The sequence below is a fragment of the Schistocerca nitens genome, chromosome 4 (genome assembly GCF_023898315.1).
Source record: "Schistocerca nitens isolate TAMUIC-IGC-003100 chromosome 4, iqSchNite1.1, whole genome shotgun sequence".
NCBI lineage: Eukaryota > Metazoa > Arthropoda > Insecta > Orthoptera > Acrididae > Schistocerca > Schistocerca nitens.
Window position 1 is genome coordinate 527,417,648 of NC_064617.1, and position 287,349 is coordinate 527,704,996.

The window sequence follows — 287,349 nt, forward strand, 5'->3', positions numbered from 1 at the left end:
TAGACTATCTACGCTTTATCCCTTCACCTTTATCTATGGTACTATTGGTGTTATTTTTGTTTTTGTTTTTATTGAAACTACTTTCTTTTTCCCACCTTCCTCTCTCTTCATTCTTCTTTCTCCTGACGATCTTATCTACAACATCATCTTGAAATATTGTGCTGATTATTTACCAGTAATAAAATTAATCTTCAAACTTTTTGATATGGCTCACATGGTGAAGTCCTAAGGTTTTGCCTGTTTTTGGGTTCATTAGTTCCACAGCATTATCATGAGCAGTTCGGCTAATTATGACAGATCCTTTGTATGCAGCGTAAAACTTACGTATTTTGTGTTTCTGTTTGCTGGAGAGATGATGTGTTTTTACAAATACTTTCTGGCCTACTGAGAATGCTCTTTTAATTGCTGTTCTATCTCCTCTTTCTTTTCTTTTAATGGCTGCCTTTCTGATGTTGGAGAGTGCTGTTGCTATGACTTGTTTGTGCTGTCTATGTGGTACAATAGGAAATCTAACATTTTCTCTTGTTATGTTTGGGGGTTCAATATTTTTAAGTACAGTAACTGGAGGTAGTAGTGTAGTGCTATGTGGCATTTCATTTATTACTTCTTGAAAATCTTTAAGGTATATATCCCAAGTGTTGTGTCTTTTGCCTGCATATAATCGGCATAAAGTGCCTATGTCCTTCATAGATCGTTCTGCTGGATTTACGCTAGGTTTGTTCTTAGGTATGTAGATGGGTTTTATTTTGTGTTTTTTTAATGTGTTCTGACATTGCACTGATTTGTATTGTGGGCCATTATCCGAATTTATTCGTTCCACTCGACCTACTTGTCTGAGAAAATCTTGTCTAAATGCTTTACTTACAGTAACACCTGTTGCCCGTTTTAATGGTGTCAAGGTAACATATTTAGAAGTAAGTTCCAAAATGACAAATATGAAAATATATTCATTTTTTGCGCGTGGGAGGGGCCCCATCAAATCTGTTGCAGGTATTTGTTTTAATTTTTGAGGGATTATTGGAAACATAGGTGGTTTGGTTTGGAAAGTCACGTGTTTAGCCCTCATACATTTAATGCATTTGACTAATACTGTTCTAATTCTTCTTTCCATAATGGAAAATGGCTTGTCTGTTTTATTTTTAAAAAGCATTTCTTTGGTCCAAAGTGGCCATTACTTAAATGTGTATACCATATGTACTTATTAATTAGTTCATCTGGGATATAAATTAACCATTCATTCGTTGCAAAATTTCGTCTAAAAAATAAAACATTGTTTTTTACGAGATAGTGCTGTTGAATGTCTGGAAAATCCTTACTTCTCCACTTGTGTTTGATTCCTAGTATTTCGGGATCCTTGTCCTGTTCCTTGCCTATGTTTTTCAATGCTGTCGTAATGTAGTTTTCGAAAGGTACTTGTTTCATATAATACATTGTAAACTGGTCTTCTGCTGCTTCCAAACCTATGTTATTGGATGCACCCTGTGGACATCGTGATAAAGCATCTGCTAATACATTCGCTGGTCCTGGTATGTGTGTAATAGTGAAGTCAAATTCTTGTAGTATTAACATCCATCTGGCTAACTTCCCATGAGTTAGTTTGGCGGATAACAGAAATTCTAATGCTTTGTGGTCAGTGTATACTTTTGTTTTTCTTCCGAATAGGAAGTATCGAAAACGTTGGAAGACCCATACAATGGCCAATGCTTCCAGCTCCGCGAGAATAGTTTTTCTCGCTTTTTGTGAGTACCCGACTGGTAAATGCAATTGTTCTATATGACCTTAGCACTGCCTGTTCGTATTCTTGGAATACACCAATTCTTAAACCTGTTTTCGCGCTATCAGTGGCCATACAAAAATTTTGTGTTAGATCAGGATGTGCTAAAATCGGTGCTGTTGTTAGTGCGTTTTTCACTTTTAAAAATTCTTCATTGGCTTGTTGATCCCATACCCATGGCGTGTTTTTTCCAGTCAATGCACATAGGTGTGGTGTTGCGAGAGAGTCGATCCAAATAAATTTTTTATAGAATCCGGTGAGACCTAGAAATCCTCTGAGAGTTTTCCTATTATATGGAGTACAGAATTCTTTGATTGCTGTTAGTTTTTATGGGTCGGGAATTACCTCTTTGTCTGAAATTATGTGTCCTAGAAATTTGATCTCTCGCCTTCCAAATTTGGAATTTTTTTAATTTTCTTTTACCCCATGCTCTTTCATGATCTGTAAAAACTGATTTAATGTGTCGTTGTGATGTTCCCAAGAGGATTCTGCTATAAACACATCATCAACATAACAAGTAATTTCTTGTAAAATTTCAGGACTGAGTATAGTATTAAATCCCCTAATAAACGCTGCTGATGATATATTTAAACCAACTGTCAATCGTTTAAACTGGTAACAGCTACCGAATACGATAAATGCTGTAAATTTTCTATATTCTGGGGCCAATTCTATTTGCCAGAAACTACTCCGTAAATCAATTGATGAAAATATCTTAGCACCATGGAAGTTTTATATCAATTCCTCTAATTTTTCTGGGCGATCTGTCTCAGTGATTATGATTGTGTTGATCTGTCTGGAATCAAGCACTAACCTGATGCTCCCATCTCGTTTTTGTACAATATGGAGAGGGCTGTTATACGTGGAGGTAGCTGGTTCAATAATATCGTCCTCTAACATTTTAGATATCTCCTGGAATACTTTATTCCTATAGCTTAATGGGATTGTATAGGGTGGCACTCTAAATGGTTTGTGCTGTTTTACTTCAAACTTGTACTGAAAGTGTTTAATACTGCCAGTCTTAGGTAAAAATACCTCTGCTTTATCTCGTAAAATACCCTCTAATTCTCTTTTACTGTGTTCCGAAATACCTTGAACTTCTTGCAATTTTTCGTCGATTTCTTTATGGACTTCTAACATGAGTTAAGGCGATTCCCCCTTTTGTGCATACCATTCTAATTCTTCATCCTCTTTATCTCGCGTCATTCTTAATTCTTTGTTGATAACTGGTATTTCTTCTAATTTTAGCTTTTGTTCAAAGAGAAGCGTGACATTCCCGAATGTTACGCTACCTTTCCCCATATCTATTATCGCTCGTCTCTCATTAAAAAAATCTGCACCTATAATGAAATCTACAGTTAGTTTAGGTATAATCACGAAGTTGGCTTCGATCTTTTGACCTTGACACGAAAGAGTTAACCTTGTTTTTCTCGTAACTTCCGCAGCATTGTTTCTAATAGGACTTATTACGTGTTTTCAGAACTGGCAATTCCTCATTGGCATTACACTGCATGAATAAATTTTCTGAGATCGCAGTCAGTTCACTTCCGCTATCAATTACAATATTGACTGTGATATTATTTACCATGGCCTTCACAATTGGTTGAATTTGAAAGGGTTGGTTCTGTTCTTCTTCTTCTTGCATCAACGAATCCTCTACTGAATCATACATGAGTCTTTTCAGGAATTTCCCTTGTGAATTCGAACTTTCTGTAGGATAAGCTTCGACTGTTACTTCTCTCTCTTTTATTTCCTCATCTCTATTTCTTCCTTCATTTACGCTTTCTGCAACATCCTCTACTTTTTCCTCATCCTCGTCTATCTTCTCCTTCTTCGTCGCTACTTCCACATAATCGCATCTAAATGCTCCAATTATCGCTTCATAACTTCCTTCATTATTTACGTTGGGTTGTGTGCCCAGTAGTAACTTATTTTCAACTTCTGTCGACTGCGCATTATCCTCATTAAATTCGCTTTCCCTGGTTTCCATCTCAAATAGCTCTGCAATACTCATTACTTCGTCCTTTCCTCCTACATTCGTTGTGCATGCCTCTGGTAATTCATCTTCCTCATCAGTATTCTCCCAATTAATTTCGTCCCAACACGATATTGTTATTTTCCTGTCTTCGTTTTCATCTGGTCGCTGCGGATTTGTTTCTTCCCTCTTCTCTTCTCGTGATAAGATTTTTACTTCTCTGTTCAAGGTGCTGCAGTTGTCCTGGGTCGGTGCGTCATTCCCTTTGGCATGGGCGCTTAGCTGTCAATTCGAACGTTTTTCGGGGTTTGGTGGTCTTACCTCCACCTCTTCTATCTGTATTCTCTTGTCTTGTTCAGCTTGTTGATAGTGGTTTTTTTGTTGATAATTTGTCGGTCTATTGGTTCTCCAATACCCGTTCCGGTTGTCGTTATTCCCTCTGTAATAGTTGTTGCCGTTCCTGGGTGAATTACAGTTATTGCCATATTCTCTTCTAAATCCATAACCGGTTCTTTGTTGAAATCTATTGTCGTTTCTTGGTGCGAAGTTATCACGTGGTTCGTAATTATTATTTCTTCGTACTGTGTCTTGTGGATTCCAGTGCTTTTTGCTTTCGTTTTCACGTGCGCTTCGTCTTTTTCTTGCATCATCTTACGAAAACATGAACTCTAGTTCCCTTAGAATACCTTTAAATGCTTCGACGTCATTGCCTCCGCGACCGACTAATGATTGCTGGTATTTCAATGGTAACTTCATCGCGCATAATTTAATCAACTCTCCGTCACTGTATAGTACATCTAAGCATTGATTTTTCTTTGCCGTTAATTCGAAAAATTTCTCGGGACTCTTCTCTCCTGAATTTTCAAAATATGGGTTCTGTAATAATTCGTACTTCACTCGGTTCTGTGCTTCGCTGGACCAGTATCGTGAGAGAAACTTCTCTCTGAAATCTTCGTACGATCGGCATGTCGCTGCAACATTCTGCATGGTTTCTGCGACTGTTCCTGACATGTGTGCACATATAAAGTCTAATTTGTGTGCTAGCGTCCAGTGTTCTGGTAATCCTACTCGGAATTGATCAATAAAAGTTCGTGGATGTAATGAGTTTCCTTCTCGAAAGTGTTGAAATTTTCTGACTGTGAGGAAATGATCGTTGTCGTACTTCGTCATAGTTCCATATGAAATTCACGATTCTTCGCCACTTTTGTTTCTGATCATTTCTCCCGTTGTTCTTTCCGGTTGTGGTAGATCCATTGGATATTGTCCATTGTAACTTTCGCCTACCCTTGCGTAGTATCGTTGGAGTGGTACGCAATAATTTTCTTCCATCGGTTGTGAACATGTAGCTGAATGCATTGCACTGTACTCTTCGCGACCTGGCTTTCCATTGTCACGTATTGGTTGGGTATCTTGTCCGGCTAACCTTTCCGCTTCATTGCACGATCCAAACTGTCTTGAAACATACATTTGTGGTTCCGCATGTGTTTGTGATGCCGTTTGTTCATCAAGAATTTCGAAACGTGTTTGTTGCTGTGCAGGCTGTCTGATTTCACGTATGTTACTTTCCGCCTGTGACTGGAATCGCAAATGCGTGATATCTTCGTTAATTGTTTGTTTTGCCGGTGCTTTTACAGATACGGATGTGGTTGCAGACTCATTGCTTGTTCGATCCTGTTCACTACGGTCTTCAGTGGTTTGCAACAACTCTGTTCGCATTTTCTGAAATTGTCGCTTCGTTTGCGCTTCTATTTTGACTATGCGGTTATCATATCTTTTCAGCGCTGCTTTTGTGATACGTTTGTGTAACACACTGTTTTCAACAATTTCACACGCTGTACCTGCTGCTTGTCTAGTAATTTCGTTTATCTGTTTCTCTAGTTTCTTGACTTCTCCCTGGGTGTTGTTACGTAATGTTTTGATCTCGTCCTGAATGTCATTACGCAATGTTTGTATGTCCACTTGTACCTTGTCAATGTCTGTTCTCACTTGATTGTGACCTGTTATTAAGTTTCCTATCACTTCTCGAGATACTTTTGCCTCGTCTTCAATATGACTTAGGTGTAACTGAATTTTTTTGTTTTGTTCTTTATTCTCACGCATGTGTCTCGTGGTTTCTGCATTCTGAATTTGAATTTGGTTCGCTATTTCTTTATTTTGCCTTGTCATGGTTTCCGTAATTTGTTGTAACAATTCTGCGAGATTGGTGGGTCCTATTGCGTTTTCTCCCGACGTCCTACGCTCTGTGTTTTCGCCCAAATGTTGGTTCGCAACCGATTGCATTGAACTGTGCAGTGACACGTTTCTGCTCGCATTCCTTGTACTCTGTGGTGAGGGAGCTCTGATTACTTGTACTATGGGTTCTACGTGGCTCTCAAAAAATGGTTCAAATGGCTCTGAGCACTATGGGACTCAACTGCCGAGGTCATTAGTCCCCTAGAACTTAGAACTAGTTAAACCTACCTAACCTAAGGACATCACAAACATCCATGCCCGAGGCAGGATTCGAACCTGCGACTGTAGCGGTCTTGCGGTTCCAGACTGCAGCGCCTTTAACCGCACGGCCACTTCGGCCGGCTGGGTTCTACGTATTCAAGACGCAAGTTAGAATCCTCATCGGCTGTCTCTCTACTTTCCTGCTCCTCTGTCGTATGCTGACTTATGTTTTCTATGCATTGACGTACATTATCCTCGTTATGGTGCGTTATATGTCCTATTTCTCGCGATACTGCATCGTCTGTTGTACTGTCCTCTATTCTCTGTCCATTTTCATGCTGTGTCTCTACCTCAATTCGGTCAAGGTCTCGATCTGCCATTGCTAATCTTTCCAAATCCCTTATTTTCTGTTTTAAAAGCAATTCACGCGCCCTACTTCGCGTCAACATGCGCTCATACGATCTCACGCGTTTCATTAACTTTTTGCACACACGACTTGACAATCAATTCACTTCCCTGTTGGGTCAGAACCAACTTGTCAACAATGTATCCGCCACCCGTGCACTTGCATTGAGGAGAAAACTTCATTCTAACAATTTTTAAAATTCATAACTTAATTATGCTATTGTCTCTGCTAAAATGTCTCACTTTCTATTGAATACTTTCGTACTATCTATCGCTGCAGCTACTGTTTTCAACTATTTATACCTTTCAAAAAAAATTTTTTATTACGTAAATTTTTTAACAGGATATTTTTCTGTCCTAGTTAGGCATGTGGTCGACCTTCAATCATGGTATTTTACCATCCTGGCAGGGTCGCCATTCTCTAAAATTCTGCGTGGTGTCTGTTGTTCTAAGTTGTGTGTCCCTACCACTTTCGCGCAACGATGCTCTGACCGGGTTTTTTAGGGAATTGACTAGTTTGAACCTGGGACCTGTTTCTGGTAAGGAGACGCCACACCACACATGACATGTAGAGTTCAGAAGAGTTCAGTGAGACTAGCGATGATATAACCAAATACTTAATGATTTCAGCGTCAGCTCCACTGCACTCCCTGTAAAAGAATCTTAATACTAACTAAATTTAGTGGAAGGGGTTCAAGGCTTTCCTATTTTTAGTTAGCTGGTAAAATAACGTCGAAAAAGCAGTTAAGTTTACCATTGGAAATTTTATTCTACTCACAAAACATTGTCTATAAATTGCACTATTGATCAAAGGAAATGTTTTAATACAGGATGATAAAAACCAATTGCGTTCAACAAAAATGTGAACGAATATTCCCTGAATGGGTTTCCAAGTTCTACAATGGATCGAAGGATGACCTATGCCATATCACATCTATAATCTAGGTTTAAATTAAGTTTCACAAAAGAGAAAACTATCAAAATGGTCTATAGTGACCCTCAATTATCTTTAATTACTTATCTAACTTGTCGTAAATTACAGTGGCTGATGTGGCTTCTCAATAATTATATAACAGAAAAATCATCGCGTTTCAGATTTTAACTTACGTAGCAAATGTGAATACCATGAGCTTCAATTGACGATCGACACTAGTATTACGTAAAAAGGGGATGTAACAGATGAGACTTCTGCAGTTCTGAGTGAAGCCTTATGTGCTCAAAAATTCATTACCTTGTCAGTGTTCGTCAGGGGGCGGCGGCCAGCGCAGCTCCATCCAGCTCGCCGTCTCCGAAGCAACTCTCTCCTAACTTCTCATTACTACAATTTACTGAAGTTGGTTTAAAAAAAACTATCTGGCTGTGTTTTCATCTGACCAATCAGGGTCTCAATGTTAACCTTAAGCTCCGCCTACAAAAATTCTGTCTATCCAATGAGAAACATTATACTTTTCGTGGTGGGGCAAAGTTTTTAAAGTTTGCAACGTAACAGAGACGCCAAAAAGTTTCACGCTAAAACTTGCAGCTGGTGTGGCCCTTTTAGTGTTATCGTAAGATCTATACTGTTCTTCTGGAGGGCTCTATCTTTTAACATGGGCTGGGGGGTGATCCTGTCGGTTACTTTTCGTGGTGGGGCAATGTTTTTAATGTTTGCAACGTAACATAGACGCAAAAAAGTCTCACGCTAAAACTTGCGGCTGGTGTGGCCCTTTTAGTGTTATCGTAAGATCTATACTGTTCTTCTGGAGGGCTCTAGCTTTTAACATGGGCTGGGGGGGGGGGGGGGGTGGCCCTGTCGGTTAGCTGGCGACGTGGGTGTCCGTCCCTTATCGTAGGGCCTTCTAGCTTATCACGGTTCTGCTCTCGGCTTCTGTTCTCGTTTCTCCCCTCGGAACTGCGTCTGTCTCACGGTGGGAAGGTATGACATGCATTTAGGCATTCTTGTGTTAGTCTGTGGTGTTCCATTTGCTCACTCGTTACTCTTATTACTTTGGTTAATTTAATGTCACGATTTATTGGGAGCTATGTGACATACTACTGGATTTGCTTATCATGTCAGGGTTTTCATGGAAGGTGTTGGATTTGCCTGACACCTTACTCTTGCAGTGAATCCTGGTGCAGATTGGAATTCCTGTCTGATGGTCTGGATAGATGTGTGCCTATTACATATTACGACCCTCTTCAACTGTCCGTGGTCTCACAGACGTGGTCGGCCTGTACGCCTTTGTGCTTTACTTGTGCCTTCACGTTTCCACTTCACTATGACATCGGAAACAGTGGACCTAGGGATGTTTAGGAGTGTGGAAATCTCTTGTACAGGCGTGTGATACAAGTGACATCCAATCACCTGACCACGTTCGAAGTCCGTGAGTTTCGCGGAGCGCTTCATTCTGCTCTCTCACGACGTCCAATGACTACTGAGGTCACTGATATGGAGTAACTGGCAGTAGGTGGCAGCACGACGCACCTAATATGAAACATATATGTTTTTGGGGTGTCCGGATACTTTTGAGCACATAGTGTGTGTAGCGTAGTGGGAAGACATCTGTCGATAGTCGTTCCTTGGGTCAATAAAGAGCTCAGTTTTTAAAATTTATCGTCAGTACTACCAACATTTGATAGAAGTCAGAACCACTTGTTATTCACATTTGAGACGGGAACAGTGATCAACTTACTATTTCGGTTCTGTAAATTATTTATTCCAGCGCTAGGTCACACAAACTTTATCATAACCAGCTTCCACTTAATCATAACCATCTCCGACAAATAAATATAGTGAGCATACTTCTCGGTCTGTTTACCTGACGAGTCGCTATGAAAAGTATTTACTCATCTGATGGTGACTTGGTTATAAGTCAGTGATATCATTTTTTATGATCTAAAGCTGAAATATGTAATTTATTTATTTAATCGTATGGCTAGGGTCCCCCGTCGGGCAGACCGTTCGTCGGGTGCCGGTCTATCAATTTGACGCCACTTCCGCGACCTGCAGTCGATGAGGGTGATAGGATGATGATGACAGCACAACACCCAGTCCCTGAGCGGAGAAAATTCCCAGATCCAGCCGGGAATCGAACCGGAGCCCAGAGGATTGACAATCCATCACGCTGACCATTCAGCTACCGGAGGTGGACAGATATGTAATGAAGACAAGTCGCAAGACGGTAACAGTGTTTCCCTTCGACAACATGTCTTTTCTGTATACTTTTCTACACTATTCTTAAAAAGCATTCTGATGTAACTGAGGTATCACAGTCGATGGTGAAATCAAAATCTGATTTCAAATTTGTAATCGGCATATTCAGTCATTTGATATTCACATCGACTTTTATATTGACATTTTAGTATTATTTTGTTTTATTAAATTTTCAGCCCTTCTAGCCCCATGTCAATGCCGTTCAATCAAGTGCATCACAAACATCATTTGCATATGAACAGAACCGACAACGCTTGAGGTCCCATGAATTCTAGTTTCATGTATTGAATAATGCTCAAAATTGGCCTTCAGTGTCATTTAAAATTGTACAAATCAGAATTTGATGCAAATTACTCTTTGAAACTCTGATGTATATATTCGATGATGTCATAAGCATGACGTCAGAAACCTCCATTATAAAAATAGCCGCCTCGGTGGTTACGAATAGAGTTTTCCAGTGAGTTACGGCAGTTACTAGCGGGGTGTAGGTGGTATTTTGGTTTGATAACTTCACACGACACTGCGTATAATCGTCTTTGAGTAGACATTGCGTATCTTTGATTAAGAGTACAATGGCAGCAACGAACGCGACAATACTGTTTCATTTATGATGGAGGCAAATTGTGATAAATAAACATAAAGTTTTTCAGTCATGGACATTAGACACATTCGCGGAGCTGCAGCTCTAGACAAAACATCAGCCGCAAGATAAGTATACCCATGGGAGTTGTGGATTTGAGAAATTGCTAAACGGAAATTTGACTAATACCACAATAGCTAAACATTGGTAGAATTCAGCACATAACTCCATCTTGCTCGAAAAAAAAGTATGGCCTTTCATATTCCTGTAACCATATATCTGATAATTCGATTACCAGACGCGGTCCACAAAAATTTAATTTTTTTTTTAAATCTTGAAGAGGGTAAGTGCGCAATTTACAATCGTTTTATCACTCGCAATGCTTGATAAAAGATATGTTGTTGTACACCTTGAGCTACATCTTATCCGTTACGACCCACCAGTGTAGCTGAGACGAGGCGAACAACGAAGAGCGGCCGTGATGTGTACGCCATAGCAAGTGACACTCTGGTCTTAAGAGTGCCAGCAGCTTTCTCTGGCGGGGAGCGAGTAACAATTTCAGAGGAGGTTAATAATTTAGTCCATGCAAGCTCTCTATAGTGCACGACTAAGTTAAAAGCTTCAGTGTGTAGCTTATCAATTACAGATTGATTTCCCGTGGGCTCTGCACAGTGACGAGCGTTCGCGAAGTATGGCAGACGATTTGGAGCCAACGAGTTATATGGGTTAGGCAAGGAACTTGTGACGTCACATTAGTCGGCATCTCTGGCACTCTTCGCGAACGCTCGGCCCCGTGCAGGGCCCACGGGAAATCAATATTTAATTGAAAAGGTACTCAATAAAGGGCTTAATTTTCTCGTGTGCTATCGAGAACTTCCTTGCATTTAAACAGACAGTCCAGAATTATTAAACTCGTCTGAAATTATTGCTCGCTCCTCACCGAACACGGCTGCTGGCACTTGTATTGTAAGACCTGCAGTGTCACGTACTGTGACGTACGCACCACGGCCTGTCTCTCTCATGGGCCTCGAGCCGATTTGTGTTACGTCGCAAGTTCGTTGCGGAGCAAGTACAGCCGGCCGATGTGCCGAGCTGTTCTAGGCGCTTTAGTCTGGCACCGTGCGACCGCTACGGTCACAGGTTCGAATCCTGCGTCGGGCATGGATGTGTGTGATGTCCTTAGGGTAGTTAGGTTTAAGTAGTTCCAAGTTCTAGGAGACTGATGACCTCAGACGTTACGTCCCATAGTGCTCCGAGCCATTTGAACCATTTTTGGAGCACGTATTTCTCGTGGGGCCCCGAGCTGAGGCAAGTGTCGTTTCTCTTCACACGCAACTGATTAAAAAAATGCCTGCAGATCGTGTTTACGTGTAATTTAAAGAGATGGTGAGTACCATGCCGTTTAGCGTTTTGCAGTTTTGTAACTCTGTGCACCGCAAACATCGACATAATTTACAAAATTCATAAAGAATTTGCACAGTTTGTTGAAGGCATGTACAGCATATCACTGATGGTGGGCTGCCCAAATTCCAGTCTTGGAAATAAAGACTTTTAAAGGGTAGCTCATGGCGCACTAGAAGTTATCCTCTGTAAAATACACACAAGATGCGGAGTAATCAGCATAAAAGATTTTCACTCGCAGTACTTAACCTTCTTTCCGTTATCAGCAGTCCAAACACATGGCGCAGCAAGGTTTAAGATCTAAGGACTGGAATACACAAGGACAAAATGTACGTTTAACAGTTTTTCTGATGACAGAGTCGTCTCACAAATTTTGTCGGGCTACCAGTAACCTGCAAAATATTTGCAGTCACTTCCCGAGTTCGAACTGTAAGCTACACTTAGAATTAGAGTGATCGCTCGTGGACCGTCCTCTCGCTATCAACTTCTGAACACTGCTGTTTGCAGGAATACGGAAATAGTTGGTTCTTAAACGAACCAGTACAATGTACGCTTCAACTATGCACACCGCTCCATGCAAAGAATGAGATATACTCGTACTTCACTTCAGTAACTCAATGAAAGACGAAACGATGATCACAGCACTTCCAAATTGACAACTAAACTTCCGTTTAGCTTTTCTTTCTGCCCAGCTCATTGTTGCCATTTTACGCCATAGCCACATTTCCGCAGCTTCAAGTCGATTCCCTTCCAATCAGTCCACAGACCACCTTTCGTTTCCATAAAGCAGTATACTCTATACAAATGTTTTTGCAATGGATATTCTGACATCTATATTCATGTGCTCTTTTTAAATGCCTGTTTTGTCAATGGAATCCGGTCTTTACATTCATTATAGTCTATTGTTCTCTGCGATTTTACTACCAACACAAAATTTTTTCACTTGATCAGTTCTGACGTCATCAATTTTTATATAGATTTCAAATTTTATGCTCCCCTTATCAATATAAATATTTTTTTCCTTCTCAGGATGTATCGATTTCCCCGAGAATTTGAGAAGAGTCTTCTGCTCTGAACTGCATAAACTTACAGAATCAGAATCAGAGAATCGAAGCATTTGAGATGTGGTGCTATAGACGAATGTTGAAAATTAGGTGGACTGATAAGGTAAGGAATGAGGAGGTTCTACGCAGAATCGGAGAGGGAAGGAATATGTGGAAAACACTGATAAGGAGAAGGGATAGGATGATAGGACATCTGCTAAGACATGAGGGAATGACTTCCATGGTACTAGAGGGAGCTGTAGAGGGCAAAAACTGTAGAGGAAGACAGAGATTGGAATACGTCAAGCAAATAATTGAGGACGTAGGTTGCAAGTGCTACTCTGAGATGAAGAGGTTAGCACAGGAAAGGAATTCGTGGCGGGCCGCATCAAACCAGTCAGTAGACTGATGACCAAAGAACAAAAAACTCTGTAACATCCATTGTGGACAAAGGGTCCCTTACACCAAAATACTAACCAAAAATCTCTGAATAACTCTCTAACTTTTGTCGGTAGTCAGGTCCTGTAACTGGCCTATGAATGAACAGAGAATGTACTCTTCACAGTCGAGACAAAAATTTTAGAATATTTTTTTAAATTATTTTTTCTACTGTAACATTAAAGATTCATGCATAAGAGGAATGGAAGTAAGTATTTCTGCAGTCTGTATTTCAGTGACTTACATAATACAGTATGTGTGTCGTCACTATACATCTGTTTCGTCAGGCGGAGCCTTATCCCTCGAATCTGCAAGACAAGCCGCAACTCCAGAACCAGTTTTTACGAAGGCTGCCTTGACATTGATTTACTATTGTTGTCAGAACCAGTATTTCTGCTTCTTGATCTACTCGCACAATGTTAACAGTAAAATATCGACTGATTTGACATTTGCGATTGCGGTGCCGCATTCAGATGAACAGTTGCAAAATCACGGTAGCCATTCCTGGCTTATACTTGCTGTCTGATTTGTCTTTTCCGCCTGGTATAAAAAGGTTTTGCGTTTTTCTGAATAAGTTTCTTTGTAGATTGCATATATGAATGTAGTATTTAATAATTCATTATCAACGTCTACTTACACAGCGCTGCGGTGGCTCTTACGACGTTAAACGATAAATTTGTCGTTTTATGCTTCGTCACAAAGGTAATGTATTCTTCATCCACCAGTTTGTTATGTTTTTCCTGTGAGTGGTAACTGCCCCTTGGCTACGTTTCTTCTTAAAAGCGGATGTTCCCAGTTAATAACGTACATTAGTGATAAAAAGCAGCCCAGATCGCAAAAAATTGTTCACGAAGAAGGTGTCTGGCCGGCCCTCGAAATATTGTACATAAAATGGAAACAACTTGGCAGAACACCCGGAAGCACACCATTAATGGCAAAAAAATCCGTTATTTACTGCACTATTATTCTTCAGTTTTCTGTACTCCATTGAAATGCTTGTGTGTGTGCGTCTCTCTCTCTCTCTCTCTCTCTCTCTCTGTGTGTGTGTGTGTGTGTGTGTGTGTGTGTGTGTGTTTGTGCTCGTAGGAATACACAATATTTGTAAAGGAACTATGTATCCCACAATCTGGAGAATTTCTTAGATGATTAAATAATCACTGAATTGAAATAAGACCAGGCACAGACGTGGGTAGTGGTCTTGCAGTTCGTAAGTTCAAGTTCCTCGGCATGTTATCAAAATATGTAGATAACATTGAATATTATAGAACATACTTATATTCAACTAATAAGAACCAGCTCTCTTTGTGTCTGTTCTCTGCGCCTCTATCAACTGCACTACGGTGAATGTGCGTAACAGATGGCAATGTCTTTTATCTTAAGATCCCCTAAAGTCTTTAATCGCCGATCTGTCATAAACCGATATTCAATTCGAATAAATCCTGAACAACGCGTTTTTGATAAATCTTCAAAACGCTGTAATCTTGAAACGGGCGACTTTCATAACACGCAGGTTATAAGCTATAAAAGAACTAACTACGAAAATTCTTTAACAGTCAATATGACATTTCGCATCATATTATTACAAAAAACTGTAGCAATAATTCTACGTTTTCAAGAGATCTTCAAGGTACTAGTGCTCCGAAATAGCATACATTCCAATATGGCATTTCCCAACTTCTGCTGGTGACACAGAATGCACTCTTGCATGTCGTTGGCCACGTTCCTCCCCAAGAAGCAACACTGTCTTGCTTTATTCAGTTTTTCAAGCTACTGAATGCTGTGTAACGTGAAATTCCTTGTTATGACGTCACAAAAATCGACCAGCCCCTTTTTCTCGAACGCCTTCTCGTCCCATCTGAGGACGGCTTTAGGTTTAAGGACGTGATTGTACCCATACGCCACAATCTGCGAAAAATGTTCTCCTGCAAGTGGAATAGAACAATTGCATTTCATCAACAATAATAACTACATTTAGATTTAAGAACATCTTAGAATGACAGAAGGTGTGAAATTTTTATATTTATTGTAATTTTGTGGGGGTAGGTAACCACTTTCTGTATCGTGACTGTGACGCAAGCTGCGTTGGTTTAGAGGGGACCAGGCACTAGAACCAAAGCGAAATATTGCTTTTATCAGTGATTTTCTTCTTTACAACTAGATACATAGACTTTAAAAGACATGAATTAACGCAATAACAGGCACTGCCGAGTGGCAAACTGCCGAATATTACATCATCTCTTGGACAATACGAATTTCCGGCAGTGATCCGTGAAACTTTTTACTGTGGGAGCATTTCATAGCTAGCAATTGTCAGGTAATGTTACAGAGATGAAAAGAGCACGTTAATCTAGACTTCAGAAAGTGTAGCAAGAGAGACGAGAGAAAAACTACAGACGTATCTCAGAAACGTCCTTTTGTTGTTGAATTGTAGAACATACTGTGTGATCGCTTAAGGTGCCTCTTGTGGAAAACTGGGAACTTATCCGTAGGAATCGACATAAATTCAGTAAGCACTATCGTCTGAGACGCAGCTTGTTCAGCTAACTAACGAGATCAAGACGGTTATATAGACAGTCGATGCCATATTCATGCCGTATTGTTTGACTGGCAGAACTCCTACTACACACTTACATACCGTTGCCCAAAGAATAAAATAAGTGCTTACGTAATATTGGAATAGCCCGGCTGGTTCTCCTCAATCCGCCTCAGTTACACTATGTCGGCGATTGATGCGCAAAGACTTTCTCCACGTACGCGTACACTATAATTATACACCGTAATTACAATTACTCTACCACGCAAACATTGCATTGGGGTTTATACTCGTCTGGTGTGAGACGTTCCCAGGGGAGGGAGGGGGGCGGGGGGGGGGGTCCATCGGGGACCGAACCACACAACCCTGGGTTCGGTGTGGGGTGGTGGTGGGGGGCGAGTGGACTGCTGTAGCCTGTTGTGGGGTTGTGTACCACTGCGGGCTACGGCGGTGACGAAGCCTCTCTGTCGTTTCTAGGTCTCCAATTCCATACAATACAATATTGGAATACTTTTCTAATTCAATGAAAGACCCGTCCACAGACAAAGTTTAGAATTTAGTTTTAATTTACAAACAGAGGAAGTCTAACTGACATGACTCTAAGAACTGCCACTACTGTTCCTGTATTACATACACAGCATCGTAGAAAACCTTCTGTAATTCCCTATTGAAGAAGCTGTTATGTTTAGCAAGAACATGTCTCTAAAATGTTGTTGAAAAAACTTGAGGGACTTACCGATGATCAAACATTAGCACAAATACTAGTAACTGACACTAAAAATAAATAATTGTAATGCAACGTGCGTAAACAGACGAAAAAATCAGTGTCATTTGACTACAAGATGGGGAAGTAGTTAGTGTAATGTGTCACATCCGTTGAGCAGCTAGAAGCATGAATCGCGAGCATTGAATCGCGAGCAATGCAAAGTGTAATGACAACATAATTTGAGCCGCGAAGGAAACGATGCTGCACTGATATTTATTGGAAGGACCGAACGTTAGTGTACTTCAATCACGATAGAGGTCACAGGAAAAACCACTTTTTCAGCTTTATTTTTTATCGTTTTTTATTGATCTCAGGGTACTCCAATTTTATTGACCTCAGGGTACACCAATAAAGCAAGATCAAAGTTTCAGTGCTATATACAAGTATTCCTTGTCTGTCGGCCTTTTTTCCGCATTTTTCAGAGATGGCGAGATGACAATATATCGCCTCAATACAGAAATGTGAATATTTAATGCAGTGAAAATGCTGTGTGCTGAATGCCCAAAACATGCACATGGGAGAACAAGAAGAATGAAGTAAACAACAAAAAAACCTGACCACCGAAGATGCTTTAGAATAAAACGAAACGCATCTGGTCTCAATAAGAATATGATTACAATTGCAATACACGATACTTAACCAATACAGCTTGTTACACTGCTACCTTTACACAACCCCGATAACGCTTAAATCAATACAATGACTAAAAAGTCTTTGCATCTTAAGGTACCATACTTGTTTCTTAATATTAAAGTAATAAACACATACAAACGTTCACATGAGTGTTTCCCGATGCTGTAACCGGTTTCGAGCAGCTAGCGGTCACCTTCAGATTAAAGGCACACGCTACAAGTGGTTTCCGTTCCGTTGACAACTACTGATAGCGCGAGTTTATTAAACGTAACATTAAAAGCAACTCATCAGTTTTGCTGTTAGGGCAACCTAAATAACTGACGATGGCCGTAGTAGTGAGGATATAAATGCGGACTGGAAAGAAAATTGTTTCGGGAAAAGAGAAATTTATCAACATCGAATATAAATTCAAGTGTTAGGAAATCTTTTCTGAAGATCTTTGTATGAATTTAAGCGCTGTACTATATGAAGAGTGGACCATAAGCAGTTCAGACAAGAAGAGAACAGAAACTTTAGAAGTGCAGTGCTACAGAGTGCGGATGATTAAATGGGTCGAATATCTAACGAAGGCAACCAAATCGAACTGGGGAAGTAGAAATTTGATATTGCGCATCCGTAGGCATCGAGGAACCGTAAACCTGGTATTGGAAGGAAGTTTGGGGGGTTGTAGTTATGCAGATATGAAGAAGCTTGCATAGGATAAACTGAAGAGCTGCATCAAACCAGGCTTCGGTCTGAAGCTTACAACAACAAAAAACCGTAATCAAACTCTTTGCGGTTTGACGCTTCATAAAATTTAATGTCATTCTCCCAGGGGGTTAATTACCCTTAGATGGAGAGCCACTGAAGTAACGAGGGAACATAACCAATCTTGTTGATTCTGAATATCCTTTTCATATTTTTTTTCTTTTCGTTATTATTCTGGCCACCTTGGTCATGCTTTCATCAGCTTTTCCAGCTTCAGCGATACATTGTGTGCCAACTCGCAGCAACTCACTTTTCACGTTGTTCTCAGTTTTCAGGCCTACTCTGCCCATGGTTTTTAATCTGCTTGTTACTCCATCAGCAAAACCTGTTATGGCGTCCATCACACCAATATGGAAAGCTGACTTGTCAACAAAAACAGTTTTTGGCAAGCGTTCCAAAATTCAACTAATGATGCTTTCATTCGGTTTCTGTGTTTTGCAATGTGAACATTTTTTCAGGAGTTTAGAATGTGAAAGATCTCTGTATATTTCTTGAGAGTATTTTTGTTCTGTCGTAGCAACTACAACAAATACATAACAGTTTTTGGTATGGGGCGTGCATGTTTATATTTGTCTCCATTTGCTTCTCACCTATTAAACTTGCACCACGAAGTGTTTCCTTTTGGGCAGAGGCCACCCTGAGGACACTCATCAATGGATATTCTGTGAAACAAAGTTACCCAAACTACTTTTCTCTACATCTACATCTACATCCATACTCCGCAAGCCACCTGACGGTGTGTGGCGGAGGGTTCCTTGAGTACTTCTATCGGTTCTCCCTTCTATTCCAGTCTCGTATTGTTCGCGGAAAGAACGATTTTCGGTATGCCTCTGTGTGGGCTCTAATCTCTCTGATTTTATCCTCATGGTCTCTTCGCGAGATATACGTAGGAGGGAGCAATATACTGCTTGACTCCTCGGTGAAGGTATGTTCTCGAAACTTTAACAAAAGCCCGTACCAAGCTACTGAGCGCCTCTCCTGCAGTCTTCCACTGGAGTTTATCTGTTATCTCCGTAAGCTTTCGCGATTACTAAATGTTCCTGTAAAGAAGCGCGCTGCTCTCCGTTGGATGTCCTCTATCTCTTCTATCAACCCTATCTGGTACGGATCCCACGATGCTGAGCAGTATTCAAGCAGTGGACGAACAAGCGTACTGTAACCTACTTCCTTTGTTTTCGGATTGCATTTCCTTAGGATTCTTCCAATGAATCTCCGTCTGGCATCTGCTTTACCAACGATCAACTTTATATGATCATTCCATTTTAAATCACTCCTAATGCGTATTCCCAGATAATTTATGGAATTAACTGCTTCCAGTTGCTGACCTGCTATTTTGTAGCTAAATGATAAGGGATCTATCTTTCTATGTATTCGCAGCACATTACACTTGTCTACGTTGAGATTCAGTTGCCATTCGTCATGCGTCAATTCGCTGCAGATCCTCCTGCGTTTCAGTACAATTTTCCATTGTTACAACCTCTCGATACACTACAGCATCATCTGCAAAAAGCCTCACGATACACTACAGCATCATCTGCAAAAAGCCTCAGTGAACTTCCGATATCATCCACAAGGTCATTTATGTATATTGTGAATAGCAACGCCGGCAGCGGTGGTCTAGCGGTTCTAGGCGCTCAGTCAGGAACCGCGCGACTGCTACGGTCGCTGGTTCGAATCCTGCCTCGCGCATGGATGTGTGTGATATCCTTAGGTTAGTTAGGTTTAAGCAGTTCTAAATTCTAGGGGACTTATGATCACAGATGTTGAGTCCCATAGTGCTCAGAGCCATTTGAACCATTTTTTTGAATAGCAACGGTCCTATGACACTCTCCTGCGGCACACCTGAAATCACTCTTACTTCGGAAGACTTCTCTCCATTGAGAATAACATGCTGCGTTCTGTGATCTAGGAACTCTTCAATCCAATCACAAAATTGGTCTGATAGTCCATATGCTCTTACTTTGTTCATTAAACGACTGTGGGGAACTGTATCGAACGCCTTGCGGAAGTCAAGAAACACGGCATCTACCTGGGAACCCGTGTCTATGGCCCTCTGAGTCTCGTGGACGAATAGCGCGAGCTGGGTTTCACACGACCGTCTTTTTCGAAACCCATGCTGATTCTTACAGAGTAGATTTCTAGTCTCTAGAAAAGTCATTATACTCGAACATAATACGTGTTCCAAAATTCTACAACTGATCGACGTTAGAGATATAGGTCTATAGTTCTGCACATCTGTTCGACGTCCCTTCTTGAAAACGGGGCTGACCTGTGCCCTTTTCCAATCCTTTGGAACGCTACGCTCTTCTAGAGACCTACGGTACACCGCTGCAAGAAGGGGGGCAAGTTCCTTCGCGTACTCTGTGTAAAATCGAACTGGTATCCCGTCAGGTCCAGCGGCCTTTCCTCTTTTGAGCGATTTTAATTGTTTCTCTATCCCTCTGTCGTCTATTTCGATATCTACCATCTTGTCACCTGTGTGACAATCTAGAGAAGGAACTACAGTGCAGTCTTCCTCTGTGAAACAGCTTTGGAAAAAGAGATTTAGTATTTAGGCCTTTAGTCTGTCATCCTCTGTTTCAGTACCATTTTGGTCACAGAGTGTCTGGACATTTTGTTTTGATCCACCTACCACTTTGACATAAGACCAAAATTTCTTAGGATTTTCTGCCAATTCAGTATATAGAACTTTACTTTCGAATTCATTGAACGCCTCTCGCATAGCCCTCGTCACACTACATTTCGCTTCGCGTAATTTTTGTTTGTCTGCAAGGCTTTGGCTATGTTTATGTTTGCTGTGAAGTTCCCTTTGCTTCCGCAGCAGTTTGCTAACTCGATTGTTGTACCACGGTGGCTGTTTTCCATCTCTTACGATCTTGCTTGGCACATACTCATCTAACGCATATTGCACGATGGTTTTGAACATTGTCCACTGATCCTCAACACTATCTGTACTTGACACAAAACTTTTGTGTTGAGCCGTCAGATACTCTGTAATCTGCTTTTTGTCACTTTTGCCAAACAGAAAAATCTTTCTACCTGTTTTAATATTTCTATTTACGGCTGAAATCATCGATGCAGTAGCCGCTTTATGATCGCTGATTCCCTGTTCTGCGTTGTTTCAAATAGTTCGGGTCTGTTTGTCAGCAGAAGGTCTAATATGTTATCGCCACGAGTGGGTTCTCTGTTTAACTGCTCAAGGTAGTTTTCAGATAAAGCACTTAATAAAATTTCACTGGATTCTTTGTCCCTGCCACCCGTTATGAACGTTTGAGTCTCTCAGTCTATATCCGGCAAATTAAAATCTCCACCGAGAACTATAACATGGTGGGGAAATCTACTCGAAATATTTTCCAAATTATCGTTGAGGTGCTCAGCCACAACAGCTGCTGAGCCAGGGGGCCTATAGAGACATCCATTTACCATATCTGAGCCTGCTTTAACCGTGACCTTCAACCAAATTATTTCACATTTCGAATCTCCGTCAATTTCCTTCGATACTATTGCATTTCTTATCGCTATAAACACGCCTCCCCCTTCACTGTCCAGCCTGTCTCTGCGGTGTACATTCCAACCTGAGTTTAGGATTTCATTACTGTTTACGTCTGGTTTCAGCCAACTTTCTGTCCCTGCTACTATATGGGCGTTGTGACCGTTTATTAATGAGAGCAGTTCTGGGACCTTTCTATAGACGCTCCTGCAGTTTACTATTAGCACATTAATATTGTTATTCCCTGTTGCATTTTGCCTACTCCTACCTTGCCGCGTCTCAGGAGGCGTCTTGTCGGGCCTAGGGAGGGAATTCTCCAACCTAAAAAACCCACATGTGCACTCCACACGTACTCCGCTACCCTTGTAACCGCTTCCGGCGTGTAGTGCACGCCTGACCTATTCAGGGGGACCCTACATTTCTCCACCCGATAGCAGAGGTCGAGAAATTTGCACCCCAGATCTCCGCACAATCGTTTGAGCCTCTGGTTTAAGCCTTCTACTCGGCTCCAAACCAGAGGACCGCGATCGGTTCTAGGAACGATACTACAAATAGTTAGCTCAGATTCCACTCCGCGAGCGAGGCTTTCCGCCTTCACCAATTCCGCCAACCGCATGTACGAACTGAGGATGACCTCTGAACCCAGACGGCAGGAGTCATTGGTGCCGACATGAGAAACAATTTGCAGTCGGGTGCATCCAGTGCTCTCTATCGCCGCCGGCAGGGCCTCCTCCACATCTCGGATGAGACCCCCGGGCAAGCAGACAGAGTGAACACTGGCCTTCTTCCCTCACCTTTACACTATTTCCCTAAGGGGCTCCATCACCCGCCTAACGTTGGAGCTCCCAATAACTAATAAACCCCTCCCCCCGTGTGCCTGCTCGGACCTTGCTGAAGGAGCGGCCACATGTCCACTCACAGGCAGAGCGGGCGATGCCACACGGCCAGCCTCCACATTGACCATCCGCTTCGTGCGCCGCGAACGCCGCTGAACCCGCCCCTTGGAGAGAGGGTGGCCCAACCGCGCCCGGTACCCGCGAAGACGTCTCGACAGCAGGGACAGTGGGTGAAGCATGTAACACCTGGGGTGTACCATGCGACGCATCAGACTCCTCACTGCCGCTACACTCCGAGGCAACAGCCTGAAGACGGCTGACCGCGGCCATCAACACGTTCAGCTGTTCGCGAAAAGTGGCCAGCTCCTTTTGCGTCCGTACACAGCAGTCACACATCCTATCCATCCTAAGAAACCAATTTACTGCAGAGAGTTAATCAACTTTTAACTAGACTGCTAATTCACTAAAGGCGTCTGATTGTTGACTAAACTGTGGTTGCTAGACACTTCTCGTAGAAAACAATGAAAATAGCACTACCTGTCTCTGGAGTGTATTTCTCTGTTTCTCCTGACGGTTAGACAAAAATATTAGGTTTTCTGTTTCTGATTTGGTGAGTCTGCATTGTCCTCCAATTTATTTGCCATTAGAGAGGTTTTTTTCTGTAATGTCCTTGCAGAGTTTCTTAAGTCTAGCCGGCATTCTCGTCTATACATGTTCTATATATTCCATCTGAAGTATGAGTTTCACCATATGGTTTAATAGCCACAACACTAAGGAAGCCTTTCGAGTCACCAGTTCCATGGTAGTGAGTGTATAGCAAACCACATCTGGCAACTGACCTAATAAAAATAGAGATTGCCACCTTGTTTTCCATATCACCATTGAAACCTTCAAATTGTTCATTTATCTTACTGGCAAGACCTTGGCAGCGTTTTGTCAGGCATTCATAATCTAATACCTTCCCTTACGTGCTAAGGTAACTGTGAAAACTTCATTCAGTTTCGTATGGCCTCTCTTCTGCCAGGAACCGTCCAATGCAGCAAAAATATCAGTAGACTGACAAATATCTACAGCTTCTTTCTTTCCTCTGTGTATATGCTACACTTTCTGTTAGGTCAGTATGCAACCGCTTATAATACTTCTCAAATTTGACAGGTGGTGGTGGGAGATCCATCGCAATACACAATATCTGGGCTGGGTTTCTTCCCTTCCCAAAACAACTCATGGCCTAAGTAAGACGAATATTCACTTCCCTATATTTTGTGCTTGCTGCAGGAGAAGTCATTGTACATTTCGTTACTTTACACACTTGGCATTCTATTGCAGTTTTGCTGGATAGATTGCCGTAAAGTTTATGACTGCAATTAGACTTCTTCGTTTTTGGCATTTTACGATGTAAAATGATTGAGACACGCAACCACAACAAGTTTACAATACGAACGCACGCGGAAAACGTAAATAAATCTAGTATCGACAGCAATATTTAGTGCAATAAAACCCTACTCATGGTACTCTCGGTATGCTCTTCAAGGACATTACATAAACGAATTGCTAAAGAAACAGCGGCGCAAAAATGAAATAACCAAATTTGTAGGCAACTTTTTGTGTTAGACAGTTGTGTGACAGCTAAGCATTCACGCGCCGCATCTGCTTTAGAAAGGCATTTATACACGAAAATGTTGTGGTACTAAGCATAAATCACATTTTTAGAAAAGACTCACAGAATTTTATTTAAAAAAAATCCATTTTCAGGGCCCTAATGACGTCCAGGTCCCCTTAAAGAAAGTTCTCCCTTCGTTTCACTTTACCAGAAGGCGACAGCTCGTTTCATATACTCCTCTGTTACGAGCAGGCGCTAAGTGATATCCGACGATGTTACATCTTCAAAGCAGGCTTCATCATCAGTTAATTCCTTGTTTTTACACCCCTGTCGCGTTGTACCAATGAAGCTGTCCGACTATTGTGATTGTGGTGAAAGGGCAGTTTCATTATCGTCATCGCCAACCTCTCGTAAAGATGCATCGAACATCAGTCCATTATTTTTCACTATAAATAGCACGATTTCATCAGCTTGTCTACGATTTCCGCAACTAAAAAACGGTTCAACTGGCTCTAAGCACTATGGGACTTAACATCTAAGGTCATCAGTCCCCTAGACTTAGAACTACTTAAACCTAACTAACCTAAGAACATCACACACATCCGTGCCCAAGGCAGGATTCGAACCTGCGGCCATAGCAGTAGCGCGGTTCCGAACTGAAGCGCCTAGAACCGCTCGGCCACAGCGGCCGGCTTCCGCAACTAAACTGAAAGGTATAAATAATAGCACAAAGAAAGCTCGATATGCTTTCGTCTGCATGATATAAAAGTTATTCGAATAGCTACACATAATGCTGCTTACCAGTTACGACATTCAGCAGCTCTTTGACTTTTAAACGTTGCAATTTGACCATTGTCCCGTACGCTACTGGAGGCGCCACCCTATCGCTTGTTGGTTCATCTACATTAGGAACAAAAACCTCTTACTCATTTTACTGTATAGCACTTCGCGCTCGGGCATTAAGCTGCTGTATTATGATGGACAAACACCCGGTGCACGCGCCTTTTTGAAAGCTACACTTCCATAAGGTATTCACTGTGTAAAATCCAAACTATAGCCCTAATGTTTGATTGGGATTGACTGCTGGAGCTGACATGTAACAAGTGTCCTTTATTCTCCTTAAAATATGAGGTCATGTTCGTGATGTTCTCTTGCAAGACGATGTCAGTTATGTACGAGAGCCAGCCATGATAAAAATCTTCCATCCGGTGTGCAACGCACATGAGACACGCGGAATACCCTCAGGCTTCAAGAAGAACGTAACAGTTCCAGTTTCCAAGCAGGTAGCTGTTGACAGGTGTGAAAATTACCTCAGTATCAGTTTAATAAGTCATGGTTCCAAACACTAACACGAATTCTTTATATAAGAAACGAAAAATGGTACAAGCCGACGTCGGGGAAGATCGGTCTGTAGGAACACGCGAGGCAATCCTAAACCTACAACTTATCTTAGAAGACAGGTTAAGGAAAGGCAAACCTACGTTTATTGCACCTGTCGACTTCGAGAAAGCTTTTACACTGTAGATCGGAATATTATCTTTGAATTTCTGAAGGTTTTTTTTTGGTCATCGGTCTACTGACTGGTTTGATCCGGCCCGCCATGAATTCCTTTCCTGTGCTAACCTCTTCATCTCAGAGTAGCACTTGCAACCTACGTCCTCAATTATTTGCTTGACATATTCCAATCTCTGTCTTCCTCTACAGTTTTTGCCCTCTACAGCTCCCTCTAGTACCATGGAAGTCATTCCCTCATGTCTTAGCAGATGTCCTATCATCCTATCCCTTCTCCCTATCAGTGTTTTCCACATATTCCTTTCCTCTCCGATTCTGCGTAGAACCTCCTCATTCCTTACCTTATCAGTCCACCTAATTTTCAACATTCGTCTATAGCACCACATCTCAAATGCTTCGATTTTCTTCTGTTCTGGTTTTCCCACAGTCCATGTTTCACTACCATACAATGCTGTACTCCAGACGTACATCCTCAGAAATTTCTTCCTCAAATTAAGGCCGGTATTTGATATTAGTGGACTTCTCTTGGCCAGAAATGCCTTTTCTTCCATAGCGAGTCTGCTTTTGATGTCCTCCTTGCTCCGTCCGTCATTGATTATTTTACTGCCTAGGTAGCAGAATTCTTTAACTTCATTGACTTCGTGACCATCAATCCTGATGTTAAGTTTCTCGCTGTTCTCATTTCTACTACTTCTCATTACCTTCGTCTTTCTCCGATTTACTCTCCAACCATACTGTGTACTCATTAGACTGTTCATTCCGTTCAGCAGATCATTTAATTCTTCTTCACTTTCACTCAGGATAGCAATGTCATCAGCGAATCGTATCATTGATATCCTTTCACCTTGTATTTTAATTCCACTCCTGAACCTTTCTTTTATTTCCATCATTGCTTCCTCGATGTACAGATTGAATAGTAGGGGCGGAAGGCTACAGCCTTGTCTTACACCCTTCTTAATACGAGCACTTCGTTCTTGATCGTCCACTCTTATTATTCCCTCTTCATTGTTGTACATACTGTATATGACACGTCTCTCCCTATAGCTTACCCCTACTTTTTTCAGAATCTCGAACAGCTTGCACCACTTTATATTGTCGAACGCTTTTTCCAGGTCGACAAATCCTATGAAAGTGTCTTTATTTTTCTTTAGCCTTGCTTCCATTATTAGCCGTAACGTCAGAATTGCCTCTCTCGTCCCTTTACTTTTCCTAAAGCCAAACTGATCGTCACCTAGCGCATTCTCAATTTTCTTTTCCATTCTTCTGTATATTATTCTTGTAAGCAGCTTCGATGCATGAGCTGTTAAGCTGATTGTGCGATAATTCTGCACTTGTTAGCTCTTGCCGTCTTCGGAATTGTGTGGATGATGCTTTTCCGAAAGTCAGATAGTATGTTGCCAGACTCATATATTCTACACACCAACGTGAATAGTCGTTTTGTTGCCACTTCCCCCAATGATTTTAGAAATTGTGATGGAATGTTATCTATCCCTTCTGCCGTATTTGACCGTAAGTCCTCGAAAGCTCTTTTAAATTCCGATTCCAATACTGGATCCCCTATCTCTTCTAAATTGACTGCTGTTTCTTCTTCTATCACATCAGACAAATCTTCACCCTCATACAGGCTTTCAATGTATTCTTTCCACCTATCTGCTCTCTCCTCTGCGTTTAACAGTGGAATTCTGGTTGCACTCTTAATGTTACCACCGTTGCTTTTAATGTCACCAAAGGTTGTTTTGACTTTCCTGAATGCTGAGTCTGTCCTTCCGACAATCATATCTTTTTCGGTGTCTTCACATTTTCCCTGCAGCCATTTCGTCTTAGCTTCCCTGCACTTCCTATTTATTTCATTCCTCAGCGATTTGTACTTCTGTATTCCTAATTTTCCCAGAACATGTTTGTACTTCCTCCTTTCATCAATCAACTGAAGTATTTCGTCTGTTATCCATGGTTACTTCGCAGCTACCTTCTTTGTACCTATGTTTTCCTTCCCAACTTCTGTGATGGCCCTTTTTAGAGATGTCCATTCCTCTTCAACTGTACTGCCTACTGCGCTATTCCTTATTGCTGTATCTATAGCGTTAGAGAACTTCAAACGTATCTCGTCATTCCTTAGTACTTCCGTATCCCACTTCTTTGCGTATTGATTCTTCCTGACTAATGTCTTGAACTTCAACCTACTCTTCATCACTACTATATTGTGATCTGAGTCTATATCTGCTCCTGGGTTCGCCTTACAATGCAGTATCTGATTTCGGTATCTCTGTCTGACCATGATGTAATCTAATTGAAATCTTCTCGTATCTCCCGGCCTTTTCCAAGTATACCTTCTCCTCTTGTGATTCTTGAACAGGGTATTCGCTATTACTCGCTGAAACTTGTTACAGAACTCAATTAGTCTTTCTCCTCTTTTATCCCTTGTCCCAAGCCCATATTCTCCTGTAACCTTTTCTTCTACTCCTTCCCCTACAACTGCATTCCAGTCGCCCATGACTATTAGATTTTCGTCCCCCTTTACGTACTGCATTACCCTTTCAATATCCTCATACACTTTCTCTATCTGTCCACTTCAGGTTGCGACGTCGGCATGTATGCCTGAACTATCGTTGTCGGTGTTGGTCTGCTGTCGATTCTGATTAGAAGAACCCGGTCACTGAACTGTTCACAGTAACACACCCTCTGCCCTACCTTCCTATTCATAACGAATCCTACACCTGTTATACCATTTTCTGCTGCTGTTGATTTTACCCGATACTCATCTGACCAGAAATCCTTGTCTTCCTTCCACTTCACTTCACTGACCCCTACTATATCTAGATTGAGCCTTTGCATTTCCCTTTTCAGATTTTCTAGTTTCCCTACCACGTTCAAGCTTCTGATATTCCACGCCCTGACTCGTAGAACGTTATCCTTTCGTAGATTATTCAATCTTTTTCTCATGGTAACCTCCCCCTTGGCAGTCCCATCCCAGAGATCCGAATGGGGTACTATTCCGGAATCTTTTGCCAATGGAGAGATCATCATGACACTTCTTCAATTACAGGCCACATGTCCTGTGGATACACGTTACGTGTCTTTAATGCAGTGGTTTCCATTGCCTTCTGCATCCTCATGTCGTTGATCAATGCTGATTCTTCCGCCTTTAGGGGCAATTTCCCACCCCTAGGACAAGAGAGAGCCCTGAACCTCTGTCCGCTCCTCCGCCCTCTTTGACAAGGCCGTTGGCAGAATGAGGCTGACTTCTTATGCCGGAAGTCTTCGGCCGCCAATGATGATTATTTATCAAAGTTTAGGCAGTGGCGGGGATCGAACCCGGGACCGAGGACGTTTTCATTATGAATCAAAGACTCTACTCCTAGACCACGGGTGCAGTGGTATAATACGTGGAACGAAAAGCTATTTTCAATTTGTACAGGAACGACACAGCAAAAGATTCGGGGGGCATGAAGGGGAAGCAGTGGTTGATTATTTTTTTTTTTTTTTTTTTTAGGGCGCGCTACTACAATGCAATGGTCATTAGCGCCCAGACTAAGTTAGGAATGCACTGCGAGGCACAAGTTTAAACAGCAACTAAAAGGGACAACACTATAAAAGACATTAACAAGCAAGGTATTAGAAGAAAACAGCATAATCAAATGTCCTTAGACAGGTTTGTCAAGCGGATAAAACGAAGAACGCGAGCAGCTGCTCCTGGGTCATCCGCTAAAATGTCATTCAGAGTACATGGCAGGCCAAGATCAATGCGCAGTGTATTAAAATTCAGACAGGACGTTAAAATGTGGCGTACCGTCAGCAATTGCACACATGGGCAGAACGGCGCAGGCGCAGCCGTCAGTAGATGGCGATGGCTGAACCGGCAGTGTCCAATTCGTAACCGGGCCAAAACGACCTCCTCCCGCCGAGAAGGGCGTGAAGAGGTCGTCCAAGCCGTGGGAAGAGGTTTCAAGGCCCGAAGCTTGTTGTCCGTAAGTGTAGCCCAATCGGCATGCCACAGAGATGAAACGCGCTGACAAATGACCCTGCTAAAATCAGATGAAGGCACACAACAAGAAGCTGTCCGAGGCTGGAGGACCGCAGCCTTGGCCGCGGCATCTGCAGCTTAGTTCCCAGGGATACCGACATGGCCAGGAACCCACATAAAGGTAATCGGAGAACCGTCGTCCGCCAGCTGCTGAAGAGAGCGTTGGATCCGGTGGACGAAAGGGTGAACCGGATACGGATCACGGAGGCTCTGGATAACGCTCAGGGAATCAGAGCAGATGACATAAGCAGAATGTCGGTGGTGGCGGATGTAAAGAACAGCCTGGTAGAGGGCAAATAGCTCAGCTGTGAAGACCGAACAATGGCCATGGAGCCGGTATTTGAAACTGTGTGCCCCGACAATAAAAGAACACCCGGCACCGTCATTGGTCTTAGAGCCATCTGTATAAATGAAGATCATATTAATGAACTTCGAACGAAGTTCGACAAACCGGGAGCGGTATACCGAAGCTGTAGTAACCTCCTTTGGGAGCGAGCTGAGGTCAAGGTGAACGCGAACCCGAGCCTGGAGCCAAGGTGGCGTTTGGCTCTCGCCCACTCGAAAGGTTGCAGGGAGTGAAAAATCAGGGTGCTGAAGGAGGCGACGAGAGCGAACTCCAGGGGGTAGCAGGGCAGATACATACAACCCGTATTGACGGTCGAGACAGTCGTCAAAAAAGGAACTATAAGAGGGGTGGTCGGGCATTGATAATAGCCGACAGGCATACCGGCAAAGCAGTATATCGCGCTGGTAGGGTAGTGGCAATTCACCGGCTTCAGCATGAAGACTCTCGACGGGACTAGTATAGAACGCTCCGATCGCAAGACGTAACCCCCAATGTTGTATAGAGTTGAGGCGGCGTAAGATGGACGGCCGTGCAGAGGAGTATACGAGGCTCCCATAATCCAGCTTTGAGCGGACGATCGACCGATATAGGCGAAGTAGGACGGTTCGATCCGCTCCCCACGACGTACCGCTGAGAACACGGAGGACATTTAGAGAACGGGTACAACGGGCAACCAAATATGACACATGTGGAGACCAGCTAAGTTTCCTGTCAAATGTAAGACCTAAGAATTTTGTCTCCACGAATGGGAGAGCAACGGGACCGAGACGTAAGGACGGAGGAGAAATTCTTTGTAGCGCCAGAAGTTAATACAGACCGTCTTCTCGGCAGAAAAACGGAAGCCTGTGGCGACACTCCAGGAGTAAAGACGGTCAAGACAACGCTGAAGACAGCGCTCCAGGAAACATGTACGCTGCGCGCTGCAATAGATGGTAAAATCGTCCACGAAAAGGGAGCCTGATACATCAGCTGGGAGGCAATCCATTATTGGATTGATCGCTATGGCGAAGAGAGCGACGCTCAAAACTGAGCCCTGTGGCACCCCATTCTCCTGGCGAAAGGCGTCGGACAGGAGAGAACCCACACGTACCCTGAACTGTCGATTCATTAAAAAGGCACGAATAAAAAGAGGAAGGCAACCGCGAAGGCTCCATGTATGCATGGTGCGAAGAATGCCCGCCTTCCAACAGGTGTCGTAAGCCTTCTCCAAACCAAAGAACACAGCCACGGTCGGGCGCTTCCGCAAGAAGTTATTCATAATGAAGGTCGACAAGGTAACCAGATGGTCAACAGCAGAGCGGCGCCTACGAAATCCACATTGTACATTGGTAAGCAGGCGTCGAGATTCGAGCAGCCAAACCAAACGAGAGTTAACCATTCGTTCCATCACCTTACAGACACAGCTGGTAAGGGAGATGGGTCAAAAACTGGAAGGCAAGTGCAAGCTTAGGAATCGAATCGGGACAACAATAGATTCGCGCCAGCATGTGGGAACATGACCCTCAATCCAGAAGCGATTATAAGTACGAAGAAGGAAACCTTTACCCGCAGGAGAAAGGTTCTTCAGCATCTGAATATGAATAGAATTAGGCCCTGGAGCGGAGGACCGTGACCGGGCAAGTGCATTTTCGAGTTCCCGCATGGTGAATGGGGCATTATAACTTTCACGATTCGAGGAGTGGAATTTATTTATAATTGATACAATTCGCCATCGTAGGGTGGCTTTTAAAGGTGCGTAAAGCACGTCGACGAGCACGTAAAGCGTCTCTACATGCTCCGGTCCACCAGGGGACCGGTACGCGACGTGGAGAAGAAGTAGTGTGAGGTATGGAATATTCAGCAGCAGTGAGAATGACTTCCGTGAGGTGTGCGACCTGACTATCGCAGCTTGCGAAGGTTTGATCCTGAAAGGTCGCCCTGGAAGCCCCCAGTCTGCTTTGGAAATGTTCTAACTAGTTGAGCATGGAGAAGGGGTATGATGCACGAGATGGATAACACAAGGGAAGTGGTCGCTCGAATACGTTTCAGAAAGTGCGTACAACTCAAACCGGCGTGCAAGTTGGGTAGTACATACAGAGAGGTCTAAATGGGATTAGGTGTGAGTTGTGTCCGAAAGAAAAGTAGGGGCGCCAGTATTGAGGCAGACAAGATTGAGGTGGTTGAAAAGGTCTGCTAACGGGGAGCCTCTCGGACAGGATGCTGGAGAGCCCCAAAGGGGATGGAGGGCATCGAAGTCTCCAGTCAACAAAAATGGTGCAGGTAGCTGAGCAATAACTTGCATCATGTCTACCCTGGTAATGGCAGACGACGATGGAGTCTAAACGGTACAAATGGAAAATGTAAAAGCGGGGAGAGTAATTCGGACGGCAACTGCCTGCAGATCGGTGTGCAATGTGATGGGATCGTAGTAAATATCATCCCGGACGAGCAACATAGCCCCTCCATGACCCGGAATACCTGCCAAAGGGGGTAGGTCAAAACGCACAGAGGCATAGTGTGTCAAGTCAGTTTGATCTCATGGGCGTAGCTTCGTTTCCTGGAGAGCTACGACGAGCGGACTGTGCAAGCGTAGCAGCAACTTCAAGTCCTCTCCGTTGGAGCGAATGCCGCGAATATTCCAATGAAGAAGTGCCACCGTGAGAAGAAAAAGGAGAAGCAAGAAGGAGTCACCTCGAAGGCCGCTGAGGGCCTGGCTCCGAGCGAGCACTGCCGCCGCTATCAATAGGCGGAGAGTCATCGTCCATTTGTTCAATAGGTTCATCGGCCATCTTGTGAAGATGGCCGGGAGGGGGAGCTTCCTCCGCCGGTGAACGGCCAGATGTTCGGCTACCAGCGGTGCGGCCAGGCGAAACGGATGACGGCCTGGGGCGGCAACCGCTGGGTGGCGCAGGAGAAGAAACGCGCCGTGGCGGAGAAGGGGAACTTTGCTTCCTATGAGCCTTCTTGGAAGGTCGTTTAGTCGAAGTACTGGTCGATGGCTGGGAGTTCGAAGTACGTAGGAAGTCTTCACGGGACGGTTCCTTCTTGAAGGCCCGTGCATCTGACTTCTGGGTCTTAGTCTTGGCAGAAGCTGATGAAGGTGCTTGTGTCTTAGGGTTGACGGGAGGAAGAGGAGAGGTTGACCGGGCGATCTAGCACCGGCCGAACAGACAACCGTAGAGCTAAAGGTCAGATCGCATGTCTGCGTCGACACCTCCCTGGTAGTCCCACTAGCAAATAGCTTGCGAGCAGCCGAGGTGGTCACTTTCTCTTTGACCCGAATTTCCTGTATACAGCGTTCATCCTTGTAGATGGGACAGTCGCGGGAGGACGCTGCATGGTCACTCTGACAGTTCACGCAACGAGGAGACGGAGGTGGACAGTCACCCTCATGGGCGTCCCTGCCACAAGTGACGCATTTACCCGCATTAGAACAAGACTGGCGAGTGTGATTAAAACGCTGACACTGGTAGCAGCGCGTAGGTGTCGGGACATAGGGGCGAACAGAAATAACCTCCTAGCCCGCTTTGATGCAAGACGGCAGCTGAACACTATCAAAGGTCAAGAAAAGTGTCCGGGTCGGTACAAGGTCATTGTTGACCTTTTTCATGACCCTATAGACAGCCGTCACGCCCTGCTCAGCGAGGAAAGACTGAATCTCCTCGTCAGGCAATCCGTCAAGTGATCTAGTATATACACGCGACGAATTCAAAGTGCAGTGAGCCTCCACCCGGACAGGCAACGTGTACAGGAGTGTGGCCCGAAGCAGTTTTTGTGCCTGAAAGGCGCTCTTAGTTTCCAACAACAAGGTACCGTTACGCATCCTGGTACAAGACTTGACAGATCCGGCTATGGCATCTACGCCCTTCTGGTTAACGAAAGGACTGACAGATGAAAAATCCTTTCCGTCCTCAGATCTAGAAACTACGAGGAACTTTGGGCCAGCCAGGCGGTAGTAGTTTTGTCACTGGTGGCTGGTCAAGTTTCCGTTTTTGGGCAGAAGTCGAGAGAGAAGAAGAAGAGAAATCCATTGCGGAGGAATCCCCCATGATTGCCAGCGTCTCCGATGGCACGCTCCTTCCTTGTGGGGACCCTCTCAGAGGGCGCTCCCGCCTAAGGTGAATGTTTACACTTCAGGTCACACCTCCCGAGAAACGAACGGAGGGACCAATCGGCATGGTCGGAAGGTGTCAGCTCAGGCAATCACTCCTCCCTGGGCCTGGCCTTTACCAGGGGGTACGTGCGTGCCTTACTTGTCTACCCAGGGCGGGGATTTACGCGCTACCCCGTCACCGGCTACGCGTGCGAACGCGTTGGTCGGCCTTCAGGCACACACAGGGAGGAAAGAAGAAGAGGAAAGAAAAAGGGAGAGAGGGAGAGAAAGGACAGACTGTCTCAAACGCCGAGGCGGAGACCAGAGGGTGGACAAGAAGGCAAGGAGAAGAAGGCAAGGAGAAGAAGGCAAGGTAAAAAGTAAGGAAGACAGTGAGAGGGAGAAGGACAAAGAAAGGAGACAAACAAATGAAGGAAGAAAGCAGAATAAGCGAAAAACCAAAATGACCACAAATATAAGTCGTGGAACCGTCCGTCTCCGGACGCAGGCGCAAACTACCCCCTTGAGGGGGAGGGACTACTTTTAGTCGCCTCTTACGACAGGCAGGAATACTGCGGGCCTATTCTTACCCCCAGACCCGCAGGGGGAGCAGTGGTTGAGAAGGGAGTGAGACAGACTTGTAGCCCATCCCCGATGTTATTCAATCTGTTCATTGAGCAAGCAGTGAAGGAAACCAAAGATAAATTTGAAGTAGGGATTGAATTTCAGGGAGAAGAAATGAAAATAACTGATGGTGGCTGAAATAGGATATAAAATGTAGACTGACAATGGCAAGAAAGGCGCTTCTAAAGAAGAGAAATTTGTTAACACTGAATACAGAGTTAAATGTCAGAAATTCCATTCTGAAGGTATTTTTCTGGAGTGTGGCCATGCATGGTAGTGAAACATGGACGATCAAGAGTTTAGACAAGAAGAGAACAAAAGCTTTTGAAATGTGGTGTTACAGAAGGATGCTGAAGATTGGGTGCGTAGTTCACGTAATTACAGAGATATTGAACTGAATTGGGGGGACAAGTAATTTGTGCCAAAACCTCTTTATAAGAAGGAATGTGTTGATCTGAGACATTAAAGGATCACCAGTTTAGTACTGGAGGGAAGTGTGGGTGTAACAATCGTAGAGGGAGACCAAGAGATGAATACAGTAAGCAGATTCAGAAGGATGTAGGTTGAAGTAGTTACTAGGAAATGAAGAGGCTCGCACAGGATACAGTAGTCTGGACAGCTGCATCAAACCAGAGTTCGAACCGAAGAACAAGACAACAACAGAAACACCATAAAATTAGTGATAAAAATCTCAATTGTTGTGCGGTTTTTCATTTTAGAAAATGGGTATCAGGTGATGAACGACGCTCAGGAAGCACAGAACGCTGGGAATGCACCAATCACTACAAAATACCGGTTCTATTAAGGAGCCATTGGCGCGTAGCCGCAAACTGTGCCGCGACGAGGAAGTAGGAGGTAGGAGCACGCCGTTGAGAATGAGGCTGGTTTCGCGGCGCAACGACACGTGCGACTCGTTCGACCGCGCTTCGCGGTTCTCGCCGACCCTCGGAAACCTGTTACCGTCACCGGCTACAAGGAAAGACCGGTGCGTCGCCGCCGTGAGCGTGAAAGTCGTTCGTGTGGCGAAAGTCTTCGTCTCGGGAGCAATGGCACGGCCTTCGAAGAAACTGCATCGTGAATGAGATCGCCTCACAAATCGCCGCCGTCTTTTGACACAAAACACACACATTTGACGGATACACAACGCTAAATCCCAAGTAAGGCTGACGTAACAGGCAGTAAAAGTAGCAATCGAATGTTAGTATCGTCGACCCACATCACGTATCGAACAGGTGGAAGGCTTCAGAAAAAGCTTGGAAAATGTTACGCGTAAATTCTTCAGTAATGACATAGAGACTGGAATAGATTAATCTGTCACCTGCATAGAGCGAAGTAGGTGAGAGCAGTCATCCTCACGAACCCGGGTAGCTGCACATGTTAACGCGACCGCTTCTGGGACGGGGAAGTGTGCCGGCCCCAAATTGAATCCAACCGGAGGATAAACGACGAGGTGTCGGTGTGCATGCCAAAGTGGATATGATTTTTATGTGGCTTTCCACGTTTCCCTAGGTTTATATGGGAGAGGTTCCCATATCCCTCCTCAGATACCCTCTACGCAAAAAATTAGGACACTTTCTCACATTTGCACACAGAATTTACTATATACGTAGAGAGACTGGGTACATTGCATCTGTCCTGTGGAATGAATGGGAGACATGATCTTAGCTACTTGGTCGTAACCACTAAGCATCGGCACCAGTCATTCCAAACACATCTATAACGATATAATCCAGTTTCCGATGAGTTTAGGGGACAATATATTTTCTGACGTAGACAAATAATTTTTCAGGTTTGCTGCTGCCGAGTTATGGCACTGACTTGTCTTTCTAACGAAATTACACACTTTTCTGTGGTAGTAGGAAGAGCCTTTGAAGATGACTTCGACGACGTAAAATGTGTGGAAATCAATAGTAACGGAATCAATAGTAACCATAGCCCCACTTCAGCAGAAGACGCCTTATAAACTTCTGCCGTAGCGCATCAGCTGTAGCCAACCACATTTTTGCTACGCTATGTCGATTGTCGTCTCAACAGATGCTGTTACCGAGATGAATGGTGGCTCGAAAACTGCAGCGCGTCTCGGACGCAGGCTGGTGGGGACGGGATGCACTCAGCCTCGGGTTGCCAGTTGAGGAGCTGCTCCACCGAGCAGTAGCGGCTCCAAGTCACGAAAGTCACAATGGCCGCGAGAGCGACTTGCTGACCCCATGCCCATCCGCATCGTATTCAACGGTCAGCCAGTGGCAGAGGATGACATGGTGGTCGGTCGATATCGATAGGCCCGCGAGGGACCGAGTTCAATGTATACAGCTATAGAAAAAAATTTGGATACGTTTTTTGTTTAGGTCGATAGTCAACAAACTGTTAGAGCAGCAGTGTCATCGTATGCTCAAAGGTACCTTGAACGTGTCAAATCCTCATGATCTATATTTGTAACGTCATTTTTTTCCCAGAAAACCGAAGTGTGAAGAACAAAACATGCCAACGAAAAGAAGAGAAACTGATGATAGTTCAACTGGCTCTACGCACTATGGAACTTAACATCTTAGGTAATCAGTCCCCTAGACTTAGAACTACATAAACCTAACTAACCTAAGGACATCACGCACATCCATGCCCGAGGCAGGATCCGAACCTGCGACAGTAGCTGTCGCGTGTTTCCAGACTGAAGTGCCTAGAACCGCTCAACCACAGCGGCCGGCAGAAACTGATGATGAGAGAAAAGGAATTATGTTAGCAGCGGTAACACATTATCCACACATAACGACGAGGTGGCATGAACGTACGAATGGGATTAGGCAAAGGAGTATCTGCGAATACTACATTTCAACAAATCTTTCTAGTTTTCACATTTCGCGCCAGCAAAAGCTTCATGGAAATGACTTTTAAAACCGGTTACGGTTCTCCGAATGGTGTACACGAAAACAGCAAATGGATGAGCCGTTTCTTTGTAAGTTTTTGTTTCGGGATGAAGTGTCATTTACAAACGGAAAAATAAATCAACCTCCAGCGGTATACACCATTGGTCATTTGAAAATGCACACTGCCTGAGAGAAGTGAATAAATAATAACACACTGGTATGTCAGTTCTTTCCAAGAATTTAGTTAATGACAGTCTAAATGGCCCCAAGTACCTACAGCTCTTAACAGATATGCTGCCGCAATTATTGGAGGAGTTCCCACTGGACATAAGTCAATCCATGTGCTGCCAGCATCATTCTTGCTCACAAAAGTACTTGCAAACAGAATGTCATCACCGTGTTCTACCCTTATGAATCCCGTCATCAGTATGTAATAGCTAGCGTCTTTCAGTTACATACTATTCGTGTACACTCCGTTCTTAGCTATGACATTCCCTTCTGGGGAATAAATGCACGAAACATGAACACAGTTTTCAAATCACAAAAACGGGCTATAAGAATAAGATCCAAAAATAGCAGTTGATTTCATTGTAAAAATCTGCTCAAAATATTTCGGATTTTAACTGCACCGATGTTGTATACATCAGAAACAACACTGATAATTACTGCACAAACAAGCCTGTCCATTTACCAGGAAACAATAAACATAAAACTCAAAAAAGTATTTTCTACAAAGGAATAACACTGCACAGAAAACTACCAAAGGAGTTTGGAGAGGTAACTGAAACAAACGTATTTAAAAATGTACTTAAGAAGTGTCAGTTCAGTAACACGTTCTATACAGTGAAAGACAACTTAGATAACGCAGAGTAGGGATTTGGTTGAAAATGTAAAACAAATAAATAATAGTAACGATAATAAAATTTCTGTCATTTCACGTAACACTTACACACTACATTTTTTCCTTCGTTTTTTCTTTTCCGGAAAAACTTACTCCCAAAGCTATGCAACGTGTAATAGTAAAACTTTATCCTCTTTCTGACTCAGTTGTTTAGGCTTGCAAAAGAGAAGTTGTGGTGCACAAAATGCTCTTGACGTCAGCAGTAGGGTGCATAGTGTCACGCAACAATGTATTATAGCGTGTGCAATGACTGGGAGCAGTATAGCATTAGCCTTTTACATTATTAAATAACTATTATACACTAGAGATAAACCGAATGAGGTACCATTGTTTTAAACAGAGTGCCCTTATATTTTGGAGGGCGGAGGATCAAATATTCATCCAACCAACCTGATTTAAGTTTTCCGTGGTTTTCCTAAATTACTACAGGAAAATTCTGGGATGGTTCCCACTATAAGGTTACTATCGACTACCTGTCGCATCCTTATCAAACTAGAACTGTAAGTGTGTACATGCCTGCAAATGTGAATTACCTCATTTTTGTTGTTTTTAAATTGTAATACCAAGACATGTCCAGTATCCTTGTAAAAGAGATCTACTGATGAACAAAATTACAACTACTACTTCTACTACCACTACCTATGCCACACCCACTTTGCACACTTAATTACCTGTATTTTGGGCACCTTCTGACAACATCTTGGAAACTTGATATGACACTCATAACAATAAACTCATGAATCGTACCTGAGTTGAGTGTTTACGTACATTTGGTACTGTAGAGCAGGTGTTTAAGTCATCTCTTCTCCTGACGGCGGAACAGTGATTTGTGGTGCTTTATCTTGCAGCTATTTGATCAAGTTTCACACATGCTATGTCGCTGAAGTCCTCTTCTAATGCCACAGAAATAAGTATATACCTCAATTGCGAAAACAAAATCGGTACCTAAAAACTTGTCTTACTCAGTGGAAAACGAGCCTAGATGTTCGTTCTGGATAGGGTTTGGGTGGTACGTCGAAGTTACCTCCCGTTGTAGACTGGAAATTCGTTCGTTTAGAAGGGGAGGCAATGACAGAACGGTGTACTGAAAGTTATTGGAGCATTTGTTAAGACAACTCACACGAGGAAAACGTTGAGTCTGCTGATAATGAACAGTGCCCAGCTTTTAGACTCAGTGAACAACCACAAGGTTGTTACAGCATCAGTGATCACTGGTGTTCAACTAATGATTAAGGTAGCTAGATATTTCTATTTGATATGTGTTCTAGGGAAACGATTACAGACTGAGTAGTCATCAAACATTTAACTCTATGGAGGAGAATACGTAGGATTTAGTTTAAACTCAGACGCACTGAAAGCCATATGATAGAAACCTAGTGTCATGAAAGGTAGAGAGAAACAGTAAGCAAACGCCATGGTTCAGCAAGAGTGTTAAGAAGCTACTACGAAAGCAGAGAGAAATTCGCAGTGGATTCGAATGATGAGAAACACTTGCTAACAAAAGATATAAGAACGAAGCCAAAACATCGTAAGGGTAACTGTGTGAATCGCTTTTAACAAAATCGAAAGAAAAATTTTATTTGCAGAGTTGTCAAAAAGCCCTAAAAAGTTTGGTTCATACGTAAAATGTCAATGGAAGAAACAATCTCGCACGGTTGCCAAAATGCCAGAAATAGAAATAAGGATGCGTGCGACCAAAAAACAGGTCAGATCGCTCGTAAGAGGAAAGACCACAGGCCTTGACAGGGTCTCGCCTTCTACATTCAATATGCGGAGGAACTGGCTGCTCTTCTAACATCAGATTACCTTAGGTCGCTGAAACAACGGAACGTGCCACGCAACTGGAAAAAAGGTGGCGGTCGTTCCAGTCTACAAGAAGTTGTATGACAGACGCGCAGAACTACAAAATTATCTAACTGGAGTCGATTTCTTGTAGAACTATGGAACACATCTTGTCCTCACATACTGCAAACCTGCCGCTACAATTTAATTAAACCATTGAGTTCATAAGAGACTAGACCCCTTGTTTTTATGCGATGAAACCTCACCTCTTTACATAAAATTTGTCCCGCATGTGAATAAACGCTATCTGACTAACTCCAGGTTTCCTAGCGCAAGGACACGTAAGTCGCAACGGGATAATAAAAGCGGTTTAGCAAGAATTAACCAAGACATAACTGAAATTGTAACTCTTACACTAGATCTCATGCTGCTACTAACTATACATGTGTGAGAATTCCATCTTACAGATACAATTTATACTACGCAAATGTTTTCCTCTCGATGTTCTACAGCACTTAATTATTTTAAAATCCCCGAGCTAGTGTGTTAGCAGAAATCATCTCGTTGTCGCCGTCTTCACTTGCTCGTATCTTCACGTTCAACAGCGCCATACATTTACCTGTACAGTTGGAAACTTTATTTAATGAAATCGTAATCTGTACTTAAGTCAGTTTATTCCCTCACGACTATAAATGCAAATAGAATTAATATAGTACGTTTATAAACCGTAGTTCTTGAGTGAACACATGTGGAGGTATGGAACACGTAGGAGATAAACTCATAAAAACTTGAGTACAAGATATCACATTTCACACACAAATCCAGTTCAACGTATCATGTGCGTTTACATTGCCATCAAGATACAATAGACAAAAGAAAATCACCGCTTGTTACCAATAGTATTAATAATAGTCTTTGGTGAATGGAAGAGCAGTGAAACCTCCAAAGGCTTAAATAAATTTTGATATTGATGCTATTTGTTCTGAAAATTTGAATGTGCGGACAAAGATCTTACATGTGTTTCTTGAAATTTTCCAGGAGGGTAGAACGTCCCATCAATTTTCAGAAGTGTATCAGGAACATCACTAACTCTTGAACGATGTTTTGGCTGACAACCTTTCAGTCTTTCTAAACATGCAAAGTGCTTTAAACCTTGCAAGCAAGTCATCTTGGCAATGCCTGGAAGATTGTCAGCTGAAATACTGGTACAAGAGTTAATAATATCCCGGATACACTCTCGAAAAATGATGGAACAAAGGTCTGGCATTTCGCACGCATAACTCGATTGCAGAATACAGCGTGGAAAGAAATATAATGCCCGATAATCTGGGAAACCACGTAACGTACAATCATGTAACTGCGAGACAACAACATTCTCAGCACAATCCACCACAATAATATGTCAAATTCACAGTCACACGACGGCTGGAGGCGGAAGCAAGCATCAGTGTTTCTCTGCCATCCATGGGACATCGCGAACCAACGCTGCTGCCAAGCTAGCGGTTGAGCGTCACCAAAGCTCCCACGATGTGGTAAGATATACACGGAAGCGGCAAAGAACCTCGTATAGGCATTCGTGTTCAAATACAGAGATGTGAAAACCGGCAGAATACGGCGCTACGGTCGGCAGCGCCTATATAAGACAAAAAGTGTCTAGCGTCGTTGTAGGATCAAATTATCAAGATTAAAATGAGCTTGAAGGTGGTGTTACAGTCGGCGCACGAGCGATGGGACACAGCGTCTCCGAGATAGCGATGAAGTGGGAATTTTCCGTACGGACATTTAATGAGTGTACCGTGAATATCAGGTATGCGGCCGGAAAAAGATCCTGCAAGAACGGAACCAACGACGACTGAAGAGAATCGTTCAATATGACACAAGTGCAACCCTTCCGCAAATTGCTGCAGATTTCAATGCTGGGCCATCAACAAGTGTCAGCGTTCGAATCATTCAACGAAACATCATCGATATGGGCTTTCGGAGTCGAAGGCAGGGATGTGACACCTGATACGTCTGGGTACGACTCCGACAGGTGACGCGTACGTAAGCATCCTGTCTGATCACCTGCATCCATTCATGTTCATTGTGCATTCCGACAGACATGGGCAATTCCAGCAGGACAATGAGACAACACACACGTCCAGAATTGCTGCAGAGAGGCTCCAGGAACACTCTTCTGAGTTTAAACGCTTCCGCTGGCCACCAAACTCCCAGACATGAACATTATTCAGCATATCTGAGAAATCTTGCAGCGTGCTGTTCAATACAGCTCTTGTGCTCTTACGGATTTATGGACAGCCCTGAAGGATTCATGGTGTCAATTCCCACCAACATATTTCAATATTAGTCGAGTGCATGCCACGTCGTGTTGTGGCTCTCCTGCAGGTGTACCAGTTTCTTTGGCTCTTCAATGTAACTTAAAGTTTCCATCCAGAGATGTACTACCCCTGCAGACGGACAAGCGACCACAGATTTTTTTGAAGAAGACAAGTGCCTATCGACGTGCGCACGAATACGCGGCATTAAAAGTGCCTGACGCCTTTCAATGTGATGAATTTCCTGTAAACCAAAAATAAAACTCCTATGTAATAATTTCATCGTTTCCGCAATCGCCGATCGTGTGAAACCCAGCTTTCTCCATTTATTAGATCTAGTTGGCAGAAGCGGAACTCGGGTTGAGTTGTTTTTCATAGCTTCAGGAAAGTCTCCGGTATAGTTACGCACCACTGCTTAAGGAACAAAACCTGCGTCTAAATAATGTCTGCGCTGTTACGCGGTTAGACTGAAGAGTTTGTAAGGCATCTACGGTCCGCTACTCAGAGATATGTACATTTTACTTGCATAGGTAGAGGATAGGTCAAGAATCGATAGTCAAGCGCTGAGAGCGCTCAGCGGAAACCAAATTTTCGCAATATCGGGAACCACCTTCAAGAAATGCAAAGTAAGTTTTAATTGGCCGGAACTCCCATTGCAAAATATCCGGATAAGACACTATCGTAGGGAATATTACCAAAGTCGACTGACAAATGAGGCTAGAAATAGTGTGCCTACGCCACACATTAATTGGTAATTTTGTCGTCATTCCACAAATGACAATAGATCTAACCATAGCGACGGACTTCCTGAGTGATTATGGAACACTATTAGACTAGGGGAGAGCAGAAGTAATTATGCAAAAAAAGGAAAGAAGATGCACTTACGATTTGAGGAGCAAGCAATTCGAGCTCAGATACCAGGGAATTGTCGGAGACTATGTATGGACAGCGACGTTTATGAGAATATCCATTGGAAAAGGAAAGATGACAAGATGTGTAGAGAGGATGAATAAATGAAGAGAAGGGAAAATGGTTACGCAATCCTGGATAGTGTTGCTTAAATACAAACACAGCGCTGAAGAGAGAGAAGAGCTGTGGGAAATCTTAACTGATAACTGTGATGTTTACTGAGAAAATAGGTACGACGGGGAATGGTCAGTACACCTTGAGTATCGAGGAACATAACAGATTTCATGTACTTCCTTTCACTATCCCCCTTGCTTCCCTTCAAAGATGCAACAGGAGATACGATGCATATTACAGGAAGGTGTAACCGAGCGAGTAGTTTCACCATACAACAGTCCTCTACAAATCGTCAAGAAGAAGGCTGCATGTATGTGCCCCATCTTAGATTCTAGACAGGTTAATACAATCATCTTGCTGCAGATGGACAGATCAGAAAAGCTAGAAGAGTTACTGCTAAGGTTTTGCATACTGAAAGTCTTTTCGTCAATGGATCTTAGGTCGAGCTTTCGGCAGATAGAATTTCATCCATCTTGCATGAAAATAGGTGGCGTTTCTTGCTTACTCCTTGGCTTAAATATATCGTTGGCCACAGTCCCTCGTGGATTTGGATTCTAGAGGAATCAGTGAGGGAAGAAATCAAATGTTACATCGAAGACCTGTTAATAGCAAAAGGAACTTAGAGAGATCATGACAGCATCATGAAGGCGTTTGTGAAAAGAATTATTCTGTGGTGGGACTCGAGGTTTTAGGTGTGCTTTGGGGGTTTAAAAAATTCCGGCATTTCATCCTTGGACGAAAGAAATGGCTAGGATTCCTGCTTGAAAGCCAAGCTAACCCTTGATTAACGGATGTGGTGGGTTCTATTTCTGCAAGAGTTTGACTTTCTTATCACAAACGTGTCAGGTAAGACCATTATAATAGCTGACACACACTCACGTTTCCTGGTAAGCAGGAAGAAGACGAGATTGAAGACAACCACTTCAGTCTATTTTGTCTAAAAAACGTGGCCTTCGAGAATTATTTCACTGTCACGCTACAGGAGATAGCAAAGGAGCAGGACAAGGATCCAGTGCTCAGATACTTAAGATAAACATGGTAAGATACAGTTGAAGCAACAATCAGACTGCTCTATTCGGTTAGGAGTAAGAGATTAGAGTTTGGCATTCCATCAATAACGAGGTCAGTAGAGACGAATCACAAGCTCGGCTTATGGAAGGACGGGAGGGTAATTGGCTGTGCCCTTTCAAAGGAACCACCCCGGCATTTACCTGAAGCGATTTGGGGAAATCACAGAAAAGCTAAATCAGGGTGGCCGGTTGCCATTTTGAACTGTTGTCCTCCCATATGCTAGTCCAGCGTGCTAACCAGTGTGCCACTTGGCTCAGTCTATTTGGTTAGGTAGGGAATCATGTTCCACTGGAGGAGTGTCGCTCATTGTGGTCGCTGTGTACTCCACAAGAGTTGATAAAATGATCTGGTATACCCACCTCAGTTATGCGCATTTTGGTTTGAGGGAACATTTTTTTTTTAAGTTGAGAATATTATGTCACTTTAGTAACATGCATTGGAGAAGGATGAGGAAAGTTCTTTTGACCTATAAGGCATGCCAAATGACGAAACCGAGCACCCAGGCAATGCAGGCACCACTCCGTCTCACAGTGCACAGAAATTGCGGCACGTCATGCCAGTTGACTTGATGGGACTACTAACTGTAACCAGGCACGGTTATCGGTATATGTGCCTTAGTTGTTGTGCAGTTCACATCTAAATTTGTGACTCTTGGACCGTTATTCAGAGTAGCAACACTCACCTTGTCAAGGCACTGTGGTGAGACTTCATGGCGCAAGTAGGATGCATGGACATAATAATATCGGACAACGGCGCAAATCTCAGCATACCATCTGAATTTGAACCCAGCAGAACGAATAATGCGAAAACTTTGAAATCTATGCCGCATGTACTGCAACAAACAGCATGTGACGTGGGAAGTGCTATTTAGAGAATTTAAGAACGTCGTCGAAGAGATGCCACGTAGTTCTACTCTGTTTCCAGCATTAACCAACCTCAAAAACCAGACACCGCCTGGTAAGATATGAGAATTACGTAAATACTAGCCCACGGTGAGAGTACAACATTGGGAACTCGTTAAATTAGCACTGGACTAGGCCTAGGAAGCAGATCGGAAAAAGAAGGAGATAGAGGACAAGATGGCAAGAAGAAGGGAATACCATGTAGAATAGAAGGTACTGGTCAAATCTTTCCATCTATTCAATAAACAGATGAGGCTATGCCACAATTTAACCGAGCGAGGTGGCGCAGTGGTTAGCACACTGGACTCGCATTCGGGAGGACGACGGTTCAATCCCGTCTCCGGCCATCCTGATTTAGGTTTTCCGTGATTTCCCTAAATCGTTTCAGGCAAATGCCGGGATGGTTCCTTTGAAAGGGCACGGCCGATTTCCTTCCCAATCCTTCCCTAACCCGAGCTTGCGCTCCGTCTCTAATGACCTCGTTGTCGACGGGACGTTAAACACTAACCACCACCACCTATGCCACAATTTTTTTTCTGAGTGCAACTGGCCACTGCGAGCAAGAGAGGTTTCACATGCTAATGCATATGAACTGGAGACAATAAAACCAAAGGAGTCGGCAGGTGTGCATCACGTCAACCTTATCAAAGCTTTCATTGAATAAATAAAAGTGACTGCACCTGTGAAGACATGTAGACAGTCAAGAAACGGTTACTGTAACGCGATAGTCAAAGATATATATAGAATATTCGGCACATGACGTACAAACATAATTTGTGTAGAATATCAGTGTTCAACGAGAACGTGAGATGACTAGAACAATTAAATTCATCATAACCCAATCTCATGTAGTTCAAGATAAAATAATGAGATGGGGGACCTGTAAGAAATCTGCTGTAGGACGCAAGGACGCATCGATACCTAGTACACAAGGTGAACAATATGAGTTTTGCAGAGTGAGAATTAAGTTATGAGGAATTCATTACGCATTTGGTGTCTGATACATGTCGGGTGACTGTTGCAAGGGATGAGGTACTGATACTGTTCCACTAGAGACACATCGCATTTTCGTAGTTTGGCTATCAGTTAGTAGTGTGGAATTTGTGCTCTTCTTTTTTTTCCGTCGACACCGACCAGTGTTAAAGTTAATGATATTATATTGATGTCCTAGCCAGTGATGGGCATAGATATGAATTTGTTGAGACTTTATTGTGGTTGATTGATGTCAAAGAACATGTGAGCGAATTATATGTACTGTGTGAATAGTAGTTTTTGATTTATAGGAGCATGCGGAGCAAGTGCGGCAGCTGAAAACTAGGTGTTTTTCATGTAAAGTGTAACTTCTATGAGAAAATATTCCTTGAATACGTCATGCGCTGCAAAATATAGAGATGTTCAACAACTTGCCAATGTTCCACGTTCAGCGACAGCATATAGTCAATCACAACGTGTACTGTTTCTTGAATTTTTGTTTTATTTTTTCAATAACATATAGGAGAGGAGCGCGCTAGGAGTAAATAGATCCCCAAAAAGGGGATTGATGAATCCCGTTGAGATCTCTGAAGATATTATAATTATTAAGCTGCAGTTTTATCAGAAAACATTAATGTGTCATATTACAGCATCGTCAGCTGGCATTGACCTATGATGGGAAGAATATTACTAATTACAATATTAACAGTAACCTAAGACTTTATGCAGAGGATGTAGTTATCTACGAGATCTCGTAATAATGAGATACAATCTGAAAAAAAGGGTACAAATATTCAGTTAGATCTTGATAAGATTTCAAAATGGTCAAAACATTGACGACTTGTTTTAAATGTTCATAAATGCATAAATGTAAAAATGAGCACTTCAAAAACCGAAAACAACGTGATATCTTATGACTAAAATATCAATGTGTCACAAATGGAATCAGTCAACTCAAATACCTGGGCATAACAGTTTGTAGGGGTATGAAATGGAACGATCGCATAGGCTCAGTCTACGTAAAGCAGGGGGCAGACTTCGGTTCATTTATAGGATACTAGGGAAATGTAGTCACTATACAATCTTGTGTGACCCATCCCGGAATCAGTTAACGAGAGGGGGGTATCTGTGGTCATAAGGCTGTGGTAGCAATAGGTTTTACAAGGAATTTGAAGAAAGATAGGAAAATATTTTTGCTTCACAAGCGTTTTAGGATACAAATGCAAAGTATCTGAGTAATCGGCATTAAACATTCAGTTCTGAGGACGGAGATGTGGAGTACAAATGGAAAAAATTCAAAAACATCGTTCATAATTCCTCAGACAAGTATGTTCCTCGCAAGGTCTTAAGGGATGGGAAAGACTCACCGTGGTTTAATAGCCGTGTTAGAAAACTGCTATGTGAACAAAGAGAGCTTCATAACAGATTGAATAAAAGTCAAAACCTAACTGACAAACAAAAGCTGAAAGAAACAAAGATGAGCTAAGGAGAGCAGTGAATTAAGCGTTCAATTACTTTAAAAGATTTTATCAAACAATCTGTGTAACTATCCTAAGAAGTTCTATAGATAAATGTTTCTAATGGTTAGTAGAATAGACTTGACTCCGTGTTTAAAGATAAAGTAGCATGTTCTCACTGGAGAAAATGCCAAATCGAGCACATTTTGTCTGGTTTCATGTTTTCATTCGTAGAACATATATCTTCTAACAGAATAAGAGCGTAGTACTGGTGTCCGCCTAACTACTTCAGCTCATTTGAAAAGATTAGTTTACAAGATTAGTCGATAAAATAACAGATTAGATAAACAGAAGTTATACTTGGCAACCGGAAGATATTAATAATTGGTTCCTTCTACTGACTCTCTGACTCAGATGATATAGTTGCTGAAAGGTTCAAAGAAAACTTGTGTATCATCTCAGATAGGTACGCTGATGGGCCAAAATGTTATGACCATTAACCACCGCGAAGCTGAATGTCTCCTGCTCGTGCTCCGGGCAGTGATGCAATAAGGAAAGAATGATAGCAGGGGAGAGACGAATGGGCAGCCATAATAGCAAAGATACGGGCCACAAATACGGAAACCCGCTACTATAAGCGGTTTTAGCAAAGGGTATATTGTTGTGGCGCCGCGGTTGGAAACGAGAAAATCTGGAAGGACGGAACTGGTCGCCTGTTGGCGTACTTCCGTCGTGAGCACCCATGGAAAGTGGTAGAAGGATGGTGAAATAACGAGTAGGTCGTATGGTATTGGACCACTACGTCTCGTCACTAAATATGGAGGTCCGAGGATCCCCCACTGTGTGATTCAGGATACGCAGCAATCTGTGCAGATCTGATGACAGAGGACAATGTTGGTGCAGACGCAAGTGTTTCGGAGCACACCGCTGAAACGCCACTGTCTAACATGGAGCTCCACATCACACGATCCCTACGTGTTACTGGGTTGATCAAACGACATTGTCTGGGGCACAGCATCGCTGAGTTTTCACCGTGGATCAATGTAAACGTGTCGCGTGTCGAATGAATTGCATTTCTTGTTACACCAGGTCGATGGTTGGGTCCTTACACACTGTAAACCAAGGGAATGGCTGAACGAAACATGCACTGCGCCACAGATGCAGGCCGGTGAGGGCAGAATTATTCTACGTGGTACACTGAGTTGGGTTTCCATGTGGTCTGTGGTGGTAATGGAAGGCATGATGACAGCAGTGAGCTACGTGGACATTATTGCAGACCACCTGCTTCTCTTCATGTTCGAAGTCTCCCCGTACGGTGATGACATCTTTCGCAGGATAACTGTCCGTGTTGGCAAGCTCAGAATAGTGCTACAGAGATTTGAGGGACGTTATTGTAAGTTCACGTTAATGTCTTGGCCAGTAAATGTGCCTGATCTGTACCCATTGGAAAACATATCGTGCGCCGGCTGCGTGCCCGAAAACCACCATCCCGTAATTTGCGGGAATTGCTTGACATGTGCGTAGGCGTCTGGTGGCACATATAGTCCGTGAGACGAGTGATTGGTACTGACAGTTCCGGCGGGCAGACGGCGCTGTTGCCGAACGTGGCTCACAGCACGCGGCGCCCTGTCTGCTACACGCATTCTCTAGCAGCAGAAATAAAAGCGAGACAAAATACAAGTCGTATTGGTACGCGTGAATTTATTTAAAGTTGATGCTTGAAATATATTAACTCGAAAACTGATAAGAGCTATTTAGTACAAGTATCTAAGATGCTGAAACATAATAAAGTTATTTGTTAAACTTCACAACTGAAATGAAAACTATTTTCGCAAGTCGTTGAACATTAGCAGTTTTGGTTTCCATTGTTAAGTATTAGCATTATTAATTTGTTCTACTACAAGCTACAGAATAATTGGTCAGTGTATTAAGAGTTATAATCTGAAGAAAGTACTCACAATATGATGATCTGGTTGTAGATCGATAGCAAACTCCCTCCTTACATTCCTGAATACGTTGTAGTTACTGTAATGGAAAAACACCACTCACATCACTGTCAGAATCTGATTTGACATTGTCTTCCTCAGCACTACTCGAACTATCACTGCTCTCTCCCAGATGTATAATTAAATTTTCGATGCATTCTTCCACAACCCCTTCGGTTTTGGCCGCCTCTCTGATGGCACTTGCAGTGCTGTTTACAATTTTAGCCCACGTCTCGCTTGTCACTTTATTGATAGCTGCTGGAAGGAGAGTTTCCACTTCAGAGATCGTCAATTTTTTATTGTTTGCAGCAATGTAATTTTTTATCTGCGCCCACACTCCTTCAATTGCATTGAAGTGACAGTGTTATGGAGGAACCCGAACGATTTCATGCCCGTGCCTTTTAGCAATCTCGTCAATTACATATGTTGGAAATTGGGGTTTCTTTTGTGCCACAATTTCGAGCGGTTCCGCCTTCCTTAAATCTTCTCTGAAATCTACTTTTCGCCGTTTCAACCGCTGAATGATATCGTCTTTTTTTGTTGCCAAGGTTGGTGCCTTATCGTGAACAACTGAATGATAAGGCGCATTGTCCATAACAATCACTGATGGACTTGTCAGATTCGTCATAAGCGATGTCTCGAACCATTGTTGAAATACTACACTGTTCATTTCTTCATGGTAATCTCCTGTCTTTTTTGACCGAAACATTTTCAAGCAGTTTGGCACAAAACCTTTCGATGTTCCTACATATAAGACAATAATACGCCCTCCTTTGCCAACAGGCACTGCCATTGTCCCCTAGGGCGTTCCATCACTCCAGCCTCTACGTAAAGAATGGCTGGCATTGACCCAAGTTTCATCTAACCACACTATACTTTCGAATTCCATACCCATGATCCTGCGCAGAAATCTCCACCGCCATGCAACTACATCTGTCCTTTCCATTAATATTTTGCGTCCGTTAAACAGTGAATAGCTGAAGCCTATGTCTTTCAACACTGTACGCAATGAAAATTTGCTCCCATTAAAAAGATCGTCTTTCTGAAGCGACACCTGTAATTTAGATAGAGTGGGATGTTCCCTTCTCTTATAATAGCTGTATATATGACGACGAATAGCGTCTTTCTGAAAATCGTCCAAAGCTGTCACCTGCTTATTTCTCGGTCGCTTCTTTCCTGGTGTGTGCAGCTTTGTTGTGCCACTCTCGTCACAATCTACACTATACTGTTCTTTCCCTATCTTTACAACAGTGTTCTTACTTATTTTCAATGCTGCTGCAGTTCTCTTCACAACCTGAACAACAGGAATTAAGGGCCCACCTTTGTCCTTTTCTTTCTCAAAGTAATCCCTCACAGAGCACACGAATTCACGGGCCTGGGTGTGTAGCACACTTTTCTTCCTCCGTTTCACTTCTTGTGTTGGGGTGGTACTACCCGCCGCACTAGACATTGTTTACAACGAAACATAAACAAAGAAACACTAAAAACAACAAAAACGAAATAAACTGCGAATTCAACTTTAGACAAACGACGAACGACCGCACCGCCTGCACGCGAGACACTGGTAAGTTTCATAAGCGCGCGCGACCGGGTTTCAGAGCGGCAACGTGGCCCTTGCTACCCGCTCAAAGTCAGGCCGTCATTGGCTGCCTGCCTGCGGTCGCTAGGCAACGGAAAGACGCTACCGAGCTGTCAATACCAAAGACTCGTCTCCCAGACTATACATCTGGATCCCGTCAAGGACTTGTAGAATCAATGCTAAGCAAAATCTTTGTCGTATTGTGTTTGAAAAGTGGAACAACACACTATTTAATAGGTGGTCATAATGTTCCGGCACATCGGTGTGCATTCATACGTTTATAGTTGGTGGTGACTTCAATCTACCCTCGATATGTTGACGAAAACACATGTTCAAAGCTGATGGTAGGTATAAAACATCGTCCGAAATCGTACTAAATGCGTCCTCCGAGAATTATTTTGTACAATTAGTTCAGGAACCCATCCAGATTATAAATGGTTGCAAAAACATACTTGATATTTTAGCAATAAATAATCTCTAGCAACTTGGGAGCATGGTGCAAATAGGGATTACACACCACAATTTCTTAGCGAGACTGTATACCGCAACATTCAAACCCATCAAAAATAAACAGAAAATATATCTGTTTAAACAAAAAAATAAAAAGTCTCTTAGCTCCTTTCTAAGAAATAGCCTCAATTCCTTACGAACTACGTAACCATAGACGAGATGTTGATTGAATTAAAAGGCACAATATGCACAGTAATTGAGAGATTTATATCATATAAGTTAATGAGAGTCCTCCTATGGTTCACAAAATTGATCAGAACTCTGTTGCAGAAGCAACGAGGAAAGCAGACCAAATTAAAAGAATGCAAAACCCCCAAGAGTGGCAAAGTTTTACTGAAGCTCGAAATTTAGCGTGTATTTAATGGCGAGACGCCTTCAGAAGTTTTCACAACGAAACTCTCTCTCTAAATGTGGCAACAAATCCAAAAATGTTCAGGTAGTATGCAAAGTGCACCAGCGCCAAAACACTATTAATACCTTCACTGCGCGTTGGCGATAGTAGTGTTACTGCCATTGTCAGTGCTAATAAGGCTGAGCTATTTTCCAAACTTACTTCACCAAAGCAGACGAAATAAATATTCCAGAAATCGAATCAGTAACAATAGACAATAAAAGTAACTTAGAAGCAGATGCTCTCGGTGCTGCAAAGCAGCTTAAACCACTTAATAAAAGCAATTCTTCCAGTCCAGATTGTATAACAACTACGTTCCTCTCAGAGTATGCTGGTACTTAGCAATCAAACAACCTCTCACTCAACGAAAGATCCGTACGTGAAGACTGAAAAAACTTGCATAGCTCATGCCAACAGACAAGAAAGGAAATAGAAGTAATTCTCTGGCTTACAGAACTACGTCGATTTCGTGTTGGACTTCGGTGCATAAGTTGTGTTGGAATATTATGAATTATCTAGAAGAAACCTATGTATTAACACGTAGTCACCACGGATTCAGAAAATATCGTTTTTGTGCAAGATAACTAGCTCTTTATTCTCATTAACTAATGATTGCTATCGACAGCGGATCTCAAATTGCTTCCCTGTTTTTGATTTTCAGAAGGCTTTTGATGCCGTTCCTCACAAGCACATTGCTGCCTATGTAGTATCGTATCAGTTGTGAAAGTGGATTAGTGATTTTCTGTCAGGAAGGACACAGTTCATAGTAATTACGGAAAGTCATCGAGTAATCAAGAAATCGTATCTGGCGTTCCAAAAGAAACTGTTACAGACCATCTGCTGTTCCTAAACAGTACAGGGAGAACAATAATAAAACCGGCAAACTGCAGAGACGGATTCCTGACTTGAAATGGAGGAAAAAGTTTCCTATGGACATGTGTTCTGAAATGCATCGTTGTCACAGCAGATGACGCTGACGAATGAAAGTTGCTCCGACCATCTGCCGTATCTTCCTTGTGTGTTGCAGATTTTGTGATTGACGCAGGGTACTGTAAGCAACGGAATGGTCCGGCATTCACTTCTGGAAGAACCCGAGATGATGCTTGCGTTCGGCCAAGCAAACGGAAACGGTCAAGAGGCAGCACAGCTATACTAAAACAAGTACCTTCACAGACACCAACCACATCACACAGCATTTCAAGCCCTTTTTGGGAGCTTGTGTGATCATGGGTCCTTTCAGACAGACAAACGTACAGGAGGAGGCGGACTGTGCGTACACCGGATTTGGAGGACCGAGTTCAACAGGATATTGAGACTAAACCAATGGCCGCCAACATGGTGTAATCGGAAGTACGTTTATGTGTATCCCGCATTAACAACCGCGACTATCCCTGTCACCTGCATGGAGTGCAAGAATTATCAGTGCGGATTTACATCTACGAGAATGAATTTTGTGGATGGTTTTTTGCAATAAGACATCACAATTACAGGACTTCTGTCATCAGTCCTCTTTACCGACGAAGCAACCTTTACCAGAACTAGCTTAATCAGTCTGAATAATCGTATATCTGTCGGCTACAGACACTGCACATGGTCAAAGGAACTTTTCATTCGTTAGCACCATCCACCGTGGCAACGATGCATTTCCTAACACATGTTCATAGGACCTTTCTCCACAATTTCCAGCCAGAAATCCGTCCCTGCAATCTGTCAGTTTTATTAATGTTCACCCTGTATAAGTGATTTAAGAAACAATCGGAGCAGCCATCTCAGATTCTCTGCAGATAATGCTGCCACTTATCGTCTAGTAATGTCATCAAAATGTTGTTGTTGTTGTGGTCTTCAGTCCTGAGACTGGTTTGATGCAGCTCTCCATGCTAATCTATCCTGTGCAAGCTTCTTCATCTCCCAGTACCTACTGCAACCTACATCCTTCTGAATCTGCTTAGTGTATTCTTCTCTTGGTCTCCCTCCATGCTTTTTACCCTCCACGCTGCCCTCCAATACTAAATTGGTTTTCCCTTGATACCTCAGAACATGTCCTACCAACCGATCCCTTCTTCTGGTCAAGTTCTGCCACAAACTTCTCTTCTCCCCAATCCTATTCAATACTTCCTCATTAGTTATGTGATCTACCCATCTGATCTTCAGCATTCTTCTGTAGCACCACATTTCGAAAGCTTCTATTCTCTTCTTGTCCAAACTATTTATCGTCCATGTTTCACTTCCATACATGGCTACACTCCATACAAATACTTTCAGAAATGACTTCCTGACACTTAAATCTATACTCGATGTTAACAAATTTCTCTTCTTCAGAAACGCTTTCCTTGCCATTGCCAGTCTACATTTTATACCCTCTCTACTTCGACCATCATCAGTTATTTTGCTCCCGAAATAGCAAAACTCCTTTACTACTTTAAGTGTCTCATTTCCTAATCTAATTCCCTCAGCATCACCCGACTTAATTCGACTACATTCCATTATCCTCGTTTTGCTTTTGTTGATGTTTCTATTATATCCTCCTTTCAAGACACTGTCCATTCCATGCAACTGCTCTTCCAAGTCCTTTGCTGTCTCTGACAGAATGACAATGTCATCGGCGAACCTCAAAGTTTTTATTTCTTCTCCATGGATTTTAATACCTACTCCGAATTTTGTTTCCTTTACTTCTTGCTCAATATACAGATTGAACAACATCGGGGAGAGGCTACAACCCTGTCTTACTCCCTTCTCAACCACTGCTTCCCTTTCATGTCCCTCGACTCTTATAACTGCCATCTGGTTTCTGTACAAATTGTAAATAGCCTTTCGCTCCCTGTATTTTACCCCTGCCACCTTTAGAATTTGAAAGAGAGTATTCCAGCCAACATTGTCAAAAGCTTTCTCTAAGTCTACAAATGCTAGAAACGTAGGTTTGCCTTTCCTTAATCTTTCTCCTAAGATAAGTCGTAAGGTCAGTATTGCCTCACGTGTTCCAGTGTTTCTACGGAATCCAAACTGATCTTCCCCGAGGTTGGCTTCTACCAGTTTTTCCATTCGTCTGTAAAGAATTCGTGTTCCGGGGGCCTTGTTTCAACTCAGGTCTTTCAGTGCTCTGCCAAACTCTTCACGCAGTATCGTATCTCCCATTTCATCTTCATCTACATCCTCTTCCATTTCCATAATATTGTCCTCAAGTACATCGCCCTTGTGTAGACCCTCTATATACTCCTTCCACCTTTCTGCTTTCCCTTCTTTGCTTAGAACTGGGTTCCCATCTGAGCTCTTGATATTCATACAAGTCGTTCTCTTATCTCCAAAGGTCTCTTTAATTTTCCTGTAGGCAGTATCTATCTTACCCCTAGTGAGATAAGCCTGTACATCCTTACATTAGTCCTCTAGCCATCCCTGCTTAGCCATTTTGCACTTCCTGTCGATCTCATTTTTGAAACGTTTGTATTCCTTTTTGCCTGCTTCATTTACTGCATTTTTATATTTTCTCCTTTCATCAATTAAACTCAATATTTCTTCTGTTACCCAAGGATTTCTACTAGCCCTCGTCTTTTTACCTACTTGATCCTCTGCTGCCTTCACTACTTCATCCCATAAGTTACCCATTCTTCTTCTACTGTATTTTTTCCCCCATTCCTGTCAATTGTTCCCTTATGCTCTCCCTGAAACTCTGTACAACCTCTGGTTCTTTCAGTTTATCCAGGTCCCATGTCCTTAAATTCCCACCTTTTTGCAGTTTCTTCAGTTTTAATCTACAGGTCATAACCAATAGATTGTGGTCAGAGTCCACATCTGCCCCATCATCAAAATAGCAAAACCAATTGCAAAAAGGGTTAGACAAAATATCAGTACGATGGAAAAGTGAAAGTTGATCTCAAATAATGAAAGGTGTGAGGTCATCCATATGAGAACTAGAAGGAATCCGTTAAATTTCGGTTACACGATAAATCACACAAATGCAAAGGCCGTGAATTCAACTAAATACTTAGGGATAACAGTTACGAACAACTTCAATTCGACGATCAGACAAGTAACGTTGTGAGGAAGGTGAACCAAAGACTGCGTTTTGTTGGCAGAAAACTTAGAAGATGCAACAAATCCACTAAAGAGACTGCCTGCACTACCCTTGTCCGTCTTCCGCTTGAATACTGCTGTGCGATGTGGGATCCTTATGAGATAGGAATGACGGACTCATCTCAGGGGGAGAGAGTGTCATGGATATGACACGTGAGTTGATGTGGCTATCGTCACAACAATGGCGTTTTACGTTGCGGCGAAATCTTTTCACGAAATTTCCATCTCCAACTTTCTCCTCCGAATGCGAATTTTTTTTGTTTTTTTTGTTTTTTTTTTGCTTCTACCTTGATAGACAGAAACGGTTATTGTAATAAAATAAGAGAAACAAGATCTGCACGCAAATATTTAGGTGTTCATTTTTCCCACACGCCGTACGTGAGTGGAATGGTAGATAAATAGTGTGAAAATAAAATGGTTCGATGAACCCTCTGCCAGCAACTTAACTGTGAATAGCAGCGTAGACATAGATGTAGATATTACACTTTTTATCACTGCTTCTCTCTGTCTCCCATACGCCTTATTTATGTAATGATAGGGGCCGTTGCGAGATCTACGCTTAACCACTGTACTCTGGTGCAACGCATTTTTCATTTCTGTAACATGAAACTAAAGCCTACATTTTCGACACTGTTCATCTCTGAGCGGATTAGAATGTACGAGTGACGAAATTATATCTAGATGGTCACCTCAAAGAAATTACAACCTCAAGCTATTCATTGACTGTTGTATCTCCGTCAATAAGCTTCCAGGTTATTAGTGTAAGGGCTGAAAATTCCGTGCGAGGGAAAGTCGGCCGAAAAACGCAAAGTATTTTGTATGGTCCGTCCTCCGTAAATGTTCGTCTGATGACGTAACTTATTAAGAGACATGGTCGCAAGCGTCCATGCTATTAGCTGACGTGAGAGCTGTAAGTGAGTAACATCGAACGTGCAACTTTCCACTAAGTGGGTGTCGTGCGGTCACGCGTGTTGCTTTTCGTCTGACTTGATACAATTTACTTTTTTCCGTGTAAGAAGCTTGCGCTTTTCTTAAAAACTTTACGCGTGTTTCAGTTTATCAGTAGACATGTCCGAGAGAACAGACACCACACATAAAGATGCCTTCACGGCGAATACTGATGCATTCACTGCAGGTGCACACTACGCCCGTAGTCTTACGGGAATCACGTGAAGCTTCGAGGGATGAGAGTAGTGGGCAGTGAGTGCCAGATGTGTAGTGTGCGACAAGTTGAGAATTTGGCCTGGACGGAAAGCGTGCTTTGGTAGGTGAAGCAGTTACGGCGACCTCTCGCGTAAAGCGGCAAATCTGGGTTCGAGTCCCGGTTTAGCACAGACTTTCACTTGCCTCCACTGGATTTATTTCAGGCCAGCCTGCGACCGAGGTCTGGATTTCTCTTGCGTCTTGTACATGCCAGCCCGCTGAATCAAAAAATGGAGTCTCTTTTCTCAGACATCCCCCAAAGAACTGGAATATTGGTAAATTACTTTGATACTTATAAAGGAAACCATGATTTCATGATTATCTTCGAAGTACACCTTTCTGTATTGTTAAAGTGAGCGTATATATGACATTTTTGAAGATGAAGATGCTGAAGTGTATGAGAATTGTGTTAATAAAATGTACTCCAGATTCCTGCAGAGGGGGGGGGGGCTGAGGAGGGGGAGGCGTGTGGTGCCCCCGCTTGCTCTCTTTTGCGAACGTTGTGATTCCGGCTCATAACTTAAATTACAGTGCCTTACTAGAAATTCTGTCTGTTTGCAGGACGCAACTTTGATTTTCGAAGATTTTTTCCCCCTGCCACTCGCTGGGCCTACTCTTGTACATCGTTACGTAACACCACATCTCAAACACTACGATTATCTGTTTTTCCGGTTTCCTTACAGTCCACTGTTCACATCCATACAATTTTGTGTTCCAGTCATATATTCTTATAAAGTTCTTTGTCGAATTAAAGCGTCTGTGTGAAAATTGTAGAATTACTTTCGCCAGCTATGCTGTCTTCGCCTGTGCTTATTTGCTTCTTATGTCCTCTTTGCTTCGTCTGTCATGCATTAAATTGCTTCTAGGACAACACAGTTCCTTAGCTTCGTTTACCACGTGCTGTCCTATTTTCATGTTAAGTTTGTCGCTGATGTAATTTACGCTGCTCCAAAGTACCTTCGTTTTCCTATGGTTTACGCTCAATCTATTTTTTTTACGCAGTAGATTGTTCGTTCAGTTCAACCGGTCATACAATTATTCTTAGTTTTTATCTCACTTCTGAACCTTTCAGTTTTTTCTCTCATTGCTTCTTCGATATAAAGGTTGAATAGTAGAGGGGACTCATCGTCATTTTAAAACTTCTTTGTTCGTCTTCCTTATTGTTCCCCCTTGGTTCTTGTAGACATTGTATGCGTGTTACTCTGCTTGCCCTAGGATAAAACCATGGCAAAATTTCTGTAACCTAAAAGGTGCCTACGTAGAAAAGTAGCTGCACTTTCGTTTTCGTTGCCGGTCAGTATTCCGTGCGTTATCTGCCAGGTTTCCTGTGTAATAGGTTACGTGACCTTCGTACATGTGATCCTGATCTTTGCTTAGTTCGTAATTCCAGTTCTATAGGCAGAGATCTTTTCTAATGAAGACCTGTAAATGTTCACATTTCCTGGTCACAGAAAGTCTGGTACATTGTCAGGCCATTGTTCGTGTAAAGGATGACGTCACTTGAAGTTGCATAAGATCTGGTACCTTCTTCGTACTTAGATACAGCCACATTCTATTTCAGATGTTTCACTGATGCAATGAATCAAACAATCCCGCATGAACAAGTTGAGATCTATTTTATCTAGTCTAACTGATAATGCTTTTGTGCACTCTTCATAAACTAATCCAGTTGTTTACCCTGTAATCGAATTTATGATCGCTTTTCTTTTCGAATTTCGACCAAGTCTGCCCCTCTAGATAAACGAGTTATCACCTGAGAGTCAGCGACATCTAAGGATATTTCATACTACACTCCTGGAAATGGAAAAAAGAACACATTGACACCGGTGTGTCAGACCCACCATACTTGCTCCGGACACTGCGAGAGGGCTGTACAAGCAATTATCACACGCACGGCACAGCGGACACACCAGGAACCGCGGTGTTGGCCGTCGAATTGCGCTAGCTGCGCAGCATTTGTGCACCGCCGCCGTCAGTGTCAGCCAGTTTGCCGTGGCATACGGAGCTCCATCGCAGTCTTTAACACTGGTAGCATGCCGCGACAGCGTGGACGTGAACCGTATGTGCAGTTGACGGACTTTGAGCGAGGGCGTATAGTGGGCATGCGGGAGGCCGGGTGGACGTACCGCCGAATTGCTCAACACGTGGGGCGTGAGGTCTCCACAGTACATCGATGTTGTCGCCAGTGGTCGGCGGAAGGTGCACGTGCCCGTCGACCTGGGACCGGACCGCAGCGACGCACGGATGCACGCCAAGACCGTAGGATCCTACGCAGTGCCGTAGGGGACCGCACCGCCACTTCCCAGCAAATTAGGGACACTGTTGCTCCTGGGGTATCGGCGAGGACCATTCGCAACCGTCTCCATGAAGCTGGGCTACGGTCCCGCACACCGTTAGGCCGTCTTACGCTCACGCCCCAACATCGTGCAGCCCGCCTCCAGTGGTGTCGCGACAGGCGTGAATGGAGGGACGAATGGAGACGTGTCGTCTTCAGCGATGAGAGTCGCTTCTGCCTTGGTGCCAATGATGGTCGTATGCGTGTTTGGCGCCGTGCCGGTGAGCGCCACAATCAGGACTGCATACGACCGAGGCACACAGGGCCAACACCCGGCATCATGGTGTGGGGAGTGATCTCCTACACTGGCCGTACACCACTGGTGATCGTCGAGGGGACACTGAATAGTGCACGGTACATCCAAACCGTCATCGAACCCATCGTTCTACCATTCCTAGACCGGCAAGGGAACTTGCTGTTCCAACAGGACAATGCACGTCCGCATGTATCCCGTGCCACCCAACGTGCTCTAGAAGGTGTAAGTCAACTACCCTGGCTAGCAAGATCTCCGGATCTGTCCCCCATTGAGCATGTTTGGGACTGGATGAAGCGTCGTCTCACGCGGTCTGCACGTCCAGCACGAACGCTGGTCCAACTGAGGCGCCAGGTGGACATGGCATGGCAAGCCGTTCCACAGGACTACATCCAGCATCTCTACGATCGTCTCCATGGGAGAATAGCAGCCTGCATTGCTGCGAAAGGTGGATATACACTGTACTAGTGCCGACATTGTGCATGCTCTGTTGCCTGTGTCTATGTGCCTGTGGTTCTGTCAGTGTGATCATGTGATGTATCTGACCCCAGGAATGTGTCAATAAAGTTTCCCCTTCCTGGGACAATGAATTCACGGTGTTCTTATTTCAATTTCCAGGAGTGTATATACCACTTCAACAAACACGGTGAGGTGCGCTCTATGAAGTTTTGAGTGCCATATTGCTTTTGGCATGGAAGGTGATTACGAAGTGGTTCTTTGAGGATAATGTCGTTTCAATCGTACTGGCAGCGTCAGCAGCTACGCAAAAATCACGATATATCGCCAGCATTACCTGCATCGCCACCACATAAATGAGGATAGTTCAAAGCGTTACGTACATACAAATTGCATTGAACCTAACAGAAGTGATGAAATTTATCCTGCAAAGTAGATCATGTATTAACAACTCTCAGTTAGTTTGTGTTCTGCTTCTACTAGCAGTAAATTACTTTTGCTCCTCAGCAAGTCAGCAGTAAATCGTAGATAACAAATTACTTTAGCACCGACCACATTGTTACTCACAGTCGGTACCAGAAAAATAATGATCAACAGAACTGAACCACGCTTCTTTAACCGGTAGGTACTATTCCTTATATTTCTAGAGTGCAGACTCCCAACAGACAAGGTACGAGTTCCTCATACTTAATCACACATAGTAAGCTACACATTCCGATTTTAACGCTGAAGTACTTGTTACACTACACTTCCTCTTTCGTCTCAAATGAGAAATTATGTAGAAGTGATATTATCTACTAAGGAAGAAGAGTTCGTTGGTTTGGGGGAAGGGACCAAACAGCGAGATCACCAGTCCCCTCGGATTAGGGAGAGATGGGGAAGGAAGTAGGCCGGGCCCTTGGAAAGGAACCATCCCGCCATTTGCCTGAAAAAGGAAATAACCGGAAACCTAAAGAAGGATGACCGGGAGCGGGATTTGAACCGTCGTCCTCTCGAATGCAAGTCCAGTACAGGGTCACCTCGCTCTGTGAGGAAAAGAGTGATTTCGCTACTACATACTGAGTTTCCACAAAAATTATTTTTTTCTTCTATGACAGTTTTTTGGTTATACTTACGAATACCTCAGAATATTTTGTGTTATACAACAGAAAAGGCAGCATAAGGGAACAACTGACAAGAATGGGGGAAAGAAATACAGCAGAAGAAGAATGGGTAGCTTTGAGGGATGAAGTAGTCAAGGCAGCAGAGGATCAAGTAGGTAAAAAGATGAGGGCTAGTAGAAATCCTTGGGCGACAGAAGAAATATTGAATTTAATTGACGAAAGGAGAAAATATAAAAATGCAGTAAATGAAGCAGGCAAGAAGGAATACAAACGTCTCAAAAATGAGATCGACAGGAAGTGCAAAATGGCTAAGCAGGGATGGCTAGAGGACTAATGTAAGGATGTACAGGCTTATCTCACGAGGGGTAAGATAGATACTGCCTACAGGAAAATTAAAGCGACCTTCGGAGAAATGAGAACCACTTGCATGAATATCAAGAACTCAGATGGAAACCAGTTCTAAGCAAAGAAGGGAAAGCAGAAAGGTGGAAGGAGTATATAGAGGGTCTATACAGGGGCGATGTTCTTGAGGACAATGTTATGGAAATGGAAGAGGATGTAGACGAAGATGAAATGGGAGATACGATACTGCGTGAAGAGTTCGACAGAGCACTGAAAGACCTGAGTCGAAACAAGGCCCCGAGAGTAGACAACATTCCATTAGAACTACTGATAGCCTTGGGAGAGCCAGTACTGACAAAACTCTACCATCTGGTGAGCAAGATCTATGAGACAAGCGAAATTCCCTCAGACTTCAAGAAGAATAAAATAATTCCAATCCCGAAGAAAGCAGGTGTTGACAGATGTGAAAATTACCGAACTATCAGTTTAATAAGTCACGGCTGCAAAATACTAACGCGAATTCTTAACAGACGAATGGAAAAACCTCGGGGAAGATCAGTTTGGATTTCGTAGAAATATGGGAACACGTGAGGCAATACTGACCCTAAGACTTATTTTAGAAGCTAGATTAAGAAAAGGCAAACCTACGTTTCTAGCATATGTAGACTTAGAGAAAGCTTTTGACAATGTTGACTGGAATACTCTCTTTCAAATTCTGAAGGTGGCAGGGGTAAAATACAGGGAGCGAAAGGCTATTTACAATTTGTACAGAAACCAGATGGCAGTTATAAGAGTCGAGGGACAAGAAATGGAAGCAGTGGTTGGGAAGGGAGTGAGACAGGTTTGTAGCCTCTCTCCGATGTTATTCAATCTGTATATTGAACAAGCAAATAAAGGAAACCAAAGAAAAATTCGGAGTAGGTATTAAAATCCATGGAGGAGAAATACAAACTTTAAGGTTCGCCCATGACATTGTAATTCTGTCAGAGACAGCAAAGGACTTGGAAGAGCAGTTGAACGGAATGGACAGTGTCTTGAAAGGAGGATATAATATAAACATTAACAAAAGCAAAACGAGGATAATTTAATGTAGTCGAATAAAGTCTGGTGATGCTGAGGGAATTAGATTAGGAAATGAGACACTTAAAGTAGTTAAGGAGTTTTGCTATTTGGAGAACAAAATAACTGATGATGGTCGAAGTAGAGAGGATATAAAATGTAGACTTGCAATGGCAAGAAAAGCGTTTCTGAAGAAGAGAAATTTGTTAACAACGAGTATAGATTTAAGTGTCGGGAAGTCGTTTCTGAAAGTATTTGTATGGAGTGTAGCCATGTATGGAAGTGAAACATGGACGATAAATAGTTTGGACAAGAAGAGAATAGAAGCTTTCGAAATGTGGTGCTACAGAAGAATGCTGAAGATTAAATGAGTAGATCACATAACTAATGAGGAGGTACTGAATAGGATTGGCGAGAAGAAGAGTTTGTGGCACAACTTGACTAGAAGAAGGGATCGGTTGATAGGACATGTTCTAAGGCATCAAGGTATCACCAATTTAGTATTGGAGGGCATCGTGGAGGGTAAAAATCGTAGAGGAAGACCAAGAAATAAATACACTAAGCAGATTCAGAAGGATGTAGGCTGCAGTACGTACTGGGGCCCGCATCTCGTGGTCGTGCGGTAGCGTTCTCGCTTCCCACGCCCGGGTTCCCGGGTTCGATTCCCGGCGGGGTCAGGGATTTTCTCTGCCTCGTGATGGCTGGGTGTTGTGTGCTGTCCTTAGGTTAGTTAGGTTTAAGTAGTTCTAAGTTCTAGGGGACTGATGACCATAGATGTTAAGTCCCATAGTGCTCAGAGCCAACGTACTGGGAGATGAAGAAGCTTGCACAGTATAGAGTAGCATGGAGAGCTGCATCAAACCAGTCTCAGGACTGAAGACCATAACAGCAGCAACAACAACAACAACAACAGAAAAAATGCATAATCTATTAAAGAGTAAAGAGAAGACACAAACAGTATTTAGAGAAACAAAACCCTCCGTTTTAACAAGTGCACCGGATGGGTGATGCTGTGAAATATACTCGACACCTGGCATCGAAAAAGTAGTGTCGTTCTTAGGAGGCAGGCCAGGGTCTTCGACAGAAATTTATTCGAATACGAAATTCTTTGCCAATGATATTTACTGCCGGGAAAGAGACTCACCTCCTCTAGGATTACACTCGCTATCTTTGTCATAAAATTCTATCATATTACACGTTCTTTACCAGTCACACAAATTATCTTTCAGCAGGTATCTCGAAAAAAGTTCCTAAAAAATAAGAACACGAAACAGTTTTACCCAGAAACTCTGCAGTACTAACTAGGGAGCACTCGCAGATACGCTTCGAATTTCTGCGCTGGGTTCATTGTTTTCAGCGGATGAATATTGTGCTCTGGTGTTATTGAACAGCTCTCACGTAAATAAGATCACTCAGGGACATAGCTTCTCCTCTGATAGGAAGGCAAGAAGCACTGTTGAAAGAATATTCCTAAATAATGAATAATCTTCAAATATCCAACATGAAGATAATCCCGTGTTGACAATAAACCACCACCTGTGCTCCAGATATCCACCCCTGCGAATAGCCTAACAGCTTGCTGATAGAAAGTTCACTATTTACAGCAAATGGCTGTCAAATCCTCACTACGAATGTTCTGTCTGAAGTGCGAAATCTTATTCACAGTGACCGAAGGGCTCTGAACTCCCACAGCATCAGTGGAGAATATGAATCACGGAGTGTGTGCGTACAGCCAGCGTAAATGGGATAAGTAGTTCAGCCCTAGCTGTAATCGTGGAGCACCAAAGCAGGTCTTGTGAGACATTATCGAGGAGTGTATACTGAGAACTGGGTGATCCAGACGACTTCCTCATAGCTGCACTATCAATCTTCGACTGGATAAGAAGGCTGGACATTAGCATACAGTAACTGTTTGTCAGTTTAAGCTTTCATTTCTATTTGTTTATTTTTTCCTTGTTTTTTTTTTATTTCATGTGTAGTGCCATACGCTTAATAAATACATAAATAAATAAATAAATATGGATTTCTCTGCCAAAGGTCCAAAAAGCCATTGAATCAAAGAAAAAATCGGAAGAAGTATATAAGGCTGGTTCATATTGACTGGTAGGAATAATTGTAGTAATTTTTAACATTCCCATAAGAGGTGTGTGAGAAAAGTAATCAGACTGACAACAATGCGAGCGATCTGGCAACGCTGTGTTGTTCTACTTGTGTGGAATGGTGTGTTCAACCCTTTCAAATAGTCAGTCCGAGTTTCACCTCCGTATAACCATTACGCGAATTTTGAGAGCGCTGTCAGTGAAGTTCTGTTTTTGTTGTGTGGTACGAAAATGGAACAGTGGAATTTAGAGCAAAGTTATGCCATCAAGTTTTGTGTTAAAGTAGGGGAATCCGCGAGCATGACCTTTGAAAAGTTGAAACTTGCCTACGGGGTACATTCCTTAACAAGAGCACAAGTTTTTCTGTGGCACAAATCTTTTATTAGAAGGCTGAGAACACGTTGAAAATAATCCTCGCTCAGGGAGACCTTCAAAAATCGTCGAAAATGTCGAACGTGTGCGTGCTCTTATGAGATCAGATCGACGGTTATCACTATGGATGATGGGTTAAACTCAAAAAGTTTCAAATTTTCACCGAAGTTTTGCACATGCGAAATGTTTATGCCAAAATAGTGCCGAAAAATCTCACATGTGAACAGGACAGTCGAAGGAACTTGTGCGTTGATGCTGGGAGAACTGCAGATGACCTCGAATGATTCAGTCGTGTGATCACAGCTCATGGATCATGAAGTTTTGAGTACTGCCCTGGGAAAAAGCGGCAAAGTGAGAAGTGGTACACTGAGACATCTCCTCGACCGATAAAAGCTCCAATGTGTAAAACAAAGACTCAAACAATGCTGGTTTGCTTTTTCAACAGTAGTGGTATCGAAACTGTCAACCAAGTGTTTTACAAAGATGTTCCTGAAAGGTTTAGGAAAAGGGTGAATCGAGTGAGACCAGACATTGCAGACAAGTGGATGCAACATCATAACAATGCTCCATGTCACACGGCCACTCCCATCAAGGAATTTTTTGCCTCAAAAGGGACTGCTGTTGTTCCACAGCCCCACTGTTCACCTGATCTGTGTCCTTGTGACAATTTTCGTTTTGCCAAATGGGTAAATGTCTTAAGAGGATGTCCTTTTGGTAGCCTGGAGAACATTCAAACGAATGTGACCGACATGTTAAAGCCGTTCAGCGCTGCTACCATGACAGGGAACGACCCCGCCAGTGTGCGGCGGCCGAAGGAAACTACTTTGAAGTGGGAAGTAATGTTGTTTGACAAAAATAACTAAAAAACTTTGTTAGATAAAAAATCAGAATCATTACTTTTCTCACATACCTCGTATACAAGGCATTTTGGAATAACAGCTTTTTCTCTAAACAGAAACTGGTTACGTTTACTGTTTAGTAAAGCTCTTTTGTTAAGCGGCTTCACTCACATCATAAGATCCTTTAGCCCACTTCGTTTTCGAAACGCGTCATTTAACCCTGTTTGTTCGTTTCGTTAACATGACAATTCATAATGAATTGGACGATTTTCAATAGCACTCGACTGTGTCCCAAACTACTCACTTTCGCACAGTGTAAGACTTTCCCACGCTAGCTTCGCACAATACTGTGCAACGTAGCACTTGACGTTATCTTATAAGTGACATAGTACTCCGACAGCAGCCAAGTCGCTTTCCTGACTCATTAGCAGGAAACACGACAGGAGATACGAGCGCAGAATTCCATCGCGAGAGACGAAGTTTAGTAATAGCAGGAAGTCGGATAATATTTTTTTGTTTTACTTTACCCAAGGCGCTTTGCGAAAAATTAAAATAGACTGAAAACCCACTCATACGCGAGCGGGGTTTGCGATACCGATGAGGAGCATCTCCTTAAAACATTACTTGCGCTAGACGATCAGATTTGTCAGTAAGTTGTGTAGAGAAGACATTTATTTTTAAGAGAATTTCTTGTGTTCACCTTTTTCACATTGTGTGTGTGTACTAACCCTTTATACATGGCACCACCTGCGTGCACATATGGAGCCTATATTGCTGCTCATCCTCACTTCCTCGCTCTCCCTTTCCACTCCTTCTTCCCCCATCTACTTGCCCATCTAGTTCACACCCTATCTCTTTCCATCTTCTATTCTCCCCCATCTCTGTTCATCTTTTCCTCCTCATCTCTGTGCCCATCTCGTCCCCTCCCACTCTCTATCCGTCATCTCCACCATCTCCCTATATTCATCTCTTCCTTTCCCCTCTCACTGTCCATCTCCTCCTCCCCTTATTTATGTTCATCTCCAATTCCTCTAAGTATCTCTGTCCTTCTCCTATGACCATCTCCTCCTCCCTTTCTCTGTCCATCTCCTCCCAAACTCTCTGACAATATCTGCCTCCCCCTGTACATCTCCTCATCCCTGCCCATCTAAACCATCTTCATCCCTTCTCACCCATCTCCTACTCTTACCTCAGTCAATCCCCTAATGCCTCCCTCCATGTTTATTCCTTCCTCTCTCTTGGTCCATTACCACCTTTTTCTACATGCCCACTACCCCCCTCCACCTTGAACCTGCTTCCTGTACTCCACTTTCCGCCATTCCATTACCTATCACCTCCTCACCCCTCTACATCTATCTTCTCTTCTCCCTTTCAGGTTTCATTTACCCCTGCCACTCTATTATTCGAAATCCTCCTCTCCTCTTTCTGTCTGTCTACTTCTCTCTTTGTCTATCTCCTCCCCCCTCTCTCAGTCCATCTTCTCCTCCCCTCTCTCAGCTCAACATCTCCTCCCTTCCATCTGCCCATTTACTCCTCCCTTTCTCTCTGTCCTTATAATCCTCCCCTGTCATCTTCAGCTCCTCCATCCCTTGTCTGCTACTCCTCCTTCTCTCTATACTTCCCCTCCTCCCCCTTCCCTATGTCCATTGCCTCCTCCCACTATATTACCTCTCTCCCTGTCCATCCCCACATCCCACATCTCCTCCACCCATCTTTCTGTCCCTCTTTTCCTCCAGATCTCTCTTCCACATCTAGGTGCATCCTCTCCCTCACCATCTCTTTCTCATCCGCTGTCTGTCCTTGTACCCTTCTGACTTTATTTGTCCATCTCTGCTTCCCCTTTTCTGTCTAACGCCCTCTTGCTCCTCTCACAGTTCATATCCTCCTGCCCCTCTCTTTGTCGATTTGCTCATTCTCCTCTCTCTGTACATCTCCACCTAATACTCTCTGTCCATTCCATACTCACCCCTCTCTCTGTCCATCTCCTCCACTTCTCTTTGTTCATTGCCTCCTCCCACTCCTACTGTCCTCATTCTATTCTCCCTCTCTCCATTCATCTGCTTTTCCCTTTCTCACTGTTCATTTCCTTCTCACCTTCTCTCTGTCCATCCCCTCTTCCCCTTTAGATCTGTCCACCTCCATCTCCTCCTCCTCCTCCTCCTCCTCCTCTCACATTTCACCTCCTCCCACCCTCTGTGCCTGTATCTTCCTTCACCATCATCTCCTTCCTCAATTTCTGTCCCTCTCCCCTCCCTCTTTCCTTTTGCTCTTCCCCCTGTCCCAGTCCTCCTCTTCCTGCCTCTCTATCCAACCCCACTTATCCTCATTCAGTCAATCTTCTCCTTCCCTTCAGTCCATCTTCTTCTCTGTCATTCTCTGTCATAATCCTGCAGCTCTCTCTGTTCTTATCCACCTCCCCTCCCATTCTGTCAACCTCCATCTCCTCCTCCCTCTCTTCATCCAGATACTCCTCTGTCCTCTCTGTTCACCTTCTTCTACCTCTCCATCTGCTCCTACCCCCTCTATATGCCCATCTACTCGTACCCCTTTCTGTCCATCTGTTGTTACCTCCCACTGCCCATCTGACCCATCTCTCTGATCGTCCCCTGTTAAGCCCTCTCTCTGTCCATCTCCTTTTCCCCTCTCTCTTTCTGTCCTCCACTTTCATATGTGCATATTCTCCTCCCCCTCTCTCCATCAACTTCTTCCACCCATTGTTTCTGTGTATCTTCTCCTGCTACACTCTCTGTCCATCTACTCCTCCCTCTCTCTCCATATCCACTTCCCCTTCTTCTGTCCATCACATTCTCAACCTCTCTCTATATATCTCCACTTTCCCTTCTCTAATTCTACTTCCTCCTCTCACTCACTCTGTCGATATCCTCCTGCCCCTGTCCCTATCCATCTCCACCTCCCCACTGTCTGTCCATCTGCACCGGGCAGGTTCGTCTTATTCCGCCTCAGTTACACTATGTAGGCGATTGCTGCGCAAACAATGTCTCCACACACACTTGCACCATAATTTACCACGCAAACATCTGGGGCTAGGCCCGACTGTTATGTGACGTTCCCGGGGGCGGGGGGGGGGGGGGCAGAGGGGGTCCACTGGGAGCCGAACAGCACAATAACCCTGGATTCGGTGTGGGGTGGCGGTGGGGAGAGTGAACTGCTGTAGCCTGTTGTGGGGTTGTGAACTACTGAGGGCTACAGTGGTGACGAAGCCTCCTCGTCTTTTCTAGGTCCCTATTTCAATATACAGTGCACACAATAAGTGTGTAATTTTTTATCTCTGTCCTTAGCATTAGCTTGAGACACACCGCTGTCAATTGCTGCAATGCCAAAAGACTCTCCGATGCTTCTTTGTCTGTTCTTTCAACCGTATTACTGCTGTTGGCTCCACTATTGATATTTGAATGTCCATAATTGATTTTTCTTTTTGGCTATCCTCTAACCGACCCTCCCTTCTTTGTTTCTTCAAATTGCACATACCGCTGTTCGTGTGCTCTTAAGTTTTGGGAGCTCTAATTGTTGATTTTTTAGGCAAGCACAGACTACAATCGAAATGCATTTGTTCTCTCAATCTGGATATAAAATTAACTTAATCATTTAAACGCTAATCATTTAAAGGATTTTCATCGATTGTAGAGCTAGAATCCGATTCCATGATTTAGTTTCCGTAGTCAGTCCACTAACAAAAAGTAGTCCTTAACGTGAACTCAGTAAACAAAAACAGTAAACAGCCAACACCTATAGCTATCCTCGTTCGCAGTCGATTGCTCATTAATCGCGCATAGTCCGACTTAGTGACATACCTACATGATCCGAACTTTTCAGAACATTATTTCCGCGGCGGCATGGCGTCTTTGTTATAAACTGAAGGTACCCAATTAACGATTAACGGATACAAAGAAAGTTAACAGAAGTAAAGGAGTCCGTTAACGGGTTTCAGAATTAACTTAAAAATTGAACTGTTACATGAAAAGTTAACTTCGTTAATTAACAACGGATTAACGGTCTTGTACCCAGCTATACCAGTGAATAATAGCCAATACTGAGTATCGCTGCTGATACTCTCGTCTTGAATGTCTGCTGAAACGACAGCATGTGTGTACGCACCAGTCAATGTGGCAGCATGGCGAAATTCAAGACAGTCGACTGCCGGGTGTGGTGACGCAAGACTCTTGTTATCGATGTTCTAATTCAGACGCCTATATTCTTAACATTCAACTGACAAATAAGAGGTGTTTTAAAATGACAAAACTATGCACAAACATACTATCTGCTACGACCATGTTACGTTATCTCTAGACTGAATATTCACTAACAAAAGTGATCTGAGTACTAAACAAAAAACTGTGCTAAGGCAAGACTGGCATAGCGATGCAAGGACGAAAAGTAATCCAAGAACTACATGCAGCACTCCGTTAATAAACTGTGCTAGAGCAACACTGGCAAAGATACAGCGGCGTCAAATGTATACTCACGAGAATCCATATAAATAAATGCTGATGCAAACGATAATGATTAATGTTAAATGAAAAGGAAACAAATTACTTACACTGTAATATAAACTTTTCTTATCCTGCACGTAAGAGTATTGTGTGTGCGACTAATCTAATTCACGTCTACGTGTGTTTCCATCTAATCCACCGAATGTGGACGTCATCTTATTCTTCCTGGGTAGTCCTGGTTTCGACGACGGGTCCTAAGACATCACGCAATCGTGTCTGCTATCCCACGCACCTTGTCTGTCGCTTGCTAAGCCGACATCACCGGTCCTGTCCAGTTGGAACTCCTAATTAAAATTCTGATTAATAATGTAGCAAACCAGACTTTGTCCAAAAAAAAAAAAAAAAAAAAAAACGCTATTTGAACCATTTGTGTTCTGACGTTACGCAATAAATAATCGGATGGACTAAGTGCATTGTGCAAGTACTCCTTGTGATAATTATCTTAATGCTGTGACTTTATGAATTTTAAGACTATTGAATCCGTTGAAAACTCAGAATGATGAAAGACAGATTAGATATTTATTATTTATGAACTTTTGAAATTAGTGAAAGATACTTCTTTAATTTGATTTCGTCAAGTAAATATAATTATTTTCTCGCCTCAATCAAGTGGGCAATATAGAGAAACAACAGCATTTTTTCTGTACTTTCGTATTTAAATGACGTTTATTTTTCTTTTTAGAACATATATAACAGTGTGACTGTAGAATATGTTACCCATAATGAGAAAATAAGTTATAGGATTAAAAGTAATATCACAAAAAGTATCAGTTAAACTTCGGAGGAACAGAGTGAGTGGTAGGGTGATCTTTGTAATATCAATATTCGTATTTTGTCTGACATCCTTCACCTGTCACTTTCTTCTTCACATTTCCCCCTCCTGGTCTTGTACTAGTAAGTTGTTCATATTACTGTAAGTTTCTTTAAGCGAAAATAATCACTCTTTTCTTTCTCCAAATATACTAATGTCATCGTTTACATGTCATTACCTTTTTTTGTAACTTTGAAACTAAATGTGGAAGAGTCTTGCTGTATGAATTATAATGACCAGCTAGGGCGAAGTTTGCTTAGCCGCCATTGTGGTCATCTCATCGAGATAGCTACAGAGTTGTAGTAATTATTCAGGACCTGCTTGCCATATAATTTACCAAGTCCGATTTGCTAGTTCGAAAAAAGCGTAACTGAGCAGTTCAAAGCTGACACGGTAGCGAAACATAAATAACGAAGCCGGTTATTCCCGAAACACATAATAATTCGTGTGGGTCATTTTCAATCGATCATCAGTTTACGCCAACACATAACTCAAGAGCAAAACTTCTGACACCTTACATAAATTATCTGGAAGAAGTTATTCGGACACTGCCGTTAACTAACTGCGATGCAAGAAACCGACTGGCACTTAAGAGCAGCGAAAGACCAGAATATCAACTGTCGAATCGCTTGTATGCCGTGTATATCCTACCGAAGCGATTTCTAGATTCCCGGCGAACCGGTATGGCGAGGAAGCCAAGGAAGTGACAAGATTGTGACTTGCCCTGAAATAAAAAAAAAGGACGTACTTACTGTCTGTAGCATTCCTGATTAAAGAGTGTGATTTTTTCATAATGTTACACCGCGGTGGTCTCGCGGTTCCAGGCGCGCAGTCCGGAACCGTGCGACTGCTACGGTCGCAGGTTCGAATCCTGCCTCGGGCATGGATGTGTGTGATGTCTTTAGGTTAGTTAGGTTTAAGTAGTTCTAAGTTCTAGGGGACTTATGACCACAGCAGTTGAGTCCCATCGTGCTCAGAGCCATTTGAACCATAATGTTACATATTTTTCCAGTACGTTAGTTTATTTGTTGTGCTATTCAGTCCGAAGAATCGTTTCATGCAGCTCCTCGCACTTTTTTATTCTACACAAGTCTCTTCGTCTCTTTATAGCCGCTGCAGTCTTCATTGATTTCAACTTTCAAACATTCTTCGTCCAGTGTACTGAGAAGACAAAAGTTATGGAATAGTGATACGCACATATAAAGATGCGGTAGTATCGTGTATACAAAGTATGAAAGGGCAATTAATTGGCGGAGCTGTCATTTTCATTCAGGTGTATCATGTGAAAAGGTAGGTGACGTAATTATGGCCGCACGCCTGCATGGAACATTCCATTTCGGAATTCGTTTGGAATTCTGTATTCTGAGACCCGTAATGTCACGAGTGTGCCGAACATACCCAGTGGCGTTTGCGTACAGTTGTCCACGCTAACAGACAAGCAATAACCGCAGAAGTCAATCTTGGACGTAAGACAAAGCGGAGAAATTTGGCTTTAGTGGGCTGCGGCAGCAAACGACCGATGCGAATGCCTTTGCTAACAGCTCTACATAGCCTGCAGCGTCTCTCCTGGGCTCTTCACCATGTCGGTTGGACCCTAGGCGACTAGAAACCCGTGGCCTTGTCAGACCTGTTGCGATTTCCATTGATAAAGACTGATGGTAGGGTTCGAGTGTGTCGCAGAACCCACGAAGCCATGGACCCAAGTTGCCAACAACGCACTGTGCAATCTTGTGGTGGCTCCATAATTGTGTGGGCTGTGTTTTACGGAATGGACTGGGACCTCGATCGAACTGAACCAATCACTGATTGGCAATGGTTATGTTCGGCTACTTGTAGACCATTTGCAGCCATTTAGGAACTTCACTTACCTAAACAACGATCGAATTTTAATGGATGAGAAAGCACCCTGTCACCAGGATGCAATTGTTAGCGATTGGTCTGAAGAACATTCTGGAAAATTCGAGCGAATGATTTGGCCACCCAGATCGCCCGACATGAATATCATCGAACATTTATGGGATGTAACTGAGAGGTCAGTTCGTGCATTACGTCCTGCACCGACAACACTTTCGCAGTTACCTACAGCTGTAGAGGCAGCATGGCTCAATATTTCTCCAGGGGACTTCCAACGACTTGAGTCTGTGCCACGTCGACTTGCTGCACTATGCCAGGCAAATGGAAGTCCGAAACGAAATTAGAAGGTATCCCATGACCTTTGTCGCCTCTTTGTACAATGCATAAACACTCAGGTCGGAACACCATTTCGCTTCTTCCATTATTACAGCAGATATAGGTGCATGAGTACAACCAAATGGTGTGTGACTGACAAATAGTGTTGTCCGGCAAGTGTCGTTTGTCTTCGGTTACTATAAGCGTGACATGTAAATTCGCTACTTTGGTTCTGTGCACATTTTGGAGCGTCAAATTATGAGACTGGCAGACGTGGTACATTTGATACCACTGTTAATTAAGCCTGTTGTTAACTATAAGTGGTTGCATCAACATTTGCTCTGTGCGGCAAGTTGCACTGCACGAAGCCAAACCTTACCAAAGTATATAAATTGAGGGGGGATCACTACTATCAGATGCTATGGGACATTAAGCGGAATCAGTGGCGACGAGCGAAAATGTGTACCGACCGCGATTCGAACACGGGATCTCCTGCTTACTAGGCAGGTGTGGTAACCTCTGCGGCATCCGGGTCACAGCGTTATCGCAACTACATAGACTACCTCGGCCGATCCACACTCCTATCGAGCGCAGTCCCTATCCATTATACTCCTCTTCACTACTTAGAGATTACCGCAAGAGGTCTGACGTATTTATGCATTCTCACTGAAGAAAGTGGATCCATTGCCCAGCCAGGCTTATCAATTATTTGAATGCGCAGTGTCTTTTCCTTCGAAAGAACAGACACCTCGCAGATCTAGCAGCTGCGATATACTATATGGGATTTTCACAGCTGCTGCATCTGCGTGGTGTGTGCGATAGAGCTACATATAATTACGTCAAGTCTATATGAGCACGGGGGGTCACAGTGCAAAATTTACATTTTCAAGGAGGGAACGCAACGACAACGCATTCAAATAACTTTCCAAAGTACTTCTAGATTACATTGAGAAACGCCTGCTACGGAATATTCCTGCCCAGATGTTGAAGCCTTCTTCACTCAAGAGCAAATACCGTTTCATAGCAGGATTTGGACTAACCAGCAACGACGGGAATGTTGCGATTTAAGGCCATTTTATGCCTACTTAAAAGGGCCTTCACAGTGAAGTGGCAGCGTCGTGACCGGCCCGCGATTGAACCGGCCGTAATGCCATGGTGACGCCTATTCCCAGTTGTCATTGTTTCTCCCGCGCGTGGCAGTGCACTTGCGCGGACGCGATGGCGAAATTTTCCGACGACGATCTCTTGTTGACTGCTATGATCTTGGGCGACGAAGAGGAAAAACAAGCGAAGAAACAGAAGTAGGTTCATCAGGCGTGGAGAAAAGACCAACAGAAGGGAAATTTGCGACTCTGTACGGTGAACTGCTTGACGATGGAGCGAAGTTATATAAATATTGCAGAATGTCAGAACATTCATTCAACATAGTATTAAACAAGTTATAAGTTCATCTGATAAAGCGAAACACACACTGGAGAAAGGCCATCTCACCAAGAGGTTTGTTGGTATATATTATAATCAACAAACAATTTGACAGTTTATTGGTAGTTAATTATACGAAATCAACATCCTTCATTATTGGCTTCTGTTGTATTGTTTCGAGTGCTTTCTTCTATTTCGCACAATTCCGATTTATTGATAAGACCACCACCTGCGAAAACTTCGTTTGTTATATCCCTACTATCTACCTTTTTTTTCAGATAGTGATCCCATGAGCATAGTACGGTTCACAAGATCGTATAAAAAACATGCAGGATAATTACAGACAACATGATGCACGAATTAAAGCCTACTCCGAAAGAAGAAAGGTGAAAAAACATCGCTAAGGATTCTTATGAAATGTGGAACTTTCCCACTGTGTAGGAGCTTCGGATGGGAAATACGTTGCTGTTCAGACTCTTTCGAACACTGGATCACTTTTCTTTAGTAACCAAATGCATTCTCCATCTCTTTATTGGCTCATGTAGACGCCCAGCGTAATTTTAGTGCTATTGATGTTGAAGGATACGGAAAGAACAATGTTTGGGGAGCGGAGCGGGGTTCCAATTCAAAATTAGGTAAAGCCTTTCAAAAAGGCTCTTTGAATGTACCAGAAAATTATACCATATCGAGCACTGATATTCAAGTTCCATATGTAATTGTAGCCTGATAAACATATTCTCTAAACCCTCTAAAAACGTAATTAATTCACCCGTATCCAGGAGATAATTGGGATGATCGAAAGCGTAGCTTCAACTCCCGTCTCAGTCGTGCCAGGCGGACATCAGGAAACAGTTTCGGTATATTGCCTCAAAAATTTAGACTTTACAATAGGCGGATTAAAGCCGCTCCAAAGCACATACATTACATAATTACGGTCACTTACTTACTGCGTAATATTATTAAAAAAGTGCGATAGAGCTACATATAATTACGTCAAGTCTATATGACCACGGGGGGTCACACATTACAAAATTTACATTTTCAAGGAGGGAACGCAACGACAACGCACTTCGTGTAAGAGAGATATTCACTAAGGCTGGGTCTCTTCCTTGGTTCTGAAACACCTAGACATAGGAAAATGCTGCAGCTACAGTCAACACTGTCAAAACAGTAATTTTTTGCCTATCTTGCTTGTATTCATTGATATAAATTCAGAAACATGCACGTATTTTATAACCAGTTGTTTTTATTAATGCTTTTATTTTCTTCCAGAGTATATTCTTGACATCTGTGTCGCTGGTTGCCCAGATTTTGAATTTAATATAATATACACAAACGCGAATAACAGTAAATTTGGACACTTTATTGGCAAATAAATAAAACCAACAGTCATCCACCACCGCTAGTCAAAACATGCACATAACAAATCAGATATATGTTATATAAGTAAAAGGATGCAAGAAATAAACCTCTGGTCTATGTGTTAGTTTATGTACGTGCAAAGCATGTTGAAAATAAATTCATTTATATATTCGAATGAATCACAACTGTGGCATAAAACTGAACATTTAACTAAATGTAAAAGTATCTTTTAGCTTCGTTTTTCATTCGCAGGAGAATGAAAATACTTTTCCAAGGAATAGGTGAGTGAAACGGCCTGTTGGCCCTGATCAGTAGACGGTGCTGTTTGTAATTCATTCCCTAAAGTAGTCTGATGACAGATTCCTTCCAACTGCTGCAATAAATGGCTGGGAGAAGCTGACTGCTGGTGGTGATCGTTACATGTCGTATTGTGACATTCATTGCCTGGGGCAGAGTCATGAGAACTTTCGGCAGGGGAAGGTAGTTCAGAACACAATGGTACAGAATAATCTCTCAGGTGAGATGATTCTGGAGTTTGCTGGTGGTCCATAAGCATATTGAACTCATACTTCTGAACAGCAGCAAATGTATCGGCTTTGGCGTAATGCCGGTAATGTGGGAGTAATTTTTTCAAACCTGGAGCCATTCTACGTGAAAGATATTTAACGGAGTGTAGTAGTCACGATGAAGAGCAGCTCATACTTTCTTTCTCTCTTTGTAGTGAGAGACTCCATCAAAGTAGCGGCGGCAGTTTTGGGAGAGTAGCATTTGATACCACGGTTTTGTGGTATAACACACTGAGTACAACACAGTTGCCTCCTGTAGACGCTCAATGTAAGTAACCATACGAGGTGTGGCTAGAGAAAAACCGGACTAGTACTGGTGAAACAATAAAATGAATGCAATAAGGCTGAAAGTCGCGTGGCCTGTCACGTGATTCTCGCTCCGCCTACTGCTCGAGTTTCATCTGCCTCCTGTACTCAGTCTGCCCGTGGCGTCTGTTTTAAGTTGTTGACGTTTTGTCTGTGCGTCGGAAAATGTTGAGTGTACAGAAAGAACAGCGTGTTAACATCAAATTTTGTTTCAAACTAGGAAAATCTGCAAGTGAAACGTTTGTAATGTTACAACAAGTGTACGGCGATGATTGTTTATCGCGAACACAAGTGTTTGAGTGGTTTAAACGATTTAAAGATGGCCGCGAAGACACCAGTGATGACACTCGCACTGGCAGACCATTGTCAGCAAAAACTGATGCAAACATTGAAAAAATCGGTAAACTTGTTCGACAAGATCGCCGTTTAACAATCAGAGCAGTGCCTGAGTTAACAGGAGTTGACAAGGAACGTGTCGAACAAGTTTACCGATTTTTTCAATGTTTGCATCAGTTTTTGCTGACAATGGTCTGCCAGTGCGAGTGTCATCACTGGTGTCTTCGCGGCCATCTTTAAATCGTTTAAACCACTCAAACACTTGTGTTCGCGATAAACAATCATCGCCGTACACTTGTAACATTACAAACGTTTCACTTGCAGATTTTCCTAGTTTGAAACAAAATTTGATGTTAACACGCTGTTCTTTCTGTACACTCAACATTTTCCGACGCACAGACAAAACGTCAACTACTTAAAACAGACGCCACGGGCAGACTGAGTGCAGGAGGCAGATGAAACTCGAGCAGTAGGCGGAGCGAGAGTCACGTGACAGGCCACGCGACTTTCAGCCTTATTGCATTCGTGTTATTGTTTCACCAGTACTGGTCCGGTTTTTTTCTAGCCACACCTCGTATAGCTGCTGATGTCGAGATGTACGGGAAAGAAAATATTACCTAGTTGGTTGTATCCATTGACGTAAAATTAGACATATATACACGTATGTACTTACCAGTTGTTTTTATTTCTGCAACTGTTTTATTTCAGAGGGTGTTCTTCGGCTCTGCCCAAGTATTTGGGATTGGAGAAATCATACAAGACAGGATAGTTGCGCGCTAATTCGATAAGTTTTTCGTAATTCATGTTTATGACGATAAACTACCGCACAACAACGCAACAACCTCACTGTGCCGCGGCCATGAAGTGAGAAGGTATCGGTCACAAGAAATACGGCGACCACGGTACGGCGCCGGCGGGAGCACGGTTTCCACTGTCACGTACACGCAAAGTCGAATGCGAACACTGCCTTTTAAATTCCTAAACAATACTTTCACATACGTCAGCGGTCTAACGGGTCGGTCACGGCAGTGTCGTGTCACTGATTTGTGTGAAGCGGTCGTAAGTTTGTTCTGCGGAATTCAGTATAAATTAACTGAGGAATCGCCTGCCGCGGTGGCCGTGCGGTTCTGGCGCTGCAGTCCGGAAAACCGGGACCGCTACGGTCGCAGGTTCGAATCCTGCCTCGGGCATGGGTGTGTGTGATGTCCTTAGGTTAGTTAGGTTTAAATAGTTCTAAGTTCTAGGGGACTTATGACCTAAGATGTTGAGTCCCATAGTGCTCAGAGCCATTTGAACCATTTTTGAACTGAGGAATCGGTTCGAAAAAAGGAATGGAGAAACAAGGCTGGAGTTGTGCTTACCATCGATGTCCAGATTAGCGGATCGAAATAACATGACAAATAATACTTGAAAGACGTATGCGTCGCCGGCGATGGGCGAGGCATGGCAGAGTCTCTGACCAGAGTTGTTGCTTGTCGCGAGTCGACGTCAGTCGGCTTTAGTCTTCTGTCCGTGCTAGTAAGCAGTAGTCTTGAGTAGTCGACAGTAGTCTGCGTGAGTCAGCGGTAGTCGGTGCGTGTCGGCAGTCTGCTCGGGACTCTGGTCAGAACTCTGGAAGATGAGTATTGTTGTAGAAGGTAAAGAAGCAGCCTTGCGCATATCTAGTAATGTATATTAATTGTCTTTTAATTTCTTTCAAAAAATGCCCCAATAATAATTTTTATAATATAAAGTAACTTTTTTAAAGAAAAGCATTCATTTCAATTTAAAGAATATTTCCAATGCATGATCATTCCTTCCAAGAATCAAAAAATATATATATACCCCAGCATTGCACGAAGCTGTGTCGAAAATTTCTACATAAGAGCAGATATATTTGCAGTTTTTATTGAGGTAAGAATTTTGCTTCTTTTTTATTCAGAATACAGGGCCGAAGGGCAGCGCTGCTGTCCTCATAAAATTTACCAGGTTACTAATTTTTTTATTATTTTTTTGTTCAGGAATTTTTCTGTTTCGAACTTAACATTAAATGAGAAAAGAATTTTGTGGGAATATTAAACGTGAATGCATTTCTGCACACAGATTATAAATGGGAGCCAATTTTGTTCTGAGGTTACAACATTATAAAAATTCATTTTATTATTATTTTTGTGGGGAGTTTACGCTTGGACAATTTTCATTATTATTATATTTCTGTGGGGAGGTTACATACTTCTATTAGTTGTTCTCCCTCCCTCCCCTTCTTCATCCCTCCCCCCTCCCGCCCCATCCGTCCATCGCCCACCACCATCGCCAATCATACACAAACTTTAATGCCTTGATGTGGATTGTGTACCTCAACGCCGTACTGTAGGTGCAATCACATCACAGGGGTACCTGTGGAAAGGTCAAAGAAACCTATGCTTCCAGAAGAAGTGCAGTACCCTTTTCAGTAGTTTAAGGGGCAACAGTCTATGTTTTGACTAATCTGTTCTCTGCTATGTTGATACTGCATCATTATACTTCCCGAGGCAAAGTGGTTCAATTGTATGGTTTAATGATGATGGTGTCCTTCTGGATGAAACATTCCGTATGTAAAACACGCAACTGTCGGATCCAGTACGATACTAATCAGGAGAAAGCTGTCAAAAAAAAAAAAAGCTTGAAGAACTACATTAGATCTTCTTCAGATTGATTTATTATAACAACACTATGATGCCTTGACAGTAATGTCATATTACGGACGGTATGGCGTCAGAAAGGATATATTTTTCTGCTATAGTAGTTGTATATGGTTGAAAGATTTAATGTTGAGATGTACCGTTATTGGAAATACGTAATATCCTTTGTATACTCTACGATCATTATTCAGGCGCAGTTTACGTGAACGGAACAAATGTGTCACATTTATATGAGGAAAGTTTATCAAAATGCGTAGACGGCTACCTGTTCCATTTCTCATTGTTTTCATGCGGACAAATCTGGAAACCTCACTGAAACGTCGGAATTACAGAAAGCCAACACATATCTCAGCGAACTTGTGGAAAGAGAGGCAGTTAAAATGACTTTTGCAGAGAAAATAAGCATTACAACATCCTAAGACACTGTGTGCCTGTTCGCTTGAAAGAATAAATTTTCCCATATGAGGTCTTTTATTTGAAAATACATTATTTTTCATTTCATTAAGGATTAACTAATTTCACTCCTTCGGGCATTATCTCGCGTCCTAGTGATAATAACTATGACAAAATTTACGTTGCGCTTCAAGTAGAGTAAGATATAACAAAAATGAAAAGAAAGAAGAACAGAGGAAATACACGCACCATTACAGCACACAGAAAATATTTTATATTTTACTATCCCTTCATGTTCTCTCTGACCAGCGGGAGAACAAATTATCCCTTCATGTTCTCTCTGACCAGCGGGAGAACAAATTTTTAAAAAACAATTCCACCCTGACGGATTGTTAGCGCTGCGACCATCAGTAGACCCAGGTCTTTTCGGGCAAACACAACACTTGCAGGGAGTGGGGGAAAAGGGATCCTCGACTGTATACAACTGGGTAGGGATTTCCTGTATCGGAATTTGGCATACAACTAAGCGAATCCTCTTCGAAACCGTGGTCAGAGAGAGGAGAGTGGAGGTTAGTGGGGAGAAACTATTTTTACTTTACTTCTGGGACACACTCCACACATATTATAGTGTAAGTCTGTACAGAATAGAGTCGATGATTTGCTCTACATGTGCAGCCTACCTACAGGGTTCCGACAAAAGTATGGAAAGACCGCGAGAGACGTTAGCCAAGCCTGTAGGTTGCGCTGCTGAATTTGACCACGAACGACACCTGTACATTGTCCTCAGTACGTTGCAAGTGTCAGTTGTGGTCATAACAGCGTTTCGCGAAGTTGTGAGTGCATCATGTCGGACCTAAGTGACTTCGAAGGCGGGCAAATTGTTGGCGTCTTATGGCGGGTGCTTCCTTAACCAAGGTAGCTGAAGCGTTTTGCGTTTCAAGAGGCACCATATCGAAGACTTAATTCCACATACAGGGAAACGCAGAAACTTTATCCGCTAAATCACAGCACGGACACGACTACGTATTGAGTGATCGCGACAGATCGGCATTGAAGAGGATTACGGCGAAAAGTAAGACAGCTGCAAAAGTCGCTGCAGAGCCGTCGCACTCGTAGATCATGTCAGCCACAAAACAACACGAAAGGAGCTCCACAGTCATGGAATTGGAATTGCAAAACCACTTATCAGTTGATGCAAATGCCCGTAACAGAAAAACGTGGTGCCAAAGTCATAAAGACTGTGCTATGGAGCAATGGAAAACAATCATTTCTTTGCATCAGTCTTGGTTCATTCTGTTTCTAACTTCTGGCCGAACGTACGTGTCAAGAGTTCTGTGATAGTATAGACAGTCATATCGTTGTATTTGGAGGGCCCCACGGGTGCTCTTCAAGTTCGCACTGCTGCCAACAATTATGTGATCGTTGTGGCTCTTCGGATCCATCCCATGGTACGAAGTTTGTTCTCAATGGTGATGCCGTGTTCCCAGACGACAGGACCGCTGTCCACACAGCTCGCATAATCCAGGATTAGTTTTGTGAGTACGAGGATGAATTTTGGCATGTCCCTTGCCCACCACAATCACCAGTTCTCAATACTGTTGAGCCTTTGTGGTCTGCTTTGGAGAGAAGGGCGCATGACACCTATCTGTCTCGTTCAGCGTTACTTGAATGCCACTGTTTTACTCGAAGATTGGTATAAAATTCCCTTGAAAACCATAGAGGGTCTGCATTCATCCATTTCCGAGATGACTGGAATCTATACTGAACGCCAATGGTTTTCCTACACCGTATTAGGCATGGGAACATGTTGTGCTTCTAATGTTTACATATTTTTATGCACCCTCAGTATCTCATTTCCAGTCGCAGGCAGTGCGGTCGGCGAAGACTGTTCAAGTACAAGAATAACATTTAATGTCGTTGCTAATAACAGTGGACAAAAACTGAAGTGCTACAGGTATTAGTATCGAATGTAAATCAACATTTTACTTAATTTCCGCTAAAGGACAGAAAACGTATCATATTACCGTATACATAACTACTACCTTCGTGAAGTTATTTATGTACACGATAAAAGTGCAACTACAATACGGGTTTTATCATAGAAGCATCATCCAAAATTCCAAAAATAGGCGAACCTTGTTTTTATACTTGGATTCACAGCCATGACAGTTTTCTTAAAGGAAGTCATGCCTACAGAGAAGAAGTCACTAATAGCAAATAAAAGGGAAAATTTGTGGTTTTACAAAAAAAAATAAAAATCAGGGTAACTTCTTTCAAACAATCTGTATCAGCTGTGTACCCAGGCAGAAAAGCGACTACCTGTATGCTGCATACGAGACTTAGAAGACTTATGTCAAAACTGAAAACTGGACTCGCAGTCGGGAGGACGACAGTTCAAACGCGCGTCCAGCCATCCTGATTTAGGTTTCCCGTCATTTCAATATAGCTTCAGACAAATGCTGGGATAGTACCTTTGAAAGGGTACGGCTGACTTCCTTCCCAATCATTCCCTAATCCAATGGGACCGATGACCACGCTGTTTGGTCTCCTACCCCGGATCAACCATCCAAGCAAGCAACCAAAACAGAAAATTCGACAACAATCTTTGCTTCGCGCAAAAATGGCATCGTATGCGTAGTCTTAGACAACGCCCATGCAACAGGCGTTTTGCAGTACTCCCACTGGAACCGGTGGAAAAAAAGGAAGAAAAGTCAAAAATTGAGATTACAATTTAACGTTTCTTCAACGTGAGGTCATTTGAGAAACAGCATAAATTTTGCGTGTCAAATAAAAACGCCGGTGTCCTCTTTACAGCAACCAATCCGGGATTTTTGATTTAGGGAAATAACGGAAGGACTACGTCTGGATGGGCGGACACATATACAACCCCACATCCTCCCGATTGCTGTACCTCTAGCAGGCGATACTTGCGTTTGCTTACGACCATCTTTTATGTCATAATTTTGATTTTCGCTTCAATAGCTTAAGCTTTTGCATCTTTAGAGGATGTGCCGGCCGCGGTGTTCTAGCGGTTCTAGGCGCGCAGTCCGGAACCGCGCGGCTGCTACGGTCGCAGGTTCGAATCCTGCCTCGGGCATGGATGTGTGTGATGTCCTTAGGTTAGTTAGGTTTAAGTAGTTCTAAGTTCTAGGAGACTGATGACCACAGATGTTAAGTCCCATAGTGCTCAGAGCCATTTGAACCATTTAGAGGATGTAATTTGATGTGTTGCTTACATAATTTCAGATAAAATACTTGAAAGTTAGCCTGCTGCACGGAACTAGTTGTTTATCAGAACAACAACGGAGAATTACGTCGGAGGTGGTATGTCCGCTGAGCATTTGCTACATTGATAACGAAAGGAGCTGCGATTAGGAAATCAGTCAAGAAAAACTACACCCATGACGCACTTTATCGTCAAGTAGCAGCCCAACAAATATTTCATCAGAATGTGCCTAGCCGCCTTCATCAGTCTACTTTGACGGAACGCTGCACCATAATTCTTTCTTTATGAAAGCAAAAACGAAGTCTAGCAGCGTATTAAAGCTTTATTACAAGGAAATCAAGAAGTGATAATTATGATTCCAGGTCTTTGTTCGAGAACAATAAATTGACTCATTCTGCTCCTTTGTATCAATTACTAACGGTTTCACGACATTCCAAGTTTTCTAAGATATTTCACTGCTTTGAATGTCAGGTACGATTTAGAAAATGGATGGCACTGAACTAAAGTGACAGAATAATCATTTTCAAATACAACGGTTGCAGATAACAATTCCGAAAGAAGACTTTCGTTTCTTTACAATCTGAAATCAGATTCACGAATCGGATATGAAAATGATTCCTTCGCGAACTGCGCTATCATAGTTGGTAATACGTGTAGCATTCTTCCTGATTTGCTATTTCAATTATGTTTTCTTGTAGATCAGAAAACAATTATCCTTTTCCAACTGAATGCCAATTTTGCTTTCAGCCAAACATATTTCATCTATTCGTGTTTAGCGTCTCAGTCCTCCATAAAAGTGAAATAGATAATTGTTTAACTATACATTACTTAGTGCTTCCTGGGAGCACATTTAGCTGCGGTCGGCAACGCCTACATAAGACAACAAGTGCCCGGGCCGGCCGCGGTGGTCTAGCGGTTCTAGGCGCTCAGTCCGGAACCGCGCGACTGCTACGGTCGCAGGTTCGAATCCTGCCTCGGGCATGGATGTGTGTGGTGTCCTTAGGTTAGTTAGGTTTAAGTAGTTCTGAGTTCTAGGGGACTTATGACCACAGCTGTTGAGTCCCATAGTGCTCTGAGCCATTTTTTGAACCAAGTGCCCGGCGTAGTTGTTAGATCGGTTACAGCTGCTACAATGGCAGATTCTCAAGATTTAAGAAAAGATGTTATGTGGACATGTGTCCGGAAACGCTTAGTTTCCATGTTAGAGCTCATTTTAGTATGTACTATACTTCCTCGATTCACCGCCAGTTGGCCCAATTGAAGGAAGGTAATGTTGACTTCGGTGCTTTTGTTGACATGCGATTCATTGCTCTACAGTACTAGCATCAAGCACATCAGTACGTAGCATCAACAGGTTAGTGTTAACCACAAACGTGGTTTTGCAGTCAGTGCAATGTTTACAAATGCGGAGTTAGCAGATGCCCATTTGATGTATGGATTAGCACAGGGCAACAGCCGTGGCGCGGTACGTTTGTACCGAGACAGATTTCCAGAACGAAGGTATCCCGACAGGAAGACGTTCGAAGCAATTGATCAGCGTCTTAGGGAGCACGGAACAGTCCGGCCTATGACTCGCGACTGGGGAGACCTAGAACGACGAGGACACCTGCGATGGACGAGGCAATTCTTCGTGCAGTTGACGATAACCCTAATGTCAGCGTCAGAGAAGTTGCTGCTGTACAAGGTAACGTTGACCACGTCACTGTATGGAGAGTGCTACGGGAGAACCAGTTGTTTTCGTACCATGTACAGCGTGTGGAGGCACTATCAGCAGCTGATTGGCCTCCACGGGTACACTTCTGCGAATGGTTCATTCAACAATGTGTCAATCCTCATTTCAGTGCAAATGTTCTCTTTACGGATGAGGCTTCATTCCAACGTGATCAAATTGTAAATTTTCACAACCAACATGTGTGGGCTGACGAGAATCCGCACGCAATTGTGCAATCACGTCATCAACATAGATTTTCTGTGAATGTTTTGGCAGGCATTGTTGGTGATGTCTTGATTGGGCCCCATCTTCTTCCACCTACGCTCAATGGAGCACGTTATCATGATTTCATACGGGATACTCTACCTGTGCTGCTAGAACATGTGCCTTTACAAGTACGACACAACATGTGGTTCATGCACGATGGAGCTCCTGCACATTTCAGTCGAAGTGTTCGTACGCTTCCCACCAAAAGATTCGGTGACCGATAGATTGGTAGAGGCGGACCAATTCCATGGCCTCCACGCTCTCCTGATCTCAACCCTCTTGACTTTCATTTATGGGAGCATTTGAAAACTATTGTCTACGCAACCCCGGTACCAAATGTAGAGACTCTTCGTGCCCGTATTGTGGACGGCTGTGATACAATACGCCATTCTCCAGGGCTGCATCAGCGCATCAGGGATTCCATGCGACGGAGGGTGGATGCATGTATCCTCGCTAACGGAGGACATTTTGAACATTTCCTGTGACAAAGAGTTTGAAGTCACGCTGGTACGTTCTGTTGCTGTGTGTTTCCATTCCATGATTAATCTGATTTGAAGAGATGTAATAAAATGAGCTCTAACATGGAAAGTAAGCGTTTCTGGACACATGTCCACATAACATATTTTCTTTCTTTGTGTGTGAGGAATGTTTCCTGAAAGTTTGGCAGTACCTCTTTGTAACACCCTGTATAGAAAAATGTATAGTGGTGTAAAAAGTTAAGTGGTGTTACTACGTGAACAGAAACAGACAGTCGGAAAAAGCAGCGTTTCACTGTGCGTAATGGAAAATTAGATTTATTAATACCATAGTTTGTTTAAAGTCACAATGTGGTTGCTAATTCTAGTTTCGCTGCGTCGCGTCTCATCGAGAACTGTCTCATTACACACGAACCAAATTCCTAAGGTGGATAAAGGGTGCGAGATGTCGCAGTGAGAAGAAACTGTAGTCGGATTTCATCGGAGCAGAGTTTATATCTCCACCATACCAAACAGGTTTTGGTCTGTTGGTTGGTTAATTTATTTGGGGGAAGGGATCAAACAGCGAGGTTATCGGTCCCATCGGATTAGGAAAGGATGGGGAAGGAAGTCACAGTGCCCTTTCGAAGGAACCATCCTGGCATTTGCCTGAAGTGATTTAGGGAAATCACGGAAGCCTTGATCAGGATTGGCGAACGCGGGTTTCAACCGTCGTCCTCCCGAATGCGAGTCCAGGTTTTGATTTTCTGTGGTTTCCCTACATCACTTTAGGCGAACGCTCGGAAGATCCCCTCCAATTTCCTGTCCCAACATTGTCTATTGGAAGTCTTCATTCCATCTCCAATGAGCCTGCCGTTTAAGGGACGTTAAACCATTCCCTTAAATCGCTTCCATTCTTTTTTCCAAAGTGGTCAAGCACTGGGAGGATTTAAGAAGTGTGTTCCAAGGGGACTTGCAATTCAGTTGCTTATTTAGTTAACTTGGCCGCAATGCCTAACAGCTTATACTCCAGCTAACATGATCCACGCCCATAACTCACAATTCAAAATTCCTGTCATACTGCACTGCTGCTGATAATCATCCCGGGGAAGTAACAGTTATTTGTCACACAGCACAGTAACGTATGGGTGGCGATCAAAGAGTTTACGTTTGAAGACCGTACGGTCCAGGACCGGTATGCCCATCAGAAAAAATCGGCGTGTGCACTCAGGCGATCGTCCCAAACACGCACCTGGTTGAAGATACCCGTTTGGTAAAACACCGTGTCCAGCTGCGTGAAGATGTCAGTAACTGCCTGTTGCATACCGCCGTCCGACAAGAAATGTCGACCCTTCATGCCCTTTTTTAAGGGACCGAAGCTGTTATTATCGTATGGAGACAGATCAGGATTATAGGGCTGGCGCTCGAGTGTCTCCAGTTGAGTTGTAACTTCTGCGTTTCGACATTTGCGATATGGCGATGTGTGTTATCGTGAGGCAGCGGCACTCCTTCTCGCAGTGGTGACACGGTCGTTTTCGGTAGACATGTTGCCCCACACATTTTCTGCATTCTCCGATGAACGTCTACCGGTGTTTGTCCTTCGACAGGCATTAAAAGAATAAGAGCACGTTTTGTTCTGTTTGGACGCAACTGGTAATAGCGTCGCTGTAGTTCACGTTCCGCACTTACCGCACACGCGTCAGAAAGACAAGAATGCTACACAAGTCCCTCGCCTGCATGTCGGTGCTTATATACCCTGCATCGGAGTCACGCTACGTTGCATACACGCTACAGCAACGCCCACAAACAGAAAATTTTCCATCGCCCCTTATGTACGTACTTTAAAACTCACGATCATATGTATTATTCAGCGATAGGTAATTCTAATACGTCTTATTTTGAAACACTGTATCCCGCAAAACAGCGTCGAGGCCAACTACGCTTTCGTTCTCAAACTTAATGTCTGCGGTTTGAACACAAAAGAAAGAAGAAAAAGAAGAAATTATGGTCTTGGGAATTTGTATTGAAGAGTGGTGTGGAGCTTCTCATTGTCAGAAAAATGGAAGGTTATGTTTTAATATTTCATGGAGGTGGAGGTCATTAGAAATGGAACTCAGCTGTAAAAGAAGAGGACGAAAATTTCTTTTGATCTTTCTGGAAAAGAAGCGACTCGTCCGTCGCCTAAAGGAATGTATGAAACACATGGAAAAATTGCAATAATTTCTATCTCGTTTCTTTGGTAAACAACTCCTCAAGTTCACTAAGTATTCTGTCAGTACCAGTAGTAAAGTACTTCATTAAACTACAAAGGTCTCTAGACGTTCACACGAGACAAAAGTATAGGATCCTTTTGATGGTGATCCAGCTGTTGTATGGTGGATAGCAATGTGCGGCTGTTTGCTGATGATGCGGTGGTGTACGGTAAGGTGTCGTCGTTGAGTGACTGTAGGAGGATACAAGATGACTTGGACAGGATTTGTGATTGGTGTAAAGAATGGCAGCTAATTCTAAATATAGGTAAATGTAAATTAATGCAGATGAATAGGAAAAAGAATCCCGTAATGTTTGAATACTCCATTAGTTGTGTAGCACTTGACACAGTCACGTCGGATAAATATTTGGGCGTAACATTGCAGTGCGATATAAAGTGGGACAAGCATGTAATGGCAGTTGTGGGGAAGGCGGATAGTCGTCTTCGGTTCATTGGTAGAATTTTGGGAAGATGTGGTTCATCTGTAAAGGAGACCGCTTATAAAACACTAATACGACCTATTCTTGAGTACTGCCCGAGCGTTTGGGATCCCTATCAGGTCGGATTGAGGGAGGACATAGAAGCAATTCAGAGGCGGGCTGCTAGATTTGTTACTGGTAGGTTTGATATCAACAGCAGCAGAAAATGGTGTAACAGGTGTAGGATTCGTTATGAATAGGAAGGTAGGGCAGAGGGTGTGTTACTGTGAACAGTTCAGTGACCGGGTTGTTCTAATCAGAATCGACAGCAGACCAACACCGACGACGATAGTTCAGGTATACATGCCGACGTCGCAAGCTGAAGATGAACAGATAGAGAAAGTGTATGAGGATATTGAAAGGGTAATGCAGTATGTAAAGGGGGACGAAAATCTAACAGTCATGGGCGACTGGAATGCAGTTGTAGGGGAAGGAGTAGAAGAAAAGGTTACAGGAGAATATGGGCTTGGGACAAGGGATGAAAGAGGAGAAAGACTAATTGAGTTCTGTAACAAGTTTCAGCTAGTAATAGCGAATACCCTGTTCAAGCATCACAAGAGGAGGAGGTATACTTGGAAAAGGCCGGGAGATACGGGAAGATTTCAATTGGATTACATCATGGTCAGACAGAGATACCGAAATCAGATACTGGATTGTAAGGCGTACCCAGGAGCAGATATAGACTCAGATCACAATATAGTAGTGATGAAGAGTAGGCTGAAGTTCAAGACATTAGTCAGGACGAATCAACGCGCAAAGAAGTGGGATACGGAAGTACTACGGAATGACGAGATACGTTTGAAGTTCTCTAACGCTATAGATACAGCAATAAGGAATAGCGCAGTAGGCAGTACAGTTGAAGAGGAATGGACATCTCTAAAAAGGGCCATCACAGAAGTTGGGAAGGAAAACATAGGTACAAAGAAGGTAGCTGCGAAGAAACTATGGGTAACAGAAGAAATAATTCAGTTGACTGATGAAAGGAGGAAGTACAAACAGGTTCTGGGAAAATCAGGAATACAGAAATACAAGTCGCTGAGGAATGAAATAAATAGGAAGTGCAGGGAAGCTAAGACGAAATGGCTGCAGGAAAAATGTGAAGACATCGAAAAAGATATGATTGTCGGAAGAACAGACTCAGCATACAGGAAAGTCAAAACAACCTTTGGTGACATTAAAAACAACGGTGGTAACATTAAGAGTGCAACCGGAATTCCACTGTTAAATGCAGAGGAGAGAGCAGATAGGTGGAAAGATTACATTGAAAGCCTCTATGAGGGTGAAGATTTGTCTGATGTGATAGAAGAAGAAACAGGAGTCGATTTAGGGGATCCAGTATTAGAATTGGAATGTAGAAGAGCTTTGGAGGACTTACGGTCAAATAAGGCAGAAGGGATAGATAACATTCCATCACAATATCTAAAATCATTGGGGGAAGTGGCAACAAAACGACTATTCACGTTGGTGTGTAGAATATATGAGTCTGGCGATATACCACATGACTTTCGGAAAAGCATCATCCACACAATTCCGAAGACGGCAAGAGCTGACAAGTGCGAGAATTATCGCACAATCAGCTTAACAGCTCATGCATCGAAGCTGCTTACAAGAAATACAGAAGAATGGAAAAGAAAATTGAGAATGCGCTAGGTGACGATCCGTTTGGCTTTAGGAAAAGTAAAGGGACAAGAGAGGCAATTCTCACGTTACGGCTAATAGTGGAAGCAAGGCTAAAGAAAAATCAAGACACTTTCATAGGATTTGTCGACCTGGAAAAAGCGTTCGACAATATAAAGTGGTGCAAGCTGTTCGAGATTCTGAAAAAGTAGGGGTAAGCTATAGGGAGAGACGGGTCATATACAATATGTACAACAACCAAGAGGGAATAATAAGAGTGGACGATCAAGAACGAAGTGTTCGTATTAAGAAGGGTGTAAGACAAGGCTGTAGCCTTCCGCCCCTACTATTCAACCTGTACATCGAGGAAGCAATGATGGAAATAAAAGAAAGGTTCAGGAGTGGAATTAAAATACAAGGTGAAAGGATATCAATGATACGATTCGCTGATGACATTGCTATCGTGAGTGAAAGTGAAGAAGAATTAAATGATCTGCTGAACGGAATGAACAGTCTAATGAGTACACGGTATGTTTTGAGAGTAAATCGGAGAAAGATGAAGGTAATGAGAAGTAGTAGAAATGAGAACAGCGAGAAACTTAACATCAGGATTGATGGTCACGAAGTCAATGAAGTTAAGGAATTCTGCTACCTAGGCAGTAAAATAACCAATGACGGACGGAGCAAGGAGGACATCAAAAGCAGACTCGCTATGGCAAAAAAGGCATTTCTGGCCAAGAGAAGTCTACTGATACCAAATACCGGCCTTAATTTGAGGAAGAAATTTCTGAGGATGTACGTCTGGAGTACAGCATTGTATGGTAGTGAAACATGGACTGTGGGAAAACCGGAACAGAAGAGAATCGAAGCATTTGAGATGTGGTGCTATAGACGAATGTTGAAAATTAGGTGGACTGATAAGGTAAGGAATGAGGAGGTTCTACGCAGAATCGGAGAGGAAAGGAATATGTGGAAAACACTGATAAGGAGAAGGGGCAGGATGATAGGACATCTGCTAAGACACGAGGGAATGACTTCCATGGTACTAGAGGGAGCTGTAGAGGGCAAGAGGAAGACAGAGATTGGAATACGTCAAGCAAATAATTGAGGACGTAGGTTGCAAGTGCTACTCTGAGATGAAGAGGTTAGCACAGGAGGAAAGGAATTCGTGGCGGTCCGCATCAAACCAGTCAGTAGACTGATGAAAAAAAAAAAAAAGTTTGATCTTCACGCGAATGTTACGGAAATGCTTCAGGGACTCGTGTGGGAGTCTCTAGGGGAAAGGAGGCGTTCTTTTCGTGAATCGCTACTGAGGAAATTTAGAGAACCAGCATTTGAGGCTGACTACAGTACAATTTTACTGCCACTAACTTACATTTCGCGGAAAGACCACAAACATAAGATAAGAGAGATTAGAGCTCGTATAGAAGCATATAGGCATTCATTTTTCCCTCGTTCTGTTTGGGAATGGAACAAGAAGAGAAGATGCTAGATGTGGTACGAGGTACCCTCCGCCACGCACCGTATGGTGGACTGCGGAGTATGTATGTACGTAGATGTATATGTATGGGGCCTTCAATAACGTTGATGCATCATTCCATTTCTACTAATAACGACAAAACAGAAGCAGGACTACACTCTTTACGCCTCCAAACTGTGAGCTGCACTTCTGAGCCACTGTGTATTCGAGATCGAAAAACAGCTGCACCATGCAAAGGGCCACACGGTCTTTCCTGCACTCTTTTAAGGTTAGAATTATTACCATCAATTAAAGTTTGTAACTATCCTCCCATGTTAGTGTGACTCCTGTGTCACTTTGATAGTTTTCAGAGTAGTTGAATGCACCCCATCGGATCAAAAGTATCCGGACACCTATCAATGGACATTAACATGGGGTGTGTCCGCCGTTTATCTTTATCACAGCCTGAATTGTGCTGTGGACACTTTTAGTGAGGTGTCCGAATGTCTGAGGAGTGGCATCACATTCTTCCTCAAGAGCCGAAACTAGACAAGGATGGACGCTGGTATCTGGAGAGAAGTCGACGTTCTCACTCATCTAAAAGATGTTCCACTGGGTTCAGGTCGGGAATCTGATCAGGTCAGTCCATTTCATGCATAATGTTGTCCACAAACCATCGCCACACAGATACTACTGAATAACAGGGTAATTTGCCATACTGATACAGTCATGGTCTCTGAACCGTTTCTCTAGTTTACGCAGTAATAATGCTGTAAAATTCGTTCATATCCTTCCACATCCAGCGTTTTCTTAGGCGCAGTAAGAGGACCACGCCTTAACCACAGTAAATACCTCCAACACCTGCCACCCACTCTGTTAGCAATACACGTGATCGCAAGTATCGTTCTCCATGCATTCACCAAACCCAAACTCTTCCATCGGATTACCAAATGTCATTTTAACTTAGGAAGTCGGTAAGTGGGAACAGCATGGAAGGTCTAGGCCCCTACTAAGTCACTCCTTAACACAACAACTAGCGCATCAATTAATAACAATTTATTCAAACACGGTTTTATAAAACAAATTATAGGCAATCAACACGTGGCCGTTCTTAAGACAATATCAAATGTGCAATTACAACAAGAATACTTAAGAAACAAGTTAAAATCTGAAGGTGATTTTACAAGGTGGCACATTTGTTCCCTCCCTTTTTCTACTGGCAATAATCAGTAATATGAAAATGATTTAGAAAGCACTTCAGTTCGTTACGAACCCAAATAACACAAGGAGCACAACAAATTAATTAATGCAATTGATTGCAGGCCGGAGTGGCCGTGCGGTTCTAGGCGCTCCAGTCTGGAACCGAGCGACCGCTACGGTAGCAGGTTCGAATCCTGCCTCGGGCATGGATGTGTGTGATGTCCTTAGGTTAGTTAGGTTCCATTAGTTCTAAGTTCTAGGCGACTGATGACCTCAGAAGTTAAGTCGAATAGTGCTCAGAGCCAATGCAATCGATTCCCAAGCAATTAAAAACCTTTTTTTTACATATTTATAAAATAGGTTCAATAACTACCAAACGGACAGTGACGCCAGGCTGCCCTGGACAAAAGGTGACTTAACTTAAAACGTCGGAAGCAGCAGACCAGCCGTCCAAAACAGCACCTAAAAGCCGGGGCCTAACCGGGAGTCACTTCCCATTAGACGACACGTCACAGCTTCTGTGCACCGAAGCAGAACGTGGCGCCGTTCCCACACAACCCAACTACCAGAAAAACGAACACAAACAGACCGCAGAAAACACGGCAAAAAACACCAAGCAAACATCAATTAATTTAAGTTAAGAACCAACAAATAATAATACAATTTAAAAAAAAAACAATAAGTGCTTTCAAAAAACGACTAAAACATCAAGCTTCTACACTCTCATAGTTAGGCAAAGAATATTTGCACATATCATTAAGACCGACAGTGTGCACAAAGATGAAATGGAAATAATTTCAAGATAATATTACGTTATTCAAATGCACAACTTTAGCACAAACTAGGTTTTGTGCACTTTACTTTCCTTGCATATGTCTGCAATGTAACTGCCAATAGTGTAAGCTTGGTATGCAGAAAATTACAATTAAGCTTTGACCTAATATCTTCAGTAGCTTACAGTTACTACATCTTTTGGGGACGCTGATTTCCTTAAAGGAAGTAGTGACTGCTGGTCTCCTTGGGATCACATACCTTGGCGGTTGCTCTTACTTCAACACCAACCAACAAATGACAGTCGCTACAGCGCTAATGGTTCCGCGAAACGAAGGCACCAAAACCTCTTACATCTCCGATGGAGAGCGTTGTTCGAGATGGTCTCGAGGAAATGGTCTTGTCCGAGAAAACAGGTACCAAAGCAAGGCGACGAGCAGCGCCCGGAGCTGACGTCAGGCAGGTGCACCACAAACTTTGCAAGGCAGACCGGCTGCGCCGCTGCTGGCCGAGCCCGCGTGTTTTGCTCCTTCGTCCCCTGAAGCACGTCCTAGCGCCTCGTAGCGAGTCCCACGGCCAATTTTTTTTTCCTTTATTGAGTTTCGATTCCCCCTAAAGGGGGCGGGCTGGCAGCAGATTATTTGGCTGCTCTTCAGCCTACAGAATTTGTTTTAAAAAGATGAAGATAATAAAAAATAATAACAGTTGGCGATAAAATCGGTGACTTAAAGGTAAAATGCCAGAAAATTCTGGAGCTTAAAACATAAAACACAGGGTTGATGATGCTAATAAAATACACAGGAAGCAGAAAAATAATAGACAGACAATTAAAAAACACGGCGACAGTCTGGGTTCTGTTCGCAAGAGATAAAAATGCACACCCAGCGACAGCATGATTTCTATTCGCAACACTGTGGAAAGACGCACAACACTGAACACTCACTTAAACACTGCACTAAAAAGTTGGCACAAATATGACATACCACACCCGAGAGCAGGAGGGGGGAAACTGGTCAGATGACGGGAAAAAAGGGGGGGGAGGAGAGGAAAAGTGAAGGGGGAGGGGGAAAGGAGCCAATGGAAGATGAGAATCCATAAGAGGGGTGGGGGGTGCTGAGCAGACGTGCCAGGGAGTGGGGAAGGCAGAGGAGAGGAGTACAAAAGGAATGTTCGAGGAAGAGGAGCAGATGGGGGAAAGGAATGAGATCATAGAGGATCCGCGTGGGGGACGGGAGGCGTATACGGAAGGCGAGGTGGAGTGCATGATGCTCAAGGATCTGAAGGGACTTATAGAATTTGGGGGGGGGGGGGCAGGACTGGCATAACAGAGGATGGGACGAATTAAGGATTTGTAGGTGTGGAGGATGGTAGAGGGGTGCAACCCCCATGTCCGGCCAGAGAGGAGTTTGAGGAGTCGGAGGCGGTTGTGGGCTTTGGATTAGAGAAGGTGCTGGAAGTGTTGCAGGATGGGGATGAGGGTAAGGAAGGCTGTGTCATCAGCGTATTGGTGAAGGCAGCGGCATGTATGCCGTATAATGGAGGTAGAGAAGAGGGGAGAGGACAGAACCTTGGGGCACACTGGCGTGGCCGGGGGGGGGGGGGGTAGAAGGTGCAGGAATCTGTGTTATGGATGGTAGACATAGGAAGGACGTTGAGAAAGGAGGAGGCGATCAGACGGACGTAATAGAGAGGGCGAAGGTTTGGAACTTAAAGAGGAGACCAGAATGACATACATGACACTTTCAAGGTCGAGAGAGAGGAAGATGGCAAAGCGACGGGAATTTAGTTGTTCAGAGAGGAGGTGAGTGAGGTGAAGGAGAAGATCATCTGCAGAGAAGGATGGTCGAAAGCCACATTTGGTAGAGGGAAGGAGGCGGTGCAGGTGGAGGTGCTGTTGTGGATGCGCCGGGTGAGGATGGATTCCAGAACCTTGCAGAAGACCGAGGTGAGGCTGATGGGATGGTAGGAGGAGACAGCAGACGGTGGTTTTTCTGGTTTGAGGAACATCAGGATCAGGGAGGTTTAAGTCGGCGTAGACGCCGGTAGACAAGACCTCATTATATAGGCTGGCCAGGGTGGTGAGGAAGGATGTGGGAGCTTCACGGAGGTCACAGTAGGTACACGGTTGTGACCGGGAGCGGTGTTGCGTTTCATGTGTAGTGTAGCTATGATATCTTGAGTGCTGATGGGGGTGTTGAGTTCAGTGTGAGGAATGTTGTCCAAGTACTCACTAGGCGAGAGCAGTGCTGCAGTGACGCTGCCCTCTATCGTCTATCGAGGTCCACTTGCTCCGGCGATACCACAGCTTCGGAGCACACTGTTCATCGTACATTGTTGAACATGGAGATCTGCTGCAGACCACCTTTACCTGTTCATATGTTGACACAACGGTACCGTCAATTACGACTGCAATGGGCACAGGACCATCGGGATTCGCCCGTCGATCAATGGAAACCTGTCGGCTCTTCGGATGCATCACATGTTTGCTTGGCTAGGTCGATGGTCGTCTTAACGAACGCCGTCATCGAGACGAACAGGAAACGGGTAGCGTGCCACGGTCGCAGGCTGGTAGGAGAAGTATTACGCATGAGGGGCAGTCCTCTGTGCTTGCACGGGACCTGTGGTGGTAATCGAAGGCACGCTGACAGCTGCGAACCACCTGCACCCCTTCACGCTTAATGTCTTCCGCGACGGCGGTGTCATCTTTCAGCAGTGTATTTGTCCGTGTCTCGGAGCCAGAACCGTGCTACAGTAATTTGAGGACGTTATAGTGATGTCTCTGCGACCAAATTCGTCTAATGTAAATCCTATTGAACCCATTTGGGTCGCTATCGGGCGCCACCATCGTGTACGCAAATCAGCGGCCCGTTATTTACTCGATGTATATGACCTGTAGGTAGACATCTAATGCCACATAGCTCCACAAACAGACCAACAAACTGTCAGATCCCTGAACCGCAGAATGAGTGATGTATTCTTTCCAAAGACGGACAAACAAGCTATTAAGCATGTGGTCATAACGTTTTGGCTCATCAATGTGCCTCTTAATGACTAGATTATGGCAGCATTTGAAATGTTTTAAATTCGGTCAATAATTACACGAAATTTTGAATATTAAATTTCTGTTGTCCCTGGAAGCCGTTAGACAGGCAACCTAAACTGGGGTTTGAACCATCAACTAGGTTAGACATTCAGAATATACACTATGGGAAGAGAATAGTACGCACTTTTAGGGGTTTCCAGTTCACCCAAGATTTATTGTTGCAACAGTGCATATGGAGTGCTGAAATGATTACATTTACATATGAATAGCGCAATTGATCCTGAGGTAGCAGATATCGATCTACATCAGCACATGGTGTAGCCTCCACACGCGGCAATGCACTCACTGACACAACACAGGCTGCAGGGTAATCGTAAGCGACTGTGTGAGACGACGCTTATCTGTAGAAATTAATTTACAAATAATAAAATTGTAACGCTGTGAAAAAATATACGACCATCTGTAATGCCGCTTTCAACAGGGTGCAAACATTCCTCAAAATTTTAGTAATTTTCAATTTGTGGTATTTGTTTCATAGAAAAGCATAATCCAAAGCACAGTTGAACAAGCGAGTACAACGAGTTCCTAATTTGAAATATCTTCTTTCCTGTAGGCTTACTAACTGAATCTCATAATCACATTTTACACTGAAGAGCCAAAGAAACTGGTTCACCTGTCTAATATCGTGTAGGGACCCCGCGAGGATTCAGAAGCCGCAACGCGACGCGGCATGGACTCGACTAATGTCTGAAGTAGTGCTGAAAGGAACTGACAACATGACTCCTGCAAGGCTCTCCATAAATCCGTAAGTGTACAAGTGGTGGAGATCTCTTCTGAACAGCACGCTACAAGGCATTCCATGATCAATAAGGCCAGCGGCCAGCGGAAGTGTTTAAACTCAGAAGGGTGTTCCTGGAGCCACTCTGTAGCAATTCTGGATGCGTGGGGTGTCGAATCGTCCTGTTGCAATTGCCCAGTTCTGTCGGAATGCACAATGGACATGAATGGGTGCAGGTGATCAGATAGGACCTTAGGTACGTGTTACCTGTCATACTCGTATCTAGACGTATCAGAGGTCCCGTATCACTCCAACTGCAGGAGCCTCATACCATTACAGAGCCTCTACCAGATTCAACAGCTCCCTGCTGACATTCAGGTTCCATGGATTCATGAGGTTGTCTCCATACCCGTACAGGTTCATCCCCTCGATACATCGATACAATTAGAAAAGAGACCCTTCCGACTAGACATCTTGTTTCCTGTGATCAACAGTCCCATGTCGATGTTGACGGACCCAGGAGAGGCGTAAAGCTTCGTGTCGTGCAGTCATCAAGGGTAGGCGAGCGGGCCGTTGGGTCCGAAAGCCCATATCGATGATGTTTCGTTGAATGGTTCGCACGTAGACACTTGTTGAGGGCCCAGCACTGAAATGAAATGAAATGTCGTGTGGCTAGGGCCTCCCGTCGGGTAGACCGTTCGCCTGGTGCAGGTCTTTCGATTTGACGCCACTTCGGCGACCTGCGCGTCGATGGGGATGAAATGATGATTAGGACAACACAACACCCAGTCCCTGAGCGGAGAAAATCCCCGACCCAGCCGGGAATCGAACCCGGGACCTTAGGATTGACATTCCGTCATGCTGACCACTCAGCTACCGGGGCCGGACCCAGCACTGAAATCTGCAGCACGGGAAAATCGCCAGTTCATCGCTGCCTCGAGATGCTGTGCCCCGTCGCCCGTGCGCCAACTATAACACCACGTTCAAACTCACGTAAATCTTGATAAGCTGCTAGTGAAGCAGCATTAAGCGTTTTAACAACTGCGCCAGACAATTGTTGTCTTATATAGGCGCCGGCCGAAGTGGCCGTGCCGTTAAAGGCGCTGCAGTCTGGAACCGCAAGACCGCTACGGTCGCAGGTTCGAATCCTGCCTCGGGCATGGATGTTTGTGATGTCCTTAGGTTAGTTAGGTTTAACTAGTTCTAAGTTCTAGGGGACTAATAACCTCAGCAGTTGAGTCCCATAGTGCTCAGAGCCATTTGAACCATCTTATATAGGCGTTGCCGACAGTAGCGCCGTATTATGCTTGTTTACATATATCTGTATTTGAGTACACATTCCTATACCAGTTCCTTTGTCTCTTCAGTGTAAGATACATCACACAGACTAAAATAGGATACATCTCTATTGGCACAGACTGTCAACAACGATAATGCTTCCGTTCCCGTCCGACCATTTTGATGGATTTATAAAGTATCTTCGAATGACTCGAGGTGAATACGATGACCATTTGTTGTCAAAGATCTCAGTACACCTCTTCAAATCGTATCAGGATGATAAGCTTATTAGGTATTTTTCTGTCCATTTAGATCCAGCCCAGATTTGGTAGATTGTGTCATTGTGTCTTCATTGAGAACTAGCAGATTGAAAGACCCGACCCGTTATCCATATGTAGGTTTTTCATGGTTTCCCCACTTTAGGTACAAGGGTAAAGTAAAAACATTTGGTCTGATTGTCATATATGCAGTTTATGTGATGTAGTCGCCTTAATGTCCGTAAGGTCTGCCCAATGCTTTTCCACCGAGCAGAGTCAATCCCTGAATTGCGATCCTGCAAAGTCTGCAAAGTGCGAGGGGCGTTCAATAAATAAATAAAAATATTTCTTTCTCGGTCAGTTTCGGGTGAAAAATGTGGAATTTGTTGTGTAATGTCGTGGAATATTCGTGCTTCAGCCCCTATAGATTCATGAAGTTCCGATAACGTGGCTGCGCTATCGTTGCCTTCTAAATGGCGACTGTAACGGAGGTGTGTTCCAAGCAGACAACTGTCATTCAGTTTCTTTTGACGGAAAACCAGACGATAGCAAATATTCATAGGAGCTTGCAGAATGTCTACGTAGATGTGGCAGTGAACAAAAGCACGGAGAGTCGTTGGGTGCGGCATCTGTCATCATCGCAACAAGGTCGCGCAAACCTCTCTGATCTCTGTACACAGCTTTGACTCCTGCAATGTTGGAACGTGCGGACACTCTAATTCGACGCGATACGATAAGATATTGCACTGCCTGAATTATTCCGAATTACGATGCAATGTATCGTAATTCGGAATAAGACAGTCACTGCAATATCGTATTTATCAGCCGACTCCGGGCAGGACGTAATGGATGTATGAGTACAGGTTCTAGACACATTTTAGGTAGTTTGGGTCTGGCCGTGAGTCGTGCTCGGATAGCCTAATGATAAGACGACCACCCGTGATACACGGGAAATCCGTGTTCGATCCCCGGTCCGGCAGAAATTTTTGTTGCCGTCATTCCATTATACAGCTGTTGGCTATCCATATTATATATATATATATATATATATATATATATATATATATATATATATATATATATATATATATATATATATACGAGGTGCGGCTAGAAAAAAACCGGACTGATGCTGGAAAAAAACATTTATTTACAATTTCATGTTATCTCCTTCAATGTACTCTCCTCCTCGGTCTCTACACCGCTCCATACGAATTTTCCACTGTTCATAGCAATGCTGCAGATCATTTTCGGTAAGTCCATACATTACTTCCGTCGCTTTTTCTTTTACTGCTTCAACAGTCTCAAATCTAGTTCCTTTCAAAGTTGACTTGACTTTAGAGAAAAGAAAAAAGTCACAGGGGGCGAAATCAGGTGAGTAGGGTGGATGATCTAAGATGGGAATGTTGTGTTTTGCCAAAAACGTCTTCACTGACAACGCACTGTGAGCTGGGGCATTGTCTTGGTGAAGGATCCATGACTTTTTTCTCCACAAATCGTTCCGTTTTCTCCGTACTCGCTCACGTAGGGTAGCCAGGACGCTAATGTAGTAATGCTGATTCACTGTTTGTCCCTCTGGTACCCAATCAATGCGCACAATCCCCTTGATGTCAAAAAAAAATCATCATTGCCTTGAATTTCGATTTTGACATTCGTGCTTTTTTTTGTCGTGGAGAACCAGGAGTTTTCCAATGCATCGATTGGCGTTTAGTTTCGGGATCGTAAGTAAAAAACCACGATTCATCGCACGTAATAACATTTTGTAAGAAGGTGGGATCACTTTCAATGTTTTCCAGGATGTCAGAATAAATCATTCTTCGGCGTTCCTTCTGTTCAATTGTGAGACACTTTGGAACCATTTTTGAACACACTGTGTTCATGTTGAAACTTTCATGAAGAATCTGCCTAACACTTTCCTTGTCAACTCCTGTTAACTCAGACACTGCTCTGATTGTTAAACGGCGATCTTGTCGAACAAGTTTACCGATTTTTTCAATGTTTGCATCAGTTTTTGCTGACAATGGTCTGCCAGTGCGAGTGTCGTCACTGGTGTCTTCGCGGCCATCTTTAAATCGTTTAAACCACTCAAACACTTGTGTTCGCGATAAACAATCATCGCCGTACACTTGTTGTAACATTACAAACATTTCACTTGCAGATTTTCCTAGTTTGAAACAAAATTTGATGTTAACACGCTGTTCTTTCTGTACACTCAACATTTTCCGACGCACAGACAAAACGTCAAGTACTTAAAACAGACGCCACGGGCAGACTGAGTGCAGGAGGCAGATGAAACTCGAGCAGTAGGCGGAGCGAGAGTCACGTGACAGGCCACGCGACTTTCAGCCTTATTGCATTCGTTTTATTGTTTCACCAGTATTAGTCCGGTTTTTTTCTAGCCACACCTCGTATATACTTTAATTCGAGGTGATCGACGGATCGCAATCATAGACCTCGCAGCTCAACTGGATGTGTCTGTTGGTAGTGCTGACATAATCGTCCACTATCTGGGGTACCCAAAGGTGTGTGCCCGGCCTAGAGTCCGGATCTCGCACCTTCCGACTTCCACCTGTTTGGCCCAATGGAAGATGAAATCCGCGAGAAGCAGAGTGAGGATGATGGTGAGATCATTGATACAACAAGACATCGGCTGCGACGTCGAACAGTGGAGTAGTACGATGTGGACATACAGGCCTTCCCAGTAAGGTATCGTAAGGCCGTCGCACTGGACGGAGATTGTGTTGAAAAATAAGGTTCTGTAACCATAAGACTGGGGAACAACATGGTGTATTGGAATACTGAATGAAACCAACCTGCTTTCAGAAAAAAAAGGTTGCAGTAATTACATGTTTATGGTTTCGTTAACCCCTACTTGAACCTAAAAGGCTTAGCAATCGTAAATTAGTTTACATGTGCGAACCGGCGATACCAAATCTGATTAACAGAGAACACAGTCTTATCATTCGCACTTCAGTTTTTTCTGTGCCAAAAGACATTTGTAGTCTCATGAATCACCATATATTCTTTCTTTCACAATCCTAGTGAACTTCCATTTATTTTTTACCTATATTCATTTCAAACAGAAGGTAAAATATTCACCACTTAACGTTTTACTCATTTGCTTGCATTGGGTACAATACGACAATCGCTAATGGCACCTCGTCTGGCGGTGGAACAGTAGTTTGCGGCGTTCTTATTTTGTTACAGTTGGTCATCTGTCTTCTTCGAATGCTCTTTCCTGCGCCTCAGTTTGTGTCATAATTCAGCTAGTATAAAACTAAAAGTTACTTACGTATATCAGAATATTCGTCACGTTATCCACTATATCTTAGTGATGGTTGCAAGATACTGACACGAATTATTTAAACAAGAATTGGAAAACTGGTAGAAGCCGACCTCAGGGAAGATCAGTTACGGTTACGGAGATATGTAGAAATATGCGAGACTATCCTGACATAGCATTTGTAGATTTAAAGCTTTAGGGCATTATTGACTGAAATATACATTTTTAATTCTGATGATAGATGGAATAAAATACAGGGTGAGTCGGGTGTCTGAGACAGGGTTGTAGCCTGTCGCCAATATTATGCGGTCTGTACATTGAGCAACCGAAGGGAAACTTTGGAAAGAAAACTAAAAAGTAAGGAAAAGAGAGGTTTTGCCAGTGACACTGTAATTGTGTCAGAGTCGGCGAACAACTTGGAACAGCATTTAAACGGAATGTCAAAACTGAATACACTCTTTGAAATTCTGAAGGTAGCAGGGATAAAATACAGGGACTGGCAGCATTGGAAGAAGATGAAAGTGAATTAGTAGTTGAAAAATTGAGATAGGGTTGTAACCTGTCCCCTGTGGCATTCAGTTTATACAGTGAACGAACGAAGAAGGAAACCAAAGAGAAATATGTAAAAAGGAATTAAAATTCAGCGAGAAGAAATAAGTGTTCCCGCGCCCGGGTTCCCGGGTTTGATTCCCGACGGGGTCAGGGATTTTCGATGCCTCGTGATGACTGGGTGTTGTGTGATGTCCTTAGGTTAGTTAGGTTTAAGTAGTTCTAAGTTCTAGGGGACTGATGACCATAGATGTTAAGTCCCATAATGCTCAGAGCCATTTGAACCATTTTTTGAAATAAATGTTTTGTAATTTGTCGTTGATATTGAAGTTCTGTCAGAGATGTCAAAGGACTTGAACAGCGCAGTTAAGGAGCGTGGTAGAACATGTATTATGTTGATGACGTGTTATAAGACAAGTAAAATGAAGGGTGTGGAATGTAGTCGAATTACGTCAGGGGAAGCTCAGGGAGTTACAATATGAAATGAGATATTAGTAGCAGCAGATGTTTTGTGACTTTCGAAGCAAAACAACATAAGAGGGGGAAGTAGAGACGATATAATATGCATTTTGGTGACAGCAAGAAAAGCGTTTCGGAAAAAAAGAACTTTGTTACCATCGAACATAAATTTAAGTCTTAGGAAGTCTCATGTGAAAATATTTGGAGTGGAGCCTTGTATGGATGTGAAACGTGGACGATAAATTCAGGCAAGAAGAGATCAGAAGCTTTCACAACGTGGAGCTACGGGGGCATGCTGAAGATTAGATACTCAAACTGGAGAACTAATGAGTAGATTTTGCCTACGGTTGGTTGCCTTGCAACAGCCACTGCCGGTCCCGATTGCGGATGAAGGAGAAGGGTTGGGCACTGGGCTAACGATCGAATCCCGTAAAAAGCTATTTGTTACCAAACACAAATTTTCCTCCGATAGGGATGATCGAGCACAATACATAAAAGGAATGGAGGTATTTTGAGGAAGCAGTATGTTGTCTGCAGTATCTGTGATCACTGGATACGTCGGTTTGCATGCAAGAGCATGCGTACGTAATATGTCCCAAAACAGAGCGCATAAAAACGGATTCTTCCAGTGCTCCTACCTCGAGCTCTATCGGTAACAAGAGGGTACGGTCAAGTGTTTTGGATAGCCATCGGGGGTAGGGACTATTTTCATACCCAACAAAGGGATCGTCTTATTGTCACTATCCTATAGTACAGGGTCAAATATATGGAACAAATCGGTTCCTTCTTTTTGCATTTGATGTGGTCTACGATGGCCTTGATGCGACTTATGGAGACACTATTAGTTCATGAGAAGTTCCTTGGAAACCCCACGAAAAGTTTATTTTCATTACATTTCGACGTCATCGGTTGACCAAAACCAAGTCGAAGATTGCGAGGCGGGTATGCACGGAAAATGGATTTAACTTTTAGGATGTATCCCTAAGAGACCGACCTTGAACAGCCTTGAAAAATTTCTTCATGTCTTTATCCGTTTCCGAGACACAGACGTTCAAAGTTACTTTACTTGTATCACCCTACTTGCACACTTAAAATTAGTAAAATCCGGTGTGAGGCAGAAACGTAGTTTATTAAGTGATGTAGCACTGACAAGGGAACCTCCCCATCGCACCCCCCTCAGATTTAGTTATAAGTTGGCACAGTGGATAGGCCTTGAAAAACTGAACACAGATCAATCGAGAAAACAGGAAGAAGTTGTGTGGAACTATGAAAAAAATAAGCAAAATATACAAACTGAGTAGTCCATGCACAAGATAGGCATCATCAAGGAGAGCTTGAGATCACGAGCGCCGTGGTCCCGTGGTTAGCGTGAGCAGCTGCGGAATGGGAGGTCCTAGGTTCAAGTCTTCCCTCGAGTGAGAATTTTACTTTCTTTATTTTCGCAAAGTTATTATCTGTCCGTTCGTTCATTGACGTCTCTGTTTACTGTAATAAGTTTAGTGTCTGTGTTTTGCGACCGCACCGCAAAACCGCGCGATTAGTAGACGAAAGGACGTGCCTCTCCAATGGGAACCGAAAACATTTGATCGCAAGGTCATAGGTCAACCGATTCCTCCACAGGAAAACACGTCTGATATATTCTATACGACACTGGTGACGGCATGTGCTTCACATGACAGGAATATGTTTTCGACCCACCTAACTTGTACACTTGGCGAATGGGTAAAAAGATTCTTCTACCTTGTCCGATTTAGGTTTTCTTTTGGATGTGATAATCTTTCCCAAAAAAGTGATGAATACATAAGAGTTTGTCACATAAACTGCAACAAATGAATGCAACAGTTTCACAGTAGCACAGTTTTCCCTGTGCTCTGTCAAAACATATGTTTTTAACGTTTTCAAATTTTTCCGTGTGTAGACCGTCAAATCCTGCATATGTCCAAGCAAATCTGAACATGTCCTGGAATTATGGAGAGCGAAGTTGATTATGTGTGAGGGCCTGAACTTTGATAATTGTCTGAAAATAAATAATTAAACTTTGACTTGAGAGGAAGACTTGAACCTAGGAACTCACGTTCTGCAGCTGCTCACGCTAACCACGGGACCACGGCGCTCGTGATCTCAAGCTCTCCTTGATGATGCCTATCTTGTGCATGGACTACTCAGTTTGTATATTTTGCTTATTTTTTTCATAGTTCCACACAACTTCTTCCTGTTTTCTCGATTGATCTGTGTTCAGTTTTTCAAGGCCTATCCACTGTGCCAACTTATAACTAAATCTGAGGGGGGTGTGATGGGGAGGTTCCCTTGTGAGAGAGAAGAAGACAATGGCAGTGGCAAAGGGATGGAAAACTAATAGATACTGGAAGATAGTAGAAAACCCTGATAATAGAAAGGGCGTAGGAGACGATGGTAGTGTGAGAGAAAGAGAGGAACATAAGGGCAGTGGAACATAGTTGACAGTGACAGAATAGTCCTAGGAAAAGAATGGAGACAGGCCAGGGGGAAGGAATAAAGAGACAGCCACAGTAGAAGAAGGTGAGAGAATACATGATAATGACAAAGAGGAAGTGAGAGTTAGTGACAGTGGGAAGAGACAGCAGCATTAGGAAGGAATGAATGAGATATTAGCAGTAAGGAGATACTGAAAGAAGATATTAGTAGTTGCACAGAACGAAGGCGCCTGTGACTGTGACACAGAAAACAGTGACGGAGAGACACAAAGGGATAATGAAAATGAGTTGGGATGAATGAGGGAGAGAGAGATAGGGCAATTGTAATTGGTTGGGTATAAGTGGCTCACAATGATTTACGGGTGTGCTTCAGCGACTTCTGTTAAGGGAGCTTGTGGCGTTTTGATCTGAGCTGCATGTTAAAAAATAGCGCGAATATGTTTACATGCCATAATTTTTGAAAGAATTTGTAAAGATGGTGGAGAGGTAGAATGCAGGAGCTGGTACCCTATTTTTCAGTCAGAATCTTTTAAATAAGCAATAACATATTCGAATTTTTTGTGCTCCAGTAGGAGCATTTTTCCTGTTGTATGTATGTATCTGTCTAATAAAAGGGATCGATTTATAAGACACGTCCTGAGGCAAGAAGGAATTGTCAGCTTGGTAAAGGAGGGAGGTGTATGGGGGGTGAGGGGGCAGGTGAAAATTACAAAAGGAGACCAAGGCTTGCCTGCAGTCAGCGGGTTCAGATGGGTGTAGACTGACGTAGTTATGGAAAGATGAAGAGACTTGGACAGGACAGACTAGCGTGAAGAGCTGCTTGTTATCAGTCTCCGGACTGAGTGCCACAACACACCTTATCGAAAACTGCAAGTCGATATACTTATTTGTTCTGGGTATATGAAAGGACTTCTAAAAGTAAGTTCCACAAGTCGTTCTACGCTATGGCTATTGCGCAACAAAAGTGGAGCATTGCGAAAAGAGAGTACATATCTGGGTTCATGCAGGTACAGTTCTGCTGCGGTACGGATAACAGGTACCTCGCAGTGTGTGAGTGGAATGGTGCAGCGACTAGAAGCGTATTAGAACGTTGAAGTCTGCAGTCTGCAGTCTGCTGCAGTACGAATCTTGTGGATAAAATGTCTAAATTGTACACAGGTTCACCGTTACGTTCTGGCGATGTATGAACCAAAGGCAATGTCGTGTCTGTCCGTAGATAAATGGTGCCAACAATTTGAGGAAGGCCCTACAGATATGTGTGATGCTGATGGGGGAAGGAAGTCCATCGACATCGATCACAGACGACAATGTCCAGGCAATAGAAGAGCTGATTTGCGGCTATGGGAGATTTTTCCGACGATGAGGTCGTTCACACAGCACTTCTCGAATGGCTCTGAGACGAAGGAGCTAAGGAACTGAACAGCTGGTGGCCTCTTGCGTTTCTGGAGACTCGGCTGGTAAGTTTGTTTCACACTCCCTGGATCATTTTTATGACTAATCATAATGATATGGAACGAGTCACGTTACATTCACGCTACGCATTCATATGTAAAAATGGTTAAATGCTGCACACTGAAAGTAATTTTTCTTTAAAGACAGTTCTGAATTACTAGTTCCCACCCACCCTCTTTTAACATTACGTAAATAGAAATTCGTCTGTAGAATGAAGCATTTCTCAAGTAGAAACTGTTTCAGTTTCTTTCCAAAAGTAACTTTGCTATTTGGCATTTTATATATACAAATGAAAAAAAAGTTTTGCATCACCCCGGTTCCCTGAACTCCTGAAGATAGACGTTGACGGTGGATATCGTATCACAGACACAGTCCCTTTGACTGTTCAGAAATGTCACTAAACCCGCCCAAAGATGTAAACAACCGTGCATGAGCAGCGCCTATTAGACGGAGGGAGTCCGACGGCCGATCAGTTTCAGTCATTCCACAAGGAAGGAGGTACACGGCTCGTGTTTTCTGTAGTTCAACCATGCCTAAACAGTCAATACCGCGGTTCGATCGCGTCCGCATTGTTACTTTGTGCCAGGAAGGGCTCTCAACAAGTGAAGTGTCCAGGCGTCTTGGAGTGAACCAAAGCGATGTTGTTCTGACATGGAGGAGATGCAGAGAGACAGGAGCTGTCAATGACATGCCTCGCTTAGGCCGCCCAAGAGATACTACTTCAGTGGATGGCCGCTACCTACGGATTATGGCTCGGAGGAACCATGACAGCAACGCCACCATGTTGAATAACGCTTTTCGTGCGGCCACAGGACATCGCGTAACGACTCAAACTGTGCGCAGTATGCTGCATGATGCGCAACTTCACTCCACACGTACATGGCGAGGTCCATCTTTGCAACCACGACACCATGCAGCGCGATACAGATGGGCCCAACAACATGCCGAATGGACCGTTCAGGATTGGCATAATGTTCTCTTCACTGATGAGTGTCACATTTGCCTTCAACCAGACAATCGTCGGTGACGTGTTTGGAGGCAACCCGGTCAAGCTGAATGTCATAGACACACTGTCCAGCGACTGCAGCAAGGTGGAGGTTCGCTGCTGTTTTGGGGTGGCATTGTGTGGAGCCGACATACGCCGCTGGTGGTCATGGAAGGCGCCGTAACGACTGTACGATACATGAATGCCATCCTCCGACCGATAGTGCAATCATATCGGCAGCATACTGGCATGACATTCGTCTTTATGGACGACAATTCGCGCTTCCATCGTGCACATCTTGTGAATGACTTTCTTCAGGACAACGACATCGCTCGAATAGAGTGGCCAGCATGTTCTCCAGACATGAACCCTATCGAACACGCCTGGGATAGACTGAAAATGCTGTTTATGGACGACGTGACCCACCAACCACTCTAATTGATCTACGCCGAATCGCGTTGAGGAGTGGGACAATCTGGACCAACAGTGCCTTGATGAACTTGTGGACAGTATGCCACAACGAATACAGGCAAGCATCAATGCAAGAGGACGTGTTACTTGGTTTCAGAGGTACTGGTGTGTACAGCAATCTGGACCAATACCTCTGAAGGTATCGCTGCATGGTGGTACAACATGCAATGTGTGGTTTTCATGAGCAATATAAATGGCGGAAATGATTTTATGTTGGTCTCTATTCCAATTTTCTGTACACGTTCCGGAACTCTCGGAACCGAGGTGATGTAAAACTTGTTTTTGACATGTGTATTTGGATAATAGACCAAAAGCTTGTCCGCAGCTCGTGGTCGTGCGGTAGCGTTCTCGCTTCTCACGCCCGGGTTCCCGGGTTCGATTCCCGGCGGGGTCAGGGATTTTCTCTGCCTCGTGATGACTGGGTGTTGTGTGCTGTCCTTAGGTTAGTTAGGTTTAAGTAGTTCTAAGTTCTAGGGGACTTATGACCATAGATGTTAAGTCCCATAGTGCTCAGAGCCATTTGCACCATTTTTTTGCACCAAAAGCTTTCGCGGCACTGTAGTGCAGTAAGGAATGCCATTTTTTCTTCTGGTGTTGAAGAAAAGTACATCATTTAATTGAATTTCCCGTCGGCGCTTGGCAGGACATGATAATGATATTAAAAAGGAAAACACTTCCTAAGGTCCTGCAAAATTGTATTTGTTTGGTCACGAACCGACTTTCGGCGTCTCAGGTATTCTTCAGGTGACAACTGAATGTAGTAAACACAGATATACACGATGTGCAACTTACGCGGATATTATCGGTACAGAGTGTATATGTAGGGAAACATTACATTTTTTGTCACATAGAAATAGTTACGTTCACTATAAAAAGAGGGTAAACAAAGATGAATTTACACTTTGATTTCAGAATTTATAACAAAAGGGGAAATGGAAACTGAGTCTCATCATTCAATACTAGAGTTTCATTCTATGTCATGATGTATTTCTAGTAGGGTCACCAGCTTGCTTTTTTAAAATGATGTAAAACTTCACGTCCTACGTCATATGAAAGGTTTACTGCTAAAAGATGATCAGCAAAGGTAGATTCTTTCTTCCTTAACCTCTAGCTTCTCTCGTGGTCACGTAGCCTAATTGCCACAGCTTTGTTTGACTGACCAATATACATTTTTATCACATTGCTTGCAAGTGATTTGATATACACCACTCTGTGCCAAGGGTTTCAGTTTGTCCTTATTATTTAATAAAAAATTTACTGTTATGGAATGCAGGTTTGTAGTTGCCAGACTTTAACTTATTTGCAAGGTTGTCTGTAATGTTACCCATGTACGGGATTTTGCACCAGGCTTTGTAACAACTGAGGGATCACTGTTCGCCAGCTTACATAAGTATAATTTTATGTATTTTCTTTCTTTATAGTATATTACCTATCAGGACAGAGCTATCTCCATTTCTGGAAGCGATTTTTTAATGCTAAATAAGTGTCTTCTTGCACTAATTTCTGTACTAAGGTCCAAGAAATTTATAGAAGAGCCTCCCAGGTCCATTTATTGATATGTCTCTCCCCAAGATTTCCTGTGAGTCGAGGTGCAAATATGGCTGAACTAAGTTGTCTGAGGAGTTCCAAAATGTGTTTTTCCCATTTTAAATACACGTCAGTTCGGACACGTAAAATTTTGAAGTTTCCATCCTAGTTATTACTTCCTCACCACGTGTCACACTTACTAACCATGTGTTACATTGGTGGCTATGTTGAAAAATAGCTTCACGTTGTAGCTTCACAATTTTTTTCCTTGAATCACCTCCATCGAACACCAATACGGTGTGTAAATCTGCGTATGAAACCGAATAACGATAAGCCACTGTGTGACAAAGACTCAGTACTGTGCAAATGACGATTATGTTGATAGCATTAATCCCTTTATTTAATAAGAGCCCATCGCTTGTTTCTTTATATATATAGTCAGTAACGGTTTTTATGCGCGCTCTCTGATCTCCAGCTGTGGACTGTTCAGGTGGGTCGTTGTTGTTGTGGCCGTCAGTCCGAAGACTGGTTCGATGCAGTTCTCCTTGCTACTCTATATCGCCTCTTTATCAACCAATAACTATTGCAACCTACATTATCCTGTATCAGCTTACTGGATTCCTCTCTTGGTTTCCAGCTACAATTTTTACCCCCACACTTCCCTCCTGTACTAAATTCGTGATCCCTAGCTGTTTCATAATGTATCCTATCAATCAACCCCTTCTTCTAGTCAGCTTGTGCCACAGATTTATTTTTCCCCCAGTTCTGTTCAGTACCTCCTCATTAGATATATGATCTACGCATCTTATCTTCTGAAAATCTCATTCTGGAAACATCCCCCAGGCTGTGGCTAAGCCATGTCTCCGCAATATCCTTTCTTTCAGGACTGCTAGTTCTGCAAGGTTCGCAGTAGAGCTTATGTAAAGTTTGGAAGGTAGGAGACGAGGTACTGGCAGAAGTAAAGCTGTGAGTACCGGGCCTGAGTCGTGCTTCGGTAGCTCAGTTGGTAGAGCACTTGCCCGCGAAAGGCAAAGGTCCCGAGTTCGAGTCTCGGTCGGGCACACGTTTTTAATCTGCCAGGAAGTTTCATCTTCAGTTTTCTCCTATAACATCACATTTCATCAAAAGCTTGTATTCTCTTCTTGTCTAAACTATTCATCTTCCATATTTCACTTCCATACATGGCTACACTGATACTTAAATCTACATTCAGTGTTAACAAATTTCTCTTCTTCAGAAACGCTTTGCTTGCCACTGCGAGTCTAAATTTTATATTTTCTCTACTTCGACTATCATCCGTTATTTTGGTACGCAAATAACATAACTCAAAAAATGGTTCAGATGGCTCTAAGCACTGTGGGACCTTCTGAGGTCATCAGTGCCCTAGAACTTAGAACTACTTAAACCTAACTAACCTAAGGACATCACACACAACGATGCCCGAGGCAAGATTCGAACCCGCGACCGTAGCAGCAACGCGCTTCCGGACTGAAGCGCCTAGACCGTCTCGGCCACAGCGGACGGCAACATAACTCATCTACTGATTTGTGTAGGTCTTGTCACTCATAATCGCCTGCTTTATTTCGCCTACATTCCATTATCCTTCTTTTGCTTTTGTTGGTACCGGCCTTTCAGGGTACTGTCCATTCCATTCAGCTGTTCTTCTAGGTCCTTTGCTATCTCTGACAGAATTACGTCATCGGCACACCCCAGAGGTGTTATTTCTTTTCCCTGGACTTTAATTACTACGCCAAATTTAACTTTGTTTTGAATTAAAGTCCAGGTGGCAGCATCATTGTAAAAACCTTTTCTGTCTAATAATCAGCATTCTTGGCAAACTATGTTTTGTGAAGCTAATTTATGAAAATCATATATTTTGTTCCCGCAGAAATGACGATTCTATATGTTTGCCATTAACGGCCGTGTAGAAAGTTGGAATTGGATTTTTTAGCGGGTGAGACGATCGTGGGCCCGTCATGCACTATCGTTAAACATTTTCTGTTACTGTACCATGAACCTGACGTCACTCAAAACGAAGTTCAATTATAATTGTTTTAATACGTCAATATTGAGAATTCAAATAAGTTCCGCGTTCAAATGTCACTAAGCAATGACGGGAGACAATATTGCAAATTGGCCCGATTAAAATCCTTAATGCGACAGTAAAACGCATTAAAAGTGAACTAAAGTAGCTGCCTCAGTTTGACATTTATTTTCAGTTCCATTGCTTTTGAAGTGTGCCTACTTGACGTGATAATTATCTAAAGATGAATGCTTTACGTAAATTTTCTTTTTTCTTAGTCACAAACTTTGAATGTATATATGAAGGATGAAGCGTCGAATGAAAATTTGTGAATAGGTTGAGATTGGAACCGAGATCTTCTGCTCAGTAGGCAATAGGAATACCAAGTGACCTGAGGCGTAAATGGGAATGTGGATTGAGAAGACGGACGTGCTAGGCAGTAGCGCAAAAGCACTATGCAAGGGTGGTGTAGTTCGTATTCTGACCTTGGCACAAATTTTCAGTCAACGCTTCACTCTGAATACAAACATATCAGACATCTGCTACTTGAAAAGATCGCTGGAACCATATACTTTCATTTGCTTAAGGCACCTATGCCTGGTCTTAGGCAGGATCTCCCATATCGTTCGATGTTGTGTCGCTATTCCACTACAGTTGGAACGTCTCTGCAACGCTGTTCGAGTTAAGGGGTAATGCAAAGTGAGCTAAGGCGTGAATAGGAATTACGAGTGAGGAGAGAGGCGTGTTAGGATAGTCCTTGCTGCTGTGCAGAGACAGTGTGCCGGGGTGGCGAAGTGGTTAGCGCATTTGCCTAGTGATTGGGAGATCCGGATTCGAATCCCGCCCTTGGTATAAATTTTCATTCTACGCTTCAGTCTGCTGCATACATTATATATGTCTGAGACTTGAAAAAGTATCTGGAACCATGTAATTTCATTTGAGCAAACCTTAAAGACCAGTTTTAAGGTCAGTATTAAATTTAGGCGAGAGATATGCTGCGATATATCTGTGTCGCTTTGAAGTTTGGTGCAGTATTCAATACAGGTTGCTTGTTCTGCCATAACAATGTGTAACTTGCTTTTTGAGGTCCCACCGTGTTACAGGTTGCCCGTTTTAGGCACCTCTCCCTGTATCGCTCGGAGGTGTTCACTAGGACTGAGACACGAATGCGTTGCCACATAGCAGAGATGATTTGTTCCATATGAGGTGTTGACAGCCTGCGGTCCAGCACCTGTGATTGGCCGGCCACTTCCACTTCCGGCGGCTGCGGCCCGCGATCCTCGCCGGCAGCACAGCACAGCACACAGGACACGGCGCGCTGCTGCCGCAGCCACCGCCCCCTCCGTTTCGCAAGGCGTCGCTTTCCCGCGGGACGCCTGTCGCTGCCCGCCGGCCGCCTATTTAACGCGAGCCGCCGCCGGGCGCCGCAGTCCGCAGCCCGCGCCCTCACACGCAGACCCACGACCGCTCCCGGGATGCTGCGCCACGCCACCTCCACGGCTGCCGCCGTGGCGCTGATGTTCTTCTGGATCTTCGCAGTTTCCGACGGTAAGCGAGTGCCTCACTCTCTACCGTACCGGTAGCACATGTGATCCTTCTTGACTCTCACGGAGATGTGGCTTTTCCGCTTACCTCCAGTAAGGGCTTCAGTGGAAGTTCTATTATTTTCCATACTCTTTCCAGACCATGACAAACTTTTTCGTTAGTTGGTTGATTTGGGGGAGGGGACCAAACAGCGAAGTCATTGGCCCCATCGGATTAGGGAAGGATGGGAGAGGACGTCGGCCGTGCCCTTTCAAAGGAACCATTCCGGCATTTACCTGAAGCGATTTAGGGAAATCACGGAAAACCCAAATCAGGATGGCCGGCGCGTGTTTGAACTCCCCTCCTCCCGAATTCAAGTCCAATAAATTTCTTGAATGACATCAGTTTACCACAATAACTGTTACTCTTAGTACTGAACCATTCTATTACGACGGGGAGCTAAATAGTAATGCCTCCAAATTTTTTGTGTCAAAACTCTCACAGCGTTTTCAATAAAACGAACGTAATTATCATTTCACATATTTATTCATCATGTCTACAAATTTATTACCCTAGCACACATTTCTGCCTACGAGAGACCAGTTTGTTCATATCGTCACTGTAGAATGTTTAGCATTATTGACGGAGCCACAGCCTCATCTCTGTTTGCACCGCTTCCTCACTGTCCAAGTGAAGTCCTCGACGGTGTTCTTAGGTTTTGGAAATAGATGAATATCAGATGGGGCTAACTCGGGGACTGTATGGAGTATGATAAATTACAGTGAAACACAAGGCGTTGGATTGCTGCAGATGTCGCAACGTTCGTGTGTGGTCTGGCATTGTTATGTTGAAGGAGAGGTTCCTTCAAGTGTGGATGAACTCTTCACATTCGAAACTTGATTGTAGTACGTTGTTTGTCACACACCGGCATAGTTAAGTTACACATCGATATTTTCCACGCTGCAGTTCGGAGTCTTCTATCCCCAGAGCGCTGCAAACATGTAGACATGAACGCTAAGGATGTAGAATGTTAATAACGTTTGTTTTATTTAAAAAACTTGAAGAGTTCTGACATAAAAATTCCGAGGCACTACTTTTCAGCACGTCCTCCTATTTTATGTTGTTAACTAGTACGTTGTTTCGACTGTGTAACCATTCTAAATTATCTGCAAGACGTATGAACGGTAGCAAAATAAAAAGAATTATAAAAATTTTAAAAACTTTCTATAAAAAATTTTCTATATGTTATCTAAATCACATTTAACATTAAAAATTTTTACTAAGTAATGGCCAGTTTCGGTAGCTTAACTACCATCTTCAGATCAGACGTGGTATTATAAACGCAACTATCAGTGTAACACCGTTGTGTCGTAAAAACCTTTATATTCATCCATGCTATCAGTGACAGCAATTGAAACATAGAGCCTGTGCATCGTTCTAAAAAACTTTTATACAATGAAGCGTCTACGCAATTATTCCTTTGACTTCAAGTGCAGCTTACATGGCAAATCTCTATTTGCAGTTACTGATTGTAGCGTAAATAATTACATTAGCGTTTCGATAGACACATTTTTGTTTCAGCTGCTGTCACAGATAGCGTGGCGGTACGTAATAGATTTTACCTGACGGTTTTAAAATGAGATTGTCCTGGCTGATGCAACGGTGTTGTACATTGCTACTGCATTTATAACACTACGTGTGACCTGAATATGGTAGCTACGATACCGAAATTGGTCATCAGTTTGTAAAAATGTTTAATGTTAAATACGATTGAGACAATATATAGCACGAAAACCGCGAAAACATTCGCATGCCAAAATTTTTGTTGAGAAAAGCGGAATGACGACTGAGGCAGTTGGGGCCCCTCTTTCCTCTTAGTCTTTTGAAGAGTTACATATTCTCTCTTTTTTGAGCTCAAACATGAGCATTTTTCCACTGTTTCCCTTCTTTTTCCTGTTACAACAGGGTGTGCTGCCTGTATGAAACGAATTGTATAGGTCAATATAGTTTTCACGATTTATTTATGTACCTCGACCCATTTATATACTTTATATATAAACTATAAATATGAGGTTTACACAAAATCGTTTCCTTTACACTTTATTTCTGGGTTCTTTCCTCATAGTTTAGACTTCACTGGAAACTCCCAGCTTAAGATTTGTGTCCTACAAGGCTAAATGTTTTACTAGAAATATTTCACTGAATTTGCAATATGTCCAGTTTTGTATTAGCTTTTTCAGTCGCTTTACTTCTTTTTCAGAGATGTTAAGAGCCCTTTTAGTCCATTTTTTGTCATTGCATTATTAGGCGTATTTGCGTAGGCATAAAGTGCCCATTGAAAGGGACGGCGCGTTACGAAGTTTTATTGGTGAAAAAATGCTGACTAAGGACAAAGTTTGGTGACCTCAGAACCCTTGCGATGACCCTAGAACTCCTGCCATGTGTTCACTACGTCAGCTAAAACTACATTTACTCCTCAGACCGGGTACCATGTGCAAATTTTACGTGCAGAAGTACGGTTACTTTGAACTTCTGGATCTCGATAACGGATAATGATATCAAAAAAATATTTCAAAGTCCTCCAAGAGTTTGGTTTTAAGTAGATATAGTAAAAATTTCGACGATTTGCCGTTCACAGAAATTATATAAGTGGCTGTCCTCACTACTGGTAATTTTCGTACCCAAAATCAATGGTTCTTCAGATTTTCTAAAATGGGAAAATGGCTATTCTAGTTAATGTCTAATGAACGTACAGTTAAAACTTGAGCCATTTGCTCAATTTAGTTATTTAGTTAGTTAGTTATTTAGATAACTGCGGCCCACGGTGTGAAAACGCCTGTTTTCTTCGTAAGTACAGTAACTATGAGCCTCTGGATCTCGGTAACGGATAACGATATCGAAAACAGTTTAGAAGTTCACCAGGAACATCAGCTTAAGAACGTATTATAAATATTTCGACAATATCCTACGAATAACAATTATACGAATGGCCATTCCCACAACTGGTACTTTTCGTGTCCAAACAACATGGTTTTTCGGGGTTTTCTCAGAAACCACCCATAAGCAAATTGTGCTGTTACAAGCCGACTAAGGTCCACCCTAGACCACACCCACTGCAGAAGAACAACCAATTTGCTTAATTTTCCTGTGATGGGGGAAGTGTGTTATGTTTAAATTTTGATCCTGTGCAGTAGGATAGCTACAGTATGTCAATTCTTCCGATACGTATAGAAATGGTCTGAACACTTGACCACTGTGATCAATAGGAGCAGAGATATGACTCCCTGAAAAATCACAGTATCTCGCGCGGATTTTTGGAATATACAAGTAAATTGCACTGTCGTGCTTAGACCGGTTCAACGTGAGCTGGAGCGCACGTAGCGTACCAAAACATTCTTTTCTCGCCCTCAGTTACTTCAGTAAAAAGGCTTGAGAATCCTTGACTCCCACAAGACGTTCGTCACAATCTATCTTAACTTTGATTCTACTATTTCATCCAAATATTTCAATAGCGGTGCGCTACGAGTGAATTACGTTGGCTACAAGAACGTATAGTACGACCTTATTCGCAGAAGTTTCCGTGTTGCCACTTTCCATAAAGCGCCAACGTTCTTTGATGACAACCTAATTATAGGCACATTTCTCCTAGTTTACGAACCTTTCTTTATTACTCTCGTTCGACCAATACTAAGCAACGTCTACCTTGCCTTCCACTGATAACGACGATGCAGCCTAGAGAGGTTCAGACTTCCAGAGCTCGACGAGGACCAGGCAAATACTACATGGTCCAATCACATCGAAGTGACCACCGCCTAAATTCGACGTCAACGTGAAATAATCACTCACAGATGGCAGGTGGCAGCACAAGCAGTGGCAGATGTAAGGAGCATGTCGGGTGGGGGGTGGGGGGGTGGGGGGGTGGGGGTGGGGGTGGGGGGGGGGGGTCGCGGGAAACAGTGCAGTTGATGTCATAATAGGGAAACGGGCCGATTTATCTGACGTCCAAAAGGGAATGATCACTGGCTTTCCAAGGGTGGAAGCGTTTCCGAAACGGCCAAGTCTGTAAACAGTTCGCGTACCGCCGTGGTTAAAGCATGCATGGCAAAACGGCGCTATCGAAAATCGTCGCCGAGGCAACAGCGATGCACTTATGACCATGGACGACAGTGATGAACGACAGCTGTGGAGTTGTGTACCAGCGAATGGACAAGAAAATGTTGAGCAACTGACCACCCAGATGAACCAAGGACTACCACAAGTGTCTCCTTAACGACTGTTCAGCGAGCGTTACTGCGTACGGACTTCGCAGCGGGCGCCTGGTTCATGCACCCACGCTCACAGCTGTTCATCGGCGGCGAAGTCTGGAATTTGCACGCCAATACTGCAGCTAGTCGTCCACTGCGTCGCGACATATGGCTTTTTCAGGTGAAGCACGTTTTATGCCCCATCAGACATTTGCCCGTTGGCGCGCACGACGTAAAACATCTGAAAGCAAATCACCCTACAACAATCGTCGAAAGGGTCCATGTGGGAGGGTGCGTGTTATGGTCTGTGGAATGTTTCCGTGCCATTCCCTGGGTGATCTCGTCATTCTGGAAGGGACAATGGATCAACACAAGTATGGATCTATCCTTGGAGACCACATCAACCTCTACATGCAGTTTGTTTTTCCTCAGCACGTTGGCGTCTACCATTAGGACAGTCCAACAGGTCACACAGCTCGCAGTGCACATCTGTGTCTCGAACAGATTCAGAATGAGTTTGCAGTACTCCCCTGGTCAGCAAACTAAACAGTTTAAATCCAGTCGAGAATCTGTTGGACTGCCTCGATCGGGCTGTTCGTTCCATGGATCCTCAACCGAGAAACTTAGTGATGATGGCCACAGCACTGGAGACGGCATGTCTCCGCATCCCTGTCGGTAAGTTCCCTTGTGGTAAGTTCCTATGGGTCCAAACTGCTGAGGTCATCGGTCCCTATATTACTGAGACTTTTAACAGGTGGTCACATTAGTGTGACTGGACAGGTTGGAACCCAATCTGCTGAGTAGGTCCGCTCCATTTCAAATTTAATGAAGTAAGGAAAACCCCACTCTCTAAAATTAATCTTCTTGTAAACATTTTACAATATTTTAGAGGGACAACAGTTAGTTACGCCGATAGCTTTGTACAAGCTGATTCTCCCAAATGCTCCTCATTTTCTTCAAGACATGCCTTCCCAATGAATGTTCCGTCTACAATGCGTATCTGTAACCAGTCCTGAAGACAGTGGAGTAGACGGAACTTGAAATGTACGAGCTATTATTTCTGATTACTTGACATAGGGCGAATATTTTAAATGGGAGAAAACGCTTCAAAGCTTAGTAGTTGTTCCGGTGTTCCTACAAATACATCGGAGAAAATCCCGACGCTGTAGGTTACAAAGCCGCAAGGGAATCCAGGGATATAAGCGAACTGATGGAGTAAGCTTGAATAAATTTATTCCCGTTGCATTCTATTTCTACGCCATTCAGGAGGCTTGTTATGTGCAATTGAGAGAATATATCGACGGATAGGGCAAAAAAACACCATTTTTCAAAAACACGGTGCTTATTATCGCTGTTCTTTCGAGTGTCTCGATGGACAGAGGTCTTAGAGTGGAGCAGTGCACACTGAATTTTCTATTCTCGGCCAGCCGGATGGCAGGGCTTGTGATGCTACGATTCCAGCATGCGACAGTTTAAGGGTATGCATTGTAGATCGTCTAGAAATGTGTCCATAGGATGCATGTTACATGTTTTTTTCAAAATTTATGTGTAGTTTCTGGTATCCTTCCTTATCTCTTAAGTTTTAGTCTCCTTTCCATTATTCGCTTTCCCTCACAATTGTCATTATCTGACATATTAACTTAGATTTGTTCCCTGTGTGGTCATTTGGTGATATTTTTGCGGCATAATTAACCTTCTAATTGTGTGTAACAGTTTGTGTATGTGAAAGAGAGGTATTAGCAAGGTGACAGAATATTGCTCCGGGAGCAAGCGTGAATCAAGGGAAAAGTTGCAGAATACGTTTTATGTTAACTTTTAGCGTTTTTACTGACTCAATTGAGAAACTTCATTCTTAATCTACACCATTAGCTCACAGGCGCTGAAGGCTTCTTAGTTAAATGTCCAAACACAAAACCACCATCACCATTTCAAATGCGCCAAAAATCCAGTAACGCTAGAAACTGAGTCTTTAATATACTGAGGCAAGTGCAAGGAAGTAAAGTCGTTGTCAGCTTGGATGTTGCTTTTAATATTGCTGTCTTTCACTGCTCGTAGTCGGTGCCTGTGTCATACTTGCGAACAAATTTGACCAGACAGCAGTTGGATATCAGCGTTGAGTACTAAGCACAGAACGACTAGCCAGTCCTTCACACATACCTATAGACAGAGCTTGAAGTCGTGTTAAGTACCAATAAAAATATAGGAAAACCTGAAGATTTAGGTGAGTAACCTAGAAATATTAAGCCAGAGAAAAAACTTAAAGAAATGTGCCTTTCTTTAATTACTCACTTGTTTGCACTATTGTAGCTATTTATGAAAGATAGATCCCTTGCGGCAATTCAGACCATGGAGTAGTGACTGCAAACAGCGGAACTACTTCGAATCTTCTGCCATAAATGTCGCTCTCGGTACCGGTAATGTTTAACAACGTTTCGCCAAGTTTAGCTAACTCGAATCGCTGTCACTTCGGAAATAGCTCTATGTATTCAGCTATATTCATTCAAAAAAATATTAAACAACAACTACTACTACTCAAAATTAGACTTTTTTGTATTAATACAGATTATAAATAAACTAATCATACACTAAACTCATTGCGACTTGATGAGCATTCACCCGTATTAACCTGTGTTAAAAGATACTATCACAAATCGAGAAACTAATTAAGGATAATTAGGAAGAAAAGAGTTTTATGTTACAACTTGTTGATAGGACGCGTCGTGATGCATAAAGTAGTATCTAATTTGGTAATGGAAAGAAATACGGTGAGAAAAATTGTAGAGAGATCAAGGCCTGATTACACTAAACAGAGTCAAGAGCACACAGGTTGCGTTAGTAATGAAATGAAGAATGAAGTGCTGCATCAAATCAGTCTTGGTACAAAAATGGCTCTGAGCACTATGCGACTTAACTTCTGAGGTCATGAGTCGCCTAGAACTTAGAACTAATTAAACCTAACTAACCTAAGGACATCACACACATCCATGCCCGAGGCAGGATTCGAACCTGCGACCGTAGCGGTCGCTCGGCTCCAGACTGTAGCGCCTAGAACCGCACGGCCACTCCGGCCGGCAAATCAGTCTTATCAGTCTTCGAGCTGAAGATCACAGTGGCAACACAGTGGCACAACTTTGGTAATCAGATTCGGTGTACTTTATTTTTCTCCAGTTTCTCCTGTTATTTCAGTTTATCATTACTTGCACTATCGTAATTACTCGCACTGTACCAGGTCTTTTTTTTAAGGAAGTAATCATCTGCTAACCTTTTTCGTTCTTCTACATCTCGGTAAGTCAAAGCTTTCTCGTTGAACCGTAAGGAACATAGTTCCAGCACCTCGAAGTTAACCACTGTACACATCTGGTTTAATTTTTTCCAAACAAGACGGTAGCAAGCTGTATTTCTCACTGTCTCATCTTAATGCAGTTCTTAATGTTCTTGTCAATTAAATGCAAATCATAGTTCAGCGCGCTTAGTAAGTCTATTGCTTTTGATTTGGAATGAATATTGTCTGCGGAGTAACATAAATCAAATCTTCAGAGATGCACTGAGGCATTTTTTTCATTACTTTAGAGGTGCTTACAGACTTCCTATAACTATGAGATACAAACGCCGGAAGTGTTATATGACGGATTTCTCCCAGAAAGCGCCTTGTTTGCACAACGTGCCGAACAGAACACGACTGTGAATTGAGATACGATCTGGAGGCATCGCGTGGAAGCAGCGTTCGTGTCGCCAGGAACCCCAAAGTTCTTAATGAGTTTACGTGCGTGCGTGTGGGTCCTTGAGAGACAGCGGCGCTGTAACGACTGGCCGATACCATCCTCTGCGCGGCCGCCTCCCGGCTCCAGAGCATCAGCTGTTGGCAGCCGCATTCCTCAACCTCAGCGCTCCTGATGCATGCAGAACCTCTGGTCTGACAATGGTCTGGTTTTATCCTTTCTCGATGGCGCTTTCTTGTATAAGATATCCAGACTGATTTCATTACGTGTATTACATTCACCCCTTTCTCTAGTATTTATCACGTTCGCCCTCTTTCCCTGGAAACCGACCCTGGATATTACCCGCCATGGTTTTTATATCTGATATTATTAATTACATCTACATCTACATCCATACTCCGCAAGCCACCTGACGGTGTGTGGCGGAGGGTACCCTGAGTACCTCTATCGGTTCTCCCTTCTATTCCAGTCTCGTATTGTTCGTGGAAACAAAGATTGTCGGTATGCTTCTGTGTGGGCTCTAATCTCTCTGATTTTATCCTCATGGTCTCTTCGCGAGATATACGTAGGAGGGAGCAATATACTGCTTGACACTTCGGTGAAGGTATGTTCTCGAAACTTTAACAAAAGCCCGTACCGAGCTACTGAGCGTCTCTCCTGCAGAGTCTTCCACTGGAGTTTATCTATCATCTCCGTAACGCTTTCGCGATAACTAAATGATCCTGTAACGAAGCGCGCTGCTCTCCGTTGGATCTTCTCTATCTCTTCTATCAACCCTATCTGGTACGGATCCCACAATGCTGAGCAGTATTCAAGCAGTGGGTGAACAAGCGTACTGTAACCTACTTCCTTTGTTTTCGGATTGCATTTCCTTAGGATTCTTCCAATGAATCTCAGTCTGGCATCTGCTTTACCGACGATCAACTTTATATGGTCATTCCATTTTAAATCACTCCTAATGCGTACTCCCAGACAATTTATGGAATTAACTGCTTCCAGTTGCTGACCTGCTATTTTGTAGCTAAATGATAAGGGATCTATCTCTCTATGTATTCGCAGCACATTACACTTGTCTACATTGAAATTCTATTGCCATTCCCTGCACCATGCGTCAATTCGCTGCAGATCTTCCTGCATTTCAGTACAATTTTCCATTGCTACAACCTCTCGATACACCACAGCATCATCTGCAAAAAGCCTCAGTGAACTTCCGATGTCATCCACCAGATCATTAATGTATATTGTGAATAGCAACGGTCCTATGACACTCCCCTGCGGCACACCTGAAATCACTCTTACTTCGGAAGACTTCTCTCCACTGAGAATGGCATGCTGCGTTCTGTTATCTAGGAACTCCTCAATCCAATCACACAATTGGTCTGATAGTCTATATGCTCTTACTTCCTCTGTTCGACGTCCCTTCTTGAAAACGGGGATAATCCTTTGGAACGCTACGCTCTTCTAGAGACCTACGGTACACCGCTGCAAGAAGGGGGGCAAGCTCCTTCGCGTACTCTGTGTAAAATCGAACTGGTATCCCATCAGGTCCAGCGGCCTTTCCTCTATCGTCTATTTCGATATCTACCATTTTGTCATCTGTGCGACAATCTAGAGAAGGAACTACAGTGCAGTCTTCCTCTGTGAAACAGTTTTGGAAAAAGACATCTAGTATTTCGGCCTTTAGTCTGTCATCCTCTGTTTCAGTACCATTTTGGTCACAGAGTGTCTGGACATTTTGTTTAAAAGCTGATTAAAGAATATTATGCATTATGAATTAGACACCGTTTGCAACTCATCTGACTGACAAATGAAATACGCGTGAAATTAAAAGAATGATGAAGATAAATTTGAATACAAACACATCCATCGTTGCATAAGGAACGATTGTGCATGAATTGGACAAGTAGCAGTCAGTCAATAAGACAAATATTAGCGTAAGAGTCTGCCAGAAACTCACGAACAGATTCGTCCAAAATGGAGGGATAATTCGATGGAGACGTAAAATAACAGACCTTAGAATATTTTGTACATGTTAACCGTAGCTCGTGGTTTTAAATATGTCATCGAGTATTTGCGTCCTTCCTATGGGGCAGTGATTCCAAGAGAATACCGACATATGGCATGTACAAATCGTTAAATAATCTTGGATAGTTGAAGATAATCACAACATCTAGCACACAACAAAGGGAAATTTCAAAAATTTCAAGTAAATGGTGTTTAGCTTTGTCACAACCAGAATAATTCACTTTCGGCTAATGGAGTGTTTCGGACAATATTCTAGTAGATTTCATCAGAAATACTATTTCATTTTCGGGAAAACGGCTATATAATGCAGAGCTATCTGCCAAATTACGCACATGAAGGAATTTCTACAAAAGCTGAATACCGTCGGCTTTTAAAATTTTAGTTTCCAGTGGATTTTCATTCGACAGTGTCGTCACTTCTTCAAACAGTTTGCTGTTTTAGTCGTAAGATTATTATGTAAAAAGATACTTGAAAGATCTGTAAAAGTTTATATACCAACAAAATTTCCAAACTGTTACTGCCAATTTGAAACCAAGAAACAGATCAGCGGCCAACCAAACGACGTTAAACAGGGCATGGACGAAAATTTGGAAACACGAAAAACACAACACATTACCACGGATTGTTCGGTGTAAGAAAACCGTTGGGATTGAAAATAGCTTCCAGTCGTTTCGGATTAGATAAATATAGGTCCTATAGGGATTTCAAAGGATCTTGTACCATTCTTACTGTAAAATAGCCGGCCGGAGTGGCCGAGCGGTTGTAGGCGCTTCAGTCTGGAACCGCGCGACCGCTACGATCGCAGGTTCGAATATTGCCTCGCGCATGGATGTGTGTGATGTCCTTAGGTTAGTTAGGTTTAAGTAGTTCTACGTTCAAGGGGACTTATGACCTCAGCAGTTGAGCCCCATAGTGCTCAGAGCCATTTGAACCATTTTCTTGAACTGTAAAATAGAGGCGAGTTTAGGTAATGATGGTGGAGGTGAATAGCGATCACGTACTGAATAATATTGAGATGGGGTGACTTTGATGGCAAGGGGAGATGCGACAGTTCATCGTTATGCTCACGAAACCAGTCCTAGGTCATACGAGCTGTGTGCGTAGCGTCTCTGTGGTCTTGGAACACAGCGTCACCCGTGGGGGACAAATGTTGTACCACGTGGTGGACCTGACCAGCTAAAATAGTCACACAATCCTTGGCAGTAATTGCGACCTTCCTGAGTGAACATGGGACCCATAGAATAACACCAAACAGCTGTCCCAGTCATCACAAAAACGCCGGCAAGTTCCACTCTTGGCAACAAGCAGTCCGCACCCTAGGCTTTGGACAGCAGAAGCAGTATACAAACTCAGCCAGAAGTTAGAAAATATATGAAATATGTCTCGTCCGACCAAATGCCTTTTTCCCACTGCTCTGTAGCCCAGGTCTTGTGGCTTCGACACAAAGGTTTTCCTATTGCACGCAATTGGCATCAAAGATGAGTGGTTTTGGAATCCCAGCGCGCCCTACAGTTCCTTGCTTATGGAGCTCCCTTCGTGTTGTTTTGGTGCTGGTTCGAGAGTGCGACATTCAGTTCTGCAGTGACTTCTGCAGCTGTCGTCCTCTTATTTTTCGTCACAATCCTGTTCAATGACCTCCGTCAAAATCACTCAACACACACTTTCGTCCACGTTATGACTTAGCGAGTGAAACTTTGCCGCTTTCCTTGTATGTGGTATAAATCTTCGATAAGTTGCCTCTTGAAACGCCAGACATTTCAGCTATCTTGGTTACGGAAGCACCCAACATGCGAGCACTAACAATTTTCACACGTTCGAATTCACTTAGCTCCGACATAATGCACTCACAACTACACGGAACGCAGTTTTGACCACAACTGACACATGCAACATATTGAGAACATCCGTTCGTGATCAAATAAAACAGTGCAACCTGCAAACTTGGCTAGCGTCTACATTTATGTTCAAGCATGCATTTCTTGCGTGTTTTCATCTATTTCTCCAATATCTGTAAGTGGTGGTGACGACACATTTTTTGTAAGCCCGCCAAAGCTTTAAACAATTATGTGAATCATAAAATTCTACTAACGAAACTAAACCAATATAGCACTGAAGACATTCACCTTGCATGGAAGGAGTCGTATCAGTAGAAAACAGTGAACCAAATTAATAAATGATAACACAGGAATAAGGCTAAATTCTGCGTGTGGTAACAGTAAATCTGGAGGTCCACAGGGCTCGGTGCTGTAGATACGCCTCTTCTTTACCCACATAAATAATTTACCAAAGACTTTGCAAGTTGTAAAAACTGTGATGTTTACTAATAACACTAATATACTGATAAAATGCCCAAATACTACACCAAATGCGACCAGTTTTACAACTTGGTCATTCGAAATAATTCAATACTTCACCATACAAAAACTCACGTTATTCAGTTCCAAACAAAACAATATGACGTACAGGTACCAGAAGTAGGTGTCTAGGTGGATAATAAGCTTAGGTGGAACCAGGCATATGGATAATTTAATCTAAAAGCCCAGTCCTACCTACTATTTGTTCACAACGCTCTGAATCTGTGCTCCCTAGCTCTGCATCGGCATAAATTAATAGAAGTCGGTCGACTTTGTCCCACTGATGTTTTGTGTCAAGCCGCTGCCAACTGTGGCGATCATACAATAAAGTATCCCAGTGTACCGTATCCATTAGGAAATGAATGTCATGACGTCCCGTCCGGAGCCAAACCAGTAACCACATGTGTAGTGCCATGACGGTATCGCGGCTTCCCCCCCCCCCCCCCCTGCCGCACTGTCTCGTCCTCCTTGGCTACCAGGTGGGCGGAGTTTGCATCGTCCGATCCCTGCCCTGTCCCTGCCCTGCACCCTCCCCGTCCTAAGAATCCGTTCAGGACGCTGTCAACATACTCAGTTTTTCACTTGGTAATATTTCTCATTGTGTCGACTTGCAGATGGAATCGCTAGCATACTTGCCAAACTTTTATTCAAAACTGCCCTATGACATAATCTTCTGGTGCAGATCAGTTAAGGTCAAAAAATTATTTATGGTATAGATCTGTGCTTACATTTATGTCCCAATACATACACTCTATAACGCGACTTGCTTTTACTCTGCTGGTCCTACAAACCGCAGTCGGTTTTTGATCTCATGAAGTAACCTCCTAGTCAACGTTCTGTCCTTGGCATCGTCTTCCCTTCCTCAATGTATATGAAGAAACTTGACCGCTAGTCTTTCCATCTTATTTTTGTTCTACCCATAGGTTTCGTCCTTTGCGTCTTGATCCCTCATCACGTCCATAGACGTGACTGGCCCATCTTAGCCTCCTCATCTTGGCTTCCGCAACAAGATTTGGTTCATTATATGTTTCTTTGAGCTCCCTGTTCTTTCTTCTTCGCCATTCTCCTCCCTTAAAAATAGGTCCAAAGATCTTCCACAGGATTTTATTTTCAAAAGCCACTGTCTTTCTGTCTGTATGCTTATCTATTCTCCATAATTCCGCCCCGTATAGTAATACTGAGGTGATTATAGCTTCACATGTCCTTGCTTTGGCTCCTCTTGAAAAATATTTGAATGACGGAAATTTGTTGAATGAATATGACGCTCTGGATGCCGCTTTGATCTTCGTTTCTATTTCTTGTTTGCCATAATTTCTGTTATTACTGCTCTCAGATATTTAAACTCTTCTGCTTCTCGAAACACGTCAATCTGCATGGATTGCAGTGTTTTGTCTTGTACCTTATTTCTAAGCACATGAATTTTTTTGTCGTCATTTACCTCTAATCCAACTTCCTCCGCTTCCTTGCAAGTATTTTCAGGTCATCTAGATTTTCAGCAGTTAATGTTACATCATCTGCAAAGGGCGGTACAATCTTTTTATTTCGATGTTAATTCCTTCTTCTGCTTCGCTTGCTGCATCCAGTGCTTCTTTTATTATTATGTTGGAGTTGTGATAATCCATCCTCTTGCGTGAGTCACATTTCAATGCCAAAAGTCATGGAGTATTCTCCATCAATTTCACTATCCCTTTCGAGGCTTCCAGGGTAATATTCCTTGTTATTCCAAACTTCAAAACTATTAGGTTTGCACTACCATGGTCGCTCTTAAGATCATGACACAATCGCCATGAATTTGTTGTATTCCCAATATTTTGACATGGCTTCTTTCAGTGCAAATATATGATACGTGGTGGTTCGATTCTTTATAAAACACGCTTGTCCTCATGCTATTTGTAGTTAAAAATAAGACTGAATTTAGGATGTACTGTGCAGTTCAGAACAATAACAGAAGCAAAAATAAATTTTATATATCTCATGTAGATTTCACAACAGAGTATTTTATTCTGGTGAAAAAGGCTGTAACAGATCGCCAGAATAGTTAAGAACAAAGAAAAATTTCGTATACTATTTTTTCAAAATATTTTTCCAGCTGAACATACTGTCTTCAACCACAAAAAAGTATCCCTGAGTTGTTAAGCAGACACTGGCCCGAGACAGATTTTATCCCTGGCGTATAAGCCACCAAAGTATAGTAATTGCGATGTCAGCTTGAAATGACAACTGCAATCAACAGATGTGCATTCGACCAGTTAGTTGAGAGCAGGCAGTGATACGTCATGAACGTGCGGCCGTAGTGTGTCAGCGTTGTTATGTCACAAATCACAATGGAGCACCGAACTGAACATCTCTGAATCAAATGTCCAAGAGGTTCTTCGGAATACTTTGAAGAAGAGAACAGTGTGTGCAAAGTTTGTACCGCATACCTGGATCCCGACCAAAAACAACGCATGGACGTCTGTCGCGACTTGATTGAAATGCAAGACGCGGACAATTCCTTTTTGAGTTTTCAATACAAGTCTAACACAATACGACAAAGTGTAGAATTTCACATGTGTGTGAGTTGAACAACATTCTAAAGGAGAACTTTCCTGGGAGAGACTACCTGAAACATTAAAACACCATCTTAAATTTCTCTATTTTTTTATTAATCCCGTCACTAAATTATTTGAATTGACTGGGTATGCATCAGACCGTATACGGGAGGTTCAAGGAATATTTTCCATCCTGTAACGAAATACATGTTTACTCGTTTGCCGAAAATCAATTTGCAGAAAAGCTTACATGCCGTTATAAACGAAGAACATGCTCCACAGTCTGATCTCATTCTCTTTCTTTCTCTCCCCCGTCTCTCTCCCTCGTGTGTGCGTGTGTGTGAATTTATGGGTATGTTTGGCATAAAAATACCACTGAGTCGGTATTTTCCATGGAGACACCTTAATCCTTTCCGTTTTTCTCATAACTGTTGCATCTGTGTCAACGCCCTTGCCGCAGCGGTAAAACCGGTTCCAATCAGATTATCCAAGTTGAGCACTGTCGGACTTGGCAGCGTCTGGATGGCTAATCGTCCGGGTCTGTCGAGCGCTGTTGTAATAGGGATGCATTCAGCCCTTGTGAGGCCAATAGAGGAGCTACTGGATTGAGAAGTAGCAGTGCGCAGATCTCATGCCCTTCGGTATCCGCAGCCACTTACACCTCTCGGCAGAGCGTGAAACTGCGGTCAGTCAGTACCGTTGGGCCTTCCGAGGCCTGTTCGGACAAAGTTTGAGTTGCGTACGTCCTGCTATACGTGTAATTTATTGTTACGTTGATCACCTAAAACATAGCGATCAACTGCTCAATAGAGTGTTGTGACACAATACAGCAGTGATGCTGTGTGACATGGATTCGAGAAGTTCTTGGTAGGTTTCCGCAGATTTGTGGCTCCAGACGTCTATGCACAGGCCATGCAGTTACCATTGATAGCGTTCCAGATGATTTCCGTCAAGTTAACATAAGGCGAGTTTGGTGGCCCAGGCATCAACGTAAGTCCACTATGACGCTCCTCGGACCACTGCAACACGACTCTGGCCTTGTGATATGGGCACTTACCCCGCTGGAAGATGTCGTTACCGTCGGGGAAGGCATCAAGCATGAAGCGAAGCAGCTAGTCCGCAATAATGTCCATGCAGTCCTTCGATTACGATGCCTCGTCCCATGGAAGTCCAGGTCAATGTCTACCACAGCATAACACGCTTCCACCGGTTTGCGTTCATAGTGCGGCGCATATTCCGAGCAGCTATCTCCTGTACGACTGCGTATCTGGTATGACCAGTAACGTGGTATGCTCGCATCTCGTGGTCGTGCGGTAGCGTTCTCGCTTCCCACGCCCGGGTTCCCGGGTTCGATTCCTGGCGGGGTCAGGGATTTTCTCTGCCTCGTGATGGCTGGGTGTTGTGTGCTGTCCTTAGGTTAGTTAGGTTTAAGTAGTTCTAAGTTCTAGGGGACTTATGACCACAGCAGTTGAGTCCCATAGTGCTCAGAGCCATTTGAACCATTTTTGAACCATTAACGTAGTATAACAAGCAACGTGATTGATCGAATCAGGCGACACGTTTCCATTCATCCACGATTAAGTCTCGATGATCCTGTGCCACTCCAGTCGTAATCGACGATCTCTTTGGGTCAATACGGGAACACGTAGTGGTCGTCATGTTCAACAATATGCTTTGAAAACGTAGGAAATCACTGTTACCTGTGCTCTATCGTCAGATCCATCGTAGATCGCTGCCTATCCTCTTTTAAAGAGTGAGCAGATCTCCGAACTCTACGTTCTGTTGACGAGGCGTGGACTTAATGCATCTAGTTGCTGGCTTCATCATCCTTCATCGATTTTCCATAGATGCTCACGACAGTATCACTCGACAGCTGTTCAGCTACGCAGTTTTCAAGATGCTCGATTTGAGGCGACGTGCCATAGCAAGGTGCACCTTGTCGAAGTCAACCATGTCAGAGGATTCTCCATTTGTGGCCAGTATCGTCGATAGAATGATTCCACATTCGTCTCCGCTGAGCTTATATAAACCTGTATACTTTACTATGTCATATGGTCGCAACGCCACTATGTGGCGTTCGATCTTGCGCTGGGCTGGGGTTATAGAATACTGACTCACCAGTGTAAAATATATCTAATTTAATTCTGTCCAAATAATCGAAAACAAAATATCACTTTCTTATTTTCAGTACTGCCAAATTTTTATGGATCACAGCGTTCATTAATTAACGCAATAATGAATAAAATATAGGCTTAATTATATGGCAGTAAGCAAAACACGGGTCCGTCCTCCGGAGATGGTCATTTGGTGACACATTTTATTCAACTTAATGGCTGCTAGCAGCCAGACTACTAGCAGATGTGACGCTCGCAACTATTATTTCGCTCGTGCAACGTTCTACTATGTACACTCCTGGAAATGGAAAAAAGAACACATTGACACCGGTGTGTCAGACCCACCATACTTGCTCCGGACACTGCGAGAGGGCTGTACAAGCAATGATCACACGCACGGCACAGCGGACACACCAGGAACCGCGGTGTTGGCCGTCGAATGGCGCTAGCTGCGCAGCATTTGTGCACCGCCGCCGTCAGTGTCAGCCAGTTTGCCGTGGCATACCGAGCTCCATCGCAGTCTTTAACACTGGTAGCATGCCGCGACAGCGTGGACGTGAACCGTATGTGCAGTTGACGGACTTTGAGCGAGGGCGTATAGTGGGCATGCGGGAGGCCGGGTGGACGTACCGCCGAATTGCTCAACACGTGGGGCGTGAGGTCTCCACAGTACATCGATGTTGTCGCCAGTGGTCGGCGGAAGGTGCACGTGCCCGTCGACCTGGGACCGGACCGCAGCGACGCACGGATGCACGCCAAGACCGTAGGATCCTACGCAGTGCCGTAGGGAACCGCACCGCCACTTCCCAGCAAATTAGGGACACTGTTGCTCCTGGGGTATCGGCGAGGACCATTCGCAACCGTCTCCATGAAGCTGGGCTACGGTCCCGCACACCGTTAGGCCGTCTTCCGCTCACGCCCCAACATCGTGCAGCCCGCCTCCAGTGGTGTCGCGACAGGCGTCAATGGAGGGACGAATGGAGACGTATCGTCTTCAGCGATGAGAGTCGCTTCTGCCTTGGTGCCAATGATGGTCGTATGCGTGTTTGGCGCCGTGCAGGTGAGCGCCACAATCAGGACTGCATACGACCGAGGCACACAGGGCCAACACACGGCATCATGGTGTGGGGAGCGATCTCCTACACTGGCCGTACACCACTGGTGATCGTCGAGGGGACACTGAATAGTGCATAATACATCCAAACCGTCATCGAACCCATCGTTCTACCATTCCTAGAACGGCAAGGGAATTTGCTGTTCCAACAGGACAATGCACGTCCGCATGTATCCCGTGCCACCCAACGTGCTCTAGAAGGTGTAAGTCAACTACCCTGGCCAGCAAGATCTCCGGATCTGTCCCCCATTGAGCATGTTTGGGACTGGATGAAGCGTCGTCTCACGCGGTCTGCACGTCCAGCACGAACGCTGGTCCATCTGAGGCGCCAGGTGGAAATGGCATGGCAAGCCGTTCCACAGGACTACATCCAGCATCTCTACGATCGTCTCCATGGGAGAATAGCAGCCTGCATTGCTGCGAAAGGTGGATATACACTGTACTAGTGCCGACATTGTGCATGCTCTGTTGCCTGTGTCTATGTGCCTGTGGTTCTGTCAGTGTGATCATGTGATGTATCTGACCCCAGGAATGTGTCAATAAAGTTTCCCCTTCCTGGGACAATGAATTCACGGTGTTCTTATTTCAATTTCCAGGAGTGTATATGAAGCAAATCACTCAGGCTGCGTTCCATTTGACTCGTTACAATTTACTTTCCTGCCCGTCAGTACTGCAGACATTTATGAATAACAGGATGCATTGGCACGAGAATGTAAGTTATAAAATGCAGATTTAATAATACGAGACTAAACAAAATACTACATTAAGTCGTTGTACCCCGTGTATGTAGAATAAGTGGATAGTTTCCATTGGAGGAAATCTAAAAGAAAATTTCTTTTTGTACGAAGGGCTTGGAGTCGATGAAGTAATGTCAGTACCAGTTAATGAGAATGGTGATCAGCTTATTAACTGGAAACACTACCGTTTTACATAATTGAACGCACATGCTAAAGCGGGAGTCGACCGTGCTACCTGCGCCTCATAAATCAACAACACTACCACTAGACTTCGGCGGTCTGCAGGGTTACTAGAGAGATGGTTATGCCAGGAGGTGAAATTGTTAGGATTTAGTTTGAGAATTCGTTGGGATAAATTTAAGGTCGGATGGACTGCAAGGAAAGCCGGATTCGTCAGCATACTGGACTAGCCATACAGGGATAGGTCTCGGGACGTCGGCTGTGCGTAGGAGATAAAACAATTTCTTTTGTTCATTTATGGTTCAAATGGCTCTGAGCACTATGGAACTTAACATCTGAGCACTATGGGACTTAACATCTGAGGTCATCAGTCCCCTAGAACTTAGAACTACTTAAATCTAACTAAGGACATCACACACATCCATGCCTGAGGCAGGATTCGAACCTGCGACCGTAGCGGTCGCATGGTTCCAGACTGAAGCGCCTAGAAACGATCGCCACATTGGCCGGCTGTTGATTTATTTTTGGCTTTGAGAGGCAAAGACCATACAGCCTACAGTAGTTATAAAAGTACCATGTTAACATAATTTAATTTTCAACACTTGAACAACAAAAGAGTTCAGCATACAAACGTAAGTTCTTAAGATAAAGTAAAAACAATAAAAGACGGAGACCATACATCCAGCAGTAGTTAAAACAGTACCATGTTAACATCAGCGCCATTTTCACAAAAGAATAATAGTAAGAGTTCGAAGTACAAAGACAAGTTCGTAATGTAAATTAAAGAAACAAACTTACTACCCAGGTTTCGAACCGGGCCGGTTCCCGTAGAGGAATGACATGCACAATAGTTCATAATTTAAAGCTGGAAACGCCGTGATTTACAAAGGTAAGTTCTTAATGCAAAGTAGAACCACAAAGAGACGTCCCAGGTTTCGAATCTGGATGATTCCATGAGAGGACAAGATCCACACAACTTATAGGTCAAAGCTGGATGCCGGCGTCTTTTCAATAGCTCACGGGCTAATAATATTTATTTGTATCGAACTGGTGAAGTAAAGCTGTTAGACTTGCAGATGGGGGGTAGCACCTCGAAAACAATTTCTTGTATAGGACCACGACATATGAAGTGGTTCAAATCCGTCACCGTCGTTGTGTCCTGATCTCAGTGTCCAGAAGCGATGGTTTTCAAACGGTGTAGGTTGGCGGGGTAAAAACAGCATCCCAGCCTCATGCTGATGAGACGTCACACGACGTCTACTATGCCGCACCGAGATAAAACCATTGTCGATGAGAGACGTTCGGTTGCAGGGCTGGCAGGTGGCCGCTCTTATCGTGCTGGGATACGTGCCCTTCACAGTTCCAGTTGCGATAGCAGCTTTCATGAGCGTCGAGTTGAAATCTATTTAAGGGATCGGTGTTGGGTGAAACGGTCCTTCCGTAGTATCCTCTCTTAGCGAGGCGACTAACAGTTGCTTTATGCACAATGCAATGATGATCTTTTATCTAAAGTAAGCGTAAGTCAGTGCCCAATGTCCGCGAGTCTGTTATGACCTCTAATTTGTTGGACTGTTTATCAAACGCCGTATGTTGTAGTTTCTGCAAGACACTTTGGGAGACCGTGAGGATCAATACGAGCCGCGTACCACTATAAATAGCTCTCTGATGGTCTTATAAAAGAAACTGTGATCAAGACTAAATATTGGAGCACGCTTGCAGATGGATGTATAATTTGGAAGTACATGTTGTTGTGTTGTTCTTATACACTGAAGAGCCAAAGAAACTGGTACACGTGTCTAATATCCGTGTAGGGCCCCCGCAACCTCGCAGAAGTGCCGCAACACGACGTGACATGGACTAGACTAATGTCTGAAGTTGTGCTGGAGGGAATTAGACCATGATTCCTGCAAGGCTGTCCATAAATCCGTAAGAGTATGAGGTGTTGGAAATCCCTTCTGAACAGCACGTTGCAAGGCATCCCAGATATGCTCAATAATGTTCATGCCTGAGGAGTTTGGTGGCCAGCGGAAGTGTTTAAACTCAGAAGTGTGTTCCTGGAGCCACTATGTAGCAATACTGGAAGCGTCGGGTGTCGCATTGTCCTGCTGGAATTGCCGAAGTCCGTCGGAATGCAAAATGGACATGAATGGGTCCAGGGGATCACATAGGATGCTTAAGTACGTGTCACGTGTCTGAGTCGTATCAAGAAGTATCAGGGGTGCCATATCACTCCAGCTGCACATGCCCCACACCATTTCAGTCTCTACAAGCCTGAACCGTCCCCTGCTGACATCCAAGGTCCATGGGTTCATGAGGTTTTCTCCATACCAGTACGCATTCATCCGCTCGATATAATTTGAAACGAGACTCGTCCGACCAGGCAACATGTTTCTAGTCATCAACAGTCCAATGTCGGTGTTGACGAACCCAGGCGAGGCGTAAAGCTTCTTGTCGTGCAGTCATCAAGGGCACATGAGTGGGCCTTCGGCTCCGCAAGCCCATATCGATGATGTTTCGTTGAATGGTTCGCACGCTGACACTTATTGATGGGGCAGCACTGAAATGTGCAGCAATTTGCGGAAGAGTTGCACTTCTGTCACGTTGAACGATTCTCTTCAGTTGTCGTTGGTCCTGTTCTTGCAGGATCTTTTGCCGGCAGCAGCGATGTCAGAGATTTGATGTTTTACCGGATGCCTGATATTGACGGTACACTCGTGAAATGATCGTACGGGGAAATCCGCACTGCATCGCTACTTCGGAGATGTTGCGTCCCATCACTCCTGCGCCGACTATAACACTACGCTCAAACTCAGTTAAGTCTTGATAATTTGCCACTATAGCAACAGTAACCAATCTAACAAGTGCGCCAGACATTTTTTGTCTTATATAGACGTTATATTTGAATATGCATGCCTATGCCAGTTTCTTTGGCACTTCAGTGTATAAGATGGACGGTTAGTCAGAAAGGAAGCAATTAGGTGAATGTAACTGACTGGAAGCGCATGCCAGTGGAGTTTCAACAAGTGATCAGAAGGCCAACACGGTTGTAGGCGTTTCCTAAGTGAACGAGTCAAGGGCCTACTATGTCTTATTGGCCTTCATCGGTAAAACATGGTGTTCACGCCAGATTTCGGAATGATGCTTGGTTTGAGTTACGAAACACACCCCGGTATCTAGAAACGGTTTGTAACGTACGTAATCGAACAAATTTATTTGGCCTTCATAACATCAGAGCAGCCTTCTTTTGATTAAGTAACGTGCCCCGCTACGCAGCCCACCAATTGGTGGTGTAGCAGACGAGGAAAACTGCAGCAGACGAAAGTGACCTGCCTTGCCCTTATTTCGGCAGCAAACCACGCCCGCTTGCGTGTTTGTCGGAGAACCTGGTCCGCAGAGAAAGCTAACGTCCGGGCACCTGCTACACGTAAAGCACGCAGCGCTCCACTCTGCCGTCGCCACTGTCGTGATGTCACCGGCCGGAGGCTCTTCTTTGTTCACACTTTTCGTGTGGGCTGGAGCCTACATAAGCACTGGCTTCTCTCTGACTGATGTTAAGTCCGGAAGCAGAAAGTTAACTCCTCGAATCTCTAGTGATCTTTGTCTCAACTGGAGCTACCGTTCTTGGATTGTGTCAGCGGAAGTTCCTCGTACTTGGTTTCTTACCTAACAAGAAGATGGCGGCCACGATATATCAGAAGAACACAAAAGCAAATACTTCTCGATTCCAACAAGAGCGTATTACATCGAATGTTTTAGGTTTTTGGATAAGCACAAGATCAATTGCTTCAAAACTAGTTTAAGAAACGATGACAGTTCTGCTACATTATTACAAGTCTTGTGTGACCCAGGCATGGAATGTCTGACCACATAACCGCTTATGCTTCACTTTATCCTTTACTCGTACATTTTGTTATGCAAAATAACGGCACGAGATATAGGACTAATTTATAAATTAGACAATGTATTAGCCAAACTCTTGAGTACGTGTAATTCGTAAAATCTCGTTTCGTAAGAAATGCAGACGCCTCTTCATCAAAGTAAGGAGGAGGAGGAGATTAGTGTTTAACGTCAACGAGGTTATTAGAGACGGAGCACAAGGTCGGACTAGGGAACGGAATCAGGGGAGGGAAATGGGCCGTACCCTTTGAAATGAACCATCCCGGGCATTTGTCTGAAGTGATTTAGGGAAATCGCTGAAAACCTAAATCTGGATGGCCGGATGCAGGTGTTCATTGTCGTGCTCCCAAATGCTAGTAAAGTGTGCGATCAAAGTAAGCATTGTTTGCTTTGGCATGCAAATGCTGATAATAAAAATTGAAATTAAGAAAATACTCAATAAGCGCAAATAATATTAAAATGTGCGAGGGCACGTACTTGAAATTCTAAAGCTAAATACAGTTTCACATACTTGGCATCTGACGTGATACTTTGCCTACCAGCATTTATACTGCCGTTTAAAGTCTTCGAGACACGTGCTGAAAATACGACAAAGCGTTTCTCTCAACAGTGCAGCAAAAGTCGACTTTTCAGGAAGATTACCTACAATTCTGATTTGTACATGTGGCCTATTTTGACAGCAGGGACATGTACGAGAAGACGTACAACAAATTTTGACAACAATATTGCAAATGTTTGTGACTTTCCTGCAGATATACATTGTATACATGAAAAACACGAAATGTTGCGGAAGGAAAAAAATTTTCTATTACAATTTTCAGGAATAAAATCTCGTAGCTTATGTGAAGAAAGATATGGTGCGCAAAACTTAAGGGCGACAGTAACTTTCGCCTCAGTGTCACTGCCACGAAATATTGCTCGATGGAAGTTGGGCCACACATAGAAAGACCTGCAGTAGCATAGTGCAGAAGGTAAACGAAGGAAATACGCAATGAAACAAACAGAAGTGACACTTTCTTTCAAGTACGTTAGTTACACTGAAGTCACCGCGATTTGTTTGGTCCTCTGGACATAACAAAAGACGGAACATGGTTCTTAACAGGGTGTGTAATCACCACGATTGGCGATGCACGCTGAAAATATTGCCGGCCACAAGGTTGTTACGAAGTTGTTGTGGCAGGGCGAATCATTCCTCCACCAGCGCTAGTGACAACTGCTGAATGCTCGATGGTGCATGTGGTCGTACTGCAATGAGTCTCTACAATGCATCACACACGTATCCGATAGGATTGAATTCGGGGGAATGATCAGGCCAGTCCATTCACCCAGTATTTTCTTGTTCCAAGAGCTCCTCTACCTGCTCAGTTTGATGCGGTCGCGTGTTGTCATCCATAAAAACGAAGTCATGGCGGAACGCACGTGGGGAAGGGGCACAGTATCACAGTGGCGATTACCGGTGACAGGATCGCGTTCAGAGGCACTGTGGCCAGTACGCCCTTGCAATATTATGCCTCCTCCCACCTAAACCACCAAAACGATCGTGTTAGATAATGTTCCTGGGAGAATTACGTGTCGCCACCTGTGTGAGAGCACATCCAGATTCACTGCTCAGACTGAATCTTCTCTCACCCGAGAAGCGACCACACTCCTCACTTATCCGGTCCCTATGCTCTTGGCCTTCACTGCAAACGGTGCCACTGATGTGTAAGGTGTCAACGGAACACAGCGCACTGGTCACCGTGCAAAGAGACACAGCCATGTAGTCGCCGTGTCACTGTGCAGCGTGATTTGCAGTCCTGTTAAATGTGGTTATAACTGTATGACAAGGGTTCCTTCTTTGTTGTTGCACAATACAGTTGTAATCTGCTGATGTAGTTGACCGTGGTCTGCCACCTCCTCTCCTCAGGGCAGCAGTGCCTGAGGTTCGCAACGCTGGCCATGCACGTGAAACAATGCTGTGAGCAATACCAAACTTCTGAGCTGCACTCGTCACACTTCCTCCTTCTTCCAGTTTCCCGATGATTCTTCCTCGTGTGAAGTCATCCGAATGTTGCCACCGAGCCATGTTGTAATGAAGAACACTACCACAGTGCATCCTAGCTGCTCGCTGACTGATACACATTATCTTTTCCCGTTCCTTCAACTGTCTCGTGTTGCCGAGCCAGCCCCATTTGGCACTATAGCCAAACTGACGTCACGCAAAGTGACGTGCAACATACTGTGCGGCAGTGGGAGACCTCTGGCAATATGCTCCTGCACTTTCAATCGTTTCCACCGAATAGTTAATATGATATGTTCTTTTATCCATCTCATCCTTATGTTTCTCAAAACAGTGTAACTATTCTGGTTACATTGGCGTCTTCTAATGCAAATGGAAATACCGTGTGGCTAGGGCCTCTCGTCGGGTAGACCGTTCGCCTGGTGCAAGTCTTTCGAGTTGACGCCACTTCGGCGACTTGCGTGTCGATGGGGATGAAACGCCGATGATAAGGATAACACAACACCCAGTCCCTGAGCGGAGAAAATCTCCGACCCAGCCGGGAATCGAACCCGGGCCGTTTGGTATGACATTCCGCCGCGCTGACCACTCAGCTACCAGAGGCGGAAGGCATCTTCTAATGAGGTATTGCAATATTGTGGTCAGATAGTTCACTCCTTCAGACGCTGTTACAGTATATTCCATGAGGCTCTTAACAACAAGTAAGTAAACAATTCCTTATGACGTATCGACTGATGATGAATTTTCCATAACTACAATATGGCAGATTACACAGACGAAAGGAATCTGCAGGAAGCCTGCAGTTCAATGTACATAGAGTTGCACATGGAGGTGATGTAGAGGTCATTACACACCTGTTACTTTCTCTCCAGCGGAAGATAATATTCGCGCTTATTTCGCGGGAATGTTACTTCTCATAAATGAATTGTGCGCTTTGGTCACTTGAGCTCGCCTCGAGGAGTTTACCAGGTATTCGGTTGTGTTTAAATGTGGAAATTACGGAGCGTCTCGTCAAAGAAGTTGGCGCAAAGACAAAATGCCGAGTTCAGAGTATGGAGGAGTCCTATTTAAATTTCGATCCCGACATTCTTGCTTGACTTTTCCGTGGTTTCTCCGAGCCTAATAAGGGGTTTGCGATGCTTCCTCCGCTAACGAGCTCGCTAACGACAGGATAAAACGAAAAGCTGAAAGCTGCAGGCTGCGGTTACAGCGGCACCGACATCGGTGGATCCCGTCAACGAATAACATCGGCTGAAGAAGGACGATCTTTTCATATTAGTGCGCCAATTCGTGCGCGGTGACAATGCAGCCGATCTCATAGTCCCGACGCACAGACTACGGAGGGAAATTCAAATCAGTTTGTTTTCCTTCGGCCGACTCGGCCAACTTCTTCACACACGAAACATAAACAGTCAGAAGCCGGTAAGTTGACTCCAAGAAAGAAGGATTTTGCGGTACTTTGATCATGAAAAATGACAGAGTAGGGATATAACTTGGAACCTATGGACTGATCTCACAACTGCTATAGCAACAACAAGTAGGTTGAATCTCTGTCGGAAATTTTAGGCATAAACTATAATCTCAAAAAAAAAAAATCTGTTCAAGTGAGAATGGTGGGGTATCTTATGCATAAGGCTACAGTAATGAATCTCTTTTGAGTTGCTGCACTTGGGCGTTAGCTATCTAGGATTTACACTCCTGGAAATTGAAATAAGAACACCGTGAATTCATTGTCCCAGGAAGGGGAAACTTTATTGACACATTCCTGGGGTCAGATACATCACATGATCACACTGACAGAACCACAGGCACACAGACACAGGCAACAGAGCATGCACAATGTCGGCACTAGTACAGTGTATATCCACCTTTCGCAGCAATGCAGGCTGCTATTCTCCCATGGAGACGATCGTAGAGATGCTGGATGTAGTCCTGTGGAACGGCTTGCCATGCCATTTCCACCTGGCGCCTCAGTTGGACCAGCGTTCGTGCTGGACGTGCAGACCGCGTGAGACGACGCTTCATCCAGTCCCAAACATGCTCAATGGGGGACAGATCCGGAGATCTTGCTGGCCAGGGTAGTTGACTTACACCTTCTAGAGCACGTTGGGTGGCACGGGATACATGCGGACGTGCATTGTCCTGTTGGAACAGCAAGTTCCCTTGCCGGTCTAGGAATGGTAGAACGATGGGTTCGATGACGGTTTGGATGTACCGTGCACTATTCAGTGTCCCCTCGACGATCACCAGTGGTGTGCGGCCAGTGTAGGAGATCGCTCCCCACACCATGATGCCGGGTGTTGGCCCTGTGTGCCTTGGTCGTATGCAGTCCTGATTGTGGCGCTCACCTGCACGGCGCCAAACACGCATACGACCATCATTGGCACCAAGGCAGAAGCGACTCTCATCGCTGAAGACGACACGTCTCCATTCGTCCCTCCATTGACGCCTGTCGCGACACCACTGGAGGCGGGCTGCACGATGTTGGGGCGTGAGCGGAAGACGGCCTAACGGTGTGCGGGACCGTAGCCCAGCTTCATGGAGACGGTTGCGAATGGTCCTCGCCGATACCCCAGGAGCAACAGTGTCCCTAATTTGCTGGGAAGTGGCGGTGCGGTTCCCTACGGCACTGCGTAGGATCCTACGGTCTTGGCGTGCATCCGTGCGTCGCTGCGGTCCGGTCCCAGGTCGACGGACACGTGCACCTTCCGCCGACCACTGGCGACAACATCGATGTACTGTGGAGACCTCACGCCCCACGTGTTGAGCAATTCGGCGGTACGTCCACCCGGCCTCCCGCATGCCCACTATACGCCCTCGCTCAAAGTCCGTCAACTGCACATACGGTTCACGTCCACGCTGTCGCGGCATGCTACCAGTGTTAAAGACTGCGATGGAGCTCCGTATGCCACGGCAAACTGGCTGACACTGACGGCGGCGGTGCACAAATGCTGCGCAGCTAGCGCCATTCGACGGCCAACACCGCGGTTCCTGGTGTGTCCGCTGTGCCGTGCGTGTGATCATTGCTTGTACAGCCCTCTCGCAGTGTCCGGAGCAAGTATGGTGGGTCTGACACACCGGTGTCAATGTGTTCTTTTTTCCATTTCCAGGAGTGTATTTGCACTCCTTACTAGCGTTTTTATGCTGGTTGGGTAATGATTCTGTTATATGAAGTGGTTTTCAAATGAGGTTATTGGTTTCAGCTTTTCAGTGCTTTAGGTGTACAGAGAATCTTATTCGAAAGTTAACGTTCGTCTTTCGTACTTATGCTGTTAAGTTTGATTGCTTTTATTTTACAATTTGGCAATCAACAGGTTATCTGTAGGTAAATGGTATATAATTTTGGTACATTACTTCTAATTTTACAGGTAACAATTAAATTGGTTGCATTATTATATAGCTACACTTTTACATACGTCTGATTTGTTTCGACAACCATGCGATATCGGTTATTGTGTCATTTGCTTGTTAGTTACATTCTGTTGTTGTCACTATAGTAATAATACTTGGTTATCAGTACATATGACCTACTACTTTATATTGTTGTCAGATTATATTCTTTTCATTGGTATTTTGGGGACTGCTTCTTGGACAGATAATTCAGAGGTATTATATGGTTACAGGCAGTATTATTTATCATTGCTGTTGTGTAGGTGCATGTTCAGCATGTCCATATGGCATAGCTGGATGCTGTCATTGTAATCTATTTTCGTAGAGGTATTTCGGTACAGGCTATTTCTTATGGGCATGCAAAGATCAATACCTGCATAACAGTTCACTAGTTGCATTTGTGAAGCATTTTCTAATGACCGCCAGGAAGATATTTTGTGGTTTCATTATTATAGAGGTAAATGTGATTTTCATTTGGGTTTTATGGCTAAATATTTGACGTACCTCCACAGCACCATGTAACCAGGAAGTGTAAGTCAGTAATTTTCTTTTTTTTTTTTTTACTTTTGCTTTATACCTATATTTTAACCCGTATATAACGTTAACTATTTTAGATGTTAATCATTGACCCTTCTGGAGATAAAGTTTTCAAACACGTCGAAACCTAGGTGGAGAGGTTTTAAGTAAACATTGTGCTATTTCAGATGATTTGGCCGTTTATCACCTTTTTATATACGAAGAGTACATTACATTTGATGTCTCTACCCATCTTCAAGATTCTAAACTTATGTGAAATAAAATGTTTTTACAGTACAGCAGCAATTTCATTTTGATTTACTTCAATGAAAAAGTACTGATACCGGTTTCGAGTTTACACATTCGTCGTCACACAGCTCGCATACTTTTATGAAAACGCTGTCGATGTGACAATGCACAGCGGATGAGCGCCTCCCAAAGAATTTAGCACCCCTGTCGAAGCTGTACCCTTTCGAGAGTGTTTTTTCTTGCAGTGAAAGAAAGGCGCTGTAGCACTGACAACAAGGCAGCCATCCGCAAGTGAATGACGGCCGAGTGTTCGCTGTGCAGGTACGGAGACGGGCAAGCTGGTGGAGCGGTTCGCGTGGCGGCAGCTCGACTTCGCCTACCCTGACGCGCAGTCGCGCCAGAACGCGCTGCGCACCGGCGACTTCATCCCAGAGAACAACCTGCCCGTCGGCATCGAGGTCTGGGGCGACAAACTCTTCGTCACGGTGCCGCGTTGGAGGCAGGGTGAGTCGCAGCGACAGCCAGCTGGAAAAAAAAAAATAGCAATTAATTTCTAAAATCCGGACGTGACAGAAGTAGGAGTTACAGATCGCCGAGGGTTTACAAAAACATAACTTTTTTGGCATGAGTTGGACGAGCCATGTATGTTAGCGCAGCTTATAGGCAGCGGATGAGAATAACAATCTGAGGTTAGCATGATGAAGTCCCTATGCGAGAAATCTCTTTGATTTTCAACTTTTACATGTGGAAGGAGTATATAGAGGGTCTATACAAGGGCGATGTTCTTGAGGACAATATTATAGAAATGGGAGAGAATGTAGATGAAGATGAAATAGGAGATACGATACTGCGTGAAGAGTTTGACAGAGCACTGAAAGACCTAAGTCGAAACAAGGCCCCAGGAGTAGACAACATTCCATTAGAACTACTGACAGACTTGGGAGAGCCAGTCCTAACAAAACTCTACCATGTGGTGAGCAAAATGTATGAGACACGCGAAATACCCTCAGACTTCAAGTATAATATAATAATTCCAATCCCAAAGAAAGCAGGTGTTCGCAGATGTGAAAATTACCGAACTATCAGTTTAATAAGCCACGGCTGCAAAATACTAACACGAATTCTTTACAGACGAATGGAAAAACTGGTAGAAGCCGACCTCGGGGAAGATCAGTTTGGATTCCGTAGAAATGTTGGAACACATGAGGCAATACTGACCCTACGACTTATTTTAGAAAATAGATTAAGAAAAGGCAAACCTACGTTTCTAGCATTTGTAGACTTAGAGACAGCTTTTGACAGCTGTTGACTGTAATACTCTCTTTAAAATTCTTAAGGTGGCAGGGGTAGAATACAGGAAGCGAAAGGCTATTTACAATTTGTACAGAAACCAGATGGCAGTTATAAGAGTCGAGGGGCAGGAAAGGGAAGCAGTGGTTTGGAAGGGAGTGAGACGGGATTGTAGCCTATCCCCTATCTGTATATTGAGCAAGCAGTAAAGGAAACAAAAGAAAAATTCGGAGTAGGAATTACTATCCATGGAGAAGAAATAAAAACTTTGAGGTTCGACGATGACATTGCAATTCTGTCAGAGACAGCAAAGGACCTGGAAGAGCAGCTGAACGGAATGTACAGTGTCTTGAAAGGAGGATATAGGATGAACATCAACAGAAACAAAACGAGGATAATGGAATGTAGTCGAATTAAATCGGGTGATGCTGCGGGATTTAGATTAGGAAATGAGAGGCTTAAAGTAGTAAATGAGTTTTGCTATTTGGAGGGCAAAATAACTGATGATGGTCGAAGTAGAGAGGATATAAAATGTAGACTAGCAATGGCAATGAAAGCGTCTCTGAAGAAGAGAAATTTGTTAATATCGAGTGTAGATTTAAGTGTCAGGACGTCGTTTCTGAAAGTATTTGTATGCAGTGTAGCCACGTGTGGAAGTGAAACGTGGACGATAAATAGTTTGGACAAGAAGAGAATAGAAGCTTTCGAAATGTGGTGCTACAGAAGAATGCTGAAGATTAGATGGGTAGATCACATAACTAATGAGGAGGTATTGAATAGAATTGGAGAGAAGAGAAATTTGTGGCACAACTTGACTAGGAGAAGGGATCGGTTGGTGGGGCATATTTTGAGGCATCAAGGGATCACCAATTTAGTATTGGAGGGCAGCGTCTAGGGTAAAAATCGTAGGTGGAGGCCAAGAGATGAATACACTAAGCTGATTCAGAAGGATGTAGATTGCAGTAGATGCTGGGAGATGAAGAAGCTTGCACAGAATAGAGTAGCATGGAGAGCTGCATCAAACCAGTCTCAGGACTGAAGACCACAACAACAACATTACTTACACTGAAAATAAACCGAAATAATGCTCAGTATATTGGGTTTTTTAATATTTTCATAAAGTGCATGAAAAGGAAACGCAAAGAAAAATATGAAATTGCAAACAAATTTCCAAGAAAGCTTCATTTACTATGCTTTCTTGTAAATTTACTTGCACAGTCCTCGTGAACGCTTTAGGTGCAATCCAGTCTTGGAAATTTATTTGCAATCCCAAAATTTCCTTTGCCTTTCCTCTTCATTTTTTTGTGGTAAGGTCCTATGGGACCAAATTACTGAGATCATCGGTCCCTAGTCTTACACACTACTTAATCTGACTTAAACTAACATACGCTAAGGACAACACACAGAGGGAGGCCTCGAACTTCCGACGGGGAGAGCCGCGCGAACCGTGGCAAGGCGCCCATAGACCGCACGGCTACCCAGCGCCATGCCTTTTATGAAAGCATACTAACGCCACTCCACTATCCTCGGATTGCCGTTCAGTGCTCTGTCCGCTGCGCCACCTGCTGGCTGGAAACTACGCTAACCTAAGTGGCTAATGCCTTGCCCTATCCTCTCTAAAAATGCTATTTTTTTACGTTTGGCCATCTGTATCTCTCACTTCTGTCGCCTTCATTTCTGGCCAAGCCCTGCATATACCATAAATTTGGACGAGATCGGTGACGACGAGTAGTCGCGGGTGTCTTGTCAAGTGATCTGAACGGCTTCAACAACAAACAGGAAATATGTTTAACGTTTGTTTATTATTTTTAGCCTACAGCACAATATAAAACTCACGTATCTGCTCAGATTCATTGTGTCCGCCATCAGTGTTGCCACCTCGCTATTACTCAGAAACGAATATACGCGGCCGTCAAGCCACCAGCTGTTACTGCAGTTACTCTGCTAGTGACAGCGAAAATTTACTGAAAATATGCCCCACTTCAGCTCAGAAACTGCTTTTACTAAAAAAGTGGTCCGCGAAGTCTTTCTTTATTGTGTCACCCCATTCAGAATAAAAAAAGAAGGTGTATTTTAAATCAAATTCTCGGGTGGGAGGAAAGGAACGGGGTCCATTGAACTTCATGGTCCAACTGAGGAGATACCTGAATGAGAAGTAGCAGCTCCAACGTTCGCAAAACCGAGAACGGCAGCGAGAGCGGTGTGCTGACAACATGCCCTTTCATACAGCATCCGTATGACGCCAGATGGCAGAGGACGACACCGTGGGCGATCGGCAGTGCAGAGTCCTCTGCGTCTGATGGCGGTGTTACAGCAGAACGAAACAGAATCTGGAGGCCCCCACAGATTGACGGTTTGTTCACATGTAAATAATATTTCTAACATAAATCGTGTAACAGGAACTAGTACAGACATTTTTATATGTGGTATCTTAATGTGTACTCACCTCAATCTGTTGGTCGTTTTTTATTTGCATCGAACGGTCTTGCCACAAACACGTCACAAACTCTACGACCTGATGTTTTCTGCATGGCCGTAAGTGCTCCTCTAAGTCGACTACACTTGTCAACATAGACTAGCCATTTTGCGCCCACGTCTCCACACTTCAACACCTGACTTGCTGCCCAAGGGAAAATTAGCATTAATGGTTTGCTCTTGCCACATGCTCTTGGAGGTACCATCCAACCTAGAAACATATGATTTGTAATGGCTATAATTATTTGTCCGTAAATGAGGTAAATACTGATGTAACGTTGTTCAGTACACCGTCCTCAGTCACTAATGGAAATATCTGCTCTTATGCCGCCTGTATTGACTGGGTTACATGGGAATAGGAGGGCTAGAAGCAGACAGAAACTAAAATCATTACAAAAAAGAAAAATAAAGCAGAATAGTATCACATGCATACCAAATTATTGCATTTCATTATTACATTACATAGGGGGACTCCAATTTTGCTAAGGCTGAGAATTTCAAAAGAAATCAATGCATTTTTACTGTTTTAATTAGTTAACAGAGGAGAAAGTGTAAACATGGGTACAGGTGTAATTATGGGTATTCCTCTCCAAGGAAATATGGCAATTAATGCATTTTAGAGGATAGGACTGTAAACAAAGCCGCTTCTTGATAGAAGGTAGCAGTGAGCAGGTGGAACCTTTACGTATTTCAAGTAGTGTGACTGCAACGTCAGTTATTGTTTGAATAGGTGTTCGTTCTGTATTGCAAAGGTTTGACAGCTGTGTCAACTCATTTTCTTTTCTTGTCCTAATGCTAAGTTTAAAATAGTTTCCAGTGATACGCAGAAATCAGAATCCTTCGCTACTCTTAGAAGCATGTCTTTAGTCACTCATGCCTTCTAGGTTGCATGTGACAGTGGTCACATTGGTTAGGCCGGGTTGGCGGAAATGTGGCCTCCATCTAAAGGAGGGAGGGGAGCATAATTACACCGTCTTCTAGTCAAGTTTACTTTAGTACCCAAAAAGCTGAGGTAGCAATAAATGGGTTCAAAGTAAGTGGGTTATACCCTACGAACCGCTATATCTTCACCGAAGCTGGATTTGTGCCTACTGAGTTGGTTGCAAGAGAAACTTACTCCACAGTAGAAAATTAAGTTTCCAAATAACTGGCTCCTGCCTTTGCTTTCCTGGACTGTCGACACCATCTGCCTCTCCTTCAATTTTTCCTGAAAGACGAGCACTTCACGTTTTAGCTATGCCAGTTGATGAGGCTATTGGATCACTACAATGTTCCCCACAGACATCAAACATAGTTTTCCATTTCCTGCCCCCAACATAAAGAAGAGACGACTCGGGGACGCAAATCAGCAAGAGCCTGCCTCATCACTGGAGTGCCATGCAAGGGTCAGTTAAGTCGCTTGAAAAAAGTGCTGTTAAGAAAAGACCGTTCAATTTTTCTGAGGCTGGAGGCCAGTCAGTGATCAGCTGTGAGAAGACAAGAGGCCTACAGATTTGATGTTCATTCAAAATAATCTGTAGACTAGTCTACCGTTGGTACTGTTTTGTCCAGTTTGTCAAAACATTTAAAAAGATTGAAGTTTCTCATAATGTTAACATGGCATGAGTAATAAATGCACACTGGAATATGACATAAAACCAAAAAAGTTTTCAAAGAACTAAAATGACAGTCTTACCTTTGCAAGCTGGTCAGTAAAAACAGTTTTGAACTTGACCTTGGCTATAAAAAATTTATTTACATTTAAATAGTTATTTTATACTTTTTTTATTAGGGCCTCTATTTGCCCTCCGTTTTTATAGTGCTGTTTCGTGAAGTTTTCGGCTATTTCGTTGTAGAATAGAAATAATTGATATTTTTCACCGTTTTGCCACCTATCATTTAGTAAACTTCTTATAATAGTTAACAAAGGCCGAAAACCTATAAAATCTCCAAAATAAATTACCTTCACGTCAAAAACAAAAGATGGCGTCTATATTTCCATCTTTTTTTCTCTACAAATCAAAACATTGTCTTTTAGGTGAAACAAGCTAGCTGTATTGATGTAATTATCTCTTACATCGACTGCGAAGCCTCAACCGCTTTAGAATACTTTTTTAAAGAAATTGTCAAAAAGTAATCTGAGTAGTGCTGTCGTATCATGCTCGGTGTAATTAGTTCATAGGGGCTGTCCCCCTAGTCTATCACGTCTCTGAGAGTGAGAGGTGGTTCTGAGCTTGATTAAATGTCAATAATGTTAGGGATCGTTTCGAAAAACGAAAGAAATTGCGGAAACCTGACTCAAAGGATGGAAGCTGATAACGTAAACATAAATATAAAGACTAGTATGAAAAAACATAGATAATTTCAAATAATTTTATGATGTACTCGTGTCTGTTATGTTCCATTCGAACTAGCATTTGTTATGGTGAACCAAGAGCCTTCGGTCTGAAGCAGTCGATTAGGTGTAAATAGAACAAATGAAAAAATCTCCTTTCATAAAAAGGAGAGAAAGAAAACGTATAGCTAGTGGCACTGTTACAACGCATTACATGATACATGACGGCCGCCGATAGCAGAAACGAATTTTTTTCTCCATAAGGGAAAACTGTGTCCGATAGAAAAACTAGAAGCAGCACACACCAGCCAAACTACAGTGACACATTTGGAAAAACTAATGATTTTGTCTTACATGTATGCATATATTTAGGCGCTAAATAACACTCATCTCGTGGATTTCACTGTTCTGAGCCCGCAAACTAAAACTAGTCATTCCTGAATGTCATGTTCGAAGCCTAGACATACCGATGAAAACAGCCATAGGAATCTTTCATCTAATTCGACACATATCGTCCTTTCTAGATCTAAACAAGAAAACAATATGTAAGCCTGCTGACGAAAGAAAGATTCTTTTGGGCCACAAATGGCAAAAAATTCAGATATTAGATTTAAATATGGCCGAAAAGATAACTTAAACAAAACATGCTTGTGACAAGTATTTACGAAACAAATTTATCCTTCGCTTGCAGAAAATTTATAGTAGGTGAACTCACAATATCAGACTTCTCTCTGAAACTTTCCTTCTCTCGCCCCAGTCTTTCATTCTCTCAAACAACGCACAGGAACCTGGAACGAAGTGTCTGCAAGTTGCGCTGGCGAAACGAAGTCGTCCCCAGCAAGAAGTCACGGCACGTACTTCCGCATAGCACAGGTGTCTCAATATAGGTGCACGTAACACTTAGGTCCAAGGCTTCCGGACACTAATTGCTTCATGGAAAAAAGAAAAAGAAATACCCACCTAGCGCGTCACCGACAATGTACCACAATGTGTGTGTTTTTCACACTGTTTTCTTGAAGTGTGGTTGGAGGCAACTGTTTTACCGTGCCATTAACATTTTCTTTCAGGAACGGTTTGGGCACTGATATCTGATTTAGTGCCTTAAGTAAAAGCGGTATTAGTTAGTAATCATCTGACCCTACACCTCACTGAAATAATAGGACGTGATCAAAGGATTCAGTTGAAGAAAATTACGTCACCGAACAAAACATTAGTTATAGCTTCAAACGAACACCCTCGTTGCTTTGTGTATCTTTTATACCTTGCGTAGGTGTCCGCCCCCGGTAGCTGAATGGTAGCCGGCACGGTAGCTCAGCGTGTTCGGTCAGAGGGTTAGCAGCCCTCTGTAATAAAAAAAACTGAGTTAATTGATCAACGTTGAACTTAAACGGATGTCTTACGACGTCCGTCCCGAGCAGATACAACGAACGAAAGCGAACAAAATGAGATTAAAAAAAAAAAAAGGTCAGCGTGACGGAGTGTCAATCCTCTGGGCCCGGGTTCGATTCCGAGTTGGGTCGGGGAATTTTCTCCGCCCAGGGACTAGGTGTTGTGCTGTCTTCATGATCATCCTTTCATCCTCATCGACTGCAGGTCGCCGAAGTGGCATCAGAGTGAGAGACCGGCACCCGGCGAACGGCCTGCCCGACGGGGGGTCCTAGCCATACGATAAAATAACAAATAAGAAAATAAAATCCTTGTGTATGCGATACTACAGCCTTCTGTTTATGTGCACATCGCTTTCTCGTGAAGTTTGTCACCTCAGTCTAGAAGCGTACGGAATATCACACCAACCTTGTGATTGGATTGAAGAATTCCTAGCAAACAGAATACAGGATGTGTTTCTGAACAGCAAGTGATCTTGAGACGTGAGACTGACTTTGTGTTTGCTCTAGGGGAGTATTCTAGAACTATTACTTTTCACAATATGTAGAAACGAACTGGTAGATAACATCGGAAGTTCCATGGCCGTTTTTCATGGATGACGCTCTTTTATACAAATAGTCGTGACAATAGAAAATTGTAGCGAAATGCAGGAAGACCTGCAGAGGATCTACGTCTGTTGCAGGGAGTAGCCATTGACCCTCAGCACTAACAGATGTAATGTATTCCAAATACGTAGACAGGATCACCCGCTATTGTACGATTACACAATTGCAGGACGATTACTGGAAGCAATTACTTCAGTAAAGTACCTATCAGTACGCGTACGGAGCGATCTGAAATAGAGCGACCACATAAAATTAATCGCGAGTAAGGCAGATGACAGACTAACATTCACTGGAATAATTCCCTGGAAATGTCGTCCATCAACAAAGTAAGTAGCTTACAAAACACTCGTTCCACCAATACGTAAGTACTGCTCGTCAGTATGTGATCCGTATCACATAGGACTGTAAGAGGAAATTGAAAAGATTCAAAGAAGAGCTGCACGTTTCGTTACTGGTTCATTTAGTAAGCACAAAAGTGTCACAGAGATGATCAACTAACTCCAGTGGCAGACGCTGCGAGGTGGCTTGCATAATATAAATGTCGATATAGATAGAAAGAAGTCATTAATAAGTGGCTTGATCTGGCTGTACCACACTTGAAAGAAGTTGTGAACTTTCTTCTTCGCCGGGGTGAGGCCATTACGTAGGGAGAGGGCGGTATTATACGACAGTATCCCGGTGTCTTCCAGGAGTACAAATTTTTTTTGTCCAGTGTGCTATAAACACGCATTAAAGCAGTACTTATCCGAATTACTACAATTATTTTACTACACGTGCTAAGCATAGACACAGAAATAAATCATCCCAGGAAGGAGAACCGATATTACAACGTTTCAAGTCCAGAGTGTTCGTTTTTTCTGGGTCGTCAGTCTTCTGACTGGTCTGACGTAGCCCGCCACGAATTCTTTTCCCGTGCCATTAGCACTTGTGTTTTGCCTCGTCAGTTATTCTCTGCATGTATAGCAACCAGCTGGATGTATTAGCTTTAACTATCAGATAATGTATGATATCTGTAAAATCCATCACACACAACGAAAATATCACATTTATTTTAATAACGTGTGTGTAACAAGATGGCATTATTTCAGAGCTATGATAAACTGTGGACTAAAATCACGGGAAGTGTTCTAACCACCTGAAGACGTTCGAGTATGTTGAAGCTAGACGTTGCCTGTGGTGCTAGTGTAGGCACGATATCTGAGCAGTCCCTTACACACAGCTGTATGCTGACCGTGGCAGCACATAGTGAGTGAACCGACTTTGAAAGTGGGGTGTTAGCCGGTTCCAACCACGTGTGTCATAGCATATCGGCGATTTCTAAAGAATCTGTGTTCCTGAGGACAACAGTGTATAGGCTGGACCTGCAATACCGTAGAGACAACGCTTCCACACGCTTAAACGCCCGCACAGGACGACCGGAAAGTGTTTGACGACCAGACGTTTCGTTACTTCCACATTGTCATACGAGGCGATCGATGATCTGATGTGACTCAAGTCTGCCGCCGACTTGAATGGGCGGCGTCAGGAACCCATTTCTGACTGTACGGAGACGAATGCGCACGTAAGCTGCTTTAGCCGACGACCGACTCGTGACCCACTCACTCTAAGGTTGTGAAGTGCATCATAAATGATCTTGGATGGCGCAGAAACTCACATGAACGACAAATTCTTACCGCTACTACGTCCAGCGTCGACATCAACGTTGACTTATGACGAGGACAGCTACAACGAATTTCAACAACGCAAAACAACTCTCCTTAACTAACAAACAAAATATGGACAGGTATAGGTAATAACGGAGATATAGCCTACGGGCACAGTAGATATTCTAGTAAGCGTTAATTGCATTCCATTCATTTATTCTCCTACAGCCCCGAAATGGTTCAAATGGCTCTAAGCACTATGGGACTTAACATCTGAGGTCATCTGTCCGATAGACTTAGAACTACTTAACCCTAACTAATCTAAGGACATCACACACATCCATGCTACAGCCCCGAGAATAGATTTAGAAACACCCTTCGTAAAGGAATTGAGGAGACTGCAAATAGGCTTCCATATTATTTGCGATCGGGGATTTCTTCTGTATCACATATTGGAACAGTATTGTAGAAATTAACGTGACTCTGCAACACAGATTGCTCCACTCGTTGCTGGTATGGAACGAGAAGTACAAAAAGAATCCAAACATATTATAAAAATGTATGTACGTACGCATGTATATTCGTCATCTCCTCCTAAACCAGTGGACCTATTTCAGACAAACTTAGTAGACATATCACTTATTATCTGGAAATCTTCTATTAGGATGGGGATATTAAGGTGGAGGGGAACGGGGAGGAAAAAATGGCAGAGGGAGGAGCAGGAGGAGATGAATAGAGTGAGTGGGAGGAGGAGATGGATAGAAAGACGGGGAAGGACATGGACTGATAAAACTGGAATAAATATATACGCAGGCATCGCTCGATACTTAGCTAGTAAATTAATTAAAGAGAATTACCTGTACCAGTGCTCCTCCATCCTGTTTGTTGAAATTTATCCATCTCTGTACAGACATGATAATTACAGAAACGTTTAAAGTGATAAGAATCTTGTAAATCAAAGAGTTCCGCTCACGTTGTATGTTTAACAACGAGTCGGCACAACGAAAAGGAAAAACATGACACCTTTCTTAGGGTCGAATCCTCGCATATACACTCCTGGAAATTGAAATAAGAACACCGTGAACTCATTGTCCCAGGAAGGGGAAACTTTATTGACACATTCCTGGGGTCAGATACATCACATGATCACACTGACAGAACCACAGGCACATAGACACAGGCAACAGAGCATGCACAATGTCGGCACTAGTACAGTGTATATCCACCTTTCGCAGCAATGCAGGCTGCTAATCTCCCATGGAGACGATCGTAGAGATGCCGGATGTAGTCCTGTGGAACGGCTTGCCATGCCATTTCCACCTGGCGCCTCAGTTGGACCAGCGTTCGTGCTGGACGTGCAGACCGCGTGAAACGACGCTTCATCCAGTCCCAAACATGCTCAATGGGGGACAGATCTGGAGATCTTGCTGGCCAGGGTAGTTGACTTACACCTTCTAGAGCACGTTGGGTGGCACGGGATACATGCGGACGTGCATTGTCCTGTTGGAACAGCAAGTTCCCTTGCCGGTCTAGGAATGGTAGAACGATGGGTTCGATGACGGTTTGGATGTACCGTGCACTATTCAGTGTCCCCTCGACGATCACCAGTGGTGTACGGCCAGTGTAGGAGATCGCTCCCCACACCATGATGCCGGGTGTTGGCCCTGTGTGCCTCGGTCGTATGCAGTCCTGATTGTGGCGCTCACCTGCACGGCGCCAAACACGCATACGACCATCATTGGCACCAAGGCAGAAGCGACTCTCATCGCTGAAGACGACACGTCTCCATTCGTCCCTCCATTCACGCCTGTCGCGACACCACTGGAGGCGGGCTGCACGATGTTGGGGCGTGAGCGGAAGACGGCCTAACGGTGTGCAGGACCGTAGCCCAGCTTCATCGAGACGGTTGCGAATGGTCCTCGCCGATACCCCAGGAGCAACAGTGTCCCTAATTTGCTGGGAAGCGGCGGTGCGGTCCCCTACGGCACTGCGTAGGATCCTACGGTCTTGGCGTGCATCCGTGCGTCGCTGCGGTCCGGTCCCAGGTCGACGGGCACGTGCACCTTCCGCCGACCACTGGCGACAACATCGATGTACTGTGGAGACCTCACGCCCCACGTGTTGAGCAATTCGGCGGTACGTCCACCCGGCCTCCCGCATGCCCACTATACGCCCTCGCTCAAAGTCCGTCAACTGCACATACGGTTCACGTCCACGCTGTCGCGGCATGCTAGCAGTGTTAAAGACTGCGATGGAGCTCCGTATGCCACGGCAAACTGGCTGACACTGACGGCGGCGGTGCACAAATGCTGCGCAGCTAGCGCCATTCAACGGCCAACACCGCGGTTCCTGGTGTGTCCGCTGTGCCGTGCGTGTGATCATTGCTTGTACAGCCCTCTCGCAGTGTCCGGAGCAAGTATGGTGGGTCTGACACACCGGTGTCAATGTGTTCTTTTTTCCATTTCCAGGAGTGTATTCGTAGAAATTACCAAATCAGGAAAGTGTATTAACATGTAAGTATAAAATTTCTGTCACCAAAACAACTTTTAAAAATGCAAGAACTTTACTGAGTATGCGGTGTTAAGCAGGACGCCTTCGACAAAATATCCTACGTTGTTCAGGGGTATTCCGTGAATATTTTGATGCAATGGACGCACAGTCTCTAGTGCTCGTCACATGATGTATTCGGTTCATTACGCCAAATACTTTTGTTTCAGACTGCAGTATTTCATCGCCACAAAACTTAGGGAACCGGTGTTTCGCAGGCGCCTTCGTACAGGTACGAAAGTACCAAGATGTGGCTGCCGTCGATGGGGAAACAGCTCGGCAGGACGCCGTTGCGTCGCTCTTACGTTGCATTCAGTGATTCCATAGATGAATCCACAGACAAGATGCAGGTCGGCCAACCTATCCATAGCACTGCTGTGTTTCATTGTTAACGTACAACTATAGTTCAATTCTTTTATCTTGGCGGCTCGCGCATGCCCGCCCAGACGCGGGAGATTGCTGCGTTGCCAGTTACACACGACGCACGCGCCAATAGAAGCAGCGCCATAGTATAGCATAGTTCGCAAGCTTTCGTTTAGGGGGGAGCGCGCAGTTCAGGAAGTAAAGCCACCACGGCCGCATTAACCCTTTCGCTGCTACGAAGATGTGCTCCCTGCATTCCGCGCTGTGCGCGATTTTGTCACTGCACTGCTCGCCTGTGCAGACACATCGTGTTCCGACTGCTTTGACACTCTTATCATTCGATTCCACAAAAATTATTTGGCCCAAAAATTAGATTTTTACACATCTTCTTGACTGATACCTTCCCCCCATAAATGACTTAATTTTGTTTCGATGTTCAACGCAGTTATTACGCAGCATTAAATATAGTAAACCATTGCACGAAATTTTGAAGAGTTTGCAGAGGCAAAAATCCATAGAGTATACTTTCCGTATGGTCGATTTTAGTTGCCACAATGTTGGTAATGAAATGTGGACAAGATACCTAAATTTCATATAAAATCTACTGTATAACAATATCTCATTTAAGTACCACATAGGTGTCGTATGTAATATTGAGAAATATTCCGTCTTTCGCGACTTAACAAAAGTTTTATTTACACTGAGCACGTTTGGCTTTATTTTAAAGCACTTCAATCAATCAAAAGGAAGTAGACAAAATACATTAAACAAAACTGTGGACTTACAAAAACATTAGGACTTGAATATACCGTCTATCAGTGAAGTGCTCTGAGCTATGTCAAATATAATTTTTGTGTGTGGCACGCACAAACATCATTTATTTGCTAAACACTGAACAGACAACACAAACGTTGAATATTGTGTTACCGCAGCACAAAACTACGAATGGTGACTTGGCAATGGAGGAGACAAAATACTGTCCACTGAAGATGCTTCAAAAGAGAAAAACGCGTCTGGTCTAAATAAGTCGCTTATTACAGTTGCAGAAGAGGAATATATTTCAGTACCATTGGTAAAACTGCGACTGTGGAACAAAAACAAGAAAGAGAACATGAGTACCATTGTGTATGTGCCATGCCTTTCATTGACTGAAGTGCTTTAAAATAAAGCCAAACACGTCCAGTGTAAATAAAACTTTTATTACAGTCGCGAAAGACGGAATATTTCTCAATATTACATACGACACCTATGTGGTACTTAAATGAGAATTGTTATACAGTAAATTTTATATGAAATTTAGATATCTTGTCCACATTTCATTCTCAACATTGTGGCAACTAAAATCGACCATACGGAAAGTATACGCTATGGACTTCTACCTCTGCAAACTCTTCAAAATTTCGTGCAAAGGTTTACTACATTAAATGCTGCATAATAACTGCGTTGAACATTGAAACAAAATTAAGTCATTTATGGGGGGAAGGTATCAGTCAAGAAGACCTGTAAAAATCAAATTTTTGGGCCAAACAGTTTTTGTGAAATCGAATGATAAGTGTGTCAAAGCAGTGGGAACACTATGTGTCTGCACAGACGAGCAGTGCAGTGATGACAAAATCGCCCACAGCGCGGAATGCGGGGAGCACGTGACTGCAGCAGCGAAAGGGTTAATGAAGAGGCAAAGCACTAGAAATTTCAAAAAATTGCATTCAAACGAATATAATTCGTGAAGTAAGGCACTTCGATATTGTTTTTAAATAATGAAAATTTAAGCTCCATACAAGGTTTGAACTCATAACCTTTCACATAGAAGCCAAACACCTTCACCGTTACGCTATCGCGGCTCGTCAATCTAAGCAGTGCCATGAGGACTCTAACACATCACGCAAAATACTGACAAACACTGTTGGTATAACTATGACTTACTCACGCTTCGTCGAAGTACAATAGGAAATAAACAATTACCGCTGTTCTTTATTGCGAAAAAGCAGTATAAAAGAAAGTCTGCTATCAAGACATTGCTTTTGTTCTATTACTTTATTTGTGACTGAACGTTTCTAAAACTAAAGACACTCGTCCATGCTCTGCACTGCAGTCGAGATCTGGCAACGTCGTTCTGTTCATTGGCTGACTGTGTTTTGTGACGCCAGATGCGCAGGACGAACCTAAACTCGGCCGCCAACATAAATGACGCGCACTTCAACACCGTCGGAAAAACAAACGCTAGGCGGCACCGAGTAGTACTGTATGCAAGCTTGAGAGCGAAGAGTAATGTAGGAATTTCTGTTGACGACAGCAAGATCGTAAGTGATCGGAACATGTTTTCTCCTAAACAAGACATACAACGCATATCGTCGACATCTGCACACTTGTGGAGATATGTTCAAAGCAATAGAGATACTAAAGCAATTGTATATTAGAAATCAAACAGAATGCAGTTGTGCTCTATAGAGGCACCAAAGATCACCGGAAAAATTCCCTGAACAACCCCCGAAATTTTGTCGATGGAGGACAGGTACCCCCTATAGACCTTACCGTCTCAGGGCTCCACATCAGATTTCAACTGTTACGTCTTTGTTTTGACGTTAGCTAAGAATTTTTGTGTATATTTCTATCCCCTGATCCTACAAACGAGAGCAGGGCGAATTGTTGTAGAACTTGGACCTTTTCAAATGATCATAGGTTCAAGAAACTAGACGACTATGGTCACCGTTCTCTGTTCACCCTCCCCGCCCCCCCCCCCCTCTCTCTCCCCAAGGACGGAATCTGTGAACGTCAAATTTGAGTGCGTCTAGAGTAAATCTCTTTATGTTCAAGTGTGAAAACGTTTCCTAAATGTTTGCGTGACGTGTATCTGAGGCAGGACGTGGTTGACAGCCCAGTATTTACCTAGTGGGGTGTGGGAAACCGCCTAAAACCCAGGCTGGCTGGCATACCGGCCATCGTCGTTAACCCGTGAGGCGGATTCGACACTCATTAAGGATCTTTTCATCTCACGTTGGGTCAGGGTGGGCTGTTTCAGGCTTGGTCCATTGTACATCTGGGTTCTTTTCTGACAAATGCCATAAAACCGGATAGTGTGGCATAGGGAGGTCTCAGATGGTAAAATTTGGGATTTTTTCTTATACTGTTCATTCTCTGCCCAGAATGGTAAAGTAGGCTATCTGTTATTAAGCCCGTTGTATACCTTGGCCCTTTTCGGCCAAATACCAGCTAAGTGAGCATGGGGCAGTGGACTTCCAGTTGGGAATACTGGGAAGTTCCCGCTTTTGCCTTACCGCCCAGGGAAACTTCCCAAAAACCTTTACTTGAAGGGAATTTTCTCATTTACTACTCCAGAATTCTAACACGAAAATGCGAACTAAAATATTGTGATTGTGCTAAATTGCTGTGCTGTATATAAGAACAGATTACAATCTCCTTACTATACGAGTAACAGTGAACTTTCGGTTCTATATGTTCTGATCCTTTCCGTCTTATAATAGGTTGAGTCGACAATAATGAAAGTAACACCGATTGCTGGAACCTTTAGGGCAAGCGCTACGTGAACGGGAAATCAGTAAATTCCTTCTCTGTTGAGGCAGTCTCAGCCGTAGCGGCCGTGGCGACCACAGTACTCCTTAATAACACACAGTTTGAGAGAAACGCTTCAAATTTTGTCGATTAATGTATGTTTTGCACAACTTCTGCCCTCCCCGCTTACCTGAGAACCTGTTCTGCTGCGGTTTCCGTGGAAACGGCACCGTTCTTCTGGTTTTAGAGATGTCTGGAGAGCAAGAATCAGCCGTTGTCAGGTGCTCGGGAACGAGACTTTCAGAGCAACAGTCGCCACTCACTGAGAGAAAGGGAAGCGACGTCTACAGCTTTTACTCTAATGACTTCAAAAAGCCTGTGGTCTAGGGAGAGCAGAAGCGAGGGACGGACTTCCTGCCGCTTTCTATTACGTGGAAAGAAAATGGTTTAAAAAATTCTCGAACATGTCTACTAGATAAATTTGATGCCATTACCAGACTAGTTCTTCATGAGATGGTATCTTGCAGTTGGTATGACTCGTCCAACGTTCGCTCACTAATTACTACACTGAAGGGCAAAAGAAACTGGTATGGGCATGCGTATTCAAATACAGAGATACATAAACTGGCAGAATACGGCGCTGCGGTCGGTAACACCTGTTTAAGGCAGCAAGTGTTTGACGGACTTGTAGATCGCTTACTGCTGCTACAATGGGAGGTTATCAAGATTTAATTAGTTAGAACGTGGTGTTGTAGTCGGCGCACGAGCGATGGGACACAGCATCTCCGAAGTAGCGATGAAGTGGGGATTTTCCCGTACGATCAATTCACGAATGTGCAGTGAACGTCAAGAATCCGGTAAAACATCAAATCTCTGATATCGGTGCGGCGGATAAAAGATCCTGCAAGAGCGGGACCTACGACGACAGAAAAGAATCGTTCACGGGAGAAGTGCAACCCTTCCGCAAACTGCTGCAGATTTCAATGCTAAGCAATGAATAAGTGTCAGCTTGCGAACCATTCAATGAAACATCATCGGTGTGGGCTGTCGGAGCTAAAGGCCCACTCGTGTTCCATTAATTACTGCACGACACAAAGCCTTACGCCTCGCCTGGGCCCGTCAACAACGACATTGGACTGTTGATGACTGGAAACATGTTGCCAGATCGGGCGAGTCTCGTCTCGTCTCGTGCACCGCGCGGACCCTGCATGTTAGCAGGGAACTGTTCAAGCTCGTGGAGGCTCCGCAGTGGTGTGGGGTGTGTGCAGTTCGAGTAATGTGGGACCCCTGACACGTCTAGATGTGACTCTGACGGGTGACACGTATGTAAGAATCCTATATGATCAACTGCACCCATTCATGTCCATTGCGCATTCCGACGATCTTCGGCAATTGCAGCAGTACAGTGCGACACCCAACACGTCCAGAATTGCTGCAGAGTGGCTCCAGGAACACACTTCTGAGTTTAAACACTTCCGCCGGCTACCAAACCCCTAGACATGAACATTATTGAACACATCTGGGATGCCTTGCAATGTGCTATTCAGAAGAGATCTCCATCCCCTCGTACTCTTACGGATTTATGAACAGCCCTGCAGGATTCATTGTGTCAATTCCTTCCAGCACTACTTCAGACATTAGTCGAGTCCATGCCAGTCGTGTTGCACCACTTGTGCGTACTCGCGGGAGTCCTACACGATATTAAGCAGGTGTACCTGTTTCCTTGACTCTTCAGTGTATAACGGTGCTAGTGTTCCTATGCCATCTCACAGCGTATCGCATTCTGTCCATCTTCCCCAGAATATTTTTTCTCCAGCTACATACGACAGTATCCCAGCTGATAATTTTATCTTTATAAATCAGAGATATTAATGTCCACAGAATGTGCTCCCTAGGGTTAGGGAAATTCGATTCGCAAAGTTTTTAACTTAAAAACTGACTTTTTAAGTTAGTTTTCAATGAGTATAGAGGAATGGCGCTTATAGATAATAAAGAAGTTGTTGTGGTCACAATAGGCCTGCGTATTTTTTAAATTTCTGTTTGACTGTTTTTCTTTCATTTTCTTGAAATGTTTGTACTGTTTGTTAAGGGATTAGTAATTTTGTTTGAGTGTACCCTAATATCGTATGGAGCACTTGGTGCTTCTCGGGTTTTCGCAAAACAGAGGACGCATGCAGTGCTTGTAATGAAGCGTAGACATCACTGCGCCATTTGGCAGAACTTGTATAATGTAGCTGTTGGATTTTGTGCCACAACTCAATATTGTTTTCGAATGTCGATGATAGTGAACGCTGTAATTTTCACCATCGGTTTATACTTTTAAAGGTAAGAAGAAATATCATCATACTGGTATTAATATTTAAGTAGTCTAACATAGACTGTATCGTAATAAAGAAAATCGTCTTCTTCAAGCCGTATTCTGTTCCTACCATCTTTCAACGTGCAGTGTCAATCGCTGAGGCTCGGGAGTAATAGTTCGATGAGGAGTAGTTCGATCTCTAATGAAGAAAATGGAGCAAAATAGCTGTTGCCGATCGTTTTAATGTTCCTAGAACTACACTACAAAGGAGATTAAAACCGTTATAAGGAACCAACAGACATCTGTGACAGCTCAGATGGGGTTCCTCAAAGCAAGAAAATTCCGAAAAAAATACTTGTAGAACACATGTGATATTTTGATTCCAGGTTAATGCCGCTAGCTGAGACCGAGTTTCTAAAGATGGCTTACTTACAGAAAACGTCAGTCCTCAAGTTTAATGCGTTACGTCCGTTTCAGTCGACCAAAAGCTGAAAGATTTTTTAACTAACTGTTTTTTATCAGTTTGTAATTTGTTATATAAACAGATTAACTTGGTTTTGAACCACAAAAATACTTTTTGTATTTAAAAACCTTTATTTTGTTTTGTGGCCCGTACTATCCGACACTTTTCTAAGCATCTCGATACGTAACTCTAAGAAAATCTGTGTCATTTTGGTTATAAATCTTCGTTTCACCATCTACGTCAAACGTTTTGCGCAGTTTACCTTATTCAAAACAATAACAAAAGTTTTATACCAAATTTAGCTTAAGCCGCTCATACTAGCCGCCATTCCCCTATACAGCACAACTCTTTTTTTTTTCATTTTTATGGGCTTCAAATGTGAGCTTCACGCTTTAGAACTAAAATATTCATGTTTCTTCTGACATACAGATACTGATGCTTGGAACATAAACTCACTGATGAAAATAAAGATAATAATTATAACTTCTTTTAGTAAGCACGAACGATTACTGTACTTTTACTCATATTGTACTACTATTGTAGAAGCAAAATTAACTACTCCAACAACATTTCTGACTTTTTTCGGGGATGTTTTCTGGTTACTGATGGAGCAGTGGTCTAAGGTGGCTCGTTACTTAGTAGTAACGTAATTATAATTTACTAGCGACCCAGCCGGGTTTCACACGGGTACTTCTAAGTATCTATGGCTGGACGACTTGTCTCGTGTAGCGGTAATTTTGTTTATGAGCCAATGTGTAGAGTCAGATGACTGAATATTAACTACAATTTCTAGACTCACTTCGATTAATTAAGCAGCACACACCCCAAAAGTTCTCTGGAGGCACGACTTAATCACCTAACGTAATCATAGTTCAGCCAATTTACTTAAATAATTTATAAATTATATACACAAAGTTTCTTGCGAATCAGTCCGCCTACCACGAAAATCGTATCAAAATCCCTACTGTAGATCCTGAGACTAGCCTCCACCTACAGACGGAAAAACGCTACGAGGTTCTTTAACTTTTAACATGCACATACATCAGTGTGTTGGTTGTTTTTCTTTCATTACATCTAACTGTCTTCTAACAAACGCGTCACAAACTTTACGACCTAATGTTGTCTTCACAGTCGTAACTGCACCACTAAGTGGTCTACGCCTGTCAGTATCGACTGACGGTTTTGCATCCATGTGTCCACACTGGAGCATCTAACCTGCTGCCCAGGGGAAAATAAACATTAATGTCTTGCTCTTGCCAAATCTATGTGGAGGTACCATCCAACCTAAAAACGTAAGATTGTAACAGGTATTATTAGTTTGCAAATGACATAAATACTGATGTAATGCTGTTCAGCACACCGTCCTCAGACACCTACAGAAATAACTGCTCTTACTCCTATTACATCCCGTACATTCCGTTCGTTAGCGCAGTTACCTTTGTTTCTGTGATAATTACTTCTCGGCAGTGACAAATGCCTGTACTGTGTACTCATCAAAAAGAGCAACACAGAACACAGAGTAAAGCAACAACATCAGGAGCAAAAGTACTGTGATGTGGTTGCCATTGTTGTGGTAACAGCTCAGTCGAGCGGCGTTGTGCAGCTCTTTCATTGCATTCAATGGGCCCATAGAAGAACTGCATGTCGGAAAACTCTTCACCAGAACCGAATTTTTTTAAAAGTACTACTGAATGCGAGCTTTAGGGCAAACAACAAAGTGGACATTACTGTCGTCAACAATGAGTACCAGGAGAGAAAGGAAAAAATTTTTTTTCTAAACACTACACACAGCGCATACCGTCAACGTAATGGGCTATTTTGCAGAAATTCTCAGTGCAAACCAGATGCAAATCAATCTGGGGGGTTAGAAATCAAAAGAAATACGTCTATTCGATAATGAGCCACGGGAGACCACGGGTCAAATTCTCACAAGACAAGTTCACCAGACAACAAATTAGTCACCCCAGTGCGCATACAGAACGGCCTCGCCGCAGTAGAATACGGGTTGTCGTCAGAAGTTAGGCGTTGTCGGGCCGGGCTATTTCTTGGATGGGTGACCATCCGGTCTGCCGAGCGCTGTTGGCAAGCAGGGTGCTCTCATTCCTTGTGAGGCAAACTGAGGAGCTACTTGATAGAGAAGTAGCGGCTCCGGTCTCGTAAACTGACATAAGGCTGGAAGAGCGATGTGCTGACCACATGCCCCTCCATATCCGCTTCCAGTGACGCATGTGGGTTGTGGATTACACGGCGGCCGGTCGGTGCCGTTGGGCCTTCACAGCCTGTCAGGGCGGAGTTTAATTTAGTTTTTAGTGCGCATACACTCATGAATCGTTAAGGCTCTATAGAAGGTTTAGCGATCGAGTCACGTGCTCAACCGTGTGCGCACTACCACCACATGAGCGTAAGGAAGTAGCGATCATTGAGAAATTTATTTTTCAAGTATGGGTTTGAAATAAACGTGAGAGTGGCAAAAGGGGGCAATCGTGTTTAGCCGTCTTCATGGCAACACGGTACGTGAAGTTGCTGGTATCTTGGTGTTTCGCGGAGGACGGTTCAACACGTCTACATGCAGTGGTGTAACCCATGTGGCTACGAAACACGACGTTTGAATCGTGGTCGGAAAAAAGAAAATAACTGAAAGGGATTGGAGACGTATTTCACTGCCTGTGTATCAAAATCACTTCACAATCCGACAAGAATTGCTGCAGGCCGTGAAATAAGGTTTATCCGAACTTAGCGTGAGAATATTATGACGGGGACTACAAACAATAAACATTTGGAGTCGATCACTTCGCAGAGGGTCATTTCTCATGCAGGCAGATAAAAATGTGCGTATATTATGAAATCATCGAACTTGGACAGTAACTGAATGATGGGAAGTAATGTCGTCTGACGAGTCACGTTTCTGCTCATATTCAAGAGACTCACGTCGTCGAGTGCATCGAGGTTCAAATGGAGCATTTGATCCTGAATGTGAGCAAGGCCAGGTTACAGCTGAAGATGGATCTATGACGTTTTGGGTGTGTTTTTCTTAACATGAATTGGGTCCACTCAGGTGAGGTGACCAGACTACATGAACCAGCATGTTTATTTAAACATTCTGCATAAACAGGTGGCGTTTTATGGATGCTTATCTTATCATGAAATGAGCCCGCTGACTAAGGTGAACAGAGATGACCACCAACGTGTAACAGCAAGTTTATTTAAACATTCAAGTGTCAGTAAGTCGTTTCTGAAAGTATTTGTGTGGAGTGTAGCCATTTATAGAAGTGAAACATGGACGATAAATAGTTTAGACAAGAAGAGAGTAGAAGCTTACGAAATGTGGTGCTACAGAAGAATGCTGAAGATGAGATGGGTAGCTCACATAACTAATGAGGAGGTATTGAATAGAAATGGGGAGAAGCGAAATTTGTGGCACAACTGACTAGAAGAAGGGATCAGTTGGCAGGACGTGTTGTGAGGCATCAATGGATCACCAATTTAGTATTGGAGGGCAATGTGGAGGATAAAAATCGTAGAGAGAGACCAAGAGATGAATACACTAAGCAGATTCAGAAGCATGTAGGTTGCAGTAGGTACTGGGAGATGAAGAAGCTTGCACAGGACAGAGTAGCATGGAGAGCTGCATCAAACCAGTCTTTGAACTGAAGACCACAACAACAAATAATGAATGATCAGTTGTTGCCCTTCAGTAAACATTTGCATACTGAGTATGAAACTGACACCGCTGTTTTTCAAGACTGCAGCGAAGTTCATAGGGCTGGAAGAATACATGACTGGTTTCCCACTCTATTACGTCTTGATTCCCGACCCACAGAAAATCTGTGGGACATTTTGCAACAGCGGGTGAAACGCCGACATCGGCATCCCCGCAATTTGGGTGTACTCCGCGACCAAATCCTCAGCAAGTGGCTTAACTTGGATGCAACGTGCCTGCACAACCTTGTGGCCTCAGTTCCTAAGCGAACCCAGGTCCAGTAGCGAATTAAACGGTATTAAATGATGCTTGTAATGATTTTTTAAGGGAGACTAGTTTTTTTTCAGTGAGTCTATTCCGGAACAGCCTTCGAAATTCTGTTGGTAGAGTTCGGCTTCACCGTGTACTTGTGTTAATACGGCTTGAATGTTTCAGTTCTATTTTTTCAATGGCGTTGATCTCAACTTGTATATGTGTAATTTTAAGCGAATGCTATAATAGAGTAATATTATATGAAAAGAATAGAGAGAATCCTGCGTGAATCTCCACTTTGCAGTGGAGTGTGCGCTGATATAAAACTCCTTGACAGATCAAAACTTTGAAACTTGGAAGGTGGGCGGCGAGGTACTGGTGGAGAGGGCGGTTCGTGAGTCGTGTTCGGGTAGCTCAGTTGGCACAGCACTTGCCCGCGAAAGTCAAAGGTTTCAGGTTAGATTCCCAGCCCAGAACACAGTTTTATCCTGCCGGAAAGTTTCAGTACAGAGTATTATAATAATTAAAGTACGCTGACGGAAAAAATCGCAACACCGAAGAATAATTAATGTAAAGTAATGACATTTCGGGAATACATTTCTCTAGGTAACATTTTTAAGTGATTGACGTTGCAAGATCACAGGTTAATGTAAGCACAAGATAAGCCAGTGCAAAAATGAAATGCTGGTCATTAATCTGGCGTTGGCCGGCCGCGGTGGTCTAGCGGTTCTAGGCGCACAGTCCGGAACCGCGCGACTGCTACGATCGCAGGTTCGAATCCTGCCTCGGGCATGGATGTGTGTGATGTCCTTAGGTTAGTTAGGTTTAAGTAGTTCTAAGTTCTATGGGACTGATGACCACAGATGTTAAGTCCCATAGTGCTCAGAGCCATTTGAACCATTTGAATCTGGCGTAACCGCCAGAATGTTGAATGCAGGCATGAAAACGTGCATGCATTGTGTGGTACATGTGTGGGAAGTCCGTTTGTGGTATGGAGTTCCATGCTTGTTGCACTAGGTCGGTCGACACGGGGGCGGTTAATGCTGTTTTTGGATGACATTGGATTTCTCGTCCGATGATGTCCCATATGTGCTCTACTTGAGATATATCTGGTGACACTGTAGCCCAAGGCAACATGTCGACTCTTTGTAGTACACGTTTAGTTACAATAGCGTTACTGAGTGAGCGTTATCCTGTTGGAAAATACACCCCAGAATGCTCTTCATGAATGGCTGCATAAGTTGAACCATCAGTCTGACGTACAATTTTGCAGTCAGGATGTGTGACATAACCACGAGAGTGCTCTTGCTGTTGTCCAAATCGCACCCCAAATCATAACTCCGGTTGTAGGTTCCGTGTGTCAAGTACGCAGATAGGTTTGTTGCCAGCTTTCAGATGGCCTCCTTCTGATCAACTCAAGGCCATCACTGGCAATGAGGCAGAGCCAGTTTTCATTAAAAGACACAACAGACCTCCAACCTGCCTTCCAATGCTCTCTCACCTGGCGCTACCGAAGTCTCTAATGGTCGTGATTTGGGGTCAATGGTATGCACGCTACAGGGTGTCTGGCTCGGAGCTGTCCTTGATGTAACCATTTGTAATAGTTCGTTGTGTCAGTGTGGTGTCAACTGCTGCTCCGATTGCTGTTGAACATGCAGTACGATGCGCCAGAGCCATACACCGAACACGATGGTTTTCCCTTTCGGTAGTGCCACGTGGCCATTCGGAACCTTGTCTTCTTACAACCGTACATACTCGTAACCACCGCTGCCAGCAATCATGTACAGTGGCTACATTTATGACAGTTCTTTCTGCATTACAGCTGAAGGAACATCCAGCTTTTCGTAGTCCTGTTACACGACCTCGCCCAAACTCAGTGAGGTGTTGATAATGGCGTCTTTGTCACCTTAGGGCATTCCTGACTAACGGCAACCCACGACGTCCAGTCTCAAAGCCAACTAACGTTCAAGACCATTGCAGCGTGTGTTTATGGCAAACCTTTCATCCTTATAGCGGCGCTGTTAGTGCCACTCTTAGTGAGTGGTGCGAAGTTTGAAGAGACATCATATTTCAGATGTAGAAGCATGCCTATCAACTTTCGTTTATGTCACACAACTCCTTCTTGGTTTACGATTTTTTCCGTCAGTGTAGTTTCATAGACCATATGCAAGAGTACACCTCCTGTAATGAGAATACAGAAGTTGCGAGTTCGATAGTCGGTAACTGAAATTATCAGTTCGGACTGCGAGAACCAAAACAAAACATCTTCTTCTAGGGGTTGCATAGGTGTATCTAATAAGTAACTAATTCTGGAACGTTTCTTGTGTTTACAGTCCGTTTCAAGAATAAAGACTTATGTTGGCCTACATCACAAAAAACTTCGTACTGAATAGACTTGTGCTCCACCACATCAATTGACTGGGCTGTGCCATATAAGACGATAAACCTAAAAATTTTCTACAGTTCTTATAACGTCTTGAAAATGCTTCAATGACTATTGGAACTGAGTTATTACCATGTGTTTTTTCAGGACTATTAAAGCAATATGAGTTTGTATTTTCTACCAGAATGAAGCACTCACCTTCAATTTATCTGCCGTACCATACATCGTCTACAGGGCTAAGCATAAGGCGCACAAAATCACGACAGAAAGAACTGCGGGAAACAGTCGTAGTTCCTACATACCGTAGACTCGCAAGCACAGGTGAAAAGAACAGGAGTAATACAATAATGGAGGCACTGATACCTCGTTTAAACGACGAAAGAACAGGAAACGATCATGTCACGTACACGGCCATAAACTGTTTGCTGGTGACTGCTGCTTACGGACCGTGCAAAAACTGGAAACCGCTGGCTGCTACGTGCAGTTATTCCGGAGAAGTGCCGCGACGTACCAAGAATATGGAAAGCAGCATGCGGAAGAGAGCGTCGAAGAGAGAGAGAGAGAGAGAGACTGAGGCGATAAATTGCTTCCTGTACTGCATAATTCTGCAAGTTCTTTTATTCTGTAGAGAATTTCAACAATTGGTACCTTTAAAAGTTTGCATTACTGTCTCTGATAAGGGAACAGCACGTGACAAAGATCTGGACTGCTGCCATGTGGACACACCGAAAGTGATGTAGCACGTAGGTAAGTACCACTTTCCACTATGTTTTAATCACTAATATATCATTCAAGTTGTCTTGGTCACCAAAATATTTATTTTTCACTCCTTATAACGCGTTTCGGTAGCGCCATCATCAACCCTGTAATACAAAACGTAAGACATGGTACAAAACAATTTTCTGTACGATGACGCAATAGGGTGAGTTACATACCTCAATTCATTCACCATATATAGGCAATTGTAAACATTCTTCCTTAACGTCAGTGCCCAAACTGTCTTCTGAAGTATGGTATGATTGACAGTATGCATCGCTTGTTAGAAGGTGGGTTAGAAGCATCCACATTCCCAGAACAACAAATATCTTGTGACACGCGAATGCTTCTTTTAAATAATATGTAAGAAATATTACTTACTGAGCTTGTGCAGCACAGTAGGAGGAATAAACGAATTAATTCACTGGTGGTTTTAGGACGTACAGGTTGCTACAGTTAGTACACAGTGCATTGCTCTAACCAGGCTGGATGTCGAGTCGAGCTGAGCTTGCACCATACGCTGTCGAGTCACATTAGTGTGATTACCTGTCAAAAGTCTGAATAATTACCTTTTGCAATGCGGACCGCTACAACATGTCCAGGAACAGAGTCAGTAAGGTTCTGGAAGATATCGACAGGTATGCGGAGCCATGTCGACCGCTGAGCAGTGGCCAGCGGTGCCACGTTTTTCGATTGAGATCCATGGCGCGATCAGCCTACTCGAGGTGACCCCATAGATTCTCCACTGGGCTTAAATCAGAAGAGTTTCGTGGCCAAGAGAGAACGGTAAACTCACCCTGGTGGTCTTCAAACCACGCTTGTACGCTGCGAGTTGTGTGACACGTTGCACTGTCCTGATGGCAGGTGCAATCAAGTCGAGGAAAAACAAACTGCATGTAGGGGTGGACGTGATCCCCAAGGATGGATGCATCGTTATGTTGATTCGCTGCGCCTTCCAGAATAACAAGGTCACCCAGAGAACGCCCTCCGGAGTGAACACTTCTGAGTTCCGACGATTGTTACAGTGTGATTGCTTCCAGACATTTCACGCTGTGCACGCCAATTGCCACCTGTCCGATGGAGCATAAGACGTGATTCTTCTGGAAAGGCTGCCTGTTGCCAGTCAGCGGACGTGAAGTTGCGGCACTAGCGTGCAAGATCCAGCCTTCGTCGCCTATGACCAGCCGTCAGCATGAGTGCATGAACCAGCATCTGCTGCGGACGCCCATACGCAGCAAAGTTCGCTGAATGTCCCTTGAGGAGAAACTATTGGTAGCCTCTTGCTTCATCTGGGTGGTCAGTTGCTCCGAAGCCGTCGTCCACCCCTGTCCCGGTTTTGGATGGTGCCATTTTGCCACACACGGCACTCTTTAACCACGGCGGCAGGCGAACAGTTTAAAAACTTGTCCGTTTTGGAATTGCTTCCACCCACCGCTCGAAAGTCAGTGATCATGACTTTTTGTATGTCAGACAAATCGCTCCGCTTCCGAATTAAGGCCACGACTGCATTGTTTTCCGCATCCCCCTCGACACGCTTTCTATACCCTCCACTGCTAGTGCTGCCACCTGCCATCTGTGAGTTGCACGTTGACGTCGAACATAGGCGGTTGTCATATTAATGTGACTGGGACATTTATCGTTGTGCAGAAAAATAGCATAAGCGCACCTAGCCTGAGTATACACTATTCTCCTTCATTCCGTCGTGTAGTGTTATGACAATAACCCTAATTAATATCATATTCATTCTCTACGGCTTTAGTCCGCAGCTCGTGGTCTAATGGCTAGCGTTGCTACCGCTGCATCACGGGATCCCGGGTTCGATTCCCGGCCGGGTTGGGGATTTTCTGCCCGGGGACTGGGTGTTTGTGTTGTCGTCATCATTCCATCTCCATTCATGAAAGGTGGCGAGATTGGACTGTGTACAGATTGGAAATGCGTACGGGCGCTGATGACCGCGCAGTTGAGCGCCCCACAAACCACACATCATCATCTGCTGCTTTGGGGTAGTATTCAGTATAAGCGGCTCACATAATATGATTGATACTCCCCTTTATCCGATGACGATAGTACAAGAATGTGAATAAGCACCTCTGGCGTATCAGAAAGCATCTGCTCGAGAACTACACAGGATATATATTTATTTAACCTAATCTGATTAGGATCATCAGGCTCTCCCTTACATCGGACAAGCTTTTCACACGTATAGTACCTTTTTTTACATCATTGTTTCGTGAGAATAACAATTTAAGTATAACTGCAGGAACATATCTGAGGATAGAGCAGCTCTCCAGGTTTTTAACTGACAGTTCAGGGCTCAACACAGGCATCGTCTGTGACGCCTAAAACTTCAGCATGATAGTCGACATCTTGCTATACACGTCCCAACAAGTCATAATCTAGATCATCGATCGCGTTAATTACTGTTCCTTGTCAGTCTTCCAAATTAAGTGGCAATGGGTTTTTGATATAACCTCCTAAGAATAAGCCAGGTGACCGCGGGGGCCTGTGAAAAACAGTGTTTATTTTCGTGACGGGAAACACGTCTAACCCAGGGCTGAGGCAGTTCGGTATTGAGGTAATCACGAACGTCTGAAATAAAGTATGATGGAGCCCCATCTCGTTGTACAATGAAATCTCCACCGCATTTCTGTAACTGTAGTGTAAGTCATAAGTGCAGCATGTCCAGGTGCATGAAACCAGCCGGCCAGGGTGGCCGAGCGGTTCTAGGTGCTACAGTCTGGAACTGCGCGACCGCTACGGTCGCAGGTTCGAATCCTGCCTCTGGCATGGATGTGTGTGATGTCCTTAGGTTAGTTAGATTTAAGTAGTTCTAAGTTCTAGGGGACTGATGACCTCAGAAGTTAAGTCCCATAGTGCTCAGAGCCATTTGAACCATGAAACCAGTCAAAGTTCTCTCCGTAAAGAAAAATGGCTAATAAACACGCGAACATAACATAACTCAAAGAGTTAAAATGAATCACGAATTTGTTCCATAATCTCGCGTGGATGCTCCGTGCCTCAGACTCGCACGTTATGACGATCCACCCTTCCAGACACATCAAACATAGCATTGTCCCTGAAAACTAACTTTTGTGGAAAAACCTCTTCCTCCAGTAGACGCTGCGAGTCATTACAGAAGTCAGAACTAAACTTATTATTCCGCGTAGTCTGCACGTGTAACAAGTGCAATAGGTATGATTTGCCTTGTAGAAGTTCGCGCAGAATGCACCAAGCATTTAACTGCGGAACAGCAGTTCCCTACTCGCACGTGTTTTCGATTTCTACGAGCTCCAGACGAATGATTCTCACACATGCTCCACCTTCTTTGCCGATGGGTATGGCCGGCCAGTATTTCTTCGCACCGCATTTGCATCAAGTCTCACGGAATGGATTGTTTTGTCTGTTGAAGCTTTTACCTGATATTTGGCACAAAAGCATCTTGAACCGTCGCAGTATACTCACACTTAGTGCATTCGACGATACAAAACACACGCAACGCTCCTTTATACCCCTAATTCTGACGTCCCTGTTCCTTCGTGGTAGACTCTGCAATGACGCCAGGGCGCGTATAACGAATCGAAACAAGGGCAGATGCTCCATCTACTGACATGTGTCATTTTTATGGTGCCGTACCTCACTCGGAAAAAGAGAACCGTTATAGGATCACTTTGTTGTCCATCTGTTCGTCTGTCCGACAGTTAAGACCCCTTTTTCTCAGGAACAGGTGGAGTTATGAAGTTGAAAGTTATGTTAGGTACAAAGGTCTAATGTCACTTGGCGGTGTTAAATATTTAAGCTTCCAAAATAGTGTGGTCAAAAGATATTGCCATTCATATCACATGTTTCGATACTCACAAACTCACTCATCATGATCTACACGGTACTTCCCTTTGACCTAGACTCATAAAATTCTGCAAGAAGCAGTTCTTCACAGTACACGTAAAGGAAAAAATACAAAAATTACTAATTTCTAATTAGGTCACATAAAAAATATTTTTTGTCATTTGTTGTCCGTCTGTCTGTCTGCTTGTCCGTCTGTAAAGACCCCTCTTTCTCAGAAATGGGAAGAGGTATCAAGTTGAAATTTATGTCAAATACTACAGTCCACGCTCCCTTGGCGGTATAGAAAATTATAAGCTTGTAAATCAATGAAATCAATAGATACAGCTGTCTATGTAGATTCCTTTTTCTCAGAGACGGGTAAAGGTCTCAGTTTGAAACGTGTCAAATTCCAAGATGTACGGTTCCCTTAGCGGGGTGAATAATTTAACACTTCAAGTCAATGCAGTAAAAAGATGCGACCATATATGTCTCATATTTTCATACTCGCAAACTCACACATCAAAACCTATAAATGGATTATATTTATAGAAGTATCGCGCCCGGCACCGTGGTCAGAGGCTTAGCTGCTCTCTGTAATAAAAATGTGAGTGACTGGATCAACGAATACCTTAAATGGGTGTCATTTGACGTCCGCCCTGAACGAATTCAACGGTTAATAACGAACAACATGATATCAACAAAAATAAAAAAAGTGGTGAAGTGCAGGATAGGAAACTGAGAGGTGGCGGGATCGAATTTCAATCGGAACTCATATTTTGGAGTCATCGCTTTATCCAAAGCTTTACCTCTCAATGACGAGAAGGAACACCAGAAACAATACGAGATTGAGAATCCACGATAAACTGAAGGTCCTATTTCCGCAGTTGATAACTGGGGTAGATTAGGGACACGCCAGTCGTCGAAGTGGCGTCCAATAGAAAGACTTGCATTAGGACTTCAAGCCACCACACGAAATTATCATTTATTAGTATTATTATCATCTATATGCATAATTAAGTTTGTATGGAACCCTCAGAATGCGAGTCCTAACCGAAGTTTTCCTGTTTCTTATTGTCTGTGACTTACGCTTTTCGTGCAGGCGTCTTCTGAAGCCCTGGAGGTACTTACTAATAACCCTTTATTTAATTTGAGCCAATTATATGTAATGATGTCGCACAATCACCGTATTACAGCGATCAATTCTGTGTGTCTGAGAAAGAGTTTTCGTCGACGATATGTCGTTTCCCCATGTCAAATTGTGTAACTGACAGCACGACCAAATGACGCTCCACACTGAGGCGTAAAACGCCGCAGTGAAAGCAGTCACCTTAATTTAATAGTCGTCACTCAACCCTCTGACAGAGTTTTACCTCTTGTGGCGAAAGCGATAATGTTACGGTTTGTGTGACAGGTGGCCGACAAAGCGAAGGACAAACTGACGTACGCGTTTATCAGCATCGGCCGTCCTTATTTTCGGCGGCGCGTGATGGGGGTGAAAGCACGAACGACAGCCTATCGGCGCATTAGGTATTCGGCGGAAGTTCAGCACGTGCCGTCACAAGCGGACACGAGGTGAAAGGATAAGGATCCGAGAACGGCAGAACATGAAAGCACTTCAGGGCAAAAACAGATTCAAAAAAGAAAAGGAAACGTAAAAAGCTGCTCATGTTGATAACAGAAGCTACATTCTGCGACACAGTTGTTCAAGAAATGATGGTCTGCTTTCGGCATTGCACCGCTAGGGAAGTACCTACTACAAAACTGAATGAAAATATCCAAGCCTTAATATCAAGCAAAATTACTGCGTATGGTATTCATGTACCACTATCTGTTTCCTCCTGTCTCTGTCTCCTGTATCAATGGCGAATAGCATGTGCAATGAATGACTGTCGGTTTTCTTTTTGGGTCACCAGTCTTCTGACTGGTTTGCTGCGGCCCGCCACAAATTCCTCTCCTGTGCTAACCTCTTCATCTCAGAGTAGCACTTACAACCTACGTCCTCTATTATTTGCTGGATGTATTCCAATCTCTGTCTTCCTCTACAGTTTTTTCCTTCTACATCTCCCTCTAGTACCATGGAAGTCATTCCCTGATGTCTTAACAGATGTCCTATCATCCTGTCACTTCTCCTTATCATGTTTTCCACATATTTATTTCCTCACCGATTCTGCACAGAACCTCCTCATTCCTTACCTTATCAGTCCATCTAATTTTCAACATTCGTCTGTAGCACTACATCTCAAATGCTTCGATTCTCTTCTGTTCCTGTTTTCCCAAAGTCCATGATTCACTACCATACAATGCTGCACTCCAGACGTACATTCCCAGAAATTTCTTCCTCAAATTAAGGCCGATATGTGATATTAGTAGGCTTCTCTCGGCCAGGAATGCCCTTTTTGCCATTTCTAGCCTGCTTTTGATGTCCTTGCTCCTTCCGTCACCCGTTATTTTACTGCCTATGTATCAGAACTCCTTAACTTCATCTATTTAGAGACCATCGATCCTGATTTTAAGTTTCTCGCTGATCTCATTTCTACTACTTCTCATTACCTTCGTCTTCCTTCGATTTACTCTCAATCCATACTCTGTACTCACCAGATTATTCATTCCATTCAGCAGATCATGTAATTCTTCTTCACTTTCACTGAGGATAGCAATGTCATCAGCGAATCATATCGTTGATTTCCTTTCACCTTGAACTTTCTTTTAATTCCATGATTTCTTCCTCGATGTACAGATTGAACAGTAGGGAGGAAAAACTACATTCTTGTCTTACACCCTTTTTAATACGAGCGCTTCGTTCTTAGTCGTCCACTCTTATTATTTCCTCTTGGCTGTTGCACATATTGTATGTGATCCGTCTCTCCCTATAGCTTACCACTATCTTTCGCAGAATTTCGAACATCTCGCACCATTTTACACAGTCGAAAGCTTTTTCCAGTTCGACAAATCCTATGAAAATGTCTTGATATTTCTTTAGTCTTGCTTCCATTATTAATCGCAACGTCAGAATTGCCTCTCTCGTGCCTTTACCTTTCCTAAAGCCAAACTGATCGTCATCTAGCGCATCCACAATTTTCTTTTCCATTCTTCGCATATTATTCTTGTCAGTAACTTGGATGTTAGCTGTTAAGCTGATTGTGCGATAATTCTCGCACTTGTCAGATCTTACCGTCTTCGAAATAATGTGGGTGATGTTTTCCGAAAATCAGATTCTAAACACCAACGCGAATAGTCGTTTTGTTACCACTTTCCCCAACGATTTTAGAAATTCTGATGGAATGTTATCAATCCCTTCTGCTTTATTTGATCTTTTAAATTCTGATTCTAATATCGGGTCCCCTATCTGTTTAAATCGACTTCTGTTTCTTCTTATATCACATCAGACAAATCTTCCCCCTCATAGAGGCTTTCAATGTATTCTGTCCACCTAACCGCTCTCTCGTCTGCTTTTAACAATGGAATTCCCGTTGCACTCTTATCGTTATCACTCTTACTTTTAATGTCACCGAAGGTTGTTTTGACTTTCCTGTATGCTGAGTCAGTCCTACCGACAATTATTTCTCTTTCGATTTCTTCACATTTTTCATGCAGCCATTTCGTCTCAGCTTCCCTGCAGTTTCTATTTATTTCATACGTCAGCGACTTGTATTTCTGTAGTCCTGAGTCTCCCGGGACATTTTTGTACTTCCTCCTTTCGTCGATCAATTGAAGTATTTCTTCTGTTACCCATGGTTTCTTCACTGTTACCTTCTCTGTATCTATGTTTTCCTGCCCAACTTCTGTTATCGCCCTTTTTAGGGATGTCCATTCCTAGACCTCCGAAGAAGCTCCAGTTCCTCGGATCTTCTGGTTGGGGTCATTCTGCAAGACATATTTGGGAGGAAGTAGTACGTTCCGGAACGCATTCTGCTATTTGAATAGTAAACGTCTCCGTGGTGCATAACACATCTCTTGTAGCGTCTACCACTGGAAGTTTTTTGAGCATCACTGGTGCTCACTCGCCAAGTAAACAATCCCGTGACGAAACGCACCCTATTAATCGAACTTGACAAGGCTCCCTCATTGATGAGCAATACTCTAGAATCAGTCGAATGAGTGTTAAGTCCCCTCTTTCGTAGATGAATAACATTTTCATATGATTCTTCTAATGAATCTCAGGTTGGCATCTGCTTTTACTGAAATTTGTTTTATGTGGCCATCCAATTTAGGTCGCACCAGGTGATTAACCCTAGGTTTTCTACGGTAGTTACTGTTGCCAATTATTTGTTACCAATAGTGTAATCGTCAGCTAGGGATTTCTTCGTCTTTTTATGCGAAAAACGTTACATTTACTCACGACCAGGGTCATTTGCCAGTCTCTGTACCAATCTTCGATCAGCTATATATCTTCCTGCAATTCGCAACAGTGTCCTGGAGTTGCTAGCTTCTTGTAGACAATTGTATCATCTGCAACTAGCTTCTAGCAGCTTCCGATGATATTCACTAGATCATTTGCATACGGGGTGTCTCAGACCTTTTGGGTCAGATTTAAATAGGTTCAAATGGTTCAAATGGCTCTGAGCACTATGGGACTTACTTCTGAGGTCATCAGTCCCCTAGAACTTGGAACTACTTAAACCTAACTAACCTAAGGACATCACACACATCCATGCCAGAGGCAGGATTCGAGCCTGCGACCGTAGCGGTCACGCTGTTCCAAACTGAAGCGCCTAGAACCGCACGGCCACACCGGCCGACTTTAAATAGGTGACAGTGGGTCTAGAAACGATTATACTGAGACAGGTGACCAATAGTCGGAAATGCTTGGTTATCGCGTTGTGGGCACACATAGAATACACCGCATAACAACAACGTAGATCACGGTAGTTGTTCAAAGCGACGATTGCCAGTCCCAACCATGTAATGCAACGGAGCATACATTTGCTGCCACAGTTCTTGGGCACTGTATCCCTTGAAGTCCATGAGATGTGATTGCTACACGATGGTCCACCAGCCCACTACGATGTTAACATCCGCGAGCATCTGACAACACGTACCCTCGTCGTTGGATTGGAAGGGGAATGAATTGTAAGGAGAGATCTTGTCCCATGGCCAGCGCGATCGCCGAATCTGAAACCTCTGGGCTTTTTCCTCTGGGATTTCGTCAAGACGCTGGTGTATGAAACCCTCCATAGAAAAGGACGAAGACCGGCTTGCTAGAGTCCAAGCTGCCTGTCATCAGGTACAACAGACACCAGCGATCTTTCTAAGAGTGAGGTAGAACTTTATGTGCCGTTGGCATGCATGCATTGACGCTGGCGGTCGTCTCTTTGAACAGTTACTATGAGGTAAGTTTTTGTTATACGGTGTCCGCTGTGTATGTCCATAACACAATAAATATGCATTGCCGACCATTGCTTCCTTACCTCATTACAATCGCTTTTGGATCCACTATCACCTGTTTCTATGTGATCTAAGGGCTTTGAGACACCCTGTTTGCTTTTTACAGTAACTTTCTGTCATACATTTGCACAGAGTTAACTTACACTGGGAATACAATAATGATATTGGATTTTGCGCCAAAAATATCTCTGTTGTAATCTAGGACTAAGTACTTCGAAACTGTCACGTGTCTTTAATAAAGTCGGTACCGTAACGCCAGACAAGTTTTGCAGAAATTCCTGTTTTATGATATTTTCGCTATTTTATCAAAGGTGTGCCTTTGCCGTTCCGGCATGTATCCGCCCACCTTCCGCTATGTCCTGATTCCAGTCTTCTCTTACCCGCTTGATTCCAGCAAAAAGTTTTTGATGCAGTAAGCATTAATTTGTTTGGCTACGGGTCCCGTTAAAGTTATAGTTAAGTTCTCCATTACAGTCTGATACTTATCTTTTTCTTTTTCTTTCTTTTTTCTCTACTAATAGCGTCAAGAATTTCCACATCGCTCAACAAGTAATGCTCAGTTTTTGAATGATTTTCGCATTAAAAGTGCAGGTCACGCAGTCAAAACTGGTACCGCACATAGTCCATATTTACTTTTCTGTTTATTTCTTTTGGTTTCATCCACTTGTTGTCTTCAACCGTTCTAAATACAAAAACCCGTCCACTGGTTCTATAACTACATCGTTAATTTGAACCATTTTATTTTGCACGTGTTCATTTTACGTGATAAAAAACAATAAAGGCGATTTTTCTTTCGAAAGAATTTTACCTCTTCGTCTCCATCAGTAGTATCCTGTTCAAAATAGACCCTATTAGATATAATTCACTTATGAAACTTGTTTTTTACAAACCTCGAAACACTTCTGAAACTCGATCTTTGTGATAGCTTTTAGCTCTCTCAGCGATCCCTTTTCAGTCTTATCTACGCTCGTACAACGACGGCTCTTCAAGGTTTTTTTTACCTTTGGGAACAGAAGGAAGTCAATGGGCCCTTGTCTGAAGAATATGGATGCTGGGGCATCATTACAGAATTGTTCTTGGCCAAAAATAACACGAACAAGCAATGAAGTTTGAGAAGGTGCATTATTGTTGTTGTGGTCTTCAGGCTGTACGCTAGTTTGATGCAGCTCTCCACGTTACTCTATCCTGTGCAAGCCTCTTCGTCTCCAAATAACTACTGCAACCTACGTCCTTCTGAATCTGCAACCTGTATTCACCTCTTTGTCTCCTTCTACAATTTATAACCCCACAGTTTCCTCCAATACTGAAGCGGTGATACCTTGATGTCTCAGAATGTGTCTTATCAATCCATCCCTTCTATTTGTCAGGTTGTCCCACAAACCTCTTTTCTCCCCAGTTCTATTCAGTACCTCCTCATGAATTACGCGATCTACCCCTCTAATCTTCAGCACTCTTCTGTAGCACCACATGTAAAAGCTTCTATTCTCTCCTTGTCTAAACTGATTATCGTCCCTGTTTCACTTTCATACCATTGTCTTGACAATGCCAGAGTATGCTTTACACTATGTCTATTTCAGCCATCATCAGTAACTTGGGGCCCATATAGTAACATCCATTACTGCTTTAAGTGTCTCGTTTCCCAGTCTAATTTCCGCAGCAACGCCTGATTTAATTCGACTACATTCAACGTGTTTTGCTTTTGTTGGTGTTCATCTTATATACTCCTTCCAAGACACTGCCAATTCCCTTCAACTGCTCTTCCAAGTCCTTTACGGTCTCTGACAGAATTACAAAATCATCGGCTAACCTCAAAGTTTTTATTTCTTCTCCCTGAACTTTAATTCCTACTTCAAATTTTTCTTTGGTTTCCTTTGCTACTTGCTCAACGTACAGACAATAACATAGGGGATAAGCTACAACTCTGTCTCACTTCCTTCTCAACCACTGCTTCCCTTTCATGCGTCTTGATTCTTATTTACGCCGTATGGTTTCTACACAAGTTGTAAACAGCCTTTCGCTTCCTGTCTTACCGCTGCTACCTTCAGAATTTCAAAAAAATGGTTCAAATGGCTCTAAGCACTATGGGACTTAACATCTGAGGTCATCAGTCCGCTAGACTTAAAACTACTTAAACCTGACTAACCTAAGGACATCACATCCACGCCCGAGGCAGGATTCGAACCTGCGACCGTAGCAGCCACGTGGTTCCGGACTGAAGCGCCTAGAACCGCCCGACCACAGCGGCCGGCATTTGAAGCTGATTCCCGAACTATTTTGCTGCCGCCATCATACATTGCTCGTAAGGACCACGAAAATAAGATATACTAGGTGAGCAAAAGTATCCGGACACCTGGTTGAAAATGACTTCTTAGCATCCTCCATTGCTAATGCTGGAATGCAATATGGTGTCGGCCCACCCTTAGCCTTGATGACAGCATCCACTCTCGCAGGCATACGTTCAATCAGGCGCTGGAAGGTTTCTTGGGGAATGACAGCCCATTCTTCACGGAGTGCTGCACTTAGGAGAGGTATCCATTTCGGTCGGTGAGGCCTGGCACGAAGTCGGCGTTCCAAAACATCCCAGATGTGTTCTATAGGATGCAGGTCATGACTCTGTGCAGGCCAGGCCATTACAGGGATGTTATTGTCGTGTAACCAATCCGCAACAGGCCGTGCATTATGAACAGGTGCTCGACCGTGTTGAAAGATGCAGTCGCCATCCCCGAATTGCTCTTCAAGCATCAGGCATCAGGCTTGTACTGTGATGGTGACACGGAAAACAACTTGAGATGCAAGCCCCCTCCATGAAAAACACGACCACACCGCAACTCCACCGCCTCCGAATTTTACTGTTGGCACTACACACGCTGGTAGATGACTTTCACCGGGTATTCGCCGTACCCACACCCTGCCATCGGATCGCCACATTGTATACCGTGATCCGTCACTCCACACAACGTTTTTCCACTGTTCAGTCGTCCAATTTTTACGCTCCTTACACCAAGCGAGGCGTTTACCGGCATTATGTGTTTCTTATGAGCAGCCGTTAGACCGTGAAATCCAAGTTTCCTTGTCTCCCGCACAATTTTCACAGTACTTGCAGTGGATCCTGATGCAGTTTGCAATTCCTGTGTAATGGTCTGGATAGATGTCTGCCTATTACACATTACGACCCTCTTCAAGAGTCGGCGGTCTCTGTCGGTCAACAGACGAGGTCGGCTTGTATGGTTTTGTGCTGTACGTGTCCTTCACGTTTGAACTTCACTATCACATCTCAAATAGTAGACCTAAGGATGTTTAGGAGTTTGGAAATCTCGCGTACAGACGTATGACACAAGTGACACCCAATCACCAGACCACGTTCGAAGTCCGTGAGTTCCGTTGAGCACCCCATTCTGCTCTTTCACGATGTTTAATGACTACTGAGGTCGCTGATATGGAATACCTGACAGTAGGTGGCAGCACAATGCACCTAATATGGAAAACATATGGCTTTTGTGGTGTCCGGATACTTTTGATCACATGGTGTACAGGAAATTGGGGCTCATATGCAGGCATATAGATGTTTTTCCCTCGTTCTATTTACGAGTAGAACAAGAAAGGAAATGATTAGTTGTGGTACAGGGTACCCTCCGCCACGCACAGTTCGGTGCCTTGCGGAGTATCTATGTATATGTAGATGCAGATGTAGTATACGCCATGGTGTTTTAAGCCGTGGAGAGGAGCCAGAGACGAGTTGCAACGGTATCTTATTATTTCAGTCGTGTATCGATGGTTTAATTTGAGGAGTACTGTGCTTGAAATGCATACTTCTAAATTAAGAGTTCCGATTTAGCAGACAAGTATAAATTGTCATAATGTCGTAGCTACGTGAACATAGTTGCGGACCACCTGCATCGCTTCGTGCCCGACGGCGATGGGGGCTTTCAGCAGATTAAGTTTCCTTGTCATAAGGACATAATCGTGTTACAATGGTTTCAAAAACATGATAGTGATGTCACGTGGGTGTTTTGGCCACCACATTCGCTTGTTCTGAACCCAACGGAATGAAGTTGGGACGTTATCGGGTGCCAGCTCCGCGTCCACAAACCATCGGCGCGTAATTTACGAGAACTGCGTGACCTCTGCGCATACAGATACCTCCGGAAGTCTACAGAGGGTTTGTCCAATCGTTGCCACGCTGAATCGGTCCTTTTCTGTGGACCAACGCGCTATTAAGCAGGTGAATACCATGTTTTGGATCATCAGTGTATCTAAATCTCCTCGTGATGACTGGGTGTTGTGTGATGTCCTTAGGTTAGTTAGGTTTAAGTAGTTCTAAGTTCTAGGGGACTGATGACCATAGATGTTAAGTCCCATAGTGCTCAGAGCCATTTGAGCCATCTAAATCTACATCTAAATGATTATTCTGCAACTCACAATTAAGTGTCTGGCAGAGGATTCATCGAACCACCTCCAAGCTACTCCTCTACTGTTCGACTCTCGAACGGCATGTGGGAGCAACGAACACTTATATCTTTCCGTGCGAGCTCTCATTTCTCTTATTTTATTATGATGCTATTTAGGCTGGCGTTAACAAAATATTTTCACACTCTGAAACACGCATTTGTCACCCCAATTCACTTATCATATCCATGACACCGTCTCCCCTATTTCCCGATAACACAAAGCGATGTGCCCTTCGTTGAACTTTCTCGATCGCAGTCTTTTTTTCTCCACATCATTATCTATGTGACCGTTGCAATTTAAGTTATTCCTAATTGTAATCCCTAAGTATTTGGTTGAGCTTTATGTGATTTATCGTGTAACGGAAATTTAACGGTTTCCTTTTAGTAACCACGAGGATGACTTCACACTTTTCATTACTCAGAGTCAATTGTCACTTTTTGCACCATATAGATACCCTGTGTAAACCATTTCGCAATTGGTTTAGATAATCTGATGACTTTACAAGACGGTAAATGACAGCACCACCTGCAAACAATCTAAGAGGGCTGCTCAGATTGCGTGTCTAATCGTTTATGGAGACTAGGAACAGCACAGCACAGGGCCTATAACACTTCCTCGGAGAGCATTAGATATCACTTCCGTTTTATTCGATGACTTTCCAACAGTTATTATGAACTGTGGCCTTTCTGACAGGAAGTTACGAATCCAGTCACACAACTGAGACGATACTCCATAGGAACGTAATTTCATTAGAAGTCGCTTGTGAGGAACGGGATCAAATCCTTCTGGAAGTGTATATTACACTCTGTGTATTACACAGATAAGAATGACTGAACAAGAGCGACCGCTCTTTGGAGATCTGCATTGACCTAATCAAACCAATAACAAGCCATCAAGTGGGTGGACCCATCCATAGAAGGCGGCAAAACTAAATACTCCAAAACCAGGTAGTACTAGAGATTTTTTTTAATACATGCGGTGATGATCACAGTTGTGGTCATCGATTAAAATTAAAGAAACATATTCTGTACTACATGAATCACTCTCCTTATTCGCGACTATGTCGCAGCTTGTAAGACGTGGCGCTACTACCGAAAATGTTTCACAGCAATGTTCTCAGAAAATAGGAACACAAAAGCGAGAAGCCTGAATAGACACAAACCAGTCCAGTCCTTGACCCATCTTCTGGAATATGCAAATTAACCTCTGTCATTCAGACCAGCTGGGAAGTGTAGATCGGGAGACAGCAGGCCCCGTTGAATGGCTTACGTAAGGCCCGCCTGAGGCCGCACACGTAACCACTGACCGCTGTAGGCCTGCGTCCAGCAGCTCATTACATCCTTTCACTTCACCTCATAACAGGTCTCTTACAAAACCATCTGATCTGTGTGCTGGTGACACCAGCCGAGGTCGCTTAATTGCGTCTACGAGGAAAAATAATGCTCGACGAATCACCGTCTTTTCTCACTGGCCACCGCGGTGGGGATACGCTGAGAATGACACTCGTACGTTACGTGTTGCATGCCTTTCCAAAGGCAATTTAGCAATTTAGGCCATTTCAAAACATGGCACGATAAGCGCATATGCCAGGTGGGCCTAGGGTGCAACCTAGGGTGCTGAGAGAAAACGGGGAGCCTAGACACCTCCTTCCGTACTTTTGGTTGCGGTATAACTGGTCACCCACAGAGAAAAAAAGGAACTGCATGTACAGTAAGCTCACGACTATCTGCGTGCGGGTTATCCTGTTCCTGTGACTTAAAAAAATAAATAAATGAACAGCGTAACGTGAAGCATTCTAATTAGAATGAATATCTTCATTTAGAATACACTATTATCAGTGTTATCTCTGTTTTAGACACGTTGCGGACCTCAAAATCACAGTAGGAAATCCCTGAAATATCTTTCCATTGTTTCCCACTCTTCAGGTAAATGCGGAGACTCCGTCTTCGTAACACGTTCGCTGCCGATTTCCTGTCTATAAATTTTCCTACAGCTTTCCCTAGGGACTACAGATGGTTCAGATGGCTCTGAGCATTATGGGACTTAACTGCTGAGGTCATCAGTCCCCTAGAACTTAGAACTACTTAAACCTAACTAACCTAAGGACATCACACACATCCATGTCCGAGGCAGGATTCGAACCTGCGACCGTAGCGGTCGCGCGGTTCCAGACTGAAGCGCCTAGAACCGCTCGACCACAGTGGCCGGCCCTAGGGACTACAGGCTGATAATTTTCAGTACACTTGAAACCGGTACTTAAATAGAATGATTCAGATTTTCTTCTGGGTCGGTTCCCTTCAGGAATCGTACTTCTTTTTGATACGAAATGAAAACACACTGTTTAACACTACAGTGGGGAATGCATTGTCCGAGTTCTTCTAGCCTTCAACAGATCTCAGTAACACCGTAGCTGCTAAAATGAATCATTGACAATGAGTCTTCACCTGTATCACATTTCTTGTTGTTGGTGAATATAGGGATGATATATACGTACCAGGAAGGTAAGAGGTAAACGTAAGCGTGTTTTCTACCTATCTAAAAGAAATTAAAATAAGTTGGAAAAGGGCAAATCTGCAATAGAATTTTCTCTGGAGTTTGGGACAGACCTACAAATAGGGAGACCCTAAAAGAAAATAAAGGGAAGGTGTTAAATTTTGTAACCATAGCTGATAGCCAGATCTAACCATCACACTCTAAGTGTCCGAAAAATGAATATTACGTGAAACGAGATGCAGCACTGCACTTGTGACTCCCGTAGAACAGAGCGGAAGGAGTTCCCGTATTAGACCCAACATAGATTGAGAAAGCAGGAGAATTTCATGGTAGTCCCAAGGTTGAAGAAAAATTTAGCGCTCGAATTAAACAAGGCTGTGGGATTCAAGAAACTGCCATTCAAGGCGGGACACTTGGTATTAACTAATACTTTTTTTTTTTTTCAATTTAGTTGTCAGTTACATCGAACTGTACAGCTTTATCCCGGAACAAATTTGCAAACCGACAATGCACTGCACTTGGAAGAGCGATCCCACAAGAACTTCAGCCTCTCTGAAGTGCGTGCTAATCTTGGATTGCTGGAGTTTTTTGGTTATGCGCACAGTCTAGGATTCGAATTAAGCTAAGTAATCTGAATCTCCCTATAATTTGAGAACTTAGAAGGCAAGCCAGCAGCTAGTAGCGTTTGGCTCAATCTTCAGTGTATTTTGAGGGTGACTGTTGATGTTGCTGGTCGCTTCTGTTGTATACTGCAGTTTGGCATCGATTCGTATACAGCCTGACATTATTCGAGCCTGTGTCCGGTTTCTAATGACCCCGTGGCTGACGTGACGCTTGATCTTAATCAAAAAATGGTTTACATGGCTCTGAGCACTATGGGACTTAACTTCTGAGGTCGTCAGTCCCCTAGAACTTAGAACTACTTAAACCTAACTAACCTAAGGACAACACACACATCCATGCCCGAGGCAGAATTCGAACCTGCGACCGTAACGATCGCGTGGTTCAAGACTGTAGCGCCTAGAACCGCTCGCCCACCCCAGCCGGCTGATCTTAATCCTCATTCTTGTTTCCAGTGGCTACATTTCCCTGATTCAGAAGAATTTAAATGGCCTCAAATAGTCTGAAGTTGAGTTTCAGATTTGCAGTTGAAGTGACGATGTAATTATTAGATCTGCGCTTATAATTTTCATAAATTCTTCAATTACAGAATTAGTGCTGAAGTGGAGTTTTGTGGAAAGTTTTGGATGCACCTCATTGGACCCATTCAGGAATGTAGACCTACGACGTCTGAACAAAAGCACTTTAAACAATAAAATAATCAAACATCTTCAAAAATTGAGAGACTGAATGATTACCGACTATGGAAACTAGAGACGTTACATAACCCAAAATGCAGGAGAAAGGCACTGGGGTGACAAGCCACTGGATACTTCCTAATATCGTGTCGCACTTCCTTTTGCCCGGCATACTGGAGTAACTCGACGTGGCATTGACTCAACAAGTCGTTGGAAGTACGCTGCAGAAATAGTGAAACATGCTGCCACTATAGCCGTCCATAACTGCGGAAATGTTATCGTTGTTGGATTTTGAGCACGAACTGATTTTTCGATTATGTCCCAAGTAGGGCGATCTGGTCGGCCAAATCATTCGCTCGAATTGTCCAGAACATGAAGCCCATGAATGGCTGCAAATAGTCTCCAAGTAGCCGAACATAACCATTTCCAGTCAATTATCGGTTTAATTGGACCAGAGGACCCAGTCCATTCCACGTTATCCCACAGCATTATGTAGCCACACAAGCTTGCACAGCGTCTTGTTGAAAACTTGGACCCATGGCTTCGTGCGGTCAGTGCCACATTCGAACCCTACCATCAGCTCTTATCAACTGAAATCAGGACTAATCTGATTAGGCCACAGTCTTACAGTCGTCTAGGATCCAACCGATATGGTCAGGAGCCCAAGAGAGGCTGGTGCCATAGCCCATTAACGCCGAATTTTTCAGCATTGTCCTGACGGATACGTTCGTCGTACGTCACATATCGATTTCTGCAGTTCTTTCACACAGTGTTGCTAGTCTGTTAGCACTGACCACTCTATGCAAACGCCGCTGCTCTAGGTCGTTAAGTGAAGGCCGTTGGCCACTGTGTTGTCGGTGGTGAGTGATAATGCCTGAAATTTGGTATTCTCGACACGCTTTTCACACTGTGGAACCCGAAATATTCAATAATGTAATGATTTCCTAAGCAGAATGTCAAATGCGTCCAGCTCCAACTACCATTCCGCGTTCAAAGTCTATTAATTGCCACCTTGGTACCATAATCACATTTATACATGAATCACCCAAGTACAAATAAAAGCTCCGCTAATTCAGTGTCCTTTAATGCCTCGTGTACACGAGGATAAGTAGAAAAAGAAGACTGCAGCGTTTCCACGAGAGTTCCTCATGACCTTACCTAAGCGACTATCGTCACATTGCTGCAGTCTTGAATGTTGTTGTTGTTGTGGTCTTCAGCCCTGAGACTGGTTTCATTCAGCTCTCCATGCTACTCTATCCTGTGCAAGCTTCTTCATCTCCCAATACGTACTGCAGCCTACATCCTTCTGAATCTGTTTAGTGTATTCATCTCTTGGTCTCCCTCTACGATTTTTACCCTCCACGCTGCCCTCCAATAATAAACTGGTGATCCCTTGATGCCTCAAAACATGTCCTACCAACCGATCCCTTCTTCTTGTCAAGTTGTGCCACAAACTCCTCTTCTCCCCAATCCTATTAATCCTATTCAATACTTCCTCATTAGTTACGTGATCTTCCAATCTAATCTTCAGCATTCTTCTGTAGCACCACATTTCAAAGGCTTCTATTCTCTTCTTGTCCAAACTGTTTATCGTCCATGTTTCACTTCCATACATGGCTACACTCCATACAAATACTTTCAGAAACGACTTCCAGACATTTAAATCTATACTCGATGTTAACAAATTTCTCTTCTTCAGAAACGTTTTCCTTGCCATTGCCAGTCTACATTTTATATCCTCTCTACTTCGACCATCATCAGTTACTTTGCTCCCCAAATAGCAAAACTCCTTTACTTTCCTAATCTAATTTCCTCAGCATCGCCCGACTCAATTCGACTACATTCCATTATCCTCGTTTTGCTTCTGTTGATGTTCACCTTATATCCTCCCTTCAAGATACCGTCTATTCCGTTCAACTGCTCTTCCAAGTCCTGGGCTGTCTCTCACAGAATTACAATGTCATCGGCGAACCTCAAAGTTTTTATTTCTTCTCCATGGATTTTAATACCTACTTCGAATTTTTCTTTTGTTTCCTTTACTGCTTGCTCAATATACAGATTGAATAACATCGGGGAGAGGCTACAACCCTGTCTCACTCCCTTCCCAACCACTGCTTCCCTTTCATATCCCTCGACTCTTATAACTGCCATCTGGTTTCTGTACAAATTGTGAATAGCCTTTCGCTCCCTGTATTTCACCCCTGCCACCTTCAGAATTTGAAAGAGATTATTCCAGTCAACATTGTCAAAAGCTTTCTCCAAGTCTACAAATACTAGAAACATAAGTTTGCCTTTTCTTAATCTAGCTTCTAAGATAAGTCGTAGGGTCAGTATTGCCTCACGTGTTCCCATATTTCTACGGAATCCAAACTGATCTTCCCCGAGGTCGGCTTCTACCAGTTTTTCCATTCGTCTGTACAGAATTCGCGTTAGTATTTTGCAGCCGTGACTTATTAAACTGAAAGTTCGGTAATTTTTACATCTGTCAAAGCCTGCTTTCTTTTGGATTGGAATTATTATATTCTTCTTGAAGTCTGAGGGTATTTCGCCTGTCTCATACATTTTGTTCACCAGATGGTAGAGTTTTGTCAGGACTGACTCTCCCTAGGCTGTCAGTAGCTCTAATGGAATGTTGAGTACTCCTAGGGCCTTTTTTCGACTTAGGTCTTTCAGTGCTCTATCAAATTCTTCACGCAGTATCATATCTCCCATTTCATCTTCATCTACATACTCTTCCATTTCCATAATATTGTCCTCAAGAATATCGCCCTTGTATAGTCCCTCTATATACTCCTTCCACCTTTCTGCTTTCCCATCTTTGCTTAGAACTGGGTTTCCATCTGAGCCCTTGATATTCATACAAGTGGTTCTCTTTTCTCCAAAGGTCTCCTTAATTTTCCTGTAGGCGGTATGTATCTTAAAAATTGGTTCAAATGGCTCTGAGCACTATGGGACTTAACATCTTAGGTCATCACTCCCCTAGAACTTAGAACTACTTAAACCTAACTAACCTAAGGACATCACACACATCCATGCCCGAGGCAGGATTCGAACCTTGCGACCGTAGCGATCGCGCGGTTCCAGATTGGAGCGCCTAGAGCCGCTCGGCCACTTCGGCCGGCTGTGTATCTTACCCCTAGTGAGGTAAGCCTCTACATTCTTACATTTGTCCTCTAGCCATGCCTGCTTAGCCCTTTTGCACTTCCCGTCGATCACATTTTTGAAACGTTTGTATTCCTTTTTGCCTGCTTCATTTACTGCATTTTTATATTTTCTCCTTTCATCAATTAAATTCAGTATTTCTTCTGTCACCCAAGGATTTCTAATAGCCCTCGTCTTTTTACCTACTTAATCCTCTGCTGCCTTCACCACTTCATCCCTCAAAGTTATCCATTCTTCTTCTGCTGTATTTCTTTCCCCCATTCTTGTCAATTGTTTATGCTCTTCCTGAAACTCTCTACAACCTCTGGTTCTTTTAGTTTATCCAGGTCCCATCTCCTTAAATTTCCACCTTTTTGAACTTTCTTCAGTTTTAATCTACAGTTCATAACCAATAGATTGTGGTCAGAGTCCACATCTGCCCCTGGAAATGTCTTACAACTTAAAACCTGGTTCCTAAATCTCTGTCGTACCATTATATAATCTCTCTGATATCTTCTAGTATCTCCAGGGTTCTTCCCAAGTGTTAGCCATGATTAAGTTATGCTCTGCGCAAAATTCTACCAGGCGGCTTCCTCTTTCATTTCTTAGCCCCAATCCATATTCACCTACTATGTTTCCTTCTCTGCCTTTTCCTACTCTCGAATTCCAATCACCCATGACTATTAAATTTTCGTCTCCCTTCACTACCTCAATAATTTCTTTTATCCGATCATACATTTCATCAATTTCTTTGTCATCTGCAGAGATAGTTGGCATATAGACTTGTACTACTGTTGTAGGCGTGGGCTTCGTGTCTATCTTGGCCACAATAATGCGTTCTCTATGTTTTTTTGTAGTAGCTTACCCGAACTATTTTTTTTTTTATTCATTACTAAACCTACTCCTGCATTACCCCCATTTGACTTTGTATTTATAACCCTGTATTCACCTGACCAAAAGTCTTGTTCCTCCTGCCACCGAACTTCACTAATTCCCACTATATCTAACTTTAACCTGCCCGATTAAGGGATCTGACATTCCACGCTCAGATCCGTAGAACGCCAGTTTTCTTTCTCCTGATAAAGACGTCCTCCTGATTACTCCCCGCCCGGAGATCCGAATGGGGGACTATTTTACCTCCGGAATATTTTACCCAAGAGGACGCCATCATCATTTAATCATACAGTAAAGCTGCATGCCCTCGGGAAAAATTACGGCCGTAGTTTCCCCTTGCTTTCAGCCGTTCGCAGTACCAGCACAGCAAGGCCGTTTTGGTTATTGTTACAAGGCCAGATCAGTCAATCATCCAGACTGTTGCCCCTGCAACTACTGAAAAGGCTGCTGCCCCTCTTCAGGAACCGTAAGTTTGTCTGGCCTCTCAACAGATACCCCTCCGTTGTTGTTGCACCTACGGTTCGGCTATCTGTGTCGCTGAGGCACGCAAGCCTCCCCACCAACGGCAAGGTCCATGGTTCATAGGGGGGGGGGGGGAGTCCTGAATACTTGATACTAAAATAGACGTTGTCACTTATTTGAAATGTACTGCGTAACTGTATTTAATATGGAAAAAAATGATAACGGCAAAAGAATTAAATCCCAAATATTTATGTTGACATGCGGCAGTGAGTCGTGATCTTTCAATGAGAAAAACAAAGATCTGAGGAAGATATGTGAATCTGGGATCAGCCTGTACAGGGACTTGCGGCTTTAATGTAAATGAAAAAGACGTGGAAATGTAGGCAGGTGAATGGATAACGAATTTGACAAGAAAATTGTTAAAAGGTATGAAAACAGCGACATGATGATCTCAAACTGATGCTGGCTGGTTGACATTAGAAAACTTGTACGAGCTATAGGGACGAGTGTCGCTGAGTATAATGTATGGAGAAATATGAAGATGGCCTTTATTCAGTAGTGAATAGCAAAAGGTTGTAGATGATGATAACGCACGCTAGTTTCCAAAGGGCAACTCCCTTGCAAACGATGGAATGTCCCAATAAACTGGCTTGCTGTACGTTTTTTTATTTGTCGTGGTTGTTTAATGTCACAACGAGAATAAGAGTAGAAATAGCTCACTGAGTCTAATGCGTACGATTAAAGATAAGAAGACTTCCCGAAATCACGACAGCGACATGGTCTGTCTCGTTTGTATCATCCAGTAGATTGTTTGACCATTTAGTGACTGTTAATGTACAGTTATGTCAGGTGCGATATTACCATGACCTGTCAGTAATGAAGTGCCCACGTGTTGATCAATGCGGTGCCTGGCTCAGCCAACTCGCAACAGCCAGTGCTATTCTGAATATCGGTACCTGTTATTCAGACACACTGCAGGTGTCCCAATACGCGAAAGTGCAAATTTAACTGTCTCTCCACGTGATGCTCTCATTTAGATCAGCGAAGGTTGTCGTCGACAATCATTACAGCGACAAATGGCAGATTGTCCAATTAGTAGCCACCGCTCTGAGTATTTGCATGCCGAAGACTTTATTTCACGGACAATAGTATGGACTTCACCAGGTACCGAAAGCGTTGGAGAGCCCTCCAGCAGCTTCTTACAACTCACGGAGATCGGTCGGAGCTGACTCAAGGGTGATGGTATCCTATATGCACTCTATCTGATCAAAATCACCCACACACCCCCACGTATTGCGGAACTGACCACCACGATGTTTCGAGAGGCGGCACCGCCAGTATAAAATGGGGGCACTATTGTGTTCTCAGTAGATAAGCGGTAATAGAATGGCAAGAGAACTCGTGACTTCGACATGGGCAACTAACTGTGTGTCACTTGAGTAATAAACCTATCAGGGACATTTGGATCCATCTAAAGCTACCCAAGTCGACTGTTCGTGATGCTGCGATGAAGTGGACACGCGAAGGAATAATCACAGCTAAACCTTGTCTATGTAGACCTCATGTATTGACAGACCAGGAGAGTGACTGTAAAAAATCACTTGAAAGCTGCGGAAGGAACTGGTGAGTTCCAAAGTGCTACCAACAGTCCAGCTAGCACAAATATTGTGGTAGGTAATTAGAAGGAATAGTGTACAATGGTTGAGCAACTCCTCATAAGCCAGACATTTCTGTAGTCAATACTAAGAGACGCTCCAGGGAACGTAAAGAGCAACGGCAATGGACATTAGGTGACTGTAAACGAGTGATTTGGAGTGAAGAATCACTCTACATCTTGTGGCAATCCGATGGAAGGATTAAGGTCCTGCGAATGCCAGGAGGACGTTACCTACGATCGTGTATAGTGCCAATGATGAGGTAACGAGGAGATTGTGTTATGCTATGGGAACGTTTTTCATGGTTAGAGCTGACCACTCACTGCGCTGAAGAAAACGGTAAAAGCGGAGGGATATGAACATATTTGGCAGATTGTATACGGCGTACAGAAGAGGAGCAGTTCGGAGACGATGACTACACCAGCATGACAACGCACCCTGTCAAAAGCAGCATCTGTAAGCAATGGTTTGTGGACAATAACATATCTAACATGGACTGACCTGCCCAGAGTCTCGACCTGAATCCAATGCAAGACCTATGGGATGAGACAGAAGACGACTTCGCCCCAGACCCCAGAGTCCAATATCACTAATTTCTCCGGTTTCGGCTCTTGAGGAAGAAGGTGCTGCCATCCACCACAGAATTCCAGAAACCTTTTTGAAAGTATCCCCAGCAGAGTTGAAGCCTTCATATGGCGAAGGGTAGACACATCTCTTATGAATGTCCACGACAAGATGTTCGGGTAGTTTTGGACAGATAGTGTACCCAAAAGGATCACTTCACCTTTAGGACCAGTCAAGCAGCTTCATCACAGTGGAGTGCTTAGCAAACCACTCAGAAACTAACCGGGACTGATCGGTGGTTCTTTGTTTTGCTGAAGGCAGCGGCCTCTAGCGAGGTGTCATAGACGAAAAAACGGACGCACAAGTGCCATAGTAGCCACATTCGTCGGTGAAATACGCTGGCAGGCACAAATGGTTGTAAATAACCTGCACAGGTGAGTAACTGTAGTTCCTACCAGCATGGCACCCATTTTAGAGAAGTATGCTTCACCTCATGTGTTAATAGACTTACTCTTATCCTGACTCAGGCTCGTGCATCAGGCCGGGACAAGCTTTTCCAGGCTTTTTGCGTCTACAACGACTTAAATGCTTCTGTGTGCGCTGTAACTGGTTTAATTTTGTCTTCACGGTTTCTCTGGGACTGAGATGTAGGGGCTGTAGTATGATCCTAGATTTCTCACTTAATTCTGGCCCCTGTAGCTTTCCAAGTAAGCTTTCGCAACACAGTTGGTGTCTGTATCATCAAGCGTCCGCCAGGCCAGGTTTCCCAGCAATTCCCAGATGCTATCTCATGGCTCGAACAGACCTGTGACCTAACGGGCTACCCTTTATTGTATATGTTCACTATCCACAGACTGTGCTATCTGGTATGAGCCCAGCACATGTGAGTAATATCCTAGGATGGGACGCACCAGTATTCTCTAAGTAATCATCTCTGCGGACAGACTGCATTTTCCAAATATCCTAAAAACGAATCGAAGTTTGCCACCTGCTTCACCTATGCGTGAGCCTGTGTAATCATTCCGTTTCATATCCCTTCAAATTATTACTACCGAATATATATAGCAATTGACTTGCTAAGAAGTTACCCTTTGGAAACAAGGGTGCGTTATCATCATCTACAACCTTTTGTTGTTCGCTGTTGAATAAAAGCCATCTTCATGTTTCTCCATGCATCGTACTCAGCCACACACATTCCTATTACTCGTACATGTTTTCTAATGTCAACCAGATAGCATCGAATTTGAGATCATCATCTCGGTCTTTCCATACCTCTTAATAATTTTCTTGTCCAATTCGCTATCCATTCACCTGCCTACATTTCCACGTCCTTTTCATTTCCATTACAGCTGCAAGTCTTCCTATCCAGGCTGTTCCCTGATTCACATATCTTTCTAAAATCTTGCCTGTTCCCAATATGCATATTTCCGTTTTCTGGGTGTTTTTCTCAATCAAAGATCACGACTCACTGCCGCAACTCAAGATAAATATTTGAGATTTAATTCTCTTGTTGTTTTCATTCTTTTTTCCATACTAAATACGTATTATATTTCAAATAAGGACAATGTGTATTTCAGTAGCAAGTGAACATTGTGATGGATTCCAGTTGTGATTCTTTGATGCTGTAGTGATGGGATATTACTTCGTACGGTCTTAACTTTCCGTACATTGTAAGCGAGTTGCCAGTCTTTGCACCACTTTGAAATCTTATCAACATCGGACTAAATATTTGTGCTGCTTTTCTCAGACTATGTTTCGTTACATACATCATCTGAGTAAAGTCTTGGGCTACCATTAATATTGCCTGCCAGGTCATGTACAACGTGAACAGCAAGCTACCAAAAACGTTCTCCTCGGTACGTCTGAATTTATTTCTACATTTGGAAAAGACTCTCCTTCCAGGATAACATGTTGCTTCGTCTTTACTGCGAAATCTTATGCTCAGTGACAGATTTCACTTAATACCCTTACAGCCACATTTTCGAAACCAAACGTAGATGTGGTGCTCAGTCAACTGCTTTTCGGAAGTCAAAAAATATTGCATCTGTCTGACTGCATTGATCCATGGCTTTCTGGATGTCATGTAAGGAAAGTGTGTATTAGGTTTCACATGACCAGTGTTTCAGAATCTAAGCAGGTTGGCACGGAAAAAGTCATTCTCTTCTAAATACCTCATTGCGTGCTCTCACAATATGTTGTAAGATTTTACAAGATATGGATGTCAAAATATAGGACGGTAGTTTTGTGGCTCGCTTTCACCTTCCTTGTTGTAGATAAGAGTAACCTACGTTTCTTCCCAATTACTGGGACAGGTTTTTGATCAAGGGATCTACGGTATATTACCATTAAAGAGGGGGTGAGTTATCGGCTGCGGTGTATCTGTGTCCAGGCTATTCTGTGTGCCCTGGACATGCCGCGACCAGAGACACCCGTGTGGAGCAGTGCCTTCTGTACCTCATAGGGAGTGTGCGGCCCCAGATGGTATGGATGGTCTCCACTCATTGTTGTTCAGCTCCGGGTGCAATCAGCGATATTCAGATGTGGTGCCCGGTAACCGTAAACTGTTAACCACGGGAGTTGACAGGTGGCGAATTTCCTCACACTGAGGTACTCTCTTGACAAGCTGTCACGTAGACACCCCAGCGCCTGCACGACAAGCGAAATGGAATGTCCATGTGTCGGACACCCACTGTCTGACCGCAAATCATATGCAGCTATATCGGTGTTTCTCTCTCTCTCTCTTTAAGATAGCAGTGATCTCTAATTCAGAAATATTAGAAACATTTTCTGTAGGTGGTGTTCAAAAGCTTTAATGAAGGTTAGGAACTGCATCATGAGGTAACATCTGTGTGTTTTTTATTTAGATTATTTGCAAATTCGCTCACTTGTCATTCTTGTTGGATACCTTTGTGCGTACAACTCAAATGTTGTCTTCGCCTTCATTTGTATTCGTAATGATGTAGCGAGCCTAGTTTCTCTTGAACTATTCAGCACTCAGCTCACATGAGCGACACAGAGAGAATGAAATTACAGTTCCTCTGCGCCCTTTGTGTACCGGTATCATGGAGGAGCAACACACAATGTCCTCCTTATCCAACGTGATTTATTGCCTTATTTGGATATTAAATCAGTAACTTCTGCATAGCACAGCAATCTGTTTCATGTTCAAAACAGATAAACGTTCACATATAAGTATCTCAATGTCTCTGAAAATTTGCTGAATTTGCTTCTTTTTGAAGCACGAAACTAGCAGCGGAAATTATTATAATTTGCGTGGGAAAGCAAAGTTGCTACTGATATCTTTGTAGTTAATGTAGCTATGATAAGAATCATACATCTTTTCGGTAAGACTTTTTCACAATGCAATTGGTTGAAAACAGAATCACGACATCTTAAGCGTTTCAGGAAACGTTGATGGAGTTTCGGCAGATATTTGCATTTTCGGGTTTGCACTGTATGGCTGGAATCGCCGCAGACTTCATACCGCTCATCATACATTTTACGCCATGCCCAGTGTCGGCGGAAAACGTCGGTTTGTTTCCTGTTACAACAAAATTATTTTAAAATGAGATTTCGCTTGCCCATTTGACAGAGCGATTCCAAATTAATCTACACTCCTGGAAATTGAAATAAGAACACCGTGAATTCATTGTCCCAGGAAGGGGAAACTTTATTGACACATTCCTGGGGTCAGATACATCACATGATCACACTGACAGAACCACAGGCACATAGACACAGGCAACAGAGCATGCACAATGTCGGCACTAGTACAGTGTATATCCACCTTTCGCAGCAATGCAGGCTGCTATTCTCCCATGGAGACGATCGTAGAGATGCTGGATGTAGTCCTGTGGAACGGCTTGCCATGACATTTCCACCTGGCGCCTCAGTTGGACCAGCGTTCGTGCTGGACGTGCAGACCGCGTGAGACGACGCTTCATCCAGTCCCAAACATGCTCAATGGGGAACAGATCCGGAGATCTTGCTGGCCAGGGTAGTTGACTTACACCTTCTAGAGCACGTTGGGTGGCACGGGATACATGCGGACGTGCATTGTCCTGTTGGAACAGCAAGTTCCCTTGCCAGTCTAGGAATGGTAGAACGATGGGTTCGATGACGGTTTGGATGTACCGTGCACTATTCAGTGTCCCCTCGACGATCACCAGTGGTGTACGGCCAGTGTAGGAGATCGCTCCCCACACCATGATGCCGGGTGTTGGCCCTGTGTGCCTCGGTCGTATGCAGTCCTGATTGTGGCGCTCACCTGCACGGCGCCAAACACGCATACGACCATCATTGGCACCAAGGCAGAAGCGACTCTCATCGCTGAAGACGACACGTCTCCATTCGTCCCTCCATTCACGCCTGTCGCGACACCACTGGAGGCGGGCTGCACGATGTTGGGGCGTGAGCGGAAGACGGCCTAACGGTGTGCGGGACCGTAGCCCAGCTTCATGGAGACGGTTGCGAATGGTCCTCGCCGATACCCCAGGAGCAACAGTGTCCCTAATTTGCTGGGAAGTGGCGGTGCGGTCCCCTACGGCACTGCGTAGGATCCTACGGTCTTGGCGTGCATCCGTGCGTCGCTGCGGTCCGGTCCCAGGTCGACGGGCACGTGCACCTTCCGCCGACCACTGGCGACTACATCGATGTACTGTGGAGACCTCACGCCCCACGTGTTGAGCAATTCGGCGGTACGTCCACCCGGCCTCCCGCATGCCCACTATACGCCCTCGCTCAAAGTCCGTCAACTGCACATACGGTTCACGTCCACGCTGTCGCGGCATGCTACCAGTGTTAAAGACTGCGATGGAGCTCCGTATGCCACGGCAAACTGGCTGACACTGACGGCGGCGGTGCACAAATGTTGCGCAGCTAGCGCCATTCGACGGCCAACACCGCGGTTCCTGGTGTGTCCGCTGTGCCGTGCGTGTGATCATTGCTTGTACAGCCCTCTCGCAGTGTCCGGAGCAAGTATGGTGGGTCTGACACACCGGTGTCAATGTGTTCTTTTTTCCATTTCCAGGAGTGTAGATCGATATCGGTTTAGCAGTATGTATTAATAATGGTAGCAAAACACGAAGAGCTTGCACTGTCTGATGTGCCGCCCTGCGCTGCGCTGTTTGCTACCTCCACGGAGCAACGCTACTCGCCCCCTGCGGCAGTACTTGTTCTATTGTTAATGCGTGCTCCTACGACGAATATCGCACCACACTAATTTAGACCGCTTTATTAAATTGACACGTAAAATCCCGCTTTAAAAATAATTTTGTTAGCAGCGGGAAGCAAACCGACACTGTCTGTTGACACTGGAAGTCTCATGAAAGAAGTGACGAGCAGAATTTATTTGGGCTGACACCATCTACTCACTGCAGAAACTAAATTGCAAAAATCTGACGGAGCACTGGAGAAAATGAGCCTGACGACTCTTAAGAGAGACATGGTTTGTCAACGTGCTTGCTTGTGGTTATGTGCAGGAATTCCGGCGACGCTCAACTACATCCCTCTGTCGACGGCGTCGCCCGACTCGCCGCAGCTGATCCCGTATCCCGACTGGGAGACCAACAGAGAGGGCAACTGCAACGGCCTCACCACCGTCTACCGAATCAAGGTACGTACACACTTACACGCCCTCCCTGTGACTCATCAGGCAGTTCACGTCGCGGTTCTCAATGTTTCCAAGGCAAAGGGAAACGTCCAAACTGCAGCTTTGCGGTGTTTTCACCGCAGCAAGTACCATCGGCGCCAACAGGATCTTAAAAAAGGGCGCTTCACATGGGTTACCTTGACGGAATTCCACCGTTCAATTTACTCTCTGTTTACACCGGTCTCGCGTGACAACGGATCCCACTGGAACGTTGGTGAACTGATGCTTTTCAGGAATAACGCTTTCGTATGAAAAGATAATTCCCGAAAAGCGTCGTTTCTACAGTACAAAGAGCTTTGTGACACGCCTTGACTACAAGGATGCATAGGTTTGTGGTACACGTCCCGGACACCAAAGAACAGTTAATTTTAAAATGGAGGGAAGTAAGGGGTAGAGGGATGGAACTGTAGAGACAGACCAAGGCTTGGCTGAAGTAAGAAGGTTCAAGTGGGTGTAAGTTGATGAATCTACTTGTATAGGACAGACTATCATGGACGCCTGCATTAGATAAATCTTCCGTCTGAAGACCACAACAACATCAACGTGCAATCGAAATGAAAATCAGTGGTTTCCTTCGTTATTGTTGTTGTTGTGGACTTCAGCTCTCTGCGCTGATCTATCACGCGCAGATCTCTTCATGTCTGCATAATTTCTGCAAACTGCATCCATTAGAAGCTACTTCCTGCAATCCAGCCTTCAGGCCATGGTCTCACTCAACAATTACATATCCGCTACCAATCTGACTATTCTTTGATGCCTGACGAAGTGTCCTAGCAACCGCTTTTTTTTCGTTTTGTGGTTGTACCATAAATTTCTTTTCTCACCCATTCGATTTTATTTCATTAGTTATCAGATCCACCCAACTAGTCATCAGCATTCTGTTATAGCACTACGCTACAAAAGTTCTGATCTGTTCATCGCCCACGTTACAGTTCCATATAAAGCTATACTCTATAAAAGAACTTTCAGAAAAGACTTTCTTCCATTTAAATTTATATTCGTTGTAAACAAATCTATATTTTTAAAGTCTCTTTTCTTGTTATTGCCAGTCGTATTTTATATCCTCACTACTTCGGTGAATCTCGCATTTTTGCTGTGGTAATAACGGGATCTCACCTATTGCTTTAAGCGTATCGTTACCTAAGCTATTTCTCTCCCCATTACCAGGTTTGTTTAAACTACATCCCATTATTTTTGCTTTACTGTAATTGATGTCCATCTTCTTACCTAGTTTCAAGTCACCACCCATTCCGTGCGATTGCACTTCCAACTCCTTTGTATTCTCTCACAAAATTATAATGACATCGGCAAACCTCGAAGGTTTTATTTCTTCTCTCCCTGAACTTTAATTCCCATCCCAAACTTTTCCTTTGTTTCCTTCGCATCTTGCTTAAAGTACAAATTAATTAAGATGGAATATAGACAAAAACCTTGTCTCACTTCTTTCTCAGCTGCTCCTTCTCTTCCGTGTCTGAGTCACAACCGCAAGCTTGTTGCTGCAGCAGTTACAGATAACCTTCCGCATCCCATATTTTACCCCCGATGCCTTCACAATTTGAATGCGTCATTACTCATTATGTAGTGCATGATGTGCAGTAGGTTGTTACCTACAGCAGAGTCATAGCGTCTGTTGTAGAAGGCACTTCAGTACTAACTAACATCAAACTTCAAATTTAAATTTCGAAAAGAATATTTTCAAATTTTTGAATAATTCTTTCAAATGGTATTGTCGTAAAAAAGAAAATATTTGTTTTAATTCTCTTTCCACAGCTCCCAGTTACAGTTTTTGCGATTTTAGGTCATGACTTAATAGTTTCCAGACAAAGTGATGGTTTACTTGTGTTGTTAGATTCCCTGTTTTCGCGTAGTTTTGTGATCTTACCAACTAGCAGATATTATTATTATCCTCATTTATTACTGTCCGCCTCCGTAGCTGAGTGGTCGGCGCGGCTGCCAGGCGGAGGATCCAGGTTCGATCCTCGTGCTGCCAGGGGATTTTTTTTGGTGGAAGGAGTGGACTTGGATGCATTCAACCTCGTGATGTCAATTGAGGAGTTACTTGACCGAGCAGCTGCGGCTCCCAATTACGAATACTGTCAACGGCCGGGAGACCGGTGTGCTAACCTCATGCCCTCCGTACCGCATCCAGTGACGTCGTTGGCAGAGGATTTTTTGAGTTTCTATGACGGTCTCAGTTTTTCCTCAATGGACTCTCTTTCTTTATTCAGTCAACATCGTTCCTCACACTTTGGTTCTCTGGCTGCACTTAGTATGTGTCAACGTTTTGTCTGTACGTATTTCTATATAAAACTTCCGAGTAATTTACGAGGACTATTTTTAGTTTGTTTTTTTACTTTTTGAATCAAGGGTAAAGTTTCTCTCGTTTTGGTAAGCATTGTTGCTGGGAATCTGTGGATGTGCTCGCAAAACTTTAATTTTCTTTCTCTGAAGTTGTTTTCCGGTATTTTTGTCTGTAGCCGTCTTCCGCACTGTTTGGGCCGAGAATTTTTCTCACTCTTTTGCGTTCCTCTGTCATTGAGTTTTTGATGTCACCTTTTACTGAAGTGTGAGCAATTTTCGCCATTATACTGGGCTTCTGGTTTGATAACCGTGTTGAAGTCCCCGATTTTTGTAGGAGTGCAGAGATATTTTTTGTTGTAGATGTCGCGAGTTCTTCCGTTAAAGTGTTTTTGGAAAAGTCTTGTTACTGGGAGTATGTGGCAGTGTTCATAAACTTTTGATCTTATTTTTATCGTTAGTGTTATTATTTTTATTGTTATTATAATTTATTTGCTTTTCCTACTAAACAAACAAAATACTTCTGTTTAGTACCAATCTGCACTTCTGTGTATGGTTGCTCTCTTGAAACTCGAGAGTCGCTGAAACAGCATACTCTTTTACACAGGCTGATGCCTGTGACCGGCTGTGGGTGCTGGACGTGGGCACCGTGGGGTACGACAACACCACAGAGAACGTGTGCCCGTACTCGATAAACGTGTACGATCTGCACACCAACAGGCGCCTGAGGCGCTACCAGCTGCGCCCCGACGACACCAACAGCGACACCTTCATCGCCAACATCGCAGTCGACATCGGCGCCAGCTGCGACGACACCTTCATGTACGCGTCCGACGAGTTGGGCTACGGACTCGTCATCTACAGCTGGGAGCAGAACACGTCGTGGCGGGTGAGTACTAGCGCTCTTGATAAAATGTCGATATATCGACATCTCGATATTGTTCAAAAATATGGACTTATATCGGCGTTTTTTTCCCCCATCTATCGATATCAAAATGGCAATATCGAGTGTCGACATTTTTATTTTATATTATATCTTTTTCAGATTTTTCGGTAAATATTGGAAGTTGTTCTTTTGAAGTTGTGGTTGAACATAATTTTACTTTCGCTGTGTGAAGGATTCTTACTACTTTTTAACATTCATCACGTCCAGGCTTTCACTTTGACTTTTTGAAGCAAGTATATGTGGTGCAAAAGCAAAAGTCCGACTGCACTGTGGGGTGGCGGTGTCACTGTAATAACTAGATTTTGGAGGTGAAGAAATAGCACACCAATGGCGTTAAAGAAGAGATTTTAATGCAACTAGTGTCCTATTTGTTCACATCGGCGTTCTTCAAAAGCAGTTGCTGAAAATGATGAACAAAAATCTAAATGACAAGATTGGTCTTTGCGCTGCGCGTGGACGATGCGAGGAGAAATGCTGACGTAATTGGCGCTCGGCGCTACCAACATAAACTGTAACGTGTAGCTTCACCATGCAATTTTGATACTACAACTGCTAGGTCACTAGCGTTGGCAGAAGTGAAGTCGACATACAGTCTTCCGGAAAAATCCTGTTTGTGATGAAACCTAACAACAGACCCAGCGGACACCTTTCATTGTGCCACATACATGCAGTTAACGTTGTTAGCAAAGTGGTTATCGCCAAGCTTGAACGTGCATTATTTTCTTTTCAGTTCATGCTCTGAGGGATATAAGGAGGCTGCTAGCTTGTTGATGTACAGAATATCCAATAATAAATCAGTACTGAAATATACAGCTCTAAAACTGGCAGTATGTTTACAATGTGCAGCTGATATGTTTATAGGCGGGCCGTCAATATTTTCTCCGTCAGTATATCGATACTTTTTCGAAACATCGATGGGCGGTAACAACTTTTTTAAATATCGATATACCGGATTCCAAATATTTTTTTAAAAAATATTAACAATCCCATTGAGTACACTCCCTATCTGCGTACGTCACACGGCGGCAACTTGCAGAGACAAATAACGTGGTTATCTCGCAACACTAGCACAGTACTCGCTGGTAGTACTTTCTCACCTCGTATTGTAATGGTGGTTCAGACCTTCCCCATTCAACATCTCGTTGATCTGTTTGATGTTGAAACTGAGGGTAACAAACAGAAAGCAAAAATATTAAACTGCGAATATTTAATCGTATTCACGCAGGAGGACAATACCACACCAATATTTGACTGTATAACACTCTTTTACCAGGTTCTAGCAAAAAATGTTCGATTAACATACTCGTAGATTATGAATTTGTGTTAAGTTCAGTGAAATGCTTGGAGTGTGTATTTATCTTATAGGTTTCGACGACTTTTCTCCATCAATTCAATGTTAATTGGGATGTATAACATTAATTGCTTCACTGCAGAAATGCCAGTAGTCAATGTAAAAAGCCAATATCGTTAAATAATTTACATGAACACGTAGTTTGCATGTTTGTGTTAATGCTTATAGTGTTCCAGAACATTCGTACAATGCACAGCTCAAAGAAACTGACTTTACAGATCACGTACTCGAACTATCCAAAATAATTGCCATTCACGAGCTCTTTGACTCACTGCTTGTATAGTTTCTTAACAATAGAGTTACTTTGAAAGTACTGTCCAAAAAAGTCACATTAATTGAGTTGCAATTAAAGTCGGTTGTTCCATAAGAAATTACCGTTACAGTTTTGAAGATAATAAACAACTGATTATAACAGATGTGATTTCTAAAATTGCTTTTCAAACTTAGTATCGAAATTCCTGCTTGAGAAACGTGACTAACAACACTTAATACAAAATAATTAATATCTCGTTAATTACAACAGGAATTTTGATTATGACATGTTTTGGGGTACTTTACATAATGCAGGAATAGATTTTGAGGTTCAAATTTTATATAATAATCTCATTTTGAACAAATGATCGAAAGAATTGTTTATGACAGAAAGTTCTAGAACGCCTAATTACTGAATTAATTACAATCAATTTGATTTGAGTTTTTGTAGAAACAATCTCTTGAGAGTGACCGCAACTCAGTGCATCAGTTAGCCAGAAATCTACACAAAACACTAACTTTCACGTTTTATGAAGTAATGGAATTTTGCAATAAATTTCCCATTCAATGACTGATTTTATTTTAACACTAACATTTCTACATGATTATTGTCCTATAGTTACACAAATGAAATAATTAGTTTTCCTGTGAATTTCTTTAAATCGATGATTACATTAATTTCCCACTAATTTAGGTTCCTGTTAATTTATTTAAATGAGTTGTACTTGACTAAATGGGTGTGTTACGTTTTGTATATCTCGTGTACAATGCTGCTTGATACAATACAGAGCAACAAAAGACATATTTTAACATTTGATATACTGTGAAATGTGGTGCGCATAATACGTAAAAACGTGGTACCGAATACTTCATAAAAGGTTCATTGTACTATGTCCTATCATAGCTGCCGCATACACTCATAATCAGACACACAGATATTAGTGTCCGTCACATTGGCAAACACTTAACACTGCTTAAAGCGAATGATGCTTCAGGGTATGATGTAATTCCATTTACATTTTATATTAAATACATTTAGAAGTTAGGTCCTTTTCTGTATCGAGAATCCCTTCCGCAACGGATAACCTCGTCTGATCGAAACAGCTCGCTGCTGTTTACAGAAAATGTACAAGATCGGAACTACAGACCAACACCTTTGACACAGAAAGACAAACACCTTTACCAAATAAACGAAAAAAGTTACCTAGACGGAGTATCTTTAATTCACATCCTGACAAAAAGAGTGAGACAGCCGATCGGCCACCAGAGTGCATTAGTCTTGTTCCTGTTTAGCGTCGTCACCAGTCCTGCTAGGGTATATGAGTGGCGTAACAGTGTCAGACGTTGGCTGATCACTGCGAAGGACATAGAGACGCGCGTGGCCTTGTGAGACAGCGTTATCAGTAGCTGACAGACATTTAAAGGAGCCTCTATTTCGTCGGCCGGACGAATCATGCATTTTCCATATCTGCATTTGGATGTGACACTGGCCCGATGTTGGACCGTATGGAAAAGTGAGGGCAGGCATACACGTCGCCGGTGTTCCCGTCGCCCACGTCTGACCATCACAAGGGAGGATCTCAGCAGTGTGCGCCAAGCGCCTCGTAAACCGTTCACGTCTGCGCCTGTCATCCGAGATCAAGAACTAGCAGCAACATTCTGTGTCACGCTACTCCACTGGTCGAAGACTAGCAGCAGCCGGAATAGGAAATTAGCGTCACATGCGTAGGCTTCCGTTGCCATCACAAAACAAACGACTGCTTTCGGAGTGATGCCGTGACTAGGAAGCACGGACTGCTGATGAATGGCGTCGCACTGTGTTCAGCAATGAATCGCGGTTCTTAACTATCCCCGGATGACCATAGTTGGTTAGTACGGCGGCGACCTGGGAAGAGGTCTCATTCTTCGAACGATCTGGAGCAGCACAACTGTATTACTCCTGGCGTCATAGTGTGGGAAGCCATCAGGTATAACTTAAGGTCGCGGCTGGTAGTGACAGGGAGCTCTGGCGTCACAATGGTGTGTCACGGACAGCCTGCGTACTCGAGTGCTATACACTATGTGATCAAAAGTATCCGGACACCTGGCTGAAAATGACTTACAAGATCGTGGCGCCCTCCATTGGTAATGCTAGAATTCAGTACGGTGTTGGCCCACCCTTACCTTTGATGCCAACTTCCACTCTCGCAGGCATACATTCAATTAGGTGCTGGAAGGTTTCTTGGGAAATAGCAGCCCACAGTTCACCGAGCGCTGTACTGAGGAGAGGTATCGATGTCGGTCGGTGAGGCCTGGCACCAAGTCGGCATTCCACAACATCCCAAACGTGTTCTATACGATTCAGGTCAGGACTCTGTGCAGGACAGTACATTAAAGAGACTTCATTGAAAAGATGCAATCGCCATCCCCGAATTGCTCTTCAACAGCGGGAAGCAAGAAGGTGCTCAAAACATCAATGTAGGCCTGTGCTGTGATAGTGAGACGCAAAACAACAAGGGGTGAAATCCCCCTGCACGAAAAACACGACCACACCATAACACCATCGCCTCCGAATTTTACTGTTGGCACCACACGCGCTGGCAGATGACGTTCACCGGGCATTCGCCATACCCACACTCTGCCATCGGATCGCCACATTGTGTACCGTGATTCGTCACTCCACACAACGTTTTTCCACCGTTCAATCGTCCAATTTTTACGCTCCTTACACCAAGAGAGGTGTCGTTTGGCATTTATGGGTGTGATGTGTGGCTTATGAGCATCCGCTCGACCATGAAATCCAAGGTCTCTCAACTGCCGCCTAACTTTCACAGTACTTGCAGTGGATCCTGAAGCAGTTTGGAATTCCTGCTGTGATGGTATGGATAGATGTCTGCCTATTACACATTACGCCCCCTCTTCAAGTGTTGGCGGACTGTCAGTCAACAGACGTGGTCGGCCTGTACTCTTTTGTGCTCTACGTGTCCCTTCACGTTTCAACTTCACTATCACATGGGAAACAGTGGACCTAGGGATGTTTAGGAGTGTGGAAATCTCTCGTACAGACGTATGACACAAGTGACACCCAGTCAGCTGACCAAGTTCGAAGTGCACGAGTTCCGCGGAGCGCCCCATTCTGCTCTCTCACGATGTCTAATGACTACTGAGGTCGTTAATATGGATTACCTGTCAGTAGGTGGCAGCCCGCTGCACCTCATATGAAAAACGTATGTTTTTGGGGGTGTCCGGTTTCTTTTGATCACATAGTGTATCTCTGGCAGTGATGCCATTTTTCAAAAGGAAAATGCTCGTTCACACATAGCATGTGTCTCTATGAATTGTCTGCGTGGTGTTGGGCTACTCCCATAGTCAGCAAGATCCCTAGATCTGCGGGTGGTTTATGGTAACTGATAAACGATGAATGTATAGTGGTGATCCAATTCGTGACGGCAGACTATCTGAAGATAAGGTGGATGTACGTACAGTGACGATGCAGTTCCTGACCACAGTCTAACTGAAGGTAAGTCGCTTTCATCAGTGTTCCTAAATGCATTCGAAGTGTATTAAATTCAAACCTTACATCACAACAGACTAATAACAATAATATAATAATATAATTAATATAAGTATTATAGTAAAATCTTTAACAGGTGACACCACTAGGAAAAAAACGCAACAGTGTAAGAGCAAGAGGCGTTTAAACTACGGATAAAATCCATAGTTGTCATGAGAAAACGATCCTGTGGACGTAATTTTACAAGTAATAGCATTTAACGGATTAAATTAAATAGTTATACATTTAGTTGCGTTCTCTGTGCGGAAAATGAGAGTGCAATAAATGATTCGGCAGATCTACCCAGTTTTCAACGAATCGATGAAATTAAAGTTGCTTTATTACACTGCAATAGTCTTCTAGTTGACATTGCGAATTTAGGAGCTGCGTGAACGATAGGGAAAGAGAACAGAAAAGTAGAGTAACGTAAAAATGATGTCGATCGCCAACATTTCAGGCGTATTCTACCTGTTACTGAGTAATCGTTCACGTTTTTTTCTATCGTCCTTCAAGATATCAGTAAAAACTTTCGAATTAATCTCTCTGAGAAACAGAAAGGTGAACTTGACGTTTATGACTCTCCTAGAGACATGTCTAGAATGGGTGATAGTAGTAGAAATTCCAGAACGGTTTGGGTTAACAGCGTACTCTGCGCCACTGTGAACTATCAATGCTCTTTGTCAGTGTTAGCTGCAGGTATTTTTTCAAGTCTGTAACATTCTCATTCGCGTCGAAGATACGTCTATGAATATACATGAAAAATCCGTCAGTGTGGGAGATACTGGAACATAAGTGAATCCGACAAATTTCAACAGGTTAAATGCCAGACAAATGTAATAATATTTCATTATTGTTCTTGGGTTTTCGTGTTTCAACTTTTAAAGACTCGGTTACTTCCTTACCAGTCACATTATTGGATATCCATTTAAGGGTTCGTGCCTCGCAGAAATAAAACGATGCCTTATTGAAGTTCCCGGACTCTTTCCGTCACAGTTGTCAAGTAATCGTGTTGCGATCACAAGCACCGATTTAGTGGTGAATGTGTCCGTTTGGTATAGCTACACAGCAGTCAGTACCATGTAATGCTTGGAGAAGATTGTCGTCAGTTAGCCAACGTAGTAATGAGCGAGTCCAACAATATTCAGTAATACGCGTAAGACAGAACATCGGGTACATTCGCAGTAGTATTACTAAAAGCCATAGGAAAATTAAGTAGAACTTTAGACAGAGGAAAAGCAGCCGTGTGAATATAAAGAACATAGATGGCAATTCGCTACTAAGTGGAGAAGACAAGCCTGGGGGTGAAAGAAGCACACAGAAGGGCCGTGCAAAAGAAACAAACTTAAAAAAAATGTTAAGGAAATGGAAGGTATGTAGAGCGGATAGGTGATGTAATATTGCGAGAAGATATTGACACAGCTTTGAAAGCCCTAAGCCGATCCAAGGCACTTGTAGTAGACGATATTCCTTCAGAATTATTGTGACAAAATTATTCGATCTTGTATGCAAGATATGCATGGAGAGCTGCATCAAACCAGTCTCAGGACTGAAGACCACAACAACAACAACAACAATGCAAGATATACAGGATAAACATAATCAGACTTCAAGGATAACGCAATAATTTCCATACCAAAGAACGCAGGTGTTGATTTGTGTGAATGTTACCGGACTACCTGTTTAATAAGTCGTGCTTACAAAGCACTTATACGCTACGCGTTATTTATAGACAACTGGTAAAGCTAGGGGTGTGAAATCTTATGGGACTTAACTGCTAAGGTCATCAGTCCCTAAGCGTACACACTACTTAACCTAAACACACACACCCATGCCCGAGGGAAGACTCGAACCTCCGCCGGGACCAGCCGCACAGTCCATGACTGCAGCGCCTTTAGACCGCTCGGGTGAAGCTAGCAGAAGCTGATCTTGCACAAGGAATTTAGAAGCCCGCGAAGCAGTATTGACTCTACGATGTATACCAGAGGAGAGACTGGAGAAAGGCTAACCTATGTTTACAGTACTTGTAGATTTAGAGAAGACTTTTGGCATTGTTGCCTGGAAGACTCGAAGAATATGTAGTGTAAGCAATGGTGGAGAAGAGAGTGCCACATGGCCATAACTTATCCACCTATCTCATTCTATATGTTGAGCAAGCAGTAAAGGAAAGCAAGGAGAAGTTTGGGAAGAGAATTAAAGTTCAAGAAAAAGAAACTGAGGTTAGCCGATGACCTTGTAATTCTGTCACCGACAGCAAAGGACTTTGAAGTGCAGTTGAACAAAACAGATTAGTGAGTGAAATGAAGTTGTAAGATGAATATTAACGGAAGTAAAACATAGATAACGGAAAGTAGTCTAATCAAATTTGATGATTCTGAGGCATTAAAACTAGCAGACGTGTTTTGCTATTTGGGTGGAAAAATAACTGATGATGGCCGAAGTAAAGAGGATATAAAATGTAGACTAGTAGTGATAAGAAAAGCCCTTTTGAGAAAGAGAAAACTGTTAACATCTAACGTAAATTTAAGTGTTAGGATGTCTTTTGTGAACGAATTTGTCTGGAACATAGCCTTGTACGAAAGTCAAATGCGAACGATAAACAGTTCAGACAAGAAGTGCTTTTGAAATGGGTGCTACAAAGAACGCCCAAGACTTGTTGGGTAGATTGGGCAACTAATAAGGAGATACTGCAAAGAATTAGAGACCAAAGAAGTTTATGGCACAACAAAAAGAACAAAGAGCGGTTCGGTTGATAGGACACATTCTGAGGCGTCGGGGAATAATTGATTTGGTAACGGAGGGAAGTGCTGAGGATAAAAATTGTGGAGGGAGATCAAAGACTCGACTATAGTAAGCAGGTCTAAATGGAAGTAGATTACAGTAGTTATACAGAAATGAAGTTGTTTCCACAGGATAAACTAGTGTGGAGAATGCATCAAATGATCATAACAACGACACTGCGCAATATTCTGCCACGACTCGCTAAAAGATTTCATAAAACGAATGCAATTCCTGTAGTTATTGTGAAGGAAATTCGCTCTTTGTCCCATTTCCACGTTTGCTGAAAAATTACATTGAGAGAAGCTTTGCAAAACAGAAGTTGCAGATGGCCGAAAAATCACACACAATTGCCTAGCATTTCTCCAATGGAAGCGAGCAGAACAAGTGAGGAAACAGACATAGTTAAAACCAACCACTAACAAGTAGGATACAGTATTTCACCACCAGACAAATAAATAGACAGGTTGCGTCCAGTGGCTCAGCGCACCCGGGAACGTCGAGAAAAGCGCATACTCAGAGTGGAATCTATGATAAAGTTGGCGATGTCGCGACCGACAACCGCCTTTGTCGTGCCTACACTAACACATCCCCACCCCCATCATTCCACATCCCATACCAAGGAAAATTTAACACACTCCCCATCCGTTACCCAGAACGTGCTGACATCTACACAACCTAGCAACTACAGTCTACAGTTCGTAGTAATAGACGCAAAGTCATCCAGTAAAAAGAAGTAATATCCGGCGTTCCCCAAGGAAGTTTTATAGGCCCTCTATTGTTCCTGATCTATATTAACGACATAGGACACAATCTGAGTAGCCGTCTTAGATTGTTTGCAGATGATGCTGTCATTTACCGTGTTGTAAAGTCATCAGACGATCAAAACGACTTGCAAAATTATTTAGATAAGATGTCTGTATGGTGCGAAAAGTGGCAATTGACCCTGAATAAAGAAAATGGTGAAGTTATTCACATGAGTACTAAATGAAATCAGCTAAATTTCGATTACGCGATAAGTCACACAAATCTGAGGGCTGTAAATTCAACTAAATACTTAGGGATTACAATTACAAATAACCTAAATTGGAACGATCACATAGATAATATTGTGGGTAGAGCAAACCAAAGACTGCGATTCATTGGCAGATCACTTAGAAGGTGCAACAGGTCTACCAAAGAGACTGCTTACACCACGCTTGTCCGCCCTATTCTGGAGTATTGCTGTGCGGTGTGGAATCCGCATCAGGTGGGACTGACGGATGACATCGAAAATGTACAAAGAAGGGCAGCTCGTTTTTTATTATAGCGAAATAGGGGAGAGAGTTTCACAGACATGATACGTGAATTGGAGTGGCAATCACTAAAAGAAAGGCGTTTTTCGTTGCGACGGGATCTTCTCATGAAATTTCAATAACCAGTTTTCTCCTCCAGTTGCGAAAACATTCTGTTGGAACCCATCTACATGGGTAGAAATGATCATCACGATAATATAAGAGAAATCAGGGCTCGCACAGAAAAATTTAAGCGCTCGCTTTTTTCCGCGTGCCGTTCGAGAGTGGTTCAAATGGCTCTGAGCACTATGCGACTTAACTTCTGAGGTCATCAGTCGCCTAGAACTTAAACCTAACTAATCTAAGGACATCACACACATCCATGCCCGAGGCAGGATTCGAACCTGCGACGGGAGAGGTCGCTCGGCTCCAGACTGTAGCGCCTAGAACTACACGGCCACTCCGGCCGGCGTTCGAGAGTGGAACGGTAGAGAGACAGCATGAAGGTGGCTCATTGAACCCTTTGCCAGGCACTTTATTGTGAATAGCAGAGTAATCTCGTAGATGTAGGCGTAGTCTCAGAACCACTACAGTCACATCAAGGCTCCAACATACCAATCAAACTTTTATTAGTACAGCCTAGCCACCTCTTTTTTAGCTCCTGTCTCTTTCTCACACGTACACTTTCCGATGCTCAACGACTCGACAAGTCACCGATCCATTTTGTTTCTCATCCTCCCATCCTGCTCTCCCAGCCCTACCACGACTTACAATAATACACAACATCTCCTAGCTTCTTCACCCGCTCAGTAGCGCAGCGTGGTCGATACCTCACGTTCAGTGAGTGGTACACTGTCCTTGCTCATGAGAGGATCTTTGGTTAGCAGACTCTGGGCTGGAGAGAGAGGTCCCGGTGGGCGGGCGGGAAGTGGAAGCTGAGTGGACGGTGTGAGCTGCCGTGCAAGGCCATTCTTTCTGGCGCGGGCATTTTGCTAATGGAGCTGGCCTTGCGGGACTGAGCAATGTGGCTGTAGTCACAACGTGCTTGCCGGTATTACTACTGTCCTGTGCTGCATCAGACCTGTGTCTTCCTTGAATTCCCTGCTCGTGCCCAAGGTCTACTCCTACGCCTATCTTGCCGCCTGCGGGCTTGTGCCGGGTTCAGACGTCGGCCTGACCAACTGTAATTTATTCATGTTTGATATACTTCCTTCTTGTAAGAGAAAAATCTTGAGACATGACTAAAGACATTAAGCCGGCCGAAGTGGCCGTGCGGTTAAAGGCGCTGCAGTCTGGAACCGCAAGACCGCTACGGTCGCAGGTTCGAATCCTGCCTCGGGCATGGATGTTTGTGATGTCCTTAGGTTAGTTAGGTTTAACTAGTTCTAAGTTCTAGGGGACTAATAACCTCAGCAGTTGAGTCCCATAGTGCTCAGAGCCATTAAAGACAGAAATTTATGACTTGGGTTCTTTAAAAGTTTATATTGTTGTAAAGAAAAAGAGACATTAATGCTTGGATTAGATTAGATTTACTTTCATTCAAATTGATCCGTAGTGAGGAGGTCCTTCAGGATGTAAAACATGTCAGAAAAACGACAACACACGACAAATATTTACAACTAAAACAAATAAAATTAGTTGTATGGATTGCTAAGTAACAAGCGATGTTCAGTAAGTTTCCCAGGCCTTCCTCTAGGATCTTCTGCTGGTGTGCTTACCCTTGGTATAGGTCCTCGTTGACCGCATCACTTACATCACAGCAGTGGGAAGCAGTGACAGATGTGCACCTGCAAAACATCTTCTCAGGTGCTAAACTTCCAAGTGGATTCGACTTACCACGCAAGACCTGGACTACTCTCAACAGAATCCGTACCGGCCATGGCCGATGCAGGGATGCTCTCTTTAAGTGAAAGAAGCTGCCTGATCCAGCCTGTGACTGCGGGGCTCCATACCAGACTGTTCACCACATTGTCAGTGAATGCGGGATTCGAACCTATCACGGCGCCAAAGAGGACTTCCTCCTAGCAACTCCAGATGCAGTGCGCTGCATTGAAGGATTGGATATTCAGTTGTAAAGACAAACTTAAGTTTCTTGTGTGTCAATATGTACATTTGTATATGTAATTTAATTTCATGATATGTCTGTATTAGCCATACGCTAAATAAAATACAGCATCAGTCACTAACTGTAATCTGGATGTCCGAGGGGAACGAAATTAAATGTAAAGAGACACCGGAAAGCAATTCGTTATTTGTGTAAAGCCAACGCCTCACGCCTTCAACAGTCGAAGAAAAACTGCCCGATCATATTTTAGGTATTTGTGTGGTTTCTACTTGGGCAGCTACACCTAAGTGTACTAGTGTATAGGCTAATCCGTGTGCAGTGTGCTGCGGATCCATTCCATCCCTGGGCGTGACGGTAATCAGTGTCGGCTTACGTGTGTGGACAGGTGACGCACCCTTTCTTCCTGCCGGACCCGCTGCGCGGCGACTTCAACATCGCGGGCATGAACTTCCAGTGGTGGTCGGAGGGCGTGTTCGGCATGGCGCTGACGCCCCCGCAGGAGGACGGCTTCCGCGTGCTGCTCTTCCACCCGCTGGCCAGCCATAGGGAATTCGCCGTCTCGACGCGCGTGCTGCGCGACCGATCGCTCGTCGACAGCAACTTCCACTACTTCCAGGTACCAGCTGGCGCCGCTCTCTATACTACTCGAAAACAGTTCTACGAAGTGGAAAAGCCATTCTATAACGCTGAAGATAAAGGCTTACACAACGAGTATTTCTTCCAAAAAGAATTTTCACTCTGCAGTGGAGTGATCGCCGATTTGAAGTATCCTAGCAGGTTACAATTCTATGTTGGACCGTATCTCGAACCTGCGACCTTTGACTTTCGTGACTGGACGACCTTCTCTTTGAGGGGTGGGGGGTGCTCCCTTCTCTCCCAACAGCCCTCACCAGTCACTGCCCAGCCTTTTCCCGTCTGAATTCGCCAACGTCTACATCCACATCTACATCCATACTCCGCAAGCCACCTGATGGTGTGTGGCGGAGGGTACTTTGAGTACCTTTATCGGTTCTCCCTTCTATTCCAGTCTCGTATTGTTCGTGTTCAGTTATAAACAAGTTTCCTTAGTGAAAAAATGTTTTCTTGGCGTTTAACAGATTTACTGGGAAATTAATTCCTTCTTCAGCTTCTTGTGAAGCTCCTTTGAAATCCCCACTGTTAGCTAAATATAATTTACAGAGAAGTATATATTTTCACGGAACTAAAATCTTTACGTACACGGTATTTCTCACAGATAAAATGAATATGGAGAATGAGTTCTTGGAAAATGAGAAAAAATAGAAAACCCGCTGGGAAAACGAATTTTTGTCTGCAAAATTACTAAACCGAGACACATTCTTAAAATGAATAAATAAAACAAATTGAATTTTCTCCAATGTGAGGAGGATCCTTCTCATAAGCTGAGGTAATCTGTTGAAATGCTGCAATTAAGTCCTGTTCCATTCCACCCAGCACCTGTTCCTCTTTAGCACTCCGTTCTCAGACTGGCTTGTAATTCTCCGAAGTAGATCACATGGACCAAAAGTATTCAGTATCGCAGGGTTGCGTCGAGGCACTCCTGTATCCACTCTCTGTACTTGAGATTTTGTTTCATCTTTAAATATTCATTTATTAAAAATTGAATTCTGTCAAGGTATGAGTGTGATTCGTTCTCTGCTGTGCGAAACACGAATTGCTCGAGTAACCAAGCGACGCTGTTGTTTCGACTTGTTGGATGAGAGTGCCAGTATCAGGGCCATTCCAGTTTGGTGATAAGATCTATTGTATTTAATGAGGGATTTGTACATACCTTTCTTCTGGTCCATATCCATTTTCGAATTGTGCCTTATCTACAGATCTCTGGGATTGGGAGTCAATTATTTGGCATTCGTTGCTTAAGGAAGTTTACGGTAAGTATATCGAATGTAGTTTTCCCGTGGTAGGTAAGATATCATTAGCTACCTGTTGCCGTACTGCCGTGACACTGGATTGTAAGATTGGGTTGTTAATGTTCGTCCACACTCATATCATTCCATGTGCGGATATTTTTGTTAGAGATGAATAAGCTGTGTTTCATGAACTCCGTATAGACGTTTTTCGTTGAAGTTTGAAGTAACTACATTTCAAACAAATCTCTTTGCGTGGATCCTGCATCTATTGGTGCCATGCGGTTTGTAGGGTTAAGTTCCCTGAAGTGTCATTTTGCTATGTCGTTATTGTTGAGCTATCCAAGCACGACTCACTGCTCGTCCTCACAGCTGTACTTCGGTCAGAAGCTCACTCCTACCGTGAAAATTTTTCGGAAGTTCAAGAACTGGTAGTCCCGCAAGGTATGCAGGACAACTTCTGTGAAGTTTGCAAGGTAAGAGAAATTTACTGGCGGACGTGAAGATATGTGGGCGGGTCGTGGGTCTAGCATGAACAGCTCAGTCAGTAGAGCAGTTGCCCGCAAGAGATAGACGTCCCAGGTTCGACTCCCAGTCTAACATACAGTTTTTATCTGCCATGAAGTTTCAGTTTAATTCTTACAGTTAAGTAAGACCAGTAATCATCCATGCTAATAACGCTATTTATTAAGAACAAACGGCGCCATTCCCGGTTTCGAACCGATAGGCTCACCATCAGATACCGTTCACGTTTAAAATTGCGTACAGCTTATTTTAAAACGTGAACAGTGCTCAGAGGATGAGCCTGTCGATTCGAAACCGATAACGGTATTATTTGTTTTTAATAAATAGCATCATCTGCGGTAACTGCTTGCTATTTTTATTTTATTGTAAGAATTAGCCTCTAATTTTTTACATATTAACGGTCTTACCATGCCAGCTTTCGAGAAAACAGCGAAAGGAATGACAGTTGCATAACGAATGGAAGGTGTTTCAAAGAGACGCATTGGACTTTTCAAATTCAAATTCAAATTTGTGGTAAGGTCTTATGGGACCAAACTGCTGAGGTCATAGGGCCCTAAGCCTACACACTACGTAATCTAACTTAAACTAACTTACGGTATGGACAACACACACACCCATGCCCGAGGGAGGACTCGAACCTCCGACGGGGCGAGCCGCGCGGACCGTGACAAGGCGCCTTAGACCGCACGATTACCCCGCGCGGCACACCGGATTTTTCAAGAATATATCTTCTACGTAAAAGAAGATGGAAACTTGAGGTTAATTTCAAACTTCTACCTTGAAACTAAGTACAGCATTTCCCCTAGTGTAAATTGTAAGTCGTTGGTTCATGTGGTTACCAATAGGGGTCTCCCAGGTGCAGCTCGCTAGTTCGTTCGCTACCCGTCGTGCGCCGAGTCCAAGTGGTCATAACGAACTATAAAAGACGTTTCGCACTCACCCTTTCAACAGGTGCAGTCCAGTTACAGCTGTTCGACGTGGTTTTCGTCGACAGACGTCACTGCACCCCCTATAGAGAAAGGGGCGTACGGATCTCGCGTTTCACCACTCGCCCCCAACGTCATATTAGCTCATTGTACAGGCAGTCTTATGGATATTTCAAAGACAAATGTTTGTGTGCCTCGCCTTCCAACATATTTTGGTGAACCGAGACTCCGCATTTCAACAGCAATGAATACAGTAACTCCAAACATGACCGTAAAAATATGATGCGAGACTATCATCTGGATATTTGCCTTACCTCCGTACGCCTTCCACAGAATGTCTGTGGAAGGTAAACGATTGATCCCAAACGTAACTGTAAAAAGTAGTTCAAGGATCTGTGTGCATGCCTGTAACAAGATACACCCCTGTAAATCAGATGGCTCCTTTGGAAATAAAATTTTGCACTACGATGCGTAAATTAAATTTTACCCCAAGTGTCCCTCTTCATTCATGTAGAAGATATAGTCTTCAGACATCGGATGAATGTTTTCCAAACTCCCTGTGTAGTTGAGTGCAGCGATACAGCAGCACCGTTAATTTATATTATTGGATTTGATGATTCGAAAAGCTACACGCGACTATGAGTTTAGGCCCTTTAACTAGCAAGCCTTCTACTTCACTACCTGGCCCATGTGTCTGCTAAATTTATTTTGCCATTTGATTGTGTTTGTTGTCGTTAGCCTGCATTAGAGGTTATAACATTTTTCAGAATCTAAATGAACTTGAATGCTGAAATAATATTAATGAAATGGTGGCCCTGATATTATTGTAGTCAGCCGTTGATGGTTGATTAATATAACACTACGGGCTTGATCATGGCACAAGTTTAGTGATGAAAAAATTGGGCAATCAATCCATGTTAAGCATGATGGCAAATAAAACATGAACTGTTGGCAACACAAATAAACGCAACAAACAGTTAACACCTCAGTAGGTGGTGACTGGTTGGGAAAGACTAAGGTTTGTCTGATTCAACTATTTACTCTGGCTCAAAACATGGATAACCCAGTCTGAAATTATCTAACACTGTATGGACTTTGATGGGTTTATTCTACCCAGAAGTTATACAACGTTGGTGCAGCTGAGAACAGTGGTGACACTGTGATTCTGTTTGCCCTAACAATCCAGAGCAGCAATACATCTCCCCTTTCTCGATGTGTAGCGCTGTCTCAGCTGACGGTTGCAGTCGTAGTGTTTGCAGAGCAGCGATGTGCGACGCCTGTGATTGGCTATCACCGGCACGAAATATGTAAAGTCGCAGCTGGAAATCTGTTAGACGGATCACAATTACCCTCTAATGGAGCCCCGAAATCTCGGCAGATTCCAGAGTGGGACACTCCCGTTCGCCGGCCATATCATGGACCAATTTGACTCATACAGCCGGCCGCGATGACCGAGCTGTTCTAGGCGCCTCAGTCCGGAACATCGCGACTGCTACATTTGCAGGTTCGAATCCTGCCTCGGGCATGGATGTGTGTATTATGTCATTAGGTTAGTTAGGTTTAAGTTGTTCTCAGTTCTAGGGGACTGATGACCTCAGATGGTAAGTCCCATAGCGCTCAGAGCCATTTGAACCATTTGACTCATACAGCAATTCACACAAGGAGATCAAACGTCAAGGCTGCAGACCTGTCACAAATATGACTGCCATCGGCACAGCGAGTTGTCCGAGATGACTGAGATCTAAACTGCGAAGTCAGGACAAGTGTCCGCGCAACCCACTCATAATAAGAGTCAAGATCAGAATCCACTCCAGACCAGAGACTGAATCAGAAGTTCAAGTCTCTCCTCTTCTCACTTTCCATCAAACCTTGGTGAACTCCACAAAAGCACTCTCACAACCATCCCTGCAAGGGTTTCATGCCAATCACCAGACTCCATGAGATCCAGGTCTTCCCTCTAACTCGTCTGCTCTACCCCTAGGCCAGTCCTTAAAGTTAACAACATTCTTCTCTTTTTTGGAGAAGCAAATTCCCACACATGGAAGAGAAGACATTGTGCTCCCGACTTGTTTTCTTCCTCCGCCACTGTAGGCAGCATGTTTTGAGTTTCCGATTAGCTCTAAAGCGAACAACACATTTAGCACAGAGATCATTATCTGGACGGCTCGAACGTAATAGCGTGTCTGACAAGAGGCATCGGTCAAACTAAGAGAAATGGTTCAAATGGCTCTGAGCACTATGGGACTCAACTGCTGTGGTCATTAGTCCCCTAGAACTTAGAACTACTTAAACCTAACTAACCTAAGGACATCACACACATCCATGCCCGAGGCAGGATTCGAACCTGCGACCGTAGCAGCAGCGCGGTTCCAGACTGAAGCGTCTACAGGGTGTTACAAAAAGGTACGGCCAAACTTACAGGAAACATTCCTCGCACACAAATAAAGAAAAGATGTTATGTGGACATGTGCCCGGAAACGTTTAATTTCCATGTTAGAGCTCATTTTAGTTTCGTCAGTATGCACTGTACTTCCTCGATTCACCGCCATGATTTCATACGGGATACTCTACCTGTGCTGCTAGAACATGTGCCTTTACAAGTACGAAACAACATGTGCTTCATGCACGATGTAGCTCCTGCACATTTCAGTCGAAGTGTTCGTACGCTTCTCAACAACAGATTCGGTGACCGATGGATTGGTAGAGGCGGACCAATTCCATGGCCTCCACGCTCTCCTGACCTCAACCCTCTTGACTTTCATTTATGGGGGCATTTGAAAGCTCTTGTCTACGCAACCCCGGTACCAAATGTAGAGACTCTTCGTGCTCGTATTGTGGACGGCTGTGATACAATACGCCATTCTCCAGGGCTGCATCAGCACATCAGGGATTCCATGCGACGGAGGGTGGATGCATGTATCCTCGCTAACGGAGAACATTTTGAACATTTCCTGTAACAAAGTGTTTGAAGTCACGCTGGTACGTTCTGTTGCTGTGTGTTTCCATTCCACTATTAATGTGATTTGAAGAGAAGTAATAAAATGAGCTCTAACATGGAAAGTAAGCGTTTTCGGGCACATATTTTCGGACACATATTTTCTTTCTTTGTGTATGAGCAATGTTTTCTGAAAGTTTGGCCGTACCTTTTTGTAACACCCTGTAGAACCTCTCGCCTATAGCGGCCGGCCCAGAGACCTGAAGCTTCCCAAAAAAACTCTTCAGGCAAACGGACGACGCCAGCTGACTACTCCATCGAAAGTGTCCAGTCCACGGGGAACATACAAACGCGCTAATTTTTATGGCCACCATCCATGTTCACAAAGAGCGTTTACGAGACTTTACAGATGCTCTGGCGAGGCGTCCTAGCTTTCTCTAGCGCCCTTGTTCCAGCTGCGGCTAGGGGCAGGTCCAGGTAGGCCGTTTTTATCCGACTCTTCCGCCGAAAGCATTATCTGCACACTGGTGGGAGAAATTCTTGGTAAAAGAATTCTGTCCCTCGTAAGTGTTTTGAGATGCACTGCATGTGGCTTCCAAGGCCCAAACATCCATTGCAAGATTTACTGTTAAATGACCACACTACCTGCTTGTTCTCAACTCCAGAAAAGTACTATTCGATGGAGAACCACCATAAAGATCCCGCATGCGTTAACAACATACATGCTCAACTCTCTGTTGTCACAAAAATGTCTTGGATGTGATATCAACATTAAAGAGTAGCCTTGAATATGGGAAATAGTGAGCTAGTGACTTGTTCTCTCTCATTATAAGTGAAAAATTCATACTCAGTTGTAAAATTATTGATAAGGTACATGGGGACTTAAAAGAGTAAGTTACACAATATGATGGCAGGCCAACTAACTTTATTACATGCGGCATTTCACTTCAGAGCGACACTATTTTTCAACATAGTCACCAAGACTCTTCAAGCAACGGTCAGACCGTTCTACCAATCATTCACTTCCTCAAAGACAGAAATCCACTCCTTGTGCATGAAGCTTTTCGACAACCACCGTGTGAAAGTCCTTGTTGTTGGAATATCTATTCTTCCCCTCACCCCTTCCGAGATGTTCTCTCTTGATTGCCTGGACATTGTCGTCCATGGTCGATGTGATTGCCTTCCTTCCTTATCAGCATGACCCGTGTCTGTGCAGTCTTGGTCAAAGTGTTAGCACCATTAAACTAAGGCTGGACACGAAATTGCATACGGACCATATACTGTCGGATTTTCGCTGTGAATCTGTGCACAGTTCAGACGTTTTTCCTGCAAGAATTGCAATATCCCACATATTTTCCAGTTCCTGTACCATTTCACTCCCGCGATACGGTGCACCAATTATCCATAACACAACAGAACTGTGCCTGTAAGAAACCCACAACATATATTCTCGTATGACAGTGTGTCATTACTGTTGCACTATAGTCTCAGTGTGGAACGACATGCATAACTTACTTTCTGTGTCGCTACGTAAGTAAATAAGAATGTAACTACAAACATAAATTTTGGAGATATTAATCATACGGTTCTGAACGAAGTTTGTAAGGGAGGGTGATAGGGAGATAGGCTGCAGGAGTCGATAATATGTTGTGGAACCTTTACAAAACCAAGGCACCTTTTATTGGTGGACGGAGAACGTAAGAAGGGGGACAGACTCGGAAATGAATCCGACGAGCTGGTGCATTATAGACAATTATTTCTAATCTCTACAGAGAAACACATATTTCTCTTTATTTTGTCCTGTGGCTCACATGATAGTGGATGTCCTAGTTCAACGAAATCCATCTCAAGTATATTATTAACGAAGCTCTGTCATGTTGGTGCCTGTGAGCCGGCCGAAGTGGCCGTGCGGTTAAAGGCGCTGCAGTCTGGAACCGCAAGACCGCTACGGTCGCAGGTTCGAATCCTGCCTCGGGCATGGATGTTTGTGATGTCCTTAGGTTAGTTAGGTTTAACTAGTTCTAAGTTCTAGGGGACTAATGACCTCAGCAGTTGAGTCCCATAGTGCTCAGAGCCATTTGAACCATTTTTTTTGGTGCCTGTGATAGAATCATGTGTGGTTAAATGTCGTGTTTGTGGTGTAAATGATGATGAACAGAAGGTGGGGAGTAAAAATTTACTTCACATATTCTACTCTTCATGAAGAGTACCAAGGTAAGGTGACAATTCGTGATAAGCGGGAAATCCGGGTTCATGCCCCGGTGTGGCATAAACTTCTATTGTAGTCATTCCATTATAAAGCTAACGGTTGTCCACATTCGCAACTGCGAACACAATTCTTGTATTTCATTGTTTCTGTCCACTTCCGAAAATTTGCGTAATCCATAAACAAAGCCAAGTCTGTCGAAAGCAAACCACTGAAGGAAAGGCAATAATGATAAGTCCAGATACAATGCAGTGTCGCAGTCAGTAAGTACAATGGCGTGACTGATAACAGCTCACGCAATGGACTGCACTAGTCTGAATCACACCTGCCTGTCCGTCTCCGTTGCTGCAAGCAGCTCTGCCCACATGACATGCCGAGCACGTCTCAGTTAGCAGTAGTCCACCGCGATCTGTAGCGCCTCTCAGTCGCAGTCGATATTGGCCGCAGGTGGAAATATGAAAGACAGGGAAGGAGGGAATAATCATTTTCTTGTTTTTTATCACTGATGTAAACAATTACGACTTGAAAATCGCATAACAGACGGGACTGGCCAATAATAAAAAATAAGCAACGATTACACTTGAAGGTGTAAAATATTATCATTTCATATGTACAGATCAATTCACCTTGAAACACACACGTGGGATACTACGGTGAGGACACTACTCGTGAATCATCAACACCATCTCTGTCACGAACGACACCCGCAAGCAATGGAGACAAACGATTGTGAAGCCCCAGTTTTTGTTACAACGCTTGCACTGAGGCTGACATTCCTTAGTAAGTATTTATGTCGTTGCAATGATGGGTAAGTAGTTTATGTCATTATAGAAAATGTGTTCATTTCCGACCGTTAGCTCCTTATCTCAAAACATTCGACTCTTTCTTCATTCATTGTCATCCCACTTCACGTCACATCTGGAATTAGATCTTCTGGTCCTGCTGAAAGAGCTGTAGATCTTTCTTTCCAATCAGTGCTTTCCAAAGCACTCCGTGAAACATGTGTCAGACACTTCTAGAAAGAAGTCACCTTTCAAAACCACAGAGTACTGACTACAAAATAATTTTTTTTTATTTACTGCCAGTTTAGATCTTCTGATCATCTTCACGTATCATTAAGTTTACAACAGCGTACATGGCAACGTTCTGAATGTGATGTCACACAAAATAAAGCCATGCTCCGATCACAGTCAATCGATCTTTCGATACTTCACCACCAGGCTTCACTTCTCTATGTGGAGGCACACTACCCAAAGGCACATTTCAGCTCTTGGTGATTTTTAAATGTGACTTTTTCCAAATACTGTTTGTAAGGTATCAATTACACAAAACGTGTAAACAAACTAGCCTAGACGGATACTTTGGGAATTTCCATTCACAAATATTGCTCAGAGAATTGTTCCCACTTCGAGTTTGCTCCTGTCAGTGCTCGTATGCGGCCATAACCGGCGCTTTGTTTGCTCAGAACCTCGGCGAGCGGGGACCCAACGGTCACGTGACGGCGCAGTACATGGGCGACGACGGGATCCTCTTCTTCAACCTGATCGACCAGAACGCCATCGGCTGCTGGGACGGCCGCAAGCACTACAGGCCGCACAACATGGCTATCGTCGACAAGGATGACGAAGCGCTCGTCTTCCCCAGCGACGTCAAGGTACGTATCTGCACCTCCCGCTCTTGTACACTAACGCCATCACGCATCGCTCATATTCTACAGTTTCAGTAGGGGAAGGACAAGAACTCTTATCCACAGTTACACCCCACCATGTGATACTAGCAGTGACAGGGAAGAAGAAAAGAGGAAGTATTGCAAACGACTTCACAGTGCTTTTTGTTCGTCTTAAATTGCTGTGGTAGGAACGTGGCATTCCGACAGGTAGGCGCATTGAGTATCAGGGATCATTTTATTTTCTTTGCCGCAGAGGGCTGAAAAGTATTAGGAACAAAGTGAAAGTTTTGGGAATTCCTGTTTTCCTCCACCGCAACAAATACGTTTATAAGGTATTATATCCTTTTTGCCTTCTTAAATGTTTATAACATCTTTTAACTTGAATACCTTCATAAATTTACTATCTATGCCTACGAAACACGTTTGCTGATACTGTTTGAGCAACTCGGTTGTTTACTGTGAGATTTCTTAAGTAAATTTCCTTCATCAAGGAAGTTTTAAGCGTTGTGCAAGTTTAAAAAAAACGTTAAAAATGCTTATGTAAACATTTTGTGTAGATGGCATTATTTTAAGATCAGTTTGGTTCCCTTTAAGTCTTTGGAGGTTTCAGTCAGAAAAAAATTATATTTCGCCTAGAAAACTAGCTGTTACAAAGATAAACATTATATACAGAGAGAACTAACTGAAAGGCTGAAAATTTCACAAAAATCAATAGTATGTATAAGACAGCCCGTAAATTATGAACGTGAATGTCACACTACTTGATAGGAAACATGTAGATGAAAAATTAAATTGAGAGCAAAAACTGAAAGCAAACTCATCCCAAGTGCCAAACACTACAGCGGTGCCACCGAGCAAGATTTAAAAATAGGTTGGAAGAGTATGAAATAGATACTTTCTCTTCAGCTTTTTGCGGAAAGCTCATCCCTCACGTTGGCCAGTAAAAAAATTTATATTAACACATAAAGTGGCTAATAAGAAACTCGATTGGGTTAACGACGTAAAATATCAGCATGGCAATAAGTGGGCTTAATATAAAGGAGCCCATTTTATAGTGTGATTAAAATATGGTTTTCGTCCAACAAAAAGACACATTTTCTTCTGGATACGTAACTAAAAAGAAAGTGAATTCTAGTATCCATTCAGGCAACCACCTAAATGCTTTACCAAGGTACTTTTTATTACTACAGGTTTTTCGTATGAGTAAGTGTTCTCCATGTGTGAAGAAAGCAGGCAGTATGTGAGGAGTTCGAAAGATAAAGTGTTTTCTACGTAATGTGTGGCTCAAACCGTGAACCAACCAATTTCTGTTATAGTGTGAGGAATCGTATGTGCACATGGTACAGACAGTCTCTACACAGTTGAAGGTTCAATGAACCACCAACAATGCAGAGACATACTGTCCTGCATATTTCTAAAGGAAATCCGACCACAGTTTTCTATACTGGGCCTCAATCCGTGGCTAAAAATTAGTTCTCTTATGTTTTCTACATTTAGCATCCCTTGCCGGAGTTCTGCACTTCATTTACACTCACATTCAAGGAGCTTACGGGCGCCCAAGGCCGTGGTTATCAGCGCTCACATTCAAGAGTTTCCCAGTGACCGTTTGCATGGCTTGGAGCGTCTGCTCAAGCTATTCAGTCCTAAAAACCCACTACTAAAATATCGCAATCGTGGCCTAATCCAGATTTTTTCTATATTTTTCAAACTATGAAAGCTAGGCAACACCAAATCTTATTTATAAGCGTTTCTGAACTACCTAGTTGACGGTGTATGCAAGGCAGGCCTCAGTTCAGAGTTACCAGCCGTAAGATGCACTCGACCACTGTTGGTCCTCATACTGAAGTCTGTCCTTTCACAGTACAGCATACACTGTACGTTTCTTATGACCTTTGTATCCTTGATCCTAATTACATATATAGATGCGTGATCAACTACCAATTAAGATACAATAGATCCGAAACATAAGAAATTTACTTAAATACACATAAGAATTTTAGAAGCTACAAATATTTTTAATTGTCATGCCTAGTACACACTTTTCGCTGCCACTAATTGGCATACTACTACACCCACAGAGCAGATCATTATCCATACTTAACGGCCTAGGCCTGATCTTGCAAACGAGAGTAGTCCTTTGTTTAGATCTTTATTGGTTCAGGTTTATTTATTTCGGTAGCAGTGAAATTAGACTTGTGTTCACAGGCTCACCATTAGGCAACTGTCCAACCATCGCTGTTGTCTGAGAAGTCCTTTTCGCAGAAACCTTTCCGCTTAGTTGCTGGTTTATGATCTCTGGCTAACTTCGTGCATGCTCCTATCCACCAATTGACTGTGCATCAATAAACAAATTCTCTGTTTGTAGACTGACAGCTAGTACATCTGTAACCTCTGCAGAGCCCAGTGCTCCAGATCCTAGCCTGTTGTCCATTATCACGAGCAGAACAGCCTGTATTTACTGTCACAATCCAGGGGTTAGACAAAAATATGGGAATACCTAAAATTCAAATTTTTTAAGTTCAACGTTCGCTGCCCATAACAGTATCATATTCCAATCTATTTTCAACACATTTCCATGCCTAATACAGCGTAGGAAAATCTAAGGTATTTAAAAAGCCTTCCATTCGTCTCTGAATGTTAAATACAGGCACTGTACGGCTTTCAAGGGAATGTTGAACCATTCCGTCTTACAACAGAGTGGCAAGTTCGGTTAGCGATGGTGGAGGCGAATAGCAGTCACGGACCCTTCTCTCCAAAGCAGGCCACAAAGGCTCAATGAGACTGAGATCTGATACCTTTGGTGGTCAGGGGAGATGCGACAATTCATCCTCCTGCTCACAAAACCAGTATTGGACGATACGAGCTGTGCGTCCACGGGCCCTGTCGTCTTGAAACATAATATCACCATTGGGAACCATCCATTGCATGGACCTGATCTGCCAAAATGTACATATAACTTGTGTTTCGGTCTTGGGATGAAAATCCCGCCAGAAGTAGGAAACAGTGCAACGTGACTCATCCGACCAAATTACTTTCTTCCATTGCTTCATAGTGTAGGTTTTATGTCTTCAACACACCTTTTTCGTTGTGCGGAAATTTTCGTCCTGATGATCGATTTTGCCGGCCGCGGTGGTCTAGCGGTTCTAGGCGCGCAGTCCGGAACCGCGCGACTGCTACGGTCGCAGGTTCGAATCCTGCCTCGGGCATGGATGTGTGTGATGTCCTTAGGTTAGTTAGGTTTAAGTAGTTCTAAGTTCTAGGGGACTGATGACGACAGATGTTAAGTCCCATAGTGCTCAGAACCATGATCGATTTTGGACTTCCAGCTCGCCATGCAGTTCTTTGCTTATTAAGCTCCCTTCGTGTTGCTTTGGTGCTGACAGGGTTCGTGAGTGCGAATTTAATTTCTGCAGTGACTTTTTCAGCTATCGTCCTCTTATTCTACGTCACAACCCTCTTCAATGACCGTCTGTCACAACCCGTCAACGCCATTTCTCCCGCATTGTGACTTTGCGAATGGTATCTTTTCCGCTTTCCCTGTAGTTGGTATAAATCTTCTACGCGGTGCCTCTTGAAATACTAAATACTTCGACTACCTCGATTACGGGAGTACCTACCATACGAGCACCAACAATTTGCCCATGTTCGAGTTCACTTAGTTCCGATATGATGCAGCCACAACTACACAGTGCACTATTCTGACAGAAGAGCCGGCAAGAGCTGACAAGTGCGAGAATTATCGCACAATCAGCTTAACAGCTCATGCATCGAAGCTGCTTACAAGAATAATATACAGAAGAATGGAAAAGAAAATTGAGAATGCGCTAGGTGACGATCAGTTTGGCTTTAGGAAAAGTAAAGGGACGAGAGAGGCAATTCTGACGTTACGGCTAATAATGGAAGCAAGGCTAAAGAAAAATAAAGACACTTTCATAGGATTTGTCGACCTGGAAAAAGCGTTCGACAATATAAAATGGTGCAAGCTGTTCGAGATTCTGAAAAAAGTAGGGGCAAGCTATAGGGAGAGACGGGTCATATACAATATGTACAACAACCAAGAGGGAATAATAAGAGTGGACGATCAAGAACGAAGTGCTCGTATTAAGAAGGGTGTAAGACAAGGCTGTAGCCTTTCGCCCCTACTCTTCAATCTGTACATCGAGGAAGCAATGATGGAAATAAAAGAAAGGTTCAGGAGTGGAATTAAAATACAAGGTGAAAGGATATCAATGATACGATTCGCTGATGACATTGCTATCCTGAGTGAAAGTGAAGAAGAATTAAATGATCTGCTGAACAGAATGAACAGTCTAATGAGTACACAGTACGGTTTGAGAGTAAATCGGAGAAATACGAAGGTAATGAGAAGTGGTATAAATGAGAACAGCGAGAAACTTAACATTGATGGTCACGAAGTCAATGAAGTTAAGGAATTCTGCTACCTAGGCAGTAAAATAACCAATGACGGACGGAGCAAGGAGGACATCAAAAGCAGACTCGCTATGGCAAAAAAGGCATTTCTGGCCAAGAAAAGTCTACTAATATCAAATACCGGCCTTAATTTGAGGAAGAAATTTCTGAGGATGTACGTCTGAAGTACAGCATTGTATGATAGTGAAACATGGACTGTGGGAAAACCGGAACAGAAGAGAATCGAAGCATCTGAGATGTGGTGCTATAGACGAATGTTGAAAATTAGGTGGACTGATAAGGTAAGGAATGAGGAGGTTCTACGCAGAATCGGAGAGGGAAGGAATGTGTGGAAAACACTGATAAGGAGAAGGGACAGGATGATAGGACATCTGCTAAGACATGAGATAATGACTTCCATGGTACCAGAGGGAGCTGTAGAGGGCAAAAACTGTAGAGGAAGACAGAGATTGGAATACGTCAAGCAAATAATTGAGGACGTAGGTTGCAAATTCCGCGCGGCACGGTGTTGGGCTCCCTTCCACAACAAACTGAGGGTTTTATCAAGGCTAGAGCCAGTGTGATGTCTGCTGTGGGTAACTGGTTTTTTTTTCGGTTCGCTTAGGTTTTTCGTCTCTAAATCTCTATCTTACCACGACGTAGCCCAGCTGACTGGAGGCGGCTACTCGGGTAGCAGGAGCTGTGTGACGTGGACTGGTCGGTTCTTTAGGTTAGAGGGTCTCGGGAAAACACAAGAAGGGTTTCAGTCAAAAAGGGTGCAGGCTGAACACAGGAATTACGTAGATACAAGAACCACTGGTATAACAGGTGTAAATTGTCGTAGCTGTGTTGAGAAAGTACCAGAGCTCCAAGCGCTAATAGAAAGCACTGATGCTCAAATCGTTATAGGCACTGAAAGCTGGCTAAAGCCGGATATAAGCTCAGCCAAAATTTTTGCGAAGGACCTAACGGTGTTCCGAAAGGACAGGCTAAACACGGTTGACCGTGAGGTGTTTGTTGCTGTTAGAAGTAGTTTAACTTGTCACGAAATTGAAGTAGATACTTCCCGTGAGTTAGAGTGAGCAGAGATCATTGTTGGCAACCGGAATAAAACAATAACTGGATCCTTTTACCGACCTCCCAATTCAGATGATACAGTTGCTGAAAGGTTCAAAGAAAACTTGAGTTTGATTTCAAACACGTACCCGACTCGTACGATAATATTTGGTGGTGACTTTAATTTACCCTCAATATGTTGGCGAAAATACATGTTTAATTCCGGAGGTACACATAAAATATCATCCGAAATTGTGCTAAGTGCATTCTCTGAAAATTATTCCGAGTAGTTAGTTCATGAGCCCACGCGAATAGTAAACGATTGTGAAAACACACTTGACCTCTTAGCAACAAATAACCCTGAATTGATAACGAGCATCAAAACTGATTCAGCGATTAGTGAACACAGGGTTGTCGTAGCAAAATTGAATAATTTAATTCCCAAATTCTCGAAAAATAAGCGAAAAATATACCTATTCAAATGAGCAGATAAAAATTCACTTGACGCCTTCCTGAGAGACAATCTCCACTCATTCCAAATTAATAGTATAAGTGTAGACCAGATATGGCTTAATTTCAAAGAAATACTGTCGGTAGCAATGGCGAGATTTATACAAAATAAATTAACAAACGATAGAGCTGATCCTCCTTGATACACAAAACGGGTTAGAACACTGTTGCAGAAACAACGAAACAAACATGCCAAAAACTGTCGGTAGCAATGGCGAGATTTATACAAAATAAATTAACAAACGATAGAGCTGATCCTCCTTGATACACAAAACGGGTTAGAACACTGTTGCAGAAACAACGAAACAAACATGCCAAATTTAAACAAACGCAAAGTCCGTATGATTGGTGATCTTTTACAGAAGCTCGGAATTTAGTGTGTACCGAGCGAGGTGGCGCAGTGGTTAGACACTGGACTCGCATTCGGGAGGACGACGGTTCAATCCCGCGTCCGGCCATCCTGATTTAGGTTTTCCGTGATTTCCCTAAATCGCTCCAGGCAAATGCCGGGATGGTTCCTTTCAAAGGGCACGGCCGACTTCCTTCCCCGTCCTTCCCTAATCCGATGAGACCGATGACCTCGCTGTCTGGTCTCCTTCCCCAAACCAACCAACCAACCAATCGGAATTTAGTGTGGACTTCAATGCGAGATGCTTATAACAGTTTCCACAACGAAACTTCGTCTCGAAAACTGGAAGGAAATCCAAAGAGATTCTGGTCGTATGTGAAGTATGTTAGCGGCAAGAAACAATCAGTGCTTCCTCTGCGCGATAGCAATGGAGATACGAGGGCTATTCCGAAAGTAAGGTCCGATCGGTCACGAAATGGAAACGACTATGAAAATCCGATAAAGCTTTGCACAGATGTGTTGGGTAGTGTCTCTAGTATAACCCCAGTTAGCATCACGTCGCTCTTCTCATTTCTGAGCTCGCAGTGAGTGCGTAAAGATGTCTAGAAAATAGTGTCTGCCGCCAAGTACGGGGGCCTGGTGAGAAATTTCCCCTGAAGCTATGCAGCTAACATTACATAAGTGTCGTGCTGTTTCGTCTTCAAGACAATTCTCAGCCGCATTCTGCAGGGGCAATGAAGATGCTCCTGCATCGTTTTCAAATGGAAATGTGAGAGTACCCACAATACAGCCCGTAATTGTCTCCCTCTGAGTTTCAGCTCTGGTCACATGAACCGCTGGTTATGAAGACAACATTTCGGCACAAGACAACGAGGTGTAGGCCAGCGTAGAGAATTGGCGGAGAGCACTGGCGGCTGCCTTCTATAGCGAGGGTATGGGAAAGTTGGTACAACGCTACGATACACGTCTAAGTCGGGTCGGCGACTATGGAGATAAGTAGCTGCAAGGTGTATCTAACTGTTGCAAATAAAACATTTTTAATTTTTACCGTGGTTTCCATTTCGCGACCTATCGGACCTTACTTTCGGAATAGCCCTCGTACTATCGAAGACAGTGCTGCCAAAGCAGGGTTACTAAGCACAGCCTTCCGAAATGCCTTCACGAAAGAAGACGAAGTAAATATAGCAGAATTCAAATCAAAGACAGCTGCCAACATGAGTAATGTAGAGGTAAATATCCTCACTTAATAAAAGCATGTCTTCTGGTCCAGACTGTATACCAACTAGGTTCCTTTCTGAGTATGCTGATGCCTTAGCTCCATACTTAACAATCATATACAACCGTTTGCTCGACGAAAGATCCGTACCCAAAGACTGGAAAGTTGCACAGGTCATATCAATGTTCAAGAAAGGTAATAGGAGTAATCCACTTAATTACAGGCCCATATCATTAGCGTCGATATGCAGCAGGATTTTGGAACATATATTGTTTTCGAACATTATGAATTACCTCGAAGGAAACTGTCTATTGACACACAGTCAACATGGGTTTAGAAAACATCGTTCCTGTAAAACACAACTAGCTCTTTATTCACACGAAGTGTTGAGTGCTATTGGCAAGAGATTTCATATCGATCCTGTAATTCTGGATTTCGGGAAGGCTTTTGACACTGTACCACACAAGCGGCTCGTAGTGAATTTGCGTGCTTATGGAGTATCGTCTCAGTTATGTGACTGCATTAGTAATTTCCTGTCAGAGAGATCACAGTTCGTAATAATTGAGTCACCGAGTGAAACAGAAGTGATTTCTAGCGTTCCCCAAGGTAGTGTTGTAGGCCCTTTGCTGTTCGTTATGTATATTAACGATTTTGGAGACAATCTGAGCAGCCGTCTTCGGTTGTTTGCAGATGACGCTGTCGTTTATCGGCTAGTAAAGTCACCGGAAGACCAAAACAAACTGCAAAATGATTTAAAAAATCTATCTGAATGGTGCGAAAAGTGGCAGTCGACCCTAAATAACGAAAAGTGTGAGGTCATCCACATGAGTGCTCAAAGGAACTCGTTTAACTTCGGTTACACGATAAATCAGTCTAATCTAAAAGCCGTAAATTTAACTAAATACCTAGGTATTACAATTACGCACAACTTAAATTGGAAGGAACAGATAGATAATGTTGTGGGGAAGGCTAACCAAAGACTGCGTTTTATTGGCAGGACACTTAGAAAATATAACAGACCTACTAAGGAGACTGTCTACACTACGCTTGTCCGTCCTCTTTTAGAATACTGCTGCGAGGTGTGGGATGCTTACCAGATAGGACTGACGGAGTACATCAAAAAAGTTCAAAGAAAGGCAGCACGTTTTGTATTATCGCCAAATATGGGAGAGTGTGTCACAGAAATGATACAGGATTTAGGCTGGACATCATTAAAAGAAAACGCTTTTCGTTGCGACGGAATCTTCTCACGAAATTCCAGTCACCAATTTTGTCCTCCGAATGCGAAAATATTCTGTTGTCACCGACCTACATAGGGAGGAACGATCGCCAAGATAAAATAAGGGAAATCAGAGCTCGTACGGAAAGATGTAGGTGTTCATTCTTTCCGCGGGCTATACGAGATTGGAACAGTAGAGAATTGTGAAGGTGGTTCGATGAACCCTCTGTGAGGCACTTAAATGTGATTTGCAGAGTATCCATGTAGATGTAGATGTAGATGTAGATGTAGATGACACCTTCCAGTGTCCACTTAAAGTATGCCTTGTACAATGACAGGTGGATCGCGCTGGCAACCTGTGGGTGATGTCGGACCGCATGCCGGTGTTCCTGCTGGCGGAACTGGACTACTCCGACGTGAACTTCCGCATATTCTCCGGCCCGGTGAGCACGGCGATCGCTGGCACCCCGTGCGACCCCTCCGTCGGCGAGTTCTCCGGCCCCCCGCTGGTCTCCAGGTTCCAGGAGGACGGCGCCGCCCGCTTCACGCAGGACCCGTACCAGCGACAGCTCTTCGGCACGTTCGACCAGCCGCTGCCCTCATACGGCAAATGGACGCTGCCGCTCTCTAGCTCCAGGTCACCGTACGTGGCGCCATCGCCGCGTGTACAACACCCACGTTTTGGAGCGCCCACGGCGGTGGGTCACTTCACCCTCTAGGGATGATCTGAGAGCGATCAGCAGGCGTACGTGATATGGGAGCTGGCGTATGTCTGGAACAGTGCTCTTTTGTACCAGCGCGTTGGAGTGTTGAGTAAATAACAACAACTGCGTCATTGGCGTGTGTCAAGATACCAACTTGTGCTATAGTCGGAAAATCCCGTCATGTACATGACATTCAGTGAGGATCTATTAACCGCCTCAGTTATTATGTCAAACAGTGTAAGGTCAAATTACGTATGCGCCAAACTGAAGTTTCACGCTCACCAAAGATCGAAAAACTTAACCTCTTCCGTCATCTTTCAATCATATCTCTTTACAATAATAAAAACTTTCATGTTTTTTTATTTCTAGTTTACGTTTTAATTTCGTTCAAAGAAAGTTTCCCGTGAAATAAAATGTTTCCCTTTGTGTAACTGAAATACACTCTCAATTACTTCGTAAATATGTAACAAATGTCCTCTTAGAAAGTTAATTCCATGCAGGCGATCAGTCTGTTGTTCTTTCTTCTTACTGAAATTTATGCTAGGACCACTACTCAAAGGACCACTATTACTTCGATGTCATAATAAGTATTATACTTTCAGGTTCCTGAAGGACTTCACGGTTAACGGGTATCTTCTCCATAGTTAGTATTGGTTAGTATTGCGAAAATTGCTCAACCGTAATAAATCTCTACTTCACCTTCATCACACAACGGTTGTTACAAACTTTCGAAATGTGCTAGAATTTTGAAGAGCATTGTAGACATTATGCCATATTAGCACGGTACTCTTCTGTCAAACAGAGAGCAGCTACAAAATAATACAATGCGCACATTTCTGAAAGGACTTCCATTTTCTGTTACTACAGAAGTCTCACAAAGTTGTTTTTTATATATTTATAAAGATGATACATAAAGACCATGTATTTTGTTTTCTTCTAATAAAGATTTAATACAGAATATCGAAATGCGTGATATTATCTAATACTCCACTACCCTCTCACTCTTATCTTTACTCTTTTTATTTTATTTACTTGAGAATTTATTAGCCATGTGTGGTATAAAGTACACTACCATCTGACGAATGCTTCATATTGCTGCAGTTTTTCATTCCGAGTTTTAATCACCACCTCAAAAATAAATTATGTAATTATTTTTATTTGTTTTTCGATAAATATTTGCAGACGCGCTACACATACATATTTTTATTTATTTTTTGACGTGATAACTGAAATTGTATGACTACTTATCGTACATACTGTGCTTCATCAGTCGGCTACACAACTTCAACTGGTTCATTGACAGCTTACTACGGTAATGGTAACGTGGTACGGAGATTTCATTGTGAATCAAATATTAAGATAATACTTTTTCCCGCTGATAATTAAAGTTTTGGCCTGCCGATGTGGCCGAGCAGTTCTAGGCGCTTCAGTCTGGAACCGCGCGATCGCTACGGTCGCAGGTTCGATCGGGCATGGACGTGTGTGATGTCCTTAGCTTAGTTATGTATAAGTAGTTCTAAGTTCTAGGGGACTGATGACCTCAGATGAGTCCGAAAGTGCTCAGAGCCATTTGAACCATTTTGAATTAAATTTTTGTGACTATCCTCATAATCTGATACCATCGCACCGTCTTTAATGACCTCAATGTCGACGGGACGTTGAACCCATTCTTCCTTCCTTCTTTCCGTGATACCATCGCATGATGTTTCTCCGATGGTATTTTTTAAAATAAAGGTACCTCGGAAAGGGCCAAAATCACAGTAAACTAGCTGAGTACGTGGTTTTGCTCAAGTATGTTTTTATTCCACTGGCCCATCTCCTCCTTCCCATTCTCTTTGTCCATCTCTTCCGCCCTCCTCTCTACCCATCACCTTCCCCCCTCTCTCTGTCCATCTCCTTTACTCACCTCCCTCTCTATCTGCCTCCCCCTGTCCCTCTCTTTGTACATCTGGTCCTCCATCTCTCTCTTTCTGTCCACCTGCTCCTGCCCCAGTGTCCATCTCCTCCTTCCCCTTCTGCTTATATTCCCTTCCCTCTCTGATCCATCTCTTCCTGCCCCTCCTCATTACCTTTAAGTCCCCCTCCCCTCTACCTGTCTATCTCCTCCTGCCCCCTTCTCTATCTCTCTTTTCGTCTTTCCTTCCATCTTCAACCCATCTCCGTCCATCTCCTCCTGCCCCCTTCTCTATCTACGTGTTTCCTTCCTTCTTCTACCCATCTCCTCATCTTTCTTTCGTCTATCCATTTCTTCCTTCCCCCTCTCTCTGCCCGTCTCTCCCTCTTTCCTTTCGCTGTCCGTTTCCACCAGCCTTTCACTGTGTCTACTTCCTCCCACCTCATATCAGTGTCCGCTTCCTCCTTCCCCCCCTTCTGCCTTCATGTTACTGATCACCCCCCCCCCCCCTCCCATTGCAGGTTGCTGGTCCTTATCTCCATAGTATTTATTTCCAGATAACATGTGTGCTAAGTTTGGTTGAAATAAATTTCAAGGGTTTAGAGGAGCTTTGACCGCTGACTTTGCTACAGTACGCTAATGTCACATATAATGAACATATTGAACACATATTTGCACACATATTTCACCTGTATCTTTAGCGAATTTCGTCCTGCAGTTTCGTTTTCACGCAGCTTAATGTTTATGACGTAATATCTCCAATATGTCGTACAATGAGAAATTTTGTAGGCTCATTCAGTGACATATTTACATACTGCCTACGAAATGTGTTCCAAATAGAGTTAGTAGTAAATACGTAATAAATTTAAACGTTATGCATGACGCGGCAGTTTTTCATGCATCTCAGTTTTTATGACGTCATATCTCATAGAATATCTGCCGTCCCCTGAGGGTATCGCGAATACAGCTAGTAGTAAATAAGCAATAAATGAAAACGTCATTCATGATGCCCCAGTTATTCAGGCATTTCAGTGTTTATGACGTCACATGTTCTGACCTACGTGTCGTACAATGATACAGTTTTGTAGGTAAATTCATCGGCAGATGCGGATACTCTCTGCGAAGGTTCTTGTGAACAGAGTTGTTAGCGGAGACATAATAAATTAAAACGTCATGCCTGATGCGACAGTTTTATTACATGAACAGCAAAAATGTAGTAAGCGATAAACGTTTTCCCTTCCACTATTTTGTGCGTGTTATCACCGAGAACAAGTTTCGTAAAGGTTTATGATCATATGTAAAGTTTGGTGCAAGTCACTAAGTGCTCTCGCTCTGAAATACTGGATGAACAAACTCAGCGAATTTCAGCATCATCAACTACTCTATTTTTTCAGCCTCGCCCTAGCTCCCTTGATAGGCTTCCTACTCTCTCCAGACAGTAAGTGATATGTGTACCAAGTTGGACTGAAACCGATGCGTTGTTTTATGAGGAGATGTGGGACAGATACGCTTACATGCATACATACACACACGCTAAGACAAATAAGAAAATGTCTGGGGCGTCTCCACAAATGCCTTCGCTTGTCGTCGGGACTCAGTTCGAGGAGGATCTCACCACTGAAGACAATTCTACTTCATTCAATGAGATTCCAGGTCTAAGACGTGTCTGGAGACGCTCCAGACACCGGTGGGACACCAACCTGAGTGTCGCCCGCCCATACTGGAGTGATGGTCTGAGTGCCATTTATTTTCATAGCAGGACCACTTTCGTCGTCATCCGCGGCACCCTTACAGCACAGCGGTACGTCTACGATATTCTACGTCCCGATTTGTTGCCCTTCAGGCCAAGTCATCCTCGGCTTATATTTCAGCAAGATAATGCCCGTCCACACACAGCGAGAACTTCTAATGCTTGTTTTCGTGCTCGGCCAGCAAGGTTGCTGCACCTCTCCCCAGTTGGATCATGTGGAGTATCATAGGCAGGGACCCCCCCCCCCCCATCTCGGAATTTTGACGATCTCACGCGCCAATTGGACAAAATTCGACACGATATCCCTCAGGAGGACTTCCAACAACTTTATCGATCAGTGTCTAGCCGAATAACTGCTTGCATAAGGTCCAGAGGAGGATCATCGCATTATTGACTTTCTCAATTTGTGGAGCTCTTTCTGTTGAGTAAATCATCCATTTTTTCTGTTTTTCTGTACATGTACATCATATATACCGATTTCCGTCCCATTCGGATAATTCCCTCGTTGTGCGTTATTTTCTTGTCTTAGAGTATTTGTATATCCATTTTTATAATATGTGTGGATGTAGAGATCACAAAGACGCCGGGCGTTGTGGCCGAGCGGTTCTAGGCGCTTCAGTCCGGAACCGCGCTGCTGCTACGATCGCAGGTTCGAATCCTGCCTCGGACATGGATGTGTGTGATGTCCTAGGGTCATTTAGGTTTAAGTAGTTCTAAGTCTAGGGGACTGATGACCTCAGATGTTGAGTCCCATAGTGCTTAGAGCAAATAAAAAAAAATGAAACGTTTTTCATAACTTTTACCGTGTTCTCTGCAAGTAGACTGTAGCTTGTTGAAGCCATGTCTCACGGTGAATGGCAGTTCCTCACATAAAGTAGGACTTCATCCACCCGAGTACTTCATCTCTGGAAAAAGGTTGAAGTTACTTGACGCCAAATCTTGAGTGCCCCCACTTCACCTCCCACTTGGATCGCTAAAGGAGTTGCCGAGTTCTTGCAGTGCCGAGCAGCTACACAGTATCGTGGGCAAGAACGACAACAAAGGACAGCATGCTTGTGTCTACTTTGAATGAGCCAGCGTAGCCTGTGGCTTCCTAGATACCGTCCACATCTCTTGATAGAGGGTACAGGACAGTTGGTACGCCGTAAGAGCAAATGCCTTTCCAAATATTCAATGTTAATTTCTAGTACTTGTACGCAAATCCTTTCAACTACTCACGTTAGCTTCCATTTCTGGCCCTGTCTGTTTGGAGAAATCTGATAATGTAGACTGGAATACACTGTTTTAAATTTTGAAGATACCAGGGATAAAATACAGAGAGCGGAACGTTATCTGTGACTCGTTTCAGAAACCAGACTGCAGTTAGACGTGATAGGAAGAAAGTCAGTATGGGTTGTAGTTTATCCTTGATGTTATTCACTCTGTACATTGAGCAACCTGTGAAAGTAACCAAGGCTAAAGTTGAAAAGGGAACTGAATTTCATGGAGAAAACATTAAAACTTTGACTTCTTTCTGGTGACTTTTTTAATTCTGAGACGGCTAAGGACTTCGAAGAGCAGTTGAACGAAATGGTTAGTGTCTTAAAACGAGATTATAAGATGACCATCAATAAAGTAAAACAATGGTCACGGAATGCAGTTGAATTAAATCAGGTGACGCAGAGATTAGGAAAGGAAACACTAACACTCATGATGAGTTTTGTTGTTTGGGCAGCAAAACAACTGACTATGGCCGGTGTAGAGAAGATATAAAATGCAGATCTGCAATAGCAAGGAAATAACTTCTGAAGAAGAAAAATTTGTTGATACTAAATACGAGGTTAAATGTTAGGAAGTCTTTTCCGAAGGTATCTGTGTGTAGAGTCTTGTGTAGAAGCGAACTGTGGAAGATAAACAGTTATGACAAGAAGAGAATAGAAATTTTCGAAGTATAGTTCTACAGTGGAATGCTAAGGATTAGATGGGTAGATCAAATAATTAATGGGGAGATATTGAATACAGTCGGAGAGAAGATATATTTACGGCAAAGACTTGACTAAAAGAAGGTATTGGTTAACAGGCCAAGTCCTCGGGCACCAAGGTATCGTCACTTTGTCAGTGGAGGAGTGTATAGGAGATAAGAACTGTAGATGGAGACCACGTCTTGACTTCAGTAAGCAGCCTCAGACTAAGTAGGTTGCAGAAGCTGTGTAGAGATGAAGAGGCTGACACCGAGTAGGCTAGCGTGAAGGACTTCATCAAATCAGTCTTCAGACTGAAAACCAAACCAACAACATCAGAGATTGAAAAATTATTATGAGATACAGTTAACCTCCTTTGTTGCAGGCAGTGAACCAACAGAAGTTAGCTGGATGACCTTTGACTTTTCCGTGTCTGATCTTTATCGGAACATTTCTCTTTGCGATGCAACCAAGCTTACAGGCAAAACATGACAAATATATTGTGTTCTTGCTTCTTCTCACTGAAAATTGATAGTCGTGTTTCCCGTATCGATTAGTCTTATATGAATGTATGGCCACTTAATGATACAGAGGTTAAAAATGATCCAAAATTTCTTATTATATACAGGGTTATTACAAATGATTGAAGCTATTTCACAGCACTACAATAACTTTATTATTTGAGATATTTTCACAATGCTTTGCACACACATACAAAAACTCAAAAAGTATTTTTAGGCATTCACAAATGTTCGATATGTGCCCCTTTAGTGATTCGGCAGACATCAAGCCGATAATCAAGTTCCTCCCATTCTTGGCGCAGCATGTCCCCATCAATGAGTTCGAAAGCACTGTTGATGCGAGCTCGCAGTTCTGGCACGTTTCTTGGTAGAGGAGGTTTATACACTGAATCTTTCACATCACTATGCGTGAAACTTGCCCGCACACGTTCAACCGTTTCTTCGCTCACTGCCGGCCGACCCGTTGATTTCCCCTTACAGAGGCATCCAGAAGCTTTAAACTGCGCATACCATCGCCGAATGGAGTTAGCAGTTGGTGGATCTTTGTTGAACTTCGTCCTGAAGTGTCGTTGCAGTGTTATGACTGACTGATGTGAGTGCATTTCAAGCACGACATACGCTTTCTCGGCTCGAGTCGCCATTTTGTCACACTGCGCTCTCGAGCGCTCTGACGGCAGAAACCTGAAGTGCGGCTTCAGCCGAACAAAACTTTATGAGTTTTTCTACGTATCTGTAGTGTCTCGTGACCATATGTCAATGAATGGAGCTACAGTGAATTTATGAAATCGCTTCAATCATTTGTAATAGCCCTGTAGAATTAGCAATTAATGACAATCCCCATTCTCTGTTCGTGAAATCTCTGTTGTCGACTAACATGTGTGCATTTGGTGTGCTATTACGTAATAGTCATACATTAACTTCTGATCTCTCTGAGTTTACCAAACGTCGTATAATAGCTGTCTGACTCATATGCTGACGAATCAAACATCATTCTACTACAGGGCGTTTTTTTGGTGCTGAAACGTGTGGCTACTTCTTTACTTTGTTAAATACAAGTGTGTTATGCGTGAACATTGATGCAACAACGAAAAAATATCTTCCAACAAAAATTACAAAAATTATCCCTGCATATTCTCTTTATTTTAGCAGCAACAGTTCCCTCCAGTAGAGCCAAGCACCATTAATACACTCTTAAGACAGAAGAAACGTCGTACCACAAAGGAATTATCCAAATTGGACGAAAATCGGTAGATGTGATGTGCACGTACAGGCAAACCAATGTTTACAGTTTCAGAAAAATTGACTGATTTATTCAAGAAAAAGAATTGCACAAACTGAGCAAGTCAATAACGCATCGCTCCATCTCTGGGATACCATTGCATTTTATAAGAAAATACTTTGTTTGTCATCGGCGGCACCCTTACAGCACAGCGCCCTGTCGACAATATCCTACGCCTCGTTTTGTTGCGCTTCATGGTAACCCATCCTGGTCCCACATTACATCAACATAATGCCCGTTCAGGTTTCTACTGCTGGTTTCCGTGCTTGCAAACCATACCTTGACCAGCAAGATAGCCGGATCTCTCCCCAACTGAGAACACCGGCTCCGAATATTGACGGGCTATCGCACCAATTGGACAGAATTTGGTACGATATGCCTCAGGAGGACATCTGACAACTCTATCAATCAATACCAAGCCGAATGACCCCTTGCTTGAGAGTCGAGGTGGACTAAAGCTTTATAGACTTGCTCATTTGTGAAGCTCTTTCTCTTCAATAAATCATCCAATCTGTCTGATATTATGTCCATTATTTAATTTTTTACAGTGTATATACGTTACATCTAATGTTTATTCCGTTACATTTCCTTTAACGAGGCTTCTGAGCAACAGAGTTCCGTTCTCCTAGCGTTTATTATTTGCACCACAATACTTCCGCTATCGTTTTTCTTCCTGTGCATCTGAATTCACTGCAGACTGTTTATTTTATTACGTTGTACCATTATGAAGCACATTAATATTGACGACAAGTACTCAAATGACACCATGAGGAAGTTGCCGTACTGAGCTACGATGGGACTCCGTTAACGACAGACTGATGATCTAATTCTGTTTTCGTCCCCAAAACAAGTCCATTATGAAAATAATAGATGACGCTGGCGATCGCTGATACCTCGAAACTTGGATCTCTGTACATTACTCCAACCTAGTAAATGAACAGTTGTAAGCTTGGTGCCTCCTGCAAAAATGACCTGTTTAAGACAACATTAGCTCAATTAAAACGACAATGGCATTTGGCTAAGATAACATATGACGTATCAGTGGGTACTTTAACTAAATCTGAAACATACAGAGAATAAGTTAAAAATTGGATTCTTGAAATTTTCCTTTATCAGACGTTTCTAGCCAAACTATATCGTCTCCAGATTCACACACATGACATTTTCGTGATGAACTGACAGTTGACTAACAGACGAGCAATAAGGGATTGACTTCAAAGAAAACATGTCATCTTTCCACTCTATTTGAACTGTTTGTGTCTCATCTCCTCGTATTTTTTTCTTTTCCTTTATATTGCATTTATTGTGGGCAAACCTGGCAGTCGTCAGCTAATATTTAAATAGCGCTTGGACCTCTCACTTCTTTTCTATTGATTTCCCCATCCTGTAAGCTGGCGCCAAATTGTATCCTCTTACATAGAAGCAATACAAGAAACTGTTAATAATTCTTCCTTTCTATTAATAAAAATGAACTTGGGCACAGTAATTAGTATACATAAAAGAAACGAAAATTATTTTTATAAGGGGTAGTCATAAAGTTTTAATTATCACCTCGAAAAAATAAAGCTACGTAATTAATTTTGGTAACCTTATCTTGTAGTAGTGGTGGGGCTTGCGTGGTCGATTGATCCTTAGATCTAAGCCTGTGGTAGGTCTGCTGCTGTTAGGGTCTCAAAAGCCGGACACGTCAAAGGTGATGATTCAGATTAACTGGGATGTCCTGACCATCCACGTTGGGGATTCGGTGTGTGGCCAGGCCTCCCACACCGTAAAAAATATAGCTCTTACGAAAAACCAAGAAATAGCCTCGCGTTTGGTAGGGACCAACAATTGAAACGATTACAGAAAGTCAAAGGTTAACTCTAGAACATCATGCAGCAATCACAAAATGAGATGTGGCACTTGGAATGTATGATCACTACACACTTGGAGTGTTGAAGGTGCTGGATGAAGATCTGAATAGGTACAGGGTAGACATAGTGGAACTGAACGAAATGAGATGACCTGTAGAAGGCATGCATAAAGATAAGTGCGAGGGCTACTACTGTAGTGGAAATAGAGAATGTAAACATTAACTTGGAGTTGGTTTTCCAATAACCAACCAAATAAAAGGAAATATCACGGACTTCAAGACTGTCAATGAAAGAATATGCTGCACAAGAACAAAAGGAAAGTTTCACAGCCTAACAATAGTCTCATACCATGCACCTACAGAAGATAAAGACGATAGTGAAAAAGACAGTTTCTACGAAGACCTGGAATCAATATATGAAGATGCATTGTCGTAAGATGTGAAAGAGTTCCTGGGTGATGCCAGTGACGAAGTAAGAAAAGAGATCCTTCTGAGACCTTACGCTGCTCGCCATATTCTACGTGTGAGAGGTGGCATGAGCCCCCTCTCATATACCTATCTTATGATTCTCCTCTCTAATTGCATGCGGTGGAAAGTTGCTATTCCTTCACACGCGGACTTCCCACGCAGCGTCTCTCGTCACCCGGGTGGTCCGGTGACAGGCGGGATCTGCTGATCTTGAAAGGGTAAGCCGACGGGTGTGAGGGTGTCGAGTGAATGCTTTCCAGACGCCGACATTGTAGAATAGCGGCTGAGACACGCCCTACGGGTGCTCTTGTGGGGTAGTCGGCTCTCGCCTTTCAGTCGGAGTATGTTACAACACTGAGCTCTCGCTGCTCTGGACAGCCTGCCTTCCGTTGGATGTCTAATAGATTGTAACTCTTTAACGAAGTTGCTGAAGTTTCGACCTCAACGTAACTTTCCGAGTACAGTTGGCAATTGAGCGTTCTGCGTACAAGCGGCCTATGTTGTCTGTCTTGGGCAGTTTTGGCTAAAGTTGACTGTATCGGAGTTACTGTGTGACTTTGCTTGTGAAAATCAATCACTGTACCGTCAGTGGTTGTGTGGCGAGCCTTCTTCGTCTCCCTCAGAGGCGCATTTGTATTGATAGGAAGTCTTTAGTCTGGAACAACCAGACCAGGACAATTTGTTTCGGGCTATACACGCGACATTATCATCACCACGATGGGACGTCGAAGCAACCAGCCACCGCTTCCAGTACGCCAGATCGTGTCAAAAAAAAAAAAAAAGTGGTTCAAATGGCTCTGAGCACTATGCGACTTAACTTCTGAGGTCATCAGTCGCCTAGAACTTGGAACTAATTAAACCTAACTAACCTAAGGACATCACACACATCCATGCCCGAGGCAGGATTCGAACCTGCGACCATAGCGGACGCCCGGCTCCAAACTGTAGCGCCTAGAACCACACGGCCACTGCGGCCGGCCAGATCGTGTCCTTGCAGCTAAGAAGACAGCTTGGTAATATACGTCCGCAGCACCGGCAAAGCAGGCATTTTTGCTAGGCGATAATCAGAGCTCAGCAGAGCGCGCCTGTTCGTCTTTTCTAACTTTGTTCTATCTTGGGTGTTCATGGTCTGAGTTCTCACTAATGTAGCAGCAATTAATGTTGGGTTAGCTGTGTGTCTCTCTTAAGATTTGAGTTGCAAGGAATTGGCTCCACATACCACTTCGTCATAAACGTCACAATCTAGTTTAGGGACAACTTCACCTTCACGGCGTTTATTTGAGTATCCAATTTGAGCCAATTTGATGTATTGTAAATGTTTCATGTGTTTTTGTTTATTATTTTGTGTTTAGTCTTAATAAATCATACTGTTATTTTGGACAGAACTTTCATTCTGTTAATCGGCAGAGCAACCCTATCATTTCTCACTACGTTAATGAAACCTTCCTTTATTTAACTTATTTATCAAATTAAATTATTGCAGGTGCCAAACTCTTTTCTACTCCACTTTCAGGGTTGATTACAGTCAGTTCGCGTATCTTTTTAATCCATGTGCAACAGCAAAAGTCGGAGTTAGAATGGGGGGGGGGGCCTTAGAGCATCATTTACATATGTAGATTCTAGAAGAATTTTGTGTTAAATACACTGCTAGCCCCGGCACCTCGCACGTGATTCCTCTAACAATAACCGAATGAGGCTGGGCAATCTGGCGACTTCAAATATCCTAAGGTTTATGAGTACCTCCGTTCCTTGCAAAACATTTGTAAGATAACTTGGAAATAACCCGAACAGAAGACTCAGAACCAGATAGACCACATATTAGTAGATGCCAGACACAGAAACGTTACTGAGAATGTAAAATCTCAAGGAAGTGCAGAAATAGAATCAGACGGCTGTCTTGTAATGACAATTATTCGTGAAAGTACAGAATGCAAAAACTGCAGGAGAAGAGAGGCACACTGAAAATAAACACAGATCTACTGAAAATAGAACCGCTTTAGGGCAGATAGCGAGTAAATTTCGGAACAGCTATGCTGTCCTGGGAGCAGAGGGACATTATTAGATAAATTATAGTCCAAGCTCAAGATCTAAGTCAAATACGACGCAGATGAAGAGCTGGAACATTGGATAGGAAGAGGAAAAGCAGAGAAAGGTTGACGGCCGCTGTGGCCGAGCGGTTCTAGGCGCTTCAGTCTGGAACCGCGCGACCGCTACGGTCGCAGGTTCGAATCCTGCCTCGGGCATGGATGTGTGTGATGTCCTCAGGTTAGTTAGGTTTAAGTAGTTGTAATTTCTAAGGGACTGATGACCTCAGATGTTAAGTCTCATAGTGCTCAGAGCCATTTAACTTAACTTCATCAGAGGGTGGTTTAACGTTAGGTGTAGAAATGCAGTCAACAAGAGAAAATCGACCAAAAATGCTATGTCTGACAAACACTCAAGAGGAAAGAGCGTGGCTGAGATGCATGGAAGCAGCTAGAGGAGTAAGAAAAGTCCTCCGAACAGAAAAGCGTGACTATATAAACAACAAGATAATACTGGCAGAAAAGGATCGAACCTGACTTGTACATGACATTCAGGTTCTTCAAGAAAGAATATAACGCAAGGATTGAGGTGACAAATGGTCAAGCAGGCCAAATGATAAGAAATGAAACGAAAGCTGTGGAGGAATGGAAAACTATTTTGAGAATCTAATAAATGTGAACGACAGCATCAACAGCGTTGCGACAGCAACATGAGAAGAAGAGGAAGGGGAACTGTACAGAAAAGATAGAGTGACAGTACCAACAGCATAGAATGAACTGCCGATCATGGAAGAGGTAGGAAAAGTCATAAAAATGCTGAAGAGATGAAAGGCACCGTGAGTAGACAAAATACCTGCTGAGATGCTGAAAGAGGGAAGAGATGTCCGACAGGTGAGAGTGTACCATAAAAAGTTTTTAATATGGAGGAAAGAAAGGATCCTGGCGGAACGGAGGCAGTCCGTCATCTACCCAACATTTAAGAAAGGAGACCCAATGAGATGCAGCAACTATAGAGTAATTTCCTTACTATTCACAGCTTATAAGTTCCTGAGCATGCCGTTGTTGAAGCGGCTAACACCATACATCGAGGAGGTACTTTGATTCCAACAAGAAGGGTTTAGAAATGGAAAATAACCCTAACTGTATACGAGGGACGTTCAATAAGTAATTCGATACAATTTTTTTTCTTTGCCAAATTCAGTCGAAAAAAGGCGGAATTTGTTGTGTGAGGTTCTGGAATGTTGCCGTTGCGGCCCCTATAATTTCCTGAAATTCCGATACGTGGCGGCGCTGTACGTAGTCTTCAAAATGGTGTCTGTGACGGAGATGCGTTCCAGGCAGAGCGCAGTCATTGTCAGAGCAACGTGGATATTCATAGGAGCTTTCAGAATGCCTACGGAGACCCGGCAATGAATAAAACAACGGCAAATCGTTGGGCGAGGTGTCTGTCATCATCTCAAGGTCACGCAAATCTCTCCCGCACGCAGCTATGACTCCTACAATGTTGGGACGTGTGGCACTCTCATTCGAGGTAGTCGACGGATCGCAATCAAACACTTCGCTGCACAACTAGACGTCTCTGTTGGTAGTGCTGACAGACTCGTCCACCAGTTGAAGCAGTCGAAGATGCGTGCCCGTTGGGTTTCTTGGCCCCTATCGGAAGACCATAAAGAGCAACGAGTTTGGCCCTATGAAGGATGCACTCGGTGGGAAGCAGAAGGTGGGTGACGGAGAGGTTGTTGATGCACCAAGACACTAGCTCGACGTCGACCGCTAGAGTGGCCAGGAGAGTGGCAGCCTCCCAGTAACGTGGCATAAGGCCGTGGCATTGAACGGAGATTATACTGAAAAATAGGGGTGGTAGCTAAAAGAGTGGGAAATAATATGGTGTATTGGAATCTTGAAAAAAACCAACCTGCTCTCAGAAAAAAAGTTTTGCATTACTTACTGAAGGCCCTCGTATACGAGGCAATTGCTGTCAAAGAGCTGAGACGTTCAGCGTCTTTTTGTTGACTTTCAGCAAGCAAAAATTGTTCAAATGTGTGTGAATTCCTAAGGGACCAAACTGCTGAGGTCATCGGTCCCTAGACTTACACACTGCTTAAACTAACTTGTACTAAGAACAAGACACACACCCATGCCCGAGGGAGGACTCGAACCTCCGGCGGGAGTGCTCGCACAATCAGTGACATGACGCCTCTAACCGCACTGCCACTGCGCGCGGCTTCAGCAAGCATATCTACTGCGAACAGGCAAGTAATATGGCAAGAACTGGAAAGGACGCAGGTCCCCAGAAAACTAATTAAAGTAACACAAGCATGTGCACAAGAGACAACATGCGCGGTTAAAGTGAATGGAAAGATGTCAGAGAAGTTCAAAGTGAAGACTGAGGTGCGACAGGGAGACTGCCACTCTCCCCTTCTGTTTAATCTGTTCCTGGAAAGAGCACTGAGAAAGGTAACAAGCCTCGAGGAAGGAATACAGCCGGGTAGGATCAATACCCAGGCCTGTGCGGATGATGTACTATCAATGGCACAGAATGAGCAAGATTTGGTTTGGACGCCAAGAGTATTAATGGAAGAGACAAGGAGAGCAGGCTAGAAGATGAAAACCAAATAGATCATACTGAACAGAGAGAACGATGACAGGCCTATATATGTGGATGGTAAAATATTTGAAAGGGTAAAAGAGTTCAGATATTTGGGGGCAGTACTCAGTGAAAGGAATGAGAGAGACCAGGAAATAATGGCAAGAATCAAGGTAAGGAACAGGTCCAGGTTTGCACTCGGAAAACTGCTGAAGTCCCGGCCTCTATCGAGGCCTACGAAGGTTAGGATCTACAGGACAGTAATACAACTTATCATGCTATATGAAGCAGAGACCTGACCTATGACACAAAAAATAGAAATAAAACATCGATATTTGAGAATGTTGTTCTGAGATAGATTTTTGGATCAGTGAAGGACGGAAACGACTGAAGAAAGAGGAAAAGCCACCAATTTCTGGAGTTGTATAAATCGCTGGACATTGTGGCTGTGATTAGAGAGAGGAGACTTAAGTGGTATGGACACGTAATGCGTCTAGAAGTCCAGATCAGCAGGCAAGTGGCGAAAGGAGACATCAGTGGCAACAGATCGAGCGGGAGGGCATGATTGAGGTGTACTGATGGGATCAGAGAGGACATGAGTACCATTGTACTCGCTGTGGAAGACCAAAGAAGCTCGAGGAGGCTGATTGGCGAGGCCAAAGACCGACTGCGGTTTGTATGGCAAACCTAGTAAGTAAGTAATTACTTTTTGTTCGTTTGCTGTGTCCACTACTATCTGGGGCGTTGTTGGTTTCTGGTAAGTGAAAACCGACACAGTGATACGTCTGCCAGCAGAAAGCAGATGGAGTCGAACCACCGAGGCAGACATGTCCAGACCCGTTGCAGTGATCAAACTTAAACAGACTCTGTGGACGAAGCCGCTCTGTGCGTTATGGTTATGCGAACAAGATGGTGGTCATCCCGCGCTGTAGTCACAATGTGTGGTCCAGCACCCGCTCATCGCTGTATACGCTCCTCTTCCATCCATTAGTTCCACACAGGCATCATTGCCGTAGCAGCGTGCCCTGTAAGAGCCACAGTGTCGCAGTACGAGAAACCCTTTTCCCTAAGACTGATCAACCCGCCCTGTTCGAATTAACTGACAAGCTGATATTACACCCTTTGACATCGACTAGGTATGCCAACGCACGTATCCACATCGTATGACGGCTCTGCCCCTACTGAGCGTGGAGTAACACTGACCCTTCCGATCACACAAAAGAGGATACTGCTGGACCGTCGACGGCTCTACATATCCTCCTATTTTAGATTGATTCAGACCTTTCCTTCTGGGTGTTGCAATTTTCAGAACCATCAGCGTAATTCAGAAGTTACAGAGAGAAATGTGACTGCGCTAAAGCGATTCAACCACATTGGATAGAGAGAGAGAGAGAGCGGGTCACTGTTTTTCAGCACCAATCGTTGCTGGTTAATCGATTGAAACAATAGCCAGGAAAGGGGACCAGCTTCATTTAAGGCGTCTTTTCACTGGCCGGCGCACGGATTCTTCATAGTTTAGCCAGTTAAAAAGATGTGACAAACATAAAACTCTGGGACGTGAGCCTTCTTTTAGGAAGCAGACGGCACGAAATTACTCTGCTCTGCAACCAGGAGCCATCACGGGTCGATCTTGTCCACTGAGCATCTCTACAGCCAGGCGCATATGCCAGCAGATGAGCAGGGGACTTGGATATTATGCTGGCTGATCTGAACTTAGCCGAAAACGCAAGTTGTTGGTAGGTACAAACCAATGACTGACTTGCAGACAGTTCAGATTCCATCTGCGTATTAACATGGTGAGCTGAAAGACGAAGTATAGGGACAGTCAAATCATTTTTATTGACAAGGTAACGATAAGACATGTTAATTATGTATTATGACGAGTCTTAGGTTTGCTGTAGAGGGACCTTTTCGGAGTACCTAGCTAGCGGATTTTCCTAGGAAATCGATCCTGAAATTTTATTCACATCTCTTATATCCGTAACGTTAAATACATTTCGAGCGAACGAATATAGTGCAGGTGCTAATGTTCACCGCTACCACGCTGGTGGTACAGCTTTAGACCCTACTAATGAACTTTTTTATTTCAATTTCATCGTACAGAATATCATTGAATACTATGTCATTCAGAGTTATTTAAAATGGTCATTTTTGCTGTAGTAGTTCCATTAATAAGTGACATGATTGCAGCACACTTTCTTCAAATGTGTATTACGTTGTTACAGAATACTATAGCACCTTGCTAATCCGTCCCCTACGGGACTGGGAGCATGGTCGGAACGCAAAAAAGGCCGGATTGTCAAAGGAACACTTTTATTGACCCACAAAGTCTCAATACAGTACAGCACAACTTTAATTTTCATTTGGAAATACTGTCTGACATAGTCTTTTGTCTTATAACACTAACAAAACGAAAAGAAAACATTTACACACAAAAAATCTTACACGAAAGTGTGATGTACAGCAGAGCATATACAGCAAAATACATGGTATCGTACGGTAATATATTGTTACTGTTAGTGAAAGTTCAACATACGTACATGTTGTTATTGTCGTGGTCTTCAGTCCTGAGACTGGTTTGATGCAGCTCTCCATGCTACTCTATCCTGTGCAAGCTTCTTCATCTCCCAGAACTTACTGCAATCTACATCCTTCTGAATCTGCTTAGTGTATTCATCTCTTGGTCTCCCTCTACGATTTTTACCCTCCACACTGCCCTCCAGTGCTAAATTTGTGATCCCCTTATGCCTCAGAACATGTCCTACCAACCGGTCCCTTCTTCTTGTCAAGTTGTGCCACAAACTCCTCGCTTTCCTTGCCATTGCCAGTCTACATTTTATATCCTGTATACTTCGAACATCATCAGTTATTTTGCTCCCCAAATAGCAAAACTCCTTTACTACTTTAAGTGTCTCATTTCCTAATCTAATTCCCTCAGCATCACCCGACTTAATTCGACTACATACCATTATCCTCGTTTTGCTTTTGTTGATGTTCATCTTATATCCTCCTTTCAAGGCACTGTACATTCCGTTCAACTGCTCTTCCAAGTCCCTTGCTGTCTCTGACAGAATTACAATGTCATCGGAAACCTCAAAGTTTTTATTCCTTCTCCATGGGTTTTAATACCTACACCAAATTTTTCTTTTGTTTCCTTTACTGCTTGCTCAATATACATTTTGAATAACATTGGGGAGAGGCTACAACCCTGTCTCTCTCCCTTCTCAACCACTGCTTCCCTTTCGTGCCCGTCGACTCTTATAACTGCCATCTGGTTTCTGTACAAATTGTAAATAGCCTTTCGCTCCCTGTATTTTACCCCTGCCACCTTTAGATTTTGAAAGAGAGTATTCCAGTCAATATTGTCAAAAGCTTCCTCTACGTCTACAAATGCTAGAAACGTAGGTTGGCCTTTCATTAATCTTTCTTCTAAGATAAGTCGTAAGGTCAGTATTGCCTCACGGGTTCCAACATTTCTACGGAATCCAAACTGATCTTCCCCGAGGTCGGCTTCTACCAGTTTTTCCATTCGTCTGTAAATAATTCGTGTTAGTATTTTGCAGCCGTGGCTTATTAAACTGATAGTTCGGTAATTTTCACATCTGCGAACACCTGCTTTCTTTGGGATTGGAATTATTATATTATACTTGAAGTCTGAGGGTATTTCGCCTGTCTCATACATCTTGCTCACCAGATGGTAGAGTTTTGTCAGGACTGGCTCTCCCAAGCCCGTCAGTAGTTCTAATGGAATGTTGTCTACTCCCGGGGTCTTGTTTCGACTCAGGTCTTTTCAGTGCTCTGTCAAACTCTTCACGCGGTATCGTATCTCCGATTTCATCTTCATCTACATCCTCTTCCATTTCTATAATATTGTCCTCAAGTACATCGCCCCTGTATAGACCCTCTATATACTCATTCCACCTTTCTGCTTTCCCTTCTTTGCTTAGAACTGGGTTTCCATCTGATCTCTTGATATTCATATAAGTGGCTCTCTTTTCTCCAAAGGTCTCTTTAATTTTCCTGTAGGCAGTATCTATCTTGCCCCTAGTGAGATAAGCCTCTACAACCCTACATTGGTCCTCTAGCCATCCATGCTTAGCCATTTTGCACTTCCTGTTGACCTCATTTTTGAGACGTTTGTATTCCTTTTTGCCTGTTTCATTTACTGCATTTTTATATTTTCTCCTTTCATCAATTAAATTCAATATTTCTTCTGTTACCCAAGGATTTCTGCTAGCCCTCGTCTTTTTACCTACTTGATCCTCTGTTGCCTTCACTACTTCATCCCTCAGAGCTACCCATTTTTCTGCTATTGTATTTCTTTCCCTCATTCCTGTCAATTGTTCCCTTATGCTCTCCCTGAAACTCTGTACAACCTCTGGTTTAGTCAGTTTATCCAGGTCCCATCTCCTTAAATTCCCATCTTTTTGCACTTTCTTCAGTTTTAATCTACAGTTCATAACCAATAGATTGTGGTCAGAGTCCACATCTACCCTTGGAAATGTCTTACAACTTAAAACCTGGTTCCTAAATCTCTGTCTTACCATTATATAATCTATCTGATACCTACTAGTATCTCCAGGATTCTTCTATGCATACAACCTTCTTTCATGATTCTTGAACCAAGTGTTAGCTATGATTAAGTTATGCTCTGTGCAAAATTCTACCAGGCGGTTTCCTCTTTCATTTCTTAACCTCAATCCATATTCACCTAATTTCCTTCGCTCCCTTTTCCTACTCTCGAATTCCAGTCACCCTTGACTATTAAATTTTCGTCTCCCTTCACTACCTGAATAATTTATTTTATCTCATCATACATGTCATCAATTTCTTCATCCTCTGTAGGGCTAGTTGGCATATAAACTTGTACTACTGTAGTAGACATGGGCTCCGTGTCTATCTTAGCCACAATAATGCGTTCACTATGCTGTTTCTAGTAGCTTACCCACACTCTTACTTTTTCTATTCATTATTAAACCTACTCCTGCATTACCTCTATTTGATTTTGTATTTATAACCCTGTATTCACATGACCAAATGTCTTGTTCCTCCTGCCACCGAACTTCACTAATTTCCACTATATCTAACTTTAACCTATCCTTTTCCCTTTTTAAATTTTCTAACCTACCTGCCCAATTAAGGGATCTAACATTCCAGGCTCCGATCCGTAGAACGCCAGTTTTCTTTCTCCTGATAACGATACCTTATTATGTTACTGCTTTGGCGTGCCACTGATTTGCACATAGCTGTTTAAACCATGATATATCACAGGATAAAAAGATTGTTCTCGTGTTGAGAAGGACGCAAAAGATGTCTGCAATTTCCTTTTGGTTAGCGGAGGACAACTTTAATTTCGCTGCTATGTTCCGCCATTTCCTGATCCATAGAATGTCTATAGGGGTAAATCTAGGGCTTTGTTCGATATATTGAAGGGCTATATCAAGTGCATTTTTAGCACCTGTATGTGATACTCGATCCGCAGAGTTATTGTCTTCGTTGAATTCACTTTTATCGTTCTCGTCGTTTGTTCAAGTTACAGCGTCAGTGAGTTGGTCGTCAGTTAATTCCGCTTCCGTTGTGCACTCAACGTCAGTTCACTTATGTCACCCGGCTCAACGTCCGTTTATAAAGAGAGCATTGTCCATGTAAGAACAACGTAATCACTAATTTATAAATAAATGTGTGCACAATAATACTTTTTGATGTAGTTATTTAATTCGAAAAATGATTTAACTATCGCACCTAGCAACCATCAACTATCTACTGGTTCAAATGGCTCTGAGCACTATGGGACTCAACTGCTGTGGTCATTAGTCCCCTAGAACTTAGAACTACTTAAACCTAACTAACCTAAGGACATCACACACATCCATGCCCGAGGCAGGATTCGAACCTCCGACCGTAGAACTATCTACTGATTGATATTGCAGACAATAAGCCATTGGTAAGTGCAGTCCTGAATTAGCAGCGGCTCGTGGAAGTAAACAATCGCGGGAAATGGTATGGTCGGACTGAGAGAGGAATCGGACCATCCGAGAACGTACTTAGCGAATTTCAACTGTACACTGCAGAATCGTCTCACTCGCTATCGCTAGCTGTGCTAGAAGAGAATTCCGGATGATATTTGTCTCAGAAGCGACAGAAACACAAATTCGGAGAGGACCACGCACTCTTAATGAAAACTACACGGACTTTTCAGAAGTAATATTGGGAAACACAGTTCGTTTGAATTCAAAAAGATTGTTCTTTCTTCGATCAACTTCAATGGGAACGACACACATATATGATCATTCCTGTGAGTGTAGATGAACAAAATTGATGCAACATTGAACAATGTATCTATCCTCGAAGAGATTTCTCTATCAGTCTACACTATACTGTGCTGTGAAAGATTGCCTAAGCTTGTTCAAATCGATTTTCGCTCCTTGTTCCGCAAATGATCTATTGTACGTCGATTGGTATTTTTAGCCTGTTTGGTCGGTATTCATTGGATAATGAAGGTCAAAATTGGTAATGAGTACTGTCATCGGGATTTGGAATCCTTCTGAAACTGCCGATATTTCGTATATCGCTGACAATTCTATGGAGATGTCCAAACATTCGGAATTTTAACTACAAACAGCAAACGGAATACAGATATGAAGATAGTGTGCTGAATGATTAGTGTGCTGTAATGATTTGAATTATTATTGAAATTGCTACAACGACAATGACTACTTTTGAATAACTTTGCTTGACACACACTGTTTAACGATGCTCTGTACGATGAAATTCACGAAAAAAAAGGCACACGTGCAGGGTTTGAATCCGCACCGCCAATGTGGAACCCGTCATCCTTAGCCCCTGCACTACGCTCACTCGCTAGAAGCCTAATTTAATGTTACGGATATAGCACACACGCATAAAACTTAAACATTGATTTTCTCGGAAATTGGAGCGTCGCAGGAAAAGTCGATAGCCGGGTACTCAGGACAGACCTCTATATAACACACGTAAGAGTCATCAAAATCAGTAACAGGTCTGATGCTCCTCTTGTGTGTTTCAGTAATTTCAAACTTCACTATGACGATTAGTTTACGGATTTCACAATTAATATGCTTTCAACTCCGGCCATAGATACAAACGCATACCTTACTATAGCGCTATACGCCTCAATACTAACATTTCCGCAAACACGGTACAACTTGGCGAATATAATTGTTTTCTGCTGATAGTTGATTATTAGAATCAGACCCCCGATCGTTAACCAGGCTTGCCAAGGTATTAGTCTAGCACTGTCAATGTTTGTCATACGATTTATCATGAACATTAATGTATTAAACTTAGTTTTCATTCTTATTTAATTTCGTACTTAACGAATTCCTTGTTCGTCATTTCGGAGGATTTTTGTCACGTTCAGATTTTCGTGATAGATGTCGAAAGCTGAACCGTGACTGATTTTCCACACTGCGATCCATCCAAGATGCCGACAGAAATGAGCTATCATCGAAAATGTTGTAGGTTTGTCAGGCGAATTCAGATGACTTCTTTAGCTGCCTTATCACTACGGACGAGTGTTGGGTCATCACTACGACCCAGAGACAAAGGAGCAAAGCAAGCAGTGGGAACATGTGGATCCAGCCATCATCAGGAAAGAAGATAGTGAGTATTCTGCGGGACTGGAATAATGTGACGCTAATAGATTTTACTCGTAAACGCAAATCGTCGCGGGAGCATATTACCAAAATCAACTAACAGGGTTACAGGACAGTGCAAAACGAAGCGTCTGGAGGAAGTTATCCAAAGGGGATTTTTTGCTCTACGAGAGCGCCTCATCTTGTTCTTAACACATGCTGCTTCTTTAGGCTATGAAAGTTTGTCTGGTCCCCGCGCCCCAGCCCCCGCCCCCCTATATTCTCCTGACATGGCACCCGGTGACATCCTCTTCTTTCCTCGGACAGGAAACAGTTACATGATGACGATATTATCTTGAATGTGGAATGCTGCTCTAATTATTCATATTAATGGTGGATGTCGACTGATTTACTTGAAAAAATATAGCAACAAGCCACTTTTTTGTATATCTTTATTTTATGCAACGACGCATTTCGAGCTTTCACCCATCCTCAAATTGCGTAATATATTTAGGTCATCATCAGTATAACTTTTTTGTCTGGATTCTGAATGCTGCTTCTGCATTTGTTCTGTACTTTGTGTTCAGTTTTTCTACCATTACATCCATAATACAAACCCATTTATGTTCACAAATGCACTGACCAGCGCAATATTCGCCACGTGTCTGGACAGCCTAACCACAGCTTCTGCAACCCAGATCTCCGCCAAGTCATTCATTGTTGGGAAAATTGTGTTGTATGGTGAACATGCACAGGAGATCTAGCACCATCACTAAGTTTCAGGGTCACAGTTTGATTGCTTATCTAGGTGATAGTTAAAACTCGTGACTAATCATCATAACACCGGTGACATGAGTTTTCCAACAACTTCCGGTGTGTGTTATGTTCTCTCTTCATAATTTGATTGTTTCGTGCGCAGCGTTAATCCAGCACGGCTCGGAGGCTAAGCTTTGCGGATTTCCTCGATATTTGAGTGTCAGTGTAAAGCTACACATCACTATCGTTCTAAAATATTTCATCGATACCTTGCAGAAATAAAAGTTAGGGGGCTTAAATGTTGGTTATCAATAAAAATTGCTGGCTAGCTTTCTCCTTAATTGCTGATGTAAATGTATCACCTTATTTTATTCGTATCATAAATGCCAGCGATATTACTGCACGAAGTGGCAACAATATTCCAGTTCACTGCACTCTTGTTATTAAAATACCACATAGCAACAACACATACTTGATGTACAAAAAGAAACAGAATGCAGTGGTGCGCATGAGCGGGTGGTGTGAGAAATGCATAGTGCTGCAGAACCTTTAAAAATTAAACGAAAATTATCAGTGTCAAAAACGGAAAAAACATCGATGTGCTAGCAGATCGCATGTCCAGATATAAGCGAGAAATCAGCCGAAAAATCACCGTAGGTAAAAATCAACTTATTCTTAACGAACTATTTTTCGATCTAAATAGCAAATCAAAATGTAAATAACATAATTACGGACCACTGACGATGCTTAACCTCAATAAAGCGAAACGCGTCTCGTGAAAAAATCACGCATTTTTGTAGTTGCAACGACAGGCCAAAAATAACCTCAAAAATTATAAAGAACTACGGACACTGTGGCCACACAAATTAAGAATTTAAGTTATTTTATGATTTAATAAATATTCTGGTACAACTTCAATGCTCCTGGAGTTGAGGCACCTGTTTGCTTTACTGTTTCACCCGCCAGACGCTGCCTCCTCTGTATCAGACCACCACCTAATGCCCATCATTTCCACGGTATGTCATTCCAAACGCCAATGAAACCAGAGAGCCTACATACAGAGATACGTCAAGAGGCAGAATACGGCGCTGCGATCGGCAACGCCTATTATAAGACACAAGTGTCTGGTGCAGCTGTTAGATCGGTTACTGCTGGTAAACGGCTGGATATCAACATTAAAGTCAGTTTCACCGTAGCGATACAGTCGGTGCACGAGTGATGGGACACAGTAACTCCGAGTTAGCGAAAAGTGAGGACTTTCCCGTACGACCATTTCACGGGAGTACTGTGAATATCAGGAATCCGGTAAAACATCAAACCTCCGACATCGCTGCCGCCGGAAAAAGATCATGCAAAAACGGGACCAACGACGACTGAAGAGAATCGTTCAACGTGTCGTAAGTGCAACCCTTCCGCAGATTGCTGCAGATTTCTATGCTGGTCTGTTAACAAGTGTCAGCAAGCGAAACATTCAACGAAACATCATCGATATGGGCTTTCGGAGCCGAAGGCCCACTCGTGTACGCCTCACCTGGGCCCGTCAACACCGACATTGGACTGTTGATGACTGGAAACATGTTACCTGGTTGGACGAGTCTCCTATAGAGCGGATAGACGTGTACGGGATGAAGACAACCACATGAATCCGTGGATCCTGAATGTTAGCAGGGGACTGTTAAATATGGTGGAGGCTTCGCAGTGGTGTGGGGTGTGTGCGGTTGGAGTGATATAGGACCCCTTGATGCGTCTATATGTGACTCTGACAGGTGAGACGTACTTAAGCACCCTGTCTGATCATCTGCATCCATTCATGTCCATTGTCCATTCTGAAAGACTTGGGCAGTTCCAGCAGGACAATGCGACACCCCACACGTCCAGAATTGCTACATAGTGGCTCAAGAAACACGCTTTGGAGTTTAAACACTTCCGCTGGCCACCAAACTTCCCAGACATCAACATTATTGAGCATATCTGGGATGCCTTGCAACTTGCTGTTCAGAAAAGATCTCCATCCCGTCGTACTGTTACGGATTGACGGACAGCCCTGCAGGATTAATGATGTCACTTCCCTCCAGCACTACTTCAGACATTAGTCGAGTCCATGCCACATCGTATTGCGGTACTTCCTCGATCTCACGGGGGGCCTACACGATACTAGGCAGATGTACCAGTTTCTTTGGCTCTTCCGCTTGTATTCACAGCTAATAACATGTTCGGGCTACTGTGTCATGGTTGAATGGGTTCATATAGATTACACACTCATTCCTACTACAAACAACTTTCATTGTTTGTCAGCACACACTTCGATCTCTACGACTACTGGAGGTTCTTCTAAAAAAAATAATATATTAAATAAATGGTGCGTTACAAGTGGCATACCGAGTTTCGTCTTTTATTATCGTATGCTTTCGTCGAGACGAAGTGATAAAAGTTCCCCAGTTTATAAAATAAGTTTCCGCGGCTTTTCACCGTGGCTGACCGCCGTAAGAACATCACAAGATGCCGCCAAGCCGAGCACAAGCCGTGGGTCCTGCAACAAGCGCAAAGTGCGTGGCCCCTCATGCTGACCAGTTCCTCCTTTCCTAATGCCCGTGTTCGTTGTACAGACAAGGACTCGAACAGAAAGCAATGCTCATTATGCTAACAAAATTGAATTAAGCGGCAGCACATCCGGACCGGCTCCGCCGCCGCGGGCGCGGACCACACGCAGTCGCCAGTGCCGTACCCGCGCTGATCTGCATACGCCGACTTGTACACGGCTCCTTGAGGCTCCTGCATTCGGCATGTCTGCATATGTAATGCTGTGTGCCCTAGGGCAGCGCACTGATTTCTCCAGTTCAGATGGGACCTCCGACGACGACGAAATATCTAGACTTTTCCGTCTAACATTTTTTTTCCCCCCCATACTGATTTCTTTTTTGCGTTTTCACATTCACCAGACGAAGACATTACTGTAGACTTACTGGACTAACCACAATTTTGGCAATATGATTCCTGTCTGACAACGCTAACTTGCGACCTTTTTGGTGACGCACAATTCATTGTTGGGGGTTATAGTGCGACGTACTACCCGATCCTTGAAAGCAATGAAGCTAAATATCTGAGTAATTTCAGTCCCGTCGCCCTTCAATTAAAATAACCACGTTGCTCCGGAACGTACTTCCCACATTATTTTGTAATTCAGCAGATTCTTTTCGTTGGATAATGCGAACGGAATGGGGGCACGAATTCTATTAGGTTAACGCAATTCAGATTCTCAGTAATGGTATCGCAGCTGATTTTGTAATCACAGAACATACGGTCACATACAGAGGTCAAAAAAGAGCGCTTGTCATGATGTCAAAAACTTGACACCGACGTTCGCCATCTTAGTCGCCCCAAAACATTACCTTCAAGTGTTTTATTCTCTCCAGAACAGGATACTCTATGTACATGCAAAGATTTAGGCAAAATAGAATAGAAACGCCACTCGTCTTGAGGTCCTTTGGTGGAAAGTGTTCCGTAGTATGTATAAAGTACACGTTCGCCAGAAGGACACAAATAAACATTGAATGAATAAAATAATAGCTACCTGCGGTAATATACTTAACTGGTTGAAATATATCAAGAAGAAGATTCACCTGGTGATCCATATACATTGCTTTCTGAATCACAAACTTTCTAACCTTCAAATATTTGGAAGTTTAATCTCGTAAACCGTGTCTGCTTTCCTCTTATGTAGTTAATTTTAAGAAGTTAGATGTTGTTTCTATTTATCAAAGTCTGTATCTGCGTTTCGTATATCTCGTTGTTCATCTGTAAATTAAGTTTAGAGAAGTCTGCTCTAAATCCGTCACAGACTGAACATGTGTCAGTTCTGGGGTACCGGTACCCAAAATTTATGTTGTAGCTAGTCACAAAATTCCATCGATTATGTTCGTATGACACAGGATTTGGATGATTTATTCCTGAATATAACAGGTGTCACTTTCGAGTAGTAAGTTCCTCTGGTAAATACAACAGTTTACTATCTTGAACGCTACAATGTGATTTGCGTCCTATCAGTGGCTGTATATGTTGATACATTTAGATTCGGCTTCTCCTATAAGTTTATTCGGTGTAGTGTTACGCTTTCCTCTGGTCTCTACATGTGCTTTCTCTGCTCCATCTTCAGCTTATGCCTCATTAAAAATGATACAACGTCTGTTGGTGATACCATGCAGCGTCAAGTATATTGACTGACGTACTTGAACATACTGTATTTGTCCATCACTACAAATGATCATCTTATACACATAGAAAAAATTATGACATGCAGCTTCATCCGGATTTTTCCCTGATCTTCTCTGCATTACACGATTTACACTAATAAGTCCAGTCAAGTGAGTTTTGATAACATAGGAAGCCATTTGATTGAATTCCTTCATTAATTTATCCCTTTCTATAAACAGAACGTTCTGAAAACATCTCAGTCGTAAGTCACTTATAACTTGACTCAGGGCCCGCAATCTTTTTGAAGAGTGAGAAATGCGACCCAACACTTTTCCTTTCTTGTATTTATGTTCTGCACAGGACTGGAAAGTTCATCTTCATTTACCGACATTTCAAAAATGGTTCAAATGGCTATGAGCACTATGGGACTTAACATCTATGGTCATTAGTCCCCTAGAACTTAGAACTACTTAAACCTAACTAACCTAAGGACAGCACACAACACCCAGCCATCACGAGGCAGAGAAAATCCCTGACCCCGCCGGGAATCGAACCCGGGAACCCGGGCGTGGGAAGCGAGAACGCTACCGCACGACCACGAGATGCGGGCACCGACATTTCCCATGTCTTCATTTCACTTAAGAAATAATTGTATGCAGAATCTCGGTAACGGTAACACATGAGTGTTTCTGCTCAAGTTACCGAGAAAAACTCCTTTTCCAGCCTACTTTGGATGCAAAATGTGGTGCAATTTTATATCGGTCTTTTGCTTGTTACTACACAATATAACAATCCGAACTTTTGTTTACGGTGTGTGAGTGACTGATAAGTGTTGTTGGAAAGCCAGTAACACAAAGCTACAGAATTATAAGATGAAACATAAAAGTAAAAGGAAAAAGATCTATGAAGAAAATCGATCTTATTCGTTCTTCCTACCATCGAGTGAACCTTGATCGGTTTTCTCAACATCAAAACTTTACTGCAGACTTTCGAGTTCCTTGCTGGGTTTTCGTTTTTTTTTTTTTTTTTAAGGCCTTCCCACACTACAGTACTTCCATTTCTCTATTCCTGTGCACCCATCTTACGCACATAGTATCATAATATTCCTTACTATGAACACTCATGTTCATGATCGTATCTGACAAGTAGATTGTACAAAATTTGACCTCCTGTATAATGAATGAATGGATAAATGAAAGCAGTAGTTTCATGGCATCCTAGTATTTTCATTGGTTTATCAAAAATTACACAGGCTTATGTATTTTGAAAACTTCAAACTGAAGTTCAAAAGTAAAATCAAACAGCTTATTCCTGAAAAACTGACACAGAGAGTTAATGGCAAGAAATATTCTGGGACATTAAACAATTAGATACTGCTACAAAAAAATACAATAATTCAGTGTGAAAAATCAAGTGTGAAAATACTTGTTTTTATTAAAATGTATGTGAAACATAAGCTTAAAAAGCCTGTACATATTACAGAGGTTATGCTATCATTCATTAGAAAAAAAAATGCAGGGCCTAGGCTTTTGAGACCATTCCTTTATTCACCATGAGGCCTTTTGCACTAATTAATGGGGTAGGTATTAGTTTAAATTCTCATTAATACCATTAAAATTGCTTACTTGTGACATTTATTGAATTTCAAATTGCTTTCAAAAATGTATTATTGTTTTTTGCTATTATTGGCCAAGTACTAAATGACACTTCATAGGTAATGTTTCAAAGTGAAAAGATGTGTAAACTTAAATAACATTGAGCTACTGACAGTCTAATAAAAGAAGAACTCAGTTCTGCGTAGAGATATGACGCCATGCAGTTCTGTTCCTTCAAAATTTCAAGAATCTTTCACTTTAACATCCACAAGTCATGATAGCAATAACTTGCTTACTCCTTCCCTCGTTGCATACTTCATGGACTAACAAAGAAAACGTTGGTAACTTTTCTGCAAATGAGAAACATTAAACATATTGTGCATATGAAAGGAGAAAACGTAACGAGTAATAATCAGTAACAGTAAGCAAACAAGCATTGTTTTCGAAGTTACAGCTTCATCAAATGGCTCTGAGCACTTTGCGACTTAACGTCTGCGGTCATGAGTCGCCTAGAACTTAGAACTAATTAAACCTAACTAACCTAAGGACATCACACACATCCATGCCCGAGGCAGGATTCGAACCTGCGACCGTAGCGGCCGCGCGGTTCCAGACTGTAGCGCCTTTAACCGCTTGGCCACCACGGCCGGCTATATATAGCTTCATCAGTCATCGACACAAACTCAGGAAAGAAGAATTTAAATGCATTATGATAGCAACCTTTTCACACCACATACTTCTCTTTTTGGCTATCTGAAACGCAAAAACAAAAATAATATTACATTTACAGTGACAAATGCGACCTATTATTGGATCAAGGAGTGTAATATATACTATTTAAAACAATCGTTGCGTGGACACGACATAAATTACGAACAAAAAGCAATTGTAAACAGTCTCTATGTATTATTAATAATAGTCTGCTAATGTTTTGGGGCACCTAACATGGCGGTGCCGGCTTGGCTTCAAAATAACGTACGGCGTTTATAGTCGACCGCATTACTATCGTGCCAGGGAGTGAGAGCACTTCGATCGGCTTATCGCGCGTTTTTATTGTGATATTTCACGAGGACAAACTGAACCATACGATACTAGACATACAAGTGTCCTGAAAGCATTCATAGTGCGATGCATTTTCCTCAACTACCGCCATACTTGTTTATTGTAACGTCAGCCACGGGAGGCCAATTGAATAATATCGTAGTTGGCTAGTAAGTCTGTAGTGCAAACACCCCTCACAGCAGTTAGCGTTCCTCTCTGTATGCTGATTAGTTGTAGTTAAATATTTTTATATTGTATTTTAGAGATCTTATGTTCACATTAATGAGCTTCAAAAATACTTTCAACGTTTGCTCATTTATACCTTCCCTCCAATCAGAAAAACCCCAATTAATCTGTAGTAATTCTACTTCATCGTAAATTCAGAAAACCAGAGATCATTTTATAGTAACATTTCATTGTCTTATACAGACTTCAAATTTCATTCCAATCTGTTAATGCTTTCACAAATATTCTTTCATTAAACCAATAGCAATCCTTTCAAGAAAAAGTCTAGTATTGAACTATCCAGGCTTTGGGAGGTAGTGTGTTTCCGCTATCCCGATAGTTTTGAAAATTTTGCACGGATGCAAAACGGGCGTGTGCGTGTGCGCTCATTCCCGTCTCTGTGACCCTCACGCGTCCGATATTCTGTTAAAAATCGTCCCGTCAACTATTCTGGCCGTGCACCTCACTCCTCCCGTCACAGATTTGCGCTTCAAACCTTCTAATAAGCACGCAATTATGCGACTGCTCAGCTACTGTGGCGAGCATCGCCGCTTGCGTTGCACGCGCTCGTGGTGGGAAACATAAATTGATTTCTACTGCGGGGAAACAACGATATTTACTGGCGTGAATTAACATCAGCGTGAGTGCCAGTCTGCTCATCATCTCCTTTCTATGTGTTATTTCCCTGCATTCTCAACTGTTTTATACAGACACGTGTGTCCGCCACATCCCTCACGATCTCAACTTGTCGCTCGGCGACGCGCTCACGGTCTTGCTCCAGCTGTGAAAATTTTGTATGCTGGTCTTCCAATGTCTAAATTTTCTTAGAGTGCTGTAAAATCTGTTCCTGAGTTTCCCAGATAATCTCGTGTTCCTGTTCCTGCACCATGGTAAGAACTTTCTGAGTTTGATGGGCGACACTTTTGGCTGTCCTAGCATACTTCTTGACCACCAGATCATCTTTCTGTCCACTAACAGCCTCCATTCTAGCAACACTAGCGTCCCTTTTTGCTTCCATTGAAAGGCTGCGAGCCTTTGCGTACGCGATCTTTCACCCCTTGTTAATTATGTAGCCCTTACAGAGGCATTGCAACCATCGTAGCTTCGCAGTGGGCCATCAGGACCATCAGGTACCAAAGGCAATGACAGTCTGTTTGCCGCTAGCAGTAATAGATATGGCACTATATTTTTCTATGTCAGCGAGGAAGGGAGCGAGACTTGGCCAGGGCGGCGTAAGTCAAAGAAACAGCAGCAGGGTCTTCCAGGAAAGCATCGGGGCTTCTACAAAAGCTTGACCACTTTGTTTGTGAGCGCAGACGGTGGCCTCTCGCCATAAAGTCCACCCACGAGGGCGGCCCGGTCTTTGGCAGGACAATAGCCAGCCGTCTTGTCCACCTCCGGTGGCGACCGACGGACGGATACCTAGTTTTATGATTTGTTCTGGGAAGAAGAGCATTGTCTGCTACAGATGAGGAATACAAGTATGTTTCTCTGGCGTGAAGTTTTTAGGGGAGAGGGGTGGGGGGGGGGGGGGAGAGGATAGATTTTGGCGGCAAACATTCTCATTGGAAGAACACTGCTAAGCTGTGTATATGAGAAAGTTCTGATGCGGTGTTATGAGTACACCATTGGCGCAATTTTTGCAGACAACTTGGCCATTGGAGGGGACAATTTTTGGTGACTCCACGTTGATTTGCTGTTGGGGAGGGAAGAGTGGAAAGATTTCCGTGGAATTTGGTGGATGTCTGTCATACAGGATGGTCTGGGCAGTTCGGCCGAGATATGCTCGGCAAATTGACAGAGTGCGGGCACAGAGGTCAGTCTTGGTTTTTTCGGTGCACTGGCCGTGATTCTCTGCACGTCTTGGTGCGAGGGTACGCCGGCCACACCCTTTGCAGTGGCACACCTGTGGCCAGTCACCACATCACACAATGAGCAGTTCAGTGGTGAGCATATTGGCAGTGCAGGTCTATTGGTAATCTTTGTCTAAGGACTTACTCCAGCGAGTCCATCTGACCTGAAGCCCTGTATTTTAGCTAACCTATGTTGTACTGACATTCAGCTAGCGGTTCACAATCTTGGTCAGTACCTGACATATAGTCAGAAGTCCTTGTTGCTATTACCTAGAGGGAGGCATCGTTTTAGATTGACCCCATTCAATTTAATAAATTTACCAGCCATCAACATCATCTATCACCATGTACTTTATTTCTTGTTTTTTTTTTCTAATTCTGAAAATACTTGTGTTGGAATTGTAATAAACCAAGCCTGAAAAGGACAATATTCATCCTGATCCCGTGAATTATAACAAATTTTTGTAAGCTCAGGGTATGTAATAAGGGTAGGAAACCTTACAAATTGGCGACCGTGCCAGGATTTTACCGGTGGAATCTAATGATATGTAGTCATACAGGTAGCCTTTGCCTTTTAGTATATTATTCCAGGAAGAGATTGTGAAAAAATTAGACTTGCGATCATTTTAAGTTGCTGGCATGCTATGTACTAACAAATATACTCTCTTTTCAGGCGTTTAATTTATTGTATGTTTTGTTTGTTTGTGTTTTGTGGTTGCTGCATCACATGTGTTCTTTGATTACTGGATTTGATAACGGCGTCGTGAATTTTTGCACAGTTATTATCCTGAAGTGTTTGTGTGTTTGAATAGCAAGGTATTTAAAGGAACTGTATTCATTGTAGGTTCGTGTTCTGGATGCTTGTTTGACATCTGAATGATAACTGGGAGCAGAGTGAGAGTCGTCAATGCAAAGCGCCCTCTCTTAACGCGGAGAATAATCAGAGTATAGATTGGAACGAATCAGGAGACGAGGCGATTGTTTTCTGGTTCAAAAATGGTTCAAATGGCTCTGAGCACTATGGGACTTAATATCTGAGGTCATCAGTCCCCTAGAACTTAGAACTACTTAAACTTAACTAACCTAAGGACATCACACACACCCATGCCCGAGGCAGGATTCGAACCTGCGACTGTAGTGGCCGCGCGGTTCCAGACAGAAGCGCCTAGAACCGCTAGGCCACTCCGACCGGCGGTTGTTTTCTCCAGACAACAATTATATTCAGAGGTTGCTAATAGGCACAGTTCAGCGTCACGTTCAGAGGACTCTGAAGCTGACAGTGAAGTAAGCTAGGGTGAAGATATGGAAGACACATTTTATGACGATGCTGTAGCTCACAGCAGAAACTCATCAGTGGTTGGCGATAGAAGGGCAGACCCATCTCCGAAAGCAAATACCGAATGTAGCAATGTGATAGACAGCATTCTCTAGTTTTTGGGAAGACAAGTAGAAGAAGGGCGCAGAGAAGCAGAAGGACCGTAAAGATCGGTCCCAAAATTCGGAGATAGGTTAAAAAAAGTATCAAGAATGTGTTAGGAGAGATAGCTACGTACAAGAGGCAAGCAGGCGAAGCAAAATAGGTCGCAATGGAAGCAAAAAGGGAAGCTAGTGTTGCTAAAATGGAGGCTGTTAGTGCACGGAAAGAAGCTCAGGTGGCCAAGAAGTATGCTAGGACAGCCAAAAGTGTGGCCCATCAAACTCAGAAAGTTCTTACCATGATGCAGGAACAGGAACACGAGATTGTTTGGGAAACTCAGGAACAGATTTTACAGCACTCTAAGAAAATTAAGCCGGCCGCTGTGGCCGAGCAGTTCTAGGCACTTCATTCCGGAACCGGGTTGCTGCTGCGGTCACAGGTTCGAATCCTACCTCTGGCATGAATGTGTGTGATGTCCTTAGGTTGGTTAGGTTCAAGTAGTTTAGGGGACTGATGACCTCAGATGTTGTCCCATAGTGCTTAGAGCCATTTGAACCAATTTGAATAAGAAAATTAAGGCACTGGAAGACCAACAGTCAAAACTGTCACAACTGGAGCAAGACTATGAGCGTGTCGCAGACCGACTAGTCGAGATCATGAAGGACATGAAAGACACATGCGGCTGTATAAAACAGTTGGAAACGCAGGAGATAAGACAGTAATGGGACGAGGAATATCAGAGACAAACAGAACCGGAGACGAGCAGACTGGCACTCGCTTTGATGTTAATGAATCGGCAAATATCGTTGAATTCCCGCAGTAGAAATCTACTTAAGTTTGCCCACCACGAGCGTGCGCAACGCAAGAGGTAAGCCTCGCCACAGTAGCTGAGCAGTCGTATAATTGCGTGCTGATTAGAAGTTTCGAAGCTCAAATCTATGACAGGAGCAATGAGCTGTACGGCCAGAGTTGTCGACGGGGCTATGTTTCACAGAATATCGAACCCACGAGAGTCGCACACACAACTGAAGACCTGGATGCCGACCACAAACATTTTATATCCGTGCAAAATTTTCAAAACTATCGGGATAACAGAAAACACTTCCTGCCAAACCATGGCTAGTTCAGTATTACAAATCTTTGCCTCCTGCTTGGACATTACGCTACAAGTTTGAATTATTTTGCGGAAACATGCGGAGTTAGGTGGCGGTTACTATGAGAGATATTGCTATCACTTGTCGATCGTTTGAGAAATTCATAAAGACAACCTCAGAGTATACTGGTCGAAACAGATACAGGATAAGATCAAACAGCATATAATGTTGTGCGGCGACCTGTAATCACCAGGATTCGAAAGTCCAGTGAAACTTTTTGAGTTGTGATGAAGAAGAGCGTAAAACAGCACACAATGTGGGATATCTTCCTGAAAGATTTTCAAGATATTATGAACGAGGTACTCCATGGAATAACAATGATGCTCTCTGTTACTGTGCTTAACAATTGTCAGCCTAGGGACCTGATACGGGGAATCGTTGTCTTCCCCCAAAACCTGAGAACAGCACAAGAAGATAGTACAGGATGCACTGCTCAAGATACAGATTGCAGGAAGGAGACGGAAGTAGCGATCTAACACGAAAGCCCGAGGGCGAGAATTTTTCACAGACCAAGAACGTTTTGCTTAAAGCGTTTCGCCTCTCCAGCAAACAGTAGCAGGTGTATCAAAAAAATTTTACTGCCTACAATGGAGCAGTATGCACCAAAATAATTGCCCATTACAATGCTGTTGAACTTGAAACATAAAAAATCTAGGAAGTCGATCGACGTCCGCCATGTCAGCCATATAAAACATTTCATAGAAGGGAGGAGGTTAAAGATGATATTTTTTTGCTTTGATGGTAGACTGAATAGTTTTAAGGTATATCGTAGTGTAGATTATCGTTCAACAAGCTTGTATGGGATCCCAAAAAAAATTGAGCTTTCTACTTAGAGCGTTCATGGTTGACAGTGAGGATTTGTGTCATTAATAAATTGTGTATTTGTCCAGTGCACTAAAATATGCACGGTAGTTGTGAATTGTGGAGAAAAGAAACAAGTTGCAGAAAGCAGAATCAGACGTCATTCTTGTTACTTTTCTGAAGAAATGATTCAGGAAAGTGAACTAGACCATTGTATTCTACTCACATAGAGTTTACATTAGGGAATTTGTTGCTCTGATCCAATTTTCCGTGTTCTAAACTGTGTAGGTCGTCTTTCTGCTGATAGACGGTGTCGTAATCCTTTTGTGTCGTTGTGTTTGGCCACGTTACTGAAGTGTTGTGCTTTACATTTACGCGGGTATCTTCGGTTGTGTCTGCGCCAGGGATGTGCGTATTATTCGAGGTGAGCCCAAACGGCTAGACTTCGTTAACGTGGGTGTGTGAGTTCCAGAAACTAAAAACAAGGGGGTGGGGCAAGGTGGGGTGTGTGAGTGGAAGCCATCGTCATCCTTTACACTACACAAATGGGCACTTCAATGGCGTAGCCACAGGGCATCAACCCCAAGGCACATGATACATCCACCAGAATCGGTAACTATGCACTGAAGGATAAGAGGTAGGAGAAGAATGTTGACCAGACCTTTCGAGACCAAACACGACATGTGGATTTACAACTTCTTTTTCTTTTTTTTTTTTTTGTGCTCTATCTTGTTCACAGATGGTCCAAGGCAAGCATCTGAGTTTGCCCAAGGAAGACAATGATGGGGACAGAGGGGTAAATTGCGTAATTGGCATGCCAGCTACTATTACGTCTAATTGATTTTGTGCATGTTAGGGCGGTCATGCTTAATGGTCAGAGAAGCTTCATTTTTTAAAATTCAGGGTGAAGGCACTAATGCTTCAACAGTGGCGCTTAGGCTATTGGAATGTGAGACTGGGGTCTTTTGGACCCATATCGGGCTATTAGATAGCGTAGTTAGGACCAACCGATTTCCAGATTCACACACCACAAGCAGGTACTCCCACATCAAATTTTTCTTTTAGTATTATTATTTGTATGACGTAAATATTTCACTTGTGCACCAGTCTGATACTATAATGTATATCTAGGAATAAGTTAAATCATGGAAGTACTTATTTGATTCTACCTCAAGGAACTTATTTGTCAGTATTTGACATGTAATCATCGGTGTTACGTATAAGACTTGTAAGAGACCGATCGCTTGTGCGGCATGCAAAAGATTTTTCTAGGAGGCGCCCAAGATATTGGCGACACGAGAAGACGACTTGCGACCGGTTTTCTGGAGAGCAGAGTGAAGACGTGAGTGAAGAGAGACACGTCATTACATCCTTCCACCGAGAGTGTATGCAATTGATCATTCGGCCAGTCTGTGACTGTTACACAGATCTGTGCTAGGAATAGAACTCTCCTAGTATCCAGTTTTCTTCCTGGAAGAACAATGCCTTACTATCGGCCATGATGATGTTCTTTTTGATCACCACTATCAGCACATCTGTGAAATTGTACGGTAGTATCCTAACACCCAAAGAACTATTCCAGCCACCCACTGTATATCAGCTCGTAAAAGAGGCATCCATCTCACTGTAATCTGACTGTTGAAACTATCACCCATCTCCCAGACAAGACCAACGACATCATCGTGAAATAACAAATCCTCAGTTGTACAATTGTCAAAGAGCCCCTATGCAGAGCGTTCGGTGCTGCCTCGCAAATCGTCGGCCTCACCGCTTGCTGACATCATGTGCGACCCCGCATCCACTGAGAGCCACACGGTCCAGTCGAGCCAACTCTCACGACTGAAGGAAAGATGTCTGTCACCGCCTACGACTGTATCGCACTCTGTGTTACAAACCATGGTAGCCACAGTGGAGCGGCCGCCGACGCCGCTGCAAGTAGGCGAATACAGAAAGAAAGGCGGAACGGAGGCGCTAACCCACTCGGAGGCCAGAACAACACTAACGAGGAACACTCCACACAAGCGACGCTGCGGCAAGTGAGATAAACAAGAACCTTCGCGCTCGGCACTCGAAGAGGAACTGATCGTAGTACATTCAAAATGTATACTTCCATACAGGGGAGGACATTTTAATTGGAAGTCCCTGCTTGATATCGACGGATAAATGCGATATTATAGTGCTTGTGTTGTATGAATAACGATGCAGTGTGCTTCTGGACACGCATACATGTCCTCAGGGACACTGCATCGTTCTCCGTAACGACACAGGCACTACAATTTCGTATTTGTCCACCGATTCCAGACAGCGACTTTCAATTAAAATGTCCTCAAATGTACGGGAATTACGTAATGTGTATACGTGCACAGGTTGTTACGCGTGAACGACGACATATGAAAGTTTGGGCCTGGCCATGGGTCGTAGGTGGGTAGCCAAAACCCTTAAGGCGGCCGGGTTCGAGTCCCGGTCTGGCACAAATTTTCATTGTCGTCATTCTAATAAGCAGCAGAAGTCGGTTCACATTCACAACTTCGAATACATTCTCTGAAGTAATCTGATATGGTGTGATCCTGTTTGTAGGTGACAGGAGTCCAGCCATAAGCCGAACCGCATGAAACCAGCAAAAGAGGTTCGACGCAATGCAGTGCGACAGCTACGGACGTCAAACCGCACCGCTCTGCGCGACAGCAAACAAGTTCCGCACAGTGTCGGTACATTAAAGGAAATGGCTCGTTCGTGCGCCACTATGTTTGGACTGCGTTTCTCATTTCCTATTTCTACTGATGCGAGCGCGCGCACATTGGAATTTCGCAGCTCACCTACGACCACTCTGCTCCATTTTGAGCCGGTCTGTGCTGGTCTGCGCTGCACGTTCGGTCGCGGCGCGGCGCTGCGCGGCCGGCGTGTACGCGGCAATAGCTGTAGCTTCTGGTATGGTTCACCGCACAATGGCAGTTCGTGGGGGTATATAGCTACGATAAGAAGAGATCCTCCTCAAAAATTCCCTAAACTTTTTGACGGCAAACAGCTTAAGATACATCTCTGAAACCAAAGACGTCCACTTACAAACAGAGAATGTATGTAATGAGAAAGGCTTCTGCAGTGATTATTAATTTTAATTTTAATAATGAACAGTCTCAGTTGCCAGGTAAGTTTTACATTCTGACGATAATTTATGGATTTGTAGTTTCAGCTTGACGATGTCCACTATGGACAAACTATAGACACTGTTATTCTGAAGAAGATTGGATTATCCCGACTGAAACCTAGGTAAATTTCTAGGTAAACGGTGCAACTGAGGCTCTTCATTATTAAAATTAATATTAATATTTATACAGTTGCTGACACGGCCGCGAAATGTTGAAGATATTTAAGCTTTTGCAGGGAGTTACAAACACACTACAGATACCGCTAGAAAACAGCGGATAATTGTCTCAATAAAATGTGTGTGTGTGTGTGTGTGTGAAAGAGAGAGAGACAGAGAGAGAGAGAGAGAGAGAGAGAGAGAGAGAAAGGGATGCCCTACATGAATACAATGAACACAGAATGCAACACTGAAATGAGAACTCAACAATCGTCTAGAGCAAACCTCAAGTTCGGGTTGAAAGCACGTTATTGGTACAGGACTGTTCATTACAGACTAGATTAGAAACCAAAAAGCTCTCCAGTTACATTTGTTATTCTGTTGAGAGATGACTGTATGTCACAATAAATATGCTCTTTTGTCTTGGTTTTGACTATGTTGGTGGTTCTGTGGTGTTAGCACAACAGTTATTATTATTATTATTATTATTATTATTATTTTCGATTATTCCCATTTAAGAGAGCGTTTGAACTTGAATTCCTTTATCTCTTCTGTGTTGTGGTGTCAAATTTATGTTTTTTGATGATGTTCCTGAATTCAGTTCTATTTTCTGCATCGTTTACTGTTATGTGTGCTTGTCTGAGGTCCTCTTCAACTTCTTTTATCCATTTTGTTTTTCCCCTGCCTGAGTTGATGACTTTAAGAATTCGCTTTGAAATTCTGTTTTCATTCATCCTGTGGATATGTCCGTAGAACTGCATTCTTCTTTTCCTTATTGTATCCGTAATCTTGTCTGTGTATTTATATAATTATGATGTTGGTCTCTTCTTCCAGATTCCTTGCTCTTGTATCGGGCCAAAAATTTTCCTGAGAATTTTCCTTTCTTGTTTCTCTATTTCTTTGATTTTAGTTTGCCCACCTATTTGTGTTGGTTCAGATGCATACAGTGCCTCCGGAAGTACGACAGTGTTGTAGTGCCTCAATTTTGCGTTAATGGATATGGTCTTTTTGTTATAATAGTTCCACGTGAGTTTATATGCTTTCTGTAGTTTTTTTATTCTTTCCTCATTGGCCTTTAGGTTGATCCCTGATGGCTGGATGATTTCTCCCAGGTACTTAAAATGTGGTACTTGTACGATTTTGCCATGGGTTGTCACAATAGGCAATTTGTCTTGTGGCACTCTTTCTATGTACTGGGTTTTCTCATATGAGATTTGCAGGCCAGTTCTTTGTGCAATTTCGTGTAACTTCTCTATGGCGTTAGTGGCTTCTTTTCTATTATTTGTGAGGATTGCAAGGTCATCTGCTGAAGCTAAACACTTCACATTGAATCTATTATCTTTTCTAATGCCAATTTGGATTCCTTTGACTTCTTTTTCCCATGTCCTGATGATTTTTTCAAGAATGATATTAAAGAGTAATGGTGAAAGTCCGTCACCCTGTCGCACTCCAGTTTGGATTACAAATGGTTCCGAGATATCCCCCATAAATTTAACCTTGGAGACTGTGTCAGTTAATGTTTCCTGAATGATTGCTCTTGTCTTTCTGTCAATGCTGACTTCTTCCAGCGTCTTGCAGAGCACTACTCTGTCTATTGAGTCGTAGGCCTTTTTAAAATCTACAAAAGTAACCACTGTGTTTCGGGTGTTTCTCATCTGGAGAATCATTTTCAGATTCCAGATCTGCTCTATGCATGATCGTCCCTTGCGAAAACCAGCCTGGTATTCTGCTATTTGTGGGTCAGCTTGTTCTTCTAATCTATTCGTGAGAACTTTTGATAGGATTTTATATGTGACCGGTACGAGTGAGATATCCCTGTAATTATTTGGTTCAGTTTTGTCCCCTTTTTTGTGGAGTGGATGGATGAGTGCGCATTTCCATTCAGATGGGATCTGTTCTGTTTCCCAAATGTTTAATATGATTTTGTGAGTTTTTCCTGTTAATCTTTCATCATTTAGTTTCCATAGTTCTGCAATAATTCCATCTTCTCCTGGGGCTCTATTGTTTTTCAGTGTCTTGATAATTTCTACTATTTCGTTGATGGTTGGCGGTTTAGCGTCAGGATTTGGTGTAGACGTCTCGTAGTGAATGTCCTCTGTAGGTCTTTCGCAGTTGAGAAGTTTGTTGAAATAGTCTGCGAGGATTTGGCAGTTATTCTGCGTGTTAGTTTCTAGTGAACCATCCGGTTTCTTGAAGCAAAGGTTGGGTGGCTGGTATCCTGCAATATCTTCTTTAAACGTCTTATAAAAATTCCTGGTGTTGTTCTTCTTAAAATCTTGTTCTATCTCATCTAGTCGCCGTTTGTCATAATTTCTTTTTTCCCTCCGAATAGTTTTCGATGTTTGTTTTCGGATTACTAGAAATTGTTGCCATTTTTCTGATGTTTTGTGACTATTGAAGTTTTTCCAGGCATTGGACCTTTCTTCTATTGCTTGGTCACATAATATATTCCACCACCTATGTTTTCTCCTTCTCGGGGGTTGACCCAATTTCATTGTGGATTTGAGGACGTCCACAAGTTCTGTCCAGTTTGTGGTGTTTGTCTGACTAATTTCCTGTAAGATGTTTTCCTTGTTGAGTTTTATGTATTTGGGGTCTGGTCTCAGCACTTTGTTTAGTTTTGGCTTTTTTCTATTGGGTTGTAATCTGGTCTTTATCTGTAGAAGATGGTGGTCTGAGTCAAAAAATCCTCTTCTCGTTTTCACATTCAGAATTTCTGCTGTGTTACTCTTGGAGATGGCCACATGGTCTATCTGGAATTCACCCAACATTGTGTTGGGCGACTTCCAAGTATACAGTTTCTTGTTGGGTTTTTTTGAATTGTGTTGACATAATTACAAGGCCGAAATTTTCGCAAAAGCTTATCAATCTTTCCCCATTCTTGTTAGTTCTCTTGTGAGCTGTATGGATTCCGGTGATTTTCCTGTATTTTTCCTCTTTACCTAATTGTGCGTTAAAGTCACCTAACAAGATTATTACATGGTGTTTGGCTATTTTGTTTGTCGTCTCTTCAAGGTCATTCCAGAAGTCATCCACTTTCTGGCGGTTCTTCTTGTTATAGTTATTTGTGGGTGCGTGCGCGTTGATCAAGGTATATCCTTAGTTGGCCGATTTGAAGGAGAGCGTTGATATACGTTCTGAGGCAGACTGGAAGTCAATGACAGAGTCACTGATAGATTTGTGGACTGCAAATGCTGTGCCAAACTGTTTGAGTCCTGTCTCATTAGTTTTAACTGCAGGTTTTCCTTTGTAGATCCTGTAGTTGTCTATATCAAAATGGTTTTCGTCCGTAAATCGTGTTTCCTGGATTGCAAGGATTTTGATCTGGAATTTTTGCAGCACGTCTGTAAGTTGTTTGATCTTGCCCAGTTTGAAAAGAGTATTAGTATTAAGTGTACCGATGAAGTGTCTTTGTTTTGTGTGTAATAATTTGGACGTCGTCTCGTTCTCAACCTTAGGCGTAACATGATGCTCCTGGTCCCCCGGAATCCGATGGCCAGGTAAGGCCAGCGTTGCGACTGGTGCCCGGGGTAGTGGATTCATTCCTTGTGTTATCATCATGTTTGGTTTTCAAGTTGAAAACTAACTTGGTGGTGGTCCTTCCGAGGAAAGATCACGAGGAATACGACTTGATTGTTGAGATCAAGAAGATTGCTGCAGCCGCACCATCTAGGCGAACAGACGCTGATCCCTAACGGCTGGATACCAGGCAGACGTTAGTGGATTTCGGTTGATAGTTTTGGTCCACCCCGGGTATTTTATTTCCCATATCTGGAGAGCATTCCCCTATCCGCCACCTGGGGAGGCGCCCGATGGGAGACTATCAACTCCACACGGGAACAGTTATTATTATTATTATTATTATTATTATTATTATTACTTCTTTCTTTTCTCAGACGTTATGTCTGGTCAAAAATGGAAAGTGACGCGGACCTTGATCAAGCGTCACTTCCTTTTAACTATACGATATATGTTATATTGCATTGAGGAACTTTCGGGTAATTGAACATGTATCAATAAGTACGGATTTCTGTAGTTGTATACGTAAGTTTGGATGTAGCTGTATTGCATTGATGTACTGGTGGATATTGTGTGGTATGACTCCTGTAGTTGATAATATAATTGGTATAATGTCAACTTTATCCTGATGCCACATGTCCTTGACTTCCTCAGCCAGTTGGATGTATTTTTCAATTTTTTCTCCTGTTTTCTTTTGTATATTTGTTGTATTGGGTATGGATATTTCGACTAGTTGCGTTAATTTCTTCTTTTTATTGGTGAGTATGATGTCAGGTTTGTTATGTGGTGTTGTTTTATCTATTATAATGGTTCTGTTCCAGTATAATTTGTATTCATCATTCTCCAGTACATTTTGTGGTGCATACTTGTATGTGGGAACGTGTTGTTTTATAAGTTTATGTTGTAAGGCATGTAGTTGATGTATTATTTTTGCTACACTGTCATGTCTTCTGGGGTATTCTGTATTTGCTAGTATTGTACATCCGCTTGTGCTGTGATCTACTGTTTCTATTTGTTGTTTGCAAAGTCTGCATTTATCTGTTGTGGTATTGGGATCTTTAATAATATGCTTGCTGTAATATCTGCTGTTTATTGTTTGATCCTGTATTGCAATCATGAATCCTTCCGTCTCACTGTATATATTGCCTTTTCTTAGCCATGTGTTGGATGCGTCTTGATCGATGTGTGGCTGTGTTAGATGATACGGGTGCTTGCCATGTAGTGTTTTCTTTTTCCAATTTACTTTCTTCGGATCTGTTGATGTTATGTGATCTAAAGGATTGTAGAAGTGGTTATGAAATTGCAGTGATGTAGCCGATGTATTTATATGAGTGATTGCTTTGTGTATTTTGCTAGTTTCTGCTCGTTCTAGAAAGAATTTTCTTAAATTGTCTACCTGTCCATAATGTAGGTTTTTTATGTGGATAAATCCCCTTCCTCCTTCCTTTCTGCTGAATGTGAATCTTTCTGTTGCTGAATGTATGTGATGTATTCTATATTTGTGGCATTGTGATCGTGTAAGTGCTTGAGTGCTTCTAGGTCTGTGTTACTCCATTTCACTACTCCAAATGAGTAGGTTAAGACTGGCATAGCATAAGTATTTATAGCTTTTGTCTTGTTTCTTGTTGTCAATTCTGTTTTCAGTATTTTTGTTAGTCTTTGTCTATATTTTTCTTTTAGTTCTTCTTTAATATTTGTATTATCTATTCCTATTTTTTGTCTGTATTCTAGATATTTATAGGCATCCGTTTTTTCCATCGCTTCTATGCAGTCGCTGTGGTTATCCAATATGTAATCTTCTTGTTTAGTGTGTTTTCCCTTGACTATGCTATTTTTCTTACATTTGTCTGTTCCAAAAGCCATACTTATATCATTGCTGAATACTTCTGTTATCTTTAGTAATTGGTTGAGTTGTTGATTTGTTGCTGCCAATAGTTTTAGATCATCCATGTATAGCAAATGTGTGATTTTGTGTGGGTATGTTCCAGTAATATTGTATCCATAATTTGTATTATTTAGCATGTTGGATAGTGGGTTCAGAGCAAGGCAGAACCAGAAAGGACTTAATGAGTCTCCTTGGTATATTCCACGCTTAATCTGTATTGGCTGTGATGTGATATTATTTGAATTTGTTTGGATATTAAGTGTGGTTTTCCAATTTTTCATTACTATGTTTAGGAACTGCATCAATTTAGGATCTACTTTGTATATTTCCAATATTTGTAGTAACCATGAGTGGGGTACACTATCAAAAGCTTTTTGGTAATCAATGTATGCGTAGTGTAGCGACCTTTGTTTAGTTTTAGCTTGATATGTCACCTCTGCATCTATTATCAGTTGCTCTTTACATCCTCGTGCTCCTTTGCAACAGCCTTTTTGTTCTTCATTTATAATTTTGTTCTGTGTTGTATGTGTCATTAATTTCTGTTTAATGACTGAAGTTAATATTTTGTATATTGTTGGTAGGCATGTTATGGGGCGATATTTAGCTGGGTTCGCTGTGTCTGCTTGATCTTTAGGTTTCAGATAAGTTATTCCATGTGTAAGTGTATCAGGGAATGTGTATGGGTCTGCAATGTAACTGTTAAATAATTTAGTTAGATGTGAATGTGTTGAGGTGAACTTCTTTAACCAGAAATTTGCTATTTTATCATTTCCAGGGGCTTTCCAATTGTGAGTAGAATTAATTGCTTGGGTGACTTCATGTTGCAAAATTATCACTTCAGGCATTTGTGGTATCATCTTGTATGTGTCTGTTTCTGCTTGTATCCACCGTGCATGCCTGTTATGTTGTACCGGGTTTGACCATATGTTGCTCCAGAAGTGTTCCATGTCTGTTATGTTTGGTGGATTGTTTATTTTAATGTGTGTGTTATCTATTGTCTGGTAAAATTTCTTTTGGTTTGTGTTCATTGTTTGGTTTTGTTTCCTTCTATTTTCACTTTTTTTGTATCTTCTGAGTCGTTTGGCTAATGCTTGTAATTTCTGCTTCTTTTCGTCTAATTGCTCTGTCGCTTCTTGTTGTGAGATTTTACCTAACCTTTTTCGGTTTTTTCCGAGATTTCATTTCTTATAAATTGTGTTAGCTGTCCGATGTCTTTTCTCAGTTTTTCTATTTTAATCTGTAACCTGTGTTGCCATGCTGGTTTTGTGGGTTTCTTCTGTGTGTTGGTTGGTTCTGATCTCCGCCTAGTGTGTATATTTAGTGTAGTGAGTGCTCCTATATAAACCAGTAGTTGTAACTCTTCCATAGTTGTGTTTTCATTTATTTATTGTTGTTTCGACTTGTGGGTTATTTGGTGGTCTATGCAAGAATGGTCTAATGTCTGTATTTGTGTCTTTGTATTCTATATATGTTAGCTGAAATTTTTCTTCTATATCTAACATCTGTGTCACTTCGTGTTCTATTTGTGCTTGTTCTGGTGGCTGTCTTAAGATTTCGTTTTCCTCTGATTGTTTAATTGGTGCGTGTTGTTCTTTCTTTATTATTATTATTATTTCTTTACTTTCTCAGACGTTAAGTCTGGTTAAAAATGGAAAGTGACGCGGACCTTGATCAAGCGTCACTTCCTTTTAACTGTACGGTATATGTTATATTGCATTTAGGAACTTTCGGGTAATTGAACATGTATCAATAATTACGGATTTCTGTAATTGTATATATAAGTTTGGATGTAGCTGTATTGCATTGATGTACTGGTGGATATTGTGTGGTATGACTCCTGTAGTTGATAGTATAATTGGTATAATGTCAACTTTATCCTGATGCCACATGTCCTTGACTTCCTCAGCCAGTTGGATGTATTTTTCAATTTTTTCTCCGGTTTTCTTTTGTATATTTGTTGTATTGGGTATGGATATTTCGATTAGTTGTGTTAATTTCTTCTTTTTATTGGTGAGTATGATGTCAGGTTTGTTATGTGGTGTTGTTTTATCTGTTATAATGGTTCTGTTCCAGTATAATTTGTATTCATCATTCTCCAGTACATTTTGTGGTTCATACTTGTATGTGGGAACGTGTTGTTTTATAAGTTTATGTTGTAAGGCAAGTTGTTGATGTATTATTTTTGCTACATTGTCATGTCTTCTGGGGTATTCTGTATTTGCTAGTATTGTACATCCACTTGTGATGTGATCTACCGTTTCTATTTGTTGTTTGCAAAGTCTGCATTTATCTGTTGTGGTATTGGGATCTTTAATAATATGCTTGCTGAAATACCTGGTGTTTATTGTTTGATCCTGTATTGCAATCATGAATCCTTCTGTCTCACTGTATATATTACCTTTTCTTAGCCATGTGTTGGATGCGTCTTGATCGATGTGTGGCTGTGTTAGATGATACGGGTGCTTGCCATGAAGTGTTTTCTTTTTCCAATTTACTTTCTTCGTATCTGTTGATGTTATGTGATCTAAAGGGTTGTAGAAGTGGTTATGAAGTTGCAGTGGTGTAGCCGATGTATTTATATGAGTGATTGCCTTGTGTATTTTGCTAGTTTCTGCTCGTTCTAGAAAGAATTTTCTTAAATTGTCTACCTGTCCATAGTGTAGGTTTTTTATGTCGATAAATCCCCTTCCTCCTTCCTTTCTGCTCAATGTGAATCTTTCTGTTGCTGAATGTATGTGATGTATTCTATATTTGTGGCATTGTGATCGTGTAAGTGTATTGAGTGCTTCTAGGTCTGTGTTACTCCATTTCACTACTCCAAATGAGTAGGTCAATACTGGTATAGCGTAAGTATTTATAGCTTTTGTCTTGTTTCTTGCTGTCAATTCTGTTTTCAGTATTTTTGTTAGTCTTTGTCTATATTTTTCTTTTAGTTCTTCTTTAATATTTGTATTATCTATTCCTATTTTTTGCCTGTATCCTAGATATTTATAGGCATCTGTTTTTTCCATCGCTTCTATGCAGTCGCTGTTATCCAATATGTAATCTTCTTGTTTAGTGTGTTTTCCCTTGACTATGCTATTTTTCTTACATTTGTCTGTTCCAAAAGCCATACTTATATCATTGCTGAATCCTTCTGTTATCTTTAGTAATTGGTTGAGTTGTTGATTGGTTGCTGCCAGTAGTTTTAGATCATCCATGTATAGCAAATGTGTGATTTTGTGTGGGTATGTTCCAGTAATATTGTATCCATAATTTGTATTGTTTAGCATGTTGGATAGTGGGTTCAGAGCAAGGCAGAACCAGAAAGGACTTAATGAGTCTCCTTGGTATATTCCACGCTTAATCTGTATTGGCTGTGATGTGATATTATTAGAGTTTGTTTGGATATTAAGTGTGGTTTTCCAGTTTTTCATAACTATGTTTAGGAACTGTATCAATTTAGGATCTACTTTGTATATTTCCAATATCTGTAGTAACCATGAGTGGGGTACACTATCAAAAGCTTTTTGGTAATCAATGTATGCGTAGTGTAGTGACCTTTGTTTAGTTTTAGCTTATTATTATTATTATTATTATTACTCGTATTATTATTATTATTAAGTTTTATTTTTGTGATTAAGGAATCCGTTATGATAACAGTATAATTCTGAAGAACGATACTGGCCACTGCAAAACAGCTGACATGCAGATGGTGAAATTCAGAAGGAATCTAGTCACACAATGTTCCCACTCTGTAGGGTGTTAATACCCACATGGGTGTTCATTGCACAAACAAGCATATGAGAGTCCTTAAATTCATCTCCCTATTTCAGTTTAGTTTTATGTAGCTAATTTTCTATCCATTTTTCCTTTGTTTTGCAAGTAAAGCAGTGAACTTCATTATTTATTCCACATAGTTAGATGAAACTGTTGTCACAGTTATAGGTAACCATTTTCATTGAAAAAAAATATTATCAAGAAAATATTAAGCAATCAATAGGCAATCAACAGCAGGTATTCAGTATAATTAAGGGACCAGAAACTGTTTACGAGCTAATTCTAATCTACTAGGTTACATCTAGCTGGTATAAGCACGAATAGTATTGATCAATATAGTGATAATTTATTGTTAATACAGTGCACAGATTAGGATCCTAAGGGTATTGTCTGTTTTGTTAATACATGTCTTAACTCATTCCAGGTCCTTGAAGACTCTCTTTCTTGATGGATCTAGGAAACATAATGAATGGATGAATGCCTCTCAGGGCAGTACTGTGTGTTACTAATCACTCAACGCTGCCTAAGGCTCGTGGAATGAATGTATAACATCTCATTGACTGAGATTTGACCCAGAACGTTGATGAAACGCGTGGTGAATCCCCTAGTCATCGATGGGCTGAGGAACAATTTTTTTGTGTGCCTTATGTAAAAATTTGTGGTATGTTCCAAGGGACCAAACTGCTAATGCCATCGGTCCCGAGGCTTACACACTACTGAATCTAACTTTAACTTACGCTCATGACAACACACACACCCACGCGCAAGGGAGGACTGGAACCTCCGACGGGGGCAGCGGCGCGAACCGTGGCAAGTGCGCCTTATGGATACAAGCTTGACATCACTGGAGCAAGCGTCTTGCACAAAAGTAAGTTAACGCAGTCATTCACTTTCCGCTAGAGTCGTTACTATTAAATAAATATTATCTCGGAGGCTACCTGTACGAGTCTCTAAATCGTTTTTAAAAATCAAGTTCTGCTTCAAGGGAAAAAAGTGACGCATCTCCTTTATAAAGGATGCATAAATTACGAGGGTAAGTCAATTATTATCCGCAATTTAGTTATATTTTAGTTTATTTTGGCAGTACTGTCGTTTTACTTTGACGACGCATGCTTTGTTTATTTGTTGTTGTATCTTTGCAATTTTAAAGCTGCTAGGTTAGTTTCGTTATCGCTGCCGTGCTTTTAATCATGGCTGCTCCGCTGTCTATTTGCACCAAAGAAGAGCAACATTCAGCGATCCGTTTTTTGTGGTCGGAAGGCGTATCAGGGGCCGAAATTCATCGAAGACTTTCGGTACAGTACGGGAACAGTGTTTTGCCACAACGGAGTGTCTACCAATGGATTGAAAAATTCCGAAATGGTCGCACAAGTGTTACGCACGATGAAGGAGCCGGACGACAATTTACCGCCACAAATGAAGAAACTATTGAGCATTCACGTGAAATGATTCTCTATTGACGAAGTGGCACATCGTCTGCAAATTAGTCACGGTTCTGCCTACGAAATCACCCACGACGGACTTGGGTTTCGGAAAGTTTGTGCAAGATGGGTTCCAAAACAACTCACGCAGTTGCATAAACAAACGCGCTTGGACGTCCACAAAAAACATTCGGATCGCTATGGTAATGAAGGGGACAACTTCTTAGACAGGATTATTGCTGGTGACGAAACATGGATCCATCATTACGAGCCAGAGAGTAATCGACAGAGTATGGTATAGAAACATCCAAATTCGCCGTTCAAGAAAAAGTTCAAGACCCAACCGTCCGCAGGACTGGAACATTATGGGGAAAAGGGGCACAACAATAAACAGTGTACGTTGCAGTGAGATGCTTGCTGACAGGCTAAAGTCTGCAATTCGAAGCAAACGCCGAGGATTGCTGGTTCAAATGGTTCAAATGGCTCTGAGCACTATGGGACTTAACATCTATGGTCATCAGTCCCCTAGAACTTAGAACTACTTAAACCTAACTAACCTAAGGACGTCACACAACACCCAGTCGTCACGAGGCAGAGAAAATCCCTGACCCCGCCGGGAATCGAACCCGGGAACCCGGAGGATTGCTGGCAAAAGGTGTTGTGTTGTTGCACGACAATGCCAGTCCGCATACTGCTGCCCACACTGCTGAAACGCTCCAGAAACTCAAATTTGAAGTACTGAATCATCCTCCATATAGTTCCGATCTTGTCCCTTATGACTATCACTTGTTTGGTCCCTTCAAACAGGCATTAAGGGGCCGTCGATTTGCCTCGGACGAAGCAGTGAAAGATGCGGTGCATTCCTGGCTCGCGGCTCAACCGATAACCTTCTTTTATGAGGGCTTCCTATTTGATTACAATAAAATTTATAACTACTTTGCGGATAATATCACTTAGAGAATTTAGAGTGACGAATTGTGGGTGATGGAAGTTCCGCAGCAATTCATCATTCTGTACTGTCCACTCTCATTAATATTACCAACTGTCAAAAACCTGAATAACCCCATTCTGCAGTGCGGTCCGCTGCGAGACGTGCAGAGAGAGAGTCAATGAAGTTCTGGGAGGTAGTAACAGGGAAGTAGAGCATGCCGATTCCATGGCCGTGGCCAGCTGCGCTTGGGTTCTCGGTTGAGGATCCATGGCACGAGCAGCCCAATCGAGGTGGTCCCACAGATTCTAAACTGGGTTTAAATCCTGGGAGTCTGGTGGCCAGGGGAGCACGGTAAACTCATCCTGGTGCTCTTCGAAGTGCGCACGTATACTGCGAGCGGTGTGACACGTTACATTGTCCTGCTGGTAGACGCGAGGAGATAGCCAAGGCGAGTCCAGGAGGTCTGGATCCACCCCCACACCCCTCTCCCACCTCACCCTAGTTGCTATGCAGTGAAATTGAAAGATATTTTGATTACCAAATTTCCAATCACACAACGAAAAAAGGAATATCCACTATCGACAGTCAGCAAGGCCAGCGATAGATTTAAACCACCTATACGTCCATAACATTATGGACTATCGCCCATCCCTATTTTAGGTAAGACCAATTGTTGGCCTTGCTTGAGCTCAGTTATTATGTTGTTAATCAGTTCAGCTTTTACTTGCAGTTAAAATTAATGTTAAGTGCTGCCGTTTCTTCTCTTCGTGCTGCGCACTGTTGTTACAGGTTTTAATTATGGATAAGTTTGTAACAAGAATGAACAGGATAACCAATTCTGATTCGTCCGAAAGCGTTATGGTGAGCTAAAAATATGTATACACTACTAATAATAGACTAATTACCTACCCACAGCAGTTTAATGTTAACACCGGAGTCGGTATTTGGAGGCTGTTAGTACTTTGGGGTTGCAATATTTCAGTTTTTCAAAAGGCAGCGGGCATAAATATCTTTACAAGTAACATTAAATTAAAATATGTGCTTAGAAATAACACTTGGATTTATCTGTGTCGCCCAAAAATCGCGTTGATCGACAAAAACATTCCCTAAATGTTGACGTTTGCATTACTTTACCACATTTGCTCAATATTCTATGATCAGTACCGCAAATGGTAAAATATCGCCCAATCTGGTCACCCGGGCGCTACTCAGTTATGGAAACCTGTTCCGATACGGATCGATGAGGAGGGGTTCGGGAAGAGAGGAAGGGTTTTGTGATGACGGCACATTCTATAGTTCGTTCGTTTCTATAAGAGATTTTTTCAGCGAGCTGCTTGAATTCGTCTGAGCTGACTGCGCTCTACATCCCTCCCTCCTCCTTTCACTCAAAATCCATTTACGCTCTTTTAATACGAGGGTAGTTCAATAACTAATGCCCCACATTTTTTTCTGAGAACATATTTATTGTTAAGAGTCAGAATTTGGTTAAATATACATCAACATGTCTTGTCCATGTCCTAGTCTCCATCACGTTCTATGACCGTACGCCAACTTTGTGGAAGAGTATGTATTCCCTGCTGGTAAAATCTCAAGTCCTGTAGGCTTAGCCATGTTTTCACTGCAACACTGACACGCTCGTTATTTTCAAAGTGTGTTCCCTGTAGAGAATCTTCAAGCGGCCCAAAGAGATGGAAGTCGAGGGTGCCAGGTCTGGACTGTAGGGTGGATGAGCCAATGATGTCCAACCCAATTTGGCGATGTGTTCCCGAGTTCTGAGACTTGTGTGTGGGCGTTCATTATCGTGCTGGAGCAAGATTTCTGCTGGATTCTTGACCTATCGAATACGTCGGAAACGGTTCTTGAGTTTATTCGGAATCTTCACGCATGTCTCTGAATTGATGGTTGACCCTCTTGGCATAACATCCGAGAGAATGACGCCATCACAATACCAGAAGACTGTCACCTTGACCTTTCCGCCAGACGGGGTTGCTTTGAATTTCTTATTTTGTGGGGAACGAAGATGATGCCACTCCATGGACAGACTTTTTGTTTCTGGCGCTAAGTGGTGCACCCAGATTTCGGCCCCCGTAACGATTTGTGACAGAAAGGCCTCTCTGTCGGTCTCAAAACGCTCCAACAATTCAGATGAAATGGCATTTCTTTGAATCTTGTGGTTTGCTGTGAGCATTCGTGGAACCCATCGTGAGGACCTCTTTGAATATACGAGACTCTCGATCATTGCAGACGCACTTCCAATCCTGACTGACAACTGTAGAGCCAATTGTCGAGTTGTGATGCGCCGGTCGGCACGAATAATGGCACCCGCACGATTCTTTGTGTCTGGAGCATTGGCTGTGACAGGACGTCCCGAGCGTGGCTGATCTTAGAGCTCTGTTTCTGCATTTCCTGAGGCTACAACTTTCTTTACCAATCGCCCAACTGTACTCTTATCAACTACAGCATCGCCATACACTGCACATCGACGTTCACCACTGTTTCTTTTTCTGCACACAAGAACTCAATAACAGCACGCTGCTTGTAACGTGAGTCGTATGTAGACGCCATTTTGACGCTGTACTACGGCTCTGCCATCTGTTCAAATGGTTCAAATGGCTCTGAGCACTATGGGACTCAACATCTTAGGTCATAAGTCCCCTAGAACTTAGAACTACTTAAACCTAACTAACCTAAGGACATCACACACACCCATGCCCGAGGCAGGATTCGAACCTGCGACCGTAGCAGTCCCGCGGTTCCGGACTGCAGCGCCAGAACCGCTAGACCACCGCGGCCGGCTCTGCCATCTGTTAAATCGGTTCGAAACTTCACCGGCGCACAGAACAAACATGAAATGTGAAGCACGAACAAGGACGTCTGTCTATGTATCTTAATGCCTTTTTTTTAAAAAAAGTGAGGCATTACTTATTGAACGATCCTCGTACTGTAATAACTGAGGCCAGTAATTCCATCCAGAAATTATTCTTAAAATATGCATGCATTGATGCACTATCAAATGACCAAACACACGCAATTTAAAGAAAAACGTGCCCTGCCAGAATTCAGTCTTTTGTTGTGATGCTCTTTAAATTTTATTTTAAAACAAAGTACAACAACCAGTTTATTTCCAAATACTCCACCGACTTGGGGCAGCTCTGTTTGTTGACCCACTGAGCTAGCAATTCCTGGATTGGGCTGGCGAGGTGGTTTGAATCCATGGTTTCCTGTGATTTCCTATATTCAATTTATGAAAATGCCGTGGTTGGTCTCTCACTATTGGCCACAACCAGTTCCTTCCAAATATCTTTCTTTCCTGACAGATTCCATATTCCATTTCCCTTTAAGATTAGCCTCTGTGCTTAAATGAAAAGACTTGCATCGAAGGCGAGCCGAGCATCTCCTCGGGGACTCCTGGGCATAAAAGTCATATGATGAATAAATAATAATTCAAATTCTCCTCATTTAGACTCACGCGTTTGTCTGCCGGGACATTCTTTAAAGCAGAAAATGATCTTTCTTACATTGCAAGAAGTGACAGATGCATACTTAAATGAAGAAATTTGGGATAGTGTGAGGCTGAATAATTCCCGATCGTTTGCATTTTCAGCACCAAAACTTATTCTAGTTTCTCTGTCGAACAGAGAATTCTTTTTACCAAAAGCCCTGTCGGTAATAATCACGGTGTGCCAAAAAGTTAGCGCTCGTGCATTCCTGGCCACATCCTTAGCTCAAATCCAGACTGAAAAAACAGAACACCGTAAAATCACCTTGGAGTGTAAAGGGAGATTGGAGCATGAGTACTTCTTAGTGGTTTGCGGAAATACAGCACTCCTAAGTAACGAGACTATAACTCCGCTTGGTGAAAACTCTGAGATCATTTTCGAATAAAATGGCTTCCCGTTTTTCACAAAAATTTCTAGAGTAGATGAGAAACATGAGTCTTTTTAAGGTCCTCTTTAACAAATGGGTCCATCCTTTTGACAAATTCCAGGCTACGTCCTTGGTAGATGCCATCGTGTCGAAGGAAACCACCCTTCATGTAGTGGTAGACATAGTACCCAAGGACAGATACCCACCTGTGCTCGTCCATTGTGCCTTCCAGAATGACGAGATCACCCAGGGAATGCGACGAATACATTCACCAGACTATAACGCTTCCTCGATCGTTGCAGGATGTTTTCTTTCAGACGTTTCACGCTGTGCTCGTCAACGACCTCTGTCCGATGAAGCATAAAATGTGATACATCTGGAATAGCCAACTGTCTCGGGC

The 287,349-nt window shown here is 43.1% G+C and overlaps 1 protein-coding gene across 1 annotated transcript; it reads left to right on the forward strand.

Annotated features, from left to right (window-relative positions):
* Positions 1-114,253: 114,253 nt before the first annotated feature.
* Positions 114,254-233,664, forward strand: LOC126251711 (protein yellow-like). The gene is made up of 7 exons (XM_049952305.1): positions 114,254-114,378; positions 143,745-143,927; positions 199,053-199,186; positions 202,128-202,409; positions 214,101-214,331; positions 223,638-223,826; positions 232,940-233,664. The coding sequence occupies exons 1-7, from the start codon at positions 114,306-114,308 to the stop codon at positions 233,318-233,320; spliced, it is 1,473 nt and encodes a 490-aa protein (XP_049808262.1). The 5' UTR covers positions 114,254-114,305; the 3' UTR covers positions 233,321-233,664.
* Positions 233,665-287,349: the final 53,685 nt, after the last annotated feature.

Coding starts and splice junctions, on each gene's coding strand:
- LOC126251711 (XM_049952305.1), top strand. CDS start 114,306: ATGCTGCGCCACGCCACCTCCACGGCTGCCGCCGTGGCGCTGATGTTC. Junction 202,410..214,100: donor AGCAGAACACGTCGTGGCGG/GTGAGTACTAGC, acceptor GTGTGTGGACAG/GTGACGCACCCTTTCTTCCT. Junction 214,332..223,637: donor GCAACTTCCACTACTTCCAG/GTACCAGCTGGC, acceptor TTGTTTGCTCAG/AACCTCGGCGAGCGGGGACC.